This window comes from Carettochelys insculpta, chromosome 3 (genome assembly GCF_033958435.1).
Source record: "Carettochelys insculpta isolate YL-2023 chromosome 3, ASM3395843v1, whole genome shotgun sequence".
Classification (NCBI taxonomy): Eukaryota; Metazoa; Chordata; order Testudines; family Carettochelyidae; genus Carettochelys; species Carettochelys insculpta.
The window spans coordinates 151069246-151357603 of NC_134139.1; the positions used below are offsets into that span (position 1 = coordinate 151069246).

A 288358-nucleotide genomic window follows, 5' to 3' on the forward strand; every position below is an offset into this window, starting at 1 on the left:
TCCCGCAACGTCGAAATTGCCGGGTCCTCCATGGCGGCCATCAGCTGGGGGGGTTGAGAGATGCTCTCTCTCCAGCCCCTGCGGGGCTCTATGGTCACCGTGGGCAGCAGCCCTTAGCCCAGGGCTTCTGGCTGCTGCTGCGGCAGCTGGGGATCCATGCTGCAGGCACAGGGTCTGCAACCAGTTGTAGGCTCTGTGTATCTTGTGTTGTTTAGTGCAACTGTGTCTGGGAGGGGCCCTTTAAGGGAGCGGCTTGCTGTTGAGTCCGCCCTGTGACCCTGTCTGCAGCTGTGCCTGGCACCCTTATTTCGATGTGTGCTACTTTGGAGTGTAGACGTACACTCGCAGCGCCTATTTCGATGTGGTGCCGTGCAACGTCGAAGTTGAACATCGACGTTGCCAGCCCTGGAGGACGTGTAGACGTTATTCATCGAAATAGCCTATTTCGATGTTGCTACATCTAAATAAGCTATTTCGATGTTGGCTTCACGTGTAGACGTAGCCATAGGGCTTTACAGAGCATACCTTATGAGGGCCAATACCCTTGAAACTCATTTCTCCCCTTTCGCTAAAGCTGTGTCTATACAGAGGCATTCTGTCAACAAAACTAGAGAACTCCCACGCTACAAATACATTCTGTCTAAAATCTGTCAACAGAACACAACCTTAATACCAGAAGTGTTATGTCTTGAAAGTTTGAGGCTTGGTGCCCCTGGAGGCAGACGCTGTCATCAGAAAAATAATGTAGACGCTCCAGGGGACCTTCTGTCAACAGAGAGGGCTTCTGGCTCACCTGGCAGCGCTGTTTGCAAAGCTTCCAGTCAGCTGTTCTCTCAACAGAGGGCTGGGCAGTCTGGCTGCTCTCTGTTGACAGAGGGCATCGACAGGGGAGCCCCTATTAGGTGTGGACCTCTTCTGTAAACAGTGGCTCTGTCGGGAAATATCTGTTGACATTGACTTCTGTCAACAGAACTCTGTAGTGTAGACACAGCATAAGTCTATAATAGTCCACGCTGTTAGCCTCTGAAATGCACTGCATGGCTTAGCTTTCTTCCTTGTGCATGAGGAAAAGGAGCTCTTGGAGTTGTGTGGCATGAATTAATTTTCATTATATTTATGCTGTGGCTGAATACTTGAGCTGATCTGGGACAACTGTGAGCCCATGTATTTCAGTATATTTTGATCCAGGACATTCAGCCTTACATGGGTCCTCTCTTCTCACAGCTTGTATAAATCAAAATAAAAGAAAATGGAGACATGGGTTCTCAGCACTTCCAATGGAGTCTCCATCACTGGTAATTTTAAAATCAAGTTTAGCTCACTTTAAAAAGATATGATCGAGTTCCAACAGGAATTATTTTGGAGTAGTTCTATGGTCCAAGTTACATGGCAGGTCAGATTAGATGATCAACAAGGTCACATATGGCTTTGGAATCTATGCAAATTAGGCTTCAGCTCTTGTGGCTATTGGTGTTAGGAAATATTACATGCTTACACTGGGCCACTTATGACCACAGATGGGAGCCTACAACTCCCACAAGCTCTAATGAGAGTTGCTGGAATCCACATTGGACCCATTAAAAATGAATTATATCCTGAGAGCGAACAACTGGCCTTGTTGAAATCAATGACTAAATATCATTCACTGACTGAAAATGGAGACAGGAGTTCACCTCCAAAACTGTTTATTTAAAAAGCTACATTAATAGGAAGTCACGTATTCAAATGAAGGTTTTGGAATTTTTTGTACTTCATTAAATATATATAGTATAAATAAGTTATGCTAAAACTACATAGCTTCACATTCTTAAACCAAGGCAAAATGCATTTTTAATTACGATTGTCAAATAATGGCATAAAAGATACAAATGGTAAGAGTCAAGTATTAGAGCTATGCATGCAACAACCAGATAAAATAGTTCAGGGAATAAAGCAGAAGGGAAAATATTTGATGGAGTGGATGGTACTTACTCATTCTTCAAAAATGTCTTATGGTCTTAATTTGTGGACTATCTTTATTAATAATCATGTTTATTTAAAACATCTTTAAAACTATAAAACACCATTTCAATGGAAAAAACTACTAGAGTTCAATTGGAATCATTCCATTAATGGTTCTGTTTTAAAGTCTGCATCAGACTAGGGGGAGAAAGGGAAATTAGCAAAACTGAAATGCACGCACAACAGGTGAGGTAAAAATATGAAGCCACGTAGTTCCTATTCCCTGTGCACTAACTAATTCAGGGAAGAAGCAGGGGGAGAGATTATCCTTGCAGCAGGCCCTTAAGGCCAACCCACATGGGCTATTTTGGACCAAGGGGTGGAATTGTGAAATCAAGGGTCCCTTATGGAAAATGCCCCCTCTACAGCTTTCTCCCAATAAGTTCCAATTCCAACACCTCAATTAATTACAAATGCAGCAGGCACATGGCATCAGGAGAGAGAGGAGGTCATTCTGGTAGGAAGATTCTATTTAGGACATTATGGCACAAATCCAAAAACCTGAGCCCTACTCAGAAACCAAAAGGCAGCCAATACTGTCCTCAAACCACCATTGTGCTGTGCTACGTTAAGACACTTACCTTAAACATGCAGCCGCATCCTGCAAAGTGGCATTAATGCTTATCAGCCTCATAGGGGGTGTTGCAGTGAATAATGTTGGAAAAGCACTTAATAGCAGCTAATTATTCAAATAAGTGGCACAAACTGTAGAATAATGCAGGAGAGAAAATTACCGGAGAACTTTTTTCAAAATTGGCAACTATGCCCCTTTAGCTGGGCTCCTATCCTTCCACAACAGAGGATACTGGTGACAATCAATCCACAGGGCCTCTTTACATAAAATGAGTCATTTGAGCTGTGGGATGGAGGAGAAACAACGAATCATCTCATTGCCCCTTCTCAAAATTCTGAAGCTGCATCTGTGTTTTGCAGACCAGTCCGAACGTACAGGGGATGTTTTTGTTAGTGGAGAAGGGAAGTATTTCATAGGCAGTAGTGCTGACAGCCTCCACAGGCTCCCAGGCAAGGTGTGGGGGTCGCTCTGCACTCCCCAGAAGGGGAGGCGCTGAGGACAGCCACCCTCAGCACGGTCCAGAGCGTGGCATGGGCCCCATCCCCACCCCTTAGCACTGCCCAACGTGCATGATCTAGCACTCCAGCATGGTGCTTTGAGAGCAATTTAAAGGGCCTAGGGCTTCAGCTATCACTGTTACTTTTGCAGCAGCAGTGGCTGGACTCCTGGGCCCCTTTAAATCACCAGGCAGTTGTCCCTTTGCCCCATTGCTCAGTAGACCCGTTCATTGGCCTACCCCAAAAAATGCTCAGATTGGCTACCCCTAAAGATCATGTGTCAAGAAATACAGAATTGAAGATGACAAAATGAAAAAAGACCAAAGAAAGGTGAAAACTGTATCTAAACAGACCAAAATAAAATGTAGGCACTGCCCAGCAAACTTATTACAATACAGTAGTTTTATTGCCCATGGAATCTTTCACGTTCACCGTATTCCAGAATGACTCAGTCAGTTAATTAACTACACCAAGAGAGATAAACAAAAGTGAGTTATCAGATTATATTTTAAAGAGGACACAGAGAATCCACATTGTGAAACTGAAAGAAAAGAGAAAAAGGGGAAGAAAAATGCTGGAGGTAGTCCAGAATATTAGTTATTTCTGGAATCTACCCTACATGGTCAGAGATATTTTTACACACAAATTCCTTTGAGGAAAAGCATCATTTCTAACTGGTGATGGTTGTTTGGCTCTAAAACGTTCTCCAAAGGAAGTGGCAGAAGCCCCACCACTTAGTCATGTAAAGCTAGACAGGTCAAAACCCTGGGGAATATTGGAGGGCACAGTCCGGCACTGACAGACTCAAAACTAAAAATATGTACCCTACATGGACTGAAAGAGGCACCAAAAAGACTGGCACAAAACAGGAACTCAGAAGATAAAAAGCATTGGAGGAAAAATTTGATAGCGAATACATACGTGCCTCCTCCTAGCACAGCTGAGAGTAGATGGCACTAGTGTTCTGGTTGTGTCAGTATACAGCGAATAGCTATAAAAGAGGAAAGAAATTGCTCTCATTAGGATAACATTAATTTCACCTGATTACACCGGCTGTATGTAGAGGAAGAGCATGGGACAGAGGTGGCACCGTGGCAACGAAATCCCTTTGGCCCATCGAAAGGAGTGGAGGGGAGCTTCTGATTTTCATTTTTGAAGAGTATTAGTAAGAGCTTAGAACAAGCTGTCCATTACCTATAGATTATTTTACCAGCCTGGTGATTGAAAGGGCTCAGTTAGAAGTGGGCCAGTGGCCCCAGGCAAAACTGGTACTTTTCAGTCTTGCAGGTGTTTAACTTACATAGCAGCTTGTAAATGCTTTTCCATACATGGGGAATTAGACCCATTTATTAACCTTCACTTCCCCCAGGAATCAACACACTCACATTTCTCCCTCCATATAAAGCTTATACATGTCTCTTTTCCACAACTTACATATGATAACCTACTAATGGGCAGATGACAGCATTTGTGGCTCTAGCTATTATGTGCAGTGTAATGCAATTCCAATACTGAATGCAGTAAGAGATCTAAAAGGAAGGGGAAAAAACTCACTTTCTAACCACGGCAGATTGTTGCTGTCTTCCGCCTGGCTGACTGTGACTTTTTAAACTTTTATATGAAGGCAATTTAAGGGATTGGGCCAGTCATTCTTAAGCAATAAAAGGCCAAAGTGAAAGAAAGGAGACTCTGATTCCATGCCAGATGATCACACCAGTATTTTCTCCTGACCAGCCCAAGGTAGTCTCGCTGCTCAATGATTCAGCAGAGGAAAGTTTCCCCCTTCACAGAACAAAAATTGTTACATCTTCATGAAGACCTAGTGCTTTATCATCTTACTACTCTAGATGGGTAGCATGACACCAAGGAGACATTAAAAATGGTGGAGCTGTATACAGACCTAGAGGGCAACCCAACGGCCATCTCCCACAACCAGCACGTCACTGAACCAGCCAGCCAATGAAACAAGCCATTCTGCAGTGGCACAGATGAAAAATTTACTCTGTAAGAATGCCATCCTTCTGAGTGCTCATCTCTCCTGCTGACGTTGCTTGCAGTGGGGAGAGCTCAGCAGCTTTCAGAATCAAACTTTCAAGCAGAATAGCATTTACCTGCACCTTCCCTTGGAAGACGTACGGATATCTTGGTTAAATGACAAATGTGGCAGGTCGAGTATTTAACATGCAGGGACCAGCTGATCTCTTGTGGAAGTTTTATTGCTAAGTGATCTTTCAAGAAAAAAGCAAATGGGTGAGGCAAAGCCTCTCTCTTGTGAGGGCACTGCTAAATTCCAAACGCAGCAGCTATGGATTCACAAGAAAAAGTAAGAGAGTGGCTGTCCAAAATAACATGGGTCTTCTAACAGTTTAGTTTGTGCCTCAATGCTGCAAACCACTTCCATAATCAAATCTGTGTACAGAACCCTGGAATACAATCATCGGCATTCAAGTATGTTATTTGCTAGCATTATATTTTAACATTCTTGATAACTTCATGGTTGCTTTGAGCAAAAGAAGTGAGTTGCTAGCTTTTAGTTTCCGTTACATGTAACTACCAAAAGACAAACTTGAACCTCTGAAGCTTAGTGCATGAGCCTCTACATTTTGAGCTAAAAACCCGCTGCCTGTACAGGAGACTCTTTCTTTCTCTCTGTAAGTGGTCTAGGTGCAGCTACATAGGACAGTGAGCCACACCCAGTAGGTGTATGGGTTACATACATCCAATCCTTCCTTGGACTGTGTTTCAATCTTTTTTGCACCTCAGGGCAGAGATTATCTCATATGGCATCATGTGCATTGTCAGCACTTAACAAATGATAGGTAATGATGCTTGGATAAATGAGAGATTCTTTGCCTTTGAAAATATAACCTGTAGCTACATTTCTTTGGCTGGATTCTTAGGGCCTGCATTGAAATGTGAACCAAGGAATCTTAATACATCAATGAGCCATAGACTTGCACATCACTGGAATTCACTATCTGCATATATGGACAAAAACCTAATCCAGCAAATGAGCAGTGGATTCCATCTGTAGCAACCTTATTGACAATTATCTTTCATCAGAATCTACCTTTTTATCTGAATTAAAGTGCGCCCTCCTCTACCTTACATGATATTTGTGTGAGTCTGTTTCCACTGAATTTCTCTGAGGTTTTTAAGGACCAAAAATAAAAATCTGTTGGTAACCTCTAAGCACCACTTCCAAGCTTTATTGGCTTTGTTACTAGAGCTCATAAGATGATTGAACTGCCTAGTTAATGGTGGTAACTGCTAATACTTCAAGGCCAGCTCCGCAGTTGCTGTGAACTGGCACAGCACCATTAACTTGGATCAGTAGTGCTATGGTGATGACAGGTTAGCTGCGTTAATTATAGGCACAGAGGGCCTGATCTTGAGAATAACTGAGTACCAGCAATTCTTTTGATCCTGTGGGCTTTGAGGATGAGGATTTTGACATTTCCAAAATTACAGACCTTCTATGTAAGCAGTTATTGATACATTTCATTTATTCCCATTTGTGGGAAGCACAAATTTTCACATATTTCTCTGGTGGCTGAGAACTCACTTTTTGTGCTGTGAAACAAGTGTCACAAGGAGAGAGCCAGAAAATCATCAGGTGTGATTTCTGCAGGCTCCATATGTGATATCATCCTACCTTTTGGAGCAACTGCTTGTTTATTGTTCCTAGTTAGGCTCCCAGACACCAACTTCACTTTTCTATTGGTCATCTCTTCTTCCTGAATACTGTTGAAAACATCATATTTTCTTTATTTTATTCTCCTGCAACTCAGTCATCCATCAAATTCTGCAATTTATTTCAGTGTTGTGCAGTCTTCTGAAAGTTAAGTGGATTGATTTAGCTTGTTTTCCACATAGGTTGCCCCCATATTCTCTTCTCAGTTGGTGTCTATGTTATACTTTAATGTGATAATCATGTTGGCAGCATCCTTAAAACATCATCCGTATGCTGATCACTGTCTTCTTACCACATATAGTGCTTTATGTTTGTTTGCTCTCCTTAGAATTTCTGATGTTTCAAGAAAGCCTTTCCATTGAACACTGAGGATATTTTGCAGTCATTTATTTTGGAATTAATCATCTTATTAACCTCTGTTATATTTCTGTAACTTTCCCCTCTGAATAACAGATATGACACCGTTATTAAAAATTCATGATTTTTATGAGTGACAACCCTGCTACTTTTCCAACACTTTTCAAGTAGGAAAGTTTTTGGCAAAAACTGGTTCTTTTCTTCCACCAAGCAATGTGTTGAGCGAAGCAGGACAATGCCAGTCAAAAACAAGGTAATCAGCTTGTGATTTATGATTTGTCCACAAAAGTCTTTGGTTTATCTCTTCAATTTTTTTCCCTGACAAGAAGGGATTCTACAGGCACATTAACAATTAGAGGGTTGTTACAGAAGGTGTGGGGCCATTACTGGATGAGAGAGGTAACCTAATGACAGATGATGTAAGAAAAGCTGAAGTACTCAATGCTATTTTTGCTTCAGTCTTCATGGACAAAGTCAACTCCCACACTACAGTGCTAGAGAGTGCAGTATGGGAAGGTGGAGGGCAGCCATCTGTGGGGAAGGAACAAGTTATGAACTATCTAGAAATACTTGATATACACAGATCCATGGGTCTGTGTTTAATGCACCCAAGGGTGATGAGGGAATTGGCAGATGTCATTGCCGAGCCTTTGGCCATTATCTTTGAAGACTCTTGGAGATCAGGAGAGATCCTGGATGACTGGAAAAAAGGCAAAAGCAGTGCCCAGCTTTAAAAAAAGAAAGAAGGACAATCCAGGGAACTATAGACCCGTCAGCCTTACCTCAATCCCTGGGAAAATAATGGAGGGGATCCTCAAGGAATCCATTCTGGAGCACTCAGAAGAGGGAAAAGTGATCAAAAGTAGCCAACATGGACTCAACCGGAGCAAGTCCTGCCTGACCAATCTGATTAGCTTCTATTATGAGGCAACAGGCTCTGTGGACATTGGGAAGTCAATGGATGTGATATACCTTGACTTAGCAAAGCTTTTAATACAGTCTCTCACACCATTCTTGCCCATCAGTTAAGGAAATATGGATTAGAGCCTTGGACTATAAGATGGATAGAAAGCTAGCTTAATGGCCGGGCCCAACGGGTAGTGGTCAATGGTTCAATATCTGGATGGTGGTCAGTTTCAACCAGAGTGCCGCAAGGCTTGGTTCTGGGGCCAGTGGTGTTCGACATCATTATTAATGACCTGGATGAGGGACTGGATTGCACCCTCAGCAAGTTTGCAGATGACACAAAGCTGGAGGGAGAGGTAGATACGTTGGAGGGTAGAGAGAGTATCCAGAGTGATGTGGATAAATTGGAGGATTGTGCTAAAAGAAATCTGTTGCGGTTCAACAAAGAGAAGTGTAGAGTCCTGCACCTGGGGCGGAAGAATCCCAAGCATTGTTATAGTCTGAGGACTGACTGGCTAAGCAGCAGTACAGCGGAAAGGGACCCAGGGGTTATGGTGGATGAAAGGCTGGATATGAGTAAACAGTGTTCCCCTGTAGCCAAGCAGGCTAATGGCATATTAGGGTGCATTAGAAGGAGCATTTTGAGCAGATCTAGAAAAATGGTTGTTCCCCTCTGTTCGGCACTGGTCAGGCCACATCTGGAATATTGTGTCCAGTTTTGGGCCTCCAGTGTAAAAAGGATGTGGATGTACTGGAGCAGGTTCAGCAGAGGGCAACAAAAATGATTAAGTGGCTGAAGCAGAAGACATATGAGGATAGGCTGAGGGATTTGGGCTTGTTTAGTGTACAGAACAGAAGACTTAGGTGTGATTTAATAGCAGCCTTCAACTTCCTGAAGGGGAGCTCTAAAGAGGATGGTGAGAAACTTTTCTCAGTGGTGTCAGACAGCAGAACAAGGAGCAATGATATGAAGTTAAAGAGGGAGAGGTGTAGGTTAGATATTAGGAAAAACTACTTCACCAGGAGGGTGGTTAAGCACTGGAATGCATTGCCCAGAGAGGTGGTAGATTCTCCATCCCTCAAGGTTTTTAAGTCCTGGCTTGACAAGGTCCTGCCTGGGATGACTTAGTTGGGGTTGATCCTGCTTGAAGCAGGGGGCTGGACTAGATGACCACCTGAGATGCCTTCCAGCCCTATTATTCTATGATTCTATGTTTCATTTCATGTTCGATAAATGGTGCAAACAATAAGGGGGGGCATAATTCATATTTGCTCTATTTTTATGTCACTGCAAACCATTGGCTGATGTCACCATCTCTGACTGCATGTTTAGCATTATCCTATGAAATGCCGTGGTTGTCTATTTTTTGGTATGTTCCTCATTAGCCATCTCCCACTGAGGTACTCACCAACAAGTCATAGTTGTCTCAGCCTTCAAGTGATTTTTTTTAGGAAATTTAAGCCAAATTTCTCTGTTCATTAATTCATCAAAAAGATATCAAAAATCACTTTTCCCCGTTTCCAAAATTCTGCCTGCAGATTTTAGACAAATGTTCAGCAGACATGACTTATGGAATATGACATTTGGTAAAGTGTAATCTCATTGAAAAGGCAGTCTTTTACTGGATTTTTCATGATATATTGAAGTTTCAGCAAGTTTCTAAAAATACCCTGTAAGAAAATATAAATAACACTAAATAATATCCTCTCCTCTGACACGTACACCCCCAAAATATGAAATTAACATGTTTTTCTGTCATCTTATGCTCACCACTTGTTACACATCTTCTCTTGCCCTGTGTCTATCTTACCTATTTAGATTCTAAGCTTTTTTGGAGCAGAGACCATGTACAGCTCCATGTTTGTACAGTACCTAGCGCAACGATGTAAGGTTACCTTCAAACAAAGTTTATCTGTAGCAGTGTCTACCAACACACATTGTATTAATCTACTACTGATAGACTACTGGTAGATACTGATACAGTTACACTCCTTCTCAGGGGCATTCTCTTTTTTGAAGGTTCAGATATGGTGTGACATTACTGGATTTTAAATTAAATATGAAAACCATTTCTGTATCCACTGTTTTAAGTTTGCACCAAGTCTTCTGCTAAGTGGACCATGTGAAGTGTCTAATGAAAGCTGGTAATTCACTGAATTTGTCTGTGCAACTTGTATGTCTGTATCATTTTTGTATGTGACGTTATAGATATTGGTTCTATACCTGTATTAGGAATGTTTTAAAGCTGAGATTTGTATTGGAAGGCGCAGTCTCCTCCCAGCCAGGAAGATGAGCTAAAACAAAGACTCAGACTTCAACACACATCTCAAGTATTTGAGACGAGTCATCTGGGAATCGGCCAATGGAAGAGGGACCTAATAAGGGAAGGACAGGTGACCTAAGCGTGTAACTCTCCATTGCCTACATGATGAAGAAAGGGTTTTTCCCTCCACAAGGCAAGTCTATAAAGATGACCCTGGCAGTGGCTATCTTTCAGTCCTCATGAACTAAGCCTGTCTGGACTGGGGCTCCATCCCTCAGAGGATGCATATTCAGAGACTTTCAAGATAGCAGCTTGTACCATCAGCTGTGGCCTGCATCAATAGCTTTAACTGATGTCAAAACAAAAAAGCAGTCAAGCAGCACTTCAAAGACTAACAAAATAATTTATTAGACGATGAGCTTTTGTGGGACAGACCCACTTGAATGTTTATTAAGAAAGAAAGAAAGAAAGAAGTGGGTCTGTCCCACAAAAGCTCATCACCTAATAAATTATTTTGTTAGTCTTTGAAGTGCTCCTTGACTGCTTTTTTGTTTTGATAGAATACAGACTAACACAGCTCTCTCTCTGTGTCACCATTTTATTGATGTATGGCATTTAACCACTTCAACAGTTTTTCTCTCTCATTCTATTCTTTCATTCTTTACTAATAAACCTTTAGATTTTAGATTCTAAAGGACTAGCACAGTGTGCTGTTTTGGGTAAGATCCAAGTATATATTACCTGGGAATGTCCCTTTGGGGGTTGGAAGAATGTGTGTGGATTTGGTGAAAGGTTGCCATAACCTCTCTCCTGCATCAGAGGGATCGTGCTTTGGACATTGTTACAGCTGGATTTGCTTGTATAACTTATGGCTGGCCAGAGAAGCTAGGAGAAGTACACTTGCGGCTGGCTTGGTTCACCGTACTGAGACAGGGACTCCAGTCGGGGCTGTAAATGTCCTGTTTTTAAGCAATTTGCCCAGGGTTGGTTCTCTCAGCAATGCCCAAGAAAACCTCTGAATATTACATTGGGCAACCCTAAATGGTACCCCATTCTTATGGGTCTCCTTAAACATTACTGTAACAAACATGATAACTGTAGTGCAAAGGTGTATAGGCACAAAAACTAGGTGCACAAAGCAGAATGGCAAGACACCAGCAGGGGACAATTATCTGTCTAGTGTAGGTTTCCATTGTACTACTGCTGAACACATCCAACACTTGTAACACGTTATGGATCCTGCTCTTCATCTTTCCCAAGTTCTAGGAGTTCTTCTAGGCCTGCGATTGTTATTTTAATCCTCCCCAAGTTGTTATATTGATTTCTTACACTGAAGTCAGTGGGCCTACTCCTCAGGTTAACATTAAGCAGAGGAGTAGGACTTTGATGTACTGGGGCAGAGTGTTCATCACAAAACACTATCTCCACAACAGAGAAAGAAATTTCTTCAATATCAGCCAGCAAAGAAGTGGGAGGAACATGGTCCTCTCCATAGATGGAAATAAATGAAATTTCTCTACTATTACTTGCATAAAAGTCTCCTGTTTTGAAATTTATCTGTTTTATGTGTTTTCCTTCATTATGTTAACTTATTATGTTTTCCCTCAAAATTCATGTGAAGTTTACAGAAGACAGCTCCTCTTCACTCCATTCAGACAGGGTCCCTGCCTCCTTTCTAAATTGCTTAAAATGTTGGTGAAAACTAGAGAAGTGCTCCTGCTGTAAAATTAAGATCCAGATCAGAATTCAAACCTGTCCAGAGCTTGAAGCCTGGATGTCTGTTTGGGATGATTCTGAGTTAAAAACAAAAAAGACTTCTAAACAATCATAAGAAAGGATGGTCTTCTGGTTAAGTCACTGGCTCATTTGAATATTTGACCCATCCATCTACCTAGGCATTTCACATGATAAACCAGCACTGTCTAAAAGGGACACCAAACATGATACCTATTAGCACTGGGGGGTTGTACTGTTCATGACACCCAAACCAATGAGCAACTGTGTGTTACCTATGAGCCTCAGCAAGAGAGATATTAGACCAACCTGACTATTTCACCAACAGACTCAAGACTCTTACAGTCTAAATTTCATCTGGAAGGTATCAATCGGCAAACCCCAACTGTGGAGTTCTTCACAGACATCTCTCTTCAGTAACCTCACTATCATGTTCCCAAAAATTACTTTTGCTGCGTGCAAAGAAACAGTGCACACTGCAACCTGTTCGGGTAGGTAAAGATTCACACTTCACTTTGCTACGCTGATTTAGTTTTCTGAAAAATAAGCTTGTCGACAAAAATTAAAGTAGCACTGAGCAAGAATAAAGAACCAAGGTATGATCATAAGCAAAACAAAATACATCAGTGAAACTTCTAGCAACTTGTATATTTGCCTACAACAGTTTCTCCCTTACAGTATCTTAGCAGCAGCTACTGCCAAGAGGATCCAGCTTTCACAGGCTCAGAGAGTACCATTCCCCATATTCCATAAAACTAAAATGTCTTTTTGCTCTCCTCTTATAACCCAAAATCTATTGTTTGTACCACAAGAGCCAGGAAAGCAGTCTGGGATGTTGGCTCTGACACTGGTGCACTTAGTTGTCTTCTCCACTCTTTAGCCCAATGGCTTTGTTTGTCTTACATATAAATGTATTTTCATTGTCCTCTTCCTGTAAGCAACCCAGTCAGATAGGCAAATTCATATCCCTGTGTCTAGACTTGATCCAACTGGGTGTATGCACTGCCTCCCCGTAGCCAGACAGAACCCCTCCTTTCCTCTACGCCATCTTGGCTCTCCTCAGTGCTTCAGAGCACCAAAGGGTTAAAAGAAACAGCTCAGCCCTGGAATGCCCGAGAGCGCAGATGTGCTTATCTCAGGCACAGTCTTTTTGATGCTCCGGAGCTGTAACAAGAGACAATGGGCTAATAAACAGCCAGGCCTCAGACTGCCCTTGGCTAAGTACCATCAGTTGATTCACCTATACAAACGTCCCAGACGGAGGAAAAATCTCCGGCCCATAAAGAAAGAATGCCCTAAAATTATCTCCAGCCCACAGGTGTGAACCAGCCTTGTGAGAGCTAGTGTCTAGAGATGAGTTAATTCAATTGGCTCTCTTTTAGATAAGGAAGAAGTATACATGACCCAATGGGTATAAAATAAGGGTCTGGCAGCCCCTCTAACTGAGCTCCAATTACCTCTACTTGCCAGTCAGGAGGGTCTTTGCCTCCTGAGGTCCTAGGGGATGCCCGTTTCCTCGTTATTATTATTGCTTCTTCCTGAGGGATTGAGTGAAATCGTTGGCCATGCCACGTTGGTAATGCAGGGGTGAGAATAAGACCTGTTAAGTGTATTGCTTTCCTTTTGTTTTCTTTGTGCACATTCAATAATAGATCTATGAATTGTTACATGCTAGCTATTGGCAACTACGGAACAAAGTGTAAACCTTGTAATCTTTGTAACAAAGTATAAATCTTGTAAGCTTGCAACAAAGTATATATATATAGAGATATAGATATAGATATAGATATAGATATCTTGTAATCTTGTAACCATAAGAGTTAAGTCTCCTTAGTCAATAAATAAGTAACTGGTTAAGCTGTAACCTGACTCTCCCTGTTACTGTGCAAGCCAAACACAAAACAAAGAACCCAGCTGCTTTTGAGCTGCAATTAGCCTGGTCATTGGTAAGAGAGTGCTGAGAGCTGAGCGCTGAGTCTTGCCGCCTCCAAGGGACAGACTCTCTGGGGCACCCATCAGCCACCCTGGCTGCCTGCTGCGAAGGGACTTTTCCTGTCCTAGAAGTTAAAGATTCGGGTGTTAGGACGTTGGGGCATCTGTCAGCCTGCCCAGGCTGCCCGCTGTGAAGGGACTGTCTGTCCTAGCAGTTAAAGACTCGGATGAAAATAAGGGCATAGGTGGTATCTTACCCGACCATCAGCTAACACTCCCAAACACATTTTAAGAACACATTTCCAGCACACATCCATAACACTTTGTACATAACCCAGACATACATCACAAATGATTTTCAGGACCACCATGTTACCAGTTTGGTAAAGATACCTTACAGGACCCCTTATAGATTCACATTATAACAAAAGTGTGGTGAGGGTAACAATGGTGTGAGATTTATTATGTGTTACAGTATCGTGGACTCTGCCTGAAGGGATTAAGGGTCTCTCAGGGTCACAACCAGATACAATCAAAGCTGCAGATACAGAATTTTGAAGTATAAATAGTCAATTTTATATAGATCTTCTTTACCTACAACCAAAGATACACTGCAGCCAGACCCACACATTTCCCAGTAGAGTTGGCTGCCATAAAGATTTTCCCAGCCCTAAAATACACTTTGTTTCCCAAGCCTCTGGAATGGGGTCAAACTCCCAGAGATATAAAACTGCTGGCATTAGTACAGAACTTGGATGCGTGTGTGCCTGGGAGCTCCTTGGGATTGCCTTTGAATTGTGCTGCTTTACCAACCCTCTCAATACTGCCAAAAGTCAAGTATTAAACCACCGGAGGAAGTGTACAACATTGATATTTCGAATTTCAGGACGGAAACTCGGAAAATTTAATTACATTCAGGTTTGATTCAGATGTTCCAGTGTTATTAAATCTGGAATCCTCTTTCTCTTTTCCCCAAATAGTGCTCTTGGCCCTAGACTGTTTCTGAATTACCTTTTGCAGAGTAGAATGATGCCAAAAGTAATCCATTCTATTTATGAGCTGCACACACAGTATTTGCTGAACAGGAAAGGGAGCTGCCAAATGTAGGGTGTTTCTAAGTGCTTTCATTTCTTTGGTGTGAGTTTTGCTTTTCCACTGAACAGTTCTTGTCACAGAAGGTGGATTAGCATTTGTCTGAAAAAGCAGAGCTAACTGGAGGAGTGGCCATTTTATTTGATCAGTTTATTAAAAGACACAATGAATACAGCTGCAAATCTTTTATTATGTTATTAAATTAAAAGTATATTGTTTTCCTTAGAAAAAATTGAGTAAGATGAAACCTCTCCTATGGGCAACATTCCTTTCTGAATGTATAGTTCCCTTACATGGATGAGTAATAAAACAAAGAAAGAAAAGAAAGAATTTTAAAATAATCAAACAACCTGGCAGTCTGTAACTCAAACACTCACAATCATTTACAAACTTAAACCATATTTAAGTCCAAAGATGATTGCTTCCTGGATGATTCCCATCCTCTAAGGGCCCAACTCAAGTCAATTTAAATATTTTGTCTGTGTGTTGTTACATATTAGCCACGTCTACATGAGCCGGCTGCTTCGAAGTAGCCGTGCCAACTTCAAAATAGCATCCGCCACGTCTACACGTGGCAAGCGCTATTTCGAAGTTGAAATTGACGTAAGGCAGCGAGATGTTGAAGTCGCTATCCCCAACAGGAGATGGGAATAGCACCCTACTTCGATGTTGAACGTCGAAGTAGGGCACATGCAGACAATCTGCGTCCTGCAACATCGAAATAGCGGGGTCCGCCATGGTGGCCATCAGCTGAGGGGTTGAGAGACGCTCTCTCCAGCCCCTGCAGGGCTCTATGGTCACCATGTGCAGCAGCCCTTAGCCCAGGGCTTCTGGCTGCTGCTGCTGCAGCTGGGGATCCATGCTGCATGCACAGGGTCTACAACCAGTTGTTGGCTCTGTGGATCTTGTGCTGTTTAGTGCAAGTGTGTCTGGGAGGGGCCCTTTAAGGTAGCGGCTTGCTGTTGCCCCGGAAGTGCTAGTCTGCCCTGTGACCCTGTCTGCAGCTGTTCCTGGCACCCTTATTTTGATGTGGGCCGCTTTGGTGTGTAGACGCTCCCCTGCAGCGTCTATTTCGATGTAGTGCTGCCCAACGTCGATGTTGAACGTCGACAGCACCAGCCCTCGAAGACATGTAGATGCTATTCATCGAAATAGCTTATTTCGATTTCGCTACATCGAAATAAGCTATTTCAATGTAGCATCCCCGTGTAGACGTAGCTATTGAGGGCCAGACTCATTCCAGTTCCTTTTCTCTGCTCCAGAAATGCAAAGCAGCCATAGATCCAGTTTAACCAGGGAGTTAAGAAAAATTTAAGACCGCTTTGTGTCACCAAAGTTATGCAAAAGAGCATGTTACACTGGTGAATCTGGCCCTGAATTGTTATGTATGCTTGGCACTTCTGATAGATTGCTGGGGTGCAAATGAATACCAAGGCCCTAAATAAATAATTACCTCAGAAATGCAGCAGGCAAAATTACTGGGAAGCACATTACAAGCACAATGCTAAAATTTGAGCAAAAAATTCCTTGAAAATTCATATCTGGAGAAGATAAGAAATGTAGACATTAAAGGTTATGGTGTCACCCGTTACTTTTCCACTCAAATAAAAAAATAAAGGTTAGTGAAGGCTGGTATACATGGAACCTTCCTACTGAATTATGGTCTTGAAATATAAAGATGACGAATTGTTGATTGTTAAAAATAAGGGTTTGGTTATTTTAATAGATTAGTATTATGGATTGTGAATGAGTTTGCATGGGATGATATTTTTGCCAGCCTTTGGCTAGCTTTTGCCTGACATGAGTGTTGTCTTCCCAATCATTTTTTTAATAGTATGTATATGGAGAGAAAAAGAAAGAGAGAGATTGAGAGACAGAAAGGCTGGGTCTGCGCTCACCACAGAAGATCAAATGCAATGTTGGCCCTGGAACTCCTTGACAGCCACAAGAATTAAGGAATGCTGAGAGGAGGAGCGGTCACCTCACTATTCTGCAGCACGGACAGGGAAAAATATTGACAGCTGCAAAATCTATTTTTGGCACACAGCTGGCATACCTAAAGTTGTGCAGAAGATGTCAATATTCACAGTAAATGTAGACCCAGCCAGAGAGAGTAGCTTAAAGCAACAGGACAGAGGTGATGTTTTGCTATTGTATTGAAGCACTGAGATAAGAGGAATTTAATTAGTTTAGTAAAAAACACAGAACATGATACTAAAAATCCCCATATTGGGAAAAACAGACATAAGGTAACAAGAAGACAGAGACCATGTCTACACTAGCACCTTCCTTTTGAAAGGGGGATGCTAATGAGACACATGAGGATATGCTAATGAGGCACTGCAATCAATATGCAATACCTCATTACCATAATGGTGGACACAGCGCTTTGACAGTGCCACTTTCAATCGCGCGTAGCTCGTCTACACAGGGTCCTTTTCAAAAGGACCCCACACACATCGAAATCCCCTTATTCCTGTAACCAAATAGGAACAAGGGGATTTTGACATCTGTGGGGTCCTTTTGGAAAGGACCCCATGTAGGCAAGCCGTGTGCCATTGAAAGCAGCACTCACCTCTCCGCAGAAATTTGTTGTTTTGCTTTGGTTTTGTATTCTACAGCTTGCAATTGCAGGGTTTACCCTGAACTTGTTCCACACTCACATGAGTGAAACAAAATGACAGATGGTTCTGGGTCCTATATTCTGGATGCAGCTCCAATGAGCTTTGATGAGGTGCAGGAACTCATCAATTACTTTTTTGATTTTCACTGTTCTGGGATGCAGATGCCCTTGAAAGAGACATAAACGTGAGCTCTATAACACGCCCACCCATCTGAAAGCTGGGGCATGGCTGATTACATACATTTTTAAAAACACAGCAGGTTTAGTTATTCATGTTAAAGTCCTGTGGGAAAAATGCATTCTTGTCAGTGAAAAAGTGTCCGCAGAGCTGGGCTTGGACTTATTTTGCTAGGCCTGGGAAATAGTTTAAACTGAGACATGGAGATAGACCTCCCCAAAGTGGGTGTATGAAGCAAACACCCTCCTCCTGATTGTGATGGCGTATCTTTCTGAGGCTATGTCTACACTAGCGAAAGTAAGTCAATTACAGATACGCAATTCTAGCTAGAGCAATTGCATAACTAGAATTGACGCATCTGCAATCAACTTACCTGTCTGTCCTCACGGAAGAACATTGACAACATCAACAGGAAAGTTTCTCCCATTGACCTGCTTTACTCCATGGCTACGTCTACACTAGCCCAAAACTTCGAAATGGCCATGCAAATGGCCAGTTCGAAGTTTACTAATGAAGCACTGAAATACATATTCAGCACCTCATTAGCATGCGGGTGGCCGCGGCACTTCGAAATTGACGCAGATCGCCGCCGCGCGGCTCATCCAGATGGGGCTCCTTTTCAAAAAGGACTTCAAAGTAGTCGGGGTCCTTTCAAAAAGGAGCCCCATCTGGACGAGCCGCGCGGTGGCGAGCCGCGTCAATTTCGAAGTGCTGCGGCCACCCTCATGCTAATGAGGTGCTGAATATGTATTTCAGCGCTTCATTAGTAAACTTTGAAATGGCCATTTACATGGCCGTTTCGAAGTTTTGGGCTAGTGCAGACATGGCCCTTGTGTTGCATGAGGAATACAGGGGCTGATGCTGTCTCCTGACAGGTTGATTTCATGCCTCCCTACCAGACGCATAAACTCAAGCCCCAGAAGATCAACCCTGAGTGGGTCAATCTTCCAAGCTAGTGTAGACATAGCCTGAGTGTAGCCTGGAGTTTTTACAGAAGAGTGCAGCTTCATAGAAGCTTGACTTCAGGCCCTCTTTTCTGAAAAATCCTGGAGTCAGGGAGAACTGCATGGGTTCTGTTCCTCTGAAATTAGCTCATTGCTCTATAGCTGCCTAAGAAAGGCTTTAGCAATCTAACATTACATGCTCAAGCTTGAAAAGTTTAGACAATAGCCATGGCTGATACAAGAATTTAGACATAAGTTATTGATATAGGTTGGCCAGCATTAAAAGAGCCCATTGAGAATCTGGCAGCCAGATTCCCAAAGTTTTTGTCAGCTTTCCCCAATTCCAACAAACAACATGAGGCAAATCTATTTTTAATCGGTGGAGCAGTGTTCTTGATTTTATCCAACCATTACCTGGGGATTGTTGGAGTGATTAGCTAGTTGTTTGTATGAGCTTAACATATGGGAATTTAAGCACAGAAGGTAAAGGATGAAGACAGTTTCATTTATAAACAATGATGTTACAGTTCTCTGTTATGACTTACAGCTGAGTAAATGAAACTGATGTACTTTAATGGTTTGTGAATGATGCAGATTGTCAAGAGGAAGAGTTGTAGGTATGGTTAGTGATTGAACATTTTGTTTCTTAGCTTTGATGTGAAATACCATTTAGATAGACATCACGATTACTGCTCATTGGACCCATAATCCTTCCATCAGCAGAGTCTCAAATCCGCTGCACACAGGAATTTGCCAATTTTCATCCCACTTCCAAATGATCTATATCGTTTCAATAATTATCCTGCAAGCAAGTGAAAACAGAGGGATGGTGGTGGGGTGCCTGAATTAAAAATTGCTTATGAGGTTCAGCTGCCTGAAATGTCTCATTGACAGAACATGTAGTATACAGTTTTGTACTTTTAAGGACAGCTGTAAATATTGCTTGGAGCTGGTACTGAAGAGCAACATCAGCCAGTGTTCCTTGTATTCAATAAAGCCTTTCAAAGGAGGGTATTTTTCAATTACACAAAACAGCACTTTGGTCCCTCATAATCAATGTCAGTGAATGAGCATCCAACAGCCATTTGTGCCTGTGGAAGTCTCCTTTAAGGAGGTCTTTAGTACAGATTTCCTGAGAAGAACCATAATCAGTTAGATCCTTCTCCTACACATGCTTCTGTCTGGCCTCTCAGCATATCCTGCTTCTGAGTGACCCGCCTTAAGCTTTTGCAGCACACTCTGTAGAGGTTGGAGCTGGTAGAGGATGAGGTCAGTGTCACCCACCTAAAATGTAATGGTTAACTTTGAATATGCTCCCCTAACATTTTCCTGGGATCACTAAACAGGTGCACCATGCTTACTATCCCAGGGCTTGATCCAGAAATAGGTTTGCACAGAAAGATGTCATGGCTGTGCATACAGTACTAATTTTGATAGGTGTAGACCTCACCTCAAACCTTAGTTCCTTCTGCGTTTTAGATCTCCTCACATGACCCGAGTCTCCTATGCTTGGAACCCCTTGTAGCCATTTCTGCACATAGGAGCAGCAGGGACGAGTCACTGCTTCCAGGGAGCTACATGGAGCAAGGTTTAGAGTTGTCAGCCTCACACCGACTGAACTTTCTATGAAGATTAGAAGTGTTGGTTTATCAAGCTTTCCAGTTGGTACAGGCCTGGGAAACACAGCTTTTACTGTGATTGCATTTTCTAATAGTATGTAATGATGACAGCCCCAAGGGAATAAATCTGTGACCTTATGGGCTAAAGCAATAAACAGACAAAACAGAACAGGTTGGGTGGGTCCCATGTTACCAAGGTCTGGTGAAGTTCTTTTGTACTTTCTGAGGGTCAGTTTAGTTCTTGTTGTTTGAGCTGATCCTTCAATCTTGTTCCTTTACTTTGAGGTCTGGTAGGTCTCTGTGTTGGCCCTTTCCCTACTGGGTACCAAACATATTAATTAGCTTTTCTCCAGTGTTAAGCATTGTGCATTATGTAACCTCTACAAGATTCATGTTCATGTGCTTTAATTTATATACATTTGCTGTTCACACTGTTTTTATAGCTACGTCTACAGTCGCACACACACACCTTTTGAAAGGGGGATGCTAATGAGACACATTGGGATACTGCTAGTGACTTGTAGACACCCCACAGCTTTCAATACAGCTATTGCAGTTGCTGATGTGCTACGTCTACACGTGCCCCAAACTTCGAAATGGCCATGCAAATGGCCATTTCGAAGTTTACTAATGAAGCGCTGAAATGCATATTCAGTGCTTCATTAGCATGCGGGCGGCAGCGGCGCTTCAAAATTGATGCGCCTTGCCGCCGTGCGGCGCGTCCAGATGGGGCTCCTTTTCGAAAGTCCCCTTATTCCCATGAGCTCAATTTCGAAGCGCCGCTGCCGCCCGCATGCTAATGAAGCGCTGAATATGCATTTCAGCGCTTCATTAGTAAACTTCGAAATGGCCATTTGCATGGCCATTTCGAAGTCTGGGGCACATGTAGGCACGGCCGTGGTCAGCAAGAGTGGTGGTTATGCTTAAGCGCAGTTTAGCTCAACCACACAATATTCTCAATCAAACACCTCCTCTCTCTAGTGCCTGACCTGGAAACAGTTATTAACAGGATCTGATTTCACAGACCCTCAGCAAAGTGCTGCATGTATTTACTTCCCATTATGGTTTATGGACTGACTTTTTCAGAGACTCAGAACATTTTCAGAAACTAAAGGTTTTAACTGGTGGTTTTATTCCAAGGACTGTATCTTTGCTCTGTCTCACTCTAGCTTCTGCTTTATGGAATTAGTGACCATACTTTTTTCCTTAGTGGCAGCACAGCAGCTGAACTGCTTAAGTACACAATAAATGTTATTAAACTGCCCCTCATCATTATGCCTTATAAAAAGGACTTCAGTAGATGAAAAAGCTGAGGAACCATTTGCTCAATATCACCTTAGTACAGATTCACCATTCATCCATTTTGTGTTTGAGGTGTGGATGAGTCTACTTTGACCAATTATTGATGTGCGTCTTGGTTGTCTTAACAGCTATGGCAGAAAAATAAATTCACCTTGCCTGGGTTATGGAATAAGAAATCATATCTTGTGATCGGAAGAAGGGCTTTCAAATATTGGGGGGGGGTCCTTTCAGAAGGTCCTGTCTCCAAGGGCGGCACGCGATTCGAAAAGCCACACTTTCAAATCACCGCGGCTGCCATTATGCTAATGAGGCACTGCGTATACATTGCAGTGCCTCATTAGCATATTTCGAACCTGCTCATTAACATGCCCCTTTCGAAAGGAAGGGGCACGTGGGCCGTGTCCACACTAGCCCCAAACTTCGAAATGGCCATGTAAATGGCCATCTCGAAGTTTACTAATGAAGCACTGAAATACATATTCAGAGCCTCATTAGCATACAGGCAGCCGCGGCACTTCAAACTTGATGCGGCTCGTCCTGATGGGGCTCCTTCTCGAAAGGACCCCGCCTCCTTCAAAGTCCTCTTATTCCCATCTGCTCACAGATTTACATGGCCATTTCGAAGTTTGGGGCTAGCGTAGACATAGCCATGTAGACCCAGCCTTTGTGTTTGAGGTGTGGATGAGTCTGACCAATTATCGATGTGCGTCTTGGCTGTCTTTCAAAACAGCTGTGGCAGAAAAATAAATTCACCTTACCTGGGTTATGGAACAAGAAATCATCCTGTAAAGACTGTGAAATTGTTGTAATAAAGCACTACATAATAATATGAATTATGATCAAGCCCTTAAGGTCCCATATCATATACGGACTGTGGGGATCTATGCACAGTAATTGGAGATTTATTTAGTTTATGTGGCTAGAACAACCCTTCATTAAATGAATGATTGTCAGTTTGAACAAATCAAAACTGACTTCAAATACGTAACACTTTGGCTAAAAAAAATCGCCTTTCACCTACGTTAGTACAATGGTATTGAAGTCGTTGGCTTGGTACAGGGTAGTACAGTAGCTGCTTGCCCTATCTCAGGGGTGAGCAAAGTGGGAGGCTGGGGTTGACTCGCTCGGGGAGGACATGAAATTTCAAAAGTGGGGGGGCACAAAATGATTGGCTGCTGGGTGTCAGGCTCATCCATCTCATTGAAAATGTTGCAATATGTTATCATTTTTATGTACTTGTATTCACATTTATATACCAATTAACAAAGATTTTATATTCAACATACTTATGTTCTTACACATGCCGAAAGGGGTTGTTTATAGGACCATAACAGACGTTTCCATAGGTTTGGATTCCAATAGACAGGTGGCAGGGGGCTAGTTGGAGGGATGAAAAGGGGGGCTCTATGTGGCTTGGGTGGCCACTCAGGAAAGATTCCGTTGCTTCGCAACGGGTGAGCAGAGAGCCCACAATGCCCACAGCTGGCAGCCTGTGTTTCTACTATGTTTCTGTGCCTGTGGTGAACATCTGCACGTGCCTTGGTGCAAATCACAAAATTTTCTCTGCACATGGATGATAAAAACTAGAGGGAATTCTGACTGTGGCAACACATCATATTTGAATTTTCAGAAAACGGTTGAGATGGTCTCTCATCGAAGGCTTTTAAGAAACTAAGGCTGCACCTACACTATGAGATAAATTCAAATTTAAGGCAGGTAGCTCATAATACCACATGACTGTCTTCACTGTAAATACCATTAGAGCAAATTAGGGAGCACTAATATTTCTATCACAATATCGTCAGTACCTGCTGGGCATCGTGTCAAGCTCAAATTCAAAAGTTCAAATAAAGGCCAGTGTGGAAGTGCCACATCTTAAAATTGAATTTATTAGTCTCCAGAGGTTCCCATATGTAACCCACAATACCTCTCAATTCTCTGCTCTGGCTGCTGCTTTCCAGAGCCGTGTCTACACGTGCATGCTACTTCGACGTAGCGGCACTAACTTCGAAATAGCACCCGTCACAGCTACACGCGTCGGGCGCTATTTCGAAGTTAACTTCGACGTTAGGCGGCGAGACGTCGAAGTCGCTAACCTCATGAGGAGATAGGAATAGCGCCCTACTTCAACGTTCAACATCGAAGTAGGGACCGTGCAGACGATCCGCGTCCCGCAACGTCGAAATTGTGGGGTCCTCCATGGCGGCCATCAGCTGGGGGTTGAGAGACGCTGTCTCTCCAGCCCGTGCGGGGCTCTATGGTCACCATGTGCAGCAGCCCTTAGCCCAGGGCTTCTGGCTGCTGCTGCTGCAGCTGGGGATCCATGCTGCATGCACAGGGTCTGCAACCAGTTGTCGGCTCTGTGGATCTTGTGTTGTTTAGTGCAACTGTTTCTGGGAGGGGCCCTTTAAGGGAGCGGCTTGCTGTTGAGTCCGCCCTGTGACCCTGTCTGCAGCTGTGCCTGGCACCCTTATTTCGATGTGTGCTACTTTGGCGTGTAGACGTTCCCTCGCAGCGCCTATTTTGATGTGGTGCTGCGCAACGTCGATGTTGAACATCGACGTTGCCAGCCCTGGAGGATGTGTAGACGTTATTCATCGAAATAGCCTATTTCGATGTCGCCACATTGAAATAGGCTACTTCGATGTAGGCTTCACATGTAGACGTAGCCCAGGTGAGCCAGAATTAGGTAACAGGAAGACTGTGAATTTCAAATCGGGGCCAGGAAGCTTGTGGCTGTGGGCTCATGTTTGTTTGAGAGCCTGAGAAATGTCTTTCTTTCTTTGCTATTAGTGCTGTGAGCAAATCTACCCATTACAAATAGCCCCAGCACAGAGTTCGTGGTTCTGTCTTGTTACTTGGTGGTTTTTTCTGTGCTGCCTGGCACCAGCCATTGTCCCACTGCACCACGTGGGTGGCCAGCTGAGAACACAGCCTGTGCACAGAAGCCTTATAGTGCACTGGAAAGCCCAAGACCCTCCCCTCAGCAACTCTTTTTATTCAAAAACTTTCCTATCATCTCTTTCTTCAAGCTCTTCATGCTCCCTGTGTTATTTTCAGGGATCGGATGCAATCACAGGAGTGGGGACACTCAGTGGGTGGCCAGTTGAGAATTCAGTTACAGAAGAAAGAGATTTCTGTTAAATTTTGCCATCCCTGTGGATGCCCTACTTTTTCTTCTTTCCGAAGGGAAAAATGGACCTTTGCTTAATGCAGGAGGGGAATGAGGAAAATGCAATGTGTTAAGATGATGTCAAAGACCAGCGAGCATAGCCAGAATGCTACGGGGGGATGAGGGACCTGTGAGATACTTCCCACAATGCACTACTGAAACAGTTGATGTTTACCAATTGAGTGTGGCAGCAGTAAGTCAACTTTCTGAGGAGCACGTGGGGAGATGAGATAGTCAAAATCAAATTAAATTCCAGAGTTACAAAATCGATATTAATAAATTTGATTTTATCTCACAGTGTAGACCCAGCCTAAGTATCTATGGATAGGAAGGAAGGTCCTCTCATGGATCGACAATTGATTAAAAGATAGGTGGCCTGGTGCTTGCATATTCAGATAATACTTGTGTTTTTTCAACATCTTAGGAGCACATTCAGCTGTGTGATCACCGCCAGATCAATACTCATAAAGTACATTCATTGTCTATCAAGCCCCAAACAAGAAGCAAAGAACAACAGAAAATAATTTGTTTCATTCTATGGCTTAGCATACTGGGGTGAAGTAAATGCTATCATGTATGTCCTCAATAAATGGAAAAGAAGAAAACAGCATTTTTAGGGAGAAGCTGAGAATTATGTCTTCTGTCCTGCTGAGTAACCAATATGGAAATAGAGAAACTCTGAGATGGCCCACAAGAAGGAATCGATCAGAAAGATAAGAGAAGAATTACATCAATTTTCCTAGACCTGCAAGCTTAAACAAATACATTTTTAGAAAATAATGTACTGTATGAATAGTGAATCTCATTAACTGATGAACTCTGGAGACAAAACTGGTATCCGCTGAGTTAAAAATTGGAAACAAAGCAATCCTGGAAACAAAGATGATACATGAAGCACTGTGCTGGATCTATGTACTCGTTAACATTTCTGTGTCACATATATAATGTTATATGAATAACATCACTGTTTAAAATGAAGAACTGGAAAAATTATTGAAAATGGAGGCAAAAATGTGGTGTACGGAGCTTTTTAACTAAGATTTTTATAAGTATATTACCTTTGCCATTCACAGTGGATGCATCCTGTTATTGAAACTACATACACTGTTCTAGAACCTTTACAGTTATCCTTTTTTGTTTTATTGGTTCCTATATTCCTTAAATTCCTATATTCCAGACTGACTGTATGTGGCTGCTCTTTGTTTAAGGCAAAACACAAGAAAAACTCTTAAAAAAATCCAGCATCCATTTTTGACTGGACAGAACAAAATATTTAAAGGCACACTTACTCCTTGCAAAACTCTTTACTGGCCTACTCAGTGAACTTTAAACATAATTTAATGTTATGCTAATGATAATTTTTTTATGCTTTTTATTTTTCTAAGATGAAGTGACGTCCAATTAAACATAGAAGAAACAATAGTCTTAGCTGGATGCAAGGAAGAAGACTCATTAATCATAATGACTCTCAGCCAAAAGTCATCCAACTCATTCATCTTTAATATAATTACCATTAGAACAAATTTAAATCATACCTGAAATCAAATTACAAAATAGAAACAAAAAAATCATATGCTATCTCATCTCAGTGTGTTTTCAATGGCAAAGGAGGCAGTTTTAAATTCAGTTTAGCTGACGCCGTGATTTGTAATCAGGGTTGGGGCTATCCCTGGGGTGGACAGAGATCTCCCAGAAGGTACCTCATCATAGAGCAAATCTACACTAGGGAAGAAAGTAGATTTCAGATACACAATTCGAGCTGTGCCGTTAGTGTAGCTAGAACTGATGTATCAGAATCAACTTTCTTTCCTAGTGTAGTCTGGGGCTCAGAAGTCTCGCATGGATGTTCCTTACTCCATGCAATAGCATGGAGTACAGGGATGGACAGCTGAGCCCAGAGAGGTCGATTTTGATGCATCTTAACAGATGGGGTAAAATCGACCTTCAGAAGATCGATCTTCCTGCGGTCCATCTTCCAGTAAATATCCATTCGCCCCTAGCTACAGCTTTGCCTAGTTTTACAACAGGCTACATAAAAAGCAAGAACAAAATCAGTAGAAAATAAAATTTCATACCAACAATGACTTGTTTATACTGTTCTATATGGTATACACTGATTTATTTTACATAGCTTCAGAGGTTTAACTGTTAGTCCATAGCTTCACACACATAAAAACAAGTAGTCCTGTAGCTTCTTAAAGATGAACAGTTGTATTTATTAGATAATGAGATTTTGTGGGCAAAACCCACTTCATGAAAGCTCATTACCTAATAAATACAATTGTTAGTCTTTATGGTGCTTCAGGACTGCTTGATTTATTTTACAATTTTCGGTAAAAATAAGAAAGTAAGCCATTATTCAGCACCTATGTTTCATGATACCTTTTTTCATTATTTTTATGTGTGATTTTTGTAAGCAAATGAGATGAAACTTGTGGTATGCAAGACAAATCAGACTCCTGAAGAGGGTACAGGACTCTGGAAAGGTTGAGCGCTATGGAGCTCACCCATCTTAGCTAACTCAAGTTAAAACAGCAGTGTAAACAAATTAACTCAGATTTAATGCTGTTTAGCAGTTTAAGTTAAAGCTTGTGAGGAAACCTGAGGTTGATCTTGAGCAGATAATCCAAGCTGTACATCTTCACTGCTATTTTAACTAAAGTTTGCTCACACAGGTTAATAGGCTTTTATAATAGCAACAAAGCCATCATCCGACAATGAACCTGAGAACACAATGTACTGTGAAATTTAGGGCTTAATTGCTACCCTGCTGAGCTAGGAGTGTTTGCCATCCTTTTTTCTCATGCAAAACCACAGAGATTTTTCAGTACATTGCTTCCACATGTGCACATAATGTACTACTATCCTTTTTCTTTTAACCAGATTTTTAATAAGCATTTCTTGGTCAGATGTGTATCCTCTTAAACTTGATCCTCCTTTTACATTGTTACACACCAGGAGTGCCATGGCTGAAGTTCCACCAGTCCACAATTAGGCCCTTCTCCTTAGCTTCTTAATTTCCTGATCACCAAACGCACGACGTTCCATTTTCCTCATCAGAAGTTCATGTAATTTCTGAATTAAACAGCATTGACTATTACAGGCCAATTTTTAGGGTATAAATATTCTGAATGGGGGTAAGGCACATGTGTATTTGGATGACAAAGGAACAAAGATCTTCAGACTTGAAAGTGATCCTCACCTAAATGAATTTGGTTAGGGATAATCTGCAAGTTGTAACAGATGAAAAAGGTGTCATGAATCCAGAATAATATTGACTGGAAAATTTCTCTCTGTCCTATAGATGAAGGACACCACTACCAAAAAAACAACAGCTGTGGCACCTTAGAGACTAACAAATACATTAGATCATGAGGTTTCGTAGGTAAAATCCAATTCATCAAATGGGTTGGAGTGTAAATAAAAGGATCCAGGGTACAAATAGGAGAAAAAAAGAAGAAACAAAGAAAAGAAAAGGAAGCTACCTGTAATTAGGACAACCAGTTAATGAGACAAATTAAGCTGGATGTTTTTCATTCAGAGCATGTAATGTAGAAGTGTGACTATCAAAGGCGGGAGACAAGTATCAGAGGCGTAGCCATGTTAGTCTGTATCTTCAAAAACAACAAGAAAGCCTGTGTCACCTTATAGACTAACAGATATTTTGGATCATAAGCTTTCATGGGCAAAGACCTGCTTCATCATATATCTTTGTCCATGAAAGTTACGCTCCAAAATATGTGTTAGTCTATAAGGTGACACAGGACTTGTTGTTGTTTTTAAAGGCAGGAGAATTGCCCTTGCAATGAATTAGTGAGTGAAGATCCCAATACTGAGTCACCACACTCCCAAAATTACATCCAAACTCTCCTATGTATTTCTGGTTGCCCTGGGCACTGCTGAAGCAAAATCAAGAGTGTCTTCCAAATAAAAATCAATCCCTCTTCAGATAGATTTTATGCTTTATTTTCAGTTTTTAAAAAGTGGTGTTTTGTGTTTAAGCACTGCTTAAAAACAACCAGTAACAATACTTCACAGGAAGATGTAAAACTTCCATGATGGAAGCTAATACTGTTTGATGGTTGGAAGATCCTTCGAGGAGAACCATCTAAATTATGAAAACATGTCTTCTTAGCCTTAAATTAACAGCTGTTATATCCAAAGCTGACTGCAAGGAGTTACAAATAGATCACACCTAACAGGGTGAAAAGTGGCAGATGAAATTTATAGGTGATAAATGCACAGCAATCCATATTGGAAAACATAAAGGCAACTATGCATTCAAAATTAAGGGATCTAAATTACCTGTTATGATTCAAGAAAGAGAGAGCAGGGTCATCACAGATAGTTTTCTGAAAACATGCACTAGGTGTGCAGCAAAAGTCAAACAAGCTAACAAAGTGTTTTGAATCATTAGGAAAGGGATAAACAACAAAATAGAAGATCTCAGAATGCCATTGAAAGCCTGCAACTTAAAAACTGTGTGGCATTCTGGTAGCCTCATCTCAAAAAAAAAAAAAGATACATTGAAATTGGAACAGGTTCAGAAAAGAGCAACAAAAATTATGAGGGTTATGGAACAGTTTCCATAACAGGAGAGATTAAGACTGAGATTGTTCATTTTAGGAAAGAGGTAACTAACTAGGGTGATGTTTGAGGTCTATGCTACCAAGAAAGTAAATTGGAATGTGTTATTTATCCCTTAAAAAAAGCCAATGAAATTTATAAGCAGCAAATTTACAAATCTAAGGAACCATTTTTTTCCAAAACATACAACATCAACTGGTGGGACTCCTTGCCAGGGGACATTGTGAATGCCAAAAGTACACTAGATCAAAAATGAATTACACTAGTTAAAGGAAGATAGTTTAATTAACAGCTAGAGATGCAGTTCCCATTCTTTAGGCCTAAACCTCCAATGTCCAGAAGATGGGACTATATGACAGGGTGGATCACTCAGAATTGCTGTGCTCTGTTAATTCTCTCCGTGCTAGATGAACTATTGGTCTGATCTATTAGGGGTCTTGCAAGCTGGTTCTCAGTGAAGAAGAAACCAGTGATGTTGAGTCTGGGAATATTCTTATATGTATATCCCTTTGTTTGCACACCAGTCCAAAAATGAAATGATCAAACAGGTTGGAGGACTCTCTCTTAGGAATTTCAACCCAGCCTCAAAGCCAAGCTCCCAGGAAGCAACTGGCTCAACTTGGCCTCTGTTAAGAACTGAAGGCAGACAGCAAACACTCCCACTGCTCAGAGAACTCCCTTTCTTTCCAGTTTGTCTCTAGATAAAACCAACCACAATGCAGCCTGAGAATCAAAACTGGCTTACTTGTTAAGAAAAAAGAACTGAGAAGACTGTAACACCACCACCCAGTGTTGCACGCAATAACGGTATGTAGGAATACAAGCAATTTAAGCTATCGATGCAATACAGCTGAATGGAAATGAAGAAGACAAGTCGGCACCATGTGACCAGCCAGCTGACAAGGAAAATGTATTTCCAACCACAAATTCTTTTTGTTCACCATTTTCCCATATTTTATTCAATGCGTTTGGAAGCAAATTGTATGGAAATCTGTGTAAAACTGAAAAGGAAGGTCACCCACAAGATATATCGATATGTGGCGGTAAAGGTGAAAATGGCACCTGGATTTACTTGGAAAATAACAAGGCTTGCATAATAGAAACCATCTCCTGGTAGTAATGAATTTTAACCACAACACAGCTCTGCTGCAGATCAACCATCAAGTGCAGAAATAATAGGGTTTCATTTTTACACATGTAAGACCTTACACTTTTGAGACATTTGCACATGGTACATTTAAATGTCCAGAGTTAAAAATGAACAAAGGGCAGCAGCTGCTGTTTCAACCCTCTCCTCCAGTCAAGCACAACAAACATTGAGTGGAAGGTAATGTTCTGTGCAGCACTTCTCCTGTTGCCCCTGAAGCCAACGGGTGGGATCAGGCCCACCATTTGGAAGCAGGAGACAACAAGCAGGCAGACCACTGATAAGATGGAACATGGTGGTTTCTGAGGGGACTTGCTGTGCTCACAGCAGAGATTTGAACTGGTGTTTGGATTCATCAGGGAGAATTCCCTTTTCCTCAGACAAAATCACTGCAACTTGATAGCAGTACATGCTTTGCTGTGGTGTGATTGGTGTCCCTGTGGATTTTAGCTACAGAGGTACAGTAACAGGCTAAATCACTGCACAATGAAGACCTGTGTGGTGTGCTGGTGGGGTATGATAGCATTTTCATATAAATAGTAGTTGTATGTGAGCAGCGCTGTAAATAATTGCTAGAGTTAGCTATAACTCAGCTATTTCTATTCCTTCCATTTCCACTATCAAGCAATTGTGTCACTCAGTCATTTATAATTATCATAATATCTTAAATGTACATAATGTAACCTAACTAAAGGTTCTTTCCTTTTTTTTTGTTGTTATTCACGCTGTGAAATGCAAGCCATACATTCTTATTTGCACCGTATTTCTATTCTGCATTTCTCCAAATTCAACTTCCTGTTATTGACTTTTGTTATGCCTTTGTTTACTAGACTGAAGAACAATCCTCTCTTGGGAATCCTCTCCCCTAGTAAGTGCTTATAGAACAAGGCATCTGTTACTTTTCGTGCGCATAAAGCTAAATGAGCTTCTTAAGTATTTCACTGTAACACAGGTCTTTTAGACCTCAGATCATTCTTGTAGCTCTTTCTTGGCTTGTGTCCAATTAGTTTAGCACATTTGTTAAAGTGCAGCTACCAGCGCTGGACACAGTATTCCAGCTGTGGTCTCACTAATGCCATATTCGTGTCTTTATTATCACTTCCCTACTTTGGTTGATATTTCCTTGGTTTATACATCCATGGATTGTGTTAGCTATCTTAGCTGCCACAGTGCACTAGAAGCTCATGTGTTGGTTAACCAACTAATTCTCTTCTGTAATCACTCCTTCCCAAAATACAATCCCCATCTGAAAAGAACTGGCCTACATTCCACAGGCCTAGATGTCTGGACTTACTTTTGGCTCTATGAAAACACAGGTTGTTTAAATGAGCCAAATTTACCCATCCCTTCACATCACTCTGTAGACCAGGCTGGACTTTAGTATCTATCACACTGCCCATTTTTGTGTCACCTGAAAATGTCACCACACACGATTTTAACTTTCCTTCCAAATCATTGACAAAAATTGTGAAGATTGGCAAAAACAGATCTCTTCTGGCCCCACTTCCTTAGAGGTATGGGTGAACACTAAAACAATTCAGAGGTGATATTTAAGGGATCCTTAATATCATGGAAGTCGACCCCACTTGAAGTAAACGCAGCAATTCAGATGCCAAAGCCATTGCTTCAAATCTTCTGCAAATTCAAGGAGGCTTCATTGCTTCAGTTATACTCTGGGCCTCTTTTGAAGCATTTCTCTGTCCCTGTGACAAAAAAGGGACTTTTCTTTTTTTTAATGCAGGAGAATTTAAAACACTCTGCAGACCTCAGCTTCTCTTTCATGCTATGCGCTTAGGGAAAGGCAGTTGGACAGTGTGTTTGAGGATGGCTTTGTCAGAATAACTTGAATATAATGCAGTTTTATAAGTGACCTATTGAAAGAACCACAGCACTGGATATGTGGCTTTCCAAGAGGACATCCCTCGATTTTTTTAAAAATGGGAATAAATGTAGGAGGTACAGTAAAATGGACATATTTATTGATATTGATGCTTTCCGGTTTTAGTTTATCTGTGTTCAATGAAGGTTATGACAGCCGTAGTGAGTTTTCCATAACAGTGAGAAAAAAATGTTGCCAAAAGGAGATTTATCACTGTGTTACGTAACTTAGTGTGGTTGTGCATCAGCTGAGAGTTTTGGAGATTTACCACCACATGCAAGGGTGAAAGTAACTTGAATTTTCTTATAAGTACTGTCATATCACAACCCCTCTTGGGGGGCACTCGGGACGGGGAGCTGGTCTGTGTGGGGATGGGTGAATTCAGGGCAGGCAGGCTGTGGAGTGTGTAGGGGGGTGATGGGCAAAGGGTTGGTTGTGGAGTGGAACAGGAGTCAAGGCAGAAGGTGTGGAAGTGGGGGCCCTCAGGGCAGAGGTTTATGGGTGGAGGAGTTAGGGCAGGAGGTTGCGAGATATGGGAGGCCAAGGGCATAAGGATGGCATGTTGGGAGGCTCAGGGCAGGGAGTATAGCCATCGCGCTGCCCAGCTGCCCCATCCCCAGGCCTAGCCCGGCCACCAGATACCCAGGGCTTACCCAGGGCAGGATGGGGTGCGGCACTCACTCTGCCAGGTCACCAATGCACTGAGGCAGGAGCCTGATGCACTGTGGCCCCGGGTGCAGTGACACAATCAATTTTTGTTGCTACACTAGCAGCATCCAGAGCCCTACCCCAAGTCTCTTACTAATGTGCTGCACAGGAGCACACCAGCTTATTTTCATCTTTGACCATACGAAACAGCATGTGGATCACATTCTCTTCTACAATTGCCCCATATGATCAGTCACGTTCTCTCTCTCTTGACACACACAGTTCCAGGAGAAAAAAGTGATATACGGTACCAGGAAAACATTGTTTGGTCGGAACAGTCCAACCACAGACTGTTAGACTCACACTCTCAGAAACGAACACAGCTCTGCACAAAGTACTCCATCACTGACCTCAGATCCCACAGTTTTAGGGCTTTGAGTGCCTTTTAAAGCAGGCTGTGAAATCGCATAAAAGTGTTCCATAATGGTGCAGAGATCCTGCCAATCACGTGTCCTAACTCATGAAGTAGGGCAGTGTTTCTTAAACATTTTGAGACCGCAGAGTACCAAACCATAATTTTTTTAGGCAGAACACATATGAAAATTTTCTTCCAAAAAAAAAAATGTTCTCAGACCAAAAAAAGCCAAACAGCAACAAATACAGCAAAAACAAAACGAAGCCATATGATCAGGTATCACAGCAATGAAGAAGTAACATTGGATCTGGTTTTAATAACAAAAAATATATACCATCATTGTATTTTTCCAAACACTCACGACACACCTGCGAGTTGTTTACAGAACACCGGTGTTCTGAAGAACGTAGTCTAAGAAACGTTGAAGTAGGGGGCTCTGTAACTGTAAGTATGAGAGCATTTACATCAGTTTCATAAAATGCAAATTAATTAACTACTCTCCTAATAATTTTTACCATACCAAAAATACAACACAAGGAAGCTGTAAGCATGTGCTTAAGTTTAGTAGCCAGGAAGGGGGGCTGAGAGCATGCTTGTTTATCATTGTGATGAACACATTTTTCTCAAGAAAACATACATCATTTTCCATTTTTGGCTTTTGAATTAGGCTGGTATTTTTCTGAGCTGGGAAGTGTGTTATGAGGAAAGGGGACAAGCAAAACATTGAGACAGATTTAAAAATGGAAAGCGTAATTACTGAATTAGAACCATATCAATAGAGTTAGTCATCCTCAGCCTAGTACAGATACAGGCTTGTTTACGAACCCAGAGCAGTGGTTGCAAATATTATCAGAAATGGCTGCAGAGAGCTGGCATGCTGGCTGAATGAAACCGTGTGCAATCTCAGACATTTATTTAAACTATAAGCCTGTCAACAAAAGCAGGCCTGCAATGAGGCGAGGGGGTGCAGCAATACTTCCTTGCAGATCCTGCTGGGGTGCAGTGTGGCCAATAGGCCAGCAACATACAAGGAAAGTAAAAGCATGTGCAGCATACATTTCCCTTCTGCAGCCGGCCACCCATACTGGCCAGGCCAGAGGGGATGAGGCTAACCCTATGTGCTGTCCTCACTTTCTCTGGGATGGCCAAAGCTTCAGTGGAGTCTTAAAGAACAATCCCTTTACTCAGAAGGAGGTTAATTCTGTCTGGTGCCTTATACCCTCCTTCCCCACTACTTCACTGTGCAATGGCCAGACAAGCAAGCCACAGCACACCTTGTTCTGCAGCACCACGCTGAGAGGCAATAGCTACTCTAGATTTATAGAGCATCTTTCACAAATATCACTGCAGTTTGCAATGAAGAGCAGGGCAGTCTAATGGTGAGTGTCTGGTGCAGGGCCGCTGGGGTTCTATTTTGGCCCTGGCAGTCACTCCCTGACCTGGATCATCTTAGTTTTTTTAACTCAGTTTGCCCATCTGTGAAGTAGGTATAGTTATATGGCACAGGAGTGAAATGGAACTAATAACCAAACTAACTGGGACAAAAAAAAGCTTAAAGTCAAACTTGGAAGGAACTTAAAGTATCAATATAGACTTCATATGCCAGTTAAACTAACTGAAACCAAATGGGGAAATAACTTAATTCCAAAGACAGCATGCTGTAAGTAAAATAAAAATACATATTAGAAACAAAATGTAAATTGCAAGGAGGAACATAAACACAAAAGCTGTGTCTACACCTGCATTCCTCTTTCAAAAGATGCTTGCAAATGAGGGAAATCAAAAATGCAAATGAGGCACAAATTTACATAAAGAATGGAAGAAGGGTTCTTTCGGAGATGGGATTTACATTTGAAAGAGCTGCATGTACACTGTTTTTCTTCTTTTGAAAGAAGCTCTTTTGAAATAATATGCTAATGAGGTGCCCGATATGTAAATCTGCACCTCATTTGCATTTTCAATTTCCCTCATTTGCACGCCTCTTTTGAAAGAGGAATGCAAGTGTAGACACAGCCAAAGCAAGTTTCATTCACACTGGAACTATTCAAGTAAATGCTGGCTCTGTCGGGACCCAATGGATTCACACCTAAATATCAATGCATCAGAAGAACCAGAGGAAAAAAATCTCCTTGGCTCTTAAATCTTTCTGCCTGTGGAACAGTCCTTTTTTGTCAGAGATTTTTAAGACCAGAAGGAACAATTTTGATTATCTAAGTTGATCTTCTGCATAACCCAGCCCAGACAATTTCACTCAGTAATTCCTGCAGTGTAAAGAGATAGCTTTGCCATACTGGATTAGGCTCCAGGTCCATGAAGCCCATTATTTGATAGTGGCCAGTACTAGATGCTTCAGAGGTAAGTAAAGAAACTATCTCCTCACCTCACGTGAGATTTTTCTCCGGATGACTGTTTAAGATTGATTTGATGCATGTGGTTTAATATCTGTTTCATTAAATTTGCTATAATAATGATCTGATAGATATAATCAAACCCAGTAATATGTGGTTGAGTGCACATCTTTATGAAAGAAATGCAATCTTGTTGAAAAGACTAGTAGACAATAACAGACAATCCACCACATCCATTGCAAAGCTAGTTTAATGGTCAGCCACTCTCACTTAAAAATCTCCAGCTGGAATTTCTGACAAACTTCCAGCAGCCGGATCTTGCTAATGAACTTAAAAATTGGCTGCTATCAAAAATCACACTTCTCTGACAATACTATTCTGCTATTGTTACAAGCAACAGCTGAGAGATTTATGTTGGGTATTATGAAAAATCTGTCTACCTCTAAGGATAGATCAACTCTGGATGAGGCTTTCATGGGAGGTTGTGGAATCCCCATCCATGGAGATTTTCAAGAAGTTAGACAAACACCTGTCATGGATGTTTTAGGTTTGCTTCGTCCATCCTCAGCAGAGGGTGCTCGATTTGAGGCCTCTTTAAGGTCCCTTCTAACCCTTCATTTCTGTGAGTCTATGAAAAATTCATTCCATTTTTAGCCCCTTTAATTGTGCGTTTGGCAGTTGTTTGCATATCATCGTCTTCACTGTTTTGTCCCCTATTTAGTGAGTATCGTAATACCACAACCCAGGCAAGAAAAACATTAAATAAGAACATGTCCATGATGGCTTTTTGGTAGATACAGCACTTTTACATGGCTCACATTTCCTGCTTCTGAAGGCCACGGGAAGGATTTCCGTAAGTAGGCACTGTAGAAGACTTCCACAAATCTGCCTTCTTAGGTCTCACAGTAAGCTCCACTGCAGTCTTTAAGCCAGAGGCCAGTCCAGGGAGGCTGCCATAATTTATACCGCTCTCAGGACTGTCTAAGCTATACCAGGAGCTTCTCTATCACCCAAAAGCCAGGATCAGGAGGGTGCAAAGGTGGCTCACAGTATGTCTACACTGCCATTAAATGCCCACTAGCTCTCAAAGCCCAGGTTCCAACCTTAGCTGCAATATCTACACAGAAGTTTTACAGACCCATAAGCTCACATGAGCTGATCCAGGCCGGTAATGGATGCAGTGCAGACAACATCTTAAGTTCCTTTAGCAATTCCGCCCTCTTCCTCCATCTTACATGAGCAATGTGGAATCTCACCCTAACAACTTTATGGTGGCTGGAGGTCTGCACATTTTAAGTTCTTGTGCCCACACAGTACACATTGCTGATAACAAGATGAAATGCAGCATTCAGAGGAACAGCTTCTGAATGTTAATGCTTGAGGCTGAATAGAATAGCAACACGCTGGAAACCAAGGACAAGTTGATGGCTTAGGGTTAGCGATTACCTTTAATTACATGAGTTCACCTGCACTTGCCCATAAACTGTAGTTGATCACTTAGGCCTCTGTCCTATATGTTGCAGTAATCATACTATTCTGTTCAAGCTAGGATCAAAGCACAACACAGACAGAACAAAATCAAATTTACAGGTACATAAACTAAAACAGGAAAGGGGTGATTTGTAGAACATGAACTCTAATGCATAAATACAGTATTTATGTTATTATTATTGGAAAATAAATATTCAACAAATTCTGAGATTATTGTCTGCAAAAGTTCTCATTGGCCTTAAAGATTGCCACTGTTTACTTCCCAAAGTGCTAGTACTGAAGAAAACTTAGGCAGATAGGGAGTTAGCTCAAAAGGCAGACCTTTGGCATTGGACATATAGAAAACTAATGTAAGGACAATGGTTCTCTTGGGCATGACAAAAAATATTTTTAGAAAGCAGAAAACTAAGAAACCATCTCCCACTCTTGGAATGTTTCTTTCTCTTATAAGAAACAAATTTATACACAGAAGTTATGTGTTAAGGATAAAAACACAACTAAAAACATACGGGGAAAGCATTAAGCACAATCTTTTAATTACTTTATTATTAGTCTTCTCAGACCAGACAAAAATATCTTCCGCCTTACAAGATTTATACATGTGGAATGAAAATGCAAGAAATAATTTTGACATACTCTGAGTTTTGCCAATCATCTACTGCCATCTGGTGTTTAAAAGAAAATGTGCAGTGCTGTAGCACCTCACACACTAACAATTTTATTAGCTAATGAGCTTACGTGGGTAAGACCCACTTCATCAGATTCTGTAGCAGAAATGAGCAAACAAAGTAAATATAAAGCAGGGAGTGAGGAAGGAGAAATAAAAAGATAAGGTGGGGAATAAGGAGAGCTTCTGGAAAGAGTAAATTAAGTGGAATGGGTGCCATTCCTGTAAATATCAGAGGTGTGGAAATTGCCCTTGTAATACATAATATAACTGAGATCTCTGTTAAGCCTCCAGTTAACTGTGTCAAACTTGCAAATGAATTTCAATTCAAATGTCTTCCTTTGTGAGCTGGTGTTAAAATCCCTTTGTAATAAGATTGTTCTCTCACACTCCATTGTAGTATGTCCTGCAAGATTAAAGTGCTCATCTACAGGTTTATGTGCATTCTGATTCATGATGCCTGATTTATGTCCTTTCATCTTTTGGCACAGCCGATGTCTAGTTTGTCCAATGCACATGACAGAGGGGCATTGCTGGCACATGATGGCATAAATCACATTAGTGGATGCGCAGCTGTGTGGTCCTGATGGTGTGGCTGACATGGTTAAGTCCAGTGTTGGTGTCTCTAGTGTGCAGTCTTCCCCCGCCTTACGAGGGTAATTCGTTCCTGAAAAACCCCTCTTAGGGTGAATTCTTGTAAGTTGAAAACGTAATTGCCATTAATTTCAATGGGAAAAAATTGTATGTGTTCCTGAGCCCCGAAAATTTACATCCATTTATGCTAAAATATCGTAATAAAATAGTGTGGCCTGGGAAGCAGAGCGCAGGGCCGGGGGGCTGTCCCCGGTGCAGACAGGGCTGGGAGAGGAAAGGAAATCGAAAAGCGCCTGGGAGGGGAGCGCAAAGCCAGGTAGCTGCCCATGGCTGCAGAAGCGGGGCCGGTGCAAGGGGGCGGGCAGGGCAGAGCAGGGGCGAGGGAGGCAGCCCGGCTTGAGCACAGCTTAGGTTAAGCAGGGAGGGGGCGGTGCCAGGGGCTGGCCGCGTGGGGACCTAGGCAGGCACAGGGGGCCCCCGGTTGGTGAGGGGCGATGCCTCGCTCATACGGGGCTCTGCAGCAGAGAGGCCCTGCTGGCAGTGGCCGAGGCAGCAGCAGCAGGCGAGCCAGGCACTAAATGGGACGGAACACCGCAGGCGGCGAGCGGTGCCCGAGGCACAGCTGTACAGGGCGGGCGGCAGTGGTCCCCTAGCTGCCCCAGGGGGTGAACAGCAGGGGCGGGGCTGGGATGGGCTGTTTGCCCAGCATCCACGTCTCGCAGGAGTGTCTGGGAGTCCGCAGCCGCAGGCCGGGCCGGGGCATGTCGCTGCTGTAGCGCCAAGGTGGAGACCCAGACCAGCCACAGCAGTGTCAAGGTAAAGGCCAGGCCAGGGGCTCTGGGAAACCGTCACCAGGCACTGCAGAGAGATGTGCCAGGCGGGATGCAGCTGTGGGCAGCAGTTGCCTGGAGCCATGGGCTTTCTCCCGCTGCAGGGTGGCCGCGTCCCACTGAGGCGCACAAAATCCAAATCGGTCCTTGTAAATTTGAGGAAATGCCTCGTAAGCCAAAGCAGGGGTATTAAATGAAACTCCTCATAAATCTGAATTCTCGTAACCCAAATGGGCGTATCTCGGGGTATGACTGTAGATATGTGGACAGAGCTGGCAAGGCTTGTTGTAGGGATAGGCTCCTGGGATAGTGTTTCTGTCATATGGGGTGTGGCTGCTAGTATTTTTTTGAGGTTGCGTGACTGTCTGTAGATGAGAACAGTGCTGTCACCCATGGGCTGTGAGAGCGAGGGATCACGTTCCAGTATATATTACAGATTGTCAATAACGTGCTAGAGGGGTTTAAGCTGAGGGCTTTAGGTGATGACAAATGGTTTTCTGTGGTTTACCTTATTGGGCCTATCATGAAGTAGCTGGCTCCTGGGTATACATCTGGCCCAGCCAATTTGTTTCTTTTCTTCTCCCATGTTTTACAAGTACATGGTGGCGATCTTATAGTTTTTAATCTGATGATAAGTATTTTTTCAGTAAATTGTTAATTACCCAGTTAATGCATCAGATAATATATTGATTTTAAAAGAACCCTGTATTTTCAAAAAATTTGAACTGATCTGGTGGATTCATTGATTTTGTTTCCATGACATCTCAACTTGAACAACCTGAAGGTTGAACTCCTTTCTAAACTAAGGACTGCTTTTGGCTGATTGTAATTTCCCCAGAAAAGCATGGGAAATCTGACGTTTATTTAATTACTGCTTCATAAAACATTCCAGTACTCTGCATGGGAAAAACTCTGTACCTACTCAGAGCGACAGTGACATTCTTGGGGCTCATTATTGGCTCTTAGGTCCTCTGGCAGGGTGGAGCCAAGAGAGGAAGACAGGAGTAAAAACAGGGCAGAAACGGAGCTGACAATCAAAGTGGGAGCAGCTTTGGAGTACGTTGCCCCAAATCAGTTAGGGCCAGCTGATCCCACTCAGGGCTACCTTTATAAGCCCTTCTTCCCTGTCCCTCCCACCCCCCCCCCCCAGGGCAAGGGGAAGGTGGTTAAGGAGTGTTTGGAAGGTGCATGAGGAGAGGGAAGGAGACTAGGAGCACCAGAGACCACAAAAGAGGAGAGGAGCCTCAGCAACCCAGGGGCTGGACTGCCCCAGTCCAGGGGACCTGAAGCTCAACCAGACTGTGGGGAATGGGTCAGTTGGAGGAGCCAAACAAAGGAGATGACTTGCTGCCACGGCTACCACTAGTGGAAGGAGGTACAGGGGGAATCATTTGGGGAAGTGGCCCAGGGAGAGCAGCTGCAGGGCCAAGGGCAAAGGGAGTCAGCCCTTACTGGTAGCAGCCATCCAGGGTCCCTGGGCCAGAACCTGGAATAAGTGGGTGGGCACCGGGTTCCCCCCCACTCAGACTGCCCCCTGCCCCCAGCAAAGGTAATGGGGTTTGTATGGTGGGGCCAGTGGACTGAATGGAGGACCTGGGACCCAGGAATGAGGCTGACCCTGCCACTGTTCATATGAAGTTCACTGCATATGGATCTGTTTTTGCTGAAGATAGTGGCAACCCACCCTCTAATTTCAGCATGAGCATGATCACATCCTTACTGAATGATGTCACCCTGGCAGAATGTTGGTTAAAATAATTAGGCAAATAACTTGTCAAAAATCAATGTAATCTTTAATAGACTTTCAAATGGGCATCACAATTTGTATCTGAATAAAAATAAAGCAATTTTAATCTATAAAACTCTTACATAGACTGGTCTATATTTAATCCCATACAATTCACCATAAAGAGCATATACATTTGGGGAAAAAACCAGCTGGTTGCAATCTTTGCACAATAGCTACAAAAAGAGAATTTTCTTTTAGAAATCTGTGATTTGATTAGAGCGGGAAAATATGCATGGTGACTGCAATGGAAATCAGAGCCGATACTTCCCCATACCTCAAAGCAACAAGAATTTTGGCACAACTGGCTATAGCCTCAAGATCTAAGTCAGCAGAGAGGCAACAGAAAAGGACTGATGTGCAGTAGCAAAGCTGTGCAGAAATATATAGCACACTGCTTTTATATTTCCTTATTTACACTAGCATAAGGTTCACCTAAAATATTAAAATCCACAATAAAAATTGATGCATAAGAAAATGCATGAAGTCTGAGCTTTGTTAATTAAAATTGTGAGTAAGCACCAGGAGACAAGAGCAAATCCAGTATGTAAAACTGTAAGAGGACTTTTTTTGTTCAAGATCCTTGGTTACACATATGCAGTATGACACAATACAGTTACAAATTAACACTTCTACATACCAGAAATCAAATATCAGCAACTAGAATAAGTTATTTTGAATGGTCAGATGTGCTAAATCTGTCAGACTTCATTGCATAAAATAATTAGTGCAGTGATGTTGCAAAATGGCACACAAAAAGAGAATAAACTTGAGCTAAGAAGTACTGTTGAAATCAAACCTATGGAACCTAATAGCTTCTTACCCAGAGGGAAAGGGGAAGTAATAACAAGAGACAGAATCACGTAGACAATAACTGCTCTTGTATGCTCTTCCATAAATTACTGGGAAGATAAAATCCTTGAAAACCTTGACATCAGGGCTATGGGTAAGTGCTATATAATATAAATTAAAACAAGAGGCTTCCATAGAAATTATGTATCTATAGAATTTAATTGACTTAACAAATAAAATCCTTTCCGTGTGATTTTTTGGACCATTCTATAAAAACTCTCTATAGGGATATAATTATTATCTGGCTTCAGAATGATTGTAAGGTCATCGCTTTGTTTTAAATTCTATAGGGCTTTTCTCCAATGCTGTAATTCATAATATTCTTCTACCAGCTTGAAAAACAGACAATAAAAACAAAAAAGTGCCTTGTATAAAGGGAGAAGGCATCTGTAAAAATGTGAGGGTGATATTGGAAAAGGATAGACTATTATAATGGCAAATTAAGCACATTACAATAAAGATGAACTTCTATCCTTTGAGTATGACATAAAAATGGGGACAAACTGGCCATCAATGACCTTAGTGATTTTAGTCTTCCCCTTTTCAAAGCTGGATCTCATTTTACATAGTTTGCAGATTAAAGTTGTAATATTAATTATTCTTATTTTACATCTTCTTAAGAGACCACTATTCTTGTACTGTACTGTAATTACAATTTATACATATATGGAGTCCTTGGACCTGTTTAAATTCATTCAAGTCAAAGGAGTCAAACTCTGAGAAGTGTCTAAAAATGCCTAAGGAACATAAACCCTATTTTCATAAGTCACTTAGGAACCCAAGTCCCACTGACAGATAGTAGCAGTGAGGTGCTTTTCAAAATTGTATCTTCCAGCTAGACCTCCCTCTAAGATGTATCACAGATGTTTATATGGCAGACTGACAAATTACAGAACCTATAGTGGAAAGAGGTCCTGGTTGGGAATCCTGGAAGTAGAACTCTCCTGTGAGCAAACTCCACGCTCTATGTATAATGATTATGAAGTACTCACAGCTAAGAGCAATTATTGCCTAGTGATCTTCAATTATATAATCCAGCAAATACAAAGCCTTCTACTTTAGATATATAGTGAATTTTGAACATATGGGTCCAACTTCTTCCCTCAGCTATACAATGCAGCTACATTGTTTACAATGAGATGCTAGGGATGAAAGTGAAGGTAGAGTTAGTCCCCAGATGTTCTAAATTCACTATATTTTTACTTCAGATTGTATCATACACAGTATATGGTGATTTCTTCTAGCTAGACAAAATAATAGTGACCCTAGAGACTCAGCATCAGTACAGCATTGTTGAGGAAGGCACTGGGCACATCAAATAATACTGAAGCAAACAATATTTTTCAAACACATAGTGACTGTCAGACAGTATACAACAGGGCACCTGTTCAAAAGGACTGTCTTAATACTGCTCTTTAAGGACTTGATCCAGCTCCAGTTGAAGGGTGTGGCCAAATCTCCCATTGGCTTCAGTGGGAGCAGGTTGACTCCTACAGTGATGGAAAAAATGTGTGCCCTGAACTATTTCATACAGGCTCCTATAGGCAATAAGGAAATGTAAAGAGTCCTCTATTGTGATGGTCTCAGATTCATCCACCATAAAGATAAAATACAAAATCTAAGTACTTTCAGAATCATCCCATGACTCTGAGGCAAAAGTAAAAGCATTAGGTATGATTAAAGTGATCTGGTGACATCATTCTTGCCAACAAAGTATACAGATTAAAGACCCCTCAGAAACAATATTCTATTTTACATGCCAAGTTACATGCTGTGTATGTTCATACCTGCTTCAGTATGCTTTAGTGTGGAGGCAAATGTGGCTATTTTTAATGATGCCCCTGCTGTCCATAAAAAGACTGATCATGACACTTTTCATGACAGGATGCAGCATGACTGATCTTTCTTAGTGTTGTACATTAGACAGCCAAGAACTCTTTAAAATGTGTGTTCTTTCTGGAAAGCAAAGTTAAGCAAACACTAATGCACTGTCAAAAGTTAGACACAAGCAAACTGAACCCAAGTTTCTGGATGGTATTTGGGAAGCTAGTATTAGTGACAAAAAAAAATCAACGGTTTTCTTTTCGCTATCGAGAGAAAAGTGTATCTCCAGTGCATTTGTACTGGAAAACAAAATTCTTTATCGCAATACTAATCTCAGGTCAATTTCTGTCTTGATAGCTTTCTGCACAGTACAGGCCAAAGGTAGCCGCTGTCCTCTGGAAATTTAGAATAAACTTGAGGAACATGACACACCAACAATCCCAGTGGCTGCCCACCAGAACTAGAGTGTAAGGTGAAAGTATCCTCAAAGTTCACCAACGAGTCCGTGTCTTCTGATACAAAGTGAAAAAATAACTTCCACAGCATACACTATCTGCGATTGTGTATTCTGCACACCTTCTGAGTGTGGTGTACTGGCCTAGATAATACCACCAAGACCAATTATAGATAGACTAATGAATCCATTCTGCAACTTTAGCTAATAGGCACTTAGCCTTTAACTCACGTAGTTGAGGCACATGCTCTAATCTCCAGAGATCCCAGGTTTGATTCAACCTGAAGATGTTACAAATGCCCACGCTCTATTCATGGGACCAAAAAACTGACTGATAAACTGGCTTGGTAGACATATTTGTTTAATGTTGTGGCCTTGGTTTCCTATTAATTTTAGGCCCACCAAAACAATGCAAATATTCATGGGGGTAGATTCCAGACCTTTATTTAGGGGCATGGTGCTGTATGCAGAAGGAGCCTCAATTATTTGAATAGGTAAAATACAAGCGAGAAACAATCCAGCTCAGAGTAGTACAATTCAATTACTTAGTGAGCTAGATACAAGACATCAAAATCAATGGGAAGGCACACACTGACTACAAAGTGCATTGGATCAGTCTTAAAATAGGATCTCACATTCATGAAAAATATTTTAAAAGGTAAGTCACCGTGTGTGTCTTTAAACACACACACACTAGGCAATTTTGAATATTCCTAAGATACATTTTGATTTAAAAAACAAGAAAAGAAAGAAACTCTCTGCAGGCAACACTCTGTGCCAAAAGTCCTTCTACAGCTCCCTACACTGCTGCTCTTAACTGATCCTTTTTCTTCAAAAATACAGATAATTGTGATATACAAAAATGTACATTTTAAGCAATAGTAAAGTGGGATGGAAACAATGCTCAAGAAAGTCCAAATCACTCTGTCAATTAATTTCTCACACAGAGACAGTCTTAGCATGCATGTGTCTGAATGAAGGGAAAATAACAGCCATCACTTCAAAATGTTAGTTTGTCTCAGTTTCTGCCACAATTGCAATTGTTCTGTATTTATAGTAACTCTTATCATCTCGGTTGCTTTAAAAAAAAAAAAAACAGATTAAAGACTAGGGTCAGTTTTGGTAAGGACTGGATGGGAGCACAGGTATTAAGCAATCAGGTGCTCATGGTTACTGACAAAAGCAGAAACAGCTCCTGATCCTACACTCTCCATGTCTGGCAGAACTTTCAAAGAGTAGAGTAAGGTTAGCTTAAATGCATGTCTGTAATTTTGAATAAGGAGTTCCTACCCTCTCTCCCTCAAATCCAAATCTAGTAAAGCACTGGGCTCATGTGTATAAAGATTAGCACAGATACACGCACTCCACTTGATCTATTCCTAAAGACCTTCCTGCAGCCATGAATGGGAGTTATGGTTTGCTTGCTCAGATCCTAAAACTGTGCAGCAGCACATATTTCTGTGCATAGCTGCTCCTGGCTAAGGCCACTTATATCATAAACATAAGGAGCACAGTCCCAAGCATCTCTGCTCAGACCACCAATGCTTCCTGTAACAAAGATCCTCCAGAGCATTTTTATAAGACTCGAGGACACTAGAACTGGGTCAAGCCAGCTTTGATCCTGGACTCCTGGTGCTGGCCACAAGTTTGCCAGCCGGCACCTGAGTTATCAATCACCCCAGTTCAACAGCTAGAATATTCATCATGCGGAGGGAAGTTGTGTTTATTATTTTTTTAGAATATACAGAAATAAAGTCCCTGCTTGCCAAATTTTTCAATGTAAAGAATATTAAAAATATCTGAAACATCAGAACAGCTCATTTTTAAAAAGCGTGTAACAATAACTGGCAAAAGCTGACTTCTTTGTAATGGTAAAAAGATGTGATTTTTTTTTTTTAATTATCAGCCATTTGTAAATGCATCATTTCCTGGCCTGGTAATTGCTTCATAGATAGCTCCATTTACTTGTCCTATTGTCCAATCATGAATGTGTACAATGGAGTTCAGTATTAATAGTAAGTAGCCTTTAGGTATGCAGAACAGAACTGAGCAGGGTAATGATACAAACCCACCATTATGTTTACTAGAAGTCGAATCAAGGGGTAAATAATTTTTCAAAATAATTCCATAAATTAACACTCTTTCATACATTGTAACGCTCATCCATAAACAATGAGCAAAACAAAAATAATCCATCTTTGGAAACTAAAAAGCTAGCTCTAATTGTTTTCTCAATCCTGTATTTCTTTATAAATAACTACAGCATGAAAATACCATTTAAGAAGTTGTTAAACTTGTCCAGCAGAAACAAAAAATGTTTTCTGAAACAGAGAGTTAGCACATGGGCCCAAACCTGTTCCCATTGAACAGGAGACTCGTTAATCACTGGTGTCTCAGGGTGATGCTTCACCCCTTATGAATATAAACCATTCTTCGGGTGATTTATGGAAATGTCAGATGTGCTACATAAACATTTGTCTTTTTACACCATCCAACCCTGCAACAAGCCTGCCTGGATTACAAACAATAAAGAAAACAGGGAAATCACTGAAGAGTGCTGGCGCAGTCCTGGGGAGCCACCATTAGTGCCTGTATCTCTTTTGCAAAGACTGCAGTCATTTTCACAGAAGACACAAGATGACAAGCCTTGCATTACTTCTGAATTATAGCTTCTCACTGCTCTTCTCCCTGTACAACGAAGTTAATAAGCATCAGCTTCTGATCCTAATGAGAATCACTGGCCAATAAATAAATATTCAGTCAGCATTTTCATAGCAGTTTGAGATATTTTGTTCATGTTTCCTTCTTAAAATAAATAGTTGGGACGAACCAAGCTACTGAAATGCTATGACTCCTTGTGGAATCCAGAATTCAAGAGGAAAACAATGCTTTTATTCCAAATCCATCACCAGCAGCTGGCCAGTGTTTCAGAAAAAGTAATAACTTACAGCTGAATATTGCTCCTACAAACAATAGTAAAAAAAAAAAAAAAAAAAGAGTACTTAACTTCACAGAGAAAGCATTTTTGAAAGGATGTAACCAAACACTAATGTAGACTGGGACAAACACTGCAAAAAGTCCTTGTAGGTGCTCAAATTTAGAAATTAATCTTTTCCCCTTTCTGACATCACTGACGTTCTTGAAACTTTGACAGAAAGGTAGTTTGAATTGCACGTGTCTGAGTATCTACGGTCACAGATAAAATGAGGCTGACAGGAAATCTTTGGAATGAATATTTTTCCATTGGCAAATGCCAATTTGTCAACACTGAAACATTCTGCCAGAACATACTGATTCCTAGGCAGGTCTCCTCCCACCTCACTCACCTGTCTCCCTGGCTACCCATCTAGCAAACCACTGAGCTCTAAAGCAGGCACCTGGAAGTCCCAGAACCCCAGCTCCCAAGCTCTCTGGTGCCTTGGCAGCTTTTCTGCTGGACTGCCAAGCTGCAGACCATGCAGAGGGGAGCTTGGGAGCCAGAGTTCCCAGACTCTTCTGTAACCCACCAGACCTAGGTATCACAGGCTCCCAGGAAGCCAAAAGAGCACATTTTGTTTTGAAAATAGCAAAATGTACCTGTTGCAAAACCATTTCAGTAGTTCTGAAATGACACGCTGCAAGATTTCATTTCTGCAGAAAAATGTCAAGGTTTTGGTTTTTTATCCCAATTCAGGATGGAAATTTTTCCAAAACCTCTTTATTTTTTCCCAGAAAGGAAATGTAGTCTCGAGGCCAATTGTAGCTAAAACACTGACAAAGCCAGGAGATAAGGGCTCTCCAAATACTCATCAGAGCCCTGGCACAGAGATGTTTAATCAGATTAGACAAGGTTCTTACAAACAACAGGCACATCCAACTTTTTTTCTCTCAGCAATGATGAGTGAGGCCAGAAAATTCCAGAGCACCAAATGCACTAAAGCACCTGGCATACAGCATATAGGGTGGAACACTGGTAATTAACATGGCTGGGAGAAAGATTCTCCAAATCCCTGGCCAAAGTCCAGGCACAGAGGCCATTGTACTATCCATGATGATTAATGATCATAATGCGCAATGTCCCCTCTAATGTTTTCCATCCATGTGTGGATTTTTTCCATCTGTGTGTGTAATAATTTTATGTGCACCAAAGCATATGTGAATGTGCAAGACCTGTAGAAACAAAAACTCTGCTTATCAGTTGGGTGGCATTTGAATCTCTCCTGCACAGCCACACAAGCAGTCAGCTTTCAGAGAACACTGATCAAGAGGAATATTACTTTGACTGTAATCTCATGCACTGGCAAAATTACTGCTTCACTAATATATATTGGCTGTTGGATATGACTCTCAGAATGGCCCGCTTTTAAAGTAATATGTGAAGCAATCGTTTTACTTAAGGTTAAAACTGTGGAATAATGGTGATATATACTGTAGTTTTTATATGACATCACGGCCGTGTCTACACTAGCCAAACGCTTCCAAATTGCCATGCAAATAGCCATTTCGAAGTTTACTAATGAAGCGCTGAAAAATATATTCAGTGCCTCATTAGCATGCAGGCAGCCGTGGCACTTCAAAATTGACACAGCTCACCGCCATGCAGGCTCGTCCTGATGGGGCTCCTTTTCGAAAGGACCCTGCCTACTTCCAAGTCCCCTTATTCCTATAAGCAGATGGGAATAAGGGGACTTCGAAGTAGGCAGGGTCCTTTTGAAAAGGAGCCCCATCTGGACAAGCCGCACGGCGGCGAGCCACGTCAATTTCGAAGTGCCGTGGCCGCCCGCATGCTAATGAGGCGCTGAATATGTATTTCAGCGCTTCATTAGTAAATTTCGAAATGGCCATTTGCATGGCGATTTCCAAGTATTTGGCTAGTGTAGACGTAGCCCACAAGATGTAACTGACTATTATACTTTTATTTTTTACATTTTTAAGTGGTGCAATGTTAACCACTTTGTTCAAATGTGGAGGATAATGAGTTAAGTGATAGTCACGAGCATTGCCTGGTAAACCAATCTAACTTCCTTCTTTGACCAGGTTACCAGCCTAGTGGATAGGAAGGCAGCAGCAGCGATGACGTATATTGGTTTTGGCCATTTCTGACACAATCCCACATGACATTCACACAAGCAGCGTGAATCAATATGAGGTGAGGGCACAGCTGGCTGAAGAACCATAAACAAAGAGCAATTATCAGTGGTATGCTGTCAAAGTGGGAACTCATATCAAGTGGAGTCCTGCAACATTTCCATTAACAGCTTGGAGGGCAAAATGCTTGTGAAATCTGCAGATGATGCGAAGATGGGAGGGGCTGCAAGCACATTAGATAAAAGGATTGGAGTTCAAAATGATCTTCATAGATTGCAGAACTTGTCTGAAATCAATAAATACAAATGCAGAGCTTTCACTTAGGTAGAAGAATCAAATGCAGAAATTTAAAATGCGGAATAATTGGCTAGGCAGCAATACCACTGAAAAGGACATGGAGGTGAGAGTGGATCACAAACTGAGTATGTGTCTACTGTGCAATGCTGCGGCCAAAGAGGTTAATGTCATTCTGGGACATACAAACAAGAGGGTCATCCATAAGACACAGAAGGTAATTGTTCCACTGAGCACTGTTGAGTCCTGAGCTGGAATGCTGTGTCCATTCTGGGCACTCCACTTTAAGAAAGATGTGAATTAACTGGAGAGAGTCCAGAGGAGAGCAACAAAAATTATACAAGTGTTAGAAAATCTGATCTATCATGAAAGGTTGAAAGAATTGGTCATGTCTGCAGAAATGAAACCTGAGATAGACATAACAGTGTTCAGATGCATAATGTTGTTATAAAGAAAACAGCAATCAGTTGCTGCGTTCCCTGAAGGTAGAACAAAAAGTAATCAGCTTACCTTGCAGCAAAGAAAAACTTAAGCTAGATATTAGGAAAAAGTCTTTCTAAATATAAGGATAGTTAACCACTGGAACAAGTTACCTGGAAAGGTTTTGGAATCACTGTTACTGGAAAGGTTAAAGAACTGCTTAGACCAACACCGTTCAGGGACAGTCTAGACATTTAATTCTTCCTCAATAAAGGTGGGGGAGAGGACTTGACATCCTTTTGATTTCTCTTTCAGCCCTGCACTTCTATAAGCCTCTGATTTATTTATGTGCTGTAAATTCAAAAGTATCAGACATTCACTAGGTCATTTTTGAAGATTAGCTCATCATCAGTATTATCAGTACACAGAAAAGGCTAAATCCTGAAGAACCTAGTCTGTCCTGGACATTTCAATAAAGAAAGGACTGTGGGAATTGGCCCACAGATTCTGGTTATTACGTCTGCATGTCACACACAAATTTTTAGTGTGTTAATTAACATCATCTTGGAACCTGAACACTCTTTAGGTTGGCAGGCTAAATTAATTGCATCTGTCTCATTTTAATTCTGATTGCTAGGATTTATTAAACTTATTGTACACAGGCTGCATGAATTATCTCCATCCAGATAGAGTACTTTGTAAAAGAACACTCTGCCATGGGCATCTGGAAGTCTTCTATGTCATGCTAAGTGATGGACAATCAGAACTGGATAAAATAAATGGCACAGGCCTTTCACCTATTCCTCAAACTAAAAACTATTTTTTATTAACATTTAGGTCAGTTTGTATCAGGAGGACCCAGCCTTCTGCCATTTTCTCTGGCCTATCTTAACCTGTCCACAGCCTCCCTATGACTCCCCTTTGTCTCTCACTTTAAACAAGAGCTGTGTACATTGCTGAATTTCTTCAAAACACCTGCCACACCTAAAACAGAACTTGGGCAATATTTTTGTTCATACATCTTTTTCACATAACAACTGAACTCAAAATACTGGCACTCTCTCTTCTAAGGAAATTTGGGCTTAAATAAGAAAGAGGTGGAACAGCCACCTGAAAGACAATCATTAAATTGAACACACCAAAGTTCACACTTCATTTTGGTAATTTTGTAAACACAGTAGGCCAAGTTCTCAGCTGGTTTAAAATGGCTGTTCCACACCAGCTGAGAACTGCTCCATTAAGACTGAAAGATAACAGTAATTCATTGTATCTCTTGAAACATTTTCAGGTTACTGGACAATAACTGATGGCATTTCTCAAGGATCAAGTGGCATTTTCCTGATCTTCTCATCTTCTCTGTTTATTTTCATGAATACAATAATTGCATATTTTAGCCTGTGAATCACCCAGATCTATCAAGAACGACTGACACTTACTGGGTTCGTAGTAATCCACTACAGTGATGGAGGCGTCTTGAGTATTTGCTACTTTGAAGTCTCTCACAGCAGGAATATCCACACAAACCTGTGTTTCATTGAGCTAGGAAAATATACGAGAAACATTTCAGAGAATTTTAGATAGGGTGATACAAGGGAAAGGACGGGGACTAGACGGTTGCCCAATGTTCCACAAATTCACCTCTAAAGACCAGAGTCTGAATTTAGGTCTTTAAACTGATCTCTTCGGTGGAAATTTAGCCAAATCACAAATGGCTTAAGTAAGCAAACAAGTTACTAAGGACTCAGTGCAGCAAAGCCATACTGAGCTAAGCAGTCTTCCCCGACACATGCCGTCCCATTGACAATAGTGGAACCACTCATGTCATGCAAGTAATGGTTTAGCCATACTGACACCACAAAAGATGCAATTGTGATTATACGAAGGTAACCTTCTAAACTTAAATCAAATAGCTTGAGTTTAGCACCTGTCCTTACAAATGCATTTCTGTTTTTTTAACTTACAGAGTCTAAGTATAGGTTGACTTTCCCATTGTCCTTTTCCACCTTCTTAATGGGATGAAAAGAAAAGAAATCTGGTGATACAGAGAAGCCACTAAGTAAGCCAACCTCCATGAGGACCATACCACTCTTGGATGATGCTCCAGACCCCAAGTACCTTTTTAAAAAATAAGAAAGGAAAACTTAACAGGAATCAAATCTTCTGCCATTAAAATAAAATACTCGACTATTACAGTCCACATTTATAATATAGAAAGAAGCATATTTGCAAAATGAGGGAAACAAGATCTATCTGAGAACAGATGCTGAATTTCTAAAGTTTTAAGCTAATTACTTAACATACTCGGCAAATTAACTACTTAGGCAAATATTTCTCTCTCAGTTCCCAAGTAACCCCAAGCACACAGCCCAAGAGTAGATTTACCTCTGAGCAAATAAAAGTATTGTAGTTATTTGCAATATCCACAAGCATAATTCTTCGAAAACAACAAGAAGTCCTGTGGCACCTTATAGACTAACAATTCTGGTATAATTCTGCATAATTCTGGTACTACTGAAGCCAATGCAGAGTTTTGCCATAGGCTGCAGTGAGAATAGACATGGGCCCCAAGAACGCAGAGATTGTAATTATATGAAAATCTTAAAGGGGCCTGCAGGAAAAACCAGACTGTATGTTGCTGGAATTCTAAAACTACAATCACTTGGTAATACTATTTTAGTGTTGATATGCATAGATGGAAGAGTTTATTAAACTTGCTCTCTATTTCTCCAACAATGGTCCATAACACACTTAATGGAATTACTTGACTACCTCTCCAATACAATTTTAAAATGTTCACTCCATATTACACATCTGAGTTTGGAAAGAAAGACAGAAAGAAAGAAAATTTAGCAAAATGACTTTTTTCCATTCTTACCCCAATACTGCTTACTATAGCATCTTCTGTTATTTGAGAATCACATGCCAGACATGAAAGCTTTACAGCAGGAATTGAACATGCTATGGTACACAATGGAACTATCAAAATGTACGTACGGCTTTCTATTTTACAAGTAACACTTACATGCCCAGCCAAGACTGTTTCTTTAAATAAACTAGGCGGCACAGTCTGTTTCTTTGGCACTGAGGCAGAACGACCATTGTTATCCGGGGATGGAGTGTGTCTTTAATCTGCATTTTGAACGATTCACAGTAGTCAAATGTAATTGAATAAAACTATTTCTTTGTAGATTTGGAGGGTTTAAAAGAAAAGGGGGAGACAAGCTTTTCAAAGCAAGACCATTAAGCCTGACAGCTTGGCTGACCAAGCACAGATATGACTTTGAAAGTAATACAGCACCATTGCTGACTTCGGATGGCCCATGAGATTAGAAACAAATGAAACCATCTGTTGGATGATGTACTGTGCCAAAGTAGCTGCTATTGAAAACAAGTAACTGAATTGGAACTGGATGTAATTATGTCTCTGTGTTATAATTACAGTGGAGAGGCTATGGAAACACCCCAGCCATCTATCTAGTATGGGTGCCAATGGCACAATGCATAACCCAGCCAACGTAGTACACCCAAAAGTGAGTCAGATTTATCGTAAAAGTACTCATGCTCCTTCCTCCAAAAAACCCTGGACATAGTCTGGGTATGACCCAACTACACTCTTTTCAGCAACCTGGGCCTTTTTTTTTTAACACACACGCGCGCGCGTGCGCGCGCACAGAGTGAAAGAGACAGAGAGCTAGGAGAATGGCTAGTGACAGGACAAAAGTGAGAAGATAAACTTGTCGCTTAACTGAGCTAAGGAGACCATGGGCTGGAACTCTGGGTTATGAGATAATTCCTCCAGCAGTCAAGGAGCTGCAGCTCCCCTCTGCCCCATGCAGCAGAGGGCAACATATGAGCGCAGCCCTCAAGCATATGAAGCCAGTAAGCACAGGGGAACAGTGAGTGGGGTTAATGGAACATGCCTTCCCAGGCCTTAGAAATCCCACTGCATGCAGGGGCAAGGCCGTCCAGAATTAGAAACAAGAGCACATGGCCCTCTCCAATCTTGCAGGATTTCTAACCAAAAATCCATCCCACCAATGTCACAGTTCAGGGCAGCTGCTCCTGTACTCCCTTCTGCAGCCCAGCAAGGACACAGAATCTCAAACTGCCACCGTCCTTCACTGTCACCAATAACCAGTTCTCTTTCCTTTTGAGCCTGGGGCTCTCATGGCTAAATAGATCCCTGACATCACTGTGTTATTCCCAGCAGAAGCAGGCTGCCCAAGCAGGCCAGCTCGTTTTCTATTCAAGGATGGTTAACAGAGGGACTGTCCACACAGACCTTTCTATGTAGGCCTATTTTATTTTTAAGGCAGAAGCACAACAATGAAAGAACCTACGCGCAGGCCAATGAAGTTTATCAGAGATCATCCCAACCCTAACACAAACTCTGGGAGGAGCAGTACATCACCCCACCCAAAGGGTCTTCTTTGTCGCTATCAGTTCATCACAGCCTCAGCTCAGAACAAGCACCCAATCTCATGGGGCACAGTCCTTACAAACAGTCCCTAAAGATTGAGGTCCTCTGTGGACCAGGGGTCCTGCCCATTTGCTGGACCTGAGCCTGCATAAAATCAGGTTATTTACCCTAAATAAATTTGTCAGTTTGCTCCTGGGGAATCCAGTCTGAACTTTAATATATACACTTGTCCAGGTGTGGTTTCAAGAAGACTGATAACTGGAAGAATTACATTAGCACCCCCTTCTCTTAGCTAAGTTACACAGAGTGCCAAAACACATATGCCAGTGCATCTGGAGCACAATGGACTCCAAAGGTATTAAATCTAATTCAACAAGAGTTAACTTAATTCAACAAAATGTATCTTAACTCGGTAAGGCTCATGCAGGCCGTTGCAAGATATTGTAAGTCACGCAGTTTCCACTACAGGTTACACCTCCCTGATCCAGCACCCTTGGGACCTTAGTGGGGCTGAACCAGGGATTTTGCTGGACCAGGGGAAGCTAATGAGCCATGGCCCCCACCAGTTGCTGGGCCCTAAGCCCCAGTCACCTCTAGCTTCCTCTGGTCCTTCAGCTGCAGCTCCCCAGCCCTCTCGCCATGGCTCCTTACCCCTCCACCCACGACTCCTGCCAGAGGACTCCCACCTGGCCCATGCTTTCAGCCCACCAGGGCCCTCTAATCCAGTAACATCTATAGTTTTGCCGGACTATGGATGTTGCTAGACCAGAGAGACACGGATTTCAGAGGTTCACCACGTAGGAGGTTTTATGAAACATCATAGGCACAAAAGTCAATTGTGTTCAGATGACAAGCAATGTGCAAATGTTATATTCTATTAACCAGGGTTTTTTGCTACAGGCAGTTCAAGAGCTGATTAAACAAGACAAAATATCTCCCAGTTGATACTGGCAAAAACTTAGAGGCATTTGCAGCCTCTGGCCAAAGGTGCAGACCCATAACTGGTAAAAACAGTCCACAGTTTAGGAACTTTCCTGAACTTGCATCTAGCTGTGATTTCCAGATTATGCTGTAATGGAGACACACACCATGTTATACTGACTCCAAAATGACAAATGTAAATTATTTGGACATTCAGTACACATGGCTTGAACCATGTCCCACTTCTCTGAGAGATAAAGCCATGATTATCAGAACCAGGCAGAGTTCCATTACACAAAGAGCCAAATCTACCCAACATGCATCAGCTCAGAGCCAACAGGACTACCTTAGGCTCCACACTGGCAGAGTATGGTCACAAATGGCCATTTACCATCGTCCAGTGGCTGTTCAGAGAAAGAAGTCAAAGGTGGCAGTACATCTCAGTATAATAGAAGAGGGGAGAGATGGGGCCCTTCCAGGCTGTATATTTGGCCACCTGCTCTGAATCTGAGATCTCAAGTAGGAAAGAAAAATGGGGACATCCAGGTCAGGGTATCCTCAGCGCAGTGATGTAAGCTGACACAGAATTTAGCACTGAGGGGTCCACAATTTGTACTGGAGTTTATTTCACAGACATCTTTGGAAAACATCCTGTGTACAGACAGTCCTGCTTATACACTGCAGGGTTCCTGACACTGTATCACTGACACTATTACCAGAAACACACACATGTAATTAGGACTTTTTTTTTTCCCCCACGATTTTATATGTACCTGTTGGTTATCACCCAATGAAGTAAGTCTTCTATGCACTGACCTCATATCTGACTATGATATATGTTTACGTATGTGTGTGTGTCTGTGTGTATATGTGCGCATATAACCCTGTCTATGGCTACGTCTACACGTGCCCCAAACTTCGAAATGGCCATGCAAATGGCCATTTCAAAGTTTACTAATGAAGCGCTGAAATGCATATTCAGCACTTCATTAGCATGCGGGCGGCAGCGGCGCTTCGAAATTGACGAGCCTTGCCGCCACGCGGCGCGTCCAGACGGGGCTCCTTTTCGAAAAGGAGCCCCGTCTGGACGCGGCGGCAAGGCGCATCAATTTCGAAGCGCCGCTGCCACCCGCATGCTAATGAAGCGCTGAATATGCATTTCAGCGCTTCATTAGTAAACTTCGAAATGGTCATCTGCATAGCCATTTCGAAGTTTGGGGATGTGTAGACACGGCCTATATGAAGTTGGGGAGAGGGAGAGAGAGGCAGAAAGAGAGAGAGAAAGAGAAAGAGAGATGTGCAATTACAGATATTACACATGCATATACACAAATTCACACATATACAAACCATGTGAGAAACAAAAGATCAGGGCCCCATTGTGTTAGGCACTGAACATGCAGAGTGACACAGTCACTGTCCTAAAGAGTTTAAACAGGTAATAAGGAAAGGATATAACAAATACGCACTGCAAACAATGTGATGGTTTTCAAAGGTCATGTCTGCATGGAAATTATTATAATATCATGGAGGGTGGGGGGCTGCAATTGCAAGAGATGACATTTAACTGGAGCAGATAAACTCTTAAAGATTGTTTTCCTCCCAGTGTCCTTGGTAATAAAGCACAAAAAGAAGCAAAAAATGTAAATATGTGATAGACAATGTCTTTCAGGGTTTTCTGCGAAGTATCCAGTGTTCTTTAGCCAAAACAGGATACGCCTAATGAGAAAAGGACAATTCTTTCGTCTTACCGGCTGGCTCAGAGGTAATTAATGAAATATGGAGGTTAAGTATCACCTCTTCACTGGTAACCAAAATATAAAAGTAGATAAATATCTGATGGACTTTTAGAGGCCTATGGGTACACGTGAGGTCGGGTGCATATGGGTTAAATATTTGCTTCTGAGCTTAATAACTGGTCCCATCTATGAAGTCATTCATGTATTTTGTGGTTGATCTCATCTAAATAACAGGCATTACAAATACATACTTCACGATGCTAAAACATTATCATTACTGTACCAATAAAGAGAAGCAACAAAGCACCTAATGAGTTACCTACCTTGTACATATGTTTAAGGTCAAACGGTTTATGTCAGTTTTGTCATCTTGTACAACAACATCTAAATCAAAAGCTCCTTGATTTTCGACAGACCTCCGCCGTCTATCAGTGGCTGAATGTTTCACATTGTAAATAATGTTCAGCTATGGAAGTAAAATACATAACACAGATGACATCTGTCAGCAAAAATGAGTTCAGTAAGACAGTCAGCGAGATCTCACAGTCTGTAATGGTAGAACTCCAGAGAACAGATCATATTAAGTGAAGCAACTGTCTACAATATGGATTCCCAAAGTACTTTGTTTGTGGCCCAATGTCAGCCATCAGCAGCCAGCATGTGATATTCAAAGGAACAGAGAAAAAACATGCAACACTTTGAATGTCTTATGACAACGTTTCTCAAACTGTAGTCCACAAAGTGGGAACTCCAAGCAGTCCACAGGCCCCACTGATCAACTCCTCCCTCCCAGGGCCTCCTAAGGCACACTTCCTTACCCTGGTTTTGCGTGGCTCCCAGAAGCAGCTGCCAGGTCCCAGCTGCCCCGAGGCGCACAGATGACCAGAGAGTCTCCACACATTGCCCCAGCACAAATACCAGCGCCACAGCTCCCTTTGGCTGGGAACCACCTCAAGGAGAGCAGTGGAGATGGCACCTGATGGCACGAGAGAGCATGTGGTGCTCCACTGGCTAGCCATGCCTGTAGGAGCCACAGAGACTGGGCAGCCATTTCTCAGGGTTGCAGTAAGTACCAGCAGCATCCTGAACCCCCGCTTAACTCCACCTCCAAGCCCCCTCCCACATCCAAACTCCCTATTGGAGCCTGCAATGCCTCCTCCCCCAACACACCAACCACACCGCTATCCCTTCTAGACATTCTTCCGGCACCCCAAATTCCTCATCCCAGCCCCAGCTCACAACCCGTACGTCCTAGCTGGAGCCCTCACCCCCTCCTTCGCCCCAAACCCCTGCCCCAGCCTGGTGAATGGGAGTGAGTATGGGGGAGAGCAAGCAACAGGGATGATGGAGTGAGAAGGGGGCAGAGGCGAAGGGAGAAGGGCGGGGGGGACTCCCAACCTTTTTAAATGCTATCCACTAAGACTCTGCAGAACCTGACTGAGGAAAATGTGCAAGTGTTGTGAAACTTAGGCATTTTCTAACTAACTTCCACTGTTTTACGATGCCAAATGCTGCAGAGAGTTCCTGTTATTCTGAAATGCAATGAAAGAAAATAAGAGTTTTATTTACAGACTTTACCTTGATGCTTTGTGTGTGATATATAGCACAGCAATTTTACATTCGAAATAGATGGTGGTTAACATTTTACTCTAGACTCAATACAATATAGATATATTTATACAAACCAAATTGTCACCTCAGCTAGTTCATGAATACAAATACACCATGACAGTCATCAGCAAAACACAAATCAGAGATAACAGGAACTGAGTTTCACCTGCCTCTTCAACAAATGCAGTCTTCTGGAAATGTGACAGTCTGTCTACCAGAAGACAGTGGTATGCATATCAAAGACATCCATGCACTAGACACCACTGCGAAGGACTCCTGATTTACGTAGTGTGATAGATGTGTATCAGCCGCTTGAAGTGTTGTAGAACATAAATTTCTTCAGGAAGCTCTGACTGATTAGATGACAAGCTGATCATCATGTTAGGAAAATATAAATGCAAACAGCCTAACCAAAGTTGCTGAGGTCAGGGTTAAACGCCCATGAGAACTTTTCTGTGCCAACCAACTGAAAACACTAACCAAGAAAGGGAAGTGGCTGGTATAGCATAGAGGACCAAACCTGCCAGACAAAAAGTATTCAGAAGTTGCCAAGAATTGGACACAAAAATGCCTTAGACTGATAAACTTGCCCTGCAATGACAATATCTTCCCACTGAAACACAGTACACTGGGATGGTTGGCAGGGCAAGGACATCTGGAAAAGGACCAGAGCAAGAGTTTATAACTCAGCACTTCAGGGAAAAGAGCACTTGGTACTATGAAAAGCTCAAATCTGAAATTCCCAGAATGACAAAAAACAACTACAAGATGTTGAGAATGCTTTTATGTTAAGTGCTAACAAACATTATTTTGACAGACTCGGAACTACCCCCAACAAAAGGAAAGTCGGTTTTTTGATAGTTTTCATACGTAAACCAATATTCTCCCTGGCTTCTCAATCTCTGGGAACAGCAGAGCGAAATTTACTTTCTGCTTATTATAGGAAAATAGCAGACAGTTGGTTCTTCTTTTCAAATAAAACAAAGTATCGTACAACACTCTATACCTCACACCAACAGTACAAAAAGAGAATAAGTAGGAAATTGTACTCCATTGCCACGCCATCATCAAGACGTATGCCAGGAAATGGAAGAAAAGATGTTCTTTTACATTCAAAAGCTCCACAAAGTGTGATACTACCAAGTCAGTGCAAGAAGAGGGGACTTTTATTTTGTGTCAGCTGCTTCTCCTTCTCTGTAGTCTATCCCCTAGCTGTGTAAGTTACACCATGTGTTCCTACTCACAGATGTTTAATTCTGACACTCTGTATAGCACCTTTGAATTTAGCAGTCAGGTATGAAGATGATTTCATTAAAGACACCACAAAATGGAAAAACACACAGGTTCTGAAATGAATTTTCTTCTTGAACAACATGTCCTGAGGCAACTGAACAAGTTCAGGAATAACAGAGGTTAGAGGGGTCAATTTATTGTAGGCATGTCATAAGTTTGGTAAAATGAAGCTGGAAAGCACACAGCAATTTCTCATCACAGGAACACTGTTGTTTTAGCTTTTGCCAGGAAAAGCAAATGTATGAGAATTTACCACCAGCACATGAACATCTGAAGCAACATATTGAACAGGTCAATTAGCAAACATTTTACTGGCATGAGTTACTGCTGCTAAGGTCTGACTTTCCCTTCCTCCCTTCTCATGGGTGAGAGAGGTTCACACAGGAATGGAAACAATTCTCTAATATAAAAGGTTAGTTGATGCAGCCCAACTAAGTAGCAGAGGATCAGTTATTGTAGCTAAAGACAGAACTTGACTACTTTTCCTATTACACCAGAGAATACCACAGAGGGTCAGGGACAGGAAATTGAAATTTTATATTCTGTATCCAAAAGAACATTAAGAAAATAACTTCAATGGTATCACACCTAAAAAATGTGAAGTACTCTGAAGGTCTCCAAAAAGTCAAGAACAACTTCCTCTCCTTTTCTTATTCTTAAAGTATCATTGTAACAAACATGTCTGAGGGCATTTATTGAAGAAAAATATTTGCAGCATTTTCTCTGTCCAATTAATGTTTTTCTCTTTTAATCATTTATTATCATCAGTGAAAATGTGTAATAAGAACTTAAGAACATAAGAATGGCCATTCTGGGTCAGAACAAAGGTCCATCCAGCCCAATATCCCGTCTGCCGAGAGTGGCCAATGCCAACTAATGATCAAGCGATCTCTCTCCTGCTATCCATCTCCAGCTTCTGACAAACGCTAGGGACACCATTCCTTAACTATCATGGCTAATAGTTAATGGACCTAACCTCTATCAATTTATCTAGCTCTTTTTAAAATCACGTTATAGTCTTAGGCTTCACAGCCTCCTCTGGCAAGGAGTTCCACAAGTTGACTGTGCGTTGTGTGGAGAATTTCCTTTATTTGTTTTAAACCTGCTGCCCATTAGCATTTGGTAACCTCTAGTTCTGATACTATGGGTACAAGTAAATAATTTTTCCTTGTTCACCTTCTCCACACCACCTCTATTGTACCTCCCCCCACAGTTTCTCTTTTCTAAGATGCAAAGTCCTAACCTCTTTAATCTTTCTTTGCAAGGGACTCATTCCAAACACCTAATCGTTTTAGTTGCCCCTTTCTGAACCTTTTCTACTGCCAATATATCTTTTTTGAGATGAGGAGACCACATCTATATGCAGTATTCAAGATGTGGGCGTATCATGGTTTTATATATGGGCAATAAGATGTTCTCTGCCTTATTCTCTGTCCCTTTTTTAATAATTGCTAAGATCCTGTTTGCTTTTTTGACTGCCGCTACGCGGCGTGTGGATGTTTTCAGAGAACTATCCACAATGACTCCAAGATCTCTTTCCTGATGAGTTGTAGTTAAATTAGCCTCCATCATGCTGTATGTGTACTTGGGGTTATTTTTTCCAACATGCATTACTTTATTTATCCACACTAAATTTCATTTGCCATTTTGTTATCCAATCACTCAGTTTTGTAAGATTTTTTTGAAGTTCTTCACAATCTGGTTTGGTCTCAACTATCTTGAGCAGTTTCATATTGCCTGCAAATCTTGCCACCTCACAGTTTATCGCTTTCTCCAGATCATTTATGAATAAGTTGAATAAAATTGGTCTTAAGACTGACCCTTGGGGAACACCACTAGTTGCCCCTCGCCATTCTGAAAATTTACCATTTATTCCTAAACATTGTTTCCTGTCTTTTAACCAGTTCTCAATCCAAGATCTTTCCTCTTATCTCATGACAACTTAATTTACGTAAGAGTCTTTGGTGAGGGTCTTTGTCAAAGGCTTTTTGGAAATCCAATTACACTATGGATGATGGATCCCCCTTATTCACATGTTTGTTGACCCCTTCAAAGAACTCTAATAGATTAGTAAAACATGATTTCTCTTTACAGAAGCCATGTTGACTTCTGCCCAACAAATTACGTTCTTCTGTGTGTCTGACAATTTTATTCTTTACTATGGTTTCAACTAATTTGCCCAGTACTGACACTAGACTTACTGATCTGCAATTGCCAGGATCACCTCTGGATACCTTTTTAAATATTGATGAAGAGAGTCTTTACCCACGGAAACTTATGCTCCGAAATATCTGTTAGTCTATAAGGTGACACAGGACTTCTTGTTTTTGAACATACAGACTAACACAGCTACCTCTCTGATATGTTTTAAATATTGGCATTACATTAGCTTAGCTATCTCCCAGTCATTGGGTACAGAAGCTGATTTAAAGGATAGGTTACAAACCACAGTTAATACTTCCACAATTTCACATCTGAGTTCTTTCAGAACTCCTGGGTGAATGCCATCTGGTCCCAGTGACTTGTCACTGTTAAGTTTATCAATCAGTTCCAAAACCTCCTCTAATGACTCCTTAATCTTGGACAATTCCTCAGATTTTTTACCTACAAAAGAGGGCTCAGGTTTGGGAATCTCCCTAACATCCTCAGTCATGAAGACTGAAGCAAAGAATTCACTGTGTTTCTCCACAATGACTTAAGTCACCTTTGAGTACTCCTTTTGTATCTCGATTGTCTAGGGGGCCCACTGGTTGTTTAGCAGGCTTCTGATGTACTTAAAAAAACATTTTGTTATTGCTTTCTGAGTTTTCGGCTAGCTGTTCTTCAAACTCCTTTTTGGCTTTTCTTACTGCATTTTTACATTTAATTTGGCAGCATTTGTGTACCTTTCTATATTTCTCACTAGGATTTGACTTATACTTTTTAAAACGTGCCTTTTTATCTCTCACTGCTTCTTTTACATGGTTGTTAAGACACAGTAGCACTTTACTGGGTCTTTTACTGTTTTTTGAATTTGAACTATAAATTTAAATTGGGCCTCTATTATGGTGTCTTTGAAAAGTTTCCACGCAGCTTGAAGGAATTTTACTTTAGTCACTGTACCTTTTAATTTCCATTTAACTAACCATCTCATTTTTGCATATTCCCCTTTCTGAAATGAAAAGCCACAGTGTTGGGCTGCTGAGATGTTTTTCCCACCACAGGAATGTTAAATGTTATGGTCACCATTTCCAAGCGGTCCTGTTACAGTTACCTCTTGGACCAGACCCTTCGCTCCACTCAGAACTAAGTCAAAAATTGCCTTTCCCCTTGTGGGTTCCTGTACGAGCTGCTCCAAGAAGCAATCACTCAAGATATCAAGAAATTGTACCTCTGCATCTCATCCCGAGGTGACATGTAACCAGTCAATATGGGCATAATTGAAATCCCCTACTATTATTGAGATTTTTATTTTGATTGCTTCCCTAATCTCCCTCCAGGCCAGATCCTCACTTGCCTTAAGTCACTGTGACTCCATTTCAATGGAGATAGGCTGATTTATAGCAGCAGGGGATCTGGCCCGTTTTCCAAAATGCTGAGGAGAGGAAAGATGGATTTCTTTAGGACATGAACACTGTTTGCCCAAACAAAGCCAGAGCTACCATCCTTTTCAAAATTTAGAGCTGGACTAATCCTGCTCCTCTCCAAGCCAGGACAAGCGCATGCTGTGCAGGTTTATCAAATGCAAAACCAGGAGGCTACAAGAAAAATGTCAGCCTCTGCAGTCATACCATCCAATATAAATAATTTTCATGGCAGCCAAGAGGGTTGGAAATAGAGGCAGCTGAAACTCATTTACAGCCTTCTGAGATTGATGTTGGAAAGGATTACAAAATAGCTAGCAGAGTCCTCAAGAATTACACAGGTTTTTCTAAGAATCTATCTTGTGATGAGCTAAGCCTCTCCTAGTAATGGTCAGTCCTTGAGATCCCAACAAGAGATGGCATGGTGCTTTCTGGTATTAAAATAAATCAGCATGTGCTTCCAGATGTAGCATGTTGAAGTGCCATCTGTGCAATAGAGAATCTGACTACTGAATTCTGATGCTGTCATATGCCATCTGACTTAGCTGACAAGATCCAAATCCTATTTGCAGCTGGGAAAAAGAGAAATCTGATCTGAACAATATCAAAGCTCCTTCCTGAAAAGCAGCCCCACAAAGGAAAGCAGGAGAAAAGAGGTGGTCCCAGCTAAGAATAGCTTTATTGGATGAAATGCCTGACTCCAACGCCCTGCCTTTACTCAGTCCAGCTGCAGGAGGAAGAACAAGGATAAAACTGAAGCATCTCTGCCTGTACGCTACAAGGACAAATATAATAGAAGGGTGCTGTACATGAGGCAGATGAAGTGGATATAGTAGTGTAGACCATTACATTTCTGTTTTTGTACCTCCCTTACCGTGGTAGTCTACTAAAAATGTACATTATACTGCGTTTGGATTAACTGCTGCATTTGAAATGAGCTCTGACGAATAATATCAAGTTCATAGTTTTCAATAACTATGCAGTATTTCTCATTAATGGTCGAGGGTAAATATTATTGCTTTTGGAAACCATCCCTACTAAATTCCCATCCCTGGCCTTTACAATATGATGAGTGAGCAAATGCTGCCCCACTGAACTATTCATTTTCATCTGGCCAAGAGCGTGGAATCTAAAATTATCCTCTAACAATTGGAACTTTGTTGTAAACAGAACTAGCATTTAGGTAAACGCATAAAAGGACTCAGGATTTAAAAATCTGCAGGCACAGTAGCTTGAAGCTGAATGAACAACATATACACTTTAACTGCTTTCTGTTATTAATGTCCAGTCACGGAAATTTCTTTGTGAATGTCATTTATCCAAATGTATATTTATAATTTTTCAAAAACAAGTTTTTAGTTCTCTTTCCTGGTCTCCCAGGTGCGTCAAGACATTGAGGAAGAGGTCAGTCAGATTATAAGACACTGGAATTGGAATTTGTTCTGACTTAAAACTTATGGCCAGTATCAGATCTTCAGTACAGAGTAAGATCAATTTTCTCTGAGTAGGCATAGCAATGGTGGGAGCTTTTTCAAGAACTGCAGTAAAACAGGATATAACTGCTACACATACTATTAAATAAAGAAGAATGGACTTAATCCCCTTGGCTAAATAGGATACAGCTTTTCCAAACTCTCTGCTGTAAGGTTTCTTGCTCTTGCCATCTTGCACTGACTACCGTCATAGAGGATACTGAACTAGATGGACAGGAGGCCTGATTAAGAATGGCAGCTCCTATATTCCTATTTTCCCTACGTAAACTGTCTCTAAAATGTCACTGAACATAATGGACCAGATGAGCTCTGTTAGCTAGGAATGTGAGAATCATAAGGGTGCCTCTGAGGACCAGATGGTTCCAGCCCTAGTTTAAGACAGGGCAGACAAAAATTAAGTTAGGGCTGCTTGAATTAATACCATAAGGTCCTCTGGACCCCGCAGAGGTTTGGTAACATGAAGTTCCACTACACGTCTTTCTCTTCACTCCTTGCCTCCTCATTCTCCTCCCTTACATTTCCCTTACACAGGGCTTTGGGTGGCTGGTGCACAGCATTCCCTTCTGGCAGACTGCAAACAGAATCTGGCCTCTTTGTGTTGTCAGAGTAGCAAAAAATGGCTGAATTCTGAGGAGAACTTGGCTGTCTTCCCTTAACGACTGTGAAGCATTGCTGCACAGTGTTTAAATAACTCTGATAGTTCAGACGTGGGAAAGGTAATCTATGAACAACTAAGTGTGCACCCAGGTTCTGCACTGTTTCACAGCCTATGCAATCATACTGGCTTCAGGGACTGTACAAGAGAAAAGTCTAGAAGGAATCTAATCCACACCAATGAGTGGGACCAATTTTGGCAATTAGTAGAGTGTCTTGGAATTCATTTAAGATGCTACATAAATGGAAGTTACATGCAGTGTTTTGGGGGTTTTTTTTTGTGAAGTCATACTGGTCCCACAGCATGAGGGAGACAAGGTGGGTTAAGCAGGACCTTTTATTGGACTCATTTCTGTGGATGATAGAGAAAAGCTATTACCTCACCTGCCTTGTCTCTTATTATATAAATACACAATTATTCTTGAATAGTAACAGAGAGGGAGCCGTGCTAGTCTATATACTATCAAAACAAAAAGCAGACAAGTAGCATTTTAAAGACTAGCAAAATAATTTACTAGGTGAGCTTTCGTGAGACAGACCCACTGTGACCCACTATGGTCTGAAGAAGTGGGTCTGTCCCACGAAAGCTCACATAATAAATTATTTTGCTAGTCTTTAAAGTGCTACTTGACTGCGTTTTTATTTAAAATTATTCTTCATATTGATCTATCTTTATGAAATTTCATATTAATATTCTTTCTTCAAAAAGCATGTTTAAAAAGAGATCTTAAGAATGGTATATATAAAGTATCTTCTTGCCTACCTGAAAGATGGCAAACCCAACACCTTCTGCTGAAACTGTAACGGTTGTTGGTTGCATAGGTGCAATCTGAAAGAATTACAGGGTGAATTAAACACATTTAAAATATCTCCAAGTGACAGGATTGATTAGAATTCTTCCTCATTTTCTTACAGTACCTCTTTGGTTTGAAGAAGAAAACGATTTTCAGAATCAACTGAAAACATTGCTGGAGCTTCCAGACTAGATCCAGTCACTGTTAGATCAATTCTTGGTTTTGTGGATGTAATCAGAGCTGCAAATACACTCAAGGCTTGCAGGGCCACAATGGTGTCCTGTTGAGAGAAACAAATGCTTTTGTATTAAATATGAAACCCTACAAGCTAGGTGAGTGCCAGTGTCTGTCAGACGTCGTCTATAAACAAGTTTAATCAATTTAAATAAACTAGATTAAAAACCAATTTAGTTAAATTAATGTGAACTGTTAGCATGGCCACTTTTAACATCTAGATATACATAAAGAAGTTGCATCAATTTAGTGCCACATCATTTCATCATGAGGGTTCGGATTTTCCCTCTATTACAGATCCCTCAAGATATGGAGGGATATGGAGGAAGATATGGAGGTGGCCGTCCCATGGGGAAGTCCTGTATCTCTTCTAGAGTTTTGGGTCCCTGGTACTCTGCTGCCATGTTCCCTGGCATCATGGCAGAGCCTCATGGCAGGGCCTCATTCCTATCAGAACAAGGCAGTCAAGGAAGTGCAGCACCGGGTACTCCTGGCATTTTCTCTGGGGCTGTCTCTGGATTGGGGGTTTATTTTTATTTGTAAATGACATGCAGGCCTGTGGAGTTTTGAGCTGGGCTCACAGTTCCATAAAGGCTTGGCCAGTAGGTGGACAATTTAATCATGAAAAGCCATGGCCCCACCAGAAATAATTGTAAATATCAGATATTCTATAGCACTTTTCCACAGCTACTTGATCACAGGAACAAATGTGTTGTTACAGACATAAAAAACAGAAGGTGTAAAAACAATTTTTGTCCTGTCTCATAATCAACTTTCCAAGTGGATTCTCCTCAGCTTGTACACTCAGCTTCTACAAACTTTTTGCGCAAGCATCTGAATGCACAAAATACAGAATATGTTTGTACAACAGCACTCTGCAAGACCACAAATTCTCCTTTTTGTAGGTGCAAAATATCTAGGCGTGCAAAATTGCAACCCTAAATTAAAATGCAGGTTTTGAAAATTTGGCCTCCCCAAATTTAGCATGGGATCTGAACAAGACAATGATTTAATTGGAGTCTACATTGTCAGAGAGTGATTAAGTTAAAAGCATTTGCTATTCTCTTTCCAGTTATTGTTACAGTAACAGATTCATAAACTGCAATTTCCTGTGCTCATTATAATTGTGTCACAATGTTCACAATTTTAATAACTCATATTCTGAAAAATATGGTGATGAGCCGTATCTCTTTAACCTTTCCATAATTCCACTATTTGATTTATTGTTTATTCTTGGCTGTTAATAATAGAAGCATTGGAACCTGGGGGCTTGGCACACAGAGATTTTAATTATTCAGTTTTAGGTCACCTTCTAGTAATAGGAAAATTATAATATGACAGCAAACATTCTTTAACAAGGCAATTTTGACTGTGTGGGCCATAAATATAATAGTATGTGCTGATTAGTCACTCAGGAACATCAGAAACGTCTATCTTTTCTGCTCCTAGCCATGTTTTCAAATTATCTACTTTACTGATCCCTTAAAACCTGGAAAATTCAGACTAGTGGTGAAGTGCCAAAGTTCACAGAGGACTGAATCATTACCACTTGGAATTCTAGCCTGAGGACTAAGATAAAATGGAAAGGTACAGAAGATGAAAATTATGGACTACAGGCAGACACTTCTCAGGAGAGGGAAAAGATTTTCCCTGACAAGAAGACTGCCTGGTCACTCATTCTTAGAGATGATGGTCCCTTTATTGTAAAAGAACAACCAATACCAAAAAATGGGATAACTCTGCTCTCCCCAGTTCTACTCAAATTTCAGTTGTTTGTTTTGTTTGGGCTCTACTAATTGAAGGTCACATTTTACTAGATCTCTTTCACACTGAAGTGAACAAAACTGTGCATCATATTAGGGACTACAGAATTAAACCCATAAACTCAATTTTGAATGTAACTGCAATCACCCTGGTACTCAAACAAAACCTTGTGTCAATATGGATGAACTATTATTAAGGTGCCGTGCAGATGAAATAATAAAGATATGAAATATCTGAGGTTATTTTTAAGCAAATGGCTAGAAACAATAGTAGAAGAAAATATTAATCCCTTAACATAAATTTCAGAAAAACATATATAAAACTGCAGAATGGGATGTCCACATGGAATATTATAAATACATTTTTCTTAGGTTGAATTGAGTATTATTCCTTTATAATTATCCACACAACTCTTTACAAATGTGCAAACAAATTACAAGTGTTTTAAAATAAAACATTATGATCGTATTTCATCTATCACAAACATACAAATTAGACCATAGTTCAGCTTAGAAAGCATGACAAAGATAGCCACCAGCTGTTTAACCTCACGATTTGATGATGCAAACTATCCCTCACATGTCAGGAAAATGCACTAGCTGATATAAAATAATTCACTCTTAAAGTATAACAAATACGTTTTGGTGCCACACACAAAAATTAAGTAAGAGCAAGCTATAAAGATACTCTTTTCTTTGGAGTAATGTCAAGTTCAAATAGTTTAATTTATTGCGAGAAACAGGAGATAAGCGGATTAAATTCATTGGTGATCTTTACCAGGATGGAACTACAGTGAGATGCTACTAGATTTTCAAACACCAAATAAAAATGCCATCTGGAAAGTAATCAGAAAGCAATAACAATGATATATTCCTTTAATCATTTTCTTTGATTAATAATAATATAAGTGATATGTTATGAAGAACATACAGGAATCCCTGGGAAACTGTACCGGGATCGCAAATTTATTCCTCATTTAGGCTGTGTCTACACTAGCCCAAATCTTTGAAATGGCCTACGAATGAGGAGCTGAAATACATATTCAGGGCCTCCTTAGCATGCCAGTGGCCACAGCTCTTCGAAATTGCCACTTTTTGCTGCCGTGCGGCTCATCCAGATGGGGTGTTCTTTATGAAAGGACCCCTCCAACTCTGACATCCCATTATTCCTATCTGCTCATGGGAATAAGGGGATTTTGAAATTCGCGGGGTCCATTCGAAAAGGACCCCTGTCTGGACAAGCCGCACGGCAGCAAAAAGCAGCAATTTTGAAGAGTCACAGCCGGTGGCATGCTAATGAGGCACTGAACATCTATTTCAGCACCTCATTAGTAATCTTCAAAATGGCCATTAGTATGGCCATTTTGAAGATTTGGGCTAGTGCAGAAGTAGCCTTAATGGAACTACCATCTCACAGAGTCCTGTTAACAGCTGAAAAAAAGATCTATGAAAAAGGTAAAAGGCAAAGACATGACATTGTATTTAATTGAGACCACCTCTTACCATAAACAGCTAGCTTAAACTAAGAGGTAGCCATGTTACTCTGTATTCTAACAAAACAAAACAGCAGTCGTAGCACTTTAGGCTGCATCTACACTACGAGATAAATTCGAATTTCAAGGCTTTAGCTCGATATTAAAATGTGACTGTCTTCACACATAATACTGTTAGCTCGATATATTGAGTCACAGTGTTGATTGCAAAATATTGATATTAGGGGATCGCTATAGTGTCTATCTCAAATTTAAAATCTCAAATCAAGGCTAGTGTGGAAGCACCATGTCCTTACTTTGAATTTGTTAGCCTCCAGAAGTGTCCTGTACGTATCCCACAAAGCTATGTGGTGACCCTCCAAATATGGCCACTTCTTTGTGCACTGCTCTCAGGTATGCAGGAAGAAGGTCTAAGTAAGCCCAGGAAGTTTGGATTGAATTTGAATTTGAGTGAAAATTTGAACTGGAAATTAGCAGCCCAGCTCTGCAAATAAAAGGGCATCCATTATGAAAAAATTCCTTTGCCCATCGCATTGTACCGTGTCGGTAGCCATCCCACTGCATAGGTGGCAATTATTGGTAGCCCTGTACTGCAATCTTAAACACTCAGGGTAGTGATCTGACTAGCACTTCTCAGGCTCACAAGAGAGCCCGAGCTTGGACCCACCAAGAGATTCTGGATCTCACTGCCATTTGGGGAGAACAACTGGTGGCGAAGAGTCTTTGGGTGGCCAAGAGAAACACAGCCATCTATGATCAGATGGCGCGCAAGATGGCAGCCCGAGGTTACTCCCTGGACTTTATGCAGTGCCAGGTGAAGGTGAAAGAACTCTGGCAGGCTTACCAAAAAGTCAGGGGCGGCTCCATGGACCTGCCGCTCGTATCAACAGCTCCACATGTTTATGGGGAACGACCCCACCGTGGAGTCCGAACTGAATTATGATACTTATGGAGGCTCTGTATGGATTCCAGGTTGAGCACAGAGGAACAGCATGGACCAGTGGAAGAGGGAAACAGAGACAAGGAAGCAATAAGCAGGGGACAGAGGAAGTTGTTCCAGACAGCACCGAGCTCTTCACCATAGACCTGGAACCCATTCATTGCACTTCAAAACACATTACTTTAATTGTATCTTAATTTTGACCTTCATTTTCCAGATCCAGTGCCCAGTGTTGCAGAAAAACTAGGACACGCAGGAAAACAAAACAACATGTGATCATGCAGCACATGCAAGATACTCATGCAAATGTAAGAACTTGACAAAGGATACTGCTCTGTGGCTTCACAGTACAGCTGAGTGGTGTCGTAGTCAAGCAAAATTCAACAAGAGAATGTTTGACTGCAGCGGCAGCAATTGTCCAAAATGAATGAGGTTGCACCAAAGCAGACTGAGGTCGCTGCAAAGATCGTAATGGCCGTTACTCAGCACACGGAGATCCTGAGCTCCCTGCTTGAGTTACAGAGGGATTCTCAAACCAGTAGGGCATCAGCTGACACCCACTGGCCAGAGCCCCCTGGGGAGAGGGCGCCCACCCACCATTGCTGGGGTCCCCACATGTGCGGGGAGAGAGGGCAAGGCTACCTTGCCATTCCAGCCCCAAGGGCCACTGCAAAAGGCTATTCAAGCACCCTTGAGAAGTCTTTTTTTTCTCAGACACTTAAACATGTCCTAACCCCAAAATAAAATTATTCCTTTGAGCTCGGTTTGATTTCTTGTCCTGCAGGAGTGGGGCGGGGGGAACACAACTCAAAACTGGTGTGGGGGCAGGGTGAGTGCCGCTGAAGGCACAACTGCCCAGCAATCTTTCCTTGTCTGCAGCAGACACGTGGCTGAGGAAACCAGCAGTGTGGGGGAAGGTGAGTGCTGCTGAAGGCACAGCTGGGCAGTGAAACTTCCTTGTCCACAGCAGACATGCAGCTGAGGGAACCAGGCAGGGGCGAGGAGGGGCAGTGAAACTCCCTTGTCCCGCCAAAAAAGAGCATTCATTCATTACCGCATGGTTGATTTATTGGCATTATGGCAGCGACATACATAGGTTCCATGTGCGTTACAGATCACTCATAAAGCTGTTTTTTAAAGCGTCCCTTATTGCTGTAGCCTGAGCGTGGGTGCTGGTGGATGGCAGTGTAGACGGCTGAAAGTAACAGGCAGGGAAGCAGACGGTAAGCAGGGTCACCCAGTATAGCAATGGGCATCTCCACATCATCAATCTCGATTTTCCAATCAGGAAAAAAAGTCCCATCCAGGAGCTTTTGGTACAGCCCCGAATTTCAGAATACATGCGCAAGGTGAACCCTCCCTGACCAGCCAACGTTGATGTCAGTAAAACGACCTTTGTGATCAACCAACCGCTGCATGATCATGGAGTAGTACCCCTTTTGATTAATATACTCCAACACCAGGTATGTTGGGGCCATGATGGGGATGTGTGTGCCATCTATTGCCCTGCTCAGCAAAGCCATCCACTATGGCCTGTACATCTCCCAGGCTCACAGTCTTCCTGAGGAAACGCTGATAGATTGCATGGGTCACCTCCACCACCATGGACCCCACTGTACATCTGCCAACCCCAAACTGCAAACTTTCACCATACAATTGCCACTTGCTTCTGTACTATTAAAGCCTTCCTCATTTTGGTACTGCTACGCTTCAGGGCGGGCATCACAAACTTCCATAAACTTTTGCGCATGCGAAAGTTCTGCTCCCACTGCTGGTCGTCCCAGGACTCCAAAACAATGTGATCCCACCAGTGTGCGCTGGTCTTTCGAATCCAAAAATGCCCCTCCACTGTCATCAATGCATTCCTGGCAGCCAGAAGCTCAGCACTCTTGGTCCACAGCTGGCGCAATTGCTGTTCCAAAACACCATCCTCCTCAGTAGCAGCAGCAGCAGCAGCAGCAGTAGGCTACACAAGAGCTTTGGAAGTGAAGGATAAATTGTGTGACAGCCGCTGTGGTTGCCAGAACAATCTGTGCTATGATTTGGCGTGTCCATGGATCCATGCTTGCTCTGGAAAACGGCAGCAGGAGATGGTATGATCTCCAGTTCTTTTTTCGCGCAGCTACTGATGAAGTGAATTATGGGACAGTGATTGGAATTCTGGGATTTCAACATGAAACACCCACAAGCAACCGGGGCAAAGGCACTGTGCGATAAGTACCCACAATGCAGTGCTCATGCTGTCGAACTTGCACGGGGTGCAGATATTCAACATGGACAAAAGGTGGGTCGAATTTTAAGAAGCTTTGTGGACATGGTATTCCAATTCATGATATTGACATTAAATATTCGATTTGATTATATATCAAATTTATCTCTTCGTGTAAACACAGGCTGAGTGCTACACGACTGCTGTTTTGTTTTATTAGCTTAAACTAAGGCATCCTAAAGTATTCATGCAGCCCTTCAAAAACTAACAAAATAACAAAATAATTTATTAGGTGATGAGATTTCATGGGGTAGACCTATTTCTTCAGATCTGCCCACGAAAGCTCATCACCTAGTAAATTATTTTATTAGTCTTTAAAGTGCAACATGACAGCCTTTTTGTTTTCTGAAGATACAGACTAACACAGCTACCTCTCTGTGACTATTCTAAAGTATGATAGAGATGCTACTGAGTGCCAGCAAAACTTGGAGGATATGTCTCAGTAAAGTGGACATCTAAAGAGCTTCCATATTTGTAGGGCATTCAGAAATTATGACAATCCTGGGGCTGTACTAAGAACAAATGGAGTCTGACAATACAAATGACAACTGGCTACTCTTCATGACTGTTCAGGGCTAGAAAACCAGAAGCAATTTTCAAAGAGTTTAGTAGTTGCACTGGTGTGAAACGTCCCTTTTTATTGTTGCTACTAACACATAAAAACAGTTAAGGGTTAGACCACATCACACTGACTCATACATAAAGTGAATCCTGCCAGTGCAGAAGGAAAAAGGAAGGTAAGGTCAGATAATTAGCCATCCCCATTTCTCCCTAAAACTCCTGGGGAATCTGCAGGACAGTAAAAGACACTGGATACCTTACTTTTCCGAAACGTCACTTCATGCTGGGAGACTCTATGTTAAGGCACACATTGGAGCAACCACAGACAGAACCACACTGCCACAGAGCCAAGGGATGCAAGAATCCTCAGAGCCAGTACAGACAGGGCACTACATGAATGGCAACGTGCATCTCCTGAATCCCCTGATAGAAGCTACATTGAAGGGCCCTTCTCACCCTGCAGAAAGCAAATCTCACCTCTGCCTGTGAAAAGAATATATGTACACTCCCACACCCCCCACCAACTCCCCTCTCTGGCTTTCTCAGCTTTAACTGAATTGAGCCTCACAACAACCCAGTGAGACAAGGAAATACATCAATAAAAAGAGAGATCTCTAAGATGTTACCAACAACATAGAGTGCAAATATGGTATGACATGCAGAATGATGCACAATATGCAATCATTTAATAAGCCAGTGGATTTTGTTTCAGTATCATTATCAATAGAAAAGGCAATAAATACAAGTGAGAATTTTTAGTCGAAAATATCACTTCCCCCCGTTAATTGCTATTCTTGCCTCTTTCTTTCTAATATTTTCCCTTTAACAATATTTGAACGACTCTTCTTTTTTGCTTCATACACTTATTAGATAAGATGTACAGTCTGTGTTTCATGACTTAATTCAGCACAGAATTTAAGCAGGTGCTGAATAAGAACTATTCATTACAGAATAAGAAACAATCAATATACTTCTCAGAAATGTTTAAAAAATTGTTAGGTGAAGGTCTAGAGTTTTAAAGGTGTTTAGGGGTTGCCACTTTCAGGGCTGCAGTGCCTAACTAATTGATGTGCCTAAATGCCATTGATGCCCAATGGGATTGAGGCTCCCATGTAACTAAAACACTTCTGAAAATCAGACTTATGCCCCGCAATGTTGAATGCAGCAACACAAACATCTCGGCTGACATGTATATTTGGAGATTACACTTCTATATAGCAAAGTGTCAACAAAGCGTCTAAAGATGACAATCTCACCTGAGTAGATGAATAACCTCCAAGATGGTTTCTTTGCTGACTTAACCATTTCATAATGGGGATCCCCTCTGACAGTCTATCTTGCTGAAAGTGAGAGAGCAGAGCATAGGCCGCAAGTTCAATGTCCACAGACCGTGGCTGCCATGAGTCAGAGAGTTTAGGGGCTGGAGATGTCCAGAATCGAACGTCTCCTGGAAGAGAGATCAACACTGATGTCAGAGCAGAAGACATGAATAAATGCTCTATATCTGAGGAAAAACCCGCCTATTAATATTTACCGAGAGGGTCCAACCAGGTACTTAGGTGCTTTATTTACTGAATTGGGGCTGAATGCAAGATACAAAACCTGCCAGAGTTCATGCAACGACTCCTACTGACTTCAAGGCATTTTATGCAAAATTATGGAAGGACCCAGTTCAGAAAACACTTACTAAAGTGGCATAGCGCTTACTACCACAACAAATCTCACTGAAATGAATGGGATTTCTCACAGCAGTAAGCATTATGCTTGGTAGTAAGAATTTTCTAGCTCAGGCCCTATGGCATTAATAAATTACAGTATTTTCACCCCAGAGTGGTGTTACCTAAACCACCCCGCCATGCTACTTCGAAGTGCCCACGAATACATGGCATGCCGACACTTCAAAGATGCCGCGGGGGAAAATTTGCTTAATGAAGTGCTGTATATGCATTACCCTGATTACAATGCCCTCTTCAAAGTTGGTGGCAAGTGTAGACATAGCCATATATTAATAGCAAACAACATGTGAACTTCAAACATTGGATAACTCCCTATTTAATATGAGTAGTGCATTGTGGGATATGATACTGCATCTGTGTTTTGATCGTGTTGCTAATAAAGTCTTATTCACATGCACGGTGGCTCTTGAATTTCTGTTCTTTTACCAATTTTTTTTTAAAAATGGGTCTTCTTGCTGTTTTGGTTGCTGACTCCTGATCCAGACCATCCCTGACAGATGTCTGTCTAACCTGCTCTTAAAAATCTATAATGATGGAGATTCCACAGCCTCTCTGGGCAATTTACTCCAGTGCTTAACCAACCTGACAGGAAGTTTTTCCTAATAACCAAAATAAATCTCCCTTGCAGTAATTTGAGCCCATTGCTTCTTGTCCTATCCTCAGGGGTTAAGGAAAATAATTTTTCTCCCTCTTCCTGTAACAATCTTTTAGGTACTTGAAAGCTGTTATGTTCTCTTTCAGTCTTCTCTTTTCCAGACTAAACAAACTCAGTTCTTTCAATCTTCCCTCATAGGTCATGTTTTCTAGACCTTTAATCATTTTTGTTGCTTTTTTCCAGACCTTCTCCCAATTTGTCCACCACTTTCCTGAAATGTGGCACTCAGAACAGGAGGCGATTCATCAGATGAGGCCTAATCATAACTATGAGTAACTTGGCCTGTTCCTGCTGAGCTAGTCAGATCTGAGGGCACTCATAAGAAGGTGGGAAAGCAGCAAGCTCACATTTCACAATAATATAATCACACTGTCCATTAGCAAACAATGCTGTTAAGGCTGCAACCCCATCTTCATTACAAACTCTTATTCATTTGCATACAGTTTTCTTCAGGATTCTAGTCGTTGGGGATTTTCTTCTATTCTAAACAAATCCTTATACCATGCTCACAACATAAGACTGTACATAGCCCAACAGCAATATTTTTGTTTGTTTGTTTGTTTGTTTTAGTTTCAAGAAAATCCATTCATATGACTGCCTAAAGAGCTTCTTATAGTACCTTGCTGCTCTGATCTTCGGTTCAGTACATCCAGGGCTTCCTTTCCTTTTACACTCTTTGCCAATGATAATGCATAGGTTACAAGTGTCAATGTATAATTGTCTGAAATTCCTTCTTCTAATTTAGTTTCCAAGAAATTTGCAGCATTTGTTACAGCAAAAGCATTCTGGAAATAAAGATTGTATTGAAAGATGTTAATGTAATACTACCATAAATTAAAAAAGCAGTTTGCAAAACAATAAATGTAGGCAATAGCAACATTAAATTTGCAACATTAGAACTTTAAGAAATGCGTATTACAGAACAGAAATAACATTTTATTTCAATATAAAAGAGAACAAGAGAAAATCTCTGACAGAAGCACAAATATGCCCACTAGAGGCATTATGACCTTAAGCCAACAAAGCACTTTTTAAATTTGAAGCATGCAACCACTCCTGTTGAGGACAATTGGACTGCTAATGCCCTCAAAATTAAGAATGTGCTTATCTGCTGTGCACAGCCTGTGGCCTCGACTATAATATATTCGCCTATTTTTATTTCAACCATATTAAACTTTTAGAAAGGCCCGATGAGACTGGATGCTCCTTAATTTTAGCACAATTCACTATCAGTAGACAGGAACTATGCCAGCAAGTAAAGAGTAACAAAGTTCAACCAAATCACATGTTATTGTCCTTGTTAGGACATCCCTCAATTTCTCAAAAACGATACAATGATTTAGAATGATTGTGACAGTTTAGGAGGCATTTTTTTAACAACAAGCAATACCAAGTGTTTTAATACCTCATCATTTTGGTACCCTAATAGAGCTGTCATAATGTAAGCTGTGAGTGTGACTGGGCTATTACTGCCTCCTTGAAGTTCACTGTGTATCACTCTTCCAGGCTCCCAGAATTCACCATTAGGTTTCTGATGTTTGAGAATCCAATCAGCTGTTTTCCTCAGTACGTATGGATCGATATCTATGAATGGACGAGCTTGAAGGAAACATCGCAATACAAAAGCCGATAACCTTGGGGAAAACGTTAGCCAAATACAAAGAATTAATGATATATTACAGCTGCTTCTCCACTGAAAATGATTATTAAGACTGTAGCAGTGCCCTAAGCGTCCTAAACAGAAGCCAATAATAAAGACACCTTGGTGAAGGTACCCTGGTGGACTGTGTGTACTGTTTAGTTTGCCCAGGGAACTGATCAGACAGGGGTTCAAGAAGCTGATTGGAGGCCTGTTCAGAGAGGGACATAGTGGTTGTGGTGACCCTCTTTTCAGACTCTAATTTTACCCCCAGAGAGACTGTCTGTCCCATAGGCCTTCAATATAGAAAGATTTAAAAGAGTCAGGACTATGATGACAAACTCTCAATTTACTGGAACAGCTTCAAGGCTGATGAGCTGCTCAACAGCACAATTACAATTCATTTGCTGACCACAGAGAGAACAATGCTCAGAGCACACAGCACAAAGGCCATTCTGAACAGCTGTGATTACTGCAGTGCTCCTCAGTGTGGGACCGGTAAAGTCTGCCATAATTTGAAAACCACTCTTGGCCCCAAAACAGCATGGAAATAAGACGCCAGAATGGTGGCTTAAAAACCAAGGAGAATGTGAGTTTCATAGCACATAATCTCATCCCTTGTGTTGTATCCAGCAGCCAGATCTGTAGTGTGCTCCATTATACAAGTGTTTTAAATACTTTCTGTTCTAGTGAGCTGTCCTCTGGCATAGAAGAATCGCCTCCAAACATTTCATTCAACAAATCCCATGGTGAAAGTGACTCAATATTCATCTTTTGCACAGCTAAAAAGCCCTGTCCTAATAATGCCCTTAGATCATAACTTAAAAAGAAACAGTAAATTCTGTGTAAGCTTGACCATTTGTATTTTTCACCAACAGAAGTTAGTCCAATAAAAGACATTATCTTGCCCACCTTATCTCTTACATAATCTTACAATGTGGCCTAAATACACACTATAAACCATGCAGCAGACTAATATATCCGGACATTTTTACCAATTTCACATATGTTTTAGTCCCACTGAAGTATACAAATATTAAACAAAATTCCAAAGCGAGTATTTTCTTTATCTGGCAAAACTACTTACCACGTGCTCCCAGTGGAGTCACTGTTTCCAAAGGCACTGAAAGAGCCATCATCCCTTTGGTAGAGCAGCTCTCTTTGGTAGCCTGAAAAGAACAAAGCAAAGACAAGTATTGTACAAATTACTCTTCAGTGGATTCAAACTGGGATTTCTTTTGGGGAGCTTCAGGAAAGGAGCTTTCCGATGGTGGAGAAAGAAAAGGAGATTGGTCCCACACAATATATAAATCAAGACTATAAACATCATGTTTCAAAATATTTCTGACATATGTGCAGGAGTAAATATTAGTAAGAGAATAAACGAAACAAAACAGCTACATTGTAATAACATGAAGATCTGTTTATGTAAATTGAGGTGCATGGTTCTTACTCTCTCTCTAATCCTTTTGTCATCAAGAGAGGTCAGATAAGTACACAACTGTGCATTTTCACATAACTCTTCAGCTGCAGTACCAAAGCATAGGAGTGAATTCAAGACACTGCAATAGTTGCAGCTTACATTTTCTTACTTTTATCAGTCTGTGTCGCTCCACAGTGAGAATATACCATCTTCTGAATAAGGGAAAAATGGAAAGCAGTAAGGGAAAAACGGAAAGCAGAAAGGAAAATACTTACCAACTAGAAAGACAGAAGAAGTATCAGAGAATAGTCACAAGTGCCAAAGAGCTATTTTAGGGCTGCAACTGTTTGTCATTGTCAAATTTAAAGGACCAACTAGCTGTAATCAAAGCATGCTGGAAAAATTTCTCTGCAAGGATGGTCTTTTTATGAGGTGCCTCAGCAGTGACCAGCCAGCCACGAAGAGAAGTGAAGGAGTTCTGTCAAAGATGAATCTGATTTATTGTGTTTTCTAACTAACCTGCAAACTTTCATGAGGCAAGGAGCAGTTATAAATACTCAGTCTTGTGCTGTGCTAGTGGCAAGAGATAAATAGCTCCAAAAATGATGATATGGATCAACTTTTAAACGGCAACATTACTCTGGTAAATTATTATATAAAAATGGCATCTTTGTACCTAGCAGATCTTACTTCAGGGACACATGTAAAATTGTCTGGCTTACAAGTATTTTCAGCCATGGAGAACCAACACAACTACAGACAAGTGGGATTCTCATTCAGTTCACACATTATTAAAAATGCATGGCCACAGATAAAGTATTTTCACCAGTTCAATTTTTTTTTTTTAAATCTAGGCTCTTCTCTGAAAATTAACAGACCTTCTCTCATAAATGAGGTAGCCTTCTGTTTAGTATCTTCCTTCAATTGCCTTGTTTTAGTCAGGTATTCCAAAACATAAATATTGGGAGCAAAATGTATCATATTCTGTTCACCACAGCCATAAGGCATCTTAATCAGTGATTCCAAGCCACTGATAGAAGGCCCAAGAATGTCACCTGAAAGATATAATTAATGTTCAGTGAATATAAATGTGCTGTGTTACCTTTTTCCACATCCCTTTAGCCATCTCATCTGCGCGCAGCCCACTCAGACCTTTGCCCCAGGACTTATTCTAACATCCCAGATTGCTCAGCAGTCACCAGTATCAAAAACAAAACAGAACTTCCCACCCACGCCCATGTGTACTGTACACATTTCCAGTTTTTTCCCCAGAATTATATTGGCCTAAAACTTCCTTATTACAGGCTGAATCTCTAACGATACCAAAGAGACCCCTTCATGAAGAAAATGCTAAATACCCCCATCTTCAATTAAGGGCTGGTCTATACTGGAGCTTTTTTTGGTTTGGGTTTGTTTGTTTGTTTGTTTGTTTTGGGGTGGGGTTATTTTTGAGGGAAAAAGGGCTTGTTTGTTTGTTTGTTTGTTTTGAAAATCCTTACATCCACAATGCAAAGCTTGTTATTCTGGAATAACAGGGTATTTAACCCCACCAAATGAACAGCTCTCACTGATCTGCTCCCCATTTCAATGTCAAAATTGACTCAGTGTACTAAGCAAAGGTAATTACAACTTAACTGGCCTCCAGGGAGGCAACCCATCATTGATCTGATTTCAAAATTGGGCTCTCTAGTGTAAGTGCTCAATTTTGAAATGCTCTTGCAGTGTGAACACTCTTTTCAGACATAATTTACTTAGACGTTAGAATGTCAAAATAAGTTATTTCTCAAATTCCTCTGCCTTAAACAACCTCCACAGAAACCTTCCCATTCTCACCACAACAGATGATAGGAGATGATTTTAGGAGTCAGTCAGGGCTGGGTCCATCCCAGCACTGTAACATTACAATTAAGCTAATATGGGTATAAACACGGTGTCGTTAAAACCACAAATCAGCAGCCATCTGGGGACGAATCTTGTTCATTTTACTCACACTGACATAGTGTGAGGCAGGAAAAGCAGACCTGGGTCCAAGGAAGAAAACTGTTACATGGAAATCCTCTCTCTCAGTTCTTTAGGGGAAATAATAGACTGGCTTCTGAGACGCAGTTGTAATGACACACAGTGTCGCACCATACCATATCTTGGATGCTATTAAAATGTAAATCTAACACTAGCCCAGTAGAAAGTATTATATTTACAGTTTGCAAAAGACTAAGACAGGTCTCCAGAAAATAAATGAATGTGTAAATAGGATAAAACAATCCTTACCAACAACAGTGACTTGCACTCTTTCACTGCCACTTACTACATCAGGAGGGAAGGTGAAATCCAAAGTTTCTGATACAGCTGGCGAGTTATTTCCAGTCAAATCTAAAAGACGTGTCTGTGAATAAGACTGTTCGAGTCCCTCAGCCTGTCAAAACAAACACAAAGGACCACTTCAATCTCCAACACTTCATGTGGTGTCTGAAGTTTTTTCCTTGTTCTAGTACAAAAGTCTTTGTTGAACTGAAAGATCAATGCGGCTGATAACAAATATCTTCCATTACTTGCTAATGCAGCAAGAAGTGCAATGTTTGTTCATCTGAGCCAATGCACATGAACGTTGCTGAAAAACAGTCAGCACTTCCACCACCATCAAGATGGATTGTTAATAACAAATACTAATATATGGGGCCTGATACAAAGTCCACTCAGGCCAATGAGAAACTCTCCACTGACTTCAATGGGTTCTGGATGGGGACAATGAAGCAGAGTACTCTAGGACACATGAATGTTCTTTCACAGAATGTCAAGCTCAAAGAATAAAATTCTGCCCTCAGGGGGAAATTCACCCTGTGCAGAGGCCAAAGTGGTAGGAGGAAGTGAAAGTGGTTCAGTAGTTACGTGGCTGGCCACAGACGCAGGTTCAAGTGCTTACTCCACTACAGACTTCCTTTGTGACTTTGGGCAAGTTGCCTGGTCTGTGCCTCAGTCCCCTACCTGTAAAATGGGGATAATAGTACTTCACTACCTCACAGGGTATTGTGAGCATAAATACGTTAAGGATTGTCAGGTGCTCAGACATCATAGTAACAGAAGCCATATAAGTACCTTCAGGCTCAACTACATTGCAGCTGGATGCAGGCCTCCCAAACAGACTTGCTTTAGCTCTGCTCAAGCCACCGCACAAAAATGGCAATGTGCTGTTGCAGCAAGACTGGTATCAGGGGATAGTCACCTGAGCTTAGACCCAAGGGACCAGGCAGGCCTGGATGCCATCACCTAGCTACAGCTAGTGCATCTAGTGGAACATCCACACTGCTACTTTGAGCACACTAGTCTGCTTGTGCTAGCATGAGTCTATCTGGGCTCGAAGGCTGGCTTCCTTCAACAGTGCCAAGCTGTTTAGCAGGTGATATGCCTGGACTCTACATATGGATAAATTTTACCCTAAGAGCCCAAGTCTGAACCCTTATTAAATTTCACTGAATTTCAAGGGACTGCTCTTGTGAGTGAAAATAACTTGTCTGAGCAGACACTATAGGATTGGACCCTTATACACTACTTAAATAGGGTCACATTGGCGTAAAACACACAGAATTCGGGTGGGAATCTAAGTTCATTTATTTCATTTATGAGTAACTTTCTCCACCCCCCACGCCACCGAATGCAGAATTTGTCATGTTAAATATCTGTTCAAATAAAGTCTACTGTGCCATTAAAGACAAATTTCAGGGAGGTAGCTGTGTTAGTCTTGTTGTGCTATGAAACTTTTTCTCCGAACAAAAGTATTTGATTTGATTTTCTTTGATTGGATTATAATATAAATGTAGCATCCATGGATGCAGTCCTGAAAACCCATACTCACCCAGGCACACAATCAAAGGTTTATAAAATGTAGCTATTATTTCTAATTTACACTTTTGAAATGGCATCCAAAGCAGATGAAGGAAAAGAAAAACTTACCACAATCATTCACCCATTCTGAAAGCTTCAGGGCAAAATGCAGATAAATATTCCATTGGTCTGCCTTTTCACAACATCATCCTTTTCAAAGTAATACCACCTCTGAATGCTTGAAATTACCCAAGCCTTTGAATATTTACCTTCACTAAGACTTTCTTGAGAATGGCATCTGAAGCAGTGGGTGATATTGCTGTCACTTTAATGGGAATCTCTCCCAGCTGTTTTGGTTTGATTGGGAAATTAACAGTCTTTGCATATTCACTCTGTACCAACACAGACTGCTGGTTTCCTGTAGCATTTATTTCATTGGATGTGATAAGAATTTCAAATGTGTCACTGAGGTCAAGAGTCACCATAACCTACAAAAAAACTACAATTAATATTTGTAACTGAAAAAAATCTGTTAATCTTGGGCACTCCCTTTTTTTACACATAAATTCTAATTTTCTGTGTGTATTTAAAAATGTCTTAGTTGTACAGAAAACCCACAAAATATGCAGCTTCAAGTTGCACGTAACTCGCTTTAACATGAGATACGCACAACTTGAAGCTGCTCTGCGGCTGTGGGCAGCTAGGCAAGCTAAGAGCCTCTTCTCCGTGCCTTCCCACAGCCGTTCTGGTCACGCCGGTTAGTGGGCTGGTCAGTTTTTTGGCTCCCAGGAGCAGAGGAGAACCAGGAACCAGGCTGCTGACGTCGTCGGTTTCACAGCTCTGCAAAGGGAGGGGAGTGGGGGCCAGGCTGCTGCCTGCTTCCCAGTGCCCCATTGCTTGCGGACCTGGGAAACTGATCAGCTGATGGCTAATCAGCTTCCCAGGTCCCCCCCAAGCAGTGGGGAGCTGGGAACCACCCGGCTACCCTGAGCTGGCGGGAACTGGGAAAATGACCTGGTCAGTTTCCTGAGTCCCGCAAGCAGCAAAATGTTGGGAACCAGGCTATCACTTGGTTCCCAGGTCCCACAAGTGGTGAGGTTCTGGGAACCAAACTGCCCCCTGGTTCCTGGCTCCTGCAAGCCCAGGGGAGCCAGGAACCAGGTGGCAGACTGGTTCCCATCTCTCCCCGACGTGCATGAAAATTGGAGTTACGCAGAGGTTGTAGGAACGCAAACCACCTGCATAACTTGAGGGTTTACTGTACCATTTACTCACTGAAGAAACAGTAAGGATCTCAGTGGGATGCACTCATTACAGCATGCGTAAGCCTTGCAATGCCTGGGCAATATCCAAGAATCAGAACAAGAACACATGGAAAAGTGACAAAGGAGAAAAAGAAAGAACGGAAAGCTGAAGGGAGCTGGAGATTTTCAGAACCTCAAGGCAACTAACATACACCAATCGGAAGGGCTCAAGAATATAGCATGTATCACATAGCTCTAACTGTCAAACTCAGCATCCTTTTTCTTTACCTGCCCCATTCAGAGGAAGCCAAAAATATAGTCTGTTTGACTAATTTCAGTGCAATGTAGAAAACGAGATTTTCCTCACTTCTGTAGCAAATAGTTCACATGTTAAAGAGCACCTCTAGAAGAAATGACAAACATCAAAGCATAGTAAAATGGTTGGGAAAAAATGCCAACAAAAAAGAGTTTGCCTATTCTTTACCTCAGTTGCGTCTTTCAAATAATTGAAGATGTTTACTTCCAAAATAAACTGCTCGCCTCTGGTAACCGAGTAGGGAAGGTTCAGGGAAATGAAAAAGGGTTGAAAAGCTTCTAACTGGAAAACAAAATCATTACACAACAGTGAACCCTTGTGGTCACACATTAGCTGTTCAATTGCCTGCAGGCAGGTTAGATACAGACCTGTTCTTATAAGACTTCCCCATTCGTAAACCTGACAAGAGAACAAGTTTACTTCTATTGGACAATTGGTACTGGGTAGTAGGCAGGATTCTGTTTTGTTTTGGTTTTTAAATGATAAACAGTAATAAAACGCTCCCAAAAATGAAAACAGTGTCTAGACAATAATCACCAAACATCAGAAATAGTTACTTGTAGTTCATGGCTTGTCTATGCACAGCGGTACTGTGGACCACAATGGCACGATTTCTAAAGCACACTAATATTTATTACTTGCTCGGCGTAAATCCTGCTGATGCACGCTGAAGGTTTAACATAGTGCCATTTGAAACACTGTAACACTACAGCACACTATGGAACATTACAAAGAGATTACTCAATACAATACAAAGAAAGAGCCCTAACACACACACACGTGCACAGTTTAAGACGTGTATATAGAACACAAAAATTGCTTTAAAACACACCTGCAAAAATCAGAAGTGGAGAAAGTACCCAAAAAGTTACTTAAGTAAAAGTACAGCTGCTTGGCAGAGGTATTTAAGTACAAGTCACTGGTGTCCCTCTGGAGAACTACTTGAATAAAAGTGCATGCATACACTCATGCAACAAGGCACATCTTGATTGTATTCAGGTATCCAGGCATGAAAGCAGCTGCACTTTTACTCAAGTAACTTTTGGGGTACTTTTTCCACCTCTGTCAAAAATCATATTAAGAAACCATGAAAACCAGAAGCCCTGGTGATACAATGGGACTGAGGCATGAGCCAAAGCAACTATTAGTACAACAGCAAATGCCTTTTTTCTGAGGACTCTCTGGGTATGTCTACACTGCAACAAAACACCAGCGGCTAACCAAAGTCAAATGACTTGCCTCATGGGAACTGGGCTGTAGGGCTATAAAATTGCTATGTGGATGTTTGGGGCTCAGGTCTGGACACACTGTGAGCTTGAATCAACTGACCTGGGCCAGCCATGGGTATTTTACTATAACGCAGACACACTTTCTAGCACTTCTCACAGGGGGGTAAGCTGGGCTCTTGGCAGTTTTGAAAAGAAAGACACTTCACATGTTGGGTGCCTCGAATGATACAAGAGTCTAACTTTAGACATCCAGGTTTGAAAGCATTGACCTTTCCCATCCGTTGGGATCCTGTTAAACAACAACTTTCAGCTGTGCTGGATACTTTATGCAATGGATTATTTAAAAACATATCTCTCCATGTCCATATCTTCGTACCAATAGAGAGGAATATAATATAAAGCAAAACAATGGGACTGCATTTTTATGAGTTTTCTATATCAGGTATATTTCTGCAAGTACAACATTTTTTAACTAAACCTGTGAAATAAAGAAAGGAAAGCCAGCAGCAAGCAGATGCACTTACAGTAAAAGCTTTGCCATCTGGCATCCTGAACGGGTTGGATAACGGAGGTGCTGGATAATGGAGCTCTGGCCGTGTATTCCAACAAAGCCAGACACTCAATGGCACCGAATCGCTGTCTATCATTCTGCAGTACTACCAGTCGTGAACGTGGGCCAGTATGGGATGCCATGCTGTACTGGTAAGTCGTTTTTAGCCATTATGGCATAGCAGAAAGACTCCCTGCTGGCCATCCCTAACCCCTCCACCTAGTTGCTCTGTCCCTATACCCAGGGCTAAGGCCTGGGAATGGAGCAGGGAGCACTATGGCAACCAGAAGAGCTGCTGGCGTTCTGCTCCTTTCTCTGCTGCCCCTGCCAGTGGGGAAAGGAGCAGAACTGCCAGCCCTCACCCCTCCACAGCCCCATACACAGAGAAGCAGCAGCTCTGTTGAGGGACGGGGCTGAGAGTGCTGCCCCTTTCCCTGCAGAGAGGGGCAGCAAGGAAAGAAGCAGATCACTGACAGCTCCCGGCTGCATGCTGCTCCCAGCCCACCCCCAGCCGCTTCACGAAGCTCTGCCTCTGTGTTCAGCGTGGCTGCGGGGCTGGGTGGCTGTTCTGCCCCTCTCCCTGCTGTAGGGACAGTGGGGAAAGAAGCAGAAGCCCCATCACACGTGCCCCAGCCTCGGGCACAGCTGCATGGAGGGAGGAGGGGCAAGAGCTGGGAGGGGCAGCAGGGAAAGGATCAGAACTACCAGCAGCTCCTTCAGCCGCCATATAGTCCCCACCCCTGCCCACCCTGGTACCGTGGGATTGGAGGGGGTGGTGGGGGAGACTGTGAGAGAACTGGACTGGGGGTGGGGCAGAGTCATGTGTGAGGTCGGATTCGGTCATGTGTGCTCCACTTAGCTGGTGTTCCCTCCCTTCCCACACCGGTAAGAAATGTTGTTGTTGCAACACTGAGCATTATTGTGATTAATGCACACAGAAGAAGGGGGCATATGGTACCACGGACTTTAAAGGAGAGCTTCCCACAGATTTTAGTGAGCAGCTCTGTGTAAAATTTGATTGCATTTCATAAGTTTTGTTTTCCTTATCAAATAATCAGCTTGCTGCTGTTCTTGTTACAATAAAACTGAAAATAATAAATTAGGATGTTACCCCTCTAACATAAACTAGAATTATATTGTATTATGTTACCTCAATAGGAGCAGTAGAAATTCCAAGTCCAAGGTTTTCAGATATTACAAAACCACTGGCTATCCAAGAAGTGATAGTATCAGGTACAGTAACTTCCATCGTTGTGTCTCTGCTGGACCTAGCAACAGCAAAGTGTATCAGAATTTCAAAAGTGCTAGCTTCATGTTTAAGATAGATCATAAAAGCAGCATGAATTCTTAACGTGAAAGATTGTTGTTTACCTTTTCTTCCTCTTCCACCTTCCTATAAAAATATTTTGTTAGGTACCAAAGTAATAATTAAACAGAGAATTTGAAGTTACTCACTTTAATAAATCCTTCTATCTATCTCTATAATTTAGAGTACATCTGTCCGTCCATGCATCCATTTGTTCAAGAATGGATCCTTAACAGTAAAAGCTCAGGCCACCAAATTTGGTATCTGCTTACTTTGATCCTAAGTTAAAGCAAGGTCGGGGTTTGGCTGCACCAGGAGAACTGTATGTGCCTGGAATCAGATGGTTTTCCATTACATGGCAAGGGAGGGGGTTGAGAGGAGGCAGAACTCCACTGCAAAGCAGCCCTTGGGGGCAGTGAGCGTGCAGGAGAGCTATGCTGCAGAGTGACCCCTGGGAGGCAGCCGCACCACCACAGGAGTGGCCAGCTGGGTTAGAGGTAGGGCTTGCCATCTTGCCAGTCACTGGACTGGGTTACTGGTCCACTGGCCCAAAGCCCTCTCTCCCCAGCCCTTGGCTGCAGAGCCAGAGCAGGGGACAGGAAGAGAGGAAGAAGGCCCCACTGGATGGGGTGGGAAAAAGGCCACTGCTGAACAGGTGGGAAGGGGCAAGGCTCCAGCTGGCTGTGGGAGAGAAATACTAGATGGGGGTGGGGAGAGCCCCCGATGTATGCGGGTGGGGATAAAGCCCCACCACCCTTCAGAGAAGCCACAGCCACACCCACCCCCAACACTGCCAGACTACCCAGGATGCTCACCCCCAAGCTCGCCTGCACCCCATACTGAAACTGGGAAGGACCGACAGGGCCAGGTTATGTGAACACTGCCCCTTCTCCTACTCCAGCTCCCCATGGACAAGCCACTGGGCAGGGCACACAGCCCCACCCCCGGGACAAGCCAATGGGTGGGGTGTGTAATCCCCACTTACCCCGGCTGGCCAAGGGAGAAGCCAGAGGGCAGAGCATGCAGCCTCCCACCTCCCTGGCCCAGGGACAAGCTGGCAGGCAAGTGCATGATCCTGCATGTCTTAGACCATCCTCGAGGAGAAGATAGTGGCCACACACCCCCACTGTCCTGAGCCCACCTCCTGCCAATCCCCTGACCTCCCCTCCTCCCAATTCCTTGATCTAATTCCCGCACCTCACCCCTTCCCTGAGCCCCTACTCATTGTCAACCCTCACTGTCCTACTCCTTTACCTCCCCAGCTTTCTACCCTGAGCCCCTCCCCAACCCCTCACCCTGACTCCTGCACCCCCACACCACCAGCTCCCGGCCCTGATGAACTTAGGCACGCTGGGTAAGTCTTCTAGTATTCCATAGAAATATCCTCCAGGTATCAGCTGTTTTCCTAAAGCTCCTGACACTGGTACTTAGTTAAATATGCGTCTTGTACCAACATACAACACAGGTCACATTGTGCCACCAACTGATCAGTTTTGAAATGTCTTGTGCTGAAGACACTCAGTAAAGTAGGATTTAACTTTTGAATCCACCACAGACTTCAGTATCAGCTGAGGTAAATAAATTAATCTCCCTTTGTCTCATTTATATGTATAGGGGACTTAATAATAATTCCTTTGCTCCCACCCTTTCTCTGTGCTGTTTATTTTTTTTACTGTAAACTCATCGAGATGAAATCCTCTCTTAAAATGTATTTGTATAATGCCTAACACGGTAGACTCCAGTCTCAGTTACTACCTCTAGAGGGTAGTGTTATATAAATACTGAGCACTACATGACTGCTTTTCTGTTTTGATAAATAATAATAGGTTTTAAAACATAATTCCTCACTGAAATCAATGCAGAATGCTATTCAAAATGTTCAAGTGCAACATGTCCCTAGAAAGTAACTAAACTACTAAAGCACATCAGAAATGCAGAGCAAGTAAGAGTACACATCTCTGTTTTCCACTAAAAATTTACCTAGTATTGATGTCAATCCACAGCCAAGTCTCCGGGAAATTTTTCCTTACATGTGGACTACTGAAAGCAGGAAATCCTCCTGCAGTACCTAAATAGTCATCGAAATCTGCAATAGCAGGTATCATTTCATCATCTACAAAATTAAAATTATTGTCAAACATCAGAAAACTCCATGTGGCAAAACAAAATCAAATTAGTGCCTTGTTTGGTGTATAATTATTCCCAAACTCACAAGAAGCTTGATAACTATACATATGGTGTTTCGGGATTGAATTTAGGGTTATTGTTTTGTTAATTTCACTTTAAAACAACAAAAACATTGCATATGTCATTTAAGTTTGGCAGGGCTCTGTACCTATACACCACTCTGGAGCAAGCCTCCCAGATAGGTCACCAGACTTGGGCGAGCAGGACTTGTACTAGTACTTCAAAGTACAGTCTATAGTAGCAGCAGGCATCCTTCAGTCTGCATAGAATATGGATCGCGCCCTTTATAGTTTCAATTGAGGACGTCATTTACAGCAGTCTATACAGCTACGTTTAAAGTTGCAGCTCAGGCGAGAGGTTTCACAGATCAAGCTCAAGCCTAAATCACAACTTCAACACACTGTTTAGAGCACCAATATAAGCCCAAATTGATCAACCCACACTGGGAGGTTCACTCCCTTTTGCTTCCAAATGCTGTGTAGACATACCCTAGCTGGCTTCTTAAGGGGTATGCATAAACTCCATATAGGCTACGTCTACACTAGGCCATAATTTTGAAAGGGCCAGACTTATGGCCAAATCGGAAAATATTAATGAGGTGCTGAAATGAATATTCAGTGCCTCATTAGCATGTTGCCAGCCGCAGCACTTCGAAAGTGTGTTTCGATTGTGCACAGATCTTCTACACCGGGCCCTTTTTGAAAAGACCCTGCAAATGTCGAAATCCCCTTATTCCTATCAGCTGATTTTGACATTTGCAGGGTCCTTTTGAACAGGTCCCTATGTAGACAAGCCACGTGAAATCAAAACACGACACTTTCAAAGTGCCACAGACGGCAGCATGCTAATGAGGTGCTGAATATTCAGTTCAGCACCTCATTCGTATTCTCCAATTTGAACATTAGCATGGCCCTTTCGACATTTTGGCCAACTGTAGACACAGCCACAGTATGAATAAACCTGGTCCAAGGGTTTAAGTCAATGGGAGCTGCAATTACAGAGCACTTCTCAGGTCCAGGCCCTTTATAAGCTCTTTGTGTCAAGACAGCAGTAACATGGACAGAAACCATAGAATCCATGGGGAAAAGTGCAAAATGGCCTAAATCCCACGTTCAAAAGCACCTAAATTGATGAGGAGCCTAAAATCCCATTAACTGATTTAAGCACTTATGAAAGTCTTACTCCCTATTTATACCAAAACTCTCCAACCATCTTGGATGCAATCCTGCGAACCTCTTTTCATTGGGGGGTGAAGTCAACAGGCCTTGTCACAGTGGATATGGATACTCGTGTGAATACGGATTTCCAGGATCAGACTCTTCAGATTCAATCTTGATTCCAGAATCTGACCTAACCTAGCTGAGTTGGGGGCAGTGTACATTATAGGAATCCTTCTCCTTTGATTGTAGGGTAGCTGCAGAGATTTTCTACAGAGATTACATAGTCACATGAAGGGAGCTGTCATGTACCCACGCACATAAGAGAGAGGGTGAGTGGATCTGTGTGGTAGCCCTGCCATGAGCTCACACCGAGTGCAACTCACCTCCAGTGCCTTCAACACAAATCTAATCATCTAAGCTGAACAGCTGAACCATGTTGGTTCTGCAAAGGGACTCTCTCCAGCTGTGGCAGAAGGGTCTGTGTTTGAAATATCTAGTTCAGAAATTTGCCTTCAAGCTCCATTGGGTCTTTTGTCACCTCAGACCAGTGTTCCCTGGAGAGACTCAGGTGCTACCCAGAAGAGATCCAGCTGATTGGCAGAGCCCACACAGCCACCCACATCTGACAGCATGTGTTTCTATTGGTGGTGCACATCGGCACGTGCCTTGGTGCACATAACAAAATTTATTCTGCCCAGGGATGGAAAAAATTAGAAGGAACGCTGCCTCAGACAACATAATCCTGACAAACCCTCGAAATACTCATTATTACAGAAAGTGATTTAAATCACAGATAAAACATATAGGCCAAATTCTCCTATATTACATCAAATTATGTACAGATAAGTCTATAACTTCTGTGGAGTAACTCTGGGTTTTCCTGGTGTAACTAACCAGAATTTGGCTCTATTTGTTCATCTTTAACTCTCCCAGACCAAGCAGATAGCAATGGTTTGGTTATGCTGAATTTTATTACTTACAGAAATCATAATTCCTGTCCTCTGGAAGGTCTGCATCAGTCAATACCCAAAGGTTGCATTTCTGGATTAAAAAAAACACAGTATAACTCAGTACAGGATACGCTAAGTACTCATGTTTCTTTTCCTTCATTCTTCATCAACGTTTTTCTTTCTTTTTTAAATTAAAGTCTATTTTAAGATAACATGAAAGAACTTTTAGCAAACCAAATGCATGGCAAAACAAAATATATTTTCTGATTCTGGATCCTTCCCACACCTTCAGGCATCACTTACGGTGGCATGACATGGAACTTTGCCTTGCAACAAACCCCATGGCCAACTCTGTCTATATATTTACTCCTGAGACACCATCACTGGATCCAATCATGTCAATTACAAGGGCCGGGGTCATATTCCTGTACATCCACTAATGTGAATGGACACAAATCAGACATGAGGAATCTGAATACACATAAACCTGTCAGTGAGCATTTCAATGGAGTAGGCCATAGTATTTAAGACCTGATAATCTGCACCCTACAGCAAAGAGACTTTAACACCAGATTACAAAGGGAGACATCTGAACTGGAATTTATTCTCAAATTTGACACTTTGGGACTTGGTCTTAATAGAGATAGCAATTACCTTATGCATTAGAAAGACAGCTTACCCATCTTTGACATTTGTAGTGATCTCAGGCAAGTCACTAAACTTAATAGACACTTGGGCTATGCCTGCACTAGAAGCGTCTGTCCACAGAAGTTATTGTCAGAAGATATGTTCTGACAAAACTTCTGTCAACAGATCACATCGATACATAAAAGCAGATCGATCTTTTGATCCCCTCTCTTGACAAAAGGACACCCCAGAGCAGCTACACAGTTAGTCGATGGTTTCTGCTGGCAAAATGCATTTTGAGTGCAGATGCTCAGAGAGTTTTGTCGACAAAACCCCAATTTTGTTGATAAAACTCCAGTTTTGTAGATGAACCCTTGGAGTAAGTAATTTTCTTCACCCTCTCCCCACCCTTCACCCCCCCCCCCAACACACACAGCTGATTTGTCAGTTTTCTTTTTTGTTTTTGTTTTCTATCTCTTTGTTATATATCCATCATGCCAGTTCATTTTCAGCACTATTTCCAGATCTGAAGTGGGTCTGTCCCACGAAAGCTAATTACCTAATAAATTATTTTGTTAAGTCTTTAAAGTGCTACCTGACTGCTTTTTTCTTTTGAGACAATACTGACTAGCACGGCTACCTCTCTCTGACTATGACATTTTAGCTTAAAGAAGAAAAGAATTAAGTACAAAGTCTTCTGTGGACTGACAGTCCACCGACAACCTTTTGCTTCAAAATGGGCGCACAGTGATGAATTTCACTATTATCTATTAAAATTCCATGAATACTTTAGTTTTCAGACGTCTGTAAAAAAAAATTACACTTCCCCCAAAATACTTGATGCTTTCTTGACAAACTCAGTAGAAATCATGAAACCAGCACATCATCTATAGCAGGGGTCAGCAAACCCTGGTAAGCGTGCCACATGCGGCACGCAAGCCAATTTTCAGTAGCATGCTGGAGGAGATTAGCCTTCCCCCACCACTGCAGCAGGGGAAGAGCCAAAGTCTTTGCTGTAGCATGGAGCTGGGGCCGGAGTCCCTGCCACAGGGCCCCCACTGGAGCATAGGGCTGGAGCCAGTAGCGCGAGCAGAACCCGGCATGGAGTTGCTGCCACTGGACATCCAGAACAACATGTCCCTGCTGCAGACAAGGTAATCGTGATGCAGAGCGAGGCCAAGAGAGAGATGTGCCCTCAGGGCTCAAGTCAGATGGGTTCTGGGGGACGCAGGGCCTGGCTCGGTGGCTGAGGGTCTGACTGGATATTGGCCCAGGAGGAGGGGCCTGGCCAACCCCTTCCATGTGCTACCACTGCCTCTGCCCTGTAACCTGCTGCCCTTGGAAGAGGGGTCACGGTCATGGTCAGACCTGCCAGGAGGGAGGGAGGGAGGGAGACCGTCTTTGCTTACTCTGAGATGGGCCCTGTCTGGAGGGGACGGACCTGTCTCCACAGTGGGGCTGGGAGGGAGGACTGGACAGCATCAGGAGAGGCTCCCCTAGGAGTACCAGGGGACGGCTCTCCAAGGCAAAACTCACCAAGACAAAGCAAGGCCAAGGCTCATACTACATGCTAAATCTCTGCATCTTAATTTATTTATTAATGAAGCTGTTGTAAGTAGGACTATTAGTGATTCTAAAAAGCATCACCGGCACTCAGACCGTACATGGAGATCAAAAGGTCAAATTTTGGCACACTGCCTAAGAAAGGTTGCTGACCCCTGGTCTACGGATTTCAAACTTTACAAGGAGTATTTAAAATATTTTCCTTCCACAGAGGATGTACAAACAATTAAGGAGAAAAAAAAATCCAACTCCTAGGTTTAAAAATCATACCTGAAAGACACTGAGAGGACTTCTGACTGAGTCAAAATATTGTACCGTGTTATACAAATGTAGTTCATGGAGCACCTAAGAAAAGAAAAATGAAGTAATGCTAATTGTAAAAGCAGGATGCAATTCTCTTGAGAAAACATACTGTATAGGATGTTAACTTAGTGAGCTAGCCCTCAAATAGTAGATCTCTTGCCTCTGCAAAACTAGGGTTACCATATGAATGAGATTAGGCAATACAGTTAACCCTCCATTTTACAGACCCCAATTTAATGGACTTCGGGAACAACAGACGTCCCCCGAAGTTCCACAGTCCATTTAACCAGGGCCCGTAAAATCTTAAATCCCCCTCCACCCTCTCAAAAATGTACATTGGGTAACTTACCACCACTGTGGCTAGAGAGTCTGTCCGTCGTCCCCCCCACCACAGAGCCACACCGCGCTCCTCCCACGGGGACTGTGGGGAACAGGTGGGCAGATGGCACTCGTGTATGTGCTCCACCCCAGTGGTAGGAGCGCGTGGCGGCTCCAGCGGTGGAGACGGTTCCTCCAGGCCCTGACAGAGCCTAGAGCAGGGGCAACTCCTGCTGCTGTAGCAGAGCCCTCAGCCGCGGCAGGGCTCCCAGCTGTGGCAGAGCCTGCAACCGCAGCAGGGCCCCCCCACCAGCCACAGTGGCTTCTGCTGCTGCCACGGCAGAGCTCCCAGCCATGGCAGAGCCTCCAACCATTATGGGGCTCTCAGCTGCGGTGACAGTTCCAGCTCCAGCAGCTGAGAGTCACGGATGTGTTTTTTTCTGGGGGGGAGGGGGGCAGGGAGAGGGTAAAGGACTGGCTGGGATGTGGACAGTAAACCTTCTGATTTAACAGAGTTTCAGGTTTACCGGACACCCCTCCCCCTCAATAGTCTGTTAAATCGAGGTTTACACCCAAATGAAGTCAGATAAAATGTTTAAAGACGCCTAAATCACTAGGGGTATGTCTATAATTACCTGAAGATCGACCCAGTCAGGGTCGATCTTCCAGGGTTTGACTTAGCACACCTAGTGGGGACACACGAAATCGAACCATCAAGACTTGACAGTCGACCTTGACACTCCTCATTCTCTGTGAGGACTGCCTGATAAGTCAATCTTAGATATGTCAATTCCAGCTATGCAATTGTGGTAGCTGGAATTTCATATCTAGGACCACGTTTCAGGTCTACTGTAGACTTTCCCTAAAGTCTAAATCCCATTGTCTTTCAGTGGAACTTAGGTCACTTCCGTGCTTTTCAAAATTTTATCCATCATCAATTATCCTCTACACTTGATGGTGCTTTGATGACACAAAGTGAAAAGAATATAAATGAGAAGAGCAATTAATTTCACTCTTCAGCAAGAATGAGCCCTCAATTTACTGTACTATTTTGATTATTTATTTGAAAGTGTCCAAGTGTGTGAAAGCTTTCCTATGTTGTTTGTTTTCGGAAGGATAAGGAATGGACTGTGAAAACTGAGTAGTTTCTTGAACAAAGTTTCAAAATGCTGGAAAAAAGGACAAAATACCAAAAGGAATGCTAGCTCTCTAACAAATCTACGGAATGAAAACTTACAGGATAGAAAAAGTATAATTCCAAACAAAGGGTTTCTTCTCACAAATATTATACTCATAAGCAATTAGCTTATGTTGATAGACTAACTGCATGAGTAAGAATTGTTCACACAAGTAAAGTTTGCAAGATCAGTATGAAAATTATATTCGACACTTACCTGTATCTATAAACTGAAACATAAAAACTTTTACATTTCCATAACCTTATAGCTTTCAGAAATACATTGCATACAACATTTTTTTTCTTTTACTTACACTGTCTTCTGTAATATCACTACTTTCTTCCAGAAGCTTTGTACTTTTGTCAACAACTGAAAGTCCAATGAGAGATCTAGGTTCAGTTACACTTATTTTAAGGAAAACTTTCTCAGATGGATTGACTTTATCTTTACTCCAAGATATTTTAATCTAGGAAAAAGTAGAAAATGTGTTTGTTTAAATTACATTGTAATATTTCAGGATCAGACAAGAGCTTTCAATTCTGAACTTTTTATTGTAATTGGTTATAGCTAATAATCTGATTTGGCTGGGGAAGGCATGGCTCCTACCAACTCTGGAAGGCAGTAAGTGTTAATGTGCTATTATCTTAAATCTTTAGGTTCCTTAGCTCTGCACCTGATAAGCACCAGCATCCCCATGGTCATCCTTTGTCACTGTGGTGGCTACTATCTAGGCCAATAACAAGTAATGAACCAGGGACCACTGAAGTTGAAATGAGTCTGAGCTAAAGTGGCAGGTTCCACAGCTGGGGCAGTTAAAAATCCTATCCTTTGTGGTTTGGGCACAGAGAGAATTTTGTATCACACACTGACCACTGGTTACACTTTCAATGAGCCAACAGACCCATAAGTTCCAGCTGGCCCTTCCACAGCTATTCCAATACTTCCTTGGTAAAGGACAAGCTTTACAATGTATGTGAAGTTGAGGGACTGATGCCAGTTCAGTACTCTTGTTTCAGATTAATAATTTTGCCCTTTTCTTAACTGGAGAACCAAATTTTACCACGTATTTTTGACTGGAAAAAATTAATTTATTAAATAATAAATCTTTATGGCACTATATTCATTGTGAAAAGTCTGGGCCAGTCTCAAACACACTATCAATGGCTAAAAAAATATACTTATCACTGTTTATTATATTGTAAAAAGGACAACAGACTGATTCAAGAAGAGAGTTGGGTGTGGGTCACATGATAAATTATATTGTTGCCCAATTATTTATTGAAAAGAAATGCCAAAACAAGAATAACTGTTCATGTTTCTGCTGTACTTAGGACATTTCAATAGCTAACCCGCACAAAGAGAAGTGGAAGTAGCTTGGAATTTTTGCAGCTTTGAAGATTGTTCTTTACATCCCATTGGGTTCCACATCTGGAGTTTTCAGTGGCTGAAACCATGAGGTTGATATTTAATTCCCATTAACTCATTTTCCCAAATTTCCCATATCTCGGTATTTAAGTTTGTCTGGTTCTCTCATCTTTCAAGTTCTCTCATCTTTAATGACCCGTTCCTGCAAACCCACGCTCACATCACTAGTCTTTATTTAAGTGTTGCAAGAATGGGCCCTAGCTCCATAATATAAAGTATACAATGAGCTTTATTAGGAGCCTAATCTAGCACCGTTGATGTCAAATATCTTCTCCTGTTTCTGATTTTAAACATCTGAGTTTTAGCTCTCAGCTACATTTCCTTTCTGGACTGTTAATTTTAATTTACTGATTTTTAAAAGAAAAATAGGCTTCTCACACAGCATTAAAATTGTACAAGAATGTGTCGTATGTAGACCATGAACTGCAACTTTCTGATCACCTGGCCACACAACCTCTTTGTAACACCACAAAAATGCTCAGCCCCTGAGGATGGATAGTATCATGAAGAGAGTGGAGGATAGCTAACCAATTCACAAGCAAGAGTTAAATCAACTTCCACCTGATTCCTGGTTTCAGAAAGCATTGTTAGCATATTCATGGATTCCAAAACTAGAGAAGTCCGGTGTGACCATCTATAACACAGGACATAAAACTTCCCCAAAATAATTCCTATTGACTATCTTTGAGAAAAACATCCAATTCTAATTTTAAAATTGCCAGTGTTGGACAACCCATTACTATTCCAATGGTTAATTTTCCTCACTATTAAAAATTTATGCCTTACTTCCAGTATGAACTTGTCTGCCTTAAACTTCCAGCCATTAGACTACGTATCTTTATCTGATACTTGTTTTTCATGTAGGTCCACGTCACCCCTTAACCTTCTATTTGTTAAACTTAATAGATTGAGCTTCTGTGAGTCATGTTGGCTAATATTTTAATCATTCTAGTGGCTAATCTCTGACCCCTCTCCAATTTAGCCACATCCTTCTTGGATTCTGGAGATCAGAACTGGACACAGTATTCCAGCAGAAGTTTCACCAGTGCCAAATACCAGGGTACAGTAACCTCCCAACTCCTATTCAAGATTCCCCAGCTTATGCATCCAAGGATCACATTCTCCCTTTGAGCCAATGAATGCCACTGAACAGGAGAAAAATGTCCATGGGCCAATCCTGTCCCAAATGCCACTTCTGTGCTGCCACCAAGAGATTCTCAGCTCATGGAAGGAGATGTAAACAACCCTTCTATGCAGGCTCTCCACAGTCTGGTTCCTTTCTGGACAGTAGAACATATTCAGTCCACAGTGTTTTCTGCCTTCTGGAGTCATATCCCAACTGGGAGTATTGCTCCCCTGAGAGGACTACGCTTTCTGCCCAGAGCCATTCTGAAACTCTCTCTGGTGCAACTCTGGTGAAATCATAGTTGAAACAACTCCCTCCTGCTTTGCTCCCAGAACCACTGATGGAGGGACTAAGGGGGCAGTTGCTCCCTGGTCCCAGTGTTTCAAAGGGCCTGAAGCCCTGAGCCCCTTTGAAGTGCTGTGGCAACGCTGCTCTGGCTTTGTGCTGCTGTAAGGGAGTGGGAGTGATGGCCCCAGAGCTGCAGTCCAGACAGCACCGAAGTCTGGCTGCCTTTGGCTCTACCCTTCCAGCATACAGAGCAGGCACCCCGCCCACATTGCTCCAGGGCTCATGCTGGCTGTCAGCGCCACTCTTTACTCCATTACTAGTATCTTCCCTATGTCTCCCCAAACAGTCTTTCACTTGGGGCCTGAATCAAATGCCAATGAAATGAGTAGAAATCCTTCCACCGAAATCAGTGGGCTTTGAATCAGGCCTGCACTGGGGACAATTTTTGTATCTACAGAGCCTCCATTCTCAACTAATACCTCCTATGTAAGACACATGAAGAAAGTTATCTCGAAAACAGTCTTTGATATACTACCTTGTTTTCAAGGGTAGGCTGAACAGACAGAGACAGGGCATCGTTTACAACTTCCCCATTCTCATCAATGTAGAAGATATGTACCCATGCCACAGGAGCCCAGGAGTTTTCTGGTTTTAAAGTGAAAGTTGTTAAAACCTCTGTGCCTACAGCCACAATCTGCTCCTTAGCAACTACCTAAAAGGAAAAATAAAATGTCCACGTTATGATAAGATACTGTGTTACAGTCACAAATTTTCCCAAGTTTTGCTATTAAATTTAAAGATACCTGTATTTTTGTCTAACGGTTGCAGGTGCCCGTTTTTTGGAGAAGTGCTGAAAAGGCTGGTTGTTTTTTTAGGGGAAAGATAGAGGAGAGGGAAAATGGATTTTTCTGCATTTGAACCAACTTTTTTTTCTGGGACACCCTCTCTGGACAACTAATGAACTTACAGAATTATGACTAGTTATAACTGTGAACTAATAGGAACACGACATATGACATCAAAGATATCAAGCAACTGAAATCTAATTGAGAAGGGAAATGATATTAAATAGACCATCTAAAATGCGAAGGGAACTGTTTGTAACATCTAGAGCTAGTCGAAATTTTTCAAATGTTTTGAAAAAAGTGGGAGAACTTAAAAAAAATCAAGACATTTTCCCTGTTTTCTGATCATCTCTTTTAAGATTTCAGACAGCATCCCTATAAACATTTGAAGGTAAAGGTCTGCTTTTGTTAATATGTCAACACCATTCTTCCTTTCCATGCTAGGAAAGCTCACCAAACATACACTTCAGACTGCTAGTCTTGCCCAGCAAAACCAATAAACCCCATACTTAACACAAATTTCCAAAGCGTTTGTCAAAAGAAAGAGAGGTTTTCTACATTCTAAAGAAGAGGCACAAATCTATTTCTAGTGTTGCAGGTCAAATGTACAATTCTAAAGTCACTTTTAATGGAAATCCAAACATCTAACAACAAGCATATTGATTGTCAGGGATTAACTTTTGCTCTGACCCCGTTTAGATGCTTGGGGTCGTGGGGCTAAAAATGCATACCTGACCAATACACGGGCACAATCTAATTGGTGACATCTGGCACTGCTGCTAATACTCATCAGCTAACAGAACTGGCCTGTCAGAGAGGGGAACACACTGCCTCCTTTAAAAGAACAGCAGTGTGGTTTCTCCTAGACAGCTCCAAGAGGACAGACAATGGTTCTCCCTGCAAGTAAGGGCTAAGCAAATCGTAAGTAAGGACTGGATCCACTCTTTTTACTGAGCAAAAAATAATAATGTCAAATATTTAACCTCCTTTTTTTTTATTCATTTGAATTTATCCCAGGTTCGTAACAATCAAGCAATTTACCAGATAACTGATCTCCTTTATTGGCTTGTTGCTTGCAACACTCAGCTCAAAAGGAATTCCAGCCTAGAGAAATAACAGGATTGGGATAAATAAGTATCCACAGTGAATACCTGACAGTAATGTTTTATTGGTAAATACAATTGCATATGAATATGTGTTACCTTTACATCTTGTCTTGGCTTTTTTATCTGGAGATAAGTCATGCTGGGGGAGTTGAATACACCATGAATCACTATGTTATTTTCACTATCAAGAAAACTAGCCTGTAAAACAATAAATAATTCTGTTGCTAGAATTATAAGTTCTATTTCATGCTCATGCACATGCTGTCATTACATTTTCATTCTGTGTCATACAATATGTAACACACACCCGCTGTTTCAATACCGTTAGGGTGGCCACATTATCAAAGTGAAAAAACAAGACAGGTGGCATGGGTGGAGGATGGGTAAATTCATGATGAAGAGTGTGGGCTGGAAGGTGCCCTCGGGACTAGCTTGACAGATTAGAGCGATGACGTGACGCTAAGTGCTTCTTTCATTTTCGCAGCAGTTCAGCAAGGCTAGGTGCAGCTCTGCAGCAAGTTTACAAAACGGGTGACAGTTTTCAACAACCGTAAGCCTATAAAAACCTTGAGAAACTAGAAGACTTCTGGTTTCCTGGCCGTCCTACCTGAAGTGGTGGGAAAGGAAACTGGCAACATGACTGGCTTGAGAGGCATTGATCCTTGCTCCCCATATGTTCTGTCATTCTCATCAGGTCAGCTGCCCACAGGCTCTGAGCAAGCACTCAGGTTTTGCAAAGGGGTTACAGATTACAATATTTTAACCAACAAAACTGTAGGGACCCTAGGAAAGGCCCTTAAGAAAGGAAATGGTTGTCATAGTGCTTATGCACAGCATATTACTTAAAGGAATGACTCAGTGAGCAACTGAGTGCTCATTAGCTTTCAGATTTTTTAAAGCAATACCATTAACAGCATTCTTACTTCTGTGGTGGGTCATATCTCTCATTAGTTTGTATTAACTACAGTTATTCACATTGGGTGTATCTACATTTGCATTCCTCTTTCGAAAGAGGTATGCAAATGAGGGAAATTGAAAATGCAAATGAGGTGTGTATTTGCCTACTTGGCACCTCATTTGCATATTCTTATTTCAAAAGAGCTTCTTTCAAAAGAAGAAAACCAGTGTACACGCTGCTCTTTTGAAAGTAAACCCCATCTTCGAAAGAATCCTTCTTCCCTTTATTTAATGAGAAGAAGGATTCTTTCAAAGATGGGGTTTCCTTGCAAAAGAGCAGCGTGTACACTGGTTTTCTTCTTTCGAAAGAAGCTCTTTTGAAATAAAAATATGCAAATGAGGCACCAACTATGCAAATATGCTCCTCATTTTGCATTTTCAATTTCCCCCATTTGCATGCCTCTTTCAAAAGAGGAATGCAAGTGTAGACGCATCCATTGTGGCCTGTTTCCATTCAGTTCTGCTGATATAAACGCAGAGTAACTCCCACTGAAGTCCAGAGGTATGATTTACAGCAGAACTGGACCCCAGGAACTTCATACAGAAACAGCTACAGGTTGTGAGATAACTCAGATTCAAACTAGGTACACTCTAAATGTTCCAAACATCTCAGCAGCTTGTCCCTACACATGGCCTTGTCCAGAATATTAATCCCTGCTCTTATTGCCTTTTTCTCCCTTACCCTTCTCAGAGAGAACAGTATTCACTGTGCCCTTCACCAAGGGAGCTATGCAAATGAACAAATAGGGAATCACCTGAGATACAACTAGACTTATACCTTCCCTCCTCTTCTGCTCCCACATGAGGAGCAGAACTGTGACAGCACAGTCAGGTGGATAAGGTACTAGCCCAAAAAACAGAAGACCTGGCTTCCATTTCTGGCTCTGCCACTGACTTACTGTATGACACTGAAGCTGTGTCTACACGTGCACGCTACTTCGAAGTAGTGGCACTAACTTCGAAATAGCACCCGTCGCGGCTACACGCGTCGGGCGTTATTTCGAAGTTAACTTCGACGTTAGGCGGCGAGACGTCGAAGTCGCTAACCTCATGAGGGGATCGGAATAGCGCCCTACTTCGACGTTCAACGTCGAAGTAGGGACCTTGTAGACGATCCGCGTCCCGCAATGTCAAAATTGTGGGGTCCTCCATGGCAGCCATCAGCTGGGGGGGTTGAGAGACGCTCTCTCTCCAGCCCGTGCGGGGCTCTATGGTCACCGTGTGCATCAGCCCTTAGCTCAGGGCTTCTGGATGCTGCTGCTGCAGCGGGGGATTCATGCTGCATGCACAGGGTCTGCAACTCGTTGTCGGTTCTGTGGATCTTGTGCTGTTTAGTGCAAGTGTGTCTGGGAGGGGCCCTTTAAGGGAGCAGCTGGCTGTTGAGTCCGCCCTGTGACCCTGTCTGCAGCTGTGCCTGGCACCCTTATTTCGATGTGTGCTACTGTGGCGTGTAGACGTTCCCTCGCTGCGCCTATTTCGATGTGGTGCTGCGCAACGTCGATGTTGAACATCGACGTTGCCAGCCCTGGAGGACGTGTATACGTTATTCATCGAAACAGCCTATTTCGATGTCGCCACATCGAAATAGGCTACTTCGATGTAGGCTTCACGTGTAGACGTAGCCTGAGTGAGCCGTTCACCTTTCTGTACCTTTTTCATCTCCCATCCATTGTCTGCCTTGCATATTCCATGTAGATGCCATCTCTTACTATATCTGGGAGAGTGGACTAGATGCTATTATAAAACAAACAATAAATAATTGCTCCTCACACTAGCTGTTGCAGAAGCCATGTACTGCTGAGAACTCACTTCAGTCCCATTCTGTGGATTACGTGGATTAATGCTTTGAGTTTCATGATGTAAACAATACCTTAATAAGCAAACTCCTTGTATTAGCCAGAACTGGAACTTCAATGTAAATAATTCCATTTTCCGGGACAGTGTAATTTAGGATATGCATGGTCTCATTTCTCTGACGTACAGCTTCATTTTGGTACATAGAGAACTCAGCATGGTGAAGAACTGTGTCTGACTGTTCTGCAGTGATTGTGACAAAATTTTGCCTCTCTTCGGCCGTCAGCTGATTGTTGTCAGAACGTGTTACTTTTAGCTAATAAGAAAACACAAAAAAGTGTCCATGAGACAGGCTACAGCGCAAACTCAGGCTTTTTAAGACATAACCATTCATTTTTTTTTATGACATGATTATATTTTCCCAGCCACATTTATCTTCAGATTTGTAATGTCCATCATGTCAACTCAGCTTCATAAATCAAATTCCAAGTCTGAGACTTCACCCAGGAAGTGTCCAGAGAAGAACAACAAAACTGATAAAAGGTCAAAAAAAAATGGTCATGTTTAATCTTGAGAAAAAAAAAGACTGAGAAGGGATCCGATAGCAGTCTTCAAATATGTTGTAGGATGTTATAAGAAAGACAATGCCTCCCTGTCCACTCAAGGTAGGACAAAAAGCTATGGGCCTAATCTGAAGCAAGCAGATTTAGGTTCAATATAAGAAACACTTCTAACTGTAAGGATATTTCAGCACTGTAAGAGACTTCCCAGGGGAGTGTGGAATCCCCATCACTGGAGTTTTATAGTAACAGTTTGGACGGATCTCTATCTAGATGTACTTCTTTCTGTCTCACACAGGGGCCTGGACTAGATGACCTCTCAAGATCCCTTCCGACTCTGACGGGTAAATGGAATGGGGAGCAAAACACAGCAGGCAGGATGGGCAATTTCTCCCTTTTCAACCTGTGAACATGACTAGTGCTTCAGTGAAAGCACCACAGCACCCCACAGCTAAGTATGCACATTGACCACCAGTTGTGACAACAGTTATCCAATGTCTCTCTCATGCATAGAGGGAACAGAGCTGATTCTGACATGGGCTCACCAAAAAGCCTGAGGAAAAGGATCTGTACAAATTTGCATAAAGTCTCAAAACAGGCACCTCCAGTGCACAACCTCACTTCAGATCCATCAATTTACTTCCTCCATAGCACATTAGTCTCTACTCCATCCCACACGACAAACATTCATCCCTGAGTCCCCTGCACTTCCTCTCTCTCCAGCCCTCATCTAAAAGTCCTTCCCTTCCACCAAACTGTTAATTCTCCCTCAACCCTGAGTCCATTAATTTGCCTTCCTTATATTCAGAGCACCACTTAGCAGCAGCTGCTTTTTATGTGCAGACAGCTGACATTCCCTCTCCTCGCTTGTCAGCTGCTTAGCATTGGTACCAACTTCCCCTGTGTCTTCCGTGGAAGGATCAGGTGGTTGAGTGCTGGGAGCAAACTGACAGGATTGCAAGGAAGAAGAACTGAAAGCCAGAGACACTTGTTTTGAGGCCACAGCCTTCAGTTAAATGGTGAGATTCGAACTGGTCTGCTGTGAATGTGCATATTCAGCATTTGTCACTTATCCGCCTAGATTCAAGATTTTACAGCTTCATGTTGGCTCATTTCACCAAACTTTAAAGTATTGTCTTTTTACATGGTGCAGATGTGGTTGCCTGTTAAATGCTTACATTGTGTCATACAGTATAAGCCCTTTTATCTATCTAGAAACGGGAGCATCAGACGTAGTCAGATGACAGGGTTTTAGATAAAAGGGAAAACAGTGGGGACCCAATTCCAGAAAGCAGAGATTTTTACAGAAGAAGGTGTTTGGATAAACGAGTTGTATGAGATTCTATAAAACAGCTGAATGTTAAATAATAAGCATACAATAGTTAAAGTATGCAATGCATTAGCTAACAGAATTATTAAAAATTCAAAACTAGCTATGGCAAAGGTGAGCAAGATACAGTTCGCAAACCAGACCCAGCCTGCCAAGCCTTTTAATCTGGCCCACAGCTGGCTGCTCCCTGTAGCTCTCTGCACTGCCCCCAGCAAAAATTGCTCCATTGGCCTGCTTCCAGATTGTGCTGGCAGTGCAGGCAGCACATGAAGACTCCTCCACAGCACAAAGAGCCACCTGGAGTTGTCAAGGGCTGCTAGCAAGCCTGTAAGCCTGCCTGAGAGTGCTGCTGGCTGGGAGCTGCTTAAGTAAATGCCTTCCAGCCAGAGCCTACCTCTGGCACCCTGTCCTGTACCCCAACTCCATTCCAGAACCTTCATCCACGTCTACATCCCTCCCGCAAGCCAGAATCCTCTCCTACATCTATCCTCTCTCCAAACCCTACACCCTAATCCCTTGCCCCAGATCACAACCCTCTCCTTCATCCAAACTCCCCCTCAGACCTCCTACTCTCTCCTGAAACCCAGGTCCCTATCCCAAGCTCCTTTCTGAACCCAACCTCTGCCCCAGACCTCGCACCCACTCCATAGGAAAATGAAGCCATTGACCACTTACCAAACACTTGGAGTGCCCCCCATCAAAAAATTATTGCCCAACCCTGAGCTACAGAGTTCTGACTGAACAAAAATATGGTATCAAGATGACAAATAATTGGCCCTGATACAAATTCAAAAGACTTCGTGAAAAATCTCTTTTCTTCAAGAGCTTCTTACCAACCATCTCTAAATATATCCCATGTACCAGAGCCAAGTTCTACAACACTTCTTATTACTTTGTAACTTTCTAATGCTAATGACAGTCATGGGTCACATCTATACTACTGCAATCTTATGGAAGATGGTCTTCCAGAAGATCTTCTTTCAAAAGAGCGCATCCACAAACAAAAAAGCAGATCAAAAGACTGATCCACTCTTTCGACAGAGAGCAGCCACACAGCTCCTGCTCTTTCAAAATAACGGGCCCGGGATTGAAAAATCCGGCGCCATGAGGACCACTCTTTTGAAAAAAGGGCTTGAGGAGTGCCTACACGTGCTTTTTTCAAAGGAGGCTTTTGAAAGGAGGCACTCTTCCTGATCTGGGAGCAGAAGAGGGCTTCCAGATAGAAAAAGAGCATTGTATGTGTGGACACTCTGCATGTTCTTTCAAAAAAGGGCCTGATTTTCCAAAAGACCTTGCTAGTGTAGACTCAGCCATGCTGAAATTGCTATCACGAAGGAAGATGATGAAAAAAGTGATCAAATAAGACGTGTCCTTAGAAAATATTTAAATTCCCCTTACACCTAAGAGGACATTTTTAGCTAAGCAGAGCCAGCAAGGAACACAGATTATTTTTCTTGCACAAGAACTATCCTGACGAACAAACCATAATGAAAGAGAAGAACTTACAGTAGCTGTGAAGTTCAGAGAAGGCTTTAGAACTTTAGCATAGTCAGAAAAGTCAATGATGTAGTCATTCTGCTTTGGAAATACAGTGGTGCTTGCATTCTGACTGATTCCTGTTGGAGAAATCATTAATGTTCAAAAGACAAGATTTCATGTATAATTCTTTCGAAAGGCTTCTCCTGGCTTTTTGTTTTACTGATAAAACTCTCCTGTATTTCAAACATAAACTCCAAACACCTCGATTAACATTGTTGTTATTTGATCATTCATAAGTAACATACCTGTAAGTGCTTCTGTAACTACAGCTATAATTTCTGTTGGCCCTCTGTAAACTATGTCTTGCTGATACTGTGTGTTTTGAGCCGGGGTTAGGTTTTCAAACTCTAAGTAGCTAAAAGTGAAGTTCACAGATCCATTTATCTATAAAAAGAAAATAAACACCTTATTTGTTTCACTGGATTTTCTCCAATGGAATCATCAAAACTCAAGGCAGTTAAATTAGGAAAACTTTTTTCATCCATTATTTCTAGTTAAACTTGGTAGTTTCCTCAGTACAAAACTATCATTCAAGTTCATGAATAAAGATATTAACACTTTGTTTTAGCACTCAGGATTCTTGATTCATCAATAACAGACTGATTTTGATGTTTTATTGTGAATATTCATTATATATAAACTGCCATAATATTATTGCATGGCGTTTTATAGTGAAATACAAACCGAAGGATTCATGCCCAAGAAGCTTAGAACTGGATCCTGTAAAAGGAGGCAGTCTGCCATCACTGGAAGGCTTTAAATCAAGATTACACGTCTCTCTGAAATATTTAACCTAACTCGGCTGAAAGACATGGTACTGATGCAAGAATTACTAAATCAAATATTTGGCCTTTGTTATTCAAGAGATCAGATTAGATTACCACAGTGTCTCCTCTTAACTGAAACTCTTTGAAGAATATACTGCGTATCTCCTGATAAACAGTATAGTGAGAAATTGTAGTAAATGAACTAAACAGAAATCAATAGAAAGACAAAGGTTACAATGATGAAAGACTGTAAAATATGTGTACCAGTTATTAATATCTGTATGTGATATTATCCAGGTGTATGATCATGACAGGGGCCCCAATATACTGATTGCTGCACACACCTTAAGTGAGATAAAATACATACATCTTAGTCCCATAAAAGGGTGAGGGAATTTCTGTTGGCTTTTTCTTTTCAATTTACTGAATGCATTTAAATGTTAGAAAGAAAACGGTCCAGGTATAGAGACCAGCAAGGGAAGAGTTACAGGAAGAAGCAACTGTAACACACACTGAAACTACTGGCAAGCAGAGTGAAGTCTCTGCTCTACAGGCTTGGCTGAGAGCCTACTAGGTTTTAGCTCATGTAGTAGAGCACAGAGCTTTAGCCCCAAAGGTCACAGGTTCATTCCCTCCTGCTGATGATACGGGTGCATCAGCCTTTACTGTGTCATCAGCCTTTACACAACTATAGATGAAGGCTGTGAAGAAGAATGTGGATGACTGGCTCAGAGTCAGGAAGATACTACATGTGCAGGAAGTGGTATGGAAAAAGGCTTGGCTTGGCTTATCCCAGGAGAATGGGAGAACCAGCAAAGAGCAGTGTGTGAGCAATACAATAGGAGGCAACAGGAGAAAGGATTCCCAATGTGTCAATAATTGTTCCTGTCATTGAAGGTTTATTCCAAGAGTCCATCTTGGCAGAGAAGTGGCTGAAGAAGCCAAGTGTAGTAAAACCCTGTTTATCCAACATAAATGGGACTGACCGATGCTCAGATGCCCAAAAATGTTGGACAAGCGGGGGTGGGTTGGGGCGTCATGGAGGGGAAGGTTGTGGAGGTGGGGAGCTGCCTGTGCCCCTTTTTAAATGATCACATTTGGCTGCTGGGGGCTGACTCCTGGGATGGACGGCCAGCTGCCCCGGCCCAGCTCCCAGGAGGCAGCTCCCCACTGATCAGCACTGCTGGCTGGGCATACCTGCTGGCCAGGGACAGACTGTTGGCTGCCCCTGGCCAGCTCCCCACTGCCCCAGTACAGACCCCTGGCAGTTGGGGCATGGAGCCGCAACCAACCGCAGGGTGTAGAGCTGCCGCTGAGCCTGGGGTGTGGAGCCACAACCGACCCCGGGGGGACAGAGCTGCCACTGAGCCCAGGGCACAGAACCACGACTGACCCCGGGGTGCAGAGCTGCCGCGACCGACCCTGGGGCATGGAGCCGCAACCGACCCCGGGGCACAGAGTCGCGACCAACACCGGGGCACGGAGCCGTGACTGACCCTAGGGTGCAGACCTGCCGCTGGGCCTGGGGCGCAGAGCCCTGGCAGCTGGGGCACAGAGCCAATTGACCCCGGGGAGGAGAATCCCAGCTGGCCCAGGGAAGGGAGCCCTGGCTGGCCCTGGGTTGGCTGCCGGCTTCCCCTGGCCAGCTCCCTGGGTGGAAAGCCTGTACCGCCCCAGGTGAGCCACCACCCCCCAACTCATGTGGAGCCTCAGCCACCCTGGGCAGGGAGCCACTGCTGGCCCCTGTGGGGCTGCTGGCTGCTCAGAGCATGCTCCCAGCTGCACAGAGCTGTGGGGGGATTATCCAGGCCGCCAGTTATCAAACATTACGTTTCATCCCACACTGCCTCAGGTGGTGTCAGATAAAAGAGAGGGTTGGTTAACCAGGGGGAGAATAGCCAGGTGTTTGTCTGCACTTACATTGATAAAGACTGTACACACTGTCAACAAAGACTCACCTCTAATGTTTTAGTAACATTTCTCTTTCTCCCCCAGTAGGACACAGGAATGCACATGACTGTTACGCTTCCTCTCACTGGCTTTCCGTAAGTGTATCTGAAACATGACAAGAGAGATCAGATGAACCATTATTGCATGCAGCATTCGTTGTAATCTGAGCATTGGGGCAGCCACCGCCAGCAGCATGTTTCAATGGGTGGTGCACATCCACACATGCCTCCGTGCACATAACTAAATTTATTCCTTACGCAGCTGGAAATAATTAGAGGGACACTAATCACATGGCTTTGGATCTGACAAATTTACAAGACGGAAGAATAAACCATATGTGCGTCTGATGGTGTTGATCTTCATCGACGGCACGAGCCCACCAACTGTGGGTGGTAGATGTGCACAGAAGTGGAAAGTGCTCTCCTTTTTCCCCAAAGCCACTGGAAGTCCCTTATCATCTTAAAACGCTGTTCATGGACAGCAAGGTGCTGTAGAACCTGAGACCAATCGATTTCAAAATAACCACAGCAAAAACAACACTTGGCCTTAGCTCTTTTTACATTTTGTCATTTCATAAAAATTATAACTAATGCACAGCAAAGGAGAAAATGTCCCGCTTTTAAAATACTACTGAACAAAATGTGAATGTAGGCACCAGCTGTAGTGTGGAAGAGTTTAAAAGCTGTGTGGGAGAGTCTTGTGTGCCCGTCAAGGACTGCGCTGAATTTACCAGATAGAGATAATACGGACCTGGATACCCCACTGTATTCCTACCTAATTTTTAAAATATGCCTGGAAGAGTAACCACAAAGTAATAAATTGATACAGCATTCTTTCAGACAAAGCTTCCAGGCATCCCACAAAGCAAACATAATTCAAAACAGTAAACAAACCTTTACAGTTTTAATCTAAAAGCTTAAATTCAGGGGTTTGAATGTCATTGGGAAGCTTAGTCCAATCATTGCGAAGCACGGACAACAAACTGCTTTGCCACAAATGCTTCCAGATTATGGTTAGGAAAAACAAATAGCACATCAGACTTCGACCTCAAACAACAGCAAAGAAAATTAAGAAGAGCAAATCAAAAGAGTGATTCTGGGCCACTATTGTTAGTAAGCCTGTAAGTAAGCAATTTAGCCATTGTACAATCAATATGGAATTACACTGGCAACCGTTACAGAGATTATAAAACAGAGACTCTGGAAACATATCAATAGGGATACTAGGTCCAGGAATAACTTTCAGAATAGCATTCCGCAGCAACTACAGTCATTTCAGAGCATGAAAACTAGTCTCTGTCTCCTAAAAGCTTATCACCTAATAAATAATATTGTTAGTCTTTAAGGTGCTACAGGGCCTTTGTTTTGTGAAGATACAGACTAATACATTTTCCTCTCTGAGACTTTTAGAACAGTGTTTCGCAACCAGGGATATGTGTGCCCTTGGGGGGTTCACAAAGGTCTTCCAGGGGTACATCTACTCATCTAGATATTTGCCTAGTTTTACAACAGGCTACAGAAAAACACTAGAAAATGCAGTACAAAGGAAAAGTTTGTTCAGACAATGACTTGTTTCTACTGTTTCATATGCCTTACACTGAAAAGTAAGTGCAGTATTTTCATTCCAATTTGTTTATTGGATAATAAGATGGTAGAAAGTCAGCAAGTTTTCATAGTAGTCTTCTGTGACATTTTTTCATGGTTTTGTAAGTAAGTTGTTTTTAAGTGAGGTGTATCTTGGTGGCATGCAATACAAATCTGGCTCCTGAAAAGGGTACAGTATCTGGAAAGGTAGAACGGCACTTGTTTCAAACAAGAACCGTGTTTCTCAACCAGTGATATGCGTACCCTTAGGTGGTACACAAGAGGAGTTGGGAGGCACTTAATTTTTTTTTTCAAAAGGGGTACTTCACAAAAAAAAAGGGTGAGAAACACTGTTTGAGGACAGGTTGAAAGACCAAAAAATATAATGATTTACACTAATCAGCCGTCCTCAGTCCTACAACTGACGAAGTCATTTGGCAACATGCTCATATATTTCCTATCTCAATCTGGCAATATTACTAAGAAGATAAAAGGAGACACTGACAAATCTGAAGATAGTATAAATCCTTGCATGTTTTAAATCCAGATAAATAAATAATGTTTAAATTGTTATAAAAATATCACTGGAGGGGAAACCAGGCAGCTAGGATGAACAAAATGTCAGTGTTGCAAGGGATTCGGATGGCAGAATCCTACCGAATCAAAACATGTCTTCATACCATCGGTTGCAACTGTAACCCTTCCAGCCGATTAAGTAGTTTTTACTCACAAGAGCTTATGCCCTAATGTATCCGTCAGTTTCTAAGGTGTTACAGGACTCCTCATTTTCACATTCTATCACAGTTAAATGGAAGAGTTAAGTAAATCTGTTTACACAACATTGAACTCCACCTCTGACTGGCAAATTCTAGACACCAAAGTATCTGTCTTATGGGTTTCTAAGTCCATCCATCTCTGTTGAACGTGAGTGCCTTTCATGCGACAGAGATTACAGGGACTCTGCTGTTGCCAAAATTCATGGACTCTCTAGTTCATCAGTTCCCAAACTGTGTGACATGCCCGCCCTGGGGATTGGGCATAAAGAAATTCAAAGCGGGGCGTGAGGCTGTGAAATTTTCACAGGGCTTTTATTCTGCCGGAACTCAGCAGAACAGCGTTCCGGCCAGTACTTTTTTTCCCTAAAAAAAATGGTGCCAAAACTCAAGCCCCACACCACTCACCCTGCCCCGAGGCCCAACCTCTCCTCTAGCAGCTTAACGCCCCCCCATGTGCAGGGCGCAAGCCATCCCCCCAGCAGCTTAACCACCCCTGCCAGCAGGGCTCAAGCTGCCCCCACCGGCAGGCCCCTCCCCCGGTGGCTTTACCACCCCCTGATGGCTTAGCCGCACACCAGCAGGGCCCGCCACATCCCCTGGGTAGCTTAACTGCCCCCTGGCAGCTTAACTTGCCCCCCAGTGGGGCTCTCCCTGTCTCCCAGGGCCAGGTACCTCCAGCCTCCCCCACAACTGAATGCCCCCCGGTTCCCCAGAGCGAGATACCTCCAACCCCACCCCCCAGCAGAATGTCCTCCCTGTTCCCCAAAGCCAAGTACCCCCAGGTCCCCATCCCCTGAATGCCCTCCCTGTTCCACAGAGCCAGGTACCTCCAGCCCTGCCCCCAACTGAATGCTTACGACTTACCTCCCTGATGCAGCATGGGCTGCACCAAGCACAGCTGCGCCAGGTCCACGCAAGTGCCAGGCTGCACCACACTGGGCTGGGCCGCTGGGGCTGCTCCATAACCATGCCGGGCTGCAGGTGCTGAGGCAGTAGAACCGCCTGGCTCCCGGCATGGAGCTGTAGGTGCCATGCCGGGACAGAAGGAGCCGTGCAAGCATGGAGTGGGCGGGGAGGGGATGGACGCATTCAAAAATGGAAGCCCTGGGGAAAAAGATGCCGGAACACCAGAATGGCAGCCCTGGTTCCAGCACTTTGTTTTGGGGAGCTGCCATTTTGCAAGGCGGCTGGGCTACACTTCCCATTCGCCACCACACACAGTGGCGAATAGGGCAGTGGGGGTTGGTGAAATGCGGCTCTGTAGAGCTGCACACATGGAGCGCCCCCTCCCCTGGCTCTGCGCATGCACGGCTCCAGCTGGGAGTCCTGCAGTCCTCCAGTCCCAGCATGGGTCCTGTGGCTCTGCCCCAGCGCCTGAGGCTCGGTGTGATCGCGGAGGCCCGGCCCAGCATGGCACTTGCACAGCTCCGGCGGCCCAGTGCAGCTTGAGTTGGAGAGGCCCCTGCAGCAGAACATAAGTAACTTGTCGGCATTCACTTGGAGGGAGGGGTGAGGGCTGGGGGTGCCTAGCTGTGTGGAAGGGGGAGGGCATTCAGTTGGTGGGGGCTGAGGGCACTGATTTAGAGCTGGGGGTTCCTGGTTCTGTGGGGAGGGGGAGGGACTCATTTAGAGCAAGGAGAGGGTGCTGAGGGTGCAGGGGTTGTTAATTCTTGGGGTGGTTTGGGGCTGTGGAGGGGGTGGGAGGGTTAAAGCCTGGCAGTGGGCTGGAGCCCCAGTGTGGGGGTTCAGTTTGGGGCTTGAGTTCCAGCACCTTTTTTCCGAGGAAAAAAGCACTGAATTTTAATACCAAAAGAAAAATTTATCACAGGAAAAAAATTTTAATTGTTAAAATACATACCACAAAATGTGAACATTTTTTAATTTTTTTGCCTTTCAACACGTAGGAGTGCCGGTTCAGTTGGTGGAGAAGCCGAAAAATGATGTAGAAAGCAATGGAATTTTTTAGAACTTCCTAGCTTGCTTGCACGGGTGTTCAAAACTGTTCTATCATGGAAGTGGTTATCTCACTGCGCAAGACTGGATACTTGCTGGACTGGTGGAGGGATGTATATATAGATAGGGCAGTACACGTCCACACATAATACTAACAGAGAGATACCCATGCTAGTCTATATAATATCAAAACCAAAAAAACAGCAGACTAACAAACTAATTTATTAGGTGATGAGCTTTCGTGGGACAGACCCACTTCTTCAGATCATAGCCAGACCAGAACAGACTCAATATTTAAGGCACAGAGAACCAAAAATAGTAATCAAGGTTGACAAATCAGAAAAATATTATCAAGGTGAGCAAATCAGAGAGCAGAGAGGCTGGAGAGGGGAGGTGTAGTCAAGAATTAGATAAAGCCAAGTATGCAAAAGAGCCCCTATAATGAGCTAGAAAATTCCCATCCCGGTTCAAACCACGTGTTAATGTGGTAACAGGGATGGGAATTTTCTAGCTCATTATAGGGGCTCTTTTGCATACTTGGCTATTTAATTCTTGATTCCCCGCCCCCACTTCTACCTCTTTGCTCTCTGATTTGCTCACCTTGATACTATTTTTCTGATTTGTCAACCTTGATTACTATTTTTGGTTCTCTGTGCCTTAAATATTGAGTCTGTTCTGGTATGGCTATGGTCTGAAGAAGTGGGTCTGTCCCATGAAAGCTCATCACCTAATAAATTAGTTTGTTAGTCTTTAAAGTGCTACTGGACTGCTTTTTTTGTTTTGATACATAATAGTAGTTGTAAATATACATTTTTGATAACTTAAATTAATTTGCATCTGTTAAATTTATTCACAAATCAGGAAAATTATTTTATAGGGTTTTTTATTAATATATTATGGCTGCGATTAAGAAAAGGAAGTATGATGAAAACTATATTAATATGGTTTCCCCATCATGGAAAAAACAGGATCGATTATCCTCAGTGTGTACTATGCCACTCAGTTCTCAGCAATGATGCTTTGGGACCTAGTTGTCTTGAGTGACACTTGATGAAGAACCACAGTGCTTTGAAAGACAAACTAAAAGAGTTTTTTGCTGCTAAACTTCAAAATTTGAAACACATGAAGCTGGACACTACTAGAGCTTTTCATCAAGCATTAGCCAAAGTGGCAGAAGCATCTTATGAACTGTCATTGCTCATCGCTAAAGCCAAGAAAGCACACATAATAGCAGAAACTCTTGTGAAGCCCTCCTGGTTGAAAGCAGTTGATATTGTACTTGGTGCCAAAGGCAAGAAAAAAAAATATAAGAAGTTTCACTTTCCGACAATTCCATGAAACATCACGTCAATGACCTTGAACTTGTGGAGGCGGTGAAAGTTTCTCCTTTTTTCACAATTCAGTGCGACGATACCACTGACATAGTACAATGCTGTCAGCTGCTTGTCTACAGTTGATTCATTAACAATGGATCTGTGAAAGAACTGCTTTTTTTGAAGGAACTGACGACCACGTCAAAGGCTTCTGATGCTATGAAAAATAATTTCCAACTTTTTTGAAATGGACTTACATGAGAAAAACTGATTGGTGTAAGCACAGACGGTGTTCCAGAAATGCTCTTCTCTCACTCTGGATTTGTGACATAGCTGTAACCACAACTCACTGCGTCAGACACAAACAAGCGTTGGCTGCTAAAACCCTTCCAGATGACCTACATGACTCATTGAATTTGGCCATCAAAGTTGTCCTTTTTGTGAAGAAAAGTGCTTTAAATATGAGACTTTCTGCAGCTCTTTGCACAGATTTGGGAGCAGATCATAAAACTCTTCTGTTTCACACGGAGGTAGATGGCTTTGCAAACAGAACACGCTTTCAAGATTATTCAAACTGAAAGATGAGGTGGAAATCTTCCTCAAGCAACAGGGAAAAAAAAGTTATATCACGCATTTACAGACCAAACATTTCAACTTTCACTGGCGTACCTCATGGACATTTCTGAATTTCTGAACAATCTTAGTTTGAAGCTGCAAGGAAACAATGCTCCAAACATGGAAGCACACCACGATGCCATCAAAGTGTTTATGGAAACAATCCAGCTTTGAAAACATCGAAGGCAACCTCAGACACCTAATTTTTCCTGTTTTCCAACATGTCCATCACTCACTGAAAACGAAGGTTTCCAAGAACTTTGTAAAGAGTATGTGAAGAACAAAATTGTGTTTCATCTGGACTACCTTGTTGACGAATTCATCCGCTATTTTCCAGACAACTTTTCTTCATAAATTAGTATGTAATCCGTACAACATTGACATTGATTCACTGCCAGACATATCGGAATAACAAGAAATGAAATGAAATACAATTCAAGTGTGAAAGATATTTTTGAAAACTCAAGTTTGGGGGAATTTTGGATAAAGTATTTCCCAATTTACCTGAAAGTTGGCGAAACACTAAATATCATTCTTCCATTTTTGTCGACAAACCTCTGTGCAAAAAGCTTTTCAAAGTTTAGTCACAATAAAAACCAAACAAAGGAATCAACTGGATCTTGAAAACAATTTCAGTTGCACTCATTCATCTCTCAAACCTAAGATTTCCCAACTTGTGAAGAAAATACAGCATCATCCTTCACATTAAATTTGTTTTGTTTATTCTATTTCTTATTTTAAATTACATTTTTATTAAATTTCTGTACCAAGAAAAACTATTTATGCTTATTTTTAATTTTAAATAAATTTTCTATACCAAGTGTGGGGGACCACAGCCCACACTAGACTACAGTAACCTTATGGAGGGCACGTATGTGGGCAGTTGGATGAATGCCTTTATGTTTCCCAGGGATTGAGGCTTGGCGAATCCAGCACCTGGGGTTAGTCACCCACCTGCAACCAATTTAGGCCAGTGGAACCCTTTAAAAGGCTTCCCTCAGGTAAGGAGGGGGTGGAAGAAAGGGGACGGGCCAGGGAGGAGGAAAGAACTGCAGAGGAGAACTTACAAGAGAAAAAGGCTCGCCGGAAAAGTCAGTAGAAAGCACTGGGGAAAATGTCTGGGGAAGTGGTCCAGGGAGAAGGCTGTTGCACTTTGGGCTGAGGGAGACAGCCCCTCCAGCAGCAGCTTCCCAGAATCCCTGGGCTGGACCCAGATCGAGTGGGAGGGGACCAGGTTTCCCCTACACCACCCCACACTCTCTGAGACAGCTCTGATGGAGTGGGAAGATACCCAATCCCCATGGGAGACCTTCCCCGTTCTTGACTGTGCCAATGATGAGAAGGGCTCAATAGGTTGTGCCCTGCCCCTGGGAAAATGGGCAAAAGGGATGCAGAGAACCTCTGAGGCAATTCTTTAACTGCCACAAAGTGCAGGACCCACAAGGAGTTGCTCAGGACTTTGTTGCACAAGTTTTTGTGTTTATTTTTAATTTTAAATTATGAATGGAGTTATTTTGTTACAAGCAAGGTTGGATGATGGTAAATGAGAGGTGGGGAACATGAGGGTTTCTCAAGAATTAAAAAGGGGACGTGATGCCAACAAGTCTGGGAGCCGCTGCATTAGTCCATTTGTCTTTGGGGCTTACAGAAAGCTCTACCTGGGATGTTTTGATAAAAGGGGTTTTGAGAGAGATGTGAGGACTTGATCTTATCCTCACTCCCACAGCCCCACTATCACTACCACAGATCACAGGAAGAGCCTGTCACTGTGCATAAATACCCTGGATTGTCCAACACTGGTCTGGAAGAGATTTAAAATAATGAATAATAACAACAAACACTGCTGAACAATCTAAAGTAAATGAACAAAAAGCAGTTGAAATTAAGAAACCTTTATAAACCTTTAAGAGTGACAATATTTAGCATTAACATGGAAACATGCATATAAGAATTTCAAAATGCTCTACAAATGTCAGCTCTCTCTCAGTGTCTCCCTTATCACTTGCAATTTCAGTGCTCTTGAAATCCAGGCTGAACTGTTTCCTCCTTTAACTTCATTTTTCCATCTCCTTAGGAGAAGACTCTGTCATTTTTAAAAGCAGATTCTAAATTCTTGGGTCATGCATCATGTTTGTCCCACATTGTTCAATAAACAATATCTAAATCAGAAATAGGATGAAACACCCATTTGCCATTTTTAAAAAATCCATGTTATGACTGATGTATAACTTTATAACTACTTTGTGAAATAAAGTAACGTGTATATTATTTTATATACTTTATGTTAATCCAATGACAATTTGTGTACATTTATGATTTACTTACTTTGCAGTTACAATACCAGTAAACTCCTTGTCTTTCAAAGGATAATACAATGATGTTGTTAGTGTAACTTCAAATTTTGGTAACACTACAAAAAATCAAAAGCTAACATTAAAATATGTTACAAGTATGAAATTTATACTCAGTGGAGCAAGTACCAATTTTAAGTAAGAGTTATTTCAGTGTAATGATGGATCCACCCATCACTCTGATGGATGAGTGATTTCACTGTAATACGGGTTACATTGCTACAGCTTCCCAAAGGACACATCTTGTGAACCAAAACTAGTGTGCATTGTATGGGTTTTTACCCAGTGCTGATCCTGCTCTGAGACCCACACACTCAAACCACTGCACCCATGAAGAGCCACACTGACTTTGATGAGACTCACAGCAGACCGAGGTCCATCTGTGCAGACATATTTGCAGGACTGAGGACTAATATATCACTTCTTTCTCTCTCAGGCCATAGCTGAGAAAAAAATACTCAACCAATTCAGTCCTTTACAGTACAATCAGTGGACTTAAAAGATTTCAAGATGACAGGGCTTCATTTGCTTTAGTTCAGTTCACACTGATCATCATTTCAAAGTTAAGAATGTCTCCTCTGGGCATATTAGCAGGAACTTCAGTTGGAGTTATTGCTTTGATTCACAACACAGTCAGAACTGTCCATCCAGATAAGCAGGGCATATCCCATACAGTCTATATCCTCTGATTGCTGTTGGTGAAATCCTGACAAAACCGAAGTCTTCGCTGTTTTTATTTTTTTAATTTTTTTTTAAGATTCTTCTGGTTTCTTCCAAAATATCGTTGGTTAAACTACTAAACGATATTGACAAAATATGTTTCCTAAATGAACTTCCGCATTCCCAGTATCTGGCTTGGAATATTCAGGGGCAGATTTTTGAAAGACATGAATTAGCAAAAAGGAATCCTGACTTGTGTTACATGCATGAGTAGTGACCACAAATAAGGCTCACACTAAACAGCAATCTTAAATAACTACCACTTGTTTTTTTGTAAGCCATACAAAGGCTACAGATTGTTTTACAGGAAAAATGTAGGCATGTTAAATACACAGCAAAATAGCTGGAAAATAATGTTCCCCCCCGCCCATCCCCGAGTCAGACTGCTGATATTGGAAGCTGTTAGTCACGCTCCAAGACATAGGAGATGCAAATGGTTTTCATGTACATATGCCACCAAGTAATTGTTTAGCTCCCAGGTGTCGATACCAGATATTGATACCTGAAGAATCAAAAGGCACCCATCAATGTACTATGTGGGTATCATTATCCTCTTGATACTGTATAACACTTTCCCAGCCCCACAAAGGGTTACAATGTCTTGTCTCTGCATGCATACAGGGACCACACTTACCATACTCCCTCACAGTAAATCTTTGATAATGAGTTTGATCCTATAGCAAAAAACAAAACAAAAAATATAAAATTGTGATTAGATTATTTGGCTCATTACATCTACTCTGGCCCAATCCCACGCTCATTTAAATCAACAAAAAGCAAAATTTCAGCCTACAAATTAAGTTATTCTCATTGCAATTATGTCATTTTAAATAATGACATAACAAAGAAGCAAACGCTGCTTTATAATGTCAGTGAAGGCAAGTATTATTTAGTTGTTCTGTCCAACTAATAAGAACTAACTTTTCTACAGAATATACAAAAGTGCTCAAGGCCTCTACTTTCTATTTCCCATCTCTCTAATCCCTTCAGTCACCTCCTGTTTTTCTCAAGCATCACAGTTTAAAGAAGCAACCTTTACATGGCACATTGAGCTGAAGTGCTGTGATGTTTCCATTTTCTGTGCACTTAACTTTTAAACTTCTACCCTGGTATTCAGAATTCAAAAGTTATTTTTATTCTCCAAGAATACAGCAGACTGTCCAAAGAGATGGAAAAACTGTGCTCTCCTTCAGACACATTTCTTTTTACTTCTTTTATTCTAATGTCCTCTTAATCTAAAATAAAAGTAATGTACAATGGCTGTTGCCTCTGTGCTCGTAATCCTTGATGGAACTTTTAACTTATGAATCCTTACACTAAAAGACAATGCCAACATTGCAAAGGTCTGACTGCTGATTTACTGATGGTGACTTCCAGTCTATAAAGTTCAGGACGACCTGCAAACAAACGTGGAATCACATGATTAAACTTTCTTTATAGGTGGAAGCATTAATCACTCATATTTTTGTTTGCTCCTTTCTAAACATATGGGATACATTAACAAGCATTCTTTGGTGATAAAAACAGATTGATTAAAGAAACATTAAGACAATTGCTAAATTAATATGTCTTGCATCCTGGATCTCACTAATCCATTAGGTTTACCAGAGCCAATAAACACATGTGATTGTGGAAAACAGGCTTAAAACATGTTGTGTGAAATAAAATATTCTTTAATTGTCTTATCTGAAGCAAAAGTACACAAAGAAGCCAGGAGTTTAGATACTATTGTAATGTCAGAGTTCATCTAAAATTTAAAACAAATGTAGTTAGTTGTTCTGTCCAACTAATTGCCCCAGACTTGGCTTTGAAGAAAGATTTCAAACGAATGTTGTTGTCTTATAAGAAATTTCACCAGTCTCAAATATTATGAAGTTTAGTGAGAGTTGGAGCATATCTGAATAGGTTGCACAGCCTTGCATTTTCTGGAATCTAGGAAGGAATGTCAGATCTGGACTGCATGGGTCAGTAGACCCAACAGGTATGTGAGTTTCTGCATTCATCTAGGAGTATATTTCAATTTAAACTCTTCATTCTCATTGCCTGATGAAATAAGAGTGAACAAACTGGGCCATGATGGTGTGGCAGTCCTATAAGTCTCAAATGCTGGTAGGGAAGGGGATAAGAGAATTAAAGGGGTCACTCTCCACAGTTTACAGACTTCATGCAGAAAGTCTGAGCTTGGCTGAAATGGAAAGGTAACCACAAGAGTTTCCAGTTCTCAACATGGAGGACAGACAGGGGCTTGCGTTAAAGGTTCTACACCGCTATTGCTTAATAGATGCCTGGTGAAAAGATAGGACAGAAGCTTATGACTCAGGCTACAGTTACACTAGCAAGTTTTGCTGACAAAATCCTGGTTTTGTCAACAAAATTGGTGGAATGTCCACACACAACATGCATTTTGTCAACATTTTGTCAGCAAAACTCCACAGTTTCACTGACAGCGTTCTGCCTCTCAGCCATGAGGCATAACACAACTGTTGACAGATTCTGTCAACAAAAAAGCTATGTGGACGGTCTGGGGGGCAGGGCCTTCTCTCAACAGACAGGGCATCCACAACAATGAGCAGCCATATCTGCTGTGCTTCCAGGTGTCTGTTTTGTCGAGAGAGCAGCCAGGCAGTCCAGTCACCCTGTCAACAGTGCGGAGCACTCTTTCAATTGGCTTTTCTGTGTGGCCACACTCTGTCAACTGAAGTTTTGTTGGGAAATCTCTTCTGACAGATTGCTGTAATGTAACCGTACCTTAGCAGGAAGCGGCCTTTTAAAAAATGTAACCCTCGTGGTTGACACTCAAGTGTATGTTGAGGTTGTGTCATGGTGAAGCAGTGACTCCTGATGCAAAGGATCTCTGGTTCTCAGTCCAGAGGGTCATACCAAAGGGGTTACCTTGGGTAACTGTTGTGGATTTGGAGTACGTGTTGAGGCAGACATACGGACAAGCACAAGACAGGTTCTGAATGTGATATTCCCCTCTCCCCCATTAAAAAAGGTACAATTGTGAGAAACTGTAGATGCAGCTAAGCAAACAAAGAGATTGCAAAGTAATATGAAGCTGAAATTTAACTTGAACAATTCTCAGACAATGCACCCCGAGAAAACCAATCTTCCTTTCTGGTATATGACAGTGGCTCTGAGGTTGCTTCTTCTTCCAAGCAAAATGATATAGAAAAATCAAGAATAGCTCAATGAAAAGCTTTGTCCTTCACACAACAGAAATTAAATATGTTAAACCAATGTTTGGATGCAATCAGAATTGTCTGAAATACCTCACATGGTAGGCAGGCATTAATCCTTTGAAGGGTTAAATAATATGAAACAGCCGATTTGTTATCCCACCCAAAAATAAGTGAGATGGAGTAAACCTCTGCGCAGAGAAAAAGATCTAAAATCTGGGCTGAGCAATCCTGAAAGAGGAACCCTAGGAGCAACCAAGCCTGAGGAGAACTATGAACTGATCTCTATGGCTGTGTCTACACGTGCCCCAAACTTCCCATGAGCTCATGGGAATAAGGGGACTTCGAAGTAGGCGGGGCCCTTTCGAAAAGGAGCCTCGTCTGGATGCGCCACGCGGCTGCAAGGCTCGTCAATTTCGAAGCGCCGCTGCCACCCGCATGCTAATGAAGCGCTGAATATGCATTTCAGCGCTTCATTAGTAAACTTCGAAATGGCCATTTGCATGGCCATTTCGAAGTTTGGGGCACATGTAGACACAGCCTATGTTATGTTACTGTTAATTTCTTTGTTAATAAAATCAAGCCCCCAGCAAGAGCAAGCTTCTGAGGTAGCATTGTATATAAAGACTTAATTTTCCTAGCAAGTGAATTCTAGCACAATAGTCCCTACAAATAATTAGGGTAAAGAGAATGTCTTTGTAAAAGAATAACAAGAAGTCTTGTGGCATCTTATAGACTAACAGATATTTTGGAGCATAAGCTTTCATGGGCAAAGACCCGCTTCACGAACACTTGTGCTCCAAAACATCTGTTAGTCTATAAGGTGCCACAAGACTTCTTGTTGTTCTCGAAGCTACAGACTAACACGGCTACCTCTCTGATATTTGTAAAAGAATAGAATTCGCCCTTTTTACTTAATTGATTGTTCTATTGAATGAATAAGCTGTCAATCAGAGGCATGGAAGGCAAGCACTTCCAACAGCTGCAGCAGTTGGAGAGGGGAATAGTACCAGATCCAAGGACAGCAAAGACCTGTCAAGTGGGGAGGACCAGACATACTGACAGTGTAGTAGTAGGCATCCTTCAGTCTGCATAGACTATGGATCGCACCCTTTATAGTTTCAACTGAGGGCTTCATTTACAGCATCTACTGTGACTATGAAGACCCACACGAGAGTGACAGTCCTTGCTGCATCTCTTGCAGATGTGGTGGGTGTCTAGCAAGTCCTTAGTGTGCTTTCTGTGCGCTCACTTCTCCTCTACTAGCTGTCTGATCCTCATCTCACCCTTCTGAAGGCCCTTGTGTAACCCCTGCCTCCATCTGCTGTGGTCATCTGCTAGTTCTTCCCAGTTGTCCAGCTCGATGTCTACCTCTCTGAGGTCTCTCTTGCAGACATCTTTGTAGCGCAACTGGGGGCGTCCGGGAGGTCTTTTGCCAGAGGCTAGCTCACCATACAGGATGTCTTTTGGAATCCTTCCATCATTCATCCTGTGGACGTGGCCAACCCAGCGGAGCCAACGCTGCCTGAGGAGTGTATGCATGGTTGGGATTCCAGCTTGCTCGAGGACGGGGGTGTTGGTCACTCTGTCCTTCCATGATATTCCAAGGATGCGCCTGAGGCAGCGCAAGTGGAAGACGTTCAGCCTCTTTTCCTGGCGGGTGTACAGGCTCCAAGTCTCGCTGCCATAAAGGAGGGCGCTGAGGATGCAGGCTCTATAGACTTGCATTTTGGTGTGAGTGTACAGCTTGTTGTTATTCCACACTCTCTTGCTGAGTCTGGACAGAGTTGTGGCCACTTTTCTGATCCTCCTATTTAGCTCAGTGTCCAACAACAGGGTGTCAGTGATGGTGGACCCGAGGTAAACGAACTCATGGACGACCTCTAACGTATAGGTGTCAATGCTGATTGATGGGGATTCAGCAACATCCTGACCGAGTACGTTTGTCTTCTCTAGGCTGATGGTAAGCCCAAAGTCCTTGCACGCTGTGGAGAACTGATCCAGCAGTTTTTGAAGCTGGTCTTCTGTGTGAGACACTACAGCAGCATCGTCTGCGAACAGCATGTCTCTGATGAGGACTTCCCGCACCTTAGACTTAGCTTCCAGCCTTGCAAGGTTCAGCTCTTGCGTGCAGCAAGATGCCCTCTGTTGAAGATCCAAAGGCATGCTTCAGGAGCAGTGCGAAGAAGATCCCGAACAGTGTCGGAGCAAAAGCGAGCACCTTCTTTTGAAAGCAGATTCAAAAGGCCCTCTTTGAAGACAAATGTGGCAGCACTGAGGCAGTGCCCAGAAGAAGGCACCAGAACTGACTGATTGATACAGCCAAGAGTGCATAGGTTTTTGCATATGCATGGGATGACTAACTGTTGTAGATATGCATGACAGAGAGGGCACTATAAACCAAAGGTGTCTTGCAGGGGGCCCCCAGGTCCCAGATTATCATGAGTCATAGGCAAAGAAAAGGAGGGACTGAGGCCCCTACAATGGCAGGGAAAAGAGTCAGTGAGATATTTCTGGACAAACCTGGCAAATGATCCAGATCCACTCGCTGCAGGGGAAAGTTAGAGCTCTGTAACCCCATCATACAATTTCACTCCTAACTGTGTCCAGCTCTCTCTTAAAACTAATTAACTTGTTTACCCCCCACAAATGTTATTGGGAGGTTGTTCCTGAAATCTCACCCCTCTCTCTGATTAGAAATCATCCTCTAATTTTCAGGCTGAATTTGTTCATGGACAATTTATATCCATTTGTCCTTGTGCCAAGATTGTCCTTTAGCCATCGCCCCTCTTGGGAGAATGAACAAGCCAGGCTCTTTCTGTCTCCTCTCAGAAGACAGGCCCTACTTTCCCCTCATCACCCTATCTGATCTTCTTTGCACCCATTCCAGTTTAAATTCATCCTTCTAAAACATGAGAGCCCAGAATCACACACAGTATTCCAAATGACAGGTCTAACCAGTGCCTCAGACAACAACACTAATGCTTCTCTAGCTCTACTGGAAATGCCTCGCCTGATACACCTGATGGCCTGTAGTCATCCTTTGATCCCATGATCAACTCACACACCCAGCTCTCACGCCTCCTTGGCCACTTACAACTGATAAACCCCCAGCTTGTGGCAGAAATTCTTACCATGCAACCCTAAGTGCACTACTTTGAATATTTTGTATTACTGAATTTCACCCCACTTCTGTCACGCCAGATGTCAAGGTCATTCGGATCTTCCAGTATAATACTCTGATCCTCTTTTGCATGGATGATGCTTCCCAACTTTATATAATCAGCAAACTTCATTAGCATTATGTAATGGCATTTATTAAGAATAGAGGGGAGGGATAGCTTGGTGGTTTGAGCATTGGCCTGCTAAACCCAGGGTTGTAAATTTAATCTTTAAGGAGGCCATTTAGGGATTAGGGCAAATAGATGTCAGGGATGGTGCCTGGTCCTACCAAGAGGACAGGGGACTGGACTAGATGACCTCCTGAGGTCCCTTCCAGTTCTAGGAGATGTGTATCTCCAATTATTAATTTTTTTAATGAGTTGGATTGATCCATAGGCCAATCCTTGAGGTACTCCAGTAGGAACCTTCCTCCAATGTGATAATTCACCTTTCAGAAGATTTCAGCCTTTTCCCCTTGAGCCATTTACTTATTCATCTTACATTTTTGTAGTGATCCCTATCCTCCCTAATTTAATAACTAAATTCCCACGGGATATTATGTCAAAAGCTTTACTGAAGTCCAAGAATATGGAATCGACTGCATGTAATTTCCTTAGCTATAGAATAAATTGTTTTCTTAAAGAGGGAAATTAAGTTAATCTGGCATGATCTACCTCTGCTAAAACTATGTTACCTTACATCACCTTTATGGTTTACCTCTCTAAATTCAGTTAGTTATTCCTTCACAAATTGTTCTAAACCAGAGAAACAATCTTATATGACAGGGTGTTGGGTTTTTTTCCGCCCCCCAGTATTCTGGAATAGGAAGGAATCAACCGCCCCTAATTTAAGTGCATTGAATGGAAAGCTTTTCTTCCATCTCCAGTGTGCTAATTTCCATTTCAAGACACCCATTCCATCAGCGTACTGCTTTTATTTTCATGTTCCATCCTAACATCCCTACTGACAAGCAAGGCAAAGTATTCATCTAGGTTTCAGATCATACCTAGATTATCTCTAATCTCCTTCCCATCCACACTGCCCAATGGCCCAGCCTCCTCCTTCCATATTCTCTTATTTTTACATCACTAAAAAACCTATTATTTATTTTAATTGCCCCGAAAAGAACTAATTCAACTTGACTTTAAACATTTTTCACTTTTTTCCTCCACTTTCTAACCTTCATATCTAACAATGTCGCTTTTTTGCCGGTCATTTCCTTTTCCATTTCTTATAGGTCCATGGTGTCCAATACGCTTTCCGGTCGCCACATGTGACGAACTGGACACCGCCTTGTGGCGAAATGCAGCTCCTTAGAGGTGCACATGAGGAGCACCCTCGGCCCACTCCACGCATGCACCCTACCACTTGGTGGGACAAGCGCATGGCAGCAGCTCCTCCTGTAGCTCCAGATGCTGTGGCTCACAGCATGGCTCCAGAGGCGACTCCAGACGCAACGGCAGCTCCAGTGATGGTGGCGACTCCAGTGCATCGCCAACCGTTGGGGGGGCCTGGCTCTTGGGGGGGGGGCTTGGCTGTAAGGGGGGGAACTGGCTCTGGGGGGGCAGCACCTGGCTCTGGTGGAGGGGGGCTGTGGTGACTGTTAAATTTCTTTTGCACACCACTGTCATACATGGATAGGGAGCACATTCCTACAATTTTGGGAGGTGAAAATCTCAGACAGGTTTTATATAACTGACTTCAAAAACTTTCAAGCCGCCCCCCCCCCCCCATTTAAATCCTTGAGCTCTTCAGTTTAGTTTGATTTCTTTAACTAATTTCTTTAATTTACTAAAGTCTGTCCTTTAGACATCAAAACCCATAACTAAGTGGTTTTGATTATCCTTCCAGTTAATTTAAACTGAATCAATTAACCAAAATAAAAAATTCCATGGGAATGTGTTGATTTTTGACAAAATTTCATTTAAAAAAAAAGACATTAAGCGTTCTGAATATGATTGAAACATTCTGTTTTGATCTTATTGGAATGAAATGTCTCAACTTTAAAGAACACTTCACTTTGATTTTGTTTCTAAATAAAATTACCTCAGAATTGGCAGGTTCCCACAGAATCTGTTTCAATAAAACAGCATTTTCCACAGAAAGCCATTTTGTTGCAAAACTTCCAGTCACTACTAATTATAAATCCAGAATACTACAAATTTATATATGACTCCCCGCCCTGCTGGGACAGAATGTACACTTTAACATTATCTCTCCTTGACAGTAGAGACAAATTAAACCCTTGCATTAGAGCAAGGAACACCATAGAACTTTTCTGTGGCAATCCCAAAACATGCAGGTTTCAGGGATATTTCCTGCTTTTATCCTAGTTTCCTATTAGGCTTTTCCTTGATTATACTGACACCTAGTGGCAATATATATATAAAAGAAGGGGCCAAAAGGTCCACTTCTTTTTATCCAAGTTTCCTATTAGGCTTTTCCTTGATTATACTGACATCTAGTGGCAATATATATATAAAAAAAGGAGCCAAAAAGTCCACTTCTTTTGCGATGTATTTGACTACATAGCATTCACCTAGACCGGAGATGGGCAGCCTGCAGCCCACAGGGCCCCTTACGGCCCATTAGGGAAATGTGACTGCAAGCCACAAGACATTTTGCTGATGTTCACAGGTACTGATCCCCTTAGCTCTCAGTGGCCACAGTCCACTCGAGTGGAATCTCCAGGAGAGCTGCTGACTGGGTGCACAAAACCACAGAGGGGAGAGGTGGGAGCAGGATACTGGTTGACCGGGGCAGAGATGGAACAGATGAAGACATGATACCTTCTTGCATTTGAAAGCTCCAAGGAGAGAGAGGAATTAATTGGGGTGGCACAAATAAGCATATAAAAACAATGGGGATGAGCAAGAAAACAAAGAAAATGTCTAGCCTGAGTGACAGCAAAATGTTCCTAAACAGCGACACCTATCAACAGTCTGTGCAATAGTCTATGAGGCAACTTATGAGTGCCTTGGATTTGGGGTCTTCTAACAACAGGACAGGACAAAGCACCAGAAAACGTAGTACTAGGACCAGTCCTGCACTGGAAAGAGATGGTATGTTCCCGAAAACTCTGACAATTCATGAAGCACCTGTCGGTGGTCTACAGAGAGACAATCTCTGTATTTAAAAAAAAAAAGCAGTCCTGCAGCACCTTAAGAACTAAAAATGTATTTATTAGTTAATGCACATTCACGGGTAAGACGCACTTCTTCAGATTTTCAGAAGTTGTATCTGCTGCCAAGGTCAGTGCTTACTATCCTGACGTCAGTGGAGCTACTAACAGGAGTACAGCTTGAACCACTCTAGTCCAGCATCCTCGGGACCTGACTGGTGTCAAACCAGAGAATTTGCCAAACCAATGGAGGTCAACATTGTCTAGCAGCATTACCAACACTTCCACTGCTTACCAGGCTCTTAGGGGTAATTTAGAGCTAAATAACAGCACAAAGGACCGACAGCCAGGACTGCTGGTGGTAAACAAACATTTTGGGACTGCGGGAAATGTGGCCACATCCCTGATAAATGGACACCCATCTAACTAAAATTATGCCAGATTACAGATGTTGCTGAACTATAAAGTGCTGGACTAGAGAGCTACAACTTGTACCACACTTAGTAGTAAATGTTTGCAAAATCAAATCCTTAAATTCACCTGACTTCTACTATTGCCCTCTTCAGACACTGGGCGAATCTCTAAAGTGTTGTGAACAGCAAAGTAAAACTAAAATTACACACACTTTCAAACCAGATATTATTTCTACGCCCCACCAGCCTGTCCTGAATTCTTAATTCCCCATTAACGTGAATGGGAAGACTTCCTATTGACTTCATGGGGCTTTGGATCAAGCCAGAATTCATGTCTACACAAGCAAGCATTTATATGCCCAGATGTGAATTTGCAAACATAAAGTGGATGGGAAATATGCAGCTGTTCTCTCTGCAAATGCTGAATTTCTGTGAGCCATATTAGAGGCCCCCTCCAAACTCTGATTCCTGTACCCTCATACCTTCAGCCTTTGGCCTTGAGGGCCCCCCAAACATACACACATATACACACCCTGCCTTGACTCCTACTCCCTTCCACACAACCCCATGCCCCTGCCCTGAGCACCCCATGCCCCCAAGTGCTTGCTGTTCCCTTTCCTATCCCTGTGAGGGAGGAAGAGCAAAGTACACAGCTGGCCTACCCACTACAAACCTCAGCCAGAGTGAGGAATGGAGCCAGATGTGCACTTTTCTCTCACTCCCTCACAGTGAGGAAGAGGAACAGCTAGCAAGAAATCTAGGAGTGGGGGAGGTTCAGCTTCCCACACCTACAACCTCTTCACAACCAAACCCTTCCTTACCTTGCTTTAAGTTATGATAAGAGGAAGCCATACACTGAATTTAGTGGTCCTAGATCTTACTTTTTAGGGGGAATTCTTGAACAAAACAGATGCACAGACAGACAAACTCTCAGATTAAAATCCAGAACATTTACTGGTATCCCGTAGAATATCATAAACAGAAACTATTATAAATCGCAACCTAAAAACTAAACAAAATTTAGTGATACATTTTGTGATGCATGACCATTGACTTAATACTCACTTACTCCTTATTGTGCATAATTCAATCATTGTAATTGCTCTCCCAGTCACTGGGGTAAATTACTGAGGTTCTACTGTAGTAAAACTATTTGGCCCTTGTTTTAAATTACAGTTTCAATGTTTGATTCCATGGCCTCTTGAGCCAGTGGCTGGCTGCATACCATGTTGATTTTTTGTAAACTTGTCTATCCTTAATAAACATAAGCGTGCCTTTTGTCAAGGTAACAGAAGAGTCTGCTTACAGCCTGCCATGAGTTCTCTCTTTTTTAAAAGTAATATGTATAAAAACCTAACTAATTTTAAACTTTTAAGTTGCAATATTAACTGTCAAAACAAAAGCTCAAACCCCAAGATGCACTTTAATTTACAATGTCCAGATTTCTAGCTTGCAACAAAACCACACACAGGCTTAACCTCTTTCATCCAGAGCTCTCTCATCCCACAAATTCCATAATCTGGCATGATTTTTAGTTAGCCAGACAACTATTTATCAAGGGTGTGGCCCACTCTCCCGTGGTCCCATGAAGATTGTTTACAGCCACCAGCCCTGGCTCTCCGTGTTCTGTGCTGTTATTTGGCTGTAACTTACCCCTAAATACCTTCTAAAACCCCATTATGCAGTAGAAGTGTGATAGAAAGTGTGCTAGAAAATATTGACCTCCCATCGTCCAGCAAATTCTCTCATCTGGCTCTGGTGAGGTCGTTTGGGTGCCCAAGGAGAGAGATTCAACCTTTACCAGGAGTGCACAAAGTGTGGCAGGTGGGAGGCATAAAATTTCATAAGATCAGCTGCTGGGTCTCAGAGACATCCACCTCATTAAAAATGTTGAAATCTGTTATTGTTTTTATGCATGTGTATTCACGTTTATATACCAATTAATAACGTTTTTACACTCTACATACTTACCTTCTGACACATGCCAAAAGGGTTTTTTTCATATGAACATAACCGAAATTTCCATCAGTTTGGATTGCATTAGACAGATTGGCGGGGGCCTGCCAATTGCAGGGATGAAAAGTGGGGCCTGACATAAAAAGTTTGCTCACCCCTGCCATTACTAAAACTTTAACCTAGGTTTTGCTAGTTCTTCCAGCCTATGGGTGCAGTACTGAAATGAGCTCTATACAGGTAGACCTACACTGGCTTCAAAACAACTCAGCCTCACTCCAGGATTAAAACTTAAACTTATTTCTGTCTTATCTCATCATTGCAAACTTAGATTCCATTCTTAAACTATAGAAAATTTCACAGTCTGGCAGGAGGGACTAACTTTTTATACATTCAACAGTGTTAATACTCACATTAACTTGAACTTGTATGGACCAGTCTCCAAGCACAGGGCTTGTTGATAACTGAAATGTTCTGGAAACCACGCCCAAATCACCTTTCTCTGCCAACCACTGCTGAATCAAATTCCCTCGAGGATCCTAAAGTAAGACCCATGCCACATGTTAAATGGGAGCATATTCAGAAGCATGACTTGACTGGAAATTCAAATGTCAAACTGATTTCAGCATATTGTTAGATCTCCAATATGTACTCACCCGGATGTATATGCTTAGAGAAGTTTTAAAGGGTTTAAGATCAGGATCAACAGTGACAATCCGAAACTTCACTTCCTGGCCTGGTTTATATAGAGACTTGTCAGTCTGGATGAAGACAGAAATACTCTTGTGCTCAAGTAACAGGCTGGTGCTGTTTGAGAATAACAGCCTGCCATCAGCATAGCCTTTCACCAGTAACTCGTAACTGCCAGCCCTGCTGTTCAAAGGCAGCTGAAAGAAAAAGAGTATCTGTGTTACCGCCTCAAGCACTGCAGTTTGTAAACACGCAGGGAAGTGTGTCTCATAAACACGTGTCATATACACCATGAGGCATGTAGGAGCAGGTAATGAAAAGAGACCTATGTTTTCAGTGTACCATTCTTGTGAACATGGACTTCTCTGAGAAGCTTCCTGTTTTCAGATGGTGCTTTGCTAGTTACATTACCTCCCCAGCTAGTCTTTCTTAAATAAGTCACTTTCGAGAAATCTGAAACTAGTGGTCCACTAGTGCAGAAAGTAATTTCCCCTCAGTAATTAGCTCTTCAGATTGCCTGCGATATGCAGCCACTTGGTCTACTTCGGATTGCACAGATATACTTTTCCCTCAGCAGCAAAATCACAAAATGATGGTGATGAGCAGCCTAACATTGTCCCCTCGTCTGTGACCTTTCCTCTCCTGAGCTGCCTGGGTTCTGTAACAAGCCAATCTATTTCCTGAGCCACTTGGCCTATTATAGAACCAACACCCACAGTTTGTCCTAGATGTGCACTGGCAGGATGAAGAAACATTGCACTTGGCAGGCAGAAGTCTGACACTGGAAATATCAGTCCTGCAGTTACCCACCAGTTATCTGAGAACTTGCATGCAGATGTGCCTTTCGGAAACATTTGCATCTTATTTCTGCCTCTAGTCGGACTCACCGGCTGTGTCTACACTACCACCTTTCTTCGAAGGAAGGATGGTAATTAGGGTGTTGGGACTTTACTAATGAAGTGCTGCTGTGCATAGGCAGCACTTCATAAAGCAAATTCCCCCCCCACCCCCCCCGCGGCAACTTCAAAGTTTTAATCTTCGAAGTACCGGCACATATCTAGTTTTGAGAAGTAAGGGGACTTCGAAGTTGCCCTGGCACTCCGAAGTACCGGTGGGTGCGCCGTGGCTGGATGCATGCCAATACTTGAAGTTTAAAACTTTGAAGTTGCCGCAGGGGAGAATTTGCTTAATGAAGTGCTGCCTATGCACGGCATAATTACCATCCTTCCTTCAAAGGAAGGTGGTACTGTAGACAAGTCCACCAAGATGTGAGCAGGAGGCTTCTATGTATGGAAAGCAGGAGGCTTTCTATGTATGTTGGAGCCCAGCACAAAATCTATGGTTAAATTTGCTTAAGCATTTACACTTAACTCCCCCCATCCTCTTTTTTTTTAGAGGGGTGAGGGAGGGAAGTAGCGAGTTGCTTAGCAATTTCCATAATTTTCACTTGGGGGTCTCAAATTTTCTCTGTTGCCTGATAATTTTTGAACATTTGGGACATCTGAACAAAAGACCTGGTAGGAAAGTGTGCAGGACTGGATTGAGAGATAGACGGACAGTGCACAGGAATGAGATAAACTCTTTTTTTTTTTAAGCTATAGTACTATGTGCTTTGGAATATAAAGCTGAAATTTGGAAGGGTGATATGCCCAGATCCTTAAAGGTATCCTTAAACGATCCTTACGAGACAATTTAGTATTTATCTGATTGAGAGTTAGGCATCTAAATACCTCTGAGGCACAGGGCCGTTACCCTGGGAAAGTTGTCTTTTGGCCATGTTATAATGCCGTAAATGTTCATATTGTCCCACACACTAATTTTTCTAACAATATTTTTTACAAAATAGTTCTCTCTGCCAACCCACCCAATAAGAAACGTGTATCTCCAAGTACCATTCCGAACTGGCCACAGTCACAGCCTTCTATGCCAGTCCACTAAAGAAACCCTTTCAGTAGTGCCTAGCAGATATGCAGGCCCTATGCAGGGTCTGAATAGTGTAGAGCAGGGGTGTCCAATACATTCGCCACTCATCACATAGCACACAGGATACTGTGTTGCGGCGAATAGAGGGGTGGCTAACCTGCAGCTCTTGGAGCCTTTAAACGGGGCTCCTCCTGAGAGCTGCATGGGGGGAGTGCTGCCTGCTTGCTCTGCACATACGCCCCACCGCTTGGTGAGAGAATTGTGTGGCAGACGTGGCTCTGACGGCAGCTACAGCAGCAGCACCAGTGGCTCTGGTGAGTCCAGGCACTGAATTAGAACAGAGGGCTGGGAGTATCTGGCTCTGGGGGAGCACATTCAGTTAGAGCGTGGGGGGGCGTTGGGGTACCTGGCTCTGGGGGAGGGCGTTTATTTGCAGGGAGGGCTGGGGGGGGCTGGGAGTGCCTGACTCTATGAAGTTTTGTATAACATAATGTGGTGACTATGGAAAGACGACGACAACAAGTGTAGCGCTCTTTGAATTCTTATTGGACACCACTGGTGTCAAGGGTCATGTGGTGCGTGGGAAAGTTTCACCTTGAATGAGGCACTGGTACATAATGAGTGAGCCCGGGGTCCTGTGGATCACTGACCCAGGCTAACTTGAATTCTGGGTCCCGTCGTACCATCAGATTTTTAAACAAAACTACCAGCTGATTTCTACATAAAGAAACAGCTTATGGCGTGACATGGCCTTCTGTGTGCAACAGTGTAAATATGGAGTAAACCCTCTGAAGTCAAATCAACTGAAACCCAGTAAGTATACATTTTTCAGTAAAACACGTATGAAATTAAGCGCACACCTCCAACTGGTAATGAGAATTGCATCTGTTCATTCACCAAGCCCAGCACTGAAAAATATCAGACCACATTTTGTAAATAAACTCTCTCTTGCTTTTAAAACTTGATTTAAGGTCATACGAGTGAATGGACTTTCCAGGACAGGAAAAATACCATAAAATGATCATACAGATTAAACTATAGGACTATACAGTGTGTATCTCTATGGGGATGCACGCAGAAATGAATAAGAATTTTTATTCTCCTTTGTCAATTTTCTATTTCTACAAGTAAGTAAAAATCAGGATTATAGCACAAAGGAAAATATCTTAAACAGCAGAACCTTAGAATTACAAACACCTCAGGAGTGGAGGTTGTTCTCAACTCAAACATTCATAACTCTACACAAAACATTATGGTTGTTCTTTCAAAGGTTTACAACTGAACACTAATTTAATTCAGCTTTGAAACTTTACTATGCAGAAGAAAAATACTGTCTTCCATTTATTTTCTTTAGTCATTTACATTTAACACACTACTGAACTGTATTTGATTTCTTTTTACCTCTCTCTTTGTCTTTGCTGCTGCTGCTGCCTCATTATGTACTTTCAGTTCTAGCTGAGATACCTGGTTGTAATTCTGGCGTTCATAACTCTAAGATTCTACTGTACATTCTTCTTCATTGCTGAAACAGCTATTCCTCCCTTCAGACTTCAAGGCCCTTCCTGCCCTTCTCTGGGTATCGTGAGGGAGATAAGGGAGAAGGGGGCCCAGCAAGGTATCTTTCCACTCATGCTAGCTGGGTTTGTATATTATAGGCCTACTCCAGACTTTAAGAATTGAATGGGGATCTTTAGCACAAACCATAGCCTGCCTGAAGAATTTTCACCCTACATCTCTCTGTTTATATCTTTATGCTTCTTACGCCAATTGCACATTTATCACAGAAACCAAGACCATCATTCAAATTCGGACTTACTAAACTAAGGAAGACGAATGCCACGTTAAATGTCACGCTTTTTTTTTTTAAAACCTGGAGGATTTAGTAGACACACTGCCAAGAACATATGATTCATGTCTTCTAAGCCTCTCACACTTCATGGCTAAATGTTCTAGAAAATGTTACCTAAAGGGACACAGTCCCAATTATAACTTTTGTCAAAAACTGGCTCAATATGCAAAAAAAGAGTTAGAAATACTTAAATATATTTAATGAGGATATTAATTGTGAAAATAGGTAAGACTCTCTATCAAAAAGCTCAGGATACATTTAAATATATTCAAAGAAATGGATATCCCAAAAAAAGAGTATGTTCCTTTTTACCAAAGCAATTGAAAACATTCCTTACAATTACCTTTGCAAGGATTTGGTTGGATTTTCTTTTACGGAAAAATCCACATTGATTACTCGCAATTCCCCATTATTTTTTCATAATTTTTATTATAATTAATAATGGCACTCCAGAAGGATTGCTATCATCTTTTGACTTCCCAATAACGTGAACATGTCCTGAATAAAAGTTCATTTTTCCTCCTGTCACTTCCCTGACAATTTCATCCTTCTTGATGCTAATTTCAAAATCTGTAAGGCTTATAAAGTCAGCAATAGGGAAATGAGGCAGCATATTGATAAAATTAACTTGAATCCTTGCACACATTTCTCATCTGCTCAGGAAATGACTGCTAAAATAATGACAAGTGTCAGAGGGGTATCCATGCTAGTCTGTATCCGCAAAAACAACAAGAAATCCTGTGGCACTGTATAGACTAATAGATTTTTTGGAGCATAAGATTTCATGGGCAAAGACCCACATCATCAGATGCGTCTGCAGCCCTTGGTGGGAAAAAACAAGTTAAGGGCTATTTAGAAAAGCCAGACATACACAAACCTAGGGGTCCAGATTGAATGCATCCCAGGATACTGAGGGAAATGGCAAATGTCACTGCAGAACCTTTGGCCACTCTCTTTGAAAACTCTTGGAGATTGAGAGAGGTCCCAGATGCCTGGGAAAAGGTAAATATAGCACCCGTCTTTAAAAAAGGCAAGAAAGACAATCCAGGGAACTACAGAGCAGTCAGCCTTACCTCAGTCCCCAGAAAAATCACAGAGGGATCCACAAGGAATCCATTTTGAAGCATTTGGAAGAGGAGAAAGTGATCGACAGTAGTCTACATGGATTCACCAATCTGATTAGCTTCTATGAGGAGGTAACTGGCTCTGAGGACATGGGGAAGTCAGTGCATGGGATACACCTTGACTTGAGCAAAGCTTTTGATACAGTGCCTTGCATGGCTACAGCTTGATACAGTTTCCTACAATATTCTTGCCCGTAAGTTAAGGAACTCTGGATTGGATAAATGGACTGTAAGGTGGAGAGAAAACTATGTGGTCGGGCACAACGGGTAGCATTCAATGGCGCAATGTCTAGCTGGTGGTCGGTTGTAAGTGAAGTGCCCCAGGGATCAGTTCTGGGGCTGGTATTGTTTAACATCTTTATTAACGACCTGGATGAGGGGATGGATTGCACCCTCAGCAAATTTGCAAATGACACGAAGCTAGGGGGCCAGGTACATACGTTGGAGGGTAGGGACAAGGTCCAGAGTGACCTAGATAAACTAAAGGACTGGGTCACAAGTAATCTGATGAGGTTCAACAAGGACAAGTGCTGAGTCCTGCACTTGGGATGAAAGAATTCTAAGTATTGTTACAGGCTGGGGACTGACTAGGTAAGTAGCAGTACAATAGAAAAGAACCTGGGGATTACAGCGGATGAGAGAATGAATATGAGTCAACAGTGTGCCCATGCAGCCAAGAAGGCTAATGGCATATTGGGGTGCATTAGGCGGAGCGTTTCCAGCAGATCTAGAGAAGCTATTATGCCCCTCTACTAGGCACTGGTCAGGCCACATCTGGAGAATTGTGTCCAGTTCCAGGCCCCCCCCGACAGCATAGAAAGGATCTGGATGCACTGGAGCAGGTCCAGCCGAGGTCAACAAAAATGACTGAGGGGCTGGAGCACATGACCTATGAGGAGAAGCTGAGGGATCTGGGCTTATTTAGTTTGCAGAAGAGAAGACTGAGGAGCGATTTGACAGAAGTCTTCAACTTCCAGGAGGGGAGCTCTAAGGAGGCTGGAAAGAGGCTGTTCTCAGTAGTGACTGATGGAAGAACAAGGAGAACAAGCTCTAGAGTTACAGAGCGGAAGGTGTAGGTTGGACATTAGGAAAAACTATTTTCCTGAAGGCTGGCGAAGCCCTGGAATGCGTTACCTAGAGAGGCGATGGAACCCCCATCCCGAGAATTTTTTAAGTCCCAGTTTGACAAAGTTCCTGGCTGGGATGATTTAGATGGAGTTGATCCTGCTTTAGGCAGTGGGGGCTGGACTCAATGACCTCCTGAGGTCCCTTCCAGCACCAGGATTCTATGATTCTAAAAAGTCTGTCAGCCTATAAGGTGCCACAGGACTTCTTGTTGTTTTTGCTAAAATAATCGTAGCCAGTCACTCCTATTTCTCAGTCCTGTAAAAATCTACTCTAAAAAGAGTATATCCTGATCTACAGGTGTTTGGTCTCCATGGCTGTTTCTACACAGGCCAGATCTTCCGGAAGAACGGTGCCTTCTTCCAGGAGATCTGAGGAGCTTCTGCACATGTAAGACGCTCTTTCGGATTTTTTCTGAAAGAAGGTGCCCCCTCTTCCGGATTCTGTATTCCGTTCCAGAATCAGGAAGAGGACCTTCTTCTGGAAGAAGGCATGTGTAGGTGTGTAGAAATGTGTAGATGTTCCCAGACTGCTTCTTTTGGAAGCAGTCCTCCATGGCGGCAGCCTGCTGGAGAGCGGGGCCGCTCCAGACACCCTTTAAAGCTGCAAGGACCCGGAGACCCCGTGGCAGGAAGCTGAGAGTGTGAGATAGGCAGCACATGCAGGGCTGCCTGCCACACGTCTGCGAGGCCCCACAGCGCCCAGCGAGTACTGACCCGCAGGGGTGGCTAGCCAGCCACCACCCCGCACCACCCAGGGGAGCCCCAGGAACCCAGACAAGGGCAGCCAGGACCCCGACCGGGCTCCAAAACAAAGGGCCCCCTCCTGGCCTGAACCAGAGCTCCAGGACTTCCTGGGGCTCTGGCGTGAGAAGGATGTCCTCCAGGACACCAGCAGGCACTGGAGGAATGCCCCATCCTTTGCCTGCCTCACCCAGGGCCTGGCTGCCCACAGCCACCCCTCCCGGACACCAGAACAAGTGTGGTGCAAGGTGAAGGAGCTGCGGCAGGGGTACATGCGGGCCCGGGATAGCGCCCACAGATCTGGCCGTGCCCCTGCCAGCTGCCCCTTCTACCGGGAGCTGCAGGACCTCCTGGCTGCAGATGACACCTCTCCACCCCGTGTCACCATGGAAACAGCCACAACCAAGCCCCCTGCTGCACTGGAGGAGGGGGACGAGGGACCCACCATTGTGGACGTCCCATCTGATGGGGAGTCCACAGACGGGTCCCTCATGATTGCGGTGCCCTCCACCGCCAGCAGCCAGGTCCCCTCCAGTCAGGCATCACCCGACATATACGAGGCCACCTTGGGTAAGCGCGCACAGTGGAAAAGCACAGTGGGGGCAGGGGTACACCTGGGCCCCAGCCCCAGGCCCCAAAGCCCTAAAGCCCGTCCCTGTTCACGGCCCAGGGCATACCCATGCCTGCGAGCAGCACCCAGCTCCCTCTCCCATGGAGCAACCCCTGAGCGTGCTGAGGCCCCCCCCCCAGCAGCAGAGCTGCATCTGGAACCCCCGACAGCTGAGCCCCCACCCAGCCCACAAGCCCGTTGCTAGGGTGGGCCACCGTGGATAGCGCCCCGGCTCCAGCATCAGGCCCCAGTGGCCGCCGTGGCAAGTGCATGCAAGCCTGCACGGCGGCCTCCCCTGGCACATGCCCATCTCGTGGGTCCTTGGAGGAGGTAACCAGCTGGGGAGACTGGGGCCATGCCACCCAGGTCCCAGATGTGGTACTGACTTCCCCCTCTACCCCCACCCTCTCTCTCGTAACAGCGGTACCATCCGAGCACTGGGGCAGCCAGATGAGGAGCCCAGGCCCACCAGCCCCATCCAGACCGGAGGACCCAGCAGCCCACCAGCTGGGCCCACACCAGCCCCTGCTGAACAGTGGCCACCGGTACGCCGAACCCAACGCAGCCACCGCGAGGAAGAGGCTGCGGCCTACAACGCGGCCCTCCACCAGCAGAATGCCCCAGCTGAAAGATGGTTGGCACTTGATGAGGCCGAGCTCCAGTGGAGGCAAGACACTTGGGGGGAGGTGGTGGGGATGCACCGCACAGTGTGGGGGGCCCTAGCGTGCCAGCCCCCAGTCCCCCCCCAGCTGCCCTCCCCGCAGTCCCCCTGGAGGTCCCCCCCGAGGCCCCCTGCAGTCCCCCCCCGAGGCCCCCCTGTAGTGCCCCCCCAAACCCCTCCCTGCTGCCCCCCCAGCTGCCCCTCCTGCATTCCTCCCCACTGGCCCCCCCGCTGGCCCCTCAGCTGTTCCCATGCCCCCAGCCCATGACCCTGAGGCCCTGGCCACCCTATTGCCCCTGGGCCTGCCTGATGCTGCATTGAGGGACCTCACAGCATGGCTTGTGGCCACGGTGCACCCTGTGGAGGGTTGCCCAAGTCACAACCCACCCCCCTCCAGCCCCTCTGCTGAGGCTGGGCAGGATGCTGACCAGCCCTACCTGCCGGTGCTTCCGGCCCCATCAGCGCCCCGCAGGGGACCACGCACCTGGGGTGGGAGTGGCGCCCGAGGGAGCCGGGGCTCACAGCCTTCCACCCCATCCCCTGATTAAGGCCCCCCAACATTCCTGCCCCAGTCCCCATCCAGGTGTAGGTGCCCCTGCCCCCTTACCCCCACGTATATAGTTCACTCCCTATCAGGTTTTGGTTGTTACTTTTATTATTCACTATTTACTATTTACATTTTTCACATTGGTAATGGTTCAAGGTTAAATATATGGTAGCATTCAGAACCCCCTGTGTCCCTGATTACTGTGGGGGAGGGTGGGGGGTTGGGGGTGTGGGGTGTGCACGTGGGGGTGCGTATAGGGGGCGTCTGTGGAGAGGGGTGCAGGATTAGTAGTCCCCTTGGCTGAATACCTCCCGAAGCACCTCCCGGATCTGGAGCCCGTCAAGATCAAGCTGCCGGTTGGGGGCTGCAGTGGGCTGCTGGTAGTGGGGGGCCAACTCCACCATCCAGCCCTGGGGCAGGGTCCCCTCACGTGCCTCAATGAGGTTATGGAGCACGCAGCAGGCAGCCACAACCTGCGGGACGTTCTCCACCCCCACATCAAGGCGCGTGAGGAGACACCTGAACCGCACCTTCAGACGGCCGAAAGCACACTCGACGGGATACTGGGCCCATGCGAGCAGAACATTAAACAGCTCCTGGGAGGGTGTGGAGTGGCCCATGTATGGGTGCATCAACCAGGGCTGGAGTGGGTAGGCCGGGTTGCCCACGAGGCAAAGAGGCATCATGACGTCCCTGATGGCGCGCTCTCACCAGGGCATGAATGTCCCAGGCTCCATCCTGTGGAACAGGGCGAAATTCTGCAGGATCTGCGCATCATGTGCCCTGCCCAGCCAGCTGACATAAATGTCCATGAACTTCCTATGGGCATCCACCACCTCCTGAAGCATGATGGAATGGTACCCCTTGTGGCTGACATATCGGCTGCCACTGTGGTCTGCGGCCCTGATGGGGATATGCGTCCTGTTGATTGCCCCAAAGCACTGGGGGAACCTGAGTGTGGCGAAGCCCTCAACAACTGCGTCCAGGTCCCCGATGCTCACCAGCCGCCGCACCAACATGTGGTTGATTCACGACCTGCAGGGGAATGGGCACACTCATGGGCATATGCAGAGGGGTCCCTGCCCCCCTCTCCTTCCACCCCCTCCCTCCCTACTGGGCCCCCCCTGCTGAGGGACCCCTCCAGCAGCAGCCATGTGGTATCCCTTCTGGGCTAGACCTGCCCACCCTCCCCAGCCCTGCTCCCTCCCAATTGGCGCCTGGGGTCTCCTGAGCCCGCCGGCCCCCTCCTTCCCTCCTGCCGATGGGGCAGGGTCTGGGGCAGGGCTTACCTGGAGGACAACAGCCCCGACAGTGGATGTGCCTACGCCAAACTTCTGCCCGATGGATCAGTAGCTGTCCGGAGTGGCCAATTTCCAGATGGTGATGGCCATGCGCTTCTCCAGGGAGAGGGACAGCCTCATCCAGGTATCCTGGCATCGTAGCATGGAGGCGAGCCAGCTGCAGATCTCAAGGAAGGTCTCTTTCTTCCTCTGCAGGTTCTACAGCCAGCGGTCTTTGTCCCACTCCCTCATGACGACCCTGTCCCACCAGTCCATGCTGGTGGTGTGGATCCAGACACGCTGGACTAGTTGGAGGGGGCCTGGCAAGGGTGGTGGGGGTGAAGGACCCACGGGCCTGGGCCTCTGCCTCCACAGGAGGCTGAAGAGGGTGGCCAAAAGGACAGCTAGCATGCAGGTGAGGGCAAGCCTGCTGTCCTGCGGCTGCTGGGGGTCCATGCCTGCTGGTCAGCAGGTGCTGGACAGGGACCTGGGTCTGGCTTGCTGGGCACAGATGCTGCTGGCCTCGGCAGCGTTTGCAGGGAGGGGCTGTTTGGGTGGGGCCCTTTAAGGGGCTGTGTGACCAGCAGCCCCTGAAGGGCTCCCTGGCTGTGCGATCCCATCCATGCTGTTTCCTGCCGTGTTCTTCCAGAAGAGTGCCGTTGCATGTGTAGATGCTCTCTTCCGGAAGAAGATCTTCTTCCAGAAGAAGTGCCATGTGTAGGAACGGCCCTTGAGAGGTGCCTGTTAGGAGTTTTTTATATGTTTTCCCACTTACATTCTCCATTTTCTTTTTGTTACTCTCTCCTCCCCAAACATGATACAAATCATTCTCTCTCCCATTGGTATTCTTGTCCTCACTTTCATTTTCTTAATAATAACATTAATAATAATAGTCAGGCTATTACTATATAAAGTACTGCTGCAAAACTACACCAGTTGCTGCAATGGGCTCTCACTTCAGCCCATGAAGTCACTGTTTCTTTTGGAAAATATGACAACCAAAAATAGTAACTCAGAGTAACACTTTATGCAGATTGTGTTACCAGACTATTATGCTGCAGATAATATGGGTTGACTTTTGTAGCCATGCAAGCGAAAAAAAAAATCCCTGTGAAAGAATAAATTAGTTATCATCAGGGCTATGATTTAGTCATAAGGGTCATGGTACTCATGGATTCTTTGTCTTTTCTGGACCTCCATGACGTTCATGCTTTGGGAGACAGAGGAAAGACTGTGTGCCCCTAACCTGGAACTGCAGCTGGCTAGAACCAGGTCCCTGTTGCCCCAGTCCTGTAGCTGAGGCCATGTGCTCTGACCAGTGGCTTATGCCAGGGCTGCAGCAGTGGCCCATGTGCTCCCTTGTAGCTTCCCTCCCCGCCCCCCGCCTCCTTCTCTGCCTTGCTGTGGTGGCTGGGGCATGGCAGGGGCTTGCTGTGGCCATGCATCTCTGTCCCACAGCTGTGGCCAGCTCCATAATGGGGGCCGTTTGCTCCTCAGAGCTGTACCTCCTGCTGTAGCCACTGAAGCTGGAGCTATGCCCCTGCCTTGAGAGGGAGCCTGATCCATCTGTCCACTCCCTATGAGACTCCATTTCCCACACACACACAGTCCTGCCCCCTCACCCCATCTATTTTTAATAAAGCCGCAGACAGACCATAGACTTGGTGCATTTTTGTTTACTGACCCACGACCTGACTGTGACTTTTACTAAAAATGACTATGATCAGACTTTAGCCTTAGTTATCACAGCTTCAGATCGTAATAAGAGACTCTGTAAGTTGAACTCTGCACACCCCTCAGGTGCAAGAAGGCCACCGATCCACCACTTCCTGGAACTGGCTGATATTCAATTTCAGTCCTCATCACAAATTAGCACTCCCTCCAGGCTGCTCTAAATTGGGCCAGCTTCTACTAGTCCTAGAACCCACTGCAGTGGGTGGGGATCGTCAGAACCGATGCATGCTCTGATCACACCCTTATCTCCCCAAACAAAGTCCAGACTTCAGCAGTAGAGTAGCGTCCCCTAGAGTTGCTGTAGGGATCCCCCACAAGGAGAGGTCCCCAGTGGCCAGTTCAGATAGCTGTAAGTCTGCTTTGTAGCACTGGAGCATCACAAAGTTGCCTTTTCGTAGGCTAGAATCTGGCTCAAAAATAGTTTGCATCTCTTACCTTATGTAATTGTTTATTGTATGTTAAAATACGTTATAGTCACAGCAACTACCTCCTTTCAAAGTTCATAGGACATAACAGAGTTTAGGATGGGAGCATTCTGAGGAGAAGTGAGCAAATCATTCCTCACAGGTAATATAGTCAGTGAATTAAACTATTTTCTGTTCATGGTGTACCCATGAATGGGCTGCAATTCTTAGTCTGTTTGCTGAATGAATGTTTTGTGCAAATATATTGCAACCTATGGATTTCTCACAATTCACAGACTGTTCACTGTGGCCACGGTTACTGTGAGGTTTCTATTTCAGGATACATTTATATCCCAAAATAGAAACCCCGTGGCCAAACACCACAATAGCAGGGCTATTTCAAGTGTGGTATTTCATTCCTGCTACCCCTTGTTGTGAGAGAGATAGCAGGAAGTCTGCAACAGGCACTTATTTCCAACTTCGGTGCTGTGTGGCCAGCACCAAGTTCAAAATAAGGTACCTCGAAATAACTTTTGCAATTTGTGCATGCAAAGTACATAAGTTATTTTGAGGTAGCGTTACAGTGTAGCCCTAACCTGGGAGTGTTAATTCAAATATTTGATATTTGTCAGTCACGCTCCATTGTTTTAGTTGCATACACATGTTACTGGGAGCCTGGATTTGAAAGATGCTTAGCATCTTCATCTCTCATTGACTTCCACTAGAATTGCTGACACAGGTGCTGGAACTAGGAGCATGAGGCAGCACCCCAGGGCTTGAAGTGGTTTCCACTATATACAGGGTTTACAGTTTGATTTAATGGCTATTTCCCCACTATACAGATTGTCAGAGCACCAGTGGTTGCTGATGCTCACAACCTTTGAAAATTAGCTCTTGATAAAATGTGTCCCTTACTAGGATAAAATCAGCTTTCCAAAGTGAATACTTAGGATTATAAATTCAGAATTCACTTTCCATGACTGTTCTGTAATGTCTGATTAACATATTGTTTTCAGTTGGAAAATTTTCTTCCTAGAGAATGCAATTAATATTCTGTATGAACACAAGCAGTGTGAAATGGTTTGAAATTTTGATCTATTAATTGTGGGTAGGGGTTTGGGCCCTATTCCCCTAGCAACCACAGTGTGTTGAGGAGACTGATGTCTACCAATCATAAACTAAGTAGTGTAACAGCTGGTCAGATGTTCAAGTTCTATGCCAGCTGATGCTGGAACTTGCCTTCTAAACCCTTCAAACATTCTGTAAAGAGCTTCAAATCATTTGGATTGGCACCTCCCTGGCTCACCTGTCATCTAGGGCATCCAGTCTATGAGTATGAAGATAATCTGCATCTTGCACAAGGCTAAAATATATCACTTCTTCAATATAAGTCAATAAAAGAAGCACTGAGACAAAAAAGAATACTTACAGCAGGAAGAACAAGAGTTCCAAAGGAGCCTAAATTAAGAAAAAAGAAAAACAGAATAAAGTTCTGCCAGGAATCCTCATTTTATCAAAAATAGCCACATTAAAAAGACTGTAACTCTTAGTTTAAATACAATTATATACAACAATTTACTAAGAGTTCGCACAGAGCATGCACGTTCCTGCAGCTCCAACCCCCAACCCTCACCCAGAATAAGTGGCATTCCAGGCTGGGAAGAAGATGTATGAGAGTCTGAAGGGGAAGAACCATAAAATCATGCACTAGATAGTAAAACGGCTCCTTGGGAGCCAATATCTACTAGAATAAGTTAGAACCATTTTATGCCAAGACAAGCTCAGGCCCTGGTAGGTCTCAGGAGCAAGAAAGCAGAAAGGTGGCATGGGATCCCATCTCTTCTCTCCAGCTGTTCTGATTACTATGCTAGCACACTGGGTCAATATACTTTCGTCCAAATGCTTAGTTCCTTTATTTAGTTATTCTGTGGTTGTTCAGAAATGTTTGAAAAATTGAACAGCTGTTACTAAGGACAGGCACAGGGTGATCTAAGAAATACAACCCAAAAGCTCACCCTAGGTGATGTGTCTAGCAGCTAAATGTGTGATGCACTTCAGTAGTTCCACTATAATAATGTTTTAAACACTTTCTGTATTGGTGAGCTAATCTCTTGGATGAAATAATTGCCTTTAAACTTTTCATTCACCTGATCCCATAGTAAAAAGCTCTGTCCTAATAACAGCCTTATCACCCAAACTAATAAAACAATGACCCTCTACTAAGACCAAAAGCTCTCTCTCCAACCAACCAAAGTTGGTCCCATGGAAGATGTAAAAAACAAATGAGACAAACCAACAAATGAAAAACAAGCTGCCCAAACTAAGGCCAGGTCCACACCAGACATTAAAGTTGATTGTAGATATGCAATTCTACCTACGACAACTGCATCACTGGAATCAAGTTATCTACAATCAACTTACCAGGCCATCCTCACAGAAGACCTCCCTTATTTCTTGCAATATTGAGGAGTACAGGGATCAACTGTTGACCCTAGATAGTTTGATTTCACATGTCTCTACTAGGCATGCAAAGTCAGACCCTGGAAGATCGACCCTGACCTGAACAAGGTCAATCTTCCTCAGAGTGAAGACATACCATCAGGACTTGACGCATCTTGTCAGCTAAAAAGTGAGCAAAACATCCTATAATTTAGGGGCTAATCCACAAAGGAAAGGGAAGGGAAGGCAGGAAGAGATTCCCAGTCAGGTACCATCCCAGTTAGGCACCCACCCAGTTAGGTACCATCCCTCTGTAGCACACAGGAATGCACTCAGTTGTACACCGCCTAAAGGGGCATGGTCTGGAGATCAGACAGCATGATAGGTGGTGCAGCAAAGTGACCCTTACAGAGTATCCCCTTGGCCTAGGATGAGGGAGCAGAGAGGTATCCCTGTGTCCCAGGGAGTCCTGCTCTGCCTCGCAGTGACAGGATTCCTCAGGCAGAACAGAGAGTTATTCCTTTTGAAGAGTATGCAGAAGCAGGATTCCCTGAAACACAGGAATACCTCTCTGCTCCCCCATCGATTCCGCCATTGGTTTGGATCTAAAACAGTCACAGAACCTATTGAATTCATCTTGCAACAGGAGAGCTAGCTATTCTCTCCCACATCATTACCATCATGTTGTAGTCTGATTATTGCATGGAAATACAGCAGATTAGAAGAAAGACTAAAGTCTATCAGTGACATACCCTGTAACCTAATCATATGGCACCAGCAAGTCTGAGGAAAATGAATACAGTTTTGCTCTGCACACAGTGAAAAAAGCCGGAGCAGTATTATTTCTGTCCAGGGCCAGTCTTTGGAGTGGGCCATAGGGGCTGCTGACCAGGACAGCCTGCCAAAGTGGGCATCACACACAGGGTTTGGATTTCAGCCTAAGGAGAGCCAGCTGGGCTGATGGAGGCGACAGGCAGACAGACAAGCGGTGCCTGGTGGATGGAGGGGAGAGCTTCCAGGGGAAACTGGACAACTAGTCATCCAAACTAGGTGATTACTCCTCCCTCCTGCTCCACATGCGCAGCTAACTGCTGTTCAAGTCCTTCCCCGTTTGGGCTTATTTAGTCTAAAGAAGAGAAGAGTGAGGGGGGATTTGAGAGCAGCCTTCCACTCCCTGCAAGGGGTTACAAAGAGGATGGAGAGAGGCTGTTCTCAGTGGTGACAGATTACAGAATGAGGAGAAATGGTCTCAAGTTGTGGTGGGGGAGATCAAGGTTGGATATTAGAAAAAACTGTTTCACCAGGAGGGGGGTGAAGCACTGGAATGTGTAACCTAGAGAGATGATGGAAACTCCATCCCTTTATAAGTCCCAGCTTGACAAAGTCCTGGCCAGGATGGTTTAGTTGGGATTGGTCCTGATTTGAGCAGGGGAGCTTGGACTTGATGACATCCTGAGGTCTCTTCCAACCCTATGATTTTATGAAACAGGGGCAATGCATGCAAGTGTGTGTGTGGTGTGGGTGTTGAAGGATCACATGCTCCCCCAAATGCCATGGGGCAGGAGAAGCAAGGCACCAGTCATTGTCCAACCACCCCAGGTCCCATGCTTTGGGTGGAGGGTTCCACAGGACCCAGGGAAGGGGTCTGCAACCAACATCATGAGAAGATCTGTTTTTTCAAATGCAGTTACAAAATCAGCCCTTCAAGAGCCTCAAGGCACGTGAATACCAGACAGTCCTTAACAACTAACGTCAAACTGTGCTTTTTATATCCCTATTTAAGCACAGCACCCAAACAATGATTTGTGCCAGTTAGAAAGTCGTTACCCTCCAGGCTTTACCCACCTCAGCCCCCACATCCTCCCCATCCCCCATGCCGCAAACCCACCCCCCACCACCAGAATTAACTCCTGAGCCTCAACCTCCCCTCTGCCCACAGGATTAACCCCTCTGAGCCCTCCTCCCCCAGGCTTAACTCACCCCAGCACACAGTTCTGCCGCAGCCACTGCCTCCTCCCGCTGCTCCCCAAAGCCGCTGCCTCCTTCTCAGCGTGGCTGTGCGGCTCCAACAGGGGCAGGCTCGGCTGCCCCTCTCCACAGCTTTCACATCACCTTAGACTTCCACCCATGTGGGGCGGCTCCCCGCCCAGCCAACTTTCCCTTCCACAGCTGACAGCTGAGCGGTTCCGGCTGCTGCCGCTTACACAACAAAACTAAATTCAGTTCGTTCAACAATGCACAACTGAACTTAGTTTTTTGTTTAAGGGGCGGTGGCAGCAGCCTGTGGAGCTGCACCTGGAGTCTGCAGCGGCAGCTCTCAGGGCCGGCAGGGAACCCTCACAGAGCCACATGCAGCTCCAGAGCCACAGGCTGCCGCCCCCTGGCCAACAGGATTAGTGGAGTTCTGGTGCTAACAGGGATCAGGTCGCTCTTCCACACTCACCGGTGGCAGTGGAAAGCGGAGTGACCTGGCCCCACCCACTCTGGTCCACCAGCTCCCAGAGCATTGCAGAAGGAGGAGGCTCAGGGGAAAGAGTGGGATCACCACATGTACCAACCAGCAGCAGGAAGTACAGCAATGCAGCTAGGAGCCAGGGGAGCAGAGCGGGCTGGGGCCACGTCACTCTGCTTCCCCCACCACTGCCAATGAATGCAGGGTGTGTGTGACCCCTACAGCCTGTGCTGGACACATCACTAGGGGGTGCGGGCAGGATGGAGCAGGAGAAGGCGGAGGTCAGGCCTGTGGTAGAGTGAGGGGAGGAAGGGCTTTCTGTCGTGCAGGGAGAAGTCACGTAGGATAGTCATGTGTGGGGTGTCCCTGTTCTGTCCCTCCCCAGAAGTCGCCACTGGACTAAAGCATGGGCAGAAGGGAGGAAGAGAGGGAAAGGCAGACCACCTATAGAAATTTACACAGCAACCTCTTCTTTCACATACATTCACACACCTCACTGCATCAACTATGTACTGCACAACATAGTTTGTGATTGGCTTGGTTACTCTGTAGGAACCAATCACTGTACAGTTCTGCCTCTTAGATTCCTAATCCATTTACTTGCCTTAGCATGTATGTGCCATTTTTCAGCCTCCTAATTAGTTTACCACCATACTTTTGTATTCCAAGAAATAAGACCTCCCCCACAATTAATTTTGCCACACCTACCTTCCTACAACCACACACCATACCACAGAAATATTAATCCTAGAGCTTTTCCATGCAACAAACCTATTGCCAACTCTGTCCACATACTTAGTCTGTAGAAACCATCACTGGACCTAACCACGTCTGTTACATGATCATGGGCTCATATCCTGTAACTTCACCAATGTTACCTACACCACCATGTGCCAGCAATGCCCCTCTGCTATGCATGTTGGACAAACTGGACAATCACTTCCCCAATGAATGAATGGACACAAATCAGACTTTAGGAATTGGAATACACATAAACCAGTCAGTGAGCATTTCAATGGAGCAGACCATAGCATCTGAGCTCTGAAAACATGCAGCCTAAAACAAAGAAACTTTAACACCAGATTACAAAGAGAGACATCTGAATTGGAATTTATCACAGGCTCCTGGAAGTAGGAATGCTACCAAGAGTAATGACAAACCAATGCAAACTATCTGCCCTGAGAGCTGCCGCTGCAGACTCCTTCTGTATTACTTGCTATGCTCTGAGACCCTTGAATCAGCTACTGTAAGCCCTACAAATGGATGGGGCTGAAGAAGGTAAGAAACACTGGATAGTCTTCATTCACAGGGTTTCTGTAGAGTCCCAGGTATGGATGTTCAAGGTGAGCACCAGATGTTTTGAAATGGTATTACAGCTACCTAGGTTATAAAGCTCTTCTTTGTTGCAGCTGGCCCCTGGAATCTAAGAGTGCCACTTTGCAATTTCTACAGTTGTGAGGTTAATCTGGGCCATATTTTCTGATTTTTTTTCCCAACATTATGATAGGTCCAGGCAAAAGACATAAAGGACAGCTTTAAACTACATGCCATCTATTCACCAGCAAGGCAAGGATATAAAAGGGCATCTTGATCCTCATTGTTTGGTCCATAGCAGGAGCGAGCAAAGTAGGGGGCTGGCCCCTTAGGGGGCATGGCATTTTGTAAGGGGGAACACAGCCCAGTTGGCTTCTGGGTCTCAGGCTCATCCACCTCATTAAAATGCTGAAATATGTTACTGCTTTTATGTATGTGTATTCACATTTCTATATCAATTGATAAATTTTTTACATTCTATGTATTTATTTTCTTCCACATGCAGAGAGGGTTTTTTTTTCCATGTGAACAATGGAAATTTTGGTTTTGGTTTGGATTACATTAGACACTGCTAATTGCAGGGATGAAAAGTGGGTCCTGATGTAAAAAGCCTGCTCACTCCTGGTCCAGCGGTTATCTCCTATAATATGGTGCATCAACTGCTACAGAAAGAAAATAGATAAAAGAGAAACGGCAGTGTAAACCTAAGTCCTATGTGTAAAGGCTGGTCTGCACTGGTCTCTTATATTTGCATAGCTACATCTCTACGGGATGTGAAAAATCTACATCCCTGAGAAACGCACCCATGTTGGCCTAAACTAAGAGATGGGGGAAAGCCAACTGGTGCAGAGGAGCACGTGGGTGGGACAGAGACTTATCTTAGAGGAGAGTCTATTGATTGAAATTTTCTAGGTTTTAGTCTGGAGGAGAGGATGGAAGAGGATAAAGCATGGGCCAGATCAGAAAAGAAACAATTACATAGAAAAGAATCTAACGTATCAGGAAAGGGCGGATGAATAAATAATAAGTTTTTAAAGTGCTTATACACAAATGCTAGAAGTCTAAACAGTAAACTGGGTAAACTAGAGTGCCTTATATTAGAGGAGGATATTGGTATAACAGGCATCAGAGAAACCTGGTAGAATGAGGACATTCAATAGGGCACAATCATACTGGGGTACAAAACATATCAGTAGGACAGAACAGGTTGTGCAGGTGAGGTAGTGGCACTATATGTTAAAGAAAATGTAGAATCAAATGAAGTAAAAATCTCAAACGAATCGAAATGTTCAACAGAATCTCTATGGAGAGAAATTCCACAATTGAGAAGCACTGCTAACAATGTTGCAGATGAACAGTTGTTAGCAACAATGGAAATTATTTTTGTAAAAGTTCTTTCATGTACCCATTGCTCAGGCCTTCTTATTACCAGGACCATTACCAATAGGCAGTGGGTGAAAGGCAAGCTAGAAAAGGCAGCTCCACCCCTTCCACCCACGGACAAGCCTATTTTGCTGCTCCCCAAAAATAAAGCCAAGCCCAGCCCACACCACAGGCTACTGTCCACAGCCTCTGACCCTCTGGTCCCCCAATCTAGGGGGTGGTGTGACCCTACCCTTCCTGGCCAGCTACACTGCCTGCTGGCCAGAGAGCCAAAGAGCCACTGCTCTAGCCCCAAATATGGTCCTCCCAAGCCTGCGGGACAATGATGGCCCTGGCCCTTCCCAGGCATCTGGACAGCTCCAGCCCAAGTGCCACTTATCCCCAGACACCCCTGGAGGGGGCCTTCACCAGGCAGCCAGACAGCCGCGCCCCCACACCAGCGTTGGCACTCCATAGGCAGCACCAGCCCTCCCTGGGTAGCTGGGCAGCCACACCACAGCCCCCATTCCCAGACTTCCCCAGCCCCTAGTCCCTGCCCTTCCCAGGCAGCCAAGCTGCAGCGCTGTGGCCCCAACTCTCCCCCAAGTGGCTTGGGAACGTAGGCAATGCCTTCCCTTGCCTACATCACCCACTGCCCCTGCCATTACCCTACTATCCACTAGCCAATGTTTCCTCCTAAGACAGGGAGTAAAACTGAAAATGTTAGCTTCAACTTTTCCAAGCTGAAACCATAAATAAGCCATCTGCAGCATTAGGTCACATCTAGATTCTGATCACTGCATAATGATTTTGTTAGGAACTTAATATACATTGCCAAGTTTGAGACTTTAAGCATTAATTTGAGCTGCCTTGACAGAAGGTCTTCCCACAAACTCACTAATGTGCTTAATAGTAATCCCTTCAGACTCCCACCACATTTCATCCAGAATGAGCTACCGACTTCCTCAACTCAGATTGTGATTCAAAAGGTCTTCTGTATGCCAGTATGCCGCTTCAACATGCATTTTTTCAAAGCTTTGTTTGTGAGCCAAATTTTATTAATAAACAAAATTCTGCATTAACACCAATTTAACAGCCATGCTCTGATATGAAACTGTTATGGTATTTCCATTACCAAATGTTCCCAGCAATAGAATTTTTCTGCAGGCACGCACGATGCCTTTATTTCTGTCTTAAAAAGATTTTGGTGATAGCATATTTTCAAGACAACCATGACAGTTTATACCAGCTGAAACCTTGACCCTTTATACAACTAAGCAGTATGACCATTGTTCCCTGCAAACTGAGAGTGAAGGTGGTCACCCAGGAGAGATTCAGGTGTTGTCCAGCTGATTAGCAGAATGTCCACCGCAGCCACAGCCAGCAGCATATATTGCTACTGGTGGTGCACATCTCTATATGGCTTGGTGCACATAAAAAATTATGCTGCACATGGAAGGAGTATATCAGCGGTTTTGGTGACCAAATTGTAAAGCTCTGTAAAAGTTACAACTAAAACCCGAGACCTTCATGTTGTAAACAGCACAGAGACAAAATTCCTGGGCACTCAAACCTTCAGGACGAAACAGTGAGCATTATCATAGGCTGTGAGCCTGATTCTCCAGAGCTGGCTTGTGCAGTCACTTTTACCTGTAGAAAAGGTATGGAAAATTCTACTGTGCTGATTTACGCAAAGTACAAATAAAATTGTGAAAAATCAAGCTGTGATGGGGCTGCTGTCCCGCACTGGCCCTATAAGGGTTGGTCATGAACAAATGTCTGTAAAGGGTTAAACCCAGACAGAATGGATTCTCTGTTGGCAAGGAGCCAGGTGGGCTGTCGAGAAACCCCACGGAATGTCCACATTACAAAGACGTTCTGTCGGCAGTAAATCGACAAAACGTGGCACATCTGTTGACAGCATTCTGCCGCTCCCCCATGAGGCAGAACGCCTCTCTCAACAGATCACTGTCAACAGAAAGCCAGTCTGGGCATTCCAGGGGGCTTCTGTCGACAGAAAAGCCCTCCATGGTGCCAGCCAGCTGCCTCAGGGGATGCCACGTCCACAGCTATCAGAGCTCTATGGTCCCTGCCTCCAGCCACTCTGAAAGCTGCAGGGAGCCCTGGCAACCCCGTGACAGGAAGCTGAGAGTGTGGAAGCAGCAGAGCCACAGATTGCTTGTCCCCATGCCCTCACAGCCACTCCCAACAGTGGAATACAGACTGATGGCCAAAAGCCAGCCACCCCGCTACCCTGCAGGGCCCTCTGGGGACCAGCTGGAGGAGTCCCAGGAGCCACCCCAGGGCATAAAACACCAGGCCCCCTCCTGAACCAGGACCCAGATCCAGGACCTCCTGATCATGTGGGACAAGGACCTCGTGAGCCCCTCAGCAAAGCAGAGGAATGCCCCCACCTATGCCCACCTGACCACTACCCTGGCGACCCGGGGCCACTCCGCTCGCACCATGGAGCAGGTGCAGGCAAAGGTGAAGGAACTGCGAGCCCAGCAGTTGGAACCAAGTGCAAGGCAGCGCGTCCCACACACACTTAGCAGGCAGCTCCCAGGCATGGGCGCCAGCCTGCTGCCAGCCTCAAAGGCTCAGGTCCCGGAGGAGGGAGCCCACCAGCTCCCGCCATGGATGGAAGCGGGCAAGCCACATGGGTGCCAGCCTGACCCCAGACACACTGAGGAGCGCAGCTCCCAGCACACAGGCATGCCTGCAGGTGACAGCACCTGCAGACAGCACTGCGAGCCACACGTGGGAGGGAGCGCCAGGGTCGGCCAGGCTGCACCCAGCTCACCCACCACCCATGAGAGGTCCCCTCTGTGGCCGGACACCCCCCTCAGCCTCTCGCGTGTCGATCAGGGGGCGGGCTCGCCTGCAGCTGTCAGCGCAGTCCCAGAGGCACCCTGCAGTTCCTGTGCAGCAGGGCCCACTGTGAAGGCAATCATGCCAGTGCTCCCGGGACATCCCTTTCCTGTGTCCCAGGAGGTGTTGGTTAGTGGTCATGGTGGGGGGCAGGGCCCTAAGGGCTACACTGTGTAAATGACTCACTGTCTTCCCTCTGTGTCTTCCTTACAGCTGGACCTGCACTGAGAGAGGGCTGAGCCAGCCCAACCGCCCCGCCGGAGCCAGCCAGCCCCGAGGCAGCACCAGGGCAAGCCAGCACCCTCCCACCAAGAGGGCAGGCCTGTGGCTTAAGGGGATGTCGGCGGGTGGACAAGGACCTCTAGAGGGCCCACACTGCTGCTCTCTGGAGAATGACCTCCTCGAGTGGCAGCTGTGGGACAACTGCGAGTGGCAGGCTAAGGACCGGGAGTGACGGTCACGGGCCTGGGACCAACGGATGTCCTGCTTTGACACTGCCACCAGCATCTGGCAGGACCTGTCGGCCCAGCCAACCATGGCTGCCATCCCCGCTTCCCCCACCACCATCACTCCACCCACCACCCTGGCCCCACCAGCCATCCCACGGTGCATTGTGTGGGCAATGGCCGAGGCTGCCCCCCCCCCCACCGCACTCCCAAGACGCTCCCCGCCCCTGCTTCCCCTGCCAACCCAGACCCCAGCACAGCCCCATCGCCTCCCCTCCAGGAGAGTGTAATCCAGAGGCTGAAAAGTTAATTCCTGAGTGACCAGCAGGAGGCGCTGGGGTGGTGAGACCTTCCCCTCTTCTGTAAGGTACCAGACATCGGCATACAGGAGAGCTTCTGGCAACACTTTTCTACACCAGCTGATACACAACTAAGGCAACCTGCACAGTTTTCCTGGGGCAATGAGACATGAGTGGAGGTGCCCCCCATTACATGGTCCTACTGCACCTAGAGGCCTACGTCACACATTCTTGAGCTCCCACTCCTGACACTGGAGCTGGTTGCAAATTTTCTATCAGAATGATTTTCTGGCAGAACTGTCAGTTTCTGATCATTCAGTTCAGTTCAGCATCGAACTTAACTTCCCTATGGTGTTATGGAAATTGTAGGTCAGACCTCCACGATCTCTTATGTAGGCGGCTCCCTCGCCAGACTACTTCACCTATGATACATTCAGTCTTTCTTATCAGTGAGTGGTGTACTACATGGCCTGGATGGGCAAGTGTGGTACAGCCACAATGGAACCCTGCAGTTTTCTGTCAAACTGATTAGAAAAAGACTTAAAATAATTATTATTTGGGGGAAAACGTCTGTTCTGACTGAAAATGCCAAAAGAAAACATGTTATTTCTGAATTTTCAAAATTTTGTTGTAAGAAAAATTTTGATATTAACTTTCTGTCCCAATTTAAGATGAAACAAATGTTGAAATATAGGCATTTCCCATTTTTGCTCAGTTCTAACCGGCACCTAATACAGCAAGGTCTCAACATTCACGAGGGTTCTGTGTTGAGAACCCTCAAAAATGTTTAATTTCACGAATACTGTATGGCAGCCTCTCCCACCTGGAGCCTGGCTGCCGGGGCTCCTGCCCGGAGCCCAGGGGAAGCAGGGGCTGATGGCACTCCTGCCCAGGGCCCCAGGGAAGCAGCAGCTGCCGGTGCTCCTGCCTAGGGACCAGGGGAAAGCCACAGCTGCTGGCGCTCCTGCCCGGGGCCCTGGGGAAGCGGCGGCTGCCAGCACTGCTGCCTGGAGCCCTGGGAAGCAGCAGCCATCCGCCCCAGGGCCCCAGGGAAGTGGCCACTGACAGCCACTCGCAAATAATTGAATTCACAAACCTTTGGTTTGTGAATGTTGAGACCCTACTGTACAGATGCAATATGTAGCTACTCATAGTGGGAAGGTGCCACGCGGCCTCTGGATCCAGAACAGAGGTCATCAAGTTGTGGGGTCCTTTCTGGGGCTGTGGAGGAGCTCTCAGGTAGTGACAACCACAGGCAGCTTGGACCAGCCCCATGCAGTAGGGCTCAGGGAGGGAACACCACTCCCAACACAACTTACTGGTGCTAAATGGAAAGCAGGGCGGGCCCAATGTGAGGCCCTAAGCAGAGTCCCTGCTGCAGGGGTGGGAAAGTGGCCTCTGCCCTGGAAAAAAGACATGGGGAATTTGCCCCATGGCAGTCAGCAAAGCAGGCAGTGAGAAGTGCTGGGACTCCAGCAGCAAGGAAGAAGCAACAGTCCAAGTACCCTAGGGAAGACTCTGCCCACAGCCAGCCACTCTGCTACATTCTCCCTCCCTGCACTACATGGACACAGGATGAGAGCCATCCCCCCCAGAAGTCGTCGCCTCCTTGCTGCTGAACATCCCAGTAAGAGGCAAATTGCCCACCCTCGCTGCCCTGTGGGGCAAAATCTACAGAAATCAAACCTGTGACTCCACATGTCCTCCTGCCCCATACTACCTCTGCCTCACTAGTTACTGATTTCCATATATACAGATACAAAACACTCCTGTAACTATTCTATCTTGCCCAAAGGGGGGTGTGGCACCATCATTAAGGACTTAATGAAACAGAACTTCAGCTCCTATGGAATCAGTGTACAACCACAGAAGGGAACAGGTGATCTGTACACCAGCTAAAAAGCTGAGCTTTTTCATGTTCATTTGAAAGGTGTTCCAAAAAGTAATATTTCCTCTCACCTTTCCCTGCAGCTGCCCTCATCTGTTCTTTACTCTCTTAGAGAAAGCAAAACTGAAGATGACTGCAAATTTAAATGACTTCATTTCTTTCTTTTAACAGATGTGTTTACATATTCTTGTTCGGGGCATAATTACAATTTTTTCTTCAGAATGATTGAAACCCTTTTTCCCAAACAGTGTGTTTCAAAGCAGCATAAAACCAGAGAAACCAAGGAAACATGTTCTGCAAACTTCTTCTGTTTTTTGTATCACCACAAAACCTATATTGCTATTATTATTACCTTGTTGAAAGAATCCTCATCAGTTGCTATGACACAGACAAACAGAGCCCCTATAAATATTCCACAGCCTAAACCAAGAACAGGGCTAAAATATAGATAAACAGGAAATATTTCCAATATGTTCATATTACAACTTCATTTAAAATGTTTAAAATTCTCATCTTGTACAGTAACTGATGAAATTGTACCAAGTTTGTAAAATATACTTATAGGCTACGTCTACACGTGCAGCCAACATCGAAATATCTTATTTCGATGTTGCGACATCGAAATAGTCTATTTCGATGAATAACGTCTACACGTCCTCCAGGGCTGGAAACGTCGATGTTCAACTTAGACGTTGCTCAGCCCAACATCGAAATAGGCGCAGCGAGGGAACGTCTACACGTCAAAGTAGCACACATCGAAATAGGGATGCCAGGCACAGCTGCAGACAGGGTCACAGGGCGGACTCAACAGCAAGCCGCTCCCTTAAAGGGCCCCTCCCAGACACAGTTGCACTAAACAACACAAGATACACAGAGCTGACAACTGGTTGCAGACCCTGTGCCTGCAGCATAGATCCCCAGCTGCCGCAGAAGCAGCCAGAAGCCCTGGGCTAAGGGCTGCTGCCCACGGTGACCATAGAGCCCCGCAGGGGCTGGAGAGAGAGCATCTCTCAACCCCCCAGCTGATGGCCGCCATGGAGGACCCAGCAATTTCGACGTTGCGGGACGCGGATCGTCTACACGGTCCCTACTTCGACGTTGAACGTTGAACGTCGAAGTAGGGCGCTATTCCTATCTCCTTATGAGGTTAGCAACTTCGACGTCTCGCCGCCTAAAATCGAAGTTAACTTCGAAATAGCGCCCGACGCGTGTAGACGCGATGGGCGCTATTTCGAAGTTGGTGCCGCTACTTCGAAGTAGCGTGCACGTGTAGACGCAGCTATAGTGTTGTGTTATCTGCCACTGAAATTAAATCATGGAAGAACTAACACAGTGAACCCAGCCTTTACAGCTACATCTACACTACAGCGATCTTTCCAAAGAAGTTCTTCACGAAAAGCTCTTTCAAAAAACTTCTTCCAACAGAGAGCATCCACACAGCCCTCACTCTTTGGAAAGAATGGGCCAGGGACTGAAAAATCCAGCATCATGAGGACTGCTCTTTTGAAAAAAAGGGCCCTTGGGGCATCTACACATGTTTTTTTCTGAAAGAATCTTTTGGAAAAAAAGGTGCAGTTCCTCACCTAGGAGAGGAAGCAGGCCACTGGAAAAAGCACTGTGTTCTTCTGATTTAATATCCAAAGGGCACATATTAGCCGCATCTACACTAGCTGGCTATTTCGAAGTAGCCATGCCAACTTTGAAATAGCGCCCGCCGCATCTACGCGTGGCGAGCACTATTCCGAAGTTGAAATCGACGTAAGGTGGCGAGACATCAAAGTCGCTATCCTCATCAGGAGATGGGAATAGCGCCCTACTTCAATGTTGAACGTCAAAGTAGGGCACGTGTAGACAATCTGCGTCTCGCAACATTGAAATAGCGGGGTCCTCCATGGCGGCCATCAGCTGAGGGGTTGAGAGACACTCTCTCCAGCCCCTGAGCTCTATGGTCGCCACGTGCAGAAGCCCCTTAAAGCTCCCCGCCCCCTTATTTCCTGTGCAGGAAGCTGAGAGCTTGTGCAGGCAGCAGCACAGCCACGTGCACAGCCTGCACGTCCTCTGCAGCCCCAACCCACCACCCTGCACCCCATGGCATCCAGCCAGCCCCCCAAGCGCCCACAGGGCACCCCCCCCAAGGGGACCCAGGGCTCCCAGCCTGCCAGCCAGCGGGGGAAGAGGCAGTGGGGCCCCTCCTGGACGGAGGCCGAGATCCGGGACCTGCTGGGGCTCTGGGGCAAGGAGGAGGTGCTCCAGGTAATGGGGAGCAAGAGGCAGAATGCGGATGCGTTCGCTTGGCTGGCCGAGGGCCTGGCTGCCCAGGGTCACCCTGCCCGCACTCCTTACCACGTCAGGAGTAAGGTAAAGGAACTGCGGCAGGGTTACGCCTGGGCCCGGGACACAGCCAGCTGATCTGGGGCCACCCCCGCCGCTTGACCCTTTTACAGGGAGCTCAGGGCCATCCTAGGCCCCCGGTACACCTCCTCCCCCCGGTCACCTGTGACACATCGGGCAACGAGCCCCAGCAGGCCCTGGAGACGGAGTCCACCCCGGAGGCCAGCCCTGCACCCCAGGGGTCCCCCAGGAACCCACCCCTGGGACACCGGAAGAGGAGGAGGAGGTTAGGGCCTACAGGTGGTGATGCTGTTCCCAGAGCTACTTAAAAGCCCTGTATTTATACCCTCCATCACCACAATAGGGGTAGTTTCACATGATCATCCTTTGTGCCATAGCTGACTTCATCTATAGGTATTCATTTCCCTCTTCTATCGTCTGTGAGACAACGCCCTAGTAACACTTGTAGAGCTACAAAACTGTTACCAAGGGTGTATGTTAGGCTAGGCCAGTGTTTCCCAAATGGTGTTCCATGGAAAGGGTTCTGCAAGACTAAATACGAATATAGCATTTTTCGAAAGAAGGGAGCTCTTTTGAAAGATCCCATGGAGCGTCTGCACACAAAAAGCATTCTTTCTAATGTAAATCAAAAGAATGCGGTGCTGCTTTTGAAATCGCTCTTCCTTGCCCATTTCAGGAAGTGCTCCCCCTTTCTAAGGAAAACTCTCAACAGGCCCCTTTTTTTTTAGAAGAGCAGTCTACACAGGGCCTGACGTTTCAATCCCTGGCCCGCTCTTTCGAAAGAGCAGATCGCTCTTTTGATCCGCTTTTTTGTGTGTGGTCGCACTCTTTCGAAATAAGTTCTTTCAGAAGAGATCTTCCGGAAGGGTTTCTTCCAAAATTCTGCCATACATTATTACAAGAAAAAATGTTTTTTAAATGTAATTTACTGTCCACACTTATTGCGATGTGTTGACTTTTTTCACATGATTCAGTATTGTGCAGATAATGACAACAGGCTATCCATTTTCACTCTGTCTAGAGCTTCATAATCAGTCTGTTGTACGAATTTAGATGGTCCCAAGTGTTCACATAACCCACTCATTGTCCAGCTTGAAAAACTGTTAAACTAGGTCCAGAATTTGGTATTCAGTAACCTTGGACTGCTTAGTACCATGACAAACACACCATTGAATTGTATTTAATCTTTTACTGAAGACTAAGATGGGAAGGGGAAAACAGTCAAAATACTTGAAACGTAAAAGTATTACATAAGCTTTCCCCTTTAGCTGGCAAGAGTTTTCAGACTGAAACTCACCCTGTTTTACAATCCACAGCGATGGTATCAAACAAAGGAAAAAAGAAGAAAGGAAGACAGGAAAACAAGCTAGTTGAGGTGGGGAAGGAGCTGCTGTTGTTAAAGTCAGATCCTGTTTCATCCCAATGGGTCTTTGGGATTCAGCTGGACCCAACAGAGGTGTGAACACCATCCAGGTCCCTCTTTCTGGCCCTGCCTGGTCAGGACACCTCTTAGGGTCAAAATAACAAAGGCCCAGGTCACAGGAGATGGTGAGAGTACAGACACAATGGGAAGCTCAGTCCATTAGCCATTTTTTCCCGTCAAAGTCTCCCTAAGGACCCAGTCAAGGGGTTCCATTCACCACAGGTGCATGTCCTTTTTACTGTCTCAGAATTAGCTTTCACCCATCTGGCACCTCCTTCTGTCCATCATTCATGGTCTGGACCTCTCTCTCTCTCTCTGTAATTTAGGGTGCCTCATCTTCATAGCTCAGCACTCCAGCCATATCATTAGATTTCACTCCCTCACCCTCTTTCTAGGGTAACAAAGGCCCATGGAACAAGCTGCCATATAATATCTCAAAAAAATCTGCTATTGCAGCTCCAAATCCTGTGCCACTTTGTTAATGGCTGATAAAAGAGGTCAGGCCCATCTACTATGTCAGGATCCAACTCAATGACACTATGACTAACAATTTAAGTCTGCTGAGTCACAGACCTTATTGCACTGTTTCTGAGCTCCTTCCCACCCCACCTCTCTATCTCAGCGTCGATTTTCTACCACAGCTTCCTCCATTCTCTGTGGCTACTTCATCCCTAAGCCTTTTGTCAAATTTCCTGGTCTAGGGCTGGACCCATGACTTACTCTCCCCCTGCATTTCCTCCTTGACTTTGGCCAATCCCATTTTCCTCTAGGGAGTGTCTGCAGACCAACGCATGCTTTCAGTTTCCTGACTTCAGACTCCTATCTGTTTCTCCCCCCCCAGTTCCACTTCTTCAGGCTTCACTCCAGGTACAGCATACAAAATTAACTGGCTTCTTCTGACCCATATTAACCTGCACAAAACATATGTGGGATGAACCACCCCATCACAGACCCAAAAGGAACTGATGAGTTGAATAGCCCGTCCTCTCATTACTGACACTCCCTATTTTGGTTCACTGATTTCTAGTTTTACAATTTCCTCATTTGCGAAGTACGATCTTAACGTGGTCCTTATATGATATCAGTGGGCCTTTTTATTGAGACTAATTTCCTTTGCATCCCTCTCATACCTTCTCCCATCAACATTTTTATCATTGCCTATTGCACTTGTTCATGAGCTGTCATGTACCTGTTACAGCTAAATGCACAATTTGTAGTCCCAATTATCACAACATTCTCAGGCATGCTGCAATGTCTGGGAGGCAAACTCTTCACGAGAATGTTTCTGTTTCCAGTTGGCTTTTTATTTCTTTATTCTTCTCTTCTCTAATTAATGGAAGCATTTCTGTTGAGTTCACATTCTGAAAAACTTATTTAGAATCATAGAACTATAAAGCTGGAAGAGACCTAAAAAAGCCATCAAGTCCTGCCCCCTGCTCTAAGCAGGACCAAACCCATCAGATCAGCCCAGCCAGGGCTTTGTCGAGGCGAGACTTAAACACCTCCAGGGATGGAGACTCCACTACTTCCCTGGGTAGACCATTCCAATGCTTCACCACCCTCCTACTGAAAAAGTTTTTCCTAATGTTCAACCTGAAACTTTCCAACTGCAACTTGAGACCATTTTTCCGTGTTCTGCCATCCGTGACCACTGTGAACAGCCTCTGTCCAGCCTCTTTGCAGCCTCCCTTCAGTAAGCTGAAGGCTGTTATCAAGTCCCCCCTCAGTCTTCTCTTCTGCAGACTAAACAGTCCCAATTCCCTCAACCTTTCTTCATAAGTCATATGCTCTAGCCCCCTAATTATTTTGGTCACCCTCCGCTGGACCCTCTCCAGTGTATCCACACCCTTCCTATAATTGAGGGCCCAGAACTGGACACAGTACTCCAGATGCGGCCTCACCAAAGTCAAATAAAGAGGAATAATCACTTCTCTGGATCTACTGGCAACGCTCCTCTTGATGCAACCTAATATGCCATTAGCTTTCTTGGCTGCAGTGGCACACTGTTGACTCATGTCCATCTTCTCGTCCACTACGACTCCCAGGTCCTTTTCTGCAAAACTACTACCGAGCCAGTTGGACCCCAGCCTGTAACAATGCTTGGGATTCTTCCAGCCCAAGTGCAGGACTCTGCACTTGTCCTTACTGAACCTCATCAGATTTCTTGCAGCCCAGCCTTCCAATTTGTCTAAGTCAGTCTGGACCCAGTCCCTACCCTCCAGCATATCTACCTCTCCCCCTAGCTTAGTGTCACCTGCAAACTTGCTGAGGGTGCAATCTAACCCCTCATCCAGGTCATTGATAAATACGTTGAACAGAACAGGACCCAGAACCGAACCTTGGGGCACTCCACTAGAAACCGACCGCCATCCCAAAATCGAGCCGTTGATCACTACCTTCTGGGCCCGACCTTCTAGCCAGCTTTCTATCCATCTTACCGTCCATTTATCCAATCCACATACCTTTAACTTGCCGACAATAATATTGTGGGAGACCATATCAAAAGCTTTGCTAAGGTCAAGATAAATCACATCCATTGATGTTCCCCTATCCACAGAGCCAGTTATCTCATCGTAGAAACTAATCAGATTGGTCAGGCATGACTTGCCCTTCATGAATCCATGCTGACTATTTCTGATCACTCTCCCCTCCTGCAAGTGCCTCAAAATGACTTCCTTGAGGAGCCCCTTCATGATTTTTCCAGGGACTGACGTAAGACTGACCGGCCTATAGTTCTCTGGATCATCCTTTTTCCCTTCTTTAAAGATGGGCACTACATTTGCCTTTTTCCAATCATCCGGCATCTCTCCCGATCTCCACGACTTTTCAAAGATAACGGCCAAGGGCTCGTCAACAACATACGCCAACTCCCTCAGAACCCTCGGGTGAATTAGGTCCGGGCCCATGGATTTATGGACATTTAGCTTTTTTAGATAGCTCCTAACCTGTTCTTTCCCCACCAAAGGCTGTCCACCTTCATCCCACAATGCATCACTTATCGCATTAGTCCAGGAGCTGTCTTTGTCTGTGAAGAGAGAGGCAAAGAAAGCATTAAGTACTTCAGCTTTCCCTACATCATCTGTCACTGGCTTACCTCCCTCATCCAGTAGGGGCTCCACGCCCTCTCTGATGACCTGCTGCTTGCTAACATGCCTGTAGAAACTTTTCTTGTTATCCTTCACATTCCTCGCGAGTCGCAATTCCAGTTGCACTTTCGCCTTCCTGATAACTGTCCTACATTCTCGAGCTATAACTTTATACCCCTCCCTAGACATCTGTCCCAGTTTCCACTTTTTGTAAGCTACCTTTCTGTGCCTAAGTTTTCCAAGGATTTCCCCGGTAAGCCTGTCTGGTCTGCTCCCATATTTACTTCTCTTGCTGCACATCAGGACAGTTTCTTTCTGCGCCGTCAACAGGGATTCCTTAAAATATTGCCAGTTGTCCTGGACTCCTTTTCCCTTCATGGTAGCATCTATCAGGTTCCTGAAGGAGTCAAAGTCTGCTTTTCTGAAGTCCAAGGTGTGTAATTTGCTGCTCTCTTTCCTTCCTTTGGTCAGGATCCTGAAGTCTACCATCTCATGATCACTGCTTCCCAGGTTGTCCCCCACCTCTACCTTCCCTATTAGTTCCTCCCTGTTTGTAAGCAGCAGGTCGAGCCGCGCACGACCTCTGGTCGGGTCCTTCAGCACTTGTACCAAGAAGTGATCCCCAACATTCTCCAGAAATTTCCTGAACTGCTTGTGTACCGCCATAATGGTCTCCCAACAGATGTCAGGGTAATTTGAAGTCCCCCACGATAACGAGAGCCCGCGATCCAGAAACTTCTCTCAGTTGTCTAAAAAAAGCCTCATCTACCTTATCATCCTGATTTGGCGGCCTGTAGCAGACACCAACCACCACATCTCCAGTGCTGCCTACATCACTAAGCTTGACCCACAGATTCTCAACAGGCTTTTCTCCCTCTATGTACTGGAGTTCAAAGCAATCATAGTGCTGTCTTACACACAGGGCAACCCCTCCTCCTTTTCTCCCTTGCCTGTTCTTCCTGAACAGTTTATACCCTTTCATGGCAGCGCTCCAGTCATGCGAGTCATTCCACCAAGTCTCTGTTATTTCAATCAAGTCCTAGTTCTTGGACTGGGCCAGGGCTTCTAACTCCTCCTGCTTGTTACCCAGGCTTCTGGCATTGGTGTACAAACACCTTAGATAAACAGTTGATCTGCCCGCCCTCACTACTCAAACCAAGGTTCCACTTTTGTTGTACATTCCTCTTTGCATTTCTTCCCGGCCTCCAAGTTCCTTTCTACCCGCAGGGTTTCAGTCACCTTCCCCCAGCAAACCTAGTTTAAAGCTCTCCTCACTAAGTTTGCAAGCCCACTTGCGAAAATGCTCCTTCCTCTCTTGGTTAGGTGGACCCCAACTCTTCCCAATAATCCTTGTGCCCGGAACAGCATCCCATGATCAAAGAATCCAAAGCCCTCTCTCCAACACCACCTGCGTAACCATGCATTTACTTCCTCAATTCGACAGTCCCTACCTAGCCCTTTCCCTTCGACAGGAAGGATGGACAAGAACACCACTCGCGCTCCAAATTCTTTGACCCTTCTTCCCAGCACCACATAATCCGCAGTAACCTGCTCAAGGTTATTCTTGGCCGTATCATTAGTTCCCACATGCAGAAGTAGGAAGGGGTAGTATTCCGAAGGCTTGAGCAGTTTTGTAAGGCTCTCAGTCACATCCTGAATTCGAGCTCCCGGTAAACAGCACACCTCATGAGACTGCAGGTCCAGCTGACGGATGATTCAGTCCCTCTTAGGAGGGAGTCCCCTACCACCACCACCCGTCTTTTTCTTCTGGGGGTGGTGGTCATTGAACCCCTGACCTCTAGGACTACATATCCCCTGTCCTGCAGTAGAAGCAGTTCTGTTGCAATTTTCTTCCTGTGAGGCTCCTTCCAAAGCATTCGCAACCGCAGAACCAGTGGAGAGTGCCTGAAAGCGATTCCTTATCTCTATATCAATGGGGGACTTGTGTACCGGCCATCTTTTTCTTCTAGAAGTTACATGCTGCCAGGTCTCTGCTTCATTCCTTACCACCCTCCCCGGTTCTTCTGCCTGCCGGTGCTTGCAAGATTAAACGCTCCCTTCTGTCAAGGAAATCTTCATCCTCCCTGATTGAGCGTAGGGTCAACACTTGAGCCTCCAGTCCTCTAATTTTTTCTTCTAAAATGGAGACCAGCTTGCACTTAGTGCAAACGAAATCCCTTCTTTCCTCAGGGAGGAAGACAAACATGGCGCATCCCGAGCAGGTAACAACAGCAAATCTGTCACTATTCATGCCTGCCATCCTAGAACAGTGATTTTTAAGGGTCCCTGTCCCCTTCCAAACTCCCACTCTAAACTCCCTGTTTGCAGTCCCCTGGTCGCTTGGACACTGCTTTATAAAGCCCTGAACTGCCTCCAAGTCCCTCCCCTTACTGAGGCCCAGCCAATCAGCAGAGGCTTCTAGATAACAAGCTTATTTAGAAGCCAACAGATTCCAACTGCCAGTCTCAGTTCAGTGAAACTCTTTAAGCACTGCTATTGTTAGTATTCCCCCAGGATTTTTTCCCCTCCAATTGCCTTTGTAAGTAGTTTGGCAAGGACTCAAATTCAATGAACTTCTGACAGGTAAAGGAGCAACTAAATTTATCTACAAGGAAAGATATTGTTCTAAATGCAAGCCTGGACTCACTGTCACTTTGAAATCACCTCAGATTCTCTTTTAATTTATGCATAGACAATGAACAACGCCCATTGTTCCTGCACTTGACAGCTCCAGTCTTAACTAGGCTTTCCAGATATGCTTTGATGGTCTGATGGCATATAGTTAATTCATGTTCTCCTTATAACATTTGGGAAGGCTTCCCACCTTAATGGATAAGTTTTACAGTGAAATACTTACATGCTCTCCATTGGAAACCAAAGCATGTTCCTATGATACTGTAGTTAGACTGTTTTATTTTCGTCCATCAAGTGAGCTTTTGGCCGATTCAGCTGGATCTCTTTGATCCATCACTGGTTTCTTGTGTATGGAAATAAACACCATAATCTGAGACATTGCAATTCTCTGTCCATGGAGTCTAACCTGCATGTCAATAGTCCCGCCACAGTCACTGGTTCTCCAATGAATGTCAACAAAACAATCTATGTAGTTTACAAACTATGCCCTTTTTAACATAAGGAATACTGACATTTCTATATTCCCTTCCATTCAACATGAAGGCTCTTCTAGTATTGGAGTCACCCAGAAAAACCTGTAGCAAGGCCTAATGTTGTGAGGATGTATGTGTCTAGAGTTATTCTTTCTATGCTCTTCTTAGATTTTTCTGAAGGAAATACAAGTTTGTCCTTCCCACAGGCATGTTTTTGTTTACTGTTTACTCATACATATTTTTCCTCCAGTCACAGATTCTGCTTGCAGACATATTCAATGTGTTCCTTTCTACTCCAGTAGCAGTATGCTAGGTCTACAGACCAAGGCATCACATCTAAATGTTCTTGCTTGCTGCATCAGTGGTTGAGATTTTGCTTCTGGTATGTGAAGCCAGGCTTGGGTGATTTGCACTTCTGTATTGTCTGTCTGTGTGAACCACAGATCAACGTGTCATCACTATATGTGTTTCATTTGTTATATTACTTATTATGCAAGGCAAAGATGTGAACCTAGCCATACTGTTACAGTATTTCTCCCATGTCGCATCTCAAAAATCCCTACAGAATTACAACATTTAAAACTGCAAAGCTGTCAACCAGCTGAGACCCTGCCACGTACTTAGAAATATGCTTTTAAGTTTATGCTTAAAGTTAAGCATCTGCTTAAGTATCTTGAAGCCCAAATCATCGGACCATATGCTTAACTTTGTGACCTTATGCACCCTGTGGAATAAATGTGTGAGTAATCACTTCCCAAAGTTAGGCATATGCTTAAGTAGCTTGCTAAACTGGGGCCTTCAAATTAAATTGTACTCATAGGTGCTGGAACTAAGGGTGCAGGGGAAAGAGGGTACTGCAGCACCCCCTGCCTTGACGTGGTTTCCATAATATAGTGGGTTTACAGTTTGTCTCAGTGGTGCCCACTGATGACTAAGTGGGAACCCATTTCAGGTCTTGTGATACACAATACAGTCAATAGTTTCAGATACTCCATCAATACTTGTCCAGCTCACAGGTAGCGCATGAACAGCCGCCACTTCTCTACCCCTGTAGCTAACAGCATCAGAGAAACAATATGTCTCAAAACGATGTCACTACATCAACCAGTTGGCACGATCCAGTGCGCCAACGCTACTGACAGAAGCAACTCCTTCATGACGTAATTCAACACAAGACAGTTTTGCTGTTCAGAGGACAGTTTGAGTTTTGTATAGCTTATTTCGTCTCTCAGCCATACTTACCATTAGGGCCCTACCAAATTTACAGCCATGAAAATCATGTCACAGGCTGTGAAATTCTCTCTGCCCCTTGAACTCTAGCTGTTGCTGGGGGGCAGGGGCTCCTATTGTTTGCTGGAATCCAGCTGCTAGCCCTGTGCAGGCTTCCTCTTCCCCTGCAGCAAGCCACCCGCCACTGCAGGAAGCCCCACAGGCATGCTGCCTTCAGAACTGCCATCCTTACCTCTGTGCTGCTTTCACAGCTGAGATGAGCTCAAAAGGTAGAGCAGCAACAGAGTTTCCTGCAGCCAGGGGAGGTTTCTGGGGGGTGGGTCTGACCACGCCCCAGGAGCAGTCCCTGCAGGGGAAGAGGAACCCCGATCCCAACCCAGCCTAGCTGGGACTAGCAGCTGGAGACTGGTGCACAGCAGGATCGCCCAGCTGGGGTGTCCCCCAGCCACGTCCCTCCCCAGCCCAGTACTTGTAGATTAAAGTGGCCGTGAGCAAACAATGAGAGGACAACAGTGCCCCCAGACCATGGGCTCCTGGGCAGCTGCTCACTTGTAAGGCTGATCCTGCCCCCACTCTAAAGTGACAACCCCAGGCAATCTGTGCTCGCGCCTCCACCAGCAGCAGTGCAGAAGTAGGAGGGGCAATCACACAACACCCCCACTCCCAGTTATACCACCAGGAAATTTCAGATGTTAACATCTAAAACCAGGAAACTGACTATTTTTAAATCTTATTGGTCAGTTTCACAGCCAAAGAGATCATGAAGTTGGTAGGGCCCTACACACAATCTTCTATGCTGCCAGGACAGACCTTCTCCGATCCCCAACAAGCTCCGCTATGAGAGCAAGATCTTGGTACAGTTTACTTGCTTCTGGCCTTGTCATCTTCTCAGCCCTTTATCTCTCGTGCCTCGCTCTTTGCCTTTCCAAGTGGAACCCCAGAGGCACTGAGACCACTGACAAGGGAGAATGAAATCTGCTTTACAGCTTTCACTGAAAGCCCTCTGAGCGGCCACATGGCTTTAACCCCTAAGGTCACAAGTTCAATCCCCGCCCCTGAGAACTAGGGTCCACTGACCTTACACAAGTATCAAATGGAAAGTCTGGAAAAATACAAAAACTGAGAAGAAATATAAGTTGGGGTTAAAATTAAAGACACAACTTTACCATAAATCCTTTCCCCACTCCTCTCTGTGAAGCAATAAGAGTACCACATAGACTCAAAAACCTGCAGCCTGGAAGTATGATATGGCTCTGAGAGAAGCGCTGTCTCACACAAGCCATGTAACTTCGCCAGAATAGTTCCTGTCTGAATTACATCATATATTTAAAAGGATATGCATTAGCTGAGTTATACATATATGTATGAGCTTGGTTACCATGAATTGGATGGAACCTTCATTTAAGATACTTGCAAGAGATACTAAGGGGCCCCACTTAAAACAAGAAGAATGGAGACTGCTCAGAAATTAGCATCACAGAAAAAGAGAATGGCACTTGTAGAGTCATACAGGCACAGAAGCTGAGAAAGAAAGATAAGCAGCAGCCTGGAAGTATGACGTGGCTCTGAGAGAAGCCTAGAGAGAGATTCTGGGTCAGGAGTGCTAGCTGAAAGATCCTGAGCCTAGGAGAAAACATGAGACAGTTTCTTATTCTGGTTTCTCCTTTGTTCAGAGAAACAGGACTTTGTTCATTCTCTGTAATTATATAGAATTGCCATCAGATAGCTATAATCAATTTCTCCTCTTAGCTGCAACAACCTGCTAGACCCTGGACTATGGTTAGCAGCTCGGGCCACAAGGGTAACAGCAGGTTGTCTGTTTAGAGCCTCAGTCTGGGCACCCGAAGTTCTCACTGACATTAGCACACTGCACAATCAAGTGTACATATTATAAGCGCCTTGTGGCAGGAACTTGTCTGGTCCTATGTCAGCAAATTACCTGGTATCCTTTTAGGCATTAAACAAACAAACACTAACAGCCCATACCACGTAAGCTAGACTTGCTGTCAAGAGAAACAGAGGAAGATAGGCAGGAAAGTAAAAAGAGAAAGGAAGGTCAGGAAGAAAAGAGCAACTTTTACAATAAATATGAATTCTATTTTCTTGCCAGGAACAAAAGAGCAGAACATCTGAATATTCAACCTCTGACAAGAGGAGGAGGGGGAACGAGCTACTGTAAGGAGTTGAAATACAATATAGAAATAGCTGACCTGTCTTAAACACTTTCTGTGTGTATCTTCTGTTATTTCAGCACTTGCCACGTATTCATTAAAAGAGCATGATTTACTGTGTGCAATATAACTATACATTATAGAGTAAAAGCTTTATTGTCCAGCATCCCTGGGGAACCAAGCACGCTGGATAATAAAAGGTACCAGATATTCAAGCTGGGATCAACAGCCAGCCTTGCTCTGACCCTTATCAGTCCCCCTGAACAGGCAGCAGACAGACAGCCCCACTATGATCAGCTAGAGAAATTCAACCTGGACTGATTGTTTAGTTTGGAAAAAAGAAGATTGAGGGGGGAAATGATAGTAGTTTTCAGGTATCTAAAAGGGTGTCATAAGGAAGAGGGAGAAACCTTGTTCTTCTTGGCCTCCGGGGATAGAACAAGAAGCAATGGGCTTAAACTGTAGCAAGGGAGGTTTAGGTTGGACATTAGGAAACGGTTCCTAACTGTCAGGGTGGTCAAACACCGGAATAAATTGCCTAGGGAGGTTGTGGAATCTCCATCTCTGGAGATATTAAAGAACAGGTTAGATAAATGTCTATCAGGGATGATGCAGACAGTATTTGGTACTGCCATGAAAGCAGGGGACTGGACTTGATGACCTCTCAAGGTCCCTTCCAGTCCTACCATTCTATGATTCTATGATTATTTTTCATAAATCACAGAAATCACTTCTACAATGTGATACCCTTGTTAAACAGCTTTCCTCTCACAGCTGTGATTGAACCAATATGTCTGATTGTCCCCACTGAAAGGCCCTCTTGAAAAGAGATGAGCTCATGTGGAGAAGCTTGCAATACCCATACTCTATCAATCAGGTTTAAACACGGAAATTTGAATATCTTTAACAGACACTAAATTCAGTACGTGTTGCATTGGGTAACTTCAGAACTTTTCTCCTTCCCTTTAACAATAACAGGAGAAAAGTTCTGAAGTTACCCAATGCAACATAATGGGCTCTTCCCCCATCAAACACAGCACTAAATTCTTGCCCTGCTCCCCCCAGCTCTGCACTTCTCCAATGGCACAAAGCAGCTTGGAAGCTAGCTTATGCAGCTACCTGGGAAATCCCTTGTGTTTGGCCAGCACCACTGTTTTTAATCAGAGTACCTCTGTGCTCCAGCTAATCCTAGCTACCAGAATTGCCAGTATGGACCATAAACACCTGAGCACACATTATGGCAGCTCTCAGACTGCCCTAAACTTACAACATTAATGGGAGCAGTCGTCAGCCAGCACCAGAAGTTCAGTGGTTCCAAACATGGCCTTTACCACCTGAACACGTATAGCTTAGAGCCAGGGCCACTGCCTCAAAACGAAGAGAGGCCTTCTTACTGTATTCTTCTGACTGCTGGAGAGAAGTGACGCTGCCCTTGGGGTGAGCAGGGCAGTCTCCTCCCTGCACTGGGCTCCACTTTTTCTCAGTTTGCCTAATATACATAACACGGGGCGCTCAGTTGCTTTCTGAACAGCTTTGACACATCACATGCTCCTGCCTGGTCTCTGAATCCTCCCAAAATACATAAGAGAAAGAGGAGGGTTCTGTACTGGACTCATGTAGCCCCAGTATCCAGAGTCCTTTCAAGATCCAGACAGCTATCAAGTCATATACATGCCCCACGACACATATTATTTCCGAAGAGCTTATGGTGAGATAATGGGTACACACACATACAAACCACTAATTAATCAGTAAACAATTCCACTTTCAGATGTATTTTGCTGGAAATAGGATTCTTCTTCTTTGATACTTCGTAAAATAAGTCCACAAAAATTCATAGTTTAATGTATATCAACAACTCTTATATTTCAGGGAATTTAAGAAGAATAACCTACATTTAAATCTCTCCAGGCCAGCAACTCTTAACCAGGGTTATTTGTACCCTGGAAGCACACAGAGGTCTTTCATGGAGTATCTCAACTCATCCAGATATTTGCCTAGTTTTACAACAAGCTACATAAAAAGCACTAGCAAAGTCTGTACAAACTATATTTCATACTGACAGAATGAGAAAGGAAGCAATTTCTAGTACAGTACAACCCCAGTTATGCAACATTCCACTTTATCAGACACTGCCAGGTGTCAGCTAAGCACTCCTCCACCCCTCACAGCAGCCAGCAGCCGAACCAAGGCAGCCAGCAACTCGCCCCAGGGGAGGGGGCAGTCCCACAGCAGCCAGTTCCCTCCAAAATCTCATCCATTGTCTGACGTTTTGGGTTATCCAACCATCCATCAGTCCCATTTGTATCTGTGGACAATTAGTTTCTAAGTGAGGTGAAACTTGGGGTTCACAAGACAAATCAGCCTTCAGAATGGGGTACACTATTTTGGAAAGGCTGACAGCCACTGCTCTAGGCTGTTGCTACCAACTCACCTTTTTCAAAGACAATTTCCCCATGCAGCACTGTATCATTCTCTCTGAGCACTTGACCTCCCACTGTGACTTGCAGAGGGCTATTTGTCAGCAGAGCTACTCCAATAGTCACATTTGCACCAGGCCTGATAGTCCGGGGTCCTGTCACCAGAAATGTAGGTCTGGAAAACATAAGAGGTGAATAAGAGAAAAATTAAATCCACTCATCATAGTCTGGTATTTGATAATCTTGTCTTACAAAAGGTAGTATGTATACTGATGACAATTTCTGTTTTCCACACACACCCTACTGCATGTTGGGGCAGAGGCTTAAACAAGTATTACTATATGAGCCAAATATTTTTGCCTCCGTCTAACTGAGGGAAAATGCATTGAGGATACTTTACTGATAAGCGTAGTATCAGTGTCAGTGTACAGTTCAACCCATTCATTCTTTCCCCTTTTGGTAGCTTGCAATCAAGTCTGGAAAAACCCTTATAAATTAAATTCCCACAACACAGGAAATACTGTAGGCAAGCAACTACTCAATGCCAGCACAGAGACCCATTAATGTCAACAGAACCCACGGCTGACACAGGCGGTCCACCCATCCCTACGAACCTGCAGGATCAGGGCTTATTGTCTCTTATTTTCCTCCACCAACTTCAGTGGGAGGAGGCTGTGCCTTCAAACTAAAAAAAAAAAAAAAAGCAACGGAAACCCCAAAGGATCACCTAGAAGCTGTGGTTAGTCTGCACAACTCCTGGAAAAGAAACAAGAAAGGAAAGAGGAAAAGCCACACCCGTCTCAGTGAAGACAGGCTAAGGTAATTTCGTGCACAACAGATTTAGCCTGCGAGAGGGCAAACCGTAGAGGAAATAGATATAAAGAGGCAGATCCTAGCTGGCAGGTTGTTGAACACATAGCACCTTAGCACACACAACCGGGGGGAGGGGGGTTCCTCGGGCTCCCCCGGCAGGTGGCGATGGGCTGGGGGAACACGAAGGCGAGAATGCGAACGGCACGTGCGGGAGGCGGGGAGGGGGGCTCTGAAGCCAGCTCCCCTGGTGTGCAGTGCGGGGGTCACCCAGGAAGAAGCCGTCTCGGCGCCTGTTTCTGGAGCCGAAGGCCGACCTGAGGCCCCGATCCCGTCCCGCGGGAAGCTGGGGGGCGGAATCCGCCCCAGGCAGAGCCGAGTTCAGGCCGGAGCGGGGCACAGCGCCCGGCCCCAGCCCGCCCGGCCTCCCCCCACCCCGCGTCGCTCGCCCTCGTCCATACCCGGCCGCAGCGGCAGCCCTCAGGGTCAGGAGCCACGAGACGAGGCGAGCCCAGGCGAGCGGAGCGGAGCCCCGCGGCGCGGCGCGAGCAGGGGACAGCATCACGCAGCGGGAGCGGGAGCGGGAGCAGCAGCCAGCCGCCGGGAGGGAGGGAGGTGGCTCGCCTGGCGCTGACCCCGCCCCAGGGAGGAGTCCGTCCACCCGCCCGCCTTGTGCTGCCCGAAAGCAGCTGCTTATGGAAGCGGTGGCAGCTTCGCCCCCCGGGATGGCTCCACCCCCGGCTTCACGCGGGCTCCGACAGCCGGACCCGCGCCCGGACACAACCTCCGGCCCGTCCCCGCCTGCAGGGCCGGCGGGAGGCGGCCTTTGAAGTCTGCCAGCTAAAGTGCGCGCCCCTCCGCCGGTGCCCGCCGCTGCAAGCTGCCCCCTCCTCTCCCGGCCCACACGGGGGCCTCGCCCCGCCCCGAAGGGCGAGCTGGAAAGTAGTGCGGCTGGGTGGAAGAAATGTGATCACTGTCCTAGCGCCTGAGTCAGACTTGCAGAGAGACGGTGCGCCCGAGGGGGCATCTCACAGGGGCGTCTCCTAAAGGCGTGTGTCAGCGAGAGCCATTGCTAGTCTCAGGGGCTCGGGTGTGCTCTGCACAGCCCCGCCTCTCGCCCTTTCTGCCAGCCGCTAGCCACAACTGGCAGCCCTGGAGCAGCTCAAAGGCGCACGAGGTTCTTCATTAGATAAATGTGGGAAAGACCCACTTTCTCAGGCTCTGGAGCAGAACTGAGCCATCAGCCCTTTGTTTTGGGAAGCTAAAGGCGAGCAGCGCTACCCCTCTGAGGCTCTAGACAGTAAACTCATTCATATCCAGCAGCCCCAGGACCGGGAGCTTGCTGGGTATTCACATATTCTGGATAATAGAGACTACTGAAGAAGTGGGTCTGTCCCACGAAAGCTCAGCAGCAAATAAATCATTTTGTTAGTCTTTGAAGTGCTACATTTCTGCTGTGTTGTTTTGTTGGAGTACAGACTAACACGGCTACCTCTGTGTTACTATGGACAATAGAGAGTTATACCTAGCAATGCATAGCACTAAAGAAAAACAAGATTAGCTATTAAAAAACAAAAATGTGTGCAGCGTACTTCATTTACGCATAACGATAGCATTGTACATTGCAAACATGCTGTATTTATTTGTATTTCCTTTCACTGTACTGTACTTATGGAAAACATAATCAACATTTACTTACAGTTAAACTAGCAGTTATTTGGGAGTTCCAGGTGATAGTTGAATATGGAAGCGTTTACCCTATAAAATATGAGCATGAATTAAAACATCCAAAGATTTATGATCCATGTGCTATGAAGACAGTTGAGTGGAGACTGGCAACTGCACCCATGCAGTGCAAATTGGCTAACTTATTGGAGAATCTTCAACTGGGGCTTGTCTCCGTTCAGGGCCAGCTTCTGCTACATGTGGTGCAGGATTCAAGTGGGATCCAAAGTAACTGGAAATCACCTTCCTGCACTCCCACCCCTTAAACTGGATCTGACCCTGGGGAACAATGGAGCCCTTGCCACAAGCTGGAGCAGCTTTACAGCTAATTTCACATGAGCTGATTTATGGAATTATAGAACTGGAAGGAAGCTGAGAGCTTATCAAGTCCATTCCCCTGCATTTAGGGCAAGACCAAGCACCATCTTCTAAATCATAGGCTCCCAAACTGGGGGGCGTGAAGAAATTCCAGGGGGGACTTGAGGCGACCCAGCCCCCCCACCGCCCTTAGCCTCACCCAAAGAAAAAGCTGGCCCTTGCCATAAGTTCTCAGCCCCTGCCATTTTACGTGGGCAAGCCAGCGCAGCCACTATGAAAAGCAGACAGCTGGCAAACACCCACGTGGAGCTAGCTGCCACTTGCAAAGGGGACCGAGTGTGGGCTGGGGAGGGAAGGGTGTGGGAAAAGGAGAAGGATGGGGTTAGATGGGGGCTGGAGAGTGCCTGGTTTGCAGGAAGGGAATGGAGTGAGTGGAGGACTGGGGGAGCCTGGCTTTGGGTGAGGGAAGGGAGGGCTCACAGAGCTCGGGTGGCCAGCTTGTGGGGCTTGGACAGCTGGCCCGGGCATTGCAGGGCTTGGGTGGCTCAGGCTGGTGGGTGGGTGGCTGGCCCCAGCACTGCGGGGCTTGGTCAGCTTGGACAGGCAGCTCTGGCAGCACAGCACTTAAGTGGGCGGGCAGCGAGCGTGGGTAGCTCTGGCGGCTGCCCCAGGGCTCAGGCAGCTGGTCAGTTGGGGTTGTACCAGGCACCTGCAAGGGGCCAAGAAAACATTTGTGCTTATTTTTAATTTCAAATAACATTTTTATATCAAGTGTTTGTGTTTCTTTTAAATTATGAATTGAATTTTTTGTTCAAAAGGGGCTTGGAAGATGATAAAGAAGAGGCGGGGGGCCATGAGGGTTTCTCAAAAATCAAAAGGAGGGCGTGATGCCAAAAAGTTTGGGAACCACTGTTCTGGACCATCCTTGACAAGTGTTTGTCTAACCTGCTCTTAAAATTCTCCAGGGATGGAGATTCGACAAGCTCCCCAGACAATATACTTAGTGCTTAACCACCCTGACAGGACATTTTCCTAATGTCCAACATAAACCTCCCTTGCAGCAGTTTAAGCCCATTGCATCTAGTCCTATCAGCTAATGAGAGTAATTTTTCTCCCTCCTCCTCCTAACTTTTTAGGTACTTGAAAACTGTTATCAAGTTCCCCCTCAGTCTTCTCTTTTCCAGACTAAACAAACTCAGTTCATTCAATCTTTCCACACAGATCATGTCTTCTAAACCAAAAATCATTTTTGTTGCTCTTCTCTGGATCCTCTCCAATTTTCCACATCTTTCCTGAAATGTGGTACCCAGAACTGGACACAGTACTTCAGCTGAGGCAAAATTAGCACAGAATACAGTGGAAGAATTACTTCTTGGGTCTTGCTTAGAAGACTCCTGTTAATACATCCTAGAATGATGTTTGCTTTTTTTTGCAACAGTGTCACAGTCTTGACAAGGCTCACCAACAGTGGAGGATCACACGGGACCATTGGCCTTAGGCCCAGTGATCAGGACTCCTAGCCACTGCTGCTGCTACTGCGGCAGCAGAGGCAATTAGGGCCCTTTAAATCACTGCCAGAGCACCACGCCACATGATCCGTGCAGCAATGTGGGGGGCAGCTGTGCTCCAGGTGGCACTGAGGGCTGGATGCCCTGCCTCTGTCCCTTCTGCCTGAGGCCTCGCTCTTTCCAAGAAGGTGGAGCTGGGCCCCTCCTACACTTTGCCTGGGGGCCTGCAGAAGTTGTCAGTCATCCTGTTGTTGATTCACATTTACTTTGTGGTGCACTATGACCCCTATATCTGTTTCTGCAGTACTCCTCCCTAAACAATCATTTCCCATTTTGTATGTGTGCAACTGATTGCGCCTTCCTCAGTGTAGAACTTGGCATTTGTCATTGTTGAATTTCATCCTATTTACTTAAGACCACTTCTCCAGTTTGTTCAGATCATTATAATCCTGTCCTCCAAAGCATTTACAATCTCTCCCACCTTGGTATCATCTGCAAACTTCATAAAAGTACTCTCCGTGCCATTTTCTAAATCACTGATGAAGATATTGAGTGGATCCAGTCTCAAAACTGATCATGCAGAAGCACACTTGTTATGCGCTTCCAGTGTGCTTGTGAATCACTAATAGGTACGCTCTGGAAATGGTTATCTGACCGGTTATGCACCCACCTTATAGTAGCCTCATCTGGGTTATACTTCGCTAGTTTATTAATGAGAAAGTCATGCAAGACTATATCAGCAACTTCAAAGTTTGCATGGCGCGAATTAGGCTAATGAGGTGCTGCGTATGCAGCGTAGCACCTCATTGCTATTCACCGCTTGGGCTTATTGACATGCCCCCTTCAAAGAAAGGGGCTAGTGTAGACAAGCCCCTTTTGTAGGATTGGCAACATTGGCCTGACCTTGTTGACCTCTAGGTGCCTTGCAACATAACTGTTACGTAAAATAAAGAAGGTACTATTGTCCCAGCTAAGGACCTTTAGAGTCCATTTCTCTGCCCACACACCCTTCCTTAGGTAGACATCTATTATGTCCTTTCCGACAGACAACTACCTAACCTCTGCAAAATTCTCACTAGCAATCACACGCCATTCCACAGAAATACTAATCCTGGAACTTTTTCTTGCAACCAACCCTGTTGCCAGCTCTGTCCCCATCTTTACACAGGACACACCATCACTGGACTTAACCACATCATTTACACAACCCGGGGCTCATATTCCTGTACTTCTACTAATGTGATACATGCCATCATGTGCCTGCAATGCCACTCTGCTACGTATACTGGAAAAACTGGACAATCGCTTTGCCAAAGAATGGACACAAATCAGACATAAGGAATGTGAAAACACATAAGCCCATCAGTGAGCATTTCAATGGAGCGGGCCATAGCATCTGAATTGGAACTCATTCTCAAGTTTGATATTTTACACCTCCTACTCAACAAAGATATCAATTACTTTACATATTACAAGGATAGTTTCCCCACCTTTGATATTTGTAGAGATCCCAGCCAGCCCGCTTAACTTAATAGACACTTGTGATAAGTGTTTTCCTTCCCTCTCTACCTCCACCCTGTCCTTCTGCCCTTTCTAGCCAATTCATCAGATTTTACTTCATTTTTTCTATTTCTCTGTTAAATCCTCTTCATCTTAGTCATCATTTATCAGAAGTTTCCATATCTGAAGAAGTGGGTCTGTCACACGAAAGCTGATCACCTAATAAATTATTTTGTTAGTCTTTAAAGTTTTTTGTTTTCTGCACTACTCGGTTGTTTCCACCAAGTTTAGATATCTAGGTAGGACTGCTTCATCGGCCTTTTGCACCACTCCACATTGAAGATTAGATCTGGCCATTGCAGCAATAAAACCGCCTAATACTTATAAGCTGTGTCTACACGTGCACGCTACTTCGAAGTAGCGGCACTAACTTCGAAATAGCGCCCGTCGCGGCTACACACGTCGGGCGCTAATTCGAAGTTAACTTCGACGTTAGGTGGTGAGACGTCGAAGTCCCTAACCTCATGAGGGGATCGGAATAGCGCCCTACTTCGACGTTGAACGTCGAAGTAGGGACCGTGTAGACGATCTGCGTCCCGCAACGTCGAAATTGTGGGGTCCTCCATGGCAGCCATCAGCTGGGGGGTTGAGAGATGCTCTCTCTCCAGCCCCTGCGGGGCTCTATGGTCACCATGGGCAGCAGCCCTTAGCCCAGGGCTTCTGGCTGCTGCTGCGGCAGCTGGGGATCCATGCTGCAGGCACAGGGTCTGCAACCAGTTGTCGGCTCCGTGTATCTTGTGTTGTTTAGTGCAACTGTGTCTGGGAGGGGCCCTTTAAGGGAGTGGCTTGCTGTTGAGTCCGCCCTGTGACCCTGTCTGCAGCTGTGCCTGGCACCCTTATTTCGATGTGTGCTACTTTGGCGTGTAGACGTTCCCTCGCAGCGCCTATTTCGATGTGGTGCCGCGCAACGTCGAAGTTGAACATCGACGTTGCCAGCCCTGGAGGACGTGTAGACGTTATTCATCGAAATAGCCTATTTCGATGTAGGCTTCACGTGTAGACGTAGCCATACAGTGCTTTTCATCAGTCAATTTCAAAGTACTCTGCAAAGGAGATCGCTATCATTATCCAGATTTTACAGATGGGGCAATTATAGATATGTAAGCTGTCTTCCATCCAGGGGTTTGCATTATTAAAAGTTAAACGTACTAGGGCTTCCCATTGTAACTAGAAGTTGAAGGCCCCAGTTCAGCAGGCCTCTTAACTATGTGTCTAATGTTAGGAAGTTCCATTGGAGCTTTTGATCTGGTCATCTTTATTGAGGTGCCTAAGAAAAGGCCTGATTTTCAAAATTCCTCAGTCCCACTGCAACACTTGCTCATATTTCCAAAAAAAAAGTCAGCACCTGACATGCTTGCTGGTTCTTTTGAGAACCGGGCTCCTGTTTTGGTGGCTAAATGAAGCTGAATTCATTTGAAAATCTGTCCTTATGCATAGTCTCCCACACTCAGAACCAATGAGTCACAGATCTCCTGTGTATCCACTCCCTTATTTGCAAGCACACATGGCAAAAATGATTCAGGATGTGTGGTGGAAAATGAACAAGTCCTGAAGATGTGGTCTTAACCACTGTCCCCATTACGCTAATGAAGTACTAAACTCCATGCTATATTAGGCTTAACTTCTGCTGTGGATTAAAGTAAGTTGCTATGCAACAAGCGTTCTCACAACAAAAATCTATGCATAGTTTTTTATGCACAGTTTGGGGGATTTTTCTTTTGTATATTCAATCATGGTATAGAAAGTGATATTTGAATGTTAATATCACTTTTCACAGGACACTTAGTAGCTAGGTGGAAGGCAGGGTCAAGTGGTATGTGTAGATTTGTTAACAACGCTTATATGAGTGTTTCTCAACTGGGGTACATGTACCCATGTGGGTACACCAAGGTTTTCCAGAGGGTGTTTGCCAGTTATTTGCCTAGTTTTACAACAGGCTACATAAAAAATTTTAGAAACGTCAAAAAAATCTAAAAGTTCATTGAGAAAATGACTTCTTTCTACGCTTCATATGCCTTATGCTAAAAAGTAAGTATAAAATTTCTATTCCAATTCATTTGATAGGATAGTAGAAAGCCAGCAAGTTTTCAGTGGTAGTCTTCTGTGATATTTTTTCATGTTTTTGTAAGTAAGTTGTTTTTAAGTGAGGTGTAATTGGGCGGCATGCAAAACAAATCTGACTCCTGAAAAGGGTATTGTAATCTGGAAAGGTTGAATGGCATTTGTTTCAAGACCTCAGATTTCCTTCGGATCATGTTTTTCAACCAGTGGTGTGCTTACCCTTAGCGGCATGCAACAGAAGTCTGGGGGTACTTATATGTTTTTCAGAAAGGGGTACTTTATAAAAAAAAAAAGGTTGAGAAACACTGGCTTATATCTCAGCCTAGCTACTACGTGTGTGGTGAAAAGTGATACTTGCGTATGTGCTATTATCACTTTTCTCAGAGCAAAGAAAACAACCTTTGGGTTTGTGAGCATCAGAATCCATAATACTCAGCAATGCTGACTTGCTGTGATGCAAAGACCATAATGGAACTGCTAGCTATTAGGGTAGGAACATCTGTTTTTCTGTAAAATAGTAGAAGATGAAATAAAGAAAATTTATGTTGGAACACAGTACAGTAATTCAGAAAACACATTCAGCACATAACTAGAAAGAGACAAGAAACATCTATTTTCATTACACTCTTTAGTATTGATTCATCATGAAGAATGTGAGACTTCATGACTTCAAACATTTTCCCACAATTAAAGCATTCATTTAAACTACAGTGTTAATAAGGAATATCTAAAGCTGATGTTTCCATTAGTAGTAGTAGGCATCCTTCATTCTACGTAGACTATGGATCGCACCCTTCGTAGTTCCATTTGCCATCATCATTTGCAGCATTGACTGTGACTGTGAAGGCCCACACGAGAGTGACAGTCCTTGCTGCATCTGTTGCATGTATAATGGGTGTCTGGCAGGTCCTTACTGTGCTTTCTGTGGGCTCGCTTCTCCTTGCTAGCTGTCTGATCCTCAACTCACCCTTCTGAAGGCCCTTGTATAGTTCCTGCCTCCATCTGCTGCGATCGTCTGCCAGCTCCTCCCAGCTATCCGGCTCGATGTCTACCTCCCTGAGGTCCCTCCGCAATTGGGGGCATCTGGGAGGTCTTTTGCCAGAGGCTATCTTGCCATACAGGATGTCTTTTGGGATCCTTCCATCATTCATCCTGCGGATGTGGCCAAACCAGCAGAGCCGCCACTGCCTGAGAAGGGTGTGCATGGTTGGGATTCCAGCTTGCTCAAGGACGGCAGTGTTGGACACTCTGTCCTTCCACGATATTCCAAGGATGCGCCTGAGGCAGTGCAAGTGGAAGATGTTCAGCCTCTTTTCCTGGCGGGTGTACAGGCTCCAAGACTCGCTGCCGTAAAGGAGGGTGCTGAGGATGCAGGCTCTGTAGACTTGCATTTTGGTGTGGGTGTACAACTTGATGTTATTCCACACTCTCTCGCTGAGTCTGGACAGAGTTGTGGCTGCTTTTCCAATCCGCCTATTTAGCTCAGTCTCCAATGACAGGGTGTCAGTGATGGTGGACCCAAGGTAAACGAACTCGTGGACGACCTCTAACATATAGTTGTCAGTGCTGATTGATGAAGGTTCAGCAACATCCTGACCAAGTACGTTTGTCTTCTTTAGGCTGATGGAAAGCCCGAAGTCCTTGCATGCTTTGGAGAACTGACCCAGCAGTTTCTGAAGCTGGTCTTCTGTGTGTGACACTACAGCAGTGTCATCTGCGAACAGCATATCTCTGATGAGGACTTCACGCACCTTAGATTTAGCTTTCAGCCTTGCAAGCTTAAACAGTTTCCCATCAGATCTTGTGTGCAAAAAGATGCCCTCTGTTGAAGATCCAAAGGCGTGCTTCAGGAAGAGTGCAAAGAAGATCACAAACAATGTTGGAGCAAGGACACATCCTTGTTTGACGCTGCTCCTGATGCTGAAAACATCTGATAACGTGCCATCATATTGGATGGTTCCTCTCATATCTTCGTGGAAAGACTGGATCATCTTTAGTAACCGTTGTGGACAGCCTATCTTGTGGAGCAGTTTGAACAGTCCATCCCTGCTGACCAAGTCGAAGGCCTTGGTCAGGTCGATGAAGGCAATATAGAGTGGCTTCCTCTGCTCCCTGCATTTCTCCTGCAGCTGCCTCAGAGAGAAGACCATGTCAATAATATTTCCATTATGTCATAAAATACATTATTAATTCATGTAGCCCATGGATTAATTTGTTATTTCTTCACTTTAAATTAAATATATTTAAAAACTGGTAGAAACATCTTTTATAGAAAAATGTTTCTCTAACAACTACTTAGTAGTAGATTTGGAATGGAAAGATTACATTTTTATTAGTAAATATTGGTCAACATCTGTTTCACTGGATATTCACAAACTGATGAAAAATATTTCTATAGCCAACATTTACAGATATACAAAGAAAGAAATACATTCTGTATAAGTTATTAGAATTTGGTTTGAAGACATTTACTTTGAACATTTTGACAGGATGCTGAAAACTTGTGTTTCAATGTTTATAAAGCTTTAATATTTTGAATAATAATATTTACTATATTTAAATATTTTTGTCGGACTCCTCTTTTGTCTAACCCTGCCACAACTTCCTGCAACTATAAGTGTTGACTGATATAAATAGAAAAAAAAAAAAAAGCTTACAAACTCATTGTGCCAGGGTACACTACGCCCTGAGTGTCCCTGCTGGAGACCTTGTGATCCTGCCATTCCCCCGACCCACCCATCCACACACCTACCCACTCCCCACCTCCACCCAGAAAAAGGCAGAACAGAGGTCCTCTGAGCTTCCTGGAGCAGTTGTGTGGGAAACAGCCAATCAGCTAGCACCTCAACATAAGAATAGCTGCAGAGCCAGAGCAAAAGCAGTTAGAACTGGAGAACAGACAGTGCTCAGGATTGGTCACTGAGAGTCTATTTGTTGAAAGCCCTGAGGTAAGTGCAAAGATGGCCCAGAGCCATGGGGAACTGGGAATTAAAGCAGCAGTGGGACTTGAAAGAATGGAGACAACAGACAGGACCCCCCAGAGTAGAAGGGGTACCCCCCCAACTCCCCACTACCCACTGGGAGGGAAAGATCTTCCATAAGGGGAACTGAAATGTGGCAGCCCAGATGGATAGTTGTGGCCAGAAAAGCCCTAACAGAGCAAAGACATTGTCACCAGCAAAGGAGCCCTGGAATACTGCTCTACTCCAGAACAGAGACAAATTGAAAGAACGTAGAGGGCACTGAAAGAGACCCGAGTTGGGTCGGTACTCAGAAGGGATTTGTTTTGTTTCACATACAGACTATGTGCGTCTCTGCTGAAGGACTGAATTACCGAACAACCACCACAGGAAGAGAGTGCAGGCACACTTGGCCAGGGGGTGCTCACAAGAGGTAAATGCACCCACTACACCCATAATTATGCACAACTGTGAAAACTTCAATCAATAAAACTTGGAAAAATGCTGAAAAATTAATATATTATCCATTAAAATTCTCTCTCTCCCTCTCTCTCTCTCTCTCTCTATATATATATACATAAAAAATTTCCTTCAGGGCAACAGAATGATGTCATCACACTTGATTTCCTAACTTACAACATTCTCTTAAATTATATATAACTAAAATAGAATTGCATAGTACACCAGTTTATGCCATTTCAAGAGAGCAAGTCCCAAGCCTAGGGGTCAGATCAAGGCAAACTGCAGGCTGCAGGTTCCCCACTCCTGCTTGAATAGCATCAGTTCTAGAACCAGTCCCTCCCCCGTAAAACTGCCCAATAGATGATGATTCCATGTTGACCACTACTTTCTGAGATATATTAATTAGCCAGTTCTTAATCCATTTAATATGGGCTCTCTTGATATTGTATAATGCTAGCTGTTTACTTAGAATACATGGTGTGCTAAGTCAAAAGGCTTATATCTAAGAAGTTAACCTTCATCAACCAAAACCATAATCTCATCAAAACTAAGAATCAGGTTTTCTGTACAAGGCCTATTTTACATAAAACCAATAACAGTTTTGCTATCTCCAATTAGTAAGGCATCTGTACCAGTGAATCTCAAACTTCAGCAACCAAAGCACCTCCATTTTGATTTAAAAATTTTAACAGACTCTCCAGCCAGCTTCTAATTTTACCCAAGGAAATTCAACCCCCACTCTACTCCGCTTCTCCTCTTCCCTGTCTCTTTTTGCAACCTCCTCTGAGTATGCCCTGTCCCCACTCCTTCCCCTGTCTTCAGGGGCATAATCAGGACAGACATGTAGGTAGGCTCCTGATTCAGATGGGTGGGCAAGGATGTCTTGAGTACAAGTGCAGAATATTCAGGATAAATCCCAATTTTGAGACAAACATAATCAGGAGTACTCTCTTTTACAATTAAAAGAGGATAGTTTCTGCTTGCCAGACCCTTGAAGATGATTCAGAGAATCTTCAAATCTGCAGACTTTCTCCCTGGACGTCTCCTGGTTTCCATTCTGCCAGCTGGCCTGAGATCCTGATACCACTGCATTAGGATTTTAAGTTTCCTGGATTCATCATTGTCTAGGAGAGAAACAGTGCCTAGATTCCTAATTCACAAGTTATTCCTTCATATATGGCATTTTTATGTCTTCCTTGAGATAGTTAGATGGGCCATCACAGCCTGGCTGCGTCTACACGTGCACGCTACTTCGAAGTAGCGGCAGTAACTTCGAAATAGCGCCCGTCACGTCTACACGTGTTGGGCGCTATTTCGAAGTTGAAATCGACGTTAGGCGGCGAGACGTCGAAGTCGCTAACCCCATGAGCGGATGGGAATAGCGCCCTACTTCGACGTTCAACATCGAAGTAGGGACGTGTAGACGATCCGCGTCCCGCAACATCGAAATAGCGGGGTCCTCCATGGCGGCCATCAGCTGGGGGGTTGAGAGATACTCTCTCTCCAGCCCTTGCGGGGCTCTGTGGTCACCGTGGGCAGCAGCCCTTAGCCCAGGGCTTCTGGCTGCTGCTGCTGCAGCTGGGGGTCCATGCTGCATATACAGGGTCTGCAACTAGTTGTTGGCTCTGTGTATCTTGCACTGTTTAATGAAAGTGTGTCTGGGAGGGGCCCTTTAAGGGAGCGACTTGCTGTTGAGTCCGCCCCGTGACCCTGTCTGCAGCTGTGCCTGGCTCCCTTATTTCGATGTGTGCTACTTTGCCGTGTAGACGTTCCCTCGCTGTGCCTATTTCGATGTTGGGCTCAGCAACGTCGAAGTTGAACATCGACGTTGCCAGCCCTGGAGGACGTGTAGACGTTATTCATCGAAATAGCCTATTTCGATGTCGCAACATCGAAATAAGCTATTTCGAAGTTGGGTGCACGTGTAGACGTAGCCCCTGTGGGGGAGATTTGCAGCTGTTACCATTTATTCATCCTCCTGTTGTCTCTGTGAAAAAAGAAGATTCTTAGCAAAAGAAAAAACAGCATCCACCTATGCTGCTCTGTGGCCATATTCTACATAATAGCTTTTTTGAGATCAAACAGAACTCTCAGTTCCAAGAATTCAAAAAAGCAACAGCCACACCCACTGAAGATTATACCTTCAGCAGAGCTGCTTTTTTTAGGAGCAAAATAAGTGTCCCTAAGTGGCAGCTGCAACTTGTTGGGCCTTTTCAGTCTTTGGCCTCTTCACTTTCCTATCCCAGCTCCCATCGGGCTTTCTCAGCAAGAAGAAAGAATCATTCAGGTACCCTGTGGGGAGATCAGCAGACGTCAGTGCTCCAGATCTCCCATAGCTGCCCAGCTGCTCCCACACTCTTGTTGTTAATTACAATACAATGTATTCTACTAAAACTTACTTCTATTTTGTTTTGCCAAAGACCATTTGCTGTGATATTGGTGTTTAATGGAAGGTTCAAATAAAGCACTAACGCACTGGGGATAGTTCGGAGATGCAGAGATCCAGTGGTAACTGTTAAAGGTTTGTACTACAAGTAGCACAGTCTCCAGGGTCCCTAAGGGAGCACTGCTGCTGTACCAGCTTAGAAAGGGTGCTGTGTAGTCTCCACTTGTCCCATGAGTCTAGCATTGCTGACAGCAGTAAGGGCCGGGGACACTTTCTGAAGCATTCTGACTCCCCAAGAAATGCCACTAACTGTACTGCCTTGCCCTGTGTGAAAATGAATGCAAGGAGTATCGCTAATATGAGCTGGGGAGATGATATACAAAGCACAAAAAGTAAGCACACTGTGTCAGCAATGTAATTGGACTTCCTTATTACAAGCTCCTGGAAGGACCAGGTAACCCTGCCTCAGAACTGTACAGAAGACACAGCTTGGCCACAGAACCCGCAGGAGCCCTGTGCATCTGTGATCAATGAGTGGGTGTGGCTGCATCCTCCCTTCCCCGCCTAAATCCACAGGCAGCAAAACCTATGGTGACAGGAAGGCCTGAGTCATCCAGAGCAGGCAAAATGCCTCCAGACAGTCAGAAAACACACTGTACTGCCAAAGTCACATAGGCCATTTCCAACTTGGTCAGCATTACCTTACACGTGATTTAGTAATAGCTTGTATACTGCTTTCTGCGGGATATGAGCAGGCTGAACTGAACAAACTCTGCTTTCCTTTTGATTTACCTGTGCCCTTTCTTCCTCTTAACCCCACCGTCACTGAGCACAGGGACTCCTGGCACCTACAGAGGGAACACGCCTCATCCCCAGGGCCAGATTTACACCTTACACCTCCCTAGGCACAGCATCTTCGGTGTCCCATTGTCTCTCACGGGGTCCTGCCTGGAGTCCCCCTCCCATGTCTCCATGTGGCCTCTGTGATCCCCCAGCAGTTCTGGGTGGCTCGCTTTGCCTCCAAGAAGGGCTTTGTGAGCCTGTGACTTTTCACTTGAGGAAAAATTGCACCCACTACCTGCCTGCTCCCTGTTTGCCATGGCCTGAGGGACTACACAGCCTCAACCAGCTTAGGGTGTTCTAGTGTTAGAGCAGCCTCTGGTGGGCAAAATGCAGACCTGCTGCATGTTTTCTGCACAAAATATAATTCTGCTTTCCTCGGGCAAGAATTCTGCACATGCTGGAAACATCACCTAATAGGAGGACACACAACATGAGGCAAGTAGCATGTGATGCATCTTGGCAGGCAGATCAGGAGGCTTCCTCCTGCCGAAGAACACCCAAGCAGTGCAGCCAGCAGCAGCAGGGCAGCAAAATAGCCGAAAATACCGTGAGCAACTGCTAGAAAACCCCAGCAACTGACAGCTAAAAATAATCCAACTGGGCTAGAAAATACTTGGCAACTTCACTGATCTGCTAGCATGCTAGCACCCCGGCTTAAGCATATGCTACTGTGCCTCACAGGGACTCTGACCCTGCTCACCCCTGCCTTTCTTCTCCAAATGAGTTTAATAGCTTGGCTCTTCTCCCCCATTGCTGTGCAGAAGAGGTCTGTATAACTGTACAACTGTCTGTATAACTGTAACATATTAGCAGATATACTACTCTTTACTTGACTTCATACATCTTCACTGTTTAGCTGGATCTTCTCAAGTGACAGGTCATAAGTTTTGTAACTGAATTCAAATATACAGTACAGTGCTTTCTCAGCCCTTCCCTCTGTTTTTCTTGTGTTAAGAGTGACAGAAAGTATTGAATCTGTGACCAGAGGGGCTAAAGCTTTGTACTCTACCCCATGAGCTGAAGGATAACTGGCTCTCAGCCAAACCTGTAAAGTAGAGACTTCACTCTCCCGAGTACATGGTCTCAGTTCCTCCTGGGTTACACTTGATTAAATCTGATCCCCACGGTTAAACTCTTTCTGGCTATGTCTACACTGTGCCCCTAACTCGAAATAAGATACGCAATTTGGGCAATCCAAATTGTGGATCCCATTTTGAGTCAATTTCAAAATAAGCTATTTTGGGAAAATTTCATAAAACAGCACTATTTGGAGGTAGAGGGGTATTTGTAAAGAGGGGTAGAGGCATGCCAAAAATACTTCAAAATACCGGATGCATTTCCTAGATGCTGAGTTACTATTTCAGGATACCTTGTTATCCCAAAATAACTCTGCCGTGTAAACATAGCCTCTAAGGACACAGTAAACATGGGTATTGTATAATATGAGTGCCTAAAGATAAAAATAAAGAGATCTGGGGATACATGGAAGCTCCTAAGAAACAGACCATTTTAAATTATGTCCTCATAAAACTCCAGAGCCTGAAAGAAAGCTATGACAATATTATATACAAGTTGTGAATTAGGCTGGCATTCCTGAAATACATCTTTCCTGACCTGAAGTTGAAATTTGACCTACTTCTTCACCATTTGTACAACATCAAGGTACTGGGGTTAAAACAGGCATTGCTTAACATGTTTTCTGAAAAGAAAATAAGCACTCATCTGTTTGTGGCAGATTAGGGCAATGGACCCTTGCTCATGACGTTCAGCCACATAATCGTACAGAGCTCTTCTCAGGTGAGACCAACAGCAAAACATAACAATTTCACATGCTTTCTCTGGCCCAGGAAAGAGCACTCCTTTCTAGAACTTTAAAGAGAACAGTGCCAGCTGCTGCTTTAAAATATCTTAGTAAAGTATGTCTTTTTCTACTTAGGGGCTGTCTACGCTTGCCCCCTTCTTCAAAGGGGCATGGTAATCACGCTGATGGGAGATTACTAATGAAGTGCTGCGATGTATATGCAGCACTCCAAAGTGTCAAACTTTGAAGTGCCAGCCTGCTGGCTAGCCACGGGCATTTCCAAGTGCCTGCGCTACTTTGAAGTGCCTTTACTCCTCAAAATTTTGACGCTTCGAAGTTGCTGCAGGGGAGAATTTGCTTAATGAAGTGCTGCGTATACATCACAGCACTTCATTTGTAATTTCCCATCACCCTGATTCCCATGCCCCCTTCAAAGAAGGGGCAAGTGTAGACATGGCTATGTAGAGGAATGTGATAAGGAACCTTAAATGTGAATGACGTGAAATAATATTTACAGCATTACAAACGTAACCCTTCTGCCAGATGGAACCAGCGGCATCCAGGGCTAGGTTCAGTTTCTCGGGTTCCTCTCCATTCATCCAACCCTCACCCAGGAACCTTAGAAATTCACACATTGCCTCGGGACCCCTCTGAGAGGCAATGCTTCCCCACTCGCAAGCACAGAGTCTGAGCACAGAAAGGAGACTGTTAATATAAGTCGAGGGGGGGAAGGAGAAACTTTGCATTAATTTGGGAAAACACCACACAGTTTCTAGGCAAAAACCACGAGTTAAAGTCTCACCCAAGTAGGTTGGACAGGGTCCTTTCCTCTCAGGTTCTTACGTCCAGCAATGTAATGACCCCTTTATCCCCAACCCCTCTCTGCACCCCACTCACACCAGCTGCCTTTGGTCAAAGCAGATCCAGAGTTCAGAGGCGCATCCTCAGAATTCACCTCCCATCCTGCATTGGGGGGCAGTAAACAGGCATATTACTCACTCTGCTGATAACTCACTATCCATCTGCCCATGGCGTGTTGCTGCCACTCTGCTGGCCATTCACTCTTCTCTCAACCACCATCCTGCTGGCTGCTCATTACACCGCTCCACTGTCCCTCTGCTGGCCGCTTGCCACGTCCCTCTGCTGCTGCCCTATTGGCTGATCATCACACAAAGAAATAGAAAAATGTGGAAACTAAAAATACCTTGTGCCAACTGTGGATCATGGTGTAGCTAACCAGGGTGGCAGAAGACCTGATAAAGAATCTATGTGGCTAAAATGCCTGTCTCTGTCAACACCAGAAGTTGGTCTAGTAAAAGATATTACCTCACTGGCCTTATCTCTGTAATGTCCTGGGAAATAGATGTTAGGCATGTGATACTATTATATTTATATATTTGAGTTTCTAATTGCTGCCCAACCCAGTGTCTTAATAATGCTTAGTGGCTTTCAATAATAAAAATGTGTAAATGTGCCACATAAACAGCTGGAGGGGTTATTGGAGTTAACCAAAACTTACCCAGACAAAAATCTTGTATTTTGACCTTACATTTATCAAACTTGGGTTCTGGCAGACCACTAGTAAGAGCATTAATGGGAATCCTCATCTGCAATGACTGCAGGTAGTGGGCTCATATAGCTGGCTCCCAGACCTTTCAGAGCAATGTTTCTTAAACTTTTTGAGACCACAGAACACCAAACAATAGCATTTTTAATGTGGAACCCCTATGAAATTTTTCTTCAAAAAATTGTTGTCAAACTAAAAAAAAAAAAGCCAGCAATATATAGCATCATATACAGCAAAAGCAATATGAAGTAATTTAATCAGGTATCATAGCAATAAAGAAGTAACATTGGATATGGTTTTAATAACAGAAAATATATACCATCAGTGTATTTTTCCAAACACTTGCAGCACACCTGTGAATTGTTCACAGAACACCAGTGTTCTGTGGAACGTAGTTTAAGAAACACTGTTTTAGAGTTTTTAGAGCATAAGTAATACTTTGAAGAGCATCCGGAAAGTAAATGGATAGCCTTTACAGATCATTAATGTGGTGTATTCGTAACTGATAGTTATTCAGGAGGTGATCACTCTATACGTGCACATACTAAGGCAACAATGTGAATTCTCAGAGTTGCTGGCCTCTTTAAAGGGAGTCTGAGCCCAACCTCACCCTGGTGAGTTAACTTAAGGGAAAGGAGCTTATTTAGGCAGCCAATGGAGTAACAAGACCCTGGGCCTGCTAAACAGCAAGTGGGGCTCATTTGGAGAATGACGCTGCTGCTCAGAGAAAATCTGTAAATTGAGTGCAGATGTGGTCGCCTCATATCAGAAAAGATAGGTTGCCATTGGAAAAAGTTTAGAAAAGGGCAACAAAAGTGGTTAGGCCAGCAGTGGCCAACCAGTTAGGGACTAAGATTAACGGATAGAGTGCAAAGAGCCACGTATTATATATTTATTTTTACCTATCTCATATATATAGATAGATAAAATAAATATCTAATACTTGGCTCAATGCTTCCCCCCAGAGCCAGGCACCAACAGTCTCCCACTCTATCCCAATCTCTCACTCCTTCCCCAGAGCCAGCACACCCCTCCCAACTCTAACTTAATGCCAGCAACTCACCAAAGCTGCTGGCGCCACACTCGTCTCTCACCAAATGCTGGGGTACATGCATGGAGGGGCAGATGGCACTCCTGGTGCACGGCTGTGAAGAGGAGCCACATTTAATGGTGCCCCTGGATTAGGGGTATGGAACATCTGCCATGTGAAGGGAGGTTTATAAGACTGTGACTTTTCAACCTGGAAAAGAGATGATTAAGGGGTGATATGATAGAGGTTATAAAAACAAAACTGTTGTGGAGAATGGGAATAAAGATGAGTTATTTATGCCTTCCCACAACACGTGAACTAGAGGTCACCAAATGAAATGAATAGGTAGCAAGTTTAAAACAAACAAAAGGAAATATTTCTTCACTCAGCACACCGCCAGCCTGTGGAACTGCTTGCCAGAGGATGTGAAGGCCAAGGCTGTAGCAGGGTTCAAAGAAGGGCTAGATCAGCCATATCACCCAGCAGGCTGCATGTGGCCTGACTGATTTTCTTTTTTTTTGCAGCCCACTGCTAAATGTTAATAAACCATCTAAGTGCAGCCCGCCCGGTCACACAGCCTTCTCTGGCACCCACTAATGGCAGGGGGCAGGACAAACACCAATCACAGCTCCCTAGGCTGTCCATGTCTGGCACACGAGTATTAAAACCCCAGGGAGTAAATGGGGTTTTAATATGAATACGCTGTACATGGACAGCCTGAGGAGCCAGGATTGGCATTTGTCCCGCCCTCTGCTGCTCATGCATACCAGAGGAGAGCGTGTGACCACTCTAAGGAAAGGGATGGTGAAACCCACATTGGCTGAGGTGGAGAGGGACGCCTGCCTGAGGCAGCTGCATGTAGGGAGCCATGCCGGGGGGACAGAGCAAGGGGCAGAGAAGCATGAGGCAGAGCTATATGGGGAGGTGCAGTGAAACCCACATGGGCTGAGGCAGAGAGGGGCACCTCCCTGGGGCAGTGGCAGTGGCAGTTAAAGAGCTCCGGGGGGGGGGGTAGAGCAAGGGGCAGCCTTGGAACATCTACACACTTAAAGCATTCTGTCAACAAAGTCTCGACAGAACTCTGAATTTTCCTCAACAGTATTATTCCTCCTCAAAAAGTTGAGGGATAACAATCTCTGGACAGAGTACTGTCGACAAACGTGCAGTGTAGCCACTTCTGTTAACAGAGAGGGTTGCTGGTTGCTGGGTGGTCCTCTTTGCAGAGCTGCCATTCCACTTTCTGGCACCAGAGGGCAGTGCAGTCTGGCAGTTCTCTGTCAACAGAGCAAGTTGCGTGTAGATGCAATGGCTGTGTCTACACTTGCATTCCTCTTTTGAAAGAGGTATGCAAATGAGGTATCTGACACCTCATTAAAAAAGGGAAGAAGGATTCTTTCAAAGATGGTGTTTACTTTCAAAAGAGCAGCATCTACACTGGTTTTCTTCTTTCGAAACAAGAACATGCAAATGAGGTGTCAGATATGCAAATGTGTGCCTCGTTTGCATTTTCAATTTGCTTCATTTGCATGCTTCTTTCGAAAGAGGACTGCAAGTATAGACACAGCCAATCTGTTATCAGAGGTTCTGTCGAGATTACCCTGTCGACTGTAACTTCTGTCGCCAGATGGTTCTAGTGTAGACATAGCCTAGATGATTAGCTCTACTGTTCATTCCCCTGGTGCACCTGGCATTGGCCACTCTCAGAAGACACAATACTAAATTAGATGAACCTTTAGTCTTACCCTCTTTGACTGTTCTTACCTTTTAAGGAAGAGGAGTTCCTGAAATCAAAGGCTCCAAGCATGAGAGTTGTGCAGCGTTTGAGTCTAAAGGGAGAGGTGGCAGGGGTTTCTTCAAATATATCTGTGTTTATTAAAGGACAAGGCAAATTTTGTTCTACGTGCTATCAGACTGTGCAGAGTTCTGCAGGAACGCCCCTTGCAGAACTAGGTCACCGCGGGAGAGGGGGTCGCTGAAGAGCAGGCATATCTACAGTGTTGAATGCCTTGGCTCTCCTTAAATCCACTGACCAGAACGACCTGTAACTATCGAAACACACTTGCTCCTCTTCTCATACATACAAGATCCAGAACAAATCCCAAATGTGTTTCTAGTTTACTTCATGGTCTTGGACAACACTAGCTCTAACATCCATGGAACAGAACTGCTGTTATTCCATTGACACTTGCAAGCTCAGTCTATCAACTTTGTGATGAGGCAGTTGGCAGCAATATCAGGATTCTCCTTATTTCCTCCTGCACTTTATAGTGCTATGGATATTCCAGGCAGTTATTTTTCACATAGTTGTAAAGATAAGGGCATTAGATGTCCAGCAGAGGATGTTCTAAAATGATTACCAGTAGGATCAGTAGTCTGACTCAGCAGCACTCCAGCCTTGCAAAGGTCACAGGAAAACAGATGTGGTCTCCTCAGCTTCCTCTTGCAATCTGCAGTCCCACGTGATGTATTCAGCCACAAGATTCTGAGCAAGCTCTTTTATTCTTCCAAAGGGAAGACACATGACTTGGTGTATTTTCATGCTGTCTAGCAATTTTCTTATCCACTTGCAACTGTGCAACTTTGGCAAGCAAAGTGACTTGCTCCAGTCAGATTTTTAGAAAGCCTGAGAGGTTTTGGGCACTGTCCTCTAAAAGGTTTGTTGGGTTGCGTTGATGTATGGTGTCTTTTTTTCTACTCCTGAAAAGTAAAACTTAATAATCACAGATTTCAATAAGGATTACTCTAACATCCGCATACATATTTCAGGGTTCACAAAGAGCCTGACATTTGTGAAGTGCTGATCAGCCACAACTCCCATTGGGCTACATGTAACCTAGAATAAATATACTAAAATCCATGCAAATGTGCAGGTTTATGCCATTAATGTGTTTTGCCCCTGGCCCTCCATAGGAACAGTGGATGGGGAGGGAGTAGGAGAGGGTGCAGTAGATGCTAAACATCTTTCAGATCAAGCTTACACCTCTAAAAACAAAAGAAAAGGCAGCACCAGATGATGCAGCCTTTACCAATGTGAAATGCTAACTTACTGTGTATATAGTCCCAGTGATTTCAGTGTGATTATTTACCTAAAGTACTACTCCCTGATGAGAGTAAAGATGGCAGAATCTAGTCCTTAAAGATGGAGAGCTGCTTTAAGTTGGTTGAACCAACACAGAAGAACTTTGTCTGCAACTGTCACTGAGTAAGTGATATTATAACAAGAAGCTACAAGAGTGTGAATGTCCTCCTTGCACTTAGAGTCCCCAGTCCTGTAAATCACTGTGCTAGTTCAGATCCCTCTGATAGGGTTCCTCCTGACTTCCCTGGCAACACTTCTGAGTCTGGGACAGGGTCCCTTGTAAGCTTTGTGCTTGTGTGGCTGGTAAGGAGGGATTCAAATGCTGCCCAAATGATTAACAGAACACCTACAACTAGGCTTTTTGTCTCTACTGGTGGTGCACGTTCACACATGCCTGGGGGCACATAAAATTATTCTGTACATTGTTGGGAAAGTTTAGCGGGAACATTGGTCCTGGGCAGCACTTGGATGGGTGGCCATCCAAGCACTTCCTGTAAGCTGTGTGCTTGGATGGCCACCCAGGAGCAAGTAAAATGCCACCTAGCTGATTAGCAGAGTGCCCACAGCTGACAGCATATGTTTCTACTGGTGGTGAACATCTGCACATGCTTTAGTGTACATAACAAAATTTATTCCTCACATGGGCTATGTCTACACTAAGAGAAATCTTTGAAATGGCCATTTGCATGGCCATTTAGAAGTTTTGTGCTAGTGTAGACATGGCCATGAAGGGAAGAACTTAGGGGGTGTGTCTACACTTGCATTCCTCTTCCGAAAGGGGTATGCAAATGAGGTAAATCAAAAATGCAAGTGAGGTATAATTTTGCATATTTTGGCACCTCATTTCCGTATTCTAATTTCAAAAGAGCTTCTTTTGAAAGAAGAAACTCAGTGTAGACGCTGCTCTTTCAAAAGTAAACCCATCTTCAAAAGAATCCTTTGTCCCTTTATTTAATGGGAAGAAGGATTCTTTAGAAGATGGGGTTTCCTTTTGAAAGAGCAGTGTCTACATTGGCTTTCTTCTTTCGAAAGAAGCTCTTTCTAAATTAGAACATGCAAATGAGGTGCCAAATATGCAAAGTTATGCATCATTTGCATTTTTGATTTACCTCATTTGCATGCCTCTTTCGAAAGAGGAATGCAAGTGTAGACGCACCCAGCGGGTGCGTCTACACTCGCCAGTTACTTCGAAGTAGCTGGCACAACGTCGAAATACACATCGCGTCTACACGTGATGTGAGCTATTTTGATGTTGAAATCGACGTTAGGCGGTGAAACGTCGAAATCGCTATTCCTATCTGAAGATGAGCGTCCCGCTACTTCAAAATAGGGGGGTCCTCCATGGTGGCCATCAGCTGAGGGGTTGAGAGACGCCCTCCGGGGCTCTATGGTCGTCGCGTGCAGCAGCCCTTAGCCCAGGGCTTCTGGCTGCTGCTGCTGCTGCAGCTGGGGGTCCATGCTGCGTGCATGGGGTCTGCAACTGGTTGTCGGCTTTGTGGATCTCGTGCTGTGCAGGGCAAGTGTGTCTGGGAGGGGCTCTTTAAGGGAGCGGCTTGGGGCTTTGCTGGCCCCTTATTTCAACGGGGAGCACTTGTGTGTGTGGACGCTCCGCATGTCCTTCTGGGGCACCTCCTTTCGATGTTCCCCGTTGCTACTTCGACGTTGAACATCGACGGCACCAGCCCTGGAGGACGTATAGATGATACGCGTCGAAGTAGCCTATTTCGAGGTCCTTACTTCAAAACAGGCTACTTCGACGTAGTCTGCTAGTATAGACATAGCCAGGGAGTTTGAACTGGGTAAGCACTATAGGATCTGAGCAAATAAATATCTGAATAAATATTACAGACTGATTTGGAAACTGAGTCTCTCAGACTGATCACATGGTCCTCCCTCTGGACAATAAAGATGTTTGAAATGTTTGTCACCTCTCCAGCCCTAAGTGCATGTGGGCTTTAACATAGATAGGGTCTGCCACTTCCGTAAACTCAGGCCCGAGTGTGAGTAGTAGTAATACTTTTTGTTTTTTTTGGCCAGGCAACGGGAGGTCCCTGGCAGCCCCACAGCGGGGACTAAGCCCTGCTGCCAGTCCCAGCTGCAGGAACCCTGGCTGAGAGATGGAGGTCCTCAGCAGCCCGGCAGGAACCGCAGATGAGTTATGACACATCCCTTTTTTTTTTTTTTTTTTTTACAAAAAAAGTACTGAGGGTGCCAATGATATTCAGCCATTATCAGCCTTCAAAGCCACCGGGGGAGATATGTATGTACTAGTTCAAACAGAATTCCCCAGAGACAAATAGATTTTTTAAAGTCTCTTTGTATAAAAACCTGTGTTTTAAACTGATACAGGGCCGTCTTCCTGATGCAGCCAGTGGACAGGCCCTCTAGAGGAGCCTCCAGTTCTTAGGGGAGGATTGGAATGATGTGGCTTTCTGAGGCTTGTCTGAGCTGATGTATGTGTAACCACAAAGAGACCCACAGGGTGAGTTTGCACCTGGTGAGCTTACTGGAACCTGTTTTTTTAATATGTTTTCTATGTAGTACATTTTACCCTAAGACTAAGTAAACTTGCTTAGAAGGAACTGTGTGGTAACTTTAATCTGTAGTCATCATTCTGTTATCAGTCTGAAGAGAAAGCAAAAGAATCTGTCAATGAAGATTATTTGTTGGGAATAAGAATAGCACAGTGCAGGCAGGGAACTGTGAAGCCTGGGAATACCCTGGTCAGCAAAGAGAGAGAGAGAGAGACATGGTCTGTACCCAGAAAGGCAACAGCTGGGGAGCTGGAAGTCGAGAGGTGGGTGCCCCGGCTGCACCTCTGAGGGGAAATACAGGTGCAGTTGCTATTAACTATGACACACATGGGCTGTGTCTACACTTAGAGAAAACTTCGAAATGGCCATGCTAATGGACAAATCGAAGAATACTAATGAGGCACTGAAATGCATATTCAACGCTTCATTAGCATGCCGCAGCACTTCGAAATTGCCGCTTTTCGCTCCCGTGTGGCTTGTGCAGGTGGGGGTCCTTTTCGAAAGGACCCCGCCAACTTCGAAATCCCCTTATTGCTATCAACACCTCCTCCCACACCCAAATCCTCTGCCCCAGCCCAGAGTCCAGCCCTGCATCCAAACTCCCTTCCAGAGCCTGTACCCCACAGCCCCTCCTGAACCCCAACCCTTTTCCCCAGCCTGGTGAAAGTGAGTGAGGGTGGGAGAAAAGGAGTGCCAAAGGCATTGAAGATGGAATGAGTGGGGACAGACAAGGGGCATAACAGGGTTGTGGCCTCAGGAAAGGGGAGAGATAAGGATCTTTAAGTCTGCATAATCAGACAGTTGGCAGCCCTACCAGGCTGGCATATAGAAGCCCTGGCTGTGACAGAAAATCACACCTGGCAGTGCAGCCAGCAACTCACTGGGTGTCAGTCAGTGCAAGGGCAGCACTGCCCAAATTTCAGGCAGACTATATCTGTGAGGGCACAGCTTGCAGGAGAGGGGCATTGACTCTTCTATACTGGAGCCAGAAATGCTGTTGGTGGACCTGCAAAATAGGACAAGATAAGGATAGGTCAATCGATGGCTATTAGCCAGGATGGGCAGGGGCTGTGTCCCTAGCCTCTGTTTGCCAGCAGCTGGGAATGACAAACAGAGAATGGACCACTTGATGATTACCTGTTCTGCTCATTCCCTTTGGGGCACCAGGCATTGGCCTCTATTGAAAGACAAGATGCTGGGCTAGATGGACCTTCCTTCTGAGCCATATGGTTGTCTGTTTCTTAGATACTATGAACAATAGAAGAAAAATCAGCTGATTTAATTATGCAAACGAAGGGGAGATTAGCCTTGAAAATAGAATAAAATCATGATTAATTGATTTGCTATATTCTAATGATCAGTTGAGAAATGATGATCCAATTCGCAGAGACAGAGGGTTCAGCACTCCTTGAAGTTAATGCCTGGGAGGGAAGCAGGGAAGAAGCTGACAGAGGCCACTACTAGGTTCCATCAAGACCAAGCAAAACCATTACAACAGGAGTGGTGGACTGCTTAACAGCTGGAGGAAAAGAAGTTCCCTCCTACCACCTGGAGCAGGACTGAGTGCCTCTGGAAGCCCAGCAGCTTTCAGTCCTAGAACAGCAGCACCAGTGTGGGAGAGAAGAGAACAACAAAGGAGTGCAAGGGAGATGAGAAGGGCACAGAGCATCAGTATCGGATCAATATAGAGGAAAGGTGCCAGTAGTTGAGTCCAGGTACCTGTTCTGGCAACTGGTGTAGATCGAGTCTCAAGTACTTGCTAGCTTTAGGGCAGGGGATAACAGGGCTGTGTTCCAGCATGCTTCGGAAATGAGATGTGAGATGAAGAAAGTGGGGAAGAAGGACCTGGTGTGGTATTGGGATCGACTAGTACCTGGGATAAAACCCTTGGACATTTTTTAGCTTTGTTGCAAATGTTTAAACTGACCCCTGAAGTGTATGGAAGATTTCTGAGAGTTCCAAAAGAAAAGGATACGATCTGTGCTGAGACGTTACACAAGGAAATGAGAACTGTTTGGGTTTACAAAGATCTGTGAGGCCTACAAGCTTATGGGTACTAAACAACGCCACCCCAACATGAAACCATGGGTAACAGACAAAGCTCCCAGAGATGTCCCCACAGCTGGGAAATGGTCCAATCAAGATGCAGTTAGCTGGCCTGGGCTTCACAGAAGGCCTCGCAGTGGTGGAATGAGATCAGAGAACAGGGATCAGGACAAGGCCCTAAGATCCACAGCCTGGTGGGGTAGGGGGGCAATCACTTCTGAGAAGCCCTGGGAATGGCGGGGAGAAACTGCATACTATATCTATACCCAGCAGAGTCATTTTTCCTGAGAAGACCCATGGCGTGCACTGACTCACAGTGAAAAAGACAGCTGCACCCCAACCTCACTGACTTCCCATTGCTGCCAGTGAGTGCATGGGTGGGGGGATAGAGGTGACTCTTCCACCCTCCCTTCCCTGCTTCTGCCCTCCACAGGTTCTTTCCCCCCAACCCCACAGCCCTCCACCCCATGCAGATGCCTCATCCCAGGGGGCTGTGTGGGGCACCAAAAGTGCTAGGGACAGTCTCTAGCAAAAGCGCAGGTTTCTGTATGTTCCAGGAAGGCTCATGGTGAGTGTAAGTGTATTGTCAGATACTACATATTCTTGCTTCTGGGAAATAATTTTATAGCAGGGGTAAATGAGGCAACTGGCCTCAGGCGGACAAGCCAGAGTCTGAGCAAAAATGAAAATAGTTGACAGAGGGGGAGAAAACAGGGTCATGTTCCCTTGGCAGTGTCAAGAGGGTCAGATTACCTCCCCAGCTTATGCAGACTAATACCCGAAGCAAAAAGAGGATGGTCGGCCATCTCTGGAGAAGAAAAAAGATTTGAAGGGACGTTCTCTGGGTCCTTCCATGTTCTCCCTCAAGACCCCACTCCCACATCCCAGCCTTCACTCATGGCCCTGCCCATGCCGCTTCTCTTCCTGTCTCCACTGTCTCTTCCACCCAGGGTCCCCCTGCTCAACCATGATGAGTCACTGCTGCTTCCACTGCAGTCCCTCCAGCCGCCTTTTGCACCTCTTTGCCCATGTCCCCAGAGCCTCACCTCTCACACCTTGTGTATCTACACCCACCCCCATTCCCAGCCAGTGGGAGCTGGGAGCAAATGCCCATGGGTGAAAGCAGCATGCGGACCCTCCTCCACTCCACCTCCCTCACACCTAGGAGCTGAGAGGTACAGGCAGTAGGCAGAGCAGCCTCTCGGAGCAGAAGGGGTCCCTTTGGGAAGAGTGGCATGGGAGGCGGGGCATGCAGAGTTGGACAGAGCAGGAGGCAGGGCCATGGTCTGGGTACCCATGCCTCCCTACACTTCTCGGTTATGTTCAGCGCTCAGGCCCAGCCTCCCCAGCTGTGGGAGTCATGCCCCGCCCATGTTGCCGACGGTACCTATTACCTTATTACTTCATCTCTGTACAACAAGATCCAGAGTTGCTGAGCACTGCAAAGAGCAGCAAGCAATGCACCCTGGCAAATGCTGGTGAGTAATGATGATGATTATTACTAGTCATAATAATTAATATTGGGAGAAGAGGGAGGGTGGGGCCCGAGTGCTAGGAAAACACTCTGATCTCATTCCACCCCTGCCCTTATTTTTAAATACAATCTGGACAGCCCTGTCTGTGAAACCCAGTCTTTAGTGCCTCCAAGCTTGGATTCATAAGCTTTACTGTGAGGGAGGTGAGTGGAGGATGCGGAGAACTGGGCTGCCACCTCTCCCAGACTGGCCAGCAGTCTACCTTAATTGGCCTCAATCTCCGAGTGCCCATTGAAAACAACCCAAGAGAATTTAATAGGCCACTAGAAAAAAGCAGGCTCTCTACCTACCATGGCTCTGCACAACTCTGGGAAGCAACCGGTATAACCAGTTCCGTGGGCAGTGGGTGAAGGCCAGGCTTGGGAAGGCAAGCCCCAGCCCCGCCCCTTCCCTACCTATCAGCCCCCGTTATGAGCACTGTCCCCTCCCTCCCGGAGCATCAGGCATCCATGAGAGCAGCAGGGCAAATGCAGTCCTGGCCCCAGGAGCAGCCAGGAGGATGGACAGATGCACCCAGGGATCAACTGCCCTGCACTGCACTGCAGCCCCAGCCTTCTCAGCTGGCCAGAAAACTGTCTTCAGGGAAGCTGCACTACAGCAGTTCCCCAGCCCAGAGTTCCCCAGCGGTGCCTTCCCTTGCCTGTATTACCCGCCACCCATATCTGGTTCCTAGGCAGAGAGAGGGCCGGGGGTCTCTGCATGCTGCCTGTGCCCCAAGTGCCATCTCTGCAGATCCTATGGGTTGGGAATGCAGCCAAGGAGAGCTGCAAGGGCAGTTTCTGCAGACGGGCAGCTGAACCACCTGGCTCCCCCACCTAAGAGCAGCCATGCCAGCCACTTCCAGAAAACACCCAGGAAGCACTTCCCAGCCAGAACATGTACTCCTGCTCCCCTCAAGCAGCCCAACCCCTGCTCCTGCACTGAGCCCCCTTTTGCACCCAAACTCCCTCCCAGACCCCACATCCTGAATCCCCTCCTGTACCCCAACCCAGGCCCCAACCCAGAGCCCAGACCCCCCAGATGAAGCCCTCGCTCATTCCTAAACCACAACCTTCTGCCTCAGCCCTGAACTACCTCCTGCACCTCAAAACCCTCAGCTTCAGCCCCACTTCAGAGTTCACACCAGTCAGACTCCCAACCCACTCCTACGTCCCAGCCCCCTGCTCTGTCCCAGTGAAGATGAGTGAGGGTGAAGGAGAGTGAGTAACAGAGGGAGTAGGGATGCAGGGAAAGTCTTGAGGAAGGCCAGGGCAGGAGGCAGGGCAGGGACGTTCAGATTTCTTCACTTAGAAAGCTGTCAGCCCTAAGAGTCAGAAGAAGTTGCTGCAGAAGAGGGAGGTGTGAGTGCTACCTGCTTTTCCCCAAATCCATGCATGGAGACTGCCAGCCACAGCAAGGTTGTGCTGAGGGTATGGGCAGTGGGTGATCCCACCGCTGGGGAAGTAAGACCCCCTCCAGCCACACCCCTTCTGCCTGAGGCCCCACCCTCCCATGTCCCAGCCCAACAACCCCTCTCCCAAACAGACAATGGGGCCGCTGGCCCCAGCTCATGGAGTTCTGGGGAGTCGCTGGGCAGTGCAGCTGCACCCGGGCAGAGCTCTGGGGAGCCAGCAGATGGCAGCTGCTCAGCCTGCCTTCCCCAGTGTCTGCCACACACTAGAGCAGGCTGAGGGAGACAGCCTGGTAGCCTCTAGTAGCACATGGGCAGCACCGGGGCAGGCAGTTTGGGAAGGCATTGCCTTCCTCTGCCTATGATGCCTGCTGCGCATAGGGAGTTTTAAACTGTTCCAGTGAAAAAGGCCTGGGAGTGGACTCATAAAGGGCCCTTCTGGAGATTCAGTGCTGTTGGAGCGTGGAAGGTAGGCAAAGAGAGGCAATGCCTGGGTCTTAGTACTCCACCTCTCCCCTTCTTCCTATCCCTCTACTGATAGTACCTGAAGGCTCTGACAGCAGGCTTTCATAGTCTGCAGACTTGTGACTCTTCCCCCAAAGTGGATTTGTTAACTTAGAAGTGAAAAGTAGCAGAAATGTAGCACTTTAAAGACTAACAGAATGATTTATTTGGTGAGGAGCTTTCGTGGGACAGACTCACGTGATCAGATCAATCTCATTTCAAATACAGACTGACATTTATAAGTACAGAGGACCAAAAAAAAATGCAATAAAAACTGACAAATCAAATAGGATTGAAGGAGGGGGTGGGGGGATGTTAATTGTCCTGCCTGAGATATTTATGAACATCAAAGAAAGGGAAGCAGTCCTTGCAATGTGTGAGGTAATTGATGAATATGAACTCCAACTCACAAATTTCTCACTCTAATCTGTTTTTAAATTCTTTATGCTCCAGGACACAAATTCTCAAGTCTCAGTGGGGTTGTTGCAAGGAAAAGTTCCAGGATTCGTATTACTGTGGTGTAGCCTGTGATTGGTGGTGAGAATCTGTCTCAGTCTAAGAGGCTGTCTATAGGAAAGGACAGGCCTGTCACCTTGAGCCTTCTGGAATGTAGCATTCTGATCCAGAATAGGCTGTAGATTTTTAATGATGCATTGCAGGGGTTTGAGTTGGGGGCTATAGGTGATGACAAGTGGTACTCTGTTGTTGATCTTCTTGGGCCTATCTTGAAGTAGCTGGTTTCTGGGTATTCATCTGGTCCTGTCAATTTGTTTTGTTTTTTTTTTACTTCTCCTGGTGGATAATTCAGGAAACAAACAAACCCCACTGCCAACTTTGTCCACATATTTATTCTGGGGATACCATCGTTGGACCTAACCATGTTAGTTACAAGATCAAAGGCACATTCTCGTGCACTTCCAGCAACATTATACATACCACTGTGTGCCAACAATGCCCTAACACTATGTACATTGGACAGACTGGGCAAAACCTTCGCCAAAGAATAAATGGACACAGAGTAGACTTCAAGAAACTCAACACACATAAGCCGGTTGGTGAACACTTCAATGGAGTGGGCCATTCTGTTAAAGACCTAAGTAGGCTACCTCTCTGTTACCATTAAAAGTGAAAAGGTTTTCAGCTTGTCAGACGTATTAACATAACATAGAACGTGGGAAAGAGCCATTAACTGAGTAATGAAGCTATGTAATAGGTATGTATCAACCCTGAATTTACTGACAAGACTAGTTGCGTATTGAAAAAACAAGCAGTCCATTAGCATCTTAAACACAGGAGTGCTTATTTTTTGTGAAGCTACATTTTCTGAGTTGTGTCTGAAGCTTATAAAATCACACCTAGAAAAATCCTTGTATAGCTATTTAGATGAGTATTTGGCTTTAGTCTTAAATGATTGGACCTGAAGATGTAGTTTTTAAAATAAATTCTTCAAAAGACCACACTAATCTAAAATAAGCTTTTTAAATTTAATTACTATAGTACAAAAAAATTGCTGCCAAAATCTTCTTGTCCTTTCTATCCATCCCAACTCCTCATTCACTGTCCCTATTGAAGAGAGCCCTTAAATGGACAACACTCCTTTTCTTCCAGATAGCTGAGAAAATGAGTTTCCCTTTTACTTCTGCCTATATGATGAAGAAGTTTTAAGAGAACCCTCTACCAAAATCAGAACTTTACTGAGGTATAAATTCCTTTAATATTCCTAAAATCTTTGGAAACATATCTTAGCATATGGTCAAATTTCATAAACATGTTATGAAAAATCACACAATAAATTAGTATTCCCATTTTCTAAAAACAATTAACTTTGTTATGAACACACCTAATTGCTCTAATTGATTAATTTAAAATAATGTCTTTTTTTCAGTGAATTGTAAATATGTTGCTGGAATGATTTCTTTATGAAGAACTTTTATATTTAAAATATAAAATCAGCTTAGAAATACCCATGAAGAAAATAAACCATTAGTCATGTAGCACTTTACACACTAACAAAATAATTTTGTAGGTGATGAGCTTTCGTGGGACAGACCCAGACCCACAAAAGCTCACCACCTAATAAATTATTTTGTTAGTCTTTAATGTGCTACATGACTGCTTGTTTGTTTTGTTAGGATACAGACAAACACAGCTACCTCTGTTACAACTCATGAAGAAAATGAAAAACAGAGAAGAGCTACATCATGTATTCCATAATATCTAATATTGTATTTAGGTGGACAACTGACTTGCCCTTACTTCAGAGTCTTTGCACGTAAATCTCTAATAAACTTCAGGATATGTTAAAAAACCCGTGACTGACATTTTTATTCCCAAATTTAGTGCTTTAAAATAAGTGCCTTCTGCGTATCCAGTCTTTACAATCTGGCCTGCAGTAGGAAAACATGCTCCTTTTTCTTTAGAAAGAAATTATAGAAGAGGCTTATTTTTTTCCAAAAGTCAATTGCTGCATTTGGGTTGAGGAATCTGGGACAGAATGGGTGAGCAGAGAGAAGAGGAAGACAGTGGGAAGGGCAGGGGGTCTGGGCAGAGCAGGTGTGGAGTATGAACAGGGCCACAGGCTGAGGAACTTGCCTCCCCAGGCAGCAGCTTCACCCACCACCCATGGGTTGACAAAAACAAGCAGTCCTGTAGCACCCTTAAAGGCAAACATTTTTATTTGTTAGCTAATGAGCTTTCGTGGGTAAGGACCATGTATGAGTTCTGGAGCAAAAGTAAGAATCCAGGGTTTATGTGGCGGGGATGGTGGCACAGGGAGGCAGTAGGAAGAGAAGAAGTGGAAAAAAAGGAGGGGGGAAGTTACCGTTCATTAATAGGACCTGTGGACAAAGTAAATTAAGTGGGATGAATGCCATTACTGCGAATATCAAAGGCGGGCAAATCGCCCTTGTAATGTGTAAGGTAATTGAGATCTCTTTTAAGCCCCAGGTTAAATGTGTCAAACTTGCAAATGAATTTCAATTCAGATAGCAAAAATGTAGCACTTAAAGACTAATAGAATGTTTTATTCCATGATGAGCTTTTGTGGGGCAGACCCACTTTATCATGGCTACCTCTCTGTTACTATTCAATTCAGATGTCTCCCTCTGTAAGCCTGTGGTAAAATCCTTTTGTAAGAGTATGGCAACTTTAAGATCCATTATGGAATGTCCTGGGAGGTTAAAGTGCTCCCTTACAGGTTTATGTGTATTCTGATTCCTGATGTCTGATTTAAGTCCATTCATCCTTTGGCGCAGAGACTGTTCAGCTTGTCCAATGTCCATAGCAGAGGGGCATTACTGGCTCCCCCAACCTCTTTCTTTTCTCTCTTCTTATTCTCCTTTCACTTCCTTCCCCTCCCTCCCAGCTATATAAACCCTGGATTCTTAGTTCTGCCCCAAATTTGATGAAGTGGGTCTTACCCACAAAAGCTCATTACCTAATAAATAAAATTGGTAGTCTCTAAGGTGCTACAGGACTGTTTTTTTGTGAAGTTACAGACTAACACAGCTACCCCTCTGAGACTATTGCCCATGGGTTGGAGTGTCACTGTGATTGGGAGGGCTGTGACAGTGTAGGATGGGGGACTGTCCCTCTGGGCATGTTTGGAGACACTGTGACAGTGGGGATAGGGAGAGTGGTCTGTCTGAGTCCTTGGGGCCTGTGCTAAGTAGTCTGGCCAACACTGTATGTCTACAATAACAGACTCTTCTCATAGTACCCCTGGCACATTCCTCCTCCCAATACTACTGTTATTATAATTGTTATTAATAATAGTACTGAAAAATAAAAAGCAGAACTCACCTATATTCACCAGGTCATATTTCTTGATTCTTTCTGCAGTACTCAGCAACTCCTAATCTTGTTGTATGGAGATGAAGAAATAAGTGACATCACTTGTAATTAAAGATGTTGGCAAGCCCTAAATGCCACAGTAGCTGCTTTTGCTCTCCCAGTGCTGTCCCTCTGATCTGGCCTCATCCATGCTGGTATCACTCAGGCCTCGCTCAAAGACTATCTCTAAGTACTGGGCAGCTGTCAGGGGAGAGTTAATGTCCCATGCAGCTTCTACTGGATGCCTCCACAGCTTCAAGGCTGCACTGTGCCTGTGCCCCTGTCCTGACCCCCACCAAGAGCTGCTACTTCTCCTGCTTTCCAGGCTCCACTTCACTCCCCTATGGGCAGCCATCAGACACTCCTTACTTGCTGAGGGTTGAGATAATGAGTGGGAAGGGAAGCTGGAGCTCAGGGAGCCTGCAGCTCTAGAAGAAGCTCTGTGTGGACCTGTATCACCAGTTAGGAAAGCCGATCTTAAGTTGATTTAAAAAAAAAAAACTTAGTATGACAACATTTCACCTGGCAAGAAACTTCTCACCAATAGCTGAGGTTCTGGAATCCTCATTCTATGACTATCTCGATTTCCTATTGTTAGGGTTGGTTACTAAAATGTTAGCAAACATTATAGAACAAGACTTCTTGCCTCTCAGACACAATGGAAAGCAAGTATTAAAATCATGGTTCTTTGTCAAAAATTCTCATGGGCTGTTATGCCAGTGATCTTGGTTAATGAATATTTCATCTCTTGCCTCCTTGTTCAGCTTGACTTGTTTATTTTCTACCCAAATTCCTTGTCTGCCTTTGCAAACCATAGAACTGGGGTCACAATCTCTTTCCACTTTCTTGTTGGCATATTTGCACATTAATGTTCAACCAAACACATAGAAGCAACTGCTCACTGGATAGAACTTGCATAATCATTGGAAGAGGGTTGCACAATTGAGAAAGGTATGCAGAAGGACATATGGTACAATATTTATTTCATCTTCTCTTGGGTATGTTGCTGGACTTAGGTGAGAGAGATTTAGTTTGGGAGCTTCAGATGAGAAACTGGACAATTATACAATCATGGTAATTTTCCTTGATTTATTTGAATTATTTGCAAGGTAGAAAAGGTATAGGCTTGTCTACACTTACAGCACTGCAGTGCTTAGTGAAAAGGCTACCTACACTGTTCAGGGAGCCTCTCCCTTTGTGACAGGTACTCCACCACCCTGAGATGTGGTAGCTGGCGACTTGTGTCCACTATATCAGGGACCCATGCTGTAGCAATCAATCCACAGGCCATTGATTTATCATGTCTACTTACACATGATATCTCAATCTCCAAGCACTCTCCCATCTATGCTGGTACTCTACCAGGACAAGAGGACTAGCCAGCATGGATAGGAAAGCATTCCCGTCCAACCTTACTACACACAAGACACATTGACTTCTGCTATGCTATTTGTGTAGCTGAGTCACTTAGATTACATCAACAGCAAAGGTTAATAAAAACAAAGCCTATGTTGACTGGAGAAGCATTTCTGTTGACATACCATTGTCCAAACCTGGGGGTTAGGTTGGTATGACCACCTCACTCAGGGGTGTAGATTTTTCGTACTCCTGAGTAATGCAGTAAGTTTGTCGTGCAGACCAAATTGGTATGTCTGCACTTCAGAAGTTACAACTGTGTAGGTGCCACATTTTAAGTACAGACACTACTTCTCCTGACTAGGGAACACTTCTGTCATTGGGGTATGTGTCATGAATGAATGCCTGTAAAGGCTTAAACCCAGAGATAGTAAGTCTTGCGTTGGCCAGGAGCCAGGTAAGCCAATGGGAAGAGAAAGGGGTGTTTAACTGAAGCAGTTACCTACTGAGAGGTCTTGCTTTTGTGGCGCTGGAGGAGAGATACACAGAAGTGGTTTAAGTCTGAACCTGACTTGGAGGAATTTAATAAATATCCAGGCCTCAAAATAAATCTAGGAATACAGATACGTAAGTAGAAAAGACATGTTTAGTCAGATGCAGTCAGATTATTTTTTGTTTTGGATTTGGTACGGCACTTCTCAGGATGGCGGATGTACCCTCCTGTACATTGTAACTTTTAAACTGAATCACAGGGAAATAATTCTCTATGTTTTAATCTACCATTATTTTTAGTTGCCCTCTAACACCTAGCAACCAAGTAAGCTTTATCACATATATCTTTTATTTTGCTAATTACCTTTTTTAAGACAATGATTTGATTCCTGTGTCCTAGAGAAAGATCTGTGTATCTGCATGTCTAAGACTGAAAGGTCAATTATCAGAGATTGCGATTTATTTGGTTATTTTCTCTCTCTTTGATTTCAAACTCTCTCCTAAGGAAGGGTTAAGAGGCTGGGGTTACCCCACAGGGAAACATCCCAAGTGTCACATCCTGGGTTCTAAAGAGGGGTTTTCTGACTTGGGTGGTGGCAGCTACCTCCCAAAGCCAGGGAATCTGTGACCTTGGGAAGCTTTTAAGCAGAAGCCTATAGAAGCAAGGCATTTTTAAGGTCTCTTGTGGGCCTCCATCTTCTGAACTTGGAGTGTCAGAGTTGGGAACAGCCTTGACAGTATTTAAGCCATTTATGAATTCTGTCTACTTCAGAGGCTAGGTCAGTATAGCTATGTCTCCCAGGGATGTGGATTTTTTACACTCATAAGCAACATAACTGACCAGTGTAAATTCCTACCGTAGACCTGGCCATACTGTGTTGCAAGATCATATGGAAGCTATGAAAGTCAGTATCACAAAAATTATGTACGTATTAAACATAATGAAAAATGAATTTATTGGTATGATTGTGCAAAAAAAAGCAGATGATTTCCACAAGGTTGGAAAAGCTAAATACTACTAGCGGTTACTTTCCTGGAGGAAATACTTCCCCCAAGCTGTTTATTTGCTATAAAGTGTGTGAATTATAGTCCAAATAAGAAGCATCTCTTACTAGTTCGTTTTGTCCATTATACAGTTGTCCTTTTCAGCTCACCCTCCCCCCTTTGAATTAAGCATTTCAGTTATACATGAACCAAAAACAATAAAATAGATAGCTTAACGTCTGCAACTGAACTGAGGGTATGTCCGCACAACAGGGAAGATCGACCATGGTGGGGTCTATTTTCCAGAAGTAGATTTAGCGAGCCTAGTGGGGATGCATTAAATCGAACTTACAGAGCACTCCATCCACTGTGGTACTCCTGCCCCCTGTTAGGAGTAAGGGAGGTTGACAGGAGCACAGGCTCCTGTTTTCCTTCCTCAGGCCATTTCTACACTTGGCCAAAATTTCCAAAGGCCATGCCAATGGCCAAATTGGAGAATACTAATAAGGTGCTGAAATGAACATTCAGTGCCTCATTCGCATGCTGCCAGCCACAGCACTTTGCAAGTGCCGCGTCCCAATCACACGCAGCTCATCTACACGGGGCCCTTTTCGAAAGAACCCACAGACTTCGAAATCCCCTTATTTCTATCCCGATGGCCCTTTCGAAATTTTGGCCAAGTGTAGACACAGCCTTAATGGAGGAGGGGGCGGGGGGGAGCCGGAATTAAGGTGCATGGACTCCAGCTGTGTAGTTAACGCAGCTGGAATTGTGTGATGTAATTCAGGGGAGGGCAAACTTTTTACCTCGTGCCCCATTTTTCCTCCCTGCGATGAGCAGCTGCTCCCCCAACCTGTCTAATGTAATCCAACCCGAGGGAAATGTCGGTGTTGTTCCCAGCAAGCAGCCTCCTTTGGGCATGTGGGGAGAGAAACACGTCGAAGGTGGCCTCCCTAGTCATGGCCACAGACATATGAGCACGCGTACAGCCCTGCGTAACTCAACCTCCCCTGGAGTCCAGACCTGCCCTCAGATTGGAGGAGGGAGAGAAACGCTGTGGGCCATGTACGTGGCTGGAGCTGGGTCCCTCCCGTGCATGTAAATATAGCGGCGTCATAGGTATTTCAGCCCCCCCGCACCACCACCCCGATCCCACCTGTGCCCGGAGAGGGGGGACTATGTTGCAAGGGCACGAGTGAGCTGGGCGCCGCACCACCCTCCCCTGCAAACCCGCCACCGCGCCCCTGCGCGCCTGACCCGAGTCTCTGCCAGCACCAAAGATGGCGGCCCAGGGTTAGCTCAAGGCCGGGCACCACCGCGGCGGGGCTAGCTTCCGCCCGGCTGCAATCACGTGGCCGTCGCCGGCCTCTCCGGACCCCTGGCTGCGGAGCGCTGGCCGGGACTCGGGTCCACTTCGCGGTGCCTACGGGGGAGCTGACGCTGGGCGCGATGCGGCTCGCGGCGGGCCGCGACGCGGAGCCCGAGGGCGGGACGGACCGCACCCCGCTGCTGGGCGAGTCCCAGCCTGGCCCAGGTGAGAGCCGGAGCAGCCCCGTGGGCAGCGAGCGGGCGGACTCCCCGCGTTGCCATGGAGCGGAGCCCCGGGCAGGCAGCGGGGCGGAGGCCTCTTCCCCGCGCGGCTGTTCGCTCCTGGCGGCCCCGCCCCCTGGGGAGCGGCTGGGGTGTCCAGTCCCCTCCTCAGCGCCCGGCGGAGGGCGTCCCTCTGCCGGCTCCCGGCTGCGCCTGCAGGGGCGCCGCGAGCCGCTCTGCCCAGAGCAGGGGCCTTTCTGGTGGGAACCTGCCCTCTGTGGCTGTGAGGGGGGAGTCGCCGCTTGTGGCCGTCCTGGCTCCCGTCGTGCCCCCTTCCCCAGCAGGCTGCGAAAAGGCACAGTCGGCGTCTTCGTAGCCTCCCATGTCCCTGTAGAGCTTCCAGCAGCTCTACCCCCGCGCTGTCTTCAGCGGGGTCTCTGGGGTCCTTTGTGTACTGCTGACTAGTTGCCATAGGAGTATTGTGTTGTGAGCGGTACAGGGAAGTAATAGGGCGGGAGAGGCTCTCAGCCACAGGTCTCTTTAATGAGGCTGGAGAAATAAATGCTGAGCTTTTGAGCAGCGTTGTCATCTGTGTTTGTTTAAACCCAGTGAATAATACCGTAGCATTGCAGAGCTCCCAGCCTTTGTGTTAGGCATTGTACAAGTATATGGTACAAGACAGTCTCTACATCAGAGAATATGTATTTTTGGACCCTGCTTCTATGAAGACTTCCACATGTGCATAACTTAAGTACAAGGGTGATCCTCCTGTGGATTTAAATATCAGAGAGGTAGCTTTGTTAGTCTGTACACTCGTCCCCCTGCTATATGAGCACAGTTGGTTCCCAAATTTCTGCTCCTAGGCGAAAACTCATAAGAGCAACACTAAGTTCCCATTAAAATACATGTAAATGTCTCCAGTTTGTTCCAAGTGCTTTTAACTTGACATAATCCTGTTGAGTTTAGGTACTTTTCTGATGTATTTGAATAGTTAGGCACCAGAAATAGAATGTTGTATATGAATGTAGAGCAGGGATTCCCATCCTATGGGTCCCATTAGATTTGTTAAGGGTTGCCAGCTGGTTACCTGTACGCCGCACCGGAAGTAAAATACAAGTTTTATGACGTGCTTAGTGCTGCCATAGCGCAAATACCTGCTCGCGAACAACTGTACATTCTGGGTGACTTCAATGCGACAGTTGGAGCCGATCGTGACTCGTGGCCTTCCTGCTTAGGCCACTTTGGTGTGGGAAAAATGACTGAAAATTGTCAGCGTCTTCTCGAACTTTGCACATACAACAATCTGCGTATCACAAACACATTTTTCCAAACCAAGCCACAGCACAGAGTGTCGTGGAGACACCCACGCTCAAAACACTGGCATCAACTAGACGTGGTCATCGCTAGACGTGATAACTTCAAAAACATCCTTCTGACACGCAGCTATCATAGTGCTGACTGTGGTACAGATCACTCGTTAGTTTGCTCTAAACTCAAGGTGATTCCCAAGAAGCTGCACTGCTCTAAACCAACTGGAAGGCCCCGTATCGATGTCAGAAAGACGGCTAACTCAGAGAGCTGAAAAGTTCAGAGCGCCCCCAAGGAGAATCTGCTCAGCAACCCTGAGGGTGCCGACGTGACATCCAGATGGCAGCATCTGAGGGATACAATGTACAACACGGCCTTGTCGGTGTTTGGAAGAAGAGCTAGAAACACAAATGACTGGTTCGAAGCTAACTCTGATGAGATGATTCCAGCCATCGAAAAAAAGCGCACTGCGCTCCTAAAGTACAAAGGTTCACCGAGCCAGAATACCCTGCAAGCACTCAGAGCAGCCAGAAAAACAGTACAGCAGACGGCCAGGTGCTGTGCCAGCAACTACTGGCTCGAGTATGCAGCAGCATCCAGACCAGTGCTGACTTTGGTAACCTCAGGGGAATGTACGAGAGCATCAAAAAGGCATTAGGACCCACCCAGAACAAGATGGCACCTCTGGAATCCAAATCTGATGAAGTCATCACTGACACAGCCAAACAGATGGAGTGCTGGGTCGAGTAGTACTCCGAGCTGTACTCACGCGAGAACATTGTGGTCGACTCAGCCCTCGATGCTGTCGAACTCCTACCAGTAATGGACGAACTGGAGCAGGAACCAACTGTGGATGAACTGAAGAAAGCCATCGACAACATTGCAGTAGAAAAGGCCCCGGGCCAGGATGGTATACCACCAGATGTAATCAAGTGTGCCACAGACACTCTCCTGGAACCCCTACATGAGCTACTGTGCCTGTGCTGGAGAGAGGGAGAGGTTCCACAGGACATGCGCGACGCTAACATCATAACCTTGTATAAGAACAAAGGAGACAGAAGCAACTGCAACAATTACCGTGGAATCTCCCTCCTAAGCACCACTGGTAAACTGTTCGCTCGTGTCATCCTCGGCAGACTCCAGAAGATTGCTGAGAGGGTGTATCCTGAATCACAGTGCTGATTCCACGCAGAGAGATTTACAGTCGACATGGTCTTCTCTCTGAGGCAGCTGCAGGAGAAATGCAGGGAGCAGAGGAAGCCACTCTACATAGCCTTCATCGACCTGACCAAGGCCTTCGACTTGGTCAGCAGGGATGGACTGTTCAAACTGCTCCACAAGATAGGCTGTCCACCACGGTTACTCAAGATGATCCAGTCTTTCCACGAAGACATGAGAGGAACCATCCAATACAGTGGCTCATTATCGGATGTTTTCAGCATCAGGAGCGGCGTCAAACAAGGATGTGTCCTTGCTCCGACACTGTTCGGGATCTTCTTCACACTCCTCCTTAAACACGCCTTTGGATCTTCAACAAAGGGCATCTTTTTGCGCACTCAAGATCTGATGAGAAACTGTTTAAGCTTGCAAGGCTGAAAGCTAAATCTAAGGTGCGTGAAGTCCTCATCAGAGAGATGCTGTTTGCAGATGACGCTGCTGTCGTGTCACACACAGAAGACCAGCTTCGGAAGCTGCTGGATCGGTTCTCCAAAGCATGCAGGGACTTTGGGATCTCCATCAGCCTAGAGAAGACAAATGTACTTGCTCAGGATGTTGCTGTTTCTCCATCAATCAGCACTGACAACTATATGTTAGAGGTCGTCCACGAGTTCGTTTACCTCGGGTCCACCATCACTGACACCCTGTCCTTGGAGACCGAGCTAAATAGGAGGATCGGTAAAGCAGCCACAACTCTGTCCAGACTCAGCGAGACAGTGTGGAATAACAGCAAGCTGTACACTCACATCAAAATGCAAGTCTACAGAGCCTGCATCCTCAGCACCCTCCTTTACGACAGCGAGACTTGGACCCTGTACGTCCACCAGGAAAAGAGGCTGAACGTCTTCCACTTGCACTGCCTCAGGCGCATCCTTGGAATATCGTGGAAGGACAGAGTGTCCAACACTACCGTCCTTGAGCAAGCTGGAATCCCAACTATACACACTCTCCTCAGGCAGCGGCAGCTCCGCTGGCTTGGCCACGTTCACAGGATGAATGATGGAAGGATCCCAAAAGACATCCTGTATGGCAAGCTAGCCTCTGGCAAAAGACCTCCCGGACGCCTCCAGCTGCGCTACAAAGATGTTTGCAAGAGAGACCTCAGGGAAGTGGACATCAAGCCAGACAGCTGGGAGGAGCTGGCAGACGATCGCAGCAGATGGAGGCAGGAACTATACAAGGGCCTTCAGAAGGGTGAGTTGAGGATCAGACAGCTAGCAAAGGAGAAGTGAGCCCACAGAAAGCACAGCAAGGACCTGCCAGACACCCGTTACATATGCAAGAGATGCAGCAAGGACTGTCACTCTCGTGTGGGTCTTCACTGTCACAGCCGACGCTGCAAATGAGGATGTCAAACGGAACTACGAAGGGCGCGTTCCATAGTCTACATAGACTGAAGGATGCTGCTACTACTACTGCCAGCTGGAGAGTTCCCAGCTGCAGGTGGCTGTTAAAGAAACCATTTTCAGTTTCTTAATGCTGCTGCCTCGGGCAGATATCTATCAATAGAGATAGCTGCTGGAGATGGCTATCACAGGTTTAGTGGTTACCTTATTCCTAGGTGCTGAAACCTTAACACTTCAGTTTAATTGGTTTTAACAACTGTTACCTGCTGGGAGCAGGAGGGAGCCACCCAGCCGAGTAGCCGCAGTCAAGAGGAGGGTGTCTAAGGCTGGGGCTCTTTAGAGAAGCGGCGGGGAGGAGTCTGGGGCTATGGGAGGGGTGTAAGCCTGGGAGCAGTTTGGGGCTGCAGGGGGCGGCTGGGGGTGGTTTGGACTGCTGGGGGAGGTGTAAAGCTGGGGGCAGTTTGAGGTTTCTGGGGGTGGGGTGTAAGCCTGGGGGCACTGTGGGGCTGCAGGAGGAGTCTAAGACTGAGGACAGTTTGGGGCTGCTGAGGGGTTCTAAGGCTGGGGGTTGTTTGGGGCTGCTGGGGGTGTCTAAGTCTGGGGGAAGTTTGGGACTGTGGAGGGGGTTAAATCCTGGCTGAGGGTGAGGTCTGCAGGGTGGACAGGTGGTAGGGGGCGGGGACGAATACAGTAAACCCTTGAGTTACGCCTGCATAACTCAAATTTTCCTGCAAGGGGACGGAAGCTAGGAACCACCAGGGCTGGTCAGTTTCCTGGCTCCAAGAGTGGCAGGAGCTGGGAACCAGGGGCGGGCAGGTTCTGGTCTGGCATGGCTTGCAGGACCTGGAAACTGGTCAGCTCATGGCTGGTCAGTTTTACATACCTGCCAGCCCTGGGGAGGGAACCAGGCTAAGAGCCTTCTTCCTCTCTTCCCTCAGCTGCAGGTGTGAGGGAAGGGAGGGAGAAGACTCCAGCTGCGGGTCTTCCCGCCCCCCTGGCCAGGGAGCCCACGACTGGCTCATATAAGCAAGGGAATTTCACTCATTTTGTGAACATAAGTGGGTATGTGTGTCCCTCGTTTTTAGGGAGTGCTCATAAGTAAAGTACTTGTTAAATAAGGGATGAGTGTATCTTCAAAAACAAGAAGTCCTGTGGCACCTTATAGACTAACAGATATTTTGGACCATAAGCTTTTGTGATGGGTCTTTGCCCATGAAAGCTTATGCTCAAAAATGTCTGTTAGTCTGTAAGGTGCCACAGGACTTACTGTTGTTTCTGTGGATTTAAAGTTACCTACAAGCACAAGTCTTTGAAGGATCAGGTCACGACCTAAGCGCTGCCTGGTGAAAAAAGCGAACAAACGGATTTCAAGAGAGCAGGAAGTTAACCATATGGGACCAAACAACAGATGTTTCTGTTTGTTGGCAGTTTCAGAAAGTGGAAGAAAAATTGTTTGTGCTTGAATACAGTGTTTTGACAAAATGAATGTTTTGTTTTAGTTTTGAACGTATTTAAAGCCTGATTTTAAAACCAACACATACAAAAAGGATTTTTTGAAACAGTGATAGTAATACTAAAACAATCATGCTTTCAATAGTTGAACTGGGTACACAACCTGTAGATACAGAGTAGATACATGGGAGGGAGGGAAGTTGATTTGCTTGCTAATTGGGACAAATGAGCAGTCTAACACTTCTGCCTTATCAAATGATGGTTTCCACAAGAGTCATAGCTAGGTCCCTTCCAAATTCACAACTATGAAAAATATGTCATGAATTATGAAATCTGGTCTCCGCCTGTGAAATATGATCTTTTGTGCTGTTGGAATAAAGTCTGGATGCTGTATGTGAAGAACAAAGGTTTATTACAACCAGCTGGCGGAGTGATTCTGAACTTAACCTGGCTGAGTTTCAGAATGCACTGACGGGCATCAAGTTGTGATTGGTTATACAGAGATCTGATAGGCAGAGGAAAGGATAGGAGCAGACAGTAAGGAAATGGGCAAAATCAGTGAACAATCAATAAGCAATTCATGTGAATTAACAAACAATCTGGGAGTTACAAAGAGTTTCCGTGCACAGTTTACAGCATATTTTGTCTACAAACAAGTCCTTTGAAGAGTGCAGTCCTCAACTTGATGTATAAAGTGATATCTTGTCTGTAATGCACTGATGTGTAGAGCAGTGATGTCTCGTCTGGCATCCTGATGTAATCTTTGCAGGGACATGATCATTCATGTTATCTCTACAGAATCAAAGCAAGTGGGCAATGCAGGATCAAAGCAGAAGATAGTGAAAGAATCGTGTCAGTTGCTCTTTTACTATAGTCCGATTACCCTCCCCACATGGTCCCTTCTTGGAATGTGGCTGCCTAGGGACTTACTTACATGAACTGGGGTGCCCTCCCCAGATGGCTGCGGGGGTGGCTTACCAGACTCCATTTTGGAACAGTGGTTCTTAGCAAATATCATGGCCTACTTCAAATTTTTATCCTATAGTGCTTTTATCCTATATTGTAGAGGTTTCATGGGGGAGACCAGTGTTTTTCAAATTGGGGGTTGTGACCCAAAAGAAACTTGCCTGGAGTTTGGAAAGTTATTTTTAGAGGTATTGTGGTATTGCCACTTCTGCACTGCCTTCAGATGTGGGCAACTAGAGAGTGGTGGCTGCTAACTAAGGGCCCAATTCTGCAGGGAGCAGCGCAGAAGTAAGGGTGGCAATACCATCCTGTGCCATCCTTACTCCCATGCTGCTGCTAGCAGTGACTGTGTCTTTACAGATGTGCCCTGGGTCAGCTGCTGCTGCTCTCCAGCTGCCAAGATCCGAAGGCAGCATTGTCTGCAGCAGCAGTGTATAACCAATGGTAGCAGTGCTGCAACCCCTTCTGTAAGAATATTGCAACCCCTGCACATGTCCTTTTTGGGTCAGAAGCCCCGCAATTACAGATTTAAATAGCTCAAATCATGAAATTTATTGTTTTAACAATCCTGTATGAAACTGACCAGAAGGGACTGTGCATTTGGTAGGGTCCTAGTTATGGTAGAAGTTAATTGTAAGGAGGGTTGGTAGTTGCTTTGCAGCTTTTGGGGAACAAGGGTGGTGTTAGTTCCACCCATAAGGGGTGTGTGAAAAAGAGCATGATGGTGTGCATGGAAGCAGCAAGTACTTGTGGCTTTCTATTTGTCAGTTGTTAAAGCAATACATTCATAAGCTTGCACAATGTGCCATGCTCTAGTTCGAGAGGCTCACCTCACCCACAAGAACAAATACCACGGAACGACTTCCATAAACTGCAAAAGTATCAGGGAATTTTCAGTACATTCTCTTTCTCGTTTTTTAAGAGAGGCAGGGTTGGAGTGAAGCTATCTGCAGTTCTGACCAAAAGACAGGAAAGCATGTTTTTGAAAGCAACAGAGGTAGGAGCTGAAGGCTCTGTTCAAGGTAAGGAATTGAACCTCATGTCTGTCTGTGTTGGACCCTGCAGTGGCCTTCTTCCTGTTGATATTCATTTTAAAAAGTGGGGGGGAGAGTGAGATGCATCTTAGAAAAGTAAATCTTGAGCTTTCTTTGCTTTGACTACATGATTCAGTATTCTCAGATAATTCAGTCACCTGTTAATCTCTACGATAAGCAAAATAGATGGTGAGCAGTGCACAGTTTAAAACTGAGTGGTGTAATCGTGTTTTGTTAGGCTCCTTCATCTGAATTTCTTAGAATTTTGAATAGGGCTTTCATTTTCTAAACTTTATTCCTCAGGAATATTCCAATTAATCCATGTTTCCAATGGAGTGTTAGATCAAAAAAGGTGAAGCATTACTATTTGTTTAACTTTCTTATTAACCAGGGTTGTGAGTTCAATCCTTGAGGGGGCAGTTAAAGGATCTGGGGCAAATTGGGATTTGAAAAAAAAAAAGATGGTGCTTTGTCCTGCCAAGAGGGCAGGGGACTGGACTCGATGACCTCCCGAGGTCCCGTCCTGTTCTAAGAGATGTTTAGCCGTAATTGTATTCATTCTTTGAAAACTGTCATGGTTTGTATTAGGAATCTATTGCTTCCAAAGCAATTTGGGAGAGAAAGTTGCTTGAATGGTTTTGTATGTTGAGGATTTCCTGAATAATTAAGTACCCAATAAATCTCAATTGTACCCCTTTATCTCACTTAAAAGTGAGATGTACCTCTTTCAAATACTGTTCATAAACAAATATTTTCAGAAATATCACACCCTGGAAAAGCTGGACCTGTGTTTATCTTTTGTACAGAAGTTTTTTATTTTTTCTTTTATTATTTACATTTTTAGTATATGCAGAAAAAAGAAATGATTAGCATACCCAGCATTTTTTGGTGGTGGTGGTCACCAATCTAGAGTTCAATTTCAATTGCATTGCCGATAAAAATTACCAATAGCTATATATTTACCTCAGCAGTAGAAATCCCATTTTCTACAACCTTTTACAAAGCTAGCACAATCTTCATTTTTTTTAAATAATATGGCATCAGCTCAGTTTTCTCCAGCAAAGTTGCATTCTATTTCCCTGGTATTTTTCAGATTTCTTTGATGAGCCTGTTTTATACTAAATGCTGCCCCTGAAGCAAAGTATACCATGATGTGTCTGCTGAGCCCATATGTTTTCTCTTAGTGTCATTGTCATTATATACATTTAATTAAGCAGATTTTTGAGCAAGCCGGTGTGTGGTTCTTTTTTTTTTCTCTGTTATTTTTAGTCCTACAATGTTGCTTTGAAAGTCTAGTTACACAACAGTTCTTGCTGGTACTCCTCATTGTCTCTGATTGATAACCCACGTTCTGGCCTAATTGCCAAGCTTCTGAATGTGAGTGAATTTAGCATAAGTTCAATTTACTTTTAAAGATGTGTATTTCTGAATTAATTTTTAACATTTATTCTACCCCATATCAGATATATTTTCAATTAGTTCATGATTCAGTATTTCACAGTTGTTTCTTCTGGATAGCCTACCAAAAATATTTGAGCATGTTTTCTTGTAAGGGGAGTGCTTTAAATTGTATTAATTCTTATGTTTTATCTCAGCATTCAACAGCTGTTTTGTTTCTAGCACTGTCATTATTGTAGTAATCCAGGTCATAAATTGAGAGATTACTGTTGTTGCATTATTTGGAGTCTTAAAATCTTATTTCTCTAACTACAGTAAACTCTTTCATATTTGGCACCTCTGGGACTCAGAGGTTGCCAAATATTCCAGATAACAGAGAGGTATAGCTAGCAATGCATAACACTGAAGAAAATCAAGATTAGATATTAAGAAACAAAAACATATACAGGGTACTTTACTGTATTTACCAACAACATTAGTATTGTATGGGTAAACTTATGCTGTATTTGCTGTGTTTATTTTTGCTATACTGTACTTATGGTAAACATAACTAACATTTACTTATGGTTAAAATGATGGTTATTTGAGAATTCTGGATGATGCAGTGCCAGTTGAGACCAAGTTTACTGTACAATTGTTCATATTGGGGAATCAGACTGTGTAGAGCAGGTATGGGTTTCATCTAAAAATAAACTGGGAAGGCACAGATGGCATTGTAGCCTGTACAGTAAGGAGGGAGTTGCAGGCCAAGTCCAGAAGTCCAAAGATTCAGTATTTCCACGTACACTCCCGCTTGGTCCACTTGTTTGCTGGTACTCATGTACTCTGGAGATCTCCCCTGATTCCAACCACGGGTGAGGAAAAAACCATAGTGCAGACAGGTTAAGCTACAGCTTGCCCCAGTACATTTTATTGCAGCTTAATATATATGTACCAGCTTCAGAACTGCTGCTCTACAGCTATCCCGCCCCTGAAATTTCACTAACCTGTTCACTGCTCGTGTTCCACTTTCCAGTATAGGAAGAATCCATATCAGAGAGAGTGCCTACTACCAGGCATGGAATCCTCACAAAGGAAAGCTCCTTGTATGAGTAGACCTAAAGTAACATACAGTAAACCCTTGATTTAATGGACCAATGGTGGGGAGGAGTGTCCATTAAACCTGGCCATTCATTAAGTCAGAGGGTTTACAAAGATGCTCCCCCCAGTCCCACCCCTTCCCCCCAAAAATGCCCACTACTCAGCCACTGCTGGAGGAGCCAGAGCCTGGTGCCGTGCATGGCTGGAGCTAACGGATCACAATGACACCACTAGAGCCACCACACCCTCCCCCCACCAGGGATGGGGCTGTACGCAAGTGCCATCTGCCTGCATACGTGCCCCACCCCTGCTGGGAGGAGCGCATGGCAACTCCAGCAGCAGCACCAATCTGGGCAGCGGGAGCTCTAGCGGCTCAGGTGAGTCTCTTACTTTTTTATTTTGGGGAGAGGGAGTGGAATTTAGGATTTTACGGGCCCCAGGAACAAGGGGGAGTCTGGCAGATGTCCATTGTTCCCAAAGCCCGCTAAATTGGGGTTCGTAAAATCGAGGGTTTGCTGTACAGGGCACCTGACCATTTTTTTCTGTGCTGGTGATTTTTGTTTTCCATTTGTAAGTTACAAATGGGAAGAGAAAGAAGGAAGGAAAGAATGAATCCAGTGGGGGAACATAGGAGGAGAAGGGAGGGGTTCTGGCTGTTGCTGGTGTTGGGATTGCCAGGAACGGGATGGGGCAGGTGAGTGGGGAGACACCTGGCTAGGGAAGAATTGGAGTGGAGATTCTGGGAGAGGCCTCATTTATTGGGTTCCTTTTTGGGGTTCATCTCATCTTTGGTTCATTCTACCACCTTGCTGTATTTGTGTCATGAACAATCAGAGCCATCAAAACAAAAAGCAGTCAAGTTTGTTTTGATAGTGTATAGACTAGCACTGCTTACTCTCTGTTACTATTCAACAATCAGAGCCATGGTGCCCTTCAGGGGACTGGTAGCTGGCCATCATGGTTCCCAAGTCCACCCATCTTCTCAGGAGGACGAGAACCAGCTTTCCTGTTCACTTGGCCACTGATACCCAATCCTGGAATCACTGTCTCAGAGCCAGTTCCCTGATTCAGAGAGAAATTTGTGTGCAGACCCAGTTTACACTGTCCCTTTCCTTGAGGAGCTGGTAAAGTACCTCATTTAGCACTGCCTTGTTTTTCAAAAGGCAGCAGAGCGTCTCTGACTCAGCCATCCAATACGCTTGCTGTTTTAATTTGTACCGTCTCCAGCAAGGTCTGCAGTCATCAGGAGCCCTTTTTGCTAGAGCTGAGGACCCAGACAGACTTGGTCAAGTTCATTTCTAAGTCACATTTCATCACACCAGGTCATTAGCCTACTTAGCAAATGTTTCTCATAACAAAATGAGAGAGAATATGAATGTTAAATTTAAAAAAAAAAACTTAATTGCCATGTATTTTGAAATTGTATAGTCTAACTTTAGCAATATATATAATTTAGTATAATAAAACTTATTTTATATATTTAAATAGGGCTGTTATGCAATTAAAAAAGTCATGATTAATCATGTGATTAAAAAAATTAATTGTGATTAATCATGGGACTGCTAGGATTTCCCCAACTCCAGCCAGGGTCTCCGTGGCTGCAGGCTGCCTCCTGCTGGGGTCCCGCAGCTGGGGCTGCTGGTGGGGGTCAGTGCCCCAGCTGGCTCCCAGCTGTGGGGCTGCTGGGGTCTCCCCATGCTCTGGCCAGGGTTCCGATAGCTGGAGCTGCCGGTGTCTCTCACCAACCCAGCTGCAGGGCTGTCAGGATCCCGACACCTCCACTTTGAAACTTTGGGGCCAGTAATTGCCTTTTTTCTAGGGCTGTCAATTAACACTTAACACCTGCAATTAACACGTAAAATTTTTTTAATGTGTTAAATCTCTTCTGCAGGCATTAATTGCAGGCATTAACATGCATTAGTTGACAGCCCTAATATTAAAGTATTCAGGCTCATAAACAAGGGGAGATTTCATTCATAAATTTGTCTCATTTGCTTTGTCTAGCTTAAAGAAGGTTTCAGAGGTATGGTAGACCCCTGACTTATACGATTTTGACTTGTGGAATAATGTGAGTCAAAATCAACCAGCGCTGCAGAGCCTGTTAGTTTCCTGGCTCCCGCAAGTCATAGGGAGCTGGAAATCAGGCAGCAGCCAGGCCCTTACTTGCAGCAGCTACACCTGACTCCCATTTCCCCGCTACTTGTGGGAGCTGGGAAACTGACTGGCTCCCGGCTGCACCTGGCTCCCAGCTGCACTTGGCTCCTGACTTCCATGAGTGGCAGGGAGCCCAGAGCCAGGTGCAGCTGCTCTGATTAGTTTCCTAACTCCAGCAAGCGGAGGGAGCTGGGAGCCAGGCACAGCTGCTAGGAGCCAGGAGTGCAAGGGCCTGGCTGCCATCTGGTTCCAGCTCTCTGCTGCTGACAGGAGCCAGGAAACCAACCAGCGCAGCAGCCTGAATTTTTTCAGGCATAAGAGGCTGGCAACAGAGATGATTTTGCTGGCAGAGGCACATCTACACAGCGTGTTTAATTCCGGCAGCAGCCATGCTAATTAGCCATGTGATGATGCTAATGAGCAGCCATTTGCAGTTGCGAGAGTGGTCCTTTCCATGAAGCTGCTGGCACTACAGGTCTGTGTGTAGGTAGTCCGTCGTGTCTGACAATGACGTCTTGAGCTTGCACAGGCTCATTGGTTGTGGACTCGCATGTGGCTGAGGAGTCCAAGCTTTGAATGGCATGGGCATTCACAGTGGGGCAAGGGAATTGTCCTGGCTCTGTTGGTGCAGCTGCTGCTGTTGCTTTCTTCCTCTCACGAGCATCAATGAGGCATATGCATCACTGCTCTTCAAAGTTGTCATACGTGTGTCGTTCGAGAGCACACCGGCCTGTTCGGTCTTTTGCATGCTGCTCTAGCTGATCTGGTTTTAAACCAGCATGAGCAATGTTGGGCTTCAGTCGGTCTTTATACCTCTTGCGAGGCCTGCCTTGACTCCTTTTGCCCTGGGAGAGTTCACCATAGAGGAGTTGCTTAGGGATTCTTGACTCCTCCATTCGTTTGACGTGCCCTGTCCAGCAAAGCTGGGCTTTCAGAATCATGGCTTCAATGCTCGTGGTTCCTGCTCTGTCCAAGACTTCCATGTTCGTAACTCTGTCCTGCCATTGAATGTGCAGTATTGACCTCAGGCTGTGTGTGTGGAAGCGCTCCAGCAGTTTTATATGTTTTCTGTACAAGGTCCAGGTTTGGCAGCCATACAGGAGACTGGTCAGGACTACAGCCTTGTACACTTTCAGTTTAGTAGACTGTTAGATATTGTGCTGACTCAACACTTGTGCTCTCAGACGTCCTAGTGCCCGGCTAGCCTGGCAGATTCTAGCATTGATTTCTTTGTCAAGGGAGCCATCATTGGCTATCACACTGCCAAGGTACTTGAACTTCTCTACTGTTTTTAACTCTGTTCCTTGAATAAAGATTGAAGCTGGGAGAGCAGCACATCCTGGACCAGGTTGAAACAGTACCTTGGTCTTTCCTAGGCTGATGGTCAAACCAAAGAGGTGAGTGGCATCAGCAAACTGTTTTGATCTCGGGTGCAAACTTCAAGGATGAGCCTCTCAAGTGTCTTGGTTTTAGCATTCAGACAGTGAAGGTCGAAGAGTGACCCAGCAAGTCTGTATTTTATGTAGACTCCATGGTCCAGGTCCCTAACTGCGTGGCTGAGGACACATGTGAAAAAGAGGTTGAATAACACTGGGGCCAGCATGCACCCTTGCTTCACACCATTGGATATCTCAAATGGATCAGAGGACTCACCATTTGAAAGAACAAAGCCAGTCATGTCATCGTGGAACAGGCGTATGAGGTTAACGAATCTTCTCGGGCAGCCAAGTTTTGAGACAATAATCCACAGAGCTTCTCCGTTGACAATGTCAAACGCCTTGGTCAGGTCTATAAAGACAGCGTACAGATCCAAGTTCTGCTCTATGTACTTTTCCTGGACCTGACAAACAGCAAAGGTGTCAATGGTGGTGCAGCCTGGGCAAAAACCTCACTGAGACTCTGGTAGGTTCTCCTCTGAGATGCTGGTGATCAGATGGTTGAGGATAACTTGAGCCAAGATGTTTCCAGCAGTACAGGGAAGGGAGATGCCCCGGTAATTTCCACAGTCAGCTTTGTTGCCATTGCTCTTGAAGAGCGAGATGATTGTGGCATCCTTAAAGTCTTTGGGCATGTCTTCTTCCCAGATGCTGATCAAGATGTTTTGAAAGCTTCAAATGACACTGGTCCTGCTGCTTTGAAAATTTCAGCAGGGATACCGTTCATCGCAGGGGCTTTGCCGGAGCTGGTCTGGCTGATTTGCCTTTTTAACCTCATCCACTGTAGGGGGCAGGTCAAGACTTTCTATTGTGGGTTTCTGAGGGATCTGGTCTAGGGCCACAGGGTCGACAATGGAGGGTCTGTTGAGAAGGTTGCTGAAGTGCTCTCTCCACCTATTGTTGATGCTGTTCTTCTCCCTCAGAAGGGTCATGCCATCTGCAGAAAGGAGAGGTGTAGTACTTGGCTTTGAAGGTACATATATAGCTTTGATAGCGCTGAAGAACATCTTGGAGTTCTTGATGTTTGTGTAGTATTGGACTTCCTCAGCTTTACTCTCACATCACTCATCTTGCATTTTGCAAAGTGCTGTTTGCGCCTGGCTCTGAAGGCATTTGAAATGATCACGTCTGGAGATTGAGGACTGATCGTTTTGCCATAGCAGAAATGCGTTCCGTTTTTCCTCTAAGATCTTCATGATGGTTTCGTCACTTTCATAAAACCAGTCTTGGTGAACTCTCTTTTTCAGTCCTAGTGTTGATTTGGCTGACTCCATCACCAGGGTTTTGAACTGGTTCCACTTTTGTGTTGGGTCTCCAGTCAGAGGTCCATGGAATGTCAGCGCTTCATCAAGGCAGGCTGTGAATTTCTCATGATGACCAGTATGTTGCAGCTTCCCGATGTTGAAGGGGGGTCTGACTACCTTGAGCTTCTAGCGGTGTGATGTGCAGCATAAGGACTGATCTGACGAGTCTATGATCAGTCCAGCACTCAGCTCCCCGCGTGGCCCTGGTGATCTTAACGTCTTAAATGTCCTGCCTGCAACTGATGACATAGTCAGTCAGGTGCCACTGTTTTGATCTCGGGTGTATCCATGCGGTCTTGTATTTATCAGCTTGCTTGAAGAGAGTGTTGGTAATCGTCAGGTCATTTTCTGCACACAAGCTCAGCAGAAGGTGGCCATTGGCGTTCATGTTACCAACACCATGATGCCCCAGAACCCCTTTCCAGGTCCTACAGACCTTGCCGACCCTGGCGTTGAAGTCACCCAACAGGAGAAGCTTGTTACTAGGAGGAGTTGCTTTCACAAGATGGTCAGGGTCCTCGTAGAAACTTTATTTTGCTTCGTCTTTGCTAGTCAGTGTGGGGGCGTTATGTCAAAGCTAATTCAGACACAGTAGATGTGGATAAGAAGGTGAGAATACCTGAAGTGGAAAATTTACTTATTGTATCGAAAAGCAGTTCCTGTTCAGACCCATTCTACTGATGTCAAATTTGCATACGCTTTCCAGTTTAGGAGTTTCATGTTTTAATCTGTTTTTCAAAGTTCTGTTGCTTGAGAGTGACAACTTTCTAATCTCATGCATCTGATGAAGCAGGTCTTTGCCCATGAAAACTTATGCTCCAAAAAGGTGCCACAGGACTTCTTGTTGTTTTTTGAAGATAAAAACTAACATGGCTACCTCTCTGATAACTTTCTAATCTATAACTGTGTGTTTATGGAGGTTAAAATGTTCTCCCCGATTTTTGATGTTACCGTTCCTGATGCGTGACTTGTGTCTATTTACTCTTGTGTAGAGAGAGTCTGGTTTGTTCAGTGTGCATGGCAGATGGACATTGGTGGCATAAACTTCACTTTGAATAACGATGTTTCAGAAGACCCCCTGAAGCCATTGAAGCCATACGACTAACTTCCCTATTATAAAACAATGCACTACATTTACACTTGAGAATCAGTCCTTCGGCTGGTAGGTAGTTATATTTTTAGCTGCAAGAACGTCTGCGAGAATTAAAACACTTTTGTGGTTTGTGTAAGCAGGGGACTAGATCAAAAAACTTGTTTCCAATGCCACTCAATCAGGCAATATCTAAAATGTGTTTTTTCAGGTAAATGCACATTAGCTGGATTTTTATACATAGATATCTAAGTTATGCTGACTGAAAATGATCTTAATCCCTTTTTGCTGAATCTAACTTTTAAATGTCTCATGTTTCAGTGCCTACATGCTGCTCTGCTCGTTACAACTTAGCATTGCTGTCCTTTTTTGGATTCTTCCTGCTGTATGCATTACGTGTGAATTTAAGCGTTGCTCTCGTAGACATGGTAGAGCCTGATGCGAGTTTAACAAAGAATACAAGTTCCAAGGTGTGTCCAGAACATTCTTCTACCTTAGATACTCCTCGGAATACAACGGTAGGATTTAATCTATATTTTCTAAAATATATGCTATTATTTTCAACAGCATAGTCTGATTGAGTTTGTTTCATGTCTGACTGCTTTATTAACAATGGAGGAGTGGTGCACTATTTTGGTTTTGTATTTACGAGCTAACCTCAGAATATAGATTTGGCCTTTTAGAGCTATTCTGAGAACTAAGATGTTATGATAAATAGTGTGCTGTCCTAGAGGACAGATTGTATTACAGATTTCTAAACGGCACTTAGAAAAATGACTACACTGACCTTGTAGGTCCAATATGACTCACTCTGTACTGTGTGAGAGAAAAGGACATTTCCTATTGTATCTGCGTCAGACCAATTGAGAACTCAGTGCCTGTGCCATATTATGAAACCACATACCTTCCTCTCAATCCTGACTTCTTAAGAAATTGTGCTTTAATGAAAGGGACAAGTTTCGTTATATCTTTGCCGCATACATACTAATCTATTTCTTCTCATTTGTGATTTCTCTCACAATTCTGGTTTGTCCTTTATATCCATCCTCTTTCCTCCCCCTCTCCAACTTTTGAAACTATCTTCTCTGATCTATTTCTAATAAATGCATTGGCTTTTCCTTTCTGTTTCCTACTCTCTTTCATATCTATGCTTTTTTTCCATTCTTCCTGGAACACCTGTTTGTCAAGCCATCCCTCTACATGGAGCTCTTCGTAGCAACTTTGTCACGTTGCCTTGAGGAATTAGTTGATTATTTAAAAAATAGGAACAGTTGAACGTCATGAGGATATCTGCATTGTGTTGGGGTGCAGACACAGAAGACCCCTGAGGATGTTCCCCCATGTGCTGATCATCCCACTGACACCCGCTGCCTTGCTCTCTGGGGCTCCCTACCACCCTGTCCTCTTGGGCCAGATCCTCTGGTCTTCCTCAACCAAGGCACAGCGTTGGGGTTACTAACCCCCCTGCGGAGCAATGCAGACAGAGTTACTTCAGCTCTGGGGGGAAACAATTCTAGGGGACAGCACTCCATATTTCTAGCTTCACATACAGAAATGATACATGCACAAAAACAGGATATACCAATTCAGCGTATTATAACACAAAAATGATTACAAGAGGTATTTTGTCCAAAGCATCTCTTGAGTTAAGCATATTTATATTCATAACCCAGTTTTCATAAAGCAGGGGGAGTGGGAGTGTCCGTCACATGCATGTCTTAACTGGCAACTGTGCATCTAACCAATGTAAAAATCATCCTGACTCCCTTTTCACCTTTCTGGCTCATTTAGAACTTGCTTGTTGAATTTAGACCAGAACCTGTTTGGGGCAGGGACCAGATCCTAAAATAAAAAACAAACTGGAAATCCTTGTTTCTGTGAAATGCCTGACGTGCACTTGGGTGCTCAGATTAATTAGTGATGATCCAGAACTTTTATCTCTCATGCTTTCCAGAACCACTTTCTCTGCCCTTCCATCTCTTATAACTGTAAACTTCAGCTCTGTGGACTCTGCTTTTACCTGTCCTCCAGTTTTCTGCCAAAGTTGTCTGCTCAGCCAACTACACTGCTCTCTCTCTCTCACACTAGTGCACCTCTCACTCTTCTTGAATTCTCCCCTGAATAACTTTGCTGGTACCCCACTTTCTGTCTTACTTTCATTTTCTTCTCTCTTTGAATTTTGGCGTGCAGCAGGCTATACCTATTCCAAACAATGTCCACTTAAGTAAAGGCTAGATTAGTGAAAGCTAAAATGAAATGCAGTGAGACCCTCAGAGTTTGGACTAAATAAGGAACAAAGGCTTCATTATATCCTTTGTCTGATATTAAGTACTGTATGACTCAGAAAGAATGTTTGTTAAGTTCTTTACTTTTTTTCTTCAGGGGAAAAAGTATTCTTGGGATGCGGATACTCAAGGATGGATCCTTGGTTCCTTTTTCTATGGCTACATCTTTACTCAGATTCCTGGTGGATATCTTGCACGTAAAATAGGAGGAAAGCTGCTGTTGGGGTTTGGCATCCTAGGTACTGCTGTCTTCACTCTCTTCACCCCCATAGCAGCAGACCTGGGGGTTGGCTACTTCATAGCTGTTAGAGCCCTGGAGGGACTCGGAGAGGTAATAGTTTTCTTTGCCTTAAAATATAAAAATACCCTTTGAGAAGCTGTTAATATAATTGTCCATATTAACTGGGTCTTATTAAGAACAGTTGTCACTGATAACTAGAGGTCCACATTTCTGTGGACAGGTATCATTTTGATGTTTCAAGAGGGCAGTATCAGTAAGCTGCTTAATTTATTTCTACTCTTGCTGAACAACTCTTAGTTTATAGTCTCCTGGACAGTTAGGCTGAGGAAAGGGCCCTTTCCACTAAATTGTCTTGTACTAGACCTTAATCCAAACAAACATAATTTCCTGTATCAAAATAGCTTTGTTCTTCTAGCCCAGCAGTTCTTAAACTGTGGGCCAGGACCTCAAAGTGGGTTTCAAGCAGTGTTCCCTGTGAGCTTAGCCCTTGTTTGGCCGCTGAGGAGAGATTCAGGTGCCTCACAGCTGATTGGCAGAGCACCCACAGCTGCCCCCAGTGGACAGCAGGTGTTTCTATTGGTGATGCACATCTGTACATGCCTTGGGGCACATAACAATTTATTGCCTCCATGGATGGAAGAAATTAGAGAGAACACTGGTTGGAACTCTGCTTTAAGGTGGTTGCCAGGACTAACCTTAGGCCTTGATTGGGGCCTGGGGCTGTGCCTGAAGTCTAAGCCCCACTGCTCAGGGCCAAAGTCCAAGGTCTTCAGGTTACGGTCCCCTATCAAGGGCCAATGCTCTTGGGATTCACTGTCCCTTCTCCCCCTTCCCTCCCTGTGCCTGGGATGGCTGGGTTTGGGAGGCTTAGGCTTAGCTTCTCTTCTGAGGTTGTTCAGCAGTTTTCTGTTGTCAGATGGGTATCGTGGTACAATGAAATTTGAGATTCCCCATTCTAACATAAGAGAAATAAAGAGTTTAAAGTTATTTTTATTTGTACCTTTGCATCCTCTTCATGCAGAGGGCCTATTGGTAAGCAAAAGATTAGTTCTGCCTCCCTGCCGACGTGCATCGTTTTCAAACCATTTCTTATTGATTCATGAGACTAATAGGTTGTGCTGCTCTTCTGAAGTAGAGAATTTAAATGAGAGACGAAAGTTTTGGTAAATCATTTTGGAATTGCCATATATATGTAACAGAATAAATATTTGTTTTCCAGGGTGTTACCTTTCCTGCTATGCATGCTATGTGGTCATCTTGGGCTCCACCACTGGAACGCAGCAAGCTCCTTAGCATTTCGTATGCAGGTGAAAGAGAGTGAAATATCCAGATTGATAACAGGATTATAAATTTTTAGTCTATTAACAGTTTTTAAAACTCTTTGGCTGTGTCTAGACTAGCCCCCAACTTCGAAGGCGGCATGGTAAATAGGATGCTGGGAGATTACTGATGAAGTGCTGTGGTGCATATGTAGCACTTCATTAAGCTACATCTCCAAAGGAGCACAGGCACTTCAAAGTTTCACACTTGGAAGTTGCCACGGGGGAGATATAGCCTTATGAAGCGCTGCATGTGCACCGCAGCGCTTCATTAGTAATCTCCCAGCATCCTATTTACCATGCCGCCTTCGAAGTCGGGGGCTAGTCTAGACACAGCCTTCATGTATCTAGTTAAAAACATAATTTACTCTCATTATGAGAGTTATTTTTGTTACAGTTTCAGTGTCCATTCTTAAATGTCTCTTCAGGATAATGACTTAAGAAAATAGCCCACAACAAGGTGCCTCTTATTGTCTGCTCCACACATGAAAGTAAAGTGCAGTAAAACTTGTCTCTGTAGTCCTAAAACACTTGGACAAGAGTTATGTTATACACATGGATGTAACCAACTACTGAAGACCATGCTGCAAAGATGCTGCATAGTAAAAAATCTACAGGTTGAAACACTTTTTTGCACACTTTCCTCTGGCAACATCCCGTGTTCAGCAGGACCACAGATGTTGCTAGACCAGAAAGCACCTGGGTGAGAGAGTTCCAACTTTTGGGATGCAGAGGAGCCCTGGTGGCACACCATTCTGAGAAGCTCCCAGGGCAGGAAACCAAGTTGGGGAGCCCCACTATGGGGAGCCTGGCTGGGGCTGGGGAGCTCCCACCAGGAGCCCTGTGGCGGGGAGCCCAGCTGGTGCATGGAGCCCTGCCAGCAGCAAGTCATTCGAATGCACTTGTTCTGCCCTACCCTGGAAATACAGCGGCAGGCAGACTACTGCTGCTACGGTGGGAGGCAGGCAGATTGCTGTGCTGGTTTGACATTTTGCCGCACAAAGGGCTCACAGAACTACTCATGATGCCACTCCCAGCAGCTGCAGAGGCTGTGGGAGAACTCAGAAGGAATCCCAAGATCATAGCTGTGCCATCCACAGGATGAGAGAGGGTGACCATCCCTGGTCCCTGTGCATTTGGGGGCCCTGCAGCAGCTTCCCCAGCCATCCTATGGACAGGACGGGGGGATGGTTAGCTGGGGCAGAAAGTGGTGGGAGCAGCAGGGAGTTGCCTTCCCTCCCTCCTGCCACTCCAAAACTTACCTTGGGGATAGCACCAGTGATAACCTGCTCTGGAGAAGCTGAACTCAGCGGGCTGAGAGGATGCAGCGTGGCAGAGTGGAGCAGGCTGCCACTCGCAGCGTATTGGAGGAAGGGGGGCCCTTATCTACTGCTGCCTCTGCTCCAAATAATGCCCAGCACAGCTGGTCAGGAAGAAGAGGGGGAGGGGAGGGGACTACAGTGCAGTGGGAGGTGCTCAGGGCCCCGCTCCTGAGCATTGTTGGGGGGCACTGTTCCCAGTAAACCCCCCCCACCTTGGGATTCTCTCCCCCCTCCAGCTCTCAGTCAGAGATCAGCTCTGCTTTCCCACAACACTGCACTGTGGGATACATACACACAGTGCATTGCTTACGTGGTCAGTGGTGGTTCCCCCAATGTGGACGTGATATGTTGACAGAGCGAGGAAGAGTGATTCTTGTTTTGTCAACTTTTGGGTGTTGACGGAAGTTTTGTCAACAAAAGTTGGTAATGTAGGAATATGAGAGGCGAATCAGGCTTTCGCTTACAAGCCCTTTAACTGGGCAGCAACTATGCTGAATAAGACTTTAAGGCTATGTCTACACTAGCCCAAAACTTCGAAATGGCCATACGGATAGGAATAAGGGGATTTTGAAGCTGCTGGGGTCCTTTCGAAAAGGAGTCCCGTCTGGACGAGCTGCGCGGTGGCGAGCCACGGCAATTTCGAAGTGCCGCAGCTGTCAGCATGCTAATGAGGCGCTGAATATGTATTTCAGCGCTTCATTAGTAAACTTCAAAATGGGCATTTTGAAGTTTTGGGCTAGTGTAGACATGGCCTAAATGTGAATTCAGAGAGTAATCTTAATCTTAAAACAATATGTAGTTCACATTTATATATTTAGGGAAATAGCATTTTGACGTGTTTCATATAAACCACGTGTTTTGTTTAATTAGCCAATTTATAGTTGAAACGTTCTTCAAAAGGGAACAAAATCACATCTGTTAATATTGCCTTACTTTAGACAGAAGACAGTTCTGACCCTTTAGAGCCCAAATCAACACAACTGCTGGGTTCAGACTAGATTTGGAGAGTGATTTTGTAAAATTGATATTTTAAGATTCTGTACTGATTGTGTTTAAATGATTCCCAGATTAGATGACCTTAATGGTTTTTCCCCTCTAAGTTTTTTCCCCTCTTCTTCCACCTGAATTTTGGATTGGAAAGTCAAGAAAGGCTCTTTTCTGCTCATAAGGCACCAGCTTTGCACATTAAATTCTTCTATTACCTACATAATCCCTTTAAAGTTAATAGGATTTGCCATGCATTACTGAGAGCAGACATTGGCCCTATAAATGGAACCTTAAGAGTTGTGTTGATTTTTGAGGATACTATTCAGCTTTCACACTTGTAGCTAGGCTACAAGTTTCCATGGCTGTCAGAAGTTAAGACCAGTACAAATTGAGTGAAGAAGTCAGTAGATGTGATTCAGACAATTTGTCGGAAACTGATATTTTGAATACGAAGAGTGTCCCTTTTTATGCTATTACTTTTCAGAGTAGAATTGTGGTTTTTTTTTAGTTTGCCTCCATTTCACACATGGAACCTTCCAGTTATTTGGAGATATCTAATAGGGCATGAATTCACCTGTGTTTCTCATTCACTTCCATAGTTTTCTCGTTAGTGGTGTTGAATGGTTTGAGGCTTTGCCATTCCTTTTTTTTGTTCTGTTGAAGCAGTTACAAGTACTACTGCTGAATTTCATTCTTTCCCAGTAGCTAAAATGACAGCCCTCTGGCAATGGTGAAAATATGTGTGCATTCTTTCTTACAGTAAACCAGTGTAGCAACAATAGAGTGCTCTGATAATTCCAGCTGGTTTTTTTTTAATTGAATCAACCTATATGACAAAATTGAAAAACAAAGCTGTTTTCTTCTAGGTACGCAGTTAGGAACAGTTGTGTCTCTTCCAGTGTCTGGCTTAATTTGCTACTACATGAACTGGATTTATGTATTCTACATATTTGGTAAGTGTTTGGGTTTTTTACATTCTAAATGTACTCTTCTTTGACATCTCTTACCTGTGAGGATTGCAGTAAATGATCAAATCTTCTATAGATGTGTTTACAGTTATCCACAGTCTGGGGCTGCTGATGCAGTAACATTTTCTGATATGGGAAATTTAAGAGGCACTTCCCCTGCTTTACAAGGACTTCCTGAGAGAAAATATAAATTATTATTATTATTACAATAAAGCTTATATTTCTCCTGGGAAAATATACTATTATTATTATTTTATTATTATTGTGTATTTCCTCAGGAGAAATATAAGCGTTATTGTTTCAAAGCTGCTAAACATATTTTCATTCTGATCCAGACTTCCAAACTAAACATTAAAAACGTTGCTTACCTTGTTGCTTGAGTCTTCAGAGGAACTTCTGTATTTAATACAAGGTAAATTCCCATAAGAGGCTGTAAATTATGTTTTCACAAAGCAAATTTGTCCTTAAATTAGACTAAATGTTGTTACCCATCAAATATTTTGAGGTCAGCCAATGTAGAAAAACCTAGGGCATGAATTTCTTGTTTGCTCTGTGAAAAGGAATTAACTTTGCTCATGGAATAAACATGCTTTTCTATCTAAAGGCCTCAAAAGTAGCTTTAATGTGTTCTCCATTTACAGAGTGATACATTTTTGAGTTTCACTAACAAAGCCACAGGAGTTGTGGTGGGGATTCACTAAGGAATTCCTTGAAAAGTGGGATGTAGTCCTCTTACTGAGAATCATGTTCTAAAAGCTGGCTGCATCTCAGCTCTCACGCTTCAAGAAAAGCAGAAGTGTATTTGAAATGGTCACCATAGGTTCAACTGCTGCTTTGGACAACCCTTCGCCAGCATCTGGCTTACTTCATCATCTACCTCTTATTTTGAGAGGAAGCCAGGAGTAAATTATGAAGTATTAAACAGTTCCTGATTTCATGGTCCTAAAAAGCAAAATCAGTCCTAACTTCTAAGGAGAAAAGAGAGGTGATAATTCAAAGACAAAAAATTTGGATAAACTAATGGAAGGAGAAAAACAAATACAATTGGAAACAAGTACAATTGAATAGCACTGCCATTACTGCAAATAAGGTCACTTTTAAGATGTCTCTATGCTTAGTCCTTCATTTGTATACTTGCCCACACTTCAATGTTAAGGTCCATACTCTGTCTCCACCTAGTTTATTAGCAGGGCTGTTGGTATGAGGGTAATAGTTTGGCCCAAATATTCTAATACCAGTTTTTTAATTGAGAGACTCATTTTTCTGTTTAGTGGTTTTAAGAGTTTGTGTAGTAGTGGCAGCATTCTTTAATTTAATTGCAGCATTTGTTTTAAATGTAAGGTGCACTTGGAGTATTATGGTTCCTCTTCTGGATCTGGTTGGTGAGTGATAGTCCAGAAACTCACAGAAGAATCTCTCCCACTGAAAGAGAATACATTCTTTCTTCCCTTAAAGATCAGGTGTGTAGCTTTGATTCAGTTCCTTTTTTATTTAAATAAGAGGAGGGGCTACTGTAGGACAAGACCTGCTATAATGCCAAAGGAAAAAATTGAAGCTTAGATCAACATTCTCAATCTGAAGTAACTAAGTAAACTTTTAAAAGGCAAATAAAACAAGGGATGTTAAGATAGTAGGCAATTTGTTTCTCGCTGATCTATCAATCATGAAGAGAGAAACCTGGCAAAAAGCAAGTTTATCTTTCAATGTGTTTAATCAAAAAGTAGCAGGAATGCGTGTCAGTTTTGCAAATATCTCCCTAAGTTGAACCCAGTGTGACAATACGCAGGTGCATGTCATACACATTTTCTAACAATATGGGTTTCCTGTTAAGTAATTTGCATTACAATAGATTTTTTTCTGCCTAGACAATATAGGTTGTGTGCTTTTAATAAAGGAAAATAATTGGGAAATGCAGACTCTAGAAATTGGTATGATTCTACGCCTAAAACTAGCATAAAACAACGATTGAAAAACCCTTACCATAATGTAGATTTTAAAAAAAAAAAAAAAAAAAAAAGAAAAGTGGAGCTCGTATTTTCAGATCATTAAACTGGAACATGAGAATCTCCATATTTGGAATTTTTAAAAAAGCTTCAAATTTGATGAGTGTTTTGTGTGTGTACAGAAGCCCATAATTCAGAACATGAATGTGCTATAATGATGATTAACTACAAGACATGCAAGCAGTGTATGTTGCAGTGGATGGTGCTCTCAGTGCTCAAGAACCCAGAGTAGGAGATATTCCGTACAAATGTGTCTGAAGAGTGACCTTAAGTCCCGAATTGTTGATAATAGTAAGGTGGCAGTAATTAACTTAGTACAGAAGACAACAAAATTCTGATTCCAAAACTACTTGAAATCGTTGTGGGTTTCCTACATACCAAACAGAATAATGTTTTGCTTGTCCTATATGTTTTAATACTTCTTCAGTGAAGCCTCTTTTTCTCGCATGCATGCACACACGCGCACACCAGTTTTGCCTACATAACAAAGTAATTGAGAGAGTAAACTGACTTTTATATTGTTGGGCTCAGTTGGAATGGATTTTTTTAAATAAAAAGTCAAAAAAAAGAGAGAATAGACTTCTGACTTTCCTCTTGCTTCCTAATTTGTCAAATTTTATTTAGTTTAATTGCTCAGATTAGCATAAAGAACATGCATCTATGGGTTCAGGCAGACTTTGAATGTGCTGTTCAAAATGCAAAATAATCAGATTTAGGTAAGTTTCAAAATATCTAGAATAAATATTCCTGTGAGTTGTCCTGATGATTCTCTTTTGTTTTCCTAGCTTTCTACTCAAAAGTCTGTACCTTGGGTACCTATGCTGAAATCCTGTCCACTCTGGGCTATTGTTGCAGCACACTTTTCTTATAACTGGACTTTCTACACTCTTCTCACCCTGTTGCCTACATACATGAAGGAAATCTTGCGATTTGATGCACAAGAGGTGAGATAAACAAAAATATGCTAATCCATTTCCTGTTATAGTTCATGACTTGGTTTTCCTCCATGTAGTATGGTGGTGATATGGTCTAGTGTTGAGAACAGGATACTTAGACAGGAATCTTGGCTTTTATCCCAGATAGTCACACTGACGGGTGTTTAGGAAACTGTGCCCTTTGCCACCCTCTCTGCCGAGGCCCAAAGTTTCAAAGGGGCCCGGAATTCAGGATGCCACTGCTGAAGTATCAGCAATGGCAGCCAGATCTCCAGGTCACTTTGATGTGCCAGTAGCACTGTTCTGCCACTCCGCTTCACGTGGAGGGGGCGTGGGACAACACTGCAGTCTTGACAGTGCTAATGGCTGATTACCCTCTCCCTCCCCTTTCTGCCCTTGGCCCCACCTGTTCCAAGAATGCAGAACCAGGCCCCTGTCTCACCTTGCCCCGGGGCCTGTGAGGGCTGTAGGCCCCTCTGACCCCAGATTATCATTGGCATGTCATCTCTAGCCTCTATGCATTGATTTTGTTTCCTGCTGATGTCCATTAAATTATGCCATAGCTACTAACCTTGTTCAACTGCATTGTATTCTCTTGCTTTTGTTCTTCTAGTTTTTTGTTTTCATTGTTCTCACAAAGGATGTTTTTTGTTTGGATTTTTTTACAAAAAGGAGAAGGTGGCACAGGGATGCGGGGGGTGGAGAGTGGAGGGAATAGAATTCCTAAATAAATACTTTTCGTGATGTGTAAGCCCAAACAAAGAAAGGAAGAATCTGTATGCTGAAAGCGGCATGAATTCAAGGAACAAGAGAAGCGCAGGTAGAACCTAGTAAAGTATCAGTTAATAAAATACATGTATGTCTCTGGGACTAAATGGATCATCTGAGATCCTGTCATTTTCTGTCAAGGGACCTAGTTACAGGGACGTCCACTTGCAAATCACTTTTGCTGTTGGATTTTGTCTGTTATTAAAACATCCAAGATTACTGTAGCTGAAAGATTAGCTGGGAAAATACTTTTGCTTGCATATATTTATTTTTCTTGTGCATTTGTTACTGCTTTGTGCACAGTCAAGTTCATAATTTCCCCAGCATAGTTGGCTTGTCTTTATGGGGGGATTGGTGTTTGGTTGTTTTTTGATTTGTCTGTCTGGTGCGGCTTGTTTGTGGGAGAAGAGGCAATGATGGCAATTCTACCTGGCAACAAAAGTAAGAGAAATGATAAAAATAAAAATATTCGGGGGAGGGTGATGTGCAAGTATAGTATTTGTAACTGCTGATTCTTTTTGAAGCATCTGGCATTTGCCGCTGTTGAAAGACAAGGTACCAGACTAGATGGACCCGTGATTTGATCCATTATGGGTAGGGTGACCATCTGTCCTGTTCTAAATGGAACAGTCTCTTATTTAAGGTTTCTCGTGGGTGCCTTATCTTGTTTTGAAAAACTGGCAAATTGTCCCGTTTTCCAATCTGGCGCTCCCCCTGCTGGTCAATCCACCATCAGTGAAGCCACAGCAACCTCCTGCTAGTGGCTGACAGGTGAATGCGTGGCAGCCCGTGGCCAGCAGACAGTGCTTTCAGGCAGGGCTGCAAGGGACAGAGGCGGACACACACACGAAGACAGTCACGGGAGAGGCAGCCTTTGTGTAATAGAGGATTAGAATACATGGGGTGAGTGGGTAGTGTGTGCACCCTACGACAGTATTTCTCAATGTGGGGGGAAGGACCAGCCCTTTCAGGCTATGAGCCTGAAGCCCTGATACCTGGCACCTGCTGTGGGGCTGAAATCTTGATTCCCAGTGGCCCCTTCCATACTGAAGTGCCAGGATTCCCTACTCCTCCCCAGGCTGAAGCCCTGATTTTTGCTGCCCCTGAATCCACAGCACGCACCCTAGGTCCAGACCTTTCCCACCCACAAGCCATGAGTGGTGGGGTGAGAACAGCAGGACTGAATCCTGCATGCCCAGTGCTCCTTGTTGGGCAGAAGCCTTCAGAGCCCGTGGACAGTGTTGTGGGGCTCTCTAGCAAGGGCCATGCAGTCCTGGGAACAGCTCTACAGCCCTTTGTCTCCCTGGCCAAGTCAGATGCAAGAGCCCAAGCCACAAGAAGCTGCTCCTCTGGCTGGTGCCGTGGCCACACACACAGCCCTAGCCCCTGCCTGCACCTTGAGCTACCCTCCTGAGCGCACACAGCCCCTCGCTATCCCCTGCCACAAATGGAAGCCAAACACCTTTGGCAATCTATCACAGGATCTAAAGGGAGGGAACAAAGGGAGACAAGTGAACTGGCTTGCCCATATTCACCCAGCAGGTCAGTGGATGAGCTTAGTGTCCTGATTCCTAGACAAGTACCCAAGGCACTTGACTGCCATGCTTACATTAAGAAAATTCCAGCATCACCGTTGAAATAGTTTGCCAAGAGAAGTAGGTGGGAACAAATTCAGAGATGCTCAGAATTAAATAAGAGCTTGGAAGGATACAACAGTCTGCTTTCCTATTTAACACTGGTGGCTGCATGAGAACAGTCAAGATCTGCTGGCTAAAATCTTCAAACAAGCCCATGACAGAGGTGTCTGCCACCACAGCCTTTGAGTCCGGTACTTTGTAAAATGCTGCTGCTTAAACATTAGCAAGTATTGTGAGGAGTTCAGCTTTTCTGTATCCCTGGTGTTTTTAGACAAGGTGACTTCAGAAAGCCACATGCTTGACGTTTTAAAAAAAAAAAGTTACTTGCATAAGAGTGTCATATTAGCCTGTTGCTACATTTTCCGTTGGGAATTACATTAACATTTAAAATGCAATGCTGCCACCCGGTGTCAAAACTATTGTGGTGTCTGGTGGTCAGCTAATAGAAAGGAAGTAGTTAAAATGCTGATAGATACTTGAAAGGCACCTCAAAAAGAGGGGGGTCTTTAGCACTGAAACGCCCTTCTGATTTTTAGGCGCTTTCACTTATTGCTGTTCTTAAGAGCAGAAGTTTAAAAAAGAATGTGCATCATCCTTGATCAGGAGAAGTGCTGTTGGGATGAGACTTCTGCTTTAGTTTTCAAATATAGCAATAATTTTAAAATTAAATGTCATGCAGAAATTTCTCATTTCCTGATTTATTTAAAGAACAAAAAAGAAAAATGTGGATCAATATTTTATGCATATCACTTAAATGGCTAAGTGATGTAGCCCATCCAGTGGAAATCCAAACACCTCTAAGGCAAAGATTAGGCCAGATACTTGCAACTTACACTGGAGAATCAGCTACCAAGATAAAATGAGAAGGCAAAAAATGAGTGTTTTTGGCACCCATATAACACAGTTCATCAGTTTGGATTACATCAGATGAACCACTTGGAATAATCCAGAGCACAGTAAGCACCCAATGGTGCTTCTGTCAAAGTGTGTGTTGCCATGGGCTTAGTGGCAGCACTGGGAGCCTGTAAGGATATAGAAATTGCTGTAGTGGATAAGAAACCCCACAAAAGGCAGATGTCTGACCCACCCACATTAGGTCTCAACTGGATCTCGAATTGTTAGACAGTGGATTAAACTCTGAATGAGGAAGCTTAATATGATTTAACAAAATATTTGTTAGACATAAGAATTGTAACTCATACACTTGGCCATTTGCTATATGTTAACCTGATTATATCGAGTTTTTATTCTTCTTTTCTCTTCTGTCCTTTTAATTGTGGTGTTGGCTTTCACCAAACAATTCTTTCCAAGCCCATTTTTGTTAAACGGAATCCTTATTAGAATTGGGGCTTGTCTACACTGCTTCCCCTGCCGCCCCGCCAAACAAAAGTCTTTTTTTTCTGACCCCCCTCCTGCCCCCCCTTTCCCCCAAACAAGCATTCACACAGCCAAGCAGGGTAATTTGAGATGAGGGTTTTTCCCTTAAAAAAATTTTTCCAGCTCTGCAAACAACTTGTGCTGCCTCCACCCTTCAAGGTAAAAAAGGAATGTGTGAGAACAAAGCACAGTTATTATTGGCTCATGTGAAGGTTCCTTTTGCAATACAATCAGGTCCCAACATTCGTGAACTTAAGGCTTGCGGATTCAATTATTTGCCAGCGGGGTTGCCGCTTCCCCAGGGCGGAGAGCGCCAGCAGCCGCCGCCTCGCTAGGGCTCCAGGCAGAGAGCACCAACAGCTGCCGTATTTGTGAAATTCAACATTTGTGAGGGTTCTTAACACCCAACCTTCGCAAATGTTGCAACCCTGCTGTACTGTGCCTGTAAATGAGAACGCTTCATTTTGTGTCTCTGTGAATGTGATTTTATTACTTTACTTAGGACATTAGAACATTGGAAAAACTAATGTAGGAAAAACATGTAGTGTAGATGTAGCCTAACTTTGTGATGGCCTCTTAGCAGTATTCATGGACTCCTACATTCTAAAACTTTGTATAATAATTATGTGAGAAAAGTAGTGATCTGCCTCTATCACCAGATACTTGTTTGTCATGTGAAAGAATAGATGGAGAGCCTGTTGGTTCATTTGACAGTTTTAATGGAGCTAAGTATCTTCTTATCGCTGCAGCACAAGTACTTTTTAAGAATGTTTTGTTTGTTTCAGTATTTTAAGTTACCCATCTTTTTGTTTTTCTCCAGAATGGAGTTTTATCTGCACTACCTTATTTTGGATGCTGGGTATTTATGATCCTGTCTGGTCAAATTGCTGATTACTTGAGGGAAAAACGGAACTTGTCCACTGTGTGCGTGCGCAAAACATTTACTGTAATAGGTAGGTAAATTATGTGAATAATGTACACATTTTTTCTTCGCTATAGAAGACTTAATGGGATCTAGTTAGGGATAACATAGGCATTGTGAGTTTGACTCCTTTATAGTCTGCTGTCAGTCCAATATGTGTGTTTCATGTGAGGTGCTGTTCTTCAATCTTGGTGAGCTCCAGATGTTGAGGGGCACATGCAGATGTTGTACCAAAGTGTATGTTTGCTTACTGGACTAAACATCAATATTATGCTATTTTCTAAAGTTCCTTTGGACCTATGGGACTTAAGTTTGACTGTTTAATAGGCACTAATCATACGCTGGCCAATTTAGCTTGGGTTGCCTTTTCTTTCTGTGACTAATTTTAAAAAAGGTCCCCTTCCTATTTTAAATTTGAATTATGCTCTTAAGAGGTGAGCTGCAAATGTTTTTACAGGTTCCTTTGACTATTGGATATGCTCATTATACCAGCAATGGATGGATTAAGAAGGGTGTTTGGCACATTTAAAATTTAGAAATGTTCGAACGTTTTGTGTCCCATGCTTTTCAGGGCACAGTATGACTGAAAGCATTAAATGTCAGACCTTCTTGTCTAAATGATAAACATGCTGGGGGGTTTTTCCTCACTGATCTACACTGAAATGTCTTCTGGGAAAAATATTCATCTATCAAGCATTTATCAGTCTTGTCCTCTAACAAGCAAAGATGAATGCGAACGGTTCGATCAGAGATCCTCTTGAGCCTGTTACCTGATGTGATCCAACCGCTGATCCCACCTACCTTCCCTTTGATGCAGGGCCAGAAGCTCTGGTATCCACAATAAATGCACAGAGTTGGGGTATGTAATATTTAGAGGATGTCACGGCACAGGTGAGAGAACCAATCTTGGTCAAATTGCTTAAAACCAGGCCACTTACAGCCCAGATGGGGGGCGGGGGTCTCCTCAATAAGGTGAACCAAGTCAGATGCAAAGGTACCTCTGCCAGCCCCTCTGGCCAACCAGAAGCTATACAAGCAAACACACAGATTTTCCAGCAGTTCCTAACACCCAAACCAGCAACCCTCCTTATTCAGATGAGAGGTTATGAAAACCTATTTCACCAAATCCACACAGATTCTTCCAGCCCCCAGAGGGGCTAGCCACATTCCCAGGTCAATATCTACTTAGATCTTATCCAAAACAGCATGCTGTGTGAGTCCTTTAGAATCTAAAGAATAGGGTGAGAGAAAAATTGTTAAAGGGGTAAATTACATACATCAGTTAAAGCTATTGCTGCAGGATACGGCTGATGGTACAAGCTGCTGTCCTGAATGTCTCTGAAAATACATCCCCTGAGGGACGGGTCCCAAGTCCGTGCAGGCTTACTTCGTGAAAACTGAAGACGAAGATGGCAGACCCACTATTTCAAAGTACCAGGTGCGGAATGTCTACACACGTCCTATTTCAAAGTTAAACTTCTAAATAGGGTACTACTCCATTACTGGGAACAGAGTAAGGACTTTGAAGTTGAGCTCCCTTACTTCGAAGTTAACTTCGAAGTAACACAAAACGTGTGTAGACGCTTGACACGCTACTTCGAAGTTAACTTCGAAGTTCATTGCTAGTGTGGACACAGCCTAAGAGAAGTTGCTACAAATCATATTTATCACCCTAGTCCTTATTTCCAGTATAGTTCTTCACAAGCCAGAGCTGATCTCTTTTTCTGTGGGCCCAGCAATGCTCCTCCACTCCTCCTGCTAGTTCTTTTCTTTTCCAGGTGTTCTTGTGTATTTTCTTAGGTTGGAGGAGCAGTTTCCAAAGCCAGCTTAAGACAATCCTTGTTGATCGCCCTCTCTTAAATAGAATTTTGCCAGGGCAGGAATCCTTTATTCAGTTTTTTCCCAAGGGTACCACATTTCATGAGGGATTCTAGCATCACGTGGCACAGTTACCTGTCTTCGTGGGACCAACTCGAGTTTGGGTTTACAGGAAAAACAAAACCATTTACAGATCATTACCTTGAACAGTGGGCCATTAATTTCTTTAAGTACCACTAATGGCTTTCGCTAGAGGACTTAACTTAATAAACAGATTTCTACTTTATATTTCTAACTCTCATACAAGAATGATACATGCACACAAATAGAATATACATGAATAACAAGCTCCTGAATGATGGATTACTTGCCCCATTTTGCATAAAATATATTCAAGTTGTGCATGTTCATATTTGAAAACACATTGCCATAAAAATATGGGGCGCATATATTCACCATGTACCCATCTCCTTAAAGCAACCTTTGCTCTCTGATTTCTCAGAAAAAAACAGGTTCTGCTGGGGTAGAAATTTTGTTTTTACAGTGCTTGCATCAAAAGGCTGAATTTTCTGAAGTTAGTGACTGAGGGAACCATTATAAGTCAGTCATTAAAACCACTGAAAGTCATTAGAACTTAGCCCTGGTCTACAGTCAAAACTTACATCAGTATAACTTAATCGTTCAAGGGTATATAAAATCTACACCGTTAAGCCATGCAGTTTCATCAACCAAACTCTTGATATAGACAGCACTATGTTGGTTGGAGGGCTTCTCCCACTGATGTATCTACTACCTCTCAGCTGCCACACTGCAGGCCTGCAAGTGTTGACAAGTCCTTAAACTTGCATGTTATTATCTGTAATTCAGTGCACTTTAGAATGTTATGAAATGGTTGTCACAAACTCATCTTGGTATCTTCCGAGTTGCAGTACCTGACTGATTTTAGTCAACCATACCCAAGAAAATCTTTAACTCTTATAATTTTTGCCTATACCAATACAGTAGGGTCTCGACATTTACGAGGGTCCGTATTGGGAACCTTCGCAAATGTTGACTTTCGCAAATATAGTAGCCCTCAGCTGCCAGCGCTCCTGCTTGGGGCCCTAGGGGAAGTGGTGGCTGCTGGCCACTCCTGAATAATTGAATTTGCAAACCAAATATTGAGACCCTACTGTTCATTGGAGGGGAAAATGGTTAGCTAATGAAACTGAAGAAGGGAAAAAAAGGACACAAGAATCCAGAAATACTTAGATATTTTTATAAGAAATTCTCTGCTTTCCCTAAGACTTCTTAACATTAAGCTTGAAAAACACATGATAAAAACATGTCTTCATGCTATCATGCAGCACATCCACCTGAAAAGAGGGCAAAGAAGAATGCACAGTTGCCAAAGATATCGGTAGAGCGTATATTTTAACTATTTTAAACCTGACTGTTACCTTTTCAGAGTAACAGAGAGGTAGCCATCTTCGTCTGTATTCCAACAAAACAGCAGAAATGTAGCACTTTAAAGACTAACAAAATGATTTGTTCGGCAATGAGCTTTCATGGGACAGACCCACTTCATCAGATCAATCTCATTTTCACTACGGACTGACATTTATAAGTACAGAGGAACAAAAAAATTGCAATAAAAACTGACAAATCAAGTATGTAGGACGGAAGGGGGTGGGATAGGAGAGGGGGGATAATTACAAGCATCTATGGAAGGGAAGCAGTTCTTGTAATATGTGAGGTAATTGGTGTGTCTGTTCACACCACGTGCTAATGTGTCAAAGTGGAATATGAACTGCAACTCGCAAATTTCTCACTCTAATCTGTTTTTAAAAACAACAAGAAGTCCTGAGGCACCTTATAGACTAACAGATATTTTGGAGCATAAGCTTTCGTGGGCAAAAACCCGCTTCATCAGATGTGCCTCTGACGAAGTGGGTCTTTGCCCACTAAAGCTTATGCTCCAAAATATCTGTTAGTCTATAAGGTGCCACAGGACTTCCTGTTGTTTTTGAAGATACAGACTAACTTGGCTACCTCTCCCTGAATCTGTGTTTAAATTCTCTTTATTCTAGGACACAGATTCTCAGACCTTTAACAGAATGGCCCACTCCATTGAAGTGTTCACTGACCAGCTTATATGTATTGAGATTCGTGATGTCTGCTCTGTGTCCATTTATTCTTTGGTGAAGGTTTGACCCAGTCTGTCCAATGTACATAATGGCATATATAATGTTGCTGGAAGTGCAGGAGAATGTGCCTTTGATCTTGTGAATAACATGTTTAGGTCCAGTGGTGGTATCCCCAGAATAAATATGTGGACAAAGTTGGCAGTGGGATTTGTTGCAAGGAAAAGTTCTAGGCTTAGTATTACTGTGGTGTAGCCTGTGATTGCTAATGAGAATCTTTTAGATTAGGAGGTTGCCTATAGGAGAGGACAGGCCTGTCACCTAGGACCTTCCAGAGTGTAGCACCATGATCTAGAATAGGCTGTAGATTTTTAATAACGTGTTGCGGGGGATTGAGTTGGGGGCTATAGCATTCAAGTGGTGTGGCATTATCTGTATGTTGACAAAATTCAGATTCTTGCATTTTGGTTGTACGTCTCAAGATGATCCAGAACTTAGCTCTTTCCAAGGGGCTCTTTATAACAGCTAGGACAACATACAGTAGGGTCTCAAGATTTGCAAACTTAATGTTCGCAAATTCAATTATTTGCGAGCGGCCGAGCAGCCACTTCCTCTGGATCTCCGGGCATGGCACGCCGGCAGCTGCTGCTTCTCTGGGGCATGGGGCGCCAGCAGCCGCCACTTCCCCTAGGGCCCCAGGCAGGAGCACTAGCTGCTGGGCTCCAGGCGGGAGCCATATTCCCAAAATTCAATATTTGTGAGGGTTCTCAACATGGAACTCTCACAAATGTTGAGACCCTACTGTACCACGTTAAAATTTTCTGAAGTTAACACCTTTTGAGGAGCATATGGGCCACCAGTTTAAACCGACTGTCTAAAGTAATGTCTTATAACAAAAAGCTAATCCATTAGAGTTTTCTGACAGATAGTATAATGTCTAAACCCGACTACAGAATTCATAATCTTTTGTTCCTGCCTGGTATCCGATGGTTTGAAAAAGCTCAGACTATTTTGAGTAATAACACACAGTGGTTTGAAGGTCAGGACAGTATTCCCAGATATTGTTTTGAATTCGAGTGGTGGTTTGGGTCACTTCTACCCACCCGTGGGTCTGTCCCATGAATGCTCATCTAATAAATAACACTGTTAGTCTGAAAGTACAGCTTTTTTGTTTTGCTATTTGCTAATATTTATGTAAGTTGGTTTCTTGCCACTCTAATGCCTGGGGGATGACTGTTCTCTGCAGGAAGACCTGTATTTGCATTTGAATTGGGGTATTTTGTGCCCAAACTTCAGTATTCTTTCACCTTTTGCTCATTATTGTCTCCTCTTAAAAAGTTTGTCACCCCTGAGGGAGCAGAAACAATGCCATGTGAGTTAGTAATGCATAGTCAAACTAAATGGCTCACAAACATCCATCCCACCCACTGAAAGTTGGTCAAATTAGGTTTACATCATTACCAAAAACGGATGTAAAGCTCAATTCATCAAAAGAAAGTGTTCAATTTAGGTAACTTATTCACCAAATATAATTCAGAGTTCTAGTCTTCTCCCATGTTATCTGCTATTACAGCATCTGTTGTTTTATCATAGCGTATATATGTAAAATCGACTTGATGTGATTGGATTAAATTAATGAGTATCATTTGCTTTCTGATGATGTTTCATCCAGTAAAGTCTGCTCTCCCGTCTGGGACTGGCATGGACTTCAACGAACTTATGCAGCATAGGTATTAGAGAAGTAGCCGTGTTAGTCTGTATCTTCGAGAACAACAAGAAGTCCTGTGGCACCTTATAAACTAACAGATATTTTGGGGCATAAGCTTTCATGGGCAAAGACCCACTTCATCAGATGCATGAGTGGGGGGGCAGTTTGCGGAGTATTTAAAGACCCCCCCCTGTTAAAATACACTGAGACTCCCCACCATTCATGCATCTGATGAAGTGGGTCTTTGACCATGAAAACTTATGCTCCAAAAATCTTTGTCTATAAGCTGCCACAGGACTTCTTGTTGTTCTTATGCAGCATAGGCATTCTGGATTCTCTTCTAATGGAGCCATAAAACTACAAATCTCCATTTTAGTTTAAATGGTACCAAGCTATGTTTTGTGCACTAGGTGGTAGTAGCAATATTGAAAATACATAACTTTTTTTTTATCAAAACAAAAAAGCAGTCAAGTGGCACTTTAAAGACTAACAAAATAATTTATTAGGTGAGCTTTCATGGCACAGACCCACTTCTTCAGACCATAGCCATACCAGAACAGACTCAATATTTAAGGCACAGAGAACCAAAAGCAGTAATCAAGGTTGACAAATCAGAAAAAAATGGTCAAGGCGAGCAAATCAGAGAGTAGAGGGGTAAAAGGGAGTGGGGGAAGGTCAAGAATTAAATTAAGCCAAGTATGCAAACGAGTCCCTACAGTGACCCAGAAAATTCCCATCCTGGTTCAAACCATGTGCTAATGTGCCAAATTTGAATATATTCAAATTATATTCAAATTTGGTACATTAACATGTGGTTTGAACCCGGGGTGGGAATTTTCTGAGTCACTACAGGGGCTCGTTTGCATACTTGGCTTAATCTAATTCTTGACTTCACCTCTGCCCCCCACCCCTCTACTCTCCAATTTGCTCACCTTGATCATTTTTTTCTGATTTGTCCTTCTTGATTACTGCTTTTGGTTCTCTGTGCCTTAAATATTGAGTCTGTTCTGGTATGACTATGGTCTGAAGAAGTGGGTCTGTGCCATGAAAGCTCATCACCTAATAAATTATTTTGTTAGTCTTTAAAGTGCTGCTTCACTGCTTTTTTGTTTTGATAGTATATAGACTAGCACAGCTCCCTCTCTGTTACTATTCAACTTTTTTTATATTTTTCCTTTGTATGATAAATAGCACTTACTCCAGGTGTACACAAAGTGGGGGTGGGCCTCATTTGGGAGGGGAGGTGTGAAACTTCATATGAGGGTGCAGCACGATCCGGTGCTGGGTCCCTAGGTCATATTTCAACATTTTTAATGAAATGGATGTTACTGTTTTTGAGTATGTGTATCCACATTTAAGTTTTTTCTTTTAATATGACCATAACTTAAATTTGTCATTTTGGATTACATTATATAGGTTGCGGGTGGTTGCTGATTACAGGGAGGAAAAATGGGGCCCAGCATAAAAAGTTTGCTCACTCCTGATTTGAGCATCTGCATGATGGAAAGAGTCTGGAGCTTTCTAAGTGACAATGTTGTTTTTAGGTATGATTGGACCTGCAGTGTTTTTAGTCGCAGCTGGATTCATAGGTTGTGACTACACATTGGCTGTTGCATTCCTAACCATATCAACAACACTGGGAGGCTTTTGTACATCTGGTTTTGGCATCAACCACCTCGACATAGCACCATCGTAAGTATTGCTGATGCTGTTTTTAGTACAGATGACATTTTGACGATATTCAACATGAATTAGCACTGAAGCCGAGTGCCCTGTTACATTTAGGGTTAAGGTTTGCAATGGCAAAGCATTATAACATTTTAGAAAGGTTAATTACATTTGAAAAATAGTGTATAAATTTATATAAAAATAGTGTATAAATTTGTGAGATGTTACCATTCCATAAGCAGTCAGCATATATAAATAAATATATTTATATTTACTGATTATGAGCAGATCAGTCCTTTGTACAATATTTTTCAATAATTAATAATAATTCAATAATTTTTCAATAATTGTGCAATTTTTCAAAAGAGAAGGCTAGATTCTAATTATCTGTACTCCTTTTAAAGACCACATAAATACAGATATGATATACAGCTGGAGAAATATGCAACTCTGTGTTGGATTTACCCTCGTACATAGGACACTTGTGGAATACAGGGTTTCTACGCTTATTGGGGCATATTCTCTGCTGTACCAGGCATCTGATCTCCGCAAACCAGGAGGAGAATAAATCCAATGGGCTGCTCTAGCTTGTACCAGCTGTCTATGACCCTCTTTCCCACACACCCACACACCCCATCTTTAGGAAGCTGTGGTTTAACGGTATAAACACGGTAATGGGAGTCTGGTACTTTTAATTTCTGTTGCTGCCACAGGAACCATAGACTGTGGTCATGCTCCTAACCCACCCCTTGTACTGGTAGCTGATTGGAGGGAGGTGAAGAGTCACCCTATTGGTTCTGTCCCCCTTGAGGATTTCCCAAAGGGGAGACTCGTGAGTGGTTTCTGCTTCCTTTGCACTATCTGATTATTTGCGGGTGTCAGAAAGGAATTCCTTCTTTGACAATCTGTTGCACAATTGTTTTCTTTCCCCACACTTCCACCTTCTTTTATTGCATCAGCAGCATGAGATGTAGATTCTGTGGGGGTCATCCTCAGCTGTGCATGTTAATGAGGACAGTATGCATGGCATCAGGTGAAGGGCCATGGTGGGTTCCAGTAGGCCATAAAGGGCCTCTTTAGCATGGTATTACTGTTGTTCTTTTCTTAAAACATGCAATTCACAGCTCTTCCCAAAGTAGTGAGTGAATTGTCAGAGAAGGGGTCAAACAAATTTTTTTTCCTGAAATTTCTTTCTTAAGAAAAATATCTAGATCCGCAGTGTCCAACGCACTAGCCATGTGTGGCTCTTTGGCCTGTTGAGTGCGGCTAGTTGGCTTGAACAATAAGTGTATTTTCAGAATCATGTGTCTAGTTCGCTCTAGTGGCTACTGCTTCAGACCTGGTTGGACACCACGGAGGTAGCTGTTCCAAATGAAATCAGATGACATGCAGGATTCTCCTCAAGCCAGTTCCACATTTTACCATTGGAGAAATATTTCATTGACCCTGTCAGCTTTCTTAAAAGCCAGAGAATTGGACTAAACATGTTGGAGAGAAGCAGAGTTCTGAACAAAGGAGATCTAGACTGAGGGTGATCAGCTTGTGGGGAGGCATGGTGGACCCTCAAGCAAGCGCCTGCCCCTTCTTTGCTCCGCACGGTCCTTGCCCAGGGCCAGTGGAGGACCACTCAGCTACCCACAAAGCACAAGCACTTACCATCGGAGCCCTGCTTGAAAACAAAATTTGTATCTGCATGTGTGCTGCTATCTGCGGAAGTGATTCACAGAGGATATCTGCAGATGTAAAGCTAATACCCAGGGATTTGCAAAGCTGTACTAGTAAATGCTTTATTCAGAGTCCTCAGAAATGTTCTGCTGATCCCATCTTGTATGCAGAAGTGCTGGAACAAGGAATGCTGTGGCATCCCCCTGGTTAAAGTGGTGCCCATTATGTACAGAGTTTACAGTTTGGTTCAAGTATCGGAGGGGTAGCCGTATTAGTCTGGATCTGTAACAGCAATGAAGGGTCCTGTGGCACCTTATAGACTAGCAGAAAAGTTTTGAGCACGAGCTTTCGTGAGCACAGACTCACTTCATCAGATGCTGGTCTTGGAAATCTGCAGGGCCAGTAGCTCTCAACACTCGCACTATACAAATTGTTTCTTATTGTACATACGCATCGTTGCCTTTTATAGGCCCTCCAGTGTGAGTTTTCTTCATGATCCCCTACCACCATAAGTAGAAGGACAGGGCTGTGGATCTCTCTTCAGGAAGGCTTTAGGTTCCATGGGGTGAAATATTAAAGTCAACAGGCATCCTGCCTTTGGATCTGAGTGGGCCAGAATTTCATCCCAATTGTGTTAAGCAATAAGTTAAACTAATACAAGCGTGTGGCAGGTATCATACATGGAGGAAGGCAATGCCATCCCAAACCGCCTCACCTGGCTGCCCATGCTCTGTCAGAGGCCCCCATGCTCCCTTCCACAGCCTGCTCTTACAGATGGCAGAGGCTGGGAAAGGCAGGCTGTGGGCTGGGCAGCCTCACCACCCTCCAGCTCCATGGAGTGCCAGGGAATCGGGGATGGCTGCAGCAGTGCTACTGGCTCCCTGGAGCTCTGTGGGCTGGGGGCCAGCAGTCCCATTGTGGGTGGGGAGAGCGCAGGGTGGGGCAGCTGTGGTCATAGTGGGTGCAGGGCCTTGGGTGGAAGGGGTCGGGCTGGGGGGTCTTGCCTCCACAAGCTGTGGGGTCAACTACTGTCCATGCTAATACAGCTATTGGGAATATCTCCTTTCCCTTTTATTAGCTCAGGGCCAACCTCAGTATTTTTATATGGCTTCTAGTGGCAGCAAATCCAGCCTGCAACCCATATCCTGTTACCCCTTTCTGCTTCTGCAATCCCTTGAGCTCTGATTTGGAATTATAACATTTCTAGTTCTAGTCTCACTTCTACCACCAACTTGCTTTAATGTTGTGCACTGCTAGAGCATTTTGCAAACATGGCGTCCATATGCCTTGCAACATTCCTATAAGAGGTAAATATATTCATTTTACAGGCACAAGGAGGAGAGACTGAGGCTCAAAGAGGTTAAGTGAGTTCTCAAGATCACAGGCCAAGTCGCGTCTAAGTAAGACTGCTGTGCGTTGTGTGAGCAGCATACGCTAGGATCCAAGAGAGGTCCAGATGTCTTCAAGTACACCTATGAAAATGGGGGGTGGAAACTAGGAATATGTCTGGCCTTAGTTAAACGCACCCATCATCTGTGGGCTACAGCCATGACCATACAAATCTGAAGGGAACAAAAGGAGCGTGTATTCCAAGGTCTTGAGTTGGTGGAACTAGTGCTTTGCAATAAAAGGTAACTGGAGAAATCCTTAATGCCATCTGTCTTATTAGCAGGGGCACCTGAGTCTTTGTCTATCTCTACACATCAGTCTGTCATGTTCCACAAACTACCCACTTCCACCTTCCTCCCCCTTTCTCTCCTCACCTTTCCAATAGAGCTATGTGAGACAAAGTGGCTGTGGCTTACCGAAGAGGGCATGGCATGGTACAAGAGGCTGTTCAAGACTCTTGGCAGTTCTCTTTGTTTTGGGCCTAACTTAAAGGTAACAACCTTACAACTGGTTAGCATGAAGCACCTAAACCAATAATGCATTTTAAGACGATACTAAGTTTCTCTTAAAATAAATAGGAGCCATTGCCATGCAAGTACTAACTTGTCTTTGTTTATTTTATGTAATCTGTTAGACTACAACTCAGAGTGATTTGGCTGCTAGAGCAAGCAGTTTCATCAAATATGGGAATAAGTTAATAAGCAGTGTGAACAATATCTTCTGCAGGTATGCTGGGATCCTGCTCGGAATCACAAATACATTTGCCACTATCCCAGGAATGGTGGGGCCAGTCATTGCTAAAAGCCTGACTCATCACGTAAGGATATTTGTTGGCTGTTTCATGGATGAGGTTTCCTGTGGTCTCTTGTAATGGACACTTTCCATTCGGTGATGGTGTTTTATATAAGAATAAAATGTGTTGTATGTGCCACTCTTACTCTTAGGTTGTTATAAACCTCTATGCCCTGGCTGCCAGACTGGCACTAAAATGTAAGGTTGCATTTTGAAGAGCCACATAGCATTCTAGATATCTGGCTGTGAGTGACTTAAGCTATGTCTTCACTCAGGTGGGGAAAAAAAAGGCGAGTGTATTTTATCCTGAGTTAGCTAACAAGTAAAAACTGTCACGTGGTATAAAATCCCATTGTGGACAAGACCATTATAGTTTCAACACGTTAACGGAATGAGGCAAACTCCTGCCTTCATTAGTTATGGAAGAATGATGCCATTTGTATCCTGAATTAAAAACGTATTATGGGTGTGACCATGTTTCCCATGGTCCCATAAAGTTTGTTTACAGCCACCAGTCTCAGTGTTTTGTGCTGTTATTTAGGTGTAATTTACGCCTAAATGGTCGTGTCTACAGTAGCCAAAAACTTCGAAATGGCCATGCAAATGGCCATTTAGAAGTTTACTAATGAAGTGCTGAAATACACATTCAGCGCATCATTAACATGCGGGCGGCCGCGGCACTTCGAAATTGCCGTGGCTCGTCCAGACGGGGCTCCTTTTCGAAAGGACCCCGGCAACTTCGAAGTCCCCTTATTCCTATGAGCAGGGGACTTCCTGCTCATAGGAATAAGGGGACTTCAAAGTTGCCGGGGTCCTTTCGAAAAGGAGCCCCGTCTGGACGAGCCGCGGCAATTTCAAAGTGCCGCGGCCGCCCGCATGTTAATGAGGCGCTGAATGTGTATTTCAGCACTTCATTAGTAAACTTCTAAATGGCCATTTGCATGGCCATTTCGAAGTTTTTGGCTGGTGTAGACGTAGCCAATGTCTCCTAGGAGCCCAGTAAGCTGTGGAAGTGTTGATAAGGCTTCTAGAGAATATTGGCCTCCCATGATGCAGCAAATTCTCTTGTCTGGAACCAGTCAAATCCGGAGCATGCTGAACTAGAGAGGTTCAACCTGTATTTATTTGTAATGCATATCTTGGGATTTTAGTGTATAACCTAAAACATGATACAGTTCCTCAGAGACTTGAATTAGATACCCCATCAGAGAATTTATTCCTAGCACTACTCAGTCATAAAGTGTGAAACAATTGTGTATGTATGAAAATGCTTTTCTTTTAGAATTATGGGTAGAATTTATTTAAGAATACGTTAGGGCGGGCAAGTGGGATGAGTGACTTTACTTGTACAATTGGTGAATTGAATAACCAAGCAATAAATTGCTCCTACTATTGCCTTGAAAAACACTGAAGTATTATTTAATCCTCTGGGTCCAAACAGATCAGCTTTGTCTGGACAGCTTAACAAAAATTTTCTTCTATGCTGTTTAGTCTGGTGTTAATGTAGTCTCTTTCAGCTACTCTTTTCCTTTCTTTACCATTATGAGTAATGACATTTTGCAAGCTTGCTTGAAGTCACCTGCTATTTTAAAATGGTGTTTTAACCTTAAAACGTCTACATATGTGAACTTCTGTATTGATTTGAGATGTGCTAGGCAACACCATTCATGCACCCTAAACTTTTTAGACTACAAATATTCATCCTAGGTTCAGTGATACCCCTTCACTACCATTAGTTAACTTCTCTGTGGGCCAATAACCTGATATAAAACTCATGGGGGAAACAGTAATAAAGTAACAAATAATAAAACTGGTTAGCCATAAAGCATAGGAAAGATTTGTGCTGCTCTGAAAACTAAATAGTCCTTTCCAATTAGGCTTGTTCTGCATGAATTATTTTAGCCCAGATACAATTTTGAGATACAGGTTGAACCTCTCTAATCCAGAATTCTGTCATCTGGCAACATCCCTAATCTGGCATGATTTTACTTAGCCAGGTGACCACTTATTATGGGTGTGGCCAAGTTTCCCGCAGTCTCATAAACTTTGTTTCCAGCCGCCAGTCCTGGCTCTTAGTGATTTGTGCTCTTATTTAGCTGTAATTTACCCCCTAAATGTCTTCTAAGAACCCAGTAGGCTGTGGAAGTGTTGGTAATATGCTAGGCAATATTGAGTTCCCATGGTCCGGCAAATTCATCTGGCACTGGTCACGTCCCAAGGGTGCCAGATTAGAGAGGTTAATCCTGTAATACATTCAGATCTTGTCTAGCTTTGTTACATGACCAGCTGTTATCATAATCTTAGTAGAATATCATTTTAAAATGCATTTTTTTAAAATTCATTTGTCTTGTCTTGTACTGCTATTTAAGTTGACCAGTTGTGGTTATAATTCTTTTGATGCCAATATAAAACTGTACTGCGTAGGATAATCATTTGAAAAGATTGCATGTGGAATAGTAACAGAGAGAGAGCCATGCTGGTCTATATACTGTGAAAACAAAAAAGCAGTCCAGTATCATTTTAAAGACTAACGTAATAATTTATTAGGTGATGAGCTTTCATGGGACAGACCCACTTCTTCAGATCTTAGCCATACCAGAACAGACTCAATATTTCTGGTATGGCTGTGATCTGAAGAAGTGGGTCTGTCCTACGAAAGCTCATCACCTAATCAATGATTTTAGTAGTCTTTAAAGTGCATGTGGAGTATGTCTTGATAGTAACTCTCCATTATAAGATATGATGCTGTAAACTGATTCCTTTTTTTTCCCTCTCTTGACAGAATACTGTGGGAGAATGGCAGAATGTTTTCTATATCGCTGCTTCTATTAACTTATTTGGAGCAATATTCTTTGCACTATTTGGCAGTGGAGAAGTGCAGGACTGGGCACTCAATGGCCGCCACTTACATAGAAACTGAATGAGTTACTGAGATAAAGGCTATACTGAATCACTGTACTAAAGTCACGTGACCTGAAAAGTGCCTTTCATATTGATGCCCAAAAAGCTACGAAAGCTTTTCAGTTTAATCATTTTATCTGTGTACTGTTTGTACTGGAAGTCACTTGACAGTGCATGTCTGTTATTTCTGTAATAAGAAACTATGTAACTCTAGTAGAATAGCCTTATGCCAGAACTCCATATCAGATAATTGATCTGAAACTTAGGATTTTAAATCATTGTGCGGGGCACCATTTTCTGCCACCTCTGAATACACTCTAAGCTAAAACGGGTAGGAAGCTATCTTCTGTCATTGGCATGGCAGAGAAGAGAGAGAAGGGATTGTGTATATTGTTGGGGAATGCTATGTAATGAGGAACCTTTTTTTTTTTTTTAATTTTTATAATGAAGTTGATGTGCTTCAACAACTTTAATGTGCAGGAATTTCCTGGCTTTCTCAAGTTTTTATTATATTTTAATTATTTTTATCAATATTTTAATTGGTGCTCTATGCTCTGTTCTGCTACACACACTTGCAGTGTGTAAATGTTCATGCTCAAGAACATGCGTGCACAATTAATTCAGTGTAATCAGACAGAAAATTTACATAAATAGCTTAAGTATGAGACAACAGCGCGACCCCTTCTCAGTAGGGTAATGTTGACATACCATACATTCCATGGCCTGTGCATCTACAAAAGGAGTACATTGCTATGGTTTGAACTCTAAGCATTGTGCAGATTGCACTGGAAATGGAATGGCTGAATGTATAAATTAAAATGACTTTTCAGTCTGACTACCTTTTTTAACCATAACAGAAAGCATGCAAAGCAGTGGAATTCTCAAATTCTGCTTGTATCATTGTGCAAATTTTCCTATAGAAATGTGCTAAAACAAGGCTAATGCAGAGAGTAAAAATATCACTTTTTAGTTTTCTTCTCCACTTGTTCTTGCCCTCTTCACAGATTTAAAAATAAATGTTACTGGGAGAGGGGGCAGGGCAACTTCATTTTTAGAAGTTGCCACAGGCATTTGCTGTTCTGAATCTGTGAGAACTGTGCTGTTAATACAGAATTCACATGTGAAACATTTTTACAGTAAATGGACACTTTGGATGCTACACACCCAGTTACACCTGCACCACAGAAGTTGAGTGAAAATTATAAGAATGGGTGACCGAAAATCTGAGGGACCTCACTTAGAATTGTCACTATGTCGAGCAGATAAAATTCCCTTTCCAAAGATTCCTGAATTGGAGCAAGTTGGTGAAGGACACATTGCTGTGTGTCTTCCACCTACCATCAAGTACAAAAGGAGGAGCCTGGCTCACTTGCTTACTGCTGCTCAGTGGAGCCTGGCTGATGTCATTTCCAGGAAATGACTACTGCCTCTCTTTACCAGCTTTAAGAATCATTTTGTTTTCACCTGCATCGAAGCATCATGTTGTCTTGCTATGGAAGTATGTTTAAAATTGTACTGTGTCACCTATTTGTCTCTGTAATAAATGGTACCAAATTCATGTGGAATTAACATTTGTACACGTGATTGTTACTGGAAAAGATCACTTCCCAAAACTGGTCTCAGCAGCAAATGTGCCAAATAGTCCTGAGGTTATTGGGACGAAGACCTGAACTAAGTTCTTTCCTGCCTTCTTGGGATGGTGCTGCGAAGTCAGATATGTGGCAGCATGGAGCAAGGCTTGTGTGGCCACTTTTTTAAATGGGCAACTGTTCTGCAACCTGAGCTTTATATTTTGGTATGTTCAGTCTGGCAACTCGCTCACCACTAACACTGAATTTCCAGAAGAGAAATGGAATCTGAGCATTATTTTTGTTTTCAGCTGAGAGATGACATTAAATACTGGGTCCAATGCCATTGATTCTATTTGAATTATCTAGGCCACATGATGGACTATTGGAATTACTGGTTTTCACATCTATTTCTTCTTCTAATCCCATGTATAATTGAGACAGGTGCTCTATGTTCCATTATTTTTTTAAATGAAAAGCTTTGACTGGAAAGTAGGGACAGAAAAATTAGACTAGGTCCCAAGGTTTATTTCTAGAAAGTGGACCAAGAGTATCTGGGGTCCTTATTCTGAAGAAATCAGAACATTTGATAATGCAGAGTTTGATTTAAGCACTCTTGTCCTGATCCAGTAAAGCATTTCAGCATACGCTTAACTTAATCTTGCAGGAGCAAGCCTATGTAATAGAAAACCTGTACTGAACTGTCAAAAATAATTTAAATGGTTATTGCACTTTTGTCTCCTCCCCAGGCTACTACTCCCTCTCCCTTCATCTGTTTGCTTGCTTCATTGTATTGTTTCAGAATGTTTTGGAGGCCCAAACTGACACCTTAAAGGGTCTTGATTTTCCAGAAGGGGCTGGGCTCCCCAATCGGGTCTTGTTAAGTTTCACATTGAACACCAAAAATCATGAATTAACTTTAAAAAACTGTGTCTGCATACTTCTTGTATTTATTTATTTTCCTTCTTAGCCTGGATAACTGGTTCCTTACTTCATTTGGTCAGCTACTATTTTTAATATAAGTAAGAGTGTTCTGTGCTTCTGTGTGTGTCACACCTTATTATAGTCTTCCCTGAGTAGCTAGTCACCAGGCCATCAGCTGATCGCTTCTCGGAGACTGAACTCTTCCTGTCAAACACCCTCTCAGGCAGTAGCTTTTATTCTCAAAGGATGTTTATTTAGTGTTACCATATTTCCTCTTTCGAAAAGAGGACAGCTCTGAGAGGGAGTGTATCGGTATCTACCAACTCACTCTGGAATAATGTACAAAGTATACTAATACTGTCATACAATGTGAGTTGGTAGATACCAGTACGGATACACTCCCTCTCAGGAGTGTTGGTTTTTTAAATATGGTAACTGTAAATGTTATTTTTCCCATCCTGATGTTTCTGGAATAATTTGTTTCCACCCATTACAACTGGTAATTGAGTCTAATGGACATCTCCCTATTTTCAGAATTTGTCATGAAGAGATGACGACAGTGTGAAACAAGACCTGGAGATTGTAAAGGTGGCCTGACAGCTCCCATCTTAAATATTCTTCCTCCATGTTAATACTTCTGTACTAGGAAAGTCTACTGTCCATTCTTACACCTTGTATATTTCGTGTTTCAAAGTCACATCTCTTATAAACATTCATAGGTGATTGGCCAAGGCCTCTCTAGGAATAAAAGAAACAAAACTTTGCTGCCTTTGTAAGAAGCATTTAATATCCAGGCTATGCTTACAAGGATACATCAGTGATATACTACTTCTGCCATACTGTGCCAGTGCCAGCCTAATCCCAGACTGATAAGTGTTAAATAAACTAGAACATTCTGTTGGCAAGAAGCCAAAGCTCCAGCAGTACTAAGTTTAACAGCAGTGAATTAAATGGTTCAGGATAGAGCCTACTCACTTGGCAGAATACTCAAGTGACAAACAACCTTCTGTAATGTCTTTCCTGTTATGCAGACTAGCTATAGACCTTTTTAGAAATCATGTACAAGCATTAGTACGTACTTCTCACCTTCCTGGGAAACTTCCCTCACTACCTCCAGTATCCGGTGCAGCAGAGTATCAAAACTGGGCTTGTTCAGGATGCTGACCATTTCCAAGGAGTAATCACAAAAGAGCATTTCTTTCCATGCCTGCCAGCCTGCCCACCCTTTTCCTTCCAATGTCCAGCACCACTCAGAATCATGCCTTCATGATCAAAGACCAGAGGGAATCTTGGGAAAAGCTTCAAAGAGCTGTCCAAAATACAGGTAAGCATTTAAGGAAGTAAAGTTGTATAGCTTAGCCTGCATGGTAACGAGGGAGCAGGCGGTCCAAACAGTTCTTAAATGCCTTAATCCTGGTTTTAGGCACGGTTGCAAGCCACAAATCCGGTTGGCTGCCACCTCACTATGTAGACACACAAACTCGCTTTGTATCTAAGATTTGTAAGTAGAAGTTCCCTGGATGCCTGTTTAAGTCTCTGGACATGTACTCTCCTGCCTTGTGCTAAGTATCAGGTCACCTGTTTCTCACCTAAATTCTGAAGATTCAAACAACAGGAAAGATGGGCATTGCACTGCCTAACTTGCATGTGTGGCCTGATCCAGCAGGTGTGCTCAGAGCCCATCTTAACAAAAGGTGCTGGAGACTCCCAACACCTGCAGGTGCTTTGGATGAAGGCTTTCCACCACACTTTAGAAATGGCAATTTGAGCAACACATCTGTCTTTGAACTGATGCTCTAGCACAATATTGTTGTTATTTATCTGTTGTATAGTGGTAGTGCCTGGGGCCCTTTTGTCTTAGGTGCCACGCAAAATGAAACAAAAAAACTGGGCCGTTGGAAGGGACTGCGTATGCTGCTTCAGCTGCAGCACCATGTGCAACCTTCAGTGGCTATTTTTTGGAGTTTGCCAGCCTTGATCAGAGCTGCCCAAATTCTACTTGCGAGATGGCTCAGTAAAATGTTGCAAGCTGCTAGTCAGCCTCAGTGAGTGCATACTGTACAAAGAGCATTACTTTAAAATCTATAGAACAGAAAGAAAACAGTTGTCATGCCAGACAAGTCAAAATGTCATGGCTTTGTTAGGCCATGTCTACGCCAACAAGTTTACACTGTCCCATGTAGCTGCTCTGAGGGTATGTCCACACTTACCAAAATATTGACTTCTTCAGGGTTCATCTTCCAGGCTTTGATTTAGTGGGCCTAGTGAGGATGCACTAAGTCAAACCCTCAGAGCTCTATAGTCAGCACTGGTACTCCTCATTGTCACCAGGAGTAAGGGGAGTTGATGGGAGAACTTATCCTGTTGACCACCGGCTATAAGGATGGCCAGAAAAATCAATCTAGGATATGTGAATTACAGCTGTTGTCATAGCTGGAACTGTGTATCTTAGACTGAATTTTTGGTCTGGTGTAGGCCTGGCCTGGGACAGAACTCACACAGTAACATAAGAACATCATTTCAGTGAGCAGGGTTAACATTGCTGCCACCAGCACAGCACTGTGTACACCACTTTGTATGCCTGCAACACTTATCAGACAAAGGGATATTTTTTCACACCCCTGAGTGATGTAAGGTTTTTGTCAAGATGAGCAGTAATGTAAACCTGGCCTTAGTGTAACCAGGCTATTTAACATACTATACAGAGCTTAATGACATGAAGATTGTTTTGCTACCTGTCTGATTTATGTTTTGCTATGTACACGGTGCTCCCTTATTTAATATAAAACTAAAATGATATGAGACACTACTTAACCTTCCCTTCAAGAAAAAGATTATAATATCAGTAACTGATCTAGGTCTGATTTATCATAGTGTTAAAAAAATAGCTTCTTGTAAGAATCAAATAGTTGAAGAAAGAAGCTAGAGAAGAAAACAGCTCAAAGGCAACTGATCGCATTAACGCTGTGCTTACAGTGGTTGACTTTAAACAACCACCTGTGGTACTCACTAAAGCCCTAAACTGACAATGAATATAGTGGCTTAAGTCAGTATATATTTACTAGTTTGTATGTGATATGCTACCTATGTATCTGTAAAATGGCAATGTACTAGCTTGCTGATGGATTAAGATCATGAAGGACTCTTCATGCTTCCTTTACAGGCAAACTCCCTTATGGAATAAAATGGAATACTAGAGTGATACATGCCCTGACTCAATGCGTTTATAATCTAAGCTGATTGGCAGTGGTGTTTATACATCTCTAGGCACAAGAATAAGAGATGGAAAAACAAGTTTAAAGCAATGGGTCAGATCTAAACAACACAGTAGCTGACACCCCTATGCACCTGGCTAATGCAGGTTTCAAAGCGTTGTAACTCAATACAATTAAATTTCATTGGGAGAATTAATTCTGTGGTAAATTTCTGTTGTTCAGCTGCAGCCTTTCAAAAAAGGACTACTTCAAAAAAAGTCATAAGAATGACTTTATAAGAAACAACACATTTTCCCCTATTCCTCTAGAACTTAATGATTACTGAATTGTTTGTGCGCATTTTCACAGCAGTGCAGATACACACAAATATTCACATTGGCAGTGTCCAAGCCTGGAAAACTTCAGCCTGAAAGATGAAGAAGCAAGTAGCTGTGAGTGACTTTAATGGTAGCTGCAGCTCTGACTGCACTGGGACTGGGCTGCTGGAAAATGCCTGTCATGGTGGCAGCATTTGGTGTATTGTCCCAGGAACATCTCTGGAAATGCAGTGTGGTTTCAGAAGCCAGAATTCCCTCCCTGCCCTCACCCAAGGGCCAGTAATTTGTTGCTGACTAGAACTCTGCAAAAGATGGAAGTTCTATTTTGGGAAGCATTTTGAAATTTGGCTTAGTTCCATTCAGCTCAACAGGCTGGTGCATCAGCTCCTTCCTTCCTTCCTTCCTTCCTTCCCCTGCTGCCTCTGGCAGGTCTGGTGCCCCAGGAAAGCTCAGGATCCTCTGGCCTCAGGTGCCAGCCAGGAGCGGCCAAGCCCTGCATAGCACTGACATTGGGAAGCCCCTTCACCCCTAAGCTAAGCTCTGCAGTGGCCAAACCTGTTCCTGCCCTAATCCTGCACGATCCACAGCAGCCCCTGAGGAAGGGACTTGGTACTCTCTTCATGGCCCACCCAGCCCTGGGTCCTGCCTCCTAGTCACCTGTCTGGCCGGCTTCGCTGAAGCCCCTGTAGTCAGGTTCCCTGGGCCCTGTTGCACACTGTATTCTTAGGGCTTAACCCCTTCCTGCCTGTGCTGTAGTGTGTGAGACAGTGACTGGACAGGAGGCAGCTGAGTTACATCAGTAGCTAGCAGCAGGCTGGGCGTGCTTGTTGCCTTTGAATAATTTGAGGGCAGGAAGAGACAAGCTGCTTCCAGACATGGGATGGGAGCAGGAAGAAGAACAAGAGATGAGCTCTGCAGAGAGATGGTCCAGGTCATCTTCCTTTTCCCTGCAGCTAGAAGCAGATCCCTCTCCTAATCTCCCACCCTGTGCTGAAAGCTGCTGCTGGCCATGTTCTGAGGTGACCCCCAACAGAAATCTGGGAGGGTGAAATGTGACCTTGCCTGTCCCCTGCCCACATGTTACCTCAGGAAGATGTGGTGCCAGGTACTAAGAGAGGTGAATCCATCCCTGGAGGCCATCCTGATCTGGAAGGCCAAGAGAGTCAGGTAGGGATGGTTAGGTCAATCCTCCACCTTCTCCCATGACTCTGAGAGTGATTGTGTCATCTCTCCCTGAGTGAATGGGGGTGTACCAGGTGCATATATCACTGCACCCTGTGTGAAGCCTAAAGCCTAAAAGAAGGTATATAAAAACAATCCAGCTAGGCAGTTTCTCTTTTTAATGGCGTCACAGTCAGTTTGATGTTCATTTGAACATTTGTACTGCATGGTTCTGATTGCTGTTGAACTCACTTGAATACAAGTAATTTTATCAGAGTTCTGTATTCAGCACAGGGGAATATGGTTACCTGTGTAAAGGTAAGAGGCCAAGGGACAGTCCTGCTTTAAGTGATAAGACAAGGATTACTACGTTTCCTTTATTGTTGCTCTGCATTTCGCATCCTAAAGGACAATGGGCAAAAGTGCTGCTATGATGAACTCTGTTTCTAAAACTCCGTTTTGTTTTCAAAGGTTAAGAAAAACACTTGAGCTATTTCTGAGGAAAGGGGACTGGGAGTTACAAAACAACATCTTTTGCGCATTCTTTATAAAATGTGTGTAACTTTTTTTTAAATAACACCTCTAAAAGAAGAGTGGCTAGGAGGAAAAACTGAAGTTGGGTACAGAACTAACTCTTGGAGTAGAAATTGGCTTTTATATGAATGAGGTCTGACCCTTTCAAATTTCTATGCTGTACACATGCAGTACACTTTGCATAGGTTGTTTTGTTTTGTGTTTGCTAGGCTGGGAAAGCAAGCAGCTTAAAACAGTGATACTCACCAAAGGAAGTATTTGAAGAGTGGTCATTAAAACTGGTTACTTACTAGAATCAAATGTCTTCTTGGTTTCTGTCAAGTCTGTATTGCTCTCTGCCTTTCACTGCTACTGTCACTAACAGTTAGGCCATGACCATGTGCAGAGTCCTATTAACATCAGTGGAGTTCGGCATAGGGTTTGTCTACGTACATGACTGAGGCTGTGTCTACACTAGCCAAAAACTTTGAAATTGCCATGCAAATGGCCGTTTCGAAGTTTACTAATGAAGCGCTGAAATACACATTCAGCGCCTCATTAGCACGCGGGCGGCCGTGGCACTTTGAAATTGACACGGGTCGCTGCCACCCAGCTCGTCCAGATGAGGCTCCTTTTCGAAAGGACCCCAGCTACTTCGAAGTCCCCTTATTCCCATCTGCTCATAGGAATAAGAGGACTTCGAAGTAGGCGGGGTCCTTTCGAAAAGAAGTCCCGTCGGGACGAGCCACGTGGTGGCGAGCCGCATCAATTTCGAAGTGCCGTGGCCACCCGCATGCTAATGAGGCGCTGAATGTGTATTTCAGCACTTCATTAGTAAACTTCTAAATGGCCATTTCGAAGTTTTTGTCTAGTGTAGATGTAGCCTGAAGGTCTGAGGATTTGACTAACAAGAGATTCTCAGTCTGTAATTTGTTCTCTAAATCCTTTGGAAATATTCATGAAAATGCGCAACTCACTGGCCAGAATATTTTTGTTAGTGTTCTTTGGCTTTTGAATCATGAAATTTAGTTACATAATGTGCATAGTTTTACATAATCTCCTGTATTAATATTCCATTCATGGTTATACAGGCCTACAAAAAAACCTGTTTATGTTTAAAAACATCTCTTGGTAGAAAGTGGGAGACTGAAATATGTCAAACAATTGCTTTTGACTATAGGAACACACAGCAGATGGGATTGTGGAATACTCTTGGTGGGGGAGTGGGAAAGTTAAACACAGGAAAGGTTCAAGCGCCCATACAGAACTGAAGAAAAATCAGGAGAAAGAGGGTCAAATGCAGAGAAATGTTCCCAGGGGTGGTGGTAACTATCAAGTGTATCAAAGTCTGCAAGATTGTTGCAGCCATGTGACCCCAGGATGTTAAAGATACAAGGTAGGTGAAGGAATATCTTTTACTGAATCAACTTGCGCTGGTGAAGGAGACTAGCTTTTGAGTTTTATATAGATCTGAAAAAGAGCCCTGTGCAAGCTTGGAAGTTTGTCTCTTTCAGTAAGAGAAGTTGGGCCAATAAAAGGTTTTTCCTCCCTCACCTTGTTGCTCTATGGAGGGACAGGTATGTCTTAGTGGTCATAAGGTGTTCGGTAAATCAAGCTATGCCTACAGTAGGCAAAGGTAGTTGACTGCAGATACACAATTCCAGCTACTGCAATTGCAGTGCTAGAATTGACATAGCTGCGCTCGGCTTACTTGGCTGTCCTTACTGACGAAGGTGGATGGGACCTCCCTTACACCTCGCATCTCATGAGGAGTACGGGGTCAACTGCAACCCCTAACAGACGTGTGAAATCAAACCCCAGAAGATCATCCCTGAGCAGGTCAATCTTTCAGGCTTGTGTAGACATAGTCTCAGTCTCTCAAGGTTCCCCTACAGCCATTCTACCACTCCTCAGAGCACTTCACAAAAAAAAGAACATGGCGACAGTGCATGGATCAACAGGGCCGAGAGGGGGCCCTGTCTGGGGGCAAGGTGGGATGGAGGGCCAGCTCTCCGACACAGAAGGGGCACAGTTAAGGCCAGAAAAATAAGGCCCAAGTGTTATTTTTAAATAGCTTATGATTTTTAGCCAATCTCATGGGTGTTTTTTGATGCTTGAACGTTTGGTATACTGATAGCAGTAATGGTTTCAGTAAGAAAGTTAGCAGTATGCTGCCAAAACCTCCTCACTTCCTGGCTTCTTTAGAAAAACATCTTGGTGTTATGAGCCATGGAAAGGCAGAAATTGCCTTAAATGCAATCCGTTCAAACTAAGGCACAATCAAGGTTGCTTTGGGGTTTGTTTACTGGTTGGTTTGGGTTTTTTGCAGATGTTGGCTGCATTGTGCAGATTCACCATTTTAATTCTACAAGGCTATGCTTACACTGTGCCCTTAATGCAAAATAAGATATGCAATTTATTGCCTACTTCAAGGCATCCCGAGCTCCTCCTGCAACCAGGGCTAGAGGGAAGCTGAATAGCTCGCCCAGTATTTTGAAAAATATTTCAAGAGTGTTTTCTAGACACAGAGTTACTCTTTCGGGATACCTCGGTAGCTTGAAATAGCTTCACAATGTACACATAGCCCAAATACTTGGAGTGCCAGCTTGTCGAAGAAATAGACTCAGAGGGGTAGCCGTCTTAAGCTGCAGCTTCACAAATTACAAGCAGTCCTGTGGCACCTTACTCACAATGTTACACACTGGCCACACCCAGCACTGTCCTGAAGAGGGTCAAATGGAGAGAAATATTCACACAGGAGTGATGGTAACTATCAAGCATATGGAAATCGACAGTATAAACCCTGGATTCTAATTGTCTACTGCAAAGCTGAGAAAGTGGGTCTTACTCTCTAAAGCTGATTAACTAATTTATTTATTATGTAGTCTTTTAAGGTGCTACAGGACTGCTGGTTGTTACTGAAGAAATAGAAAACCAATGCACATCAGGCTTGCTTCATCTGCACAAGAAGGCCACTGGATATTGTTTTTCCTCCCATGCTCCTTCTTCAGCGGGTGCTAACTCAAAACTTCCTTTTGGCCACAGAAATGCCAGCTCCCTTGGCAAGCAGTCAAAACACCGACATCCAGTTTGAATAGCTGACCTTTCATAACAAGGGAGCAGCTGGCTTCATTTCTGACTGAGGACCTATTGGCAAAACACAATCAGGCCAAACTAAAATCAAATCTAGGCGCTGCTGTCTGCTTCTGCTCCATGACAGGTAAACACGAAAACACGTCACTTCTAGCTAGGCTTCAAAGATGAACTAGTTCAGAGCATATCAAAACAAAAAAGCAGTCAAGTAGCACTTTAAAGACTAACAAAATCATTTATCAGGTGAGCTTTCGTGGGACAGACCCACTTCTCCAGACCAGAGCCATGCCAGAACAGACTCAATATTTTAAGGCACAGAGAACCAAAAATAGCAATCAAGGTTGACAAATCAGAAAAAAAATGATCAAGGTGAGCAAATCAGAGAGTAGAGTTAAGTAGATTTAAACTCTCTGATTTGCTCACCTTGATCATTTTTTTCTGATTTGTCAACCTTGATTGCTATTTTTGGTTCTCTGTGCTTTAAATATTGAGTCTGTTCTGGTCTGGCTCTGGTCTGAAGAAGTGGGTCTGTCCCACAAAAGCTCATCACCTAATAAATTATTTTGTTAGTCTTTAAAGTGCTACTTGACTGCTTTTTTTGTTTTGACAGTATATAGCCTAGCACAGCTTTTTCTCTGTTACTAGTTCAGAGCATGTGCAACAGGCATTCTGTAAAAACACACCATTACAAGGGATTTTTTCAGGGTGAGCAAAGTGACCTCTTTGCAAATCCCCCCCCCCCCCACTGCCTTTTAAATCATAATTTATGACTCAGGAATCAAATAAGAATGGGGTTTCCCAGAGATCATGGTTCATGTGCTGGTCCTGTTTCTCTCAGGAGATTGCAGTTTAATTCATATCTTTTTAGCTGAGTCATGAGTCATAACTATGTAGTTGTACATTTCTTTGTCTCAGTGCGCTAGGCAAGGAGGTCACGGTTTAGCGCCATTGTCCCTGGCCACAGGAAAACACAAAGGAAGGGATTTAGAATGACTGAAAACACACTGCTGAGCTGGTGCATGCCTGCAGAACAATAGAGAGAGCTGGCAGCTCCCCATGCTATATAGAAAATTATTGCAGTATGCTTAGCATCCCCTTCACCTCCCGCACAATGGCATTATGTCATAGACACTCAGAGGCAAAGATGAAGGTGTGGAGAAGAATTTGAGGCATGAAGTTATTCAAAGTGAAAAAATAGACCTAATAGTTGTTAAAACACTGACCCGCAGACCTGTCCCATCCATAGCACTGGGTGAGGCAGGTGCCCTGGGCCCTGAACTTTTGGGGGCCCTGCGGTGGCTGTCCCAGCCATCCTATAGATGGAAGGAGGAAGGATTATCTGGGTCAGGGCATGGTGGCAGACAGCGGCAGCAGAAACGGGTCACCTTCCCTAGTTCACCACCTGGCAGAAGCGGCAGCCTTCTCCACTCTGCCATGCCCTCTGGGCCCACTGAGCCCTGCTTCACCATGGCAGCAGGAAGCAGCCTCTGCTTGGAGAAGCATGACTTGGGGGCTGCGAGAGCATGGTGGAGGGGTGTGGAGCAGGCTGCTGCTTGCACTGTGTGGTCGGGGGGACCTGAGGGTGGCAACTCCCTGCTGCTGCTGCCATCTGCTGCAGCTGTCCTGCCCCAGGTAATCCCCAGTCAAGCGGGTCAGAGGGGGTCGCAGGCGCAGGTGGGGATGGAGCAGGGCATGGGGGAGGTTGGCCAGGGCCCTGCACAGGGGGCAGTGGGGAGGGGTTCCCCACCTGCCCTCCCCCTCAGAACAGCCCTGCTGGCCCAAGAAGGATTTTTGTCCTGAGTCAAACCAAAACAGGAGAGCAGCTAGTACAAGAGTTCAACAGTACCAAAGCATCATCTTTAAATACGCCTCTGAACCCGTCCCCCTCCACCTCATGCATCTGACGAAGCGGGTCTTTGCCCACGAAAGCTTATGCTCCAAAATATCTGTTAGTCTACAAGGTGGCACAGGACTTGCTGTTGTTCTCGAAGCATCGTTAGGTTTTTCTCGGGCTGTGTATCGCCCCAGAGTAGCGCTTGATTTTGATTTAAGTGCTAGATTTCAAAGACTATTCAGACCCTTTTCAAAGCATGTCTCAAAATCCTCTCCTGGGGACAACCCTGCACCCATCTGCAGCCCACTGTGTGATTAGCACCTCATACTGAGAGGTTTTGAAGCATAATAGCTCCCAGCTGAATTTCAACAGCTCTTCTTTCAAGATCCAAGGGGGAAAAAGGTACACACGACTTGACCAAGAAAGCCTCTCAGCTGGGTCTGCACAGGATTTGACTAACTGCTCCTGGATTCTCTGAGTGAGGAGGTGACCAGGAATTTAGTGGTTGGTAAAATACAACCCTTATTAGTGATGTGATTATAAAGCAAGAATAGGTGTGTTTTAATGCTTATCTAGAAGTTTCTGTCTGAGGGTTTTAAAGCAAATTACAAGCAGACAGGCCACCACCACTCCTCTTAGGAAAGAAAGGAATAGGGTATGCTTATCCTGCAATTAGGCACCTGTCAGCTGATTTGGGCATGGATGGGGGAGCTGGTTAATTGTTTGGGCTCGGGGAGGAGTTTGGACTCCTGGACTCTGCTACGGGTGTCTCCAAGCTTGGCTGGCTATGGGCAGAAGGGGATGGATCATTAGGTGATTCCCTGTTCTGTTCATTCCCTCTGGAGGGCTTGGCATTGGTTGCTCTTGGCAGACAGGATATGGGGGCTAGATGGGCCTTTGTTCTGTTCTAGTATGGCTGCTCTGGTGTTAATTAAAGAACCTCTTAGTCCAAATTCTGTGGGTTAGAGTCAGCTGGCATAGCCCCATGGTGGGTATCTAACAGCAGTGCAGGCATGCCTGTCCTATTAAGGCTGGCTTCTGGAGTTTGGTGAAGGCTAATATGATGATTATTACCACTCCTATATATGCAAACACAAAATAAATAAGCAGGTCCTAGTTCTTGGCCCCAAAAAGCTTTGGGAAGGACTGTGGCCTGTTCCTTGTTGGCAAGAGGCATGCATGTTTTTGGTTCCATCCATCAGTTCCCCTGGGTCTACATGTGCCCCCTCCTTTCGAAAGGGGCATGTTAATGAGCGGGTTCTGAATATGCTAATAAGACGCTGCAATGAATATGCAGTGCCTCATTAGCATAATGGCAGCCATGGCGATTTGAAAGTGCGGCTTTTCGAATCGCACGCCGCCCGTGGAGACGTGACCTTCTGAAGGGACCCCCTCAGTTTTCGAAAACCCTTCTTCCTAACACCAGATAGGAAGAAGGGCTTTTGAAAACTGCGGGGGGCGGGTCCTTTTGGAAGGTCCTGTCTCCACGGGCGGCATGCGATTCGAAAAGCCGCACTTTTGAATTGCCGTGGCCGCCCTTATGCTAATGAGGCGCTGCATATTCATTGCAGTGCCTCATTAGCATCTTTCGAACCTGCTCATTAACATGCCCCTTTTGAAAGGAAGGGGCATGTGTTGACACAGCCTTCAGGTTTTGAAGACAGTCTGTGCAGCGAAAAGTGTTAGAAGCTTTCCACTTTTTTTTCAGCGCTCTGGTAAGCATGGATACTGAAGGGTTATACAGCTTGGAAAACCTGTGTATGTCAATGACTGACTCTTGAACCCATTTTACAGGAAGAAAAACTGAGGTACATGGCCACAAAAGGCCGTCCTCGAAACTAAGAAAGTAGCTAAGCTGAAAATAGACCCAGGCTCAAACTACCAAACAACTCTGTCTCCTCAGTGAAAGTTATGATAGTTTGTAATGCCACTTGAAGTGCCATAAATCAAATGACTTCACATACTTTGTAACTGAGCTGAAGAAGATGCTTTAGTGAAGAGACTGATACGATGTTTTTAAAAAAGCGAGAGAGATTGGCAGTTATCGAATTCCTAACATAGCCTAGTCCTGCTTGAAACTTAAAAAAGACAAGTATTTAACCTCCAAAAGTAGTAAATGAAACAACCCTTTGACAAAAGACATCTATATAATAACTCTTGCAGCAGCAGCAGCTGAGCATTTACTAGATCTTTCTTTTTTTAAAGACAGGTTTGTATTAGCAAGGTTCAGAAAGGTGGTCTCTGGAGCAGACTGCCTGCTTGTTGGGTGCAGACTTCATAATGATATTAGAGCTCAAAGGTGAGAAGTTTTAGAAAAAGCCAGGTACAGGCGCTATAGACTGAACTTTCTGATTTAATGAGGAGGGACAAAAGGACATTGGTGAGAGTGCATTACACACACTGTAGGCTGAATTGCTACCAAGGTAGAAGCTACCTATGCAATGCATAATGAGTGGTTTCAGGTGTTTGTGTAGATTTCTGAATGCAAGTGCTGAGGAATGAGTTTCTCTTGCATATTTAGCACATTTCATCTTTTTTGTTTGTTTGTTTTTAATCTAATTCCAGTGATCAAACCAGTTGTCAGCTCAATCCAGACAGCACTAGTGATGTGAGAAACTTTTTGCAGCCACACCTGTAGCTGGCTTTGTTTTTAGATTTTTCTCCCTTTGATCTCAGGTTCACTGAAGTAAATGACTCTCTTGCAGCTCATGTTTCCCATGTTGATTTGCTTTCCTTTTTTAATGATGGAAGAGACTGATAGTCAGAAAGTCTGATTATTCTTCAGCTTTCTTAGTCAAATAAAAAATGCTTTATAACTCCGTAGTTATGTACTTAGCAAACATGATTGCCACTGCTGTGTTGCATGTAGAATGTAAATTAACTACCAAAGGCAAATGTTCTGCACTTCTACCAATGTTTCATTTATCACCACAGCTACCATGGTCTACTGTGGTAAGTATGTATTTTGAAATTATTATGCTACAAGAGTGGTACAGGGTCCCTTTTAGCTGTGTGCAGCCAGTGCCTAACACATTGTGAGTACTATTCTGTTATAAATCATAATTGAATATTTTACTATCAAGGCTTCATCATAGACACATGCAAAAATCCCCCAGGAGTAGAATTAAACCACTAGGGCCAGATCTACACAAGGGAAAATCGATTTCAGATACACTGACTCCAGCTGCATAATTTTCTTAACTGGAGTTGTGTATCTTAAATTGATTTCTGCCGCCATCCGCACAACAGGACGCCAATGGGAGAAACTCTCCTGTTGACTTCCCTTGCTTCTTGTAACTGCCAGGAGTACCGGGGTCAACAGTGGCTCCCTGATCAGTTGGTTTAGCGCAGCTCCACTAGGTGCACTAAATCAAACCCCAAAAGATCCGCTGCCAGCACATTGATCTTCTGGTAAGTAAAGATGTGGCCCAGGACAAATGAGTGACTGCTTCTCTTTCTACTCTCCTCCCACCCCAGGAGAGTTGTGGGAGGGCCTTCACATCCCTGTCCTGCCCTCCCAGTCCAGAAACTTATATCCCCAATTCCCCAGAGGCCAGCTCTGGGCACACCACCCAAGCCCTTCAGACCCTCTACCCTCCAGAGCTCAGTGATCCAGAGGGAGAAACTGCCTGATCCAAGGGCCTGGGCTCACATGGAGTTTCCTGTGTGCTGCTGCCTCCTTCCTTCAGGGCCCACTGGGAACCCTACAACTCAGATACCTCCACAAATAGCAGCCCCTCACCAGCCATTGTGGATATTTGCTGCTAGCAGTTGTAGATAGGTTACATGCCATTGTAAGCAATTTCATACTAGCTGCTTCACAAACTTATCAAGCTCAGTTTGAAGCCAGTTAGATTTTTGTCCCCACTGCTCCCCTTGGAAGGCTGCTCCAGAACTTCACTCCTCTGACGGTTAGAAACTCTCATCTAATTCCAAGCCTAAGCTTGTAAATGGCCAGCTTACATACATTGGTTCCTATATCAACATTGGCACTTAGGTTAACACCTCTCTCTCCATGTATTTACAGAGCACCATCATACCTTCCCTCAGGCTTTATTTGCTTACACTAGCAAGCCAGGCTCCATGAGGTCCTCTCATAAAGTAGGTTTTCCATTTGTCTGACCATCCTAGTGTAGCCATTTTCTGCCCCTGTTCCATTGCATTAATCTTTCTCAAGCATGGGAGACCAGAATTTCTCACAGTTCTCCAGATGTTTTGCTTAATGGTCCCAAAAATTCCTTATCTCCACTGGCAATACCTTGCCTGAGCCTGATGCATTTTAGGATTGCACTAGCCTGTTTCATGGCCACATCACACTGGTTGCTCATAGTCCTCCTGTGATCAGCCAGAACGCACCCTGGTCTTTCTCCCCCTCCATAATTTATAGCGAAAATTCTTATGGTAGTTCCTAGGTGCTTTGCACTCTTGCACTTTACACTATTAAATGTAACCAATACTTCTCATACTCCAGTTTTCAAGGTAATCCAGATCGGCATGTCTGATATCTGTATTGGCATACCTCTCACCTTTGTGTCATCCACACATTTTATTAGCCCACTCCTGATTTTTGTGCCAAGATAATTAATAAACATGTTAAATAAGATAAGTCACCAGACTGATTCTTGAAGCACTCCACCAGTAACCTCTTTTCAGCCTGTTAATTCATTTTTCTATATGGCCAATTGTAGTCTTTGACCAGTTCCTTATCCACATTCATTTTCCCTGTTCATCCCCATACTCATTTTAATTAAAACTTCCCAGGTGAAACTTTAAATGTCCTCATTTGGTAAACTACTAGATTTCAGTAAGGCAGTTCTTTTGTCTAAAAAAATGGGTTATTTTCTCCAAGAAAGACATCCCGCCAGACTAACTTGACCTGTCTTTTGTGAAACCATGTTATATTTTAACCCATTTCCCATTTTTCTTTGTCCTTAGCTACTTTCTGTTCCCAATGTATTCTAAAACCTTGCCTCTAATTGAGTTCAAACTAACATGTCCGTAGTTCCCTTCTTCTGCTTGCCCTTTGTATCCAGTTTTATAAGAGACGAGTTCTTGCCCTGAAGATTTAAACAATACATTGTATTTGTGAAATAAAGTAGTTAACAGTATGTGGTTTCTTTGCTAAGAGATCCCTTTCTGCAAGCTATAAAAGTAACTGTTGGATCAGTAGAGTCCCACTGTTCTTGTCTTTAAGCTAATGTACGCTAGAAGTGCTACAGCTGCGCCAATGTAGCTGCACCACTGTGATGCGTCTGGTGAAACACTCTGTGCCAGGTGTCTCCAGCCTGCAGCGCCGGAACCTCATGCAGCTTTTTAAGGACTTCTTTGTGGTGCCCAATGCTATAATTGTGAAGCTTTTTAAAAAAAAACAAAACCCTCCTGATCATGTCTGATAAATGGTGAGTCTCTAAAAGCCCAAAAATGAATAACAGCTCTAAATAGCAAACGACATGTGATCTCAGAACACTGGATAACTCTCCCTAGCATCTTTCAAAGAGAGAGAGAATGTTTGGGAGTGAACGTCAGGAAGACAGAGGTACAAAAACACACATGTAAAGTGTGAGGAAATAGAATACAGTACGGTCCCCACATTCACAAACTTAAGGTCCACGAATTCAGTTATTCGTGAGCTGCTGCCTTGCCAGGACTGCGGGGTTGGGAGTGTTGGCAGCCACCACCTCGGCAGGGCTCCAGGCCAAAGCACTGGCAGCTGGGCTCCAGGCGGGGCGTGCGAGTGGCTGCCGTATTTGCAAAATTCAACATTTGCAAGCGTTCTCAACACAGAACCCTCACAAATGTTGCGACCTTACTGTATGTAAAAAGTTTGTGACTGCTGCAGTCAACATGTGTCACACTACAAAACATTGGGGGTACACTCTTCTAAAAATAAGGGTGACAAAATGTATGGTTTGTCATTATTTATGCATTATTATGCAAACTGTGATGTATTTATGCATTATTCCTATGCATTGCCACTCTCGAATTATTGAATATTTCACCAAATTGGAAAAAATGGCTCTTCTTGCTATTTTGGTTGCCAGCCCCTGCCCTATGCCAACAGGTAGCATGAGAAGCCTGTCCCACTCCTTCCTTTCCTGAGGCTTGCAGTGTTCACAGGGTCATGCAGCCCTCTCTTCTGAGTGTTGAATTGGGCAGAAAAGGCAGCAAGCTGGCTGAAGCTCCCATGAGCCCAATCCAGTGATTTGGTGGGCAGGATGCAGCCCGCATTCCATATTCTGCCCATTCCTGTCTTACTGTAAGATAAACACAAGCAAAACACACCTCCCTAGCACATTCACTTTGGGGGGATGACTAATTCTGCTGTTTTGTTTTTTTTTCCTTTCCCTGTGCTTTGGCTTGCACTCACTGAGCTATACAAACCCTGAGAGAAATGCCATGTATATCTACCAGCCTCTGCCCCATGGTTGGGGGATGGGAGTGGCTGATGGATCACTTTCACACCTGTCAAAGGAATACCATGTAAGACAGTTAATTATCTCTTCAATTAATGTTACCCCCCCCCCAAAAAAAGGAAGCAATTGATCCTTGAAATACTCCACAAAGTCCTTCACTGGGGCTGTCTTTATTCTAAGCTATTGCTGGTGAACACTGTTTCCCAGAAAGATTTTTCCCCTCCTGATATGATAGTGGCAAGTGACTAGTAGTTTCCACTTCCCTATTTTATTTAGGAGTGAAAGCAAAGCAAGGCTACATGACTCACAGTCCAGCACTGTGAAGTAAATGTTTGCGAATGCATTTGCCTACAGATTAAATATAAGCTATTTCCCTTCAGTGATATGATTTCCAGATCACCTTCTTATGACTCTGAAATGTTAAATTTAGTGATGAAGTTTCACATATGTTAAAATAGTATGCAGCGTAAGATTTTGTACCAAAATATTCACTTGAATCTCTTTGTCCCCTTTTTCACATCAACGATTCATTCTAATTTTAGTGCTTGTGTAATGAAAAATAGTACAATGTGATCTGTGTATTTAACACTGAATTGTAAAATACCTCCAGAGTTTAAATTCTTCATGCTCCTAAATAAGGTGAGAGATTTGTGTCATTTAAAATTTCTGAATACATTTGACACTCAGGAACATCCCACCTTCTCTTTTAAGTTTCAGTGTGCTCTTAAATAGAGCTAATCAGGAAATATCCCAAGCGAACAATTTTTGCAAAAGCTTTAATTTCCATTTTCCTCCAAAAATATTTTTTCAGCGAGTAAAATGCAATTAGGTGAAAGCTTTTTGGTTTTATTGAAAACTTTTGCCTGCAAGATGCAATTTATCAGCTGCCAAAAACTGACAATTTTTGCAGTGTTTGGCTTTCAATGACCTGCTCCCCTCCAAAAGCAAATGCCTGGGGTTGAAGCTTTGAATAAAAGAATTAAACTGGTTCTACTCCTAACCATTTGCAGTCATATGTAACAGTAATTTGGTGTGTGTTAGCATTGGAATCAAGTACTACTATGATTCCTAGTTATCTGTACCTTGGATAGCTTTAGGAATTTGGTTTCTATTGTGCTGCAAATAGCGTCGCATTGAGTAGTCAGCAAGGACAGAACTTTCTAACCTCCTGCTGCACCTGCCATTTACACTAAACTAGAGGCATGATTCCAGTTAGCAGCGTAAGTACAACTCAGCTGAATAGTTCCAATTCTGGCCACTAGAGGGTAAAAACATATGACTCACTAGGCTGTGCATTATCAGCTGGGTCGTTTTCTAAATTGCACCGCCTTTGGGCATGGTTGATTGACTTGTGTAACAATTCCCTGACTGTAATGTGACCACATATTTAAGTTCAGGTCTGTGTCTCTCTCAGCACTGCACATTTCTCCCACTTCCTGCTTCATCCAACTTCCAAATATTTTCTCTGTGTGTGTGTGTGTTAGGCAGAATCTGACAGTTTGGCATGTCAGTCTTGGCTGACATTCATTCTTGAATTCCGCTTGAATGCCATGGGAGCTGATGCACATGAGTTCACAATTTAAAGGGGCTGAAGTCTACTTTTCGCAACCTTAAGTATCGGCTTTTAACCTCTGATGTTCCAATTCCTCCACACAAGCATGTCTGTCACTTCCCAGAAGTATTACAGCTGAACAGATCAAGCAGGCAAGTAGTATGTGAATCCACTCTCAAGGTTACATTATTTAACAGTTGAGAACATTGCCAATTGCCATATCAGTGTACTAATTTCTGGGGGACATTGCACGTGCTGTTGTGAGCAGATTTTTGATGCTTAGACAAGGCACACAGGAGCTGCCAGATCAGTTGTCATATTATTGTACTTGTCCAGCTATTCCAATACCCCGCTACTCCTTTTTTCAAACCAGACTGGTCAGTACCAGATGCGTCAGAGGAAGGTGCAAGGATAATGATTGTATGCCTGAAGTAATGGTGGAGTGGGTATGTTGGCACAAATGTCTCATCGCCTCCCACCTGTGTAAAGTCCACTTCTAAAGACTTTTCTTTTCTTTTTGCAGGAGTTTGGATAGCTCAGTCAGCACAGCACCAGATTTTAATCTGAGGGTCTATGGTTCAAGTCCCTGTTCAGGTAGATGAAGATGTATTTGCCTCGTGTCTTCAGGAATATTGCAGCATGTGTTAAATTCTTAGTTTTAGGGCTCAGAAGAAGCCCACCATGATGAGTCAGTCTAACATCCTGAAGAATGCAGGCCTCTGAGTTTCACCTAGGAATTTCTGCTTCAAGCGCAGTAAGTGGCAGATGAACTAGAGCATGACTTTTAGAATAAGAATTTTTCTTTGATTTAAAAACTCTAAGTAATGGAAAAGCTACCACTTCAGCTGACAAGCTGCTGGAGTGGTTGATTACTCACTGTTAAAATCTTGTCCCTTATTTCAGGTTTGAATTATTCTAGTTTATCCTTCCAGTCATTGAATCATCTTATCTTTGGGTATCTAGATGAAATTTTTCTAGTGTAGGACACAGTTTGCCGATGTAGGTCCCTATAGTACAGACTGGCTTGACCTACACCTAAATCCTAGGTTGACCTAGCTACATTACTCAGCTGTGGACACTTTTGCCGTGCAGCTATAGCTGTCCCTCTGTAGCATAAACAAACCTTATAACTGGGTTACCTCTTACTCTTCTCTTTAGTAAGTTAGATTTAGTACCTCAAGTCACTATAAGACATATTTTTCAGACCCTAAACTGTTCCCATGGTGGTTCTCTGAAGCTGCTCCAATTTTCCAGCATCCTCTTAGAGATGATTGTAAATGGCTTGATGTGGTAACCATGGCTACCAAAGTGATACTTGTCACAGGCAGGCAGTGGAATTGCAATAGTATTCTCTCGGTAGACTAAATTTTGTATCACGCCACAGCCCCAAGACAGGCTGAAGGAAGATCAAAGGTAGTACAGGTTGAACCTCTCTAAGTCTGGCTCCCTCCGCACCTGACTGGTGCCAGGTGAGAGAATTTGCCGGACCATGGGAGGTCAATATTGTCTAATACATTACCGACAATTTCACTGCTTATTGGACTCTTAGAAGGTGTTTAGAGGTAAATTACAAGTAAATAACAGCATAGAATGCTGAGAGACAGGACTGGTGGCTGTAAACACATTTTATGGGACCATGGGAAAATTGGCCATACCCAGGATAAGTTGTTGTTCGTTAACTAAAATCGTGCCAGATTATGGATGTTGTTAGCCAAGATAATGCCAAACTAGAAAGGTTCAACCCATACTGGAATTGAAGAAGCAGCTTGGCATAGCCTTTTTATTACCAGACTTCACTGGAAGAAAAAGGGTAATCACTTGATTTGGGTTACATTATCACTTAGTGATAAGCAATCTAACGTTTTTAAAAATGCACTTTGGAAAAAAGAGAAGGCATGATTAAAACACTGAGAACAATCAGCCAGACTAACCTCCACCCAGCAGAACTTGGTCCACATTTGCTGCAATCTGCCACTATGCACCAAGAATGTTTTTATTGCTGAGTTCCTAGTATATTCCTTATAAGACGTGTCTACACGTGCACGCTACTTCGAAGTAGCGGCACTAACTTCGAAATAGCGCCCGTCACGGCTACACGTGTTGGGCGCTATTTCGAAGTTAACTTCGACGTTAGGCGGCGAGACATCGAAGCCGCTATCCTCATCAGGAGATAGGAATAGCGCCCTACTTCGACGTTCAACGTCGAAGTAGGGACCGTGTAGTCGTTGCACGTCCCACAACGTCGAAATTGCGGGGTCCTCCATGGCGGCCATCAGCTGAGGGGTTGAGAGACGTTCCCTCCAGTCCCTCAGCTCAATGGTGGCCGCGTGGAGCGGCCCCTTAAAGGTCCCCTCCCCCTACCTTCCTGTGCAGGAAGCTGAGAGAACGTGCAGGCGGCAGCCTAGACACGCGGCCAGCCTGCACGTCCCTCAGCCACCCAGAACAGGGCCAGCACCTGCGATGGCTGCCCGGCAGCCCCCCAGGGTGCCCCCACGGGACCCCCCCCAAGGGGAGCCAGAGCAGCCAGGCCAGCCAGCCCGGCAGCCAGGCTGGGAAGCGGCAGCGGGGCCCCTCCTGGACGGAGGCCGAGCTGCGGGACCTGCTGGGGCTCGGGAGCGAGGAGGAGGTGCTCCAGGTAATGGGGAGCAAGAGGCGGAACGCAGATGCGTTCGCTTGGCTGGCCGAGGGCCTGGCCGCCCGGGGTCACCCTGCCCACACTCTTGACCATGTCAGGAGTAAGGTTAAGGAGCTGCGGCAGGGTTACGCCCGGGCCCGGGATGCGGCCAGCCGATCTGGGGCCGCCCCCGTCACTTGCCCCTTTTACAGGGAGCTCAGGGACATCCTGGGCCCCCGGCACACCTCCTCCCCTCCAGCCACCCTTGATACCTCGGCCGACGAGCCCCAGCAGGCCCTGCAGCCGGAGTCCGCCCCGCAGGTAAGCCCCGCACCCCGGGGGCCCCCCCGGAGCCCACCCCAGGGCCAACGCGGCAGGAGGAGGAGGAGGAGGAGGCGGGGGGCGCTCCTCCTCTGCAGAGTCCAGGCTGCAGATCCTCCTCCCGCCCTCCCGGAGCAGCAGCCGGGCGTCCGCCCCCCGGGGATCTCCGGACTGTGGGAGTGGACCGACAGGTATGTACCCCCCTCTGGTGTACACCCCCGGGGTTGAGGGGCGGGGGTAATAGATATGTGCCCAGGGCCCCCCACATGCCCATATGGCCATGGCCCCAAGGACAGCAGGGCCATGTCTCTCACAGCAGTGCATCAGCCCCTGCCCCCGCCCCCCCCGCACGACAGTGCCATGCCCCATCCCCGGGGCAGGGGGGGAGCAGAACCTCGAGGGTCCCCCGGGAGGAGGGGGTGGGACACCCCGCAGCAGCAGCATGTGATGGAGTGGGGGAGTGCAAAAAGGAGGCTCAGGCTAGATATGAGCAACAAGCTGAATAGCTCCCAGGGGCAAAGGATGATCCTGGGGCTACAGCTGGCAGGTGACATCTCTGCCCTGAACAAAGAGGAGGGAGGAGCCGAGCTGGCTTTGAATCAGGGCAGGAGCTGCAGGTAGAGGCTAGGGGAAGGGAGAGCTGGAAGGCAGCCAGCCTGAGGAGGGGGAAAGCCACACCCCAGAGGGGCACCCCTTGGGGTCTTCTCCCCAGGATGGGTTGGAAGGACTGTCTCTGACTGCTGTGCGGTCACTCCTGAGAGAAACCGGGCATCTGTGGCCTAAGAAACCTCTCCTGTCAGACCCTGCTGAGTGAAGTGAGAGTCACTCCCGCCAGGGGACGGTGTGCAGTGCAGGGGGACCCCTGAACCCCATCCATCACAGTAGCATCTCCCGGGGACGGGGATGGGGAACCTGCAGCACAGGGGTTGGGGGACAAGGGTCACGGCTCGGGGCCCACACTAACGCCTGTCTCCATTCTTCTTCCCCCCCTCCTCCTGTGTTCCGCAGCTGCACCATCGGAAGGACCGGAAGAGAGCTCCGGCAACGCCTCAGTGGTCCCGGAATCCCCTCCGGGGCCATCGCTCCAGGCAAGCCCCTCGGCAGAGGACCGACCGGCCCCACGGCGTGCTAGACGGTGGACCCCGCAACAGCACCCGACGGCAACGGACCCCCAGCTGCTGGCCATCCATCGTCGGCAGCTGGAGGTCGCGGAGCAGCGCCTGCGGGTGGACCAACACCGCCTGGACCTGCAGGAGCGGGCGCTGGCCTGGCGCCAAGAGGCATGGGGGGCCTACATGGAGACATTCAACCATCTTGTGGACTAGCTGGCCCCCCGATGCTGCGCCGGCCGCCGCAGCGCCCACCCTGCCTGCTCCACCCGCCGCACCACCTGCTGCTCCGCACGTCGCCATCCCATCCGCTGTCGCCCCGCCACCCACCACCGAGGGCCGGACCGCTGAGGGACACCTGGGGCCAGCTGAGACTCGCCGGTCATATCTTCCGGTCCGCCTGGCCCCCAGCCAGCCCCGGACAGGGCTGCGGCCGAGTCAGGGCTCCCAGCCGCCCACCCCTAGTGCCGGACTTTAGGGGCGTGGGGCCCGGGACATGGCCCCCCCCCTTGTATATAGTTATGTCACAAAAGAGGATTGTTATTGACCCATTTCATTTATATTTGTGCCCCCTCTTTGCCCCGTCCCCCCATGTAAATAGTTCTCCCCTTCCTTCTCATCCCTGGTTTTCTTTTTATTGACCAACATATCTGTTATGTGCAATCTTTTTTATTATTGTTTTATTTGTACAGAATACTTTTGTTAGAAGAAGTCTTGTATATAGTTTGTTCTTGTTTTAATTATAGTTAAAAAAAGAAAAGTTCTAAAAGAAAAACCAGTTTAAGTTCAGCCACAAGTGCGTGCTGTCATTTGTCCAGGAAAAGTGTGGGGGGGGGTGCGGTTGGGTGCTCCGTGGTGTGGGCGTAGGGGCAGGGAGTGTTGTGGAGGAAGGGGTGGGCAGTGGGGGGCCTGGCAGAGTTCACCCCGCGGCCTCATCGTTGAAGTGGGCCCGCAGGGCCTCCCGGACCCGGGTCCCTTCGGGGTCCACCTGCCGACTGGGGGCAGCGGGTGGCTGCACGTCGTCCCTGCCGGCCTCCACAGCCCAGCCCTGAAAAAAGGTCTCCCCCTTGCTCTCCACCAAATTGTGCAGGGCGCAGCAGGCACCCACAATCAGGGGGTTGTTGTTGGGGCCCGCATCCAGGCGGGTGAGGAGACATCTCCAGGGTCCTTTCAGGCGGCCAAATGAGTGCTCCACCACCTGGCGCGTGTGGTTCAGGCGCTGGTTGAAGCGCTCCTGGCTGGCGGAGAGATGGCCCGTGTATGGGTGCATGAGCCAGGGCTGGAGGGGGTATGCCACATCTGTGATGACGCAGAGGGGCATGGTGGTGTCCCCCACAGGGATCTCCCGCTGGGGGAGGTAGGTCCCCGCCTCCAGCTGGCGGCACAGGCCCGAGTTCCGGAAAACCCGGGTGTCGTGGGGGCTGCCAGGCCAGCCCACATAAATGTCCTGGAAATGGCCCCAGCTGTCCACCAAGGCCTGGAGGACCACAGAATGGTAGCCCTTGCGATTGATGTAGCGTCCTCCACTGTGATGCGGGGCGCGGATGGGGATGTGAGTCCCATCCAGAGCCCAGAAGCAATTGGGAAGCCCAGCGTGGCAAAGGCCGCGATGGTGGCATCTGGGTCCCCCAGCCTCACGAGCCTGTGCAGGAGCATGGCGTTGATGGCATGCACGACCTGCAGGGAAAGCACATGGGAGAGCACCAATGAGGGGTGAGCAGGGTGTGCGTGGCCCTGCCCTGCCCTCCCCTCCCCTCCCCCGCCCTGCCCTGCCCTGCCCTGCCCTGCCCTCCCCTCCTCTGCCTGGGCCCCCCTCCCCTACCCTGCCCTCCCCCCGTGGGTTCTCTTACCTCCATGAAGACAGCCCCGACAGTGGCCTTGCCGACACCAAACTGCTGGCCCACGGATCGGTAGCTGTCGGGAGTGGCCAGCTTCCAGACAGCGATGCCGACCCGTTTCTCCACTGTGAGGGCACGCCGCATGGCGGTGTCCTGGTGCCTGAGTGCGGGGGTGAGCCACTGGCACAGCTCCATAAATGTCTGCCGGCTCATCCTGAAGTTCCTGAGCCAGCAGTCGTCGTCCCACTCCTCAAGCACCAGCCGCTCCCACCAGTCGGTGCTGGTGGGGTAGCTCCACAGGCGGTGGCGTGTGAGGCGGGGGGGGGGGGGGGGGCGGGGTGCTGCAGGGTTGGGGGTTGAGCCCTGCTGCCCTGGGGGCAGCTCCTCCTCCGGGGTAGCAAGGAGGTGCTCAGCTGCCTCCCGCATGGCATGGATCAGGGCGAGCCCTGCTCCTGCCGGGAGGGCTGGGTGGACCTCTGGCTGCTGCTGCTGCTGCTGCTGGGGGTCCATGCCTGCGTCGCCCGGGGTCTGTGTGCCTATGGCTCCTCAGACCGTGTGCTGTGCAGGCTGAGTGTGTCTGGGAGGGGCCCTTTAAGGGAGCGGCTAGCTGTTGCCCCGGAAGCGCTCGTCCGCCCTGTGACCCTGTCTGCAGCTGTGCCTAGCATCCCTATTTCGATGTATGCTACTTTGGCGTGTAGACGTTCCCTCGCAGCGCCTATTTCGATGTGGTGCTGCGCAACGTCGAAGTTGAACGTCGACGTTGCCAGCCCTGGAGGACGTGTCGACGTTATTCATCGAAATAGCCTATTTCAATGTCTCCACATCGAAATAAGCTACTTCGATGTAGGCTTCACGTGTAGACGTAGCTATAGTGCAGAAGGGGTACATGGGGTATCTGCATTTTGAAGTCCACACATTATTTCCAGAGAAAGCAATGAAATAAAATAGCACCATAAAATATGTCCACCAGGAGGAGATATGAGAATGCTGTTACATAAACACACCACAGAATATTCAGGCAAAACCACAAAACAGTTTACCACTAATAAATTATACTGTAGTGGTTATTCCTCAACTTCCCCTCCCCTTTACCTCCCTAAAACTCTGATGTATATTAGGGTTTGTTTCTTATTTCACTGCCTGGGCTGGAGCCATGCTGTCAGCTCTGGGTTCACAACACAGAAAGAAGTGAAGCTATGTCAGTTTATAGCAGTGAATAATCTGACCCTTAGTCCACTATTCTGGAAATTAAGAGATTATAGGAACCTCTAGTGATATCTGGTCTCTTCCCTATTCCTTATCCTGCCCACAAAGAGGTAGCTGGCTAAAATGGACACCTCTGTGCAGGAATTCTATTTTTCATGCTTTGGAGGGGTAGCTGACTTCTGTCACATGGTAGAGACAAGCAAGCCCCTTTTTTCTTTTAAAATGGGAGTGCACAAGCGGCCCTGGCACTGCTTTTCTCACACACACACACGCACACACCCCTCTCATCTTATTTTTCCTGGTCACTGGTTTTTTGCTTTTTATCATACTGGGGGCATTTATCAGGCATTGACAGTCTAAGACGTTCCCATGAAGCAGCTTACAAATTACATATTTCCCTGTTTTAACTCTCATTTGCAACTCCCCAGAACAGAGCTTTATAGAAGAAGTTCAGAAAAGGAAGGGAGGATTTGGAAACAGCTGTTAACCTGGAAGAGTTATGGGGGGAAATTTGTGCACAACTGCACATAACTCTGATTTAAACTCCCATTAGTTCATTTTCTTGAACAATAAATCTTTAACTTGTTTAAAATCCTGTTCATGGGTCAGTATAGATATTCTCTTGCTGCTATGTGGCTGATCAAGTCAGGATGGCTTGGTAGAATAACTGCTGGGATTTATGAATAAGGTGTTCAGCTGCAGGCTGTTCTCGCTAGTCTTAAGCATTTCTGTGATTTGATAGATCCAGCGTGACCTGCACTTCATACTCAAGAGTTTTATGAGCATGTAGAATGGATAGAAAAATCTGGCTTCTGTCTTTGACTAAAAGGGTCTTTCTTGTTGGTTTACAGTTTAATAATGAAGAATAAATCACTCAGTAACTGAGCTGAAAACCTGAAAAATCAGTATATTGTATGGCTCTTGTGTTTTCCAAGGACTAGGCAGTAAAGTCCCTTTTAAGTCTCTGGAAAAACTGTTTCGTTTATCTTTTACCTATATTTACCCACTAGTTATCAATCTAAGTACTTTTCTACAAATGGAGCTACAAAGGAGCTTGCTTGTGCAGGAATAAGAGTGTCTTGTTCCAGTTTACGTACTAACAAAATAACTTATTCAATGATCTGAAGAAGTGGGTCTGGCCCACCAAAGCTCATCACCGACGAAATCATTGTGTTAATGTTTAAAGTGCTACATTTCTGCTGTTTTGTTTTGTTGGAGTGAAGACTAACACAGCCACCTCTCTGTTATTGTTCCAGTTTAGTTTAACCTGCTTACACAGTGATTCTTTGACATGCTACTGTCTGCCTATACTAGCCAAGTAATAGGATTTTACATTTTACTGGGAGTTAAACTAAACAGGAGGAACAAGGAACTTTTGTTCTAGAAAAAAGGAGTCCGCTGATGGTGCTATTCCAGAGTAACTATTCTGGAGTAACTTCATTTGTAGACAGGCCCTCAGAAGAGCTGGACAATGACTCTCTTCATTCTGTCAGTCCTGTTCCTTGAGTTGGCCCACAGGAATTATTAGAAAGTAACAATAGGTAATCACTCTGACCACTTGTCTTGGGCCTATATTGTAGGCTTAACTAATGAGTTTCCATGGCATTCCCACCCTGTTACACTGGGAACTTAGGATATTCCTTGCATTTTTGTTGGTGGATCCTGAGTGATTTTACTCAGGTTCAACAGAAGAGGCTCCATGAAGATGGGATAAGCCATGGTGCGATTCATGAAGGTACTTAGGTGTCTAAGAACAATTTTTAGACTCCTAAACTTCCAGGTCACTGCTGCCGACCCCTGTAAGTGCCTAAATTCACTTTTCACTAAGTCTTTGCCACAGGACATACATGTTGCAGCCTCACTCTGGGCACCTATCTCCCATCTAAGCGTGCGCAATGTGACCTCCATATAGGTATCTGGACCTAACACTTGACGCAGTATGCAAACAGGGGAACAGTTGTTTGGCCATATAGGGGGACCCAGTTCAAGACATTTCTCCTCTCTCCCGCTACCCGCCACGCCTCCTAAAGGAGAGAAGGGATTGGGCCAGAAAGTTAGAATGTCTCTTTCCTAAGCTATGTCTACGCTACAGCCATCTGTTGACAGAAGTTACTGTCAGAAGATATTATCCAACAAAACTTCTATTGGCAGATCGCAGTGATACATGAAAGCAGATCACTCTGTCCATCTGGTCTGTTGACAGAGAGTGATTGGACTGCCTGGCCACTCTCTCAACAGAATGGCCAACCAGAAGCACAGCAGACAGGGAAGCCCTGACTGTTGACAGAGAGGCCCCCCGGAGTATCCACATGGCTTTTTTGTCCACAGATTCTGTTGAGAAAGGCATTCTGCCTTGTGCAGGAGAGGCAGAAGGCTGTCGACAAAAGTGCCAGGTTCTGTCAATTTTACTGTTGACAGAATGTATTTTTAGTGTGGATACTCCAGGAGTTGTGTCAACAAAAGTGGGGCAAATTTGCTCAAATCCCTTCTCCAGCTTGGGAGTAGAGGAAACTGGAAGCAAGGGAGGGAAAATCTCCTGAATCTTGGGTGAATATCCAAGACCAGTAGTTTGTGGAGAGTGGGGGTGTTGAGGACCCCCAAAAATTTCAAATGGGGGTGTGCACCCCTTTGGAAATCTTAGACACAGTCTGCTGAACCCCTGAGTCTGGACCACAGGTTGAAAACCAGAGCTAAACTAAAGCATGGAGAGAAGGCTGCTGCCTCTCCTGCTGTTTGTTTTGGACTCCACGTGCAGCTTCATTAATTGTCAGTGCTTCTCTTGCATTGATTACAGGGGCTACGTCTACACGTGCACCCAACTTCGAAATAGCTTATTTCGATGTTGCGACATTGAAATAGGCTATTTCGATGAATAACGTCTACACGTCCTCCAGGGCTGGCAACGTCGATGTTCAACTTCGACGTTGCTCAGCCCAACATCGAAATAGGCACAACGAGGGAACGTCTACACGGCAAAGTAGCACACATCGAAATAAGGGAGCCAGGCACAGCTGCAGACAGGGTCACGGGGCGGACTCAACAGCAAGCCGCTCCCTTAAAGGGCCCCTCCCAGACACACTTTCATTAAACAGTGCAAGATACACAGAGCCAACAACTAGTTGCAGACCCTGTATATGCAGCACGGACCCCCAGCTGCAGCAGCAGCAGCCAGAAGCCCTGGGCTAAGGGCTGCTGCCCACGGTGACCACAAAGCCCCGCAAGGGCTGGAGAGAGAGTATCTCTCAACCCCCCAGCTGATGGCCGCCATGGAGGACCCCGCTATTTCGATGTTGCGGGACGCGGATCGTCTACACGTCCCTACTTCGATGTTGAACGTCGAAGTAGGGCGCTATTCCCATCCGCTCATGGGGTTAGCGACTTCGACGTCTCGCCGCCTAACAAAAATGTCAACTTCGAAATAGCGCCCAACACGTGTAGACGTGACGGGCGCTATTTCGAAGTTACTGCCGCTACTTCGAAGTAGCGTGCACGTGTAGACGCAGCCAGGTAGAGCTAGGCACCTCAGCACTTCCAATTGGCTCACACCTTACAACTTGCTATCTAGCTTTGTAGATTTCAGTCTAAGACAACTTTGTCTTTCCATTCATTGAATAGGGAGTCAAGTATTTATGCTATTTCCTTAATTTTTTTTCCCCTTAGACACCTGAAAGTTAAGCGTGTCAGCAATCGGTGCTGCAACCCTACCTTGGATAATAAAAAGGTATCATAAAGGAGCATGTAGCTGAGGACATGTGAATGTGAATAACTTGATTACAAATTTGCCCTGCTCACCTGGAGCATGCCAGACAGTATATTACTGTGGTACAGTACAGGGAGAGCTGGGGAAAGTCAGTTGGAGCTTTTCATGTGTAATGCTGACAGACACTGGCCACCAGCACTAGGGATTGAACCTGCAATCATAGGGGCTAAAGCCCTGTGCCCTATCACATGAGCTAAAGGCCAGCTGCCCGATTAAGTTTTCCTACTACTTGTTTGAATGATTGGCTGAATAAGTTTACTTACTACTGCTAGAGATAATGCTGCCTGCCTCTTGTTTATGGACCTGGAAGTGAGAACAGGCATTCCTGCATCGTTGTAGCTGGCATCACAAAATATTATATGCCAGGCGCACTAAAGATTCGTAGACCCTCCATGTTTTGACCCACCACTCCAGAGAATAATCATGCATGTTGATTACAGGTTCTGCTTGAGTACGATCCAAAGCAATGTGGACAGACAGGTGTATTTGCATCATCTTAGTTAGATGCCACCACTAGAATTTCTTTTTTGGTGGTTCAGGTTCTGTTGTTTCTGCATAGGTGTGTTGCTCTCTTAGAACTCCTGAGAACATTCTCGGCATCTTGTCCCTCTCAGACTTGGAAGGCACTTCAGATCCTTAAACCATCTCACATTGATACTGCCTCCGCCCCCACATGCTTTATTGAAAATTGGCTTACAGATATAAATGTGTTTAGGATGCTTCAGGCAATATAGGTCATGTAACAGTCTGTCGAATCTGTATATTCTATTAAGCATGTATTATTCTTGCATGTGAAGTTAGAAATATGAAGTGTGAATTTGTTTATAATTCTAAAAGTGCTAATGAGGGCCATTCCTGATGCCCCAGAACCTGAATAGCTTGATGATAAAGTCAATGACTTGTGAATAGCCTTGTTTGTTCTGTAAGCCCATAATGTGACTGGTCCTAGAAAGACGTGTGACTCTGCCACCTGGTCCTGGAATCCATCTTCAACCTGGTATTTTCCATGGAGATGGGGAGGATACTAAACAAAGGGTTCCCCCCCAGGGGAGGAAGGGAATCTACCTAAATAATGGGGAAACAATCATCCTTTATTTTCAGCTGCCTTTGAAACTGCCTGGCCCACTCAAAGGGAATACAAAAGAACTTTGAAGAAGCTGTAGACCCAAGTCAGAGTAAAAGATCAGCTGATCTGAAGTTTTTACCTGAGATGAGCACAGTGGTTTTAATTATTTAACCACATTAAATTAAACCAGTTATCAGAAGCAAGTTCTCTTTATCTAATCTGTTGGTACTTGCATAGCCCCAGTTAGCCTATTAAAAGACGAACACATTCAATAAACTCTGATTAAAATTTGCAGCTTCCAAAAATATGTGCTGTGTGCTGTAAGGGGCAAGAGGGAAAGTTGTAACAGTTAATGTGTTTGTATGAAGTTTTTAATTTATCCTAGCAACTAACGAACTTTAAATACTGC

General features: G+C 44.3%; 2 protein-coding genes across 4 annotated transcripts; one reads left to right on the plus strand and one right to left on the minus strand.

Moving 5' to 3' along the window:
* Window positions 1-44839: 44839 nt before the first annotated feature.
* CD109 (CD109 molecule) lies at window positions 44840-173948 on the minus strand. 2 transcript variants are annotated; one of them, XM_074991009.1, is made up of 33 exons: window positions 173791-173948; window positions 172534-172694; window positions 145089-145117; window positions 131626-131856; window positions 131383-131508; window positions 119776-119815; window positions 118396-118480; window positions 109839-109935; window positions 107359-107497; window positions 107081-107190; window positions 103761-104000; window positions 101030-101131; window positions 100869-100931; window positions 99518-99694; window positions 96457-96609; window positions 94615-94689; window positions 92185-92245; window positions 89838-89970; window positions 87702-87819; window positions 84941-85054; window positions 83482-83700; window positions 81662-81806; window positions 80272-80448; window positions 79058-79139; window positions 77737-77965; window positions 76951-77116; window positions 75197-75387; window positions 66805-66960; window positions 66650-66715; window positions 57596-57738; window positions 52154-52307; window positions 51629-51731; window positions 44840-47099 (listed from the first exon to the last, which is right to left on the minus strand). In XM_074991009.1, the coding sequence occupies exons 1-33, from the start codon at window positions 173889-173891 to the stop codon at window positions 46894-46896; spliced, it is 4392 nt and encodes a 1463-aa protein (XP_074847110.1). In that variant the 5' UTR covers window positions 173892-173948; the 3' UTR covers window positions 44840-46893. The 2 variants fall into 2 exon arrangements, with proteins under 2 accessions (XP_074847110.1, XP_074847111.1); XM_074991010.1 differs by lacking the exons at window positions 118396-118480; window positions 131626-131856; window positions 145089-145117; window positions 172534-172694; window positions 173791-173948 and having other exon boundaries at window positions 131383-131439.
* A 36730-nt stretch (window positions 173949-210678) lies between these two features.
* Window positions 210679-257010, plus strand: SLC17A5 (solute carrier family 17 member 5). 2 transcript variants are annotated; one of them, XM_074991011.1, is made up of 11 exons: window positions 210679-210835; window positions 226939-227135; window positions 229000-229233; window positions 230363-230450; window positions 233638-233724; window positions 235081-235199; window positions 236528-236686; window positions 241280-241412; window positions 248575-248722; window positions 252479-252569; window positions 255327-257010. In XM_074991011.1, the coding sequence occupies exons 1-11, from the start codon at window positions 210751-210753 to the stop codon at window positions 255462-255464; spliced, it is 1479 nt and encodes a 492-aa protein (XP_074847112.1). In that variant the 5' UTR covers window positions 210679-210750; the 3' UTR covers window positions 255465-257010. The 2 variants fall into 2 exon arrangements, with proteins under 2 accessions (XP_074847112.1, XP_074847113.1); XM_074991012.1 differs by lacking the exons at window positions 252479-252569; window positions 255327-257010 and adding an exon at window positions 251692-252429.
* The last annotated feature ends 31348 nt before the right edge of the window (window positions 257011-288358 follow it).

What these genes read in the sequence shown, in the direction of transcription:
- CD109 (XM_074991009.1), bottom strand. Translation starts at nt 173,891, where the DNA reads ATGCTGTCCCCTGCTCGCGCCGCGCCGCGGGGCTCCGCTCCGCTCGCC. An exon ending in GGACAGGAATTATGATTTCT is followed by an intron (nt 89,971 to 92,184) that starts GTAAGTAATAAA and finishes TTAATTTTGTAG; the next exon opens with ATGATGAAATGATACCTGCT. An exon ending in GACTCCACTGGGAGCACGTG is followed by an intron (nt 77,966 to 79,057) that starts GTAAGTAGTTTT and finishes GTTTTCCCCAAG; the next exon opens with GTTATCGGCTTTTGTATTGC.
- SLC17A5 (XM_074991011.1), top strand. Translation starts at nt 210,751, where the DNA reads ATGCGGCTCGCGGCGGGCCGCGACGCGGAGCCCGAGGGCGGGACGGAC. An exon ending in TGCGATTTGATGCACAAGAG is followed by an intron (nt 236,687 to 241,279) that starts GTGAGATAAACA and finishes GTTTTTCTCCAG; the next exon opens with AATGGAGTTTTATCTGCACT. An exon ending in CACCTCGACATAGCACCATC is followed by an intron (nt 248,723 to 252,478) that starts GTAAGTATTGCT and finishes TATCTTCTGCAG; the next exon opens with GTATGCTGGGATCCTGCTCG.